Here is a 262,164-nt window from a genome sequence, read left to right as displayed (position 1 = left end):
GGCCTATGTTCAGTAGCGGACTGCGAAAGGCTGATGTAATGATGATTATGATGATATGATGATGTCATGAACACGACAAACAAATGTTTGTCATGTGCAGGAATCGAATCCGCGACCGCTAGTACAACATACAGTGTTGTGACCGTTGCGCTAATGCATCGTCAAAGGTCGTCATTGGTTGATGAATGCCATAACAGTAATGAAGATTAGATCGTTATGATAAGAAACAAAATCGCAGTTTTGCGTGATTTCTGAAGCCTGGTCTCGCCACCATGAACTGCATGTTATGTACGACGTTTCATAAAGTTTCGAAGGACTACCGTATATATTTTAAATGTACAGCACAAAATGTTTGATATTGTTTCTATGTATTTCGCTGACTTTGTGTGCATATTGAATTTTTATCTTGTTCCAGCTTTTTCAGTTGATTTTCTATTAGTTGTTCTTCACGCAGGCAGGTTTTTTGTTTTTTTTTTTAATTATTATTTTATTACTTCTCTATCTGGTTGTCTGACATTGTGGGTCTGTTCTTATAGGCCTCGAAGAGTACTTAAAGCGGTCCCGGTTGTTATCATAGTTTATAATATATTCGAAAACCCATACTAGAGAAATGTGGTGGATTATAAAATCCGACCCGTCTCTGCAAGACATTTTGGCGAAGCGTGTGAAACGTAGTGTGAAGAAATCACGTCGGGGGTCACCAGTTTGGCAATGTGTGAGGAATCACGTTGGCCATCGCAAAGGGAGGATCCTCCGACCAGACGGATGTTGTGTCTGGCGGGCTACCGGCCCCGACGGTTGTTGTCGGGATCTTGTATATATACTTAATCACTTTGCAAACTCTGATAGCGCGATGTAGTATACGTCAGTTTTCTCTAATTACGTAGTTTGTAGTCGTTCGTATTTCGCGCGATAGATGTCGCCACAACATCATATGCCAAGCAGGGGAATGTTACTGAATCAATTGCTTGCTGAAGGTAATTGCTTATTTGCCGACCTAGTTATATAAAAAATACAACGTAAAATCCGTGGTAAAAAAAGGAACACTGTTTTTTTTTACCTTTTGAGGCTTTTGATCAAGTTCACGGGATGTTTACTAGCTACCGATTCACGTTTTAAACCAAAACATATTACTAGGATAACATAAAGTTACAGACACTGAATTTGATCAAATTCACGGGATATTTACTAGCTACCGATTCACGTTTTAAACCAAAACATGTTACTAGGATAACATAAAGTTACAGACATTGAATTTGATCAAATTCACGGGATACTTACTAGCTACCGATTCACGTTTTAAACCAAAACATGTTACTAGGATAACATAAAGTTACAGACATTGACTTTAAACTGGTACCCTTATCTATATGAATAAATTGAACCTTATACTATTAACCTTGTACTCACAGTACAGTAAGATTTAAAAATCTGCACGGATCAAATCGATAAGACGCAGCATTGTACCCGTCCTCTTTTAACCGGTAACCGGATATGCAAGTTTCATAAGTGTGTGTGTTAGGCGTGGATCTTGTTTGTGTGAGATAGTTAATAATCTACGTCCAAAACTGAAACTGTATTCTGCTAATATAGAATTTTGTTGATCAATGAAATCATACTGAATCAACATTATATTATATACATATACTATATTTTAACCATGGTTAAATTGCATTGCAAATTAATATTTATAAGCGAAAAAAATATTCTAAATAACAACTTAATACATTTAGATGTAACTACTCGATACCCCGGAAAATTAATTGCTTCTTCTTAGTCGTTCACTCTTAACAGAGTGGTCGTGGTTGACGACGATTCATTGGCTAAAGTAGCCCCCGCTATACGTCTCCACTTGATGAAATTAATTTAATAAATATTATTTATTTAATACTTTATTAGATATTTCAAATTACATAACGAAATACGCCTCAGCCTGTAATATCCCACTACTGGGCATAGGCCTCTTTCTCCATTTAGGAGAAGGATCAGAGCTTAAGCCACCACGCTGCTCCAAAGCGGGTTGGCGGATATATTCTCTACTATGAGTAACGATCGTTATCAGGCGTAGATGATAACAACCGGGATCGACGGCTTAACGTGCTCTCCGAGGCACGGTGGGGACCCACAAGGACTGCACAAACACCCAGACCACGGCAACACCTGTATGGCCAATACAAATGTTTGTCATGTGCGGGGATCGAACCCACAACCGCCAGCGCAACAGGCACAATCCATAGCTGTTACCGTTGCGCCAACGCGGCATTAAGAAATATAATATTATAACTTGAAAAGGTGTAAAGGTATCACTATAGTGATAAACAACCTCTAAATAATACAAAAAAAAAAAAAACAAAAAACCAGCCTGCGTGAAGAACAACTAATAGAAAATCAACTGAAAAATCTGGAATAAGTAAAAATTCAATAATTACACAAAGCCAGCGAAATAAATCGAAACAATATCAAACACCATGTACACCACTTAAAAATATCAATACGGTAGTTCTTTAAAGTTTTATGCAATATCTTAACATGCAGAGTAGCCTTAATGTTACTGCTGGTTCCTTCACACGATTTTACATCTTTTATTCCTTTCTTACTGCGGCGCCAGTCAGTAAAAAATTATGAGGTAACACTTACCACCTCCTTTGTTGACGTCGGTTAAAAATATATGTAACGTTATAGGCTGATTGTTAATTATAATACAGACATTGTGTTGCTTATCTTAAGAACAGACGACTGTTTGTATGTTAAATGAATTTATTAGGTACTAGGTTACCCGGCGAATTTTTAATTTTTAACCGACTTCCAAAAAAGGAGGAGGTTCTCAATTATGTTACATCAGACTTTTGATCTTACAGAGACTTTTGATCGGGTGGACCGATTTCGACAATTTTTTTTAATCGAAAGGTGATGTGTGTCACTTGGTCCCATTTAAATTTATTTGAGATCTAACAACTACTTTTCGAGTTATATCTAATAATGCGTTTTTACTTGACGCTTGTTTCGTCGACCTACGTTGTATTATTACCGCATAACTTTCTACTGGATGTACCGATTTTGATAATTCCTTTTTTGATGGAAAGGAGATATCCCTAGTTTAGTACCATGATAAGGAAACCAGGATCTGATGATAGGATCCCAGAGAAATCGAGTGAAACTATCAAAAATCCGCAATAACTTACATAACTTTTTACTAGGTGTACCGATTTTGATAAATTTTAATTTTATCGAAAGCTGATGTTTATCATGTGGTCACATCTAAATTTTATCGAGATCTGATAACTAATTTTTGAGTAATCTTTGATAACGCGTAGTTACTTGACTATTTTTTCGTCGATCTACGTTGTATTACTCGTCGATGAAATTGAAGTCGGTTTTGTTTCTTTTGTAAGCAAACATAATTTATATACACTGTTTTTCTCTTTTATACCTTCAACGGGACATGTCGATCAACAATGAAATGAAAATGCGCAGGTCACGTTTAACTCAAAACATAAGTACTAGGAAGCTATGAAGATAGAAGATGTATAGTTGTTGTTAAACTACACTTTATAGTGAAATTTTACCTATAGGATAGTGCAACAAGGCTAAAATTAGAACGAATTTAACGAACGAAACCAGAGTAACATCTATTACACCGACTCGACCTCTTTTATCCGGGTATATCACTATCACTAGAGGCTGATATAGAACGAATGAATGAGACAAGTTAAACGTATTTGACAACAACCAAATACCCAATTTGACAAAAGGATGTTTAAAAAAACCCTATTAGTATATTTAAATTATTTTATTATCAACGAAGAAGAAGTTAGCAACTTGAAGCTAGGTAGCCAATGAAGTATAACTTCTTACATGTGGACATAAGTCACATACACACACTTTTTTTCTGACATATCTTTTTGAGTCCTAGCAAGATTAATTATTATTCATGTGTTGTCACTATGTTGGGCAGGCGGGTTAGTGACCGCAGGGCTGGCTTTGTCTCCCCGAAGACACTGCTGCCCGTCTTCGGCCTGTGTATTTCAAAGCAGCAGTTATGGTTATCCCGCCATCGGTCGGCTTTTTAAATTCCAAGGTAGCAGTGGAACTGTGTTATCCCTTAGTCGCCTCCTACGACACCCACGGGAAGAGAAGAGGTGACTATATTCATTGATGCCGTAACCACACAGCATATTTATTATTACAAGCATTATTTTACTGAGATTACATTAAGTTTAAAATACGTATAAGTATACCACACAATGTAGTTACATATACTTATAGTAAACCACAATTTTTCTACCATATCTATAATATAAAAATGAGTCGCTGAATGTGTTGCTAAGCGCAAAACTCGAGAACGGTTGAACCGATTTCGCTAATTCTTTTTTAAAATATTCCTTGAAGTACGAGGATGGTTCTTACGGAGAGAAAAATTCTAAAAAAAAAAAAAATTTAAATTTCCTGAAAAAGTCTAAAAACAACACTTTTCTATACTCCCATACAAAAGATTTGTGATAATACTTAAAAGTCAATTTGAACTTTAATACCGTTAGGCGATACGAAGTTCGCAGGGTCAGCTAGTTATATTTCTTCAATTAATAAAAATCAAGCCTCGACATCACGTTTAACCCAAAACATAAGTACCAGGTAACTATGAAAATGGAAGAGATGCACTAGTCGCTGCGCTTTTGCATCACTCAGTTCATACTTGCTGTTGTAAAATTCAACTATATACTTAACGAAATAAGGCTTAGTTTTGCGTTTACAAGGAAAATTTATACTTTGGTCACTTTTGTTTCAGCGAGCGCGGAGGTTGTCTGTGCGTGTGCTGTACACCGCCTCTTTTATCCGGTTCGTTTTACTAGTTATTGTTAAGGACACACAAAGAAACTAGCGCCATCTAGCGGCAACCATTGAAACCACGCAAAGACAGAGACCGCATGAAACTCTCTACTCAATACTAGATGGCGTTAGAGGAACAACTGTGGAACTATATAGAAGTATAGTCTCGAAAACCGGGTACATGCGCGAACTTTCCAGAATGGTCTGGGCCTCGTCTCGGCCGATATAAATAGCCGCAGCGAGGCGAGCGAGGCAGTTCAGTTTGAGCGATCTTCGAGGCGACTTCAAGAGTGAAAACTAGTGATCAAGAGTGGTACCAGCGAAACCTACGACATTGGCTACGACTGAGGACATTGTGAGTGCTTAGTGTTTGAACTTAGTGCTTAGTGTTTGAACCTAGTGCTTTGTGTTGGACCTAGTGCTAGTGAATAAAGTCTTGAAAAGAGTCAGCAGGTTTTTCTCTCCAAATCCTTCGAACCCTAACACGTAACAACTGGTGTCAGAAGTGGGATTTGGAGATGCCATTGACTCCGAGAGAAGACTTGAAGGACTTCAAGGGCGTCAGGACAAGGGCACAACGAGCTGCGGAGGCCACACCTACTGTGGACCAAGCTCCGCCCACCGTGGCCCAGGCCCCGCCCACTGACCCCACCTATCATGCCCCGCCCACTGACCACGCCCCCAGGCCCCACCCACTCGGGCTCAGGCCCCGCCCACTCGGGCTCAGGCCCCGCCCACTCAGAGTCAGGACCGCCCACTCAGAGTCACGCCCCGCCCACTCGGGCGCAGGCCCCGCCCACCCGGGCTCAGGCCCCGCCTACTCAGGCCCCACCCACTTTGTCTCAAGCCCTGCCCACTGGATTCGCCCACCTTACCACGCCCACCAGTGACACCGTAACTTCTACAGACTCTCAAGTGGCTCTTCAATTAGGTAGTTTAATTAAATTAATGGAGCTGCAAAGGGCTGAAATTCGTAGTGCTTTGCAAAAATCACAAGAGCAACAAAAGGCTGAAATTCGTGGTGCTTTGCAAGAATTACAAGAGCAACAAAAAGAGCTCCAAGAAAAAACGCTTTGGGCTGTAAAAGATGTTAGCGACGCGGTGACTAAGCTTCGAAAAGATGTCGACGTAGTGGAAGAACGAGTTACCGGGTTAGGATTGGATCTTGAAAATGTTAAAACCGGCCTCACTGAACTACAGAAGAGAGTAGTACGCCTTGAAACCATGGGAATTGTGATGTCTAGCGGAACTACCGGAGTGGCGCAAGGACCAAAAGTGAAAGTGCCTCCATACGACGGCACTGCTTCGTGGAACGCTTATCGTCGACAATTCCAGACTGTTGCTACTGCCAACGGATGGACGGAAGAGCAATGCCTGACCGCTCTCACTGTTGCGCTCAGAGGGCAAGCTTTGTCGGTTCTGGAAGCACTGTCACATACAGGAAACGGGTTCCAAGACTTGATGGAGGCACTTGAATCCCGATACGGGGATCGACATCTGGAGTACGTGTTCCGTGCCTAACTGCGTGACAGAGTTCAACGCCCAGGAGAAGTACTACAACAATGGGCGTTGGAAATTGAAAAACTCGTCAGGAAGGCACACCCAGGAGCCGACACCAAGATGGTAAACACGAATATTGTTCAAGCATTTGTCGACGGAATCAAAGACCTGGAAGTCAGAGCTGCACTGAAGCTTCGTCACCACACCTCGTTAAAGGAAGCATTGGCGCATGCTTTAGAGGTCGAGGCTGTTCGCCATGACATACGGCAGACCCATAAGATCCGCGAGGTTTCTGAGGAAGTCAAAGAGGCGAAGGCTCCCACGAAGAAAAGCTATGGAGTCATGTGCTACAAGTGCGGCGAGAGGGGCCATCTTCAGCTCAACTGTCCGCAGAAGAAGACCCAGATAGCAAGGATGAAAAGGATCGAGGAACAAATAGAGGAGCTGAGGAAGCAAGGGGCTTCGCCCCCTGCCCGGGATCAGGAGTATGACTTCAAGACGAAACATCGCAGTGAAAAGATGCATGGGAATGCCGACACACTCTCACGAAGGCACTGTTCGGAAGTCTGCAAACATTGTGTTAAGCAGGATTCTAATGAAGTAACATTAAAGCTAACAAGAACAAGTCCTTTGGATATCTGGGAGAATGATGCTATGAGGGAGGCTCAAGAAAAAGATGACGACCTTCGGCACATCATCACATGGAAGAAACGGGGTGACGTAAAACCAATCTGGAGTGAGGTTGCGCCCACTGGCGCTGTTACTAAGGCGTACTGGGCTCAATGGGACAGTCTGATACTTCAAAACGGAATACTCTACCGGAAATGGGAGAAGACTAACGGCAGAGAGTTCCACCTTCAGATAATTGGTCCAAGAACGAGAGAACCAGATGTTCTCCGTGAAATACATGATGGCGTATCAGGAGGTCATCTAGGTGTCAAGAGAACGTTAACAAAAGTGCGAGAACGATTTTACTGGTTGCATTGTCGAGATGATGTACAGGATTGGTGCCGCAAATGTACTACCTGCGCTGCTGTAAAAGGACCACAGACCAGGAGTCGTGGGAACCTGCGGTTGTATAACGTTGGTGCACCGTGGGAGCGAATTGCAGTTGACGTAGCGGGGCCATTTCCTGTAACGGAATCGGGAAACAAGTATTTTATGGTCGTCATGGACTACTTCACCAAATGGCCCGAAGTGTTCGCCATACCAAACCAAGAAGCTACAACAGTCGCTTCTAAGTTAGTCGAAGAAGTGATATGTCGCTTTGGTGTGCCTCTAGAAATCCATTCTGAACAGGGCAGGAACTTCGAATCGCAAGTGTTCCAAGAAGTGTGCAGAATTTTGGGTTTGCATAGGACGAGGACCACCGCGTACCATCCACAGTCTGATGGAATGGTTGAGAGATTTAACCAGACCCTTGAGAGGCATTTGGCGAAATTGGTAGACGACAAACAAAAGGATTGGGACAAGTATATACCGCTTTTCCTTCTGTCGTACCGAACCGCCGAGCATGAGAGCATAAAAGCTACCCGGCGTATGTCAATTACGGTAAAGAATTACGAATACCAGTAGACCTATTGACTGGAGGGTCACCGGAGGAACCAAATACCGTACAAGACTATGTCAGCGATATAAGGGAAAAAATGCGCTATATACACGCCTTGGTTCGGGAAAATGGGTTACAGTCAAGCGAGAACATGAAAACCAGATACGACCGGAAATCGAACACGAGCGGCTTCAAGGAAGGGTCACTGGTGTGGCTGCATAACCCAACCCGCCGGAAAGGGAAATCGCCAAAGTTGCAGACCAAGTGGGACGGTCCATCCAAAGTGGTTACCCGACTGAATGATGTGACTTACAGGATTCAAAAGCAACCAAGAGGGACATTCAAAGTGGTACACATAGACCATCTGGCGCGTTACCATGGCAGTAACAACGATGCTCGGGACGAGCATCTCTAAGAGGGGAGTAGTGTTAAGGACACACAAAGAAACTAGCGCCATCTAGCGGCAACCATTGAAACCACGCAAAGACAGAGACCGCATGAAACTCTCTACTCAATACTAGATGGCGTTAGAGGAACAACTGTGGAACTATATAGAAGTATAGTCTCGAAAACCGGGTACATGCGCGAACTTTCCAGAATGGTCTGGGCCTCGTCTCGGCCGATATAAATAGCCGCAGCGAGGCGAGCGAGGCAGTTCAGTTTGAGCGATCTTCGAGGCGACTTCAAGAGTGAAAACTAGTGATCAAGAGTGGTACCAGCGAAACCTACGACATTGGCTACGACTGAGGACATTGTGAGTGCTTAGTGTTTGAACTTAGTGCTTAGTGTTTGAACCTAGTGCTTTGTGTTGGACCTAGTGCTAGTGAATAAAGTCTTGAAAAGAGTCAGCAGGTTTTTCTCTCCAAATCCTTCGAACCCTAACACGTAACATTATAATTAATTAATCTTGTTTACTTAATTATTACGATGATTTGCCTTTCTAATATTGTATGAAGAAATTTTATGAAACTCGATTAACTTTTTAAATAATTAAACGTCAAATTAAAATTCACATAATTATGTTGTATAGATGTCTCAGTTTATATGACAATTTGTAAATCAATTTTACAGCGGTGCACGTGTACGTATTGATTCCTTTGACTACAATACTGCGTTTTCTTTAAATTCGTATTTCATCGTTTATCAGATTCAATTTCATCATAATCATCATCATCATACCAGCCTATTGCAGTCCACTGCTGGACATAGGTCTCCAAAAGTTCGCGCCAAAAATGCGTGAACTCATGTGTGTTGCCCATAGTCACCACGCTGGGCAGGTGGGTTGGTGACCGCAGGGCTGGCTTTGTCGCACCTAAGACGCTGCTGCCCGTCTTCGGCCTGTGTGTTTCTAATCCAGCGGTTAGATGGTTACCCCGCCATCAGTCGGCTTCTTAAGTTCCAAGGTGGTACTGGAACCTTATTATCCCTTAGTCACCTCTTACGACACCCACGGGAAGAGAGGGGGTGGCTATATTCTTTGGTGCCGTAACCACACAGCACATTTATATTCAATTTAATTCAATACATCTACAACTAATAATATAGTATATTAATACTAATTGTATAAACTGGGAGTACTCGAACCAACTAGTATTATAATTCACAGGTCTGGTTGAAAAATAAATGTGTATGTGTGAGCTTCAATATGCCACAGGAGTTAACTCCTTAAAAACGATTACTTTAACATTTTAAAATTAAAATTTTCTGTTAAATTAACCAATTCATAATCACTACATAGTATAAAACAAAGTCGCTTTTTCTGTCCCTGCACATGTATGTACGCTTAAATCTTTAAAACTACGCAACAGATTTTGATGCGGTTCTTTTTAATAGATAGATTGATTCAAGAGGAAGGTTTATATGTATAATAACATCCATTAAATAGTGGAGAAATACTGTTATTTTTGAGTTTTCTAATGTTATGTCGTAAATAATTATGTTTTTTTTCGCTTAAATTGCAAACGCAGGCTGAACCCTACGAGATTTATCAAAATAATGTACTAAGTATTGTACACATTGAAAAGGTCTACAAAAAACTCCGCGATGGTATATACCTATCTCTTATGGATATCCCACAATAACATTTTTTTGTCATTTACTTTTTACGACAAATAATGGCTAATTTTCGAAGCGATTTTAACCAATACAGCATTAATCCTTATCCAATTAAATACCTTAAATGTATTTTTTATTTAATATAGATCTATATGGCCCTTTACAGCATATGATTTAAATGAATATTTTCGAAGATATTACAGATTTAAAAATCGCGGTACGTAGCGTTTGCGGCGGTTCCGGCCGGCTTTTACTCTAAGTTAACGCGTGCGGGCCACGGGCAGTAATGAATAAATCAAAACTACTGGATCGATTTTTATCATTTTTCAGTGAATGACATAGGCCATAATTATATTTTATACCCGTGCGAAGCCGGAGCGGGTCGCTAGTTAATTGAAATAATAACTTAGCGTCACTGCAGTATCGTTGTTAAAATGAATTTACGCGCCATTTTTTTTTTCAAGAAATAAACTGAAAAAAATATAATATATACGCCATTTTTGGCGCGAACTTCTGGAGGCCTTTGTCCAGCAGTGGACTGCGATAGGCTGAAGTGTTGATGTGATTAAATAAATAATTGTATTAAATATAACTTAGATTGAACTTGTACTTTCAAATATAGTTATTACATCATTATATCAAAACCTATAAAATCGCAGTATTAACAACCAGTTACACAAGACAAGAGACAAGAAAATCACAACCGGTGTACCCGGTCAAAAGATATCAAATCGGTGTGATGCGTTCTCAAAAGAATTCCAACCTTAATTTCTGCCTTACTTAAAGTTCATTTTCCCATATCTTGAAAAACAAAACCAACAATAATCTCTTCTATTTTCATAATAGCCTGGTACTTATATTTTGGGTTAAACGTGACTTTGCAAAGCTACGATTAAAATTAACTTGTAGTCCACTTGTGTTGAAAAAAATATCGGTTCTATTCTCTCACTTCTATATTTATTTGTAAACTAGCTGTACCCGCGACTTCGACCGCTTGAAATTTAACAAAAAAAGTTAGTTTCAGTTCGCAGAGTTATAAAATAAATAATTTCTGAAATGAAAGTAGCCTAACAACAAATAGTCAAGTAAAAACGCATTATTAGATATAACTCGAAAAGTAGTTGTTAGATCTCAAATAAATGTAAATGGGACCAAATGGCCCCACCCAGTCAAAAGTTCTGAAATAACATACATAAAAAAATACAATCAAACTAAGAACCTCCTCCTTTTTTGGAAGTCGTTTAAAAATCGAAGCAAGTCAACCATTTAAAATCCTCCTTGTAGTATTATGTTTCAAACATTCTACATTTATGACTCACACTATTGATTCTACGGGATTATAATTATGAAACTCCCGATATTTCGGCGACCTGAACTGATATTAAATTATTGATCGATTCAACCTGTCGCCCACCTTCTACCCCTGCCCTACTGCTTGGCATAGGCCTTTTTCTCCATATAGGAGAAAGATCAAAGTTAAATAATGTTAGTCTATTGCGGATTGATGTTTATTTTATCGACTTCAAAAAAGGAGGAGGTTACTCAATTCGACCTATATATATTTTTTCCCCTCCTATAAGTAACGATCTCCATCAGGTGTTTATTATAATAACCATGATTTAACAGCTTGTTCAACTTATTTTAAACACATATCAAATAGTATGAAACTACCTCGTGTACAACACATACACCAGCACGTACACCAATAAATATAACTATATCATGAACAATTCAAGCCCTGAAGTCACGTTTAACCCAAAACATAAGTACCAGGTTACTATGTACATTGAAGAGATTCACCACTTGTTGCGCTTTGTGCATCGTTCATTTCGTGATCGCTATTGCTAAATTTAACTTTATTCATTACGGTACAAGGTTCAAATTCACGTAAGTATGCTTAATCTAGACTATATGATCATGGTTTAAACCACTCCAACTCGGCCTCTTTTATCCGGTTCTGTCGGTAACACTGATAAACCAGGTCGTACTAATTTATGATATTCACAGACTTTATAACTTTGGGATTGAATAACTCAACACACTTATATAATCCATTTTAAAATGATTAAAAGTTGCGACATATTCATTCATTATAAATTCTAATAAAACTGGTCAAAAAGGCAGACTTGATGTGACATCAACATGTATAAAGTAACGCGTCATTTTAAGAACTGAAATGTAAAAAAAAGGAAACGAATGAAAAATTTAAATCTATGAATAATTTAAATATAGCAGCAATTACGTAGTGAGTGTTTGCCGTGTGGTGTCGGCCGAGTAGAATAGCACCACCCCTTTCTTCCCGTGGGAGTCGAAAAAGGCGACCGAGAGATAAACCTGGATCAAAATCATCAGGGTCCTGGAGAAGGAAAACTTCATTTGAAACCCGGAATGGTGTCTCCGTCAAGCATTCGTGACATAGCTCTAAAATGCGAAAGACTGCCGGAGCCAAACTGGCTTCACACGTATCGACTCGTCGTTCCTGTGGACCTAGCCAGTGAGGTCGAGAGGGTGGCGCAGAGCTTAGGCAACTCTGACTTTTCCTGAAGAGTGATCTAGGTGACACAATGTCTGTCTGAGACTGTTTAAATCGTCTTCAATAGACGGACAAAGGCCAATGATGATATGTAGTGAGTGAGTGTAGTTGTTATATATAAAGAATAACAATAAAATCAATCCCCTCAACTCTCATAGTTTCCTGGTAAATATATTTTGCGCGAAACGTGACTTCGAGGCTTGAAAATTTTACCCTATAAATTTTTTTATTAACTAAACGACTCTACTTTGTTTTACGCTACAAATACAAAATTAAACATTCAAGATAACTAGTGCTTAGTGGTCGAATTTCAACCATCTATACAAATAAATAAAATTGGAGTGTCTGTTTGTAATATTAAAATAACCACTGTAAATGCATAAGGATTTACACGGTACATATGCCAAAATAACATTTTTTACAATTTTTGTCTGTCTGTCTATCTGTCTGTTTGTCCCGGCTAATCTCTGAAAAGTTTGGATCGATTTTGTCGGGACTTTCCCTGGCCGATAGCTGATATAATAAAAATAGGTAAAAAAACTTTTTAAGTTAAACGGTTTTATGTTAAACATACATTGCAATGTTTAAGATAAATGTACTAAAAACCAAAAAATAATAAAATAGATACAGTCGTGGGAATTATAAACATATGCATAGACTAGACTAAAATAAAACCGTGGGGCACGTCAATTGTCTACAATCGTTGATAAAAATGTTTGTTTTGTAATGTTACACTATAATTAGGCAGTTGTTCAACCGACAACGATGGACGTGTGATAAGTAGGGCTAGAATGTGGAAACAAGCTAGCAAGCTCGATTATAAGCGAGTTTTAGGGTTTCATAGTGGTGAGCGAGTAGTACTTTTAACATATGTTTTGTCGGTTAAAGACAAACTACGAGCAGTGAAACGATTCCTCGCCAGCCAGCAGTGTGAATGTCCAACGATAAACTAGTTGAAACATCTCTTTTATTTACATGGAGTGTATAACTATTGGAATTTCCATGAGCAAGAAAATAGTAAGTAATTTCCTCACCGTCTGCGGGCCAACTGCCTATTTTAACGACGAATTAAACGATTCTTCTATCGCACATTAAGTCGATAATTTGTAGACAATTGACGTGCCCCACGGTTTTATTTTAGTCTAGTCTATGCATATGTTTATAATTCCCACGACTGTATCTATTTTATTATTTTTTGGTTTTTAGTACATTTATCTTAAACATTGCAATGTATGTTTAACATAAAACCGTTTAACTTAAAAAGTTTTTTTACCTATTTTTATTTTCTAGTTTTTAGTTTTTATTTCGCATTCTGTTTAATTCATTTAGTGCTTCATTATTGCAAGGCCCATCTTAAATATTGAGGTTGTATAGTGCACTGTATTCTTCTTGTCAAGCCCTTTTATTTGATACCCATATTGGTGGGATTGATAAAAAATTGTTATCAGACATTTGGTAGCGGCGGCCAGCTTAGATTTCAATTTTGCATAGTAAATTGTATTCTACTTGTTGAGACCTTTCATTTGATACCCATGTTGATGGGATTGATAAAACCTAAGTTATCCGCCATTTTGTAGAGGCCGCCATCTTGGATTTTAATTTTATATAGTACATTGATTATACTGGTTGAGCACTTTCATTTGATACCCATATTGATGGGATCGATAAAACCTACGTTATCCGCCATTTTGTAGCGGCCGCCATCTTGTATTTCAATTTTTTATAGTATATTGTATTCTGCTTGTTGAGCCCTTTCATTTGATACCCATATTGATGGGATTGATAAAACCTACGTTATCCGCCATTTTGTAGCGGCCGCCATCTTGGATTTCAATTTTTTTATAGTATATTGTATTTTGCTTGTTGAGCCCTTTCATTTGATACCCATATTGATGGGATTAATAAAACATAAATTATCCGCCATTTTGTAGCGGCGGCCATCTTGAATTTATAATGATAATGAATAAACATAATTGTATTGTCACCAAAATCCAAAGTGTATACAAAATTTCAGATTAATCGGTTGACAGGAAGAGGGTGAAATTTGAATTACTAAATTTGACCCAAGAATAAAAAATAAAACAAACGGGGTGAGCTAAATAAAACCGTTTAAAAAGGAGTAACTTGAGCCACTTTTATTTTAGAAACTTATTTATTTTATAACTCTGCGATCAGAAAAATAACTTTTTTGTTAAATTCCACGCGGACGAAGTGCGAGCACAGCTAGTAATTAATTAAAATTATAAGTTTGAATGTTATTAAGGTTCGGTTGTCAAAGACTAATACTTCTATAATGATAAATAAAATAGTATATATGCGTGTGTGTGTCAAATACATGGTAGTGTGTGTAATGTTGTTTTTTATTGATTTAATGTATTTTTTATGCATAATTAAAAAAAAGCGTTAGCAAAAAGAGGTCCGCAAATAATTTCACCGAAAATAAAAATTGATTATTTAATAAAACATCCCTAATACATACTCTATTTTACCTTTTTCCCTTAATCTATGTGGAGATAAATTAAAATGAATCTTAAAAAACGCCCCTACCAAAACTTTTAAAACATTAGCGGTAGTCCCATGTAGTATAATAATAACAATAAATATAGGTACTTGATATTATATTTCATATATATTTAGTTGAGGAAGTGTTTCTTTACCTATAGTCGGCGGACTCCTAGAGGTCCTCGGGTATGTTCATATAGTTTTTTAATCATTTATTTATTTTGGGAGGAACAACAGCTAATAAATACAATGTATAAAATGATATAGAAATTATAATCTACCATAGTTCCCTACTGGTAGCGAGTAAATAACGGATAAGGCTCAAATAGTAAGCACTATTATACAAACTTAAGCTGTATGAAGCTAGATCAACTTTCACATCGATAAAGTAATTCAAATTTTTATGATAAACTTCCTTATTATTTGCGGACCTAAAATAAATTTTATGAAAATTATTCCTCAGTTTTTTTAGTGAGGGGATTATAAGGAAACAACTTTCTCAAGAGGACTTCAGCCCTCCCGTAACCACGGTTGCTGTAAAGTATCCGAAACGTCGGGCATCTAAAAAATTTAATAAACCGCGATAAAATCTGAAAAAGTTGTTTCATTACAATGAGAGAAATTCGCGTAAACATCGGGAAACAATAGAGAGGGGGTCCTTGAAATTGTTCTTGATTTTTTAGAGGTCTGTGGACTAAAAAAGTTTTAAAACAGCCGACACACAAATGTGGTACATATACCTATCGTGCTGTTAAAGCCTTAATCGCTTAATTGGACAGGCAAAATTTTAATAATTAATTGTTTAGTTTAATGAATATGTAATATTGATTTGTGTGGATGTTGCAAATAAAAAAGTATTATTATTATTATTATTAAAAATTACCTCGATTTATCGAAAAAATAAAAAATAAACAATAAACTGTTGAATACCTTTGAACATTTTACAGATATTGAGTAAACAGTAGATTAAATAAAAATAAGATCAAATGTGTTTGTTAACGGTACATATTTTGTTTACGTTCACCCGGATAAAAGAGGTTGAAGCGGTGGAATAGAAAATTGATTTGCGTATTTATACAAATTAAAGCCTTATGTTTGAGTTTTTAAGTTTGATTTTAGTTAATAACACAGAGATAACAAATAATATCTCTTCTATTTGGATAGTGTCCTAGTACTTATGTTTTGAGTTAAACGTGACTTGTACGCCTTACTTCAAGAGACATAATATATTTTTAACCTACTTCAAAAGAGGAGGAGGTTACTCAATTCGACCGTATAATATACATATATCTACTAACTGACTCGGCAAACGCTATTTAAAAATAGGGGTTGATCGTAGAGAGTTGCAAATTTAGGGTTGTGTGTATTTTTTTTAATGTTGTATCATAAAAATTTAAAAACTAAATAATTTATCTAAAAATTAAAAAAAAAATTAGGGGTGGACGGACTACCCTTAACATTTAGAGGGATAAAAAATAGATGTTGTTCGATTCTCAGACCTACCTAATATGCACACAAAATTTCATGAGAATCGGTCCACCCGTTACGGAGGAGTTTAACTACAAACACCGCGAGAATACGAACACGAGAATTTTATATATTAGAATATAATTTTTTTATGTATTTTCAGGAATAACTTTGTCGTTTATGAACCGATTTTGATAATTCTTTTTTACTGGATAGGAGATATCCTAAGTGTGGTGTTCCCAGAGAAATCGAGGGAAACCCTCGGAAATCCGCATAACTTTTTACTGGGTGTAACCTGGCCTCCAAAAAATCAACCCACCTACGTTTTTTGGTAAAAAATGATGATAATCTGGGGGCACGGTAGTGCCCCCGCCAAGACGAGCCAAAAAAAAAAAAAAAAAAACGAAAAGCACTACCTATCTTTTCTCGAAGTGCTTCGTCGTTTTTTTGAACCCTCATAACTTGGGTTTGGATTATACCAGATAAACAAAATTCTGGGGATATAATGTCAATAGTGAACTTATTAAACGTATAAAGTTTCAATTGCATAGCTCTTATACTTTAGATTTTATTGATATCTAAAAAACCCCGATTTCGTCACTCACTGATGATCATCAAAATTCTTAGAGTACTTCCTGAAGTCCCAGAAAGCTGAAATTTGGTACATAAGCTAGTATTAGTACACAAACAACAAAAAAATTCTAAAACTTGGAACTTTTACCCCCCAACCCCTTAAACTAGGGGATGGAAGTTTGTATGAGACTTACGCAGATTTTGATGCTAGAGGTCTGAAAATTGATATAGGGACTCCTTGTTACTCCTTGTTATGAATAATAATAATAAAATACATAAAAAATAGAAATGGGTTATTAGTTTATGTCAAAAATTTACATTTTGTAATTATGGTTTTTAAGTTTTGGCGGAGATCACCGTTTGCATATCAGTTAGACATAAAATCAAAAACAGCGTGCTAAACCGAATATGGGGAAAATTGGATGATATTTATGGTATAAAATGTGTCGGAGGTAAAATGCATCTATAATATTGTCATAAGCAACTTACAAAAAGAAGTGAAATCCCACCAAAAACATTTTCATGTAAAATGTTGCCAAGACGAGATCATATGGCTCGCACTGTCAAAAAGTTATCAGATCTCATGTAGAGCCAAGTTTCTAACTCTACACGCCCTAACTCTACAAGCCCTAACTTCACAAACTCTACACCTTAGTCAAAACATGTGGCTTGGCCGTTACCAACTTACCAGCCATGCTGTCCCGCGACGGGGCCAAAATGAAGAGGCAGGGGGCAGTATCGCCAGCAGCAGTAGTCCACCTCACCAGCAGTTGTCATCTACAACATCGGCCGGTAGTAACGAAACGGCCAAGCCACATGTTTTGACTAAGGTGTAGAGTTTGTGAAGTTAGGGCTTGTAGAGTTAGGGCGTGTAGAGTTAGAAACTTGGCTCTACATGAGATCTGATAACTTTTTGACAGTGCGAGCCATATGATCTCGTCTTGGCAACATTTTACATGAAAATGTTTTTGGTGGGATTCATTTTACCGCAATCTATTGATAATTTTAATATTGATAATGTAGTTATAGGGTTGTAAAAACAGTGAAAAAAATGCTAAAAACAGCAGTTATTATGTAAAAATGTAATGAGACATGAAAACATAAAATTTTATCATATTTTCGATTTAACTGTCTTGAGCGATATTGTTTTTTTTTTTTTTTTGTTAATTTTCTTATCTAAACCTTACTTTAATATGGAGTGTTTCTTCTTGCTTTATTCAAAACAATAAAATGGTCATCTGTCGGGTTTGTGACACGTCCTCTTCCAGATCCTGGTCTCCGGCAATACCCCTCCCCCCAGTCTAAGAATCGTCTATAAACCCTACGCACTATTGATCGACTCACGTTTAATCTTTTTGCCACATTTCGCTGACTTAACGACGAATGAGAGCCACAACTTGAGCAGCTTTCGTTTAAGTTGTATCTATATTTTATGGCTTTATGTTAAGAAAATGCATACTCTAACAAATTTTAACAGGTTTAATCAATACGATACACAAAACCGAGATGTTTACGCGTTAAAAGTTCGAAATAAACAAACAATGTACTTTATCTACACTAATGTTGTAACATTCTACTTATGTTTCCAATACTTGACTTATAATTACTACTGTTATAGCGCAGACAACAAAACACTCAATTTAAGCAATTTCACATGATGGTATAATATCCACATCGATATCGTAAAATCTCATTATAACATCGCGCGTGTGAGATGCAATATACCTAATTAATTAAAAATGAAGAATAAGTGTAAAATAATTTAAATATATATATTAATAATTATAATAAATATTAAGACATATTATAGAAATATTTTTATATAGTTTTCGATTGTTCTTTTTGTAAAAAAGTGTTGTTAATATAAAGTGTCACATCCGGTAGTCAGAGGTGGGGCAGAGTGGGGTTGTTTAATATTCAGTTTAAAGGACGAAAATACGAATGCGGAGACACTTACCTACGAGACTTGAAGAGAGGACGTCACTCTGCCCCCTGTCGGTTCTACCTGACTCTGAGTACCCACTTTTTACTTCAGATAAGTATTTTGTTATTATATTGTTAAAAATTTATATTTAATTGAAAATTGAAAATAAATAAAAGATTTCATTATTTTGTCGTAATATGTGAAATAAGTTAATGAATAATAATTATTGTAAATTTAAATAACATGATTAATGTAATAAATATATCTTGTTTGTAATGAATTGTGCTTTAATTATTTTTATATATATATCTATACACCACTTCTAACATCAGAAGTGGGATCGCCCACTTGCTTTACTTAATTTTCTAACCTACCCACTTTTTATTTTAGTGTGAACCATGGACGCGGAGGTTATGAAAAATTTATTGGAGACTATCAAGATGACAATTGCGTCGAATCATCGTCAGGATGATGTGATGCTGCCTGTATTTCATCCTGAAAAGATGCATAATGGAGCTGAGAGTTGGTGTAAGAACATTGAAGATCTTGGTGCAGAATTCAACTGGAGCAGTTTACAAATGGTGGCCAAGGCTGGTAAGGCCCTTAGGGGATCTGCTTTTACTTGGTTTGAAACATGGGAACCTGAATCTCGTGATTGGGAGACATTTAGACAAAATTTAATAGATTTATTTCCGATTAAGAAAAACTTGACAGAAAATTTAACAAAAGCCGTTATGTATAATTCAGAATCTGCAGAAACTTACGCCGAATATGCCAGGGAAAAAATTTTGCTTCTCAAGAAAACTAGAGTACCTTTTACTGAGGAACAGCTCATTGAGCTTGTGTGTGGGGGGGTTCGCGATGTCAATATTCGTATGGCCTCTTTTAATAATTCAGTGTCTTCAACTAATGAGTTAATTACCCTCTTTTCTAGTTATGTTAAAAACCCACGAAAACGCTTTTTTGATAAAAATGAAACTATTGATGATCAAAATTCTTCCCGTTCTGCAAGTGTTGCCAAAAGATCTCGTTTTACCCACACTTCAGATTATTTTACTCAGAAAAATTGTTATTTTTGTGGACAAAGGGGTCACATTCAATCTCAATGCCCAAAGAAACTATCACCTGCTAGAAATTCCTCTGGTAATGAGGCTACACCCAGACCAAAAGAACTTTCGCTTGTCAATAATAAAAACAGGTGTACATTCTGTAAGAAAGAAGGTCACAGCATTGAAAAATGTTGGTCGAAACAGAGAAATGATCGTGAAAAACAAATTACTAAGCCTATTAATTGTATGACTCAATCTGACCTTCATTTAACCAAAGTTCTGATTAGTAATATCCCTGTTAATGCTTTGATTGATACTGGTGCTAACTGTTCAATAATTAAGGAATCCATTGCATTTCGGTTAGGCTGTCACGTTTCACCTTGCTCTGTAAGATTGGATGGTATCGGTTCGGGTCACTTGAATACTTTCGGAAAAATTACGGTACCGGTTCGCTTTGATGATGTTTGCATTGAATTAGACTTACATGTAATAGACGATGATAAATTTGCTTATGATTGTATTATAGGTCAAGACGTTGTCAAATACGCTGACATTACCATTATTACTGATATATCTGGCACTAAATTAATACGTAAAAATTTAAATTGCTTCACTGAATGTAAAATAGACAAAAATCAGAAAGATATATTATTAGAACAAATTAAAAGTTTAGATAATGACTTACAAGCAAAAATTATGGATGTTTTTGATAGATACAATAACGTGTTACCTACTGAAAGCTTTATTGGCAATGTCAATACTGGTAAATTAGAAATAAAACTTAAATCAGATAAAAATATAAATTATCGCCCATATCGTTTAGCTGTAGTAGAACGTGAAAAGGTGAAAAATATAGTTAATGACCTTTTGCGAACCGGCATCATTCGAGAAAGCGATTCTTCCTACGCTAGTCCTGTATTATTAGTAAAGAAGCGTGACGGTGGTGACCGAATGTGCGTGGATTACAGAGCTTTAAATTCTATTACTGAAAAAGAGAGATACCCGTTGCCTTTAATTCAAGATGAGATTGACCGGCTGGGCAAGGCAAAATTTTTTATATCCATAGATATGAAAAACGGTTTCCATCAGATCCCAGTTTCCCCTGATAGCATTAAGTATACAGCTTTTGTAACCCCTGATGGCCACTATGAATATATTAAAATGCCTTTCGGTATATGTAACGGACCTTCTGTATTCCAACGCGCAATATCAAAAGCAGTAAAAGATCTGAAGTTCATTAGAGTTTACATTGATGATTTGCTTATACCCTGTGAAACTATTGAACAGGGAATTCAATACCTAGATTTATGTTTAGCAGCACTTGTAAAAGCCGGTTTCACTATCAATTTACAGAAATGTCGATTTTTCGTAACATCCATAGAATATTTAGGCTGGAATATTTCGGCTGACGGTGTGCGACCCAGTGAAACAAAAGTTAAAGCTTTGATCAATTCTCCTATTCCTAAAAACGTGAAGCAGGTCAGACAATTTATGGGTCTTGCTAGTTATTTCAGAAAATTTATACCAGAATTTGCTTCCAAAACTGCCTGTATAACTAAACTCACTAAAAACGGACAAAGTTGGGAATGGGGGAGTGACCAAAATGCGGCACGTAACTATATCATAGACAAGTTAATATCAGAACCCATATTATCCATTTTTGATCCCTTACTACCCACAGAGTTGCACACCGATGCCAGTTCAATTGGTTATGGTGGAATGCTCATTCAGAAACATGGTACAAATAATAAGGTTGTCGCATATTTCAGTCGCCGTACTACTGAGCTGGAGTCCAAATATACATCTTATGAATTAGAGACACTCGCGGTATATAACTCATTAAAAAATTTTCGTGTTTATCTCTTGGGTCTACGCTTTAAATTAATTACCGATTGTAATGCAATTAAATCGACAATGTATAAAAAGGACTTATCACCTAGAGTCGCAAGGTGGTGGACATTTATGCAAGATTTTGATTTTGAGGTTATCTACAAAAAGGGCATTTATGTTGGACATGTCGATTACTTGAGTAGAAATCCAATTGAATTCAATGTTTCAAAACCAAGTCACTTAGAGACTTCACATAATATAATAAATATAATAACTGACCAGTCATCTTGGTTAGAAATTGCACAACAAAAAGACTCTGAAACATTATCATTAATACAGAGAGTACAGAGTGGTGACATTGGTAACGATCAATATGTATTTAAAAATAATTTATTATATTACAAGTGTCCTTTAGATAAGAAACTTAAAGCGTATGTCCCAAAAGGCAGCCGGCTCAGTATCCTGCGTTTGTACCATGATGAAAATTGTCATGTTGGGCTAGAAAAAACGTTACAAAAGGTAAGGGAATCTTTTTGGTTTCCCGGTATTAACAGATTTATCAAAAAATATATATCGCATTGTTTAGTCTGCATCAAAGGAAAGTTTCACAGTGGTCCATATCAAGGTCTCTTACATCCAATAGATAAGGTTCCAATTCCTTTTCATACAATCCATTTAGACTGTACAGGTCCTTTCACCCAATCCAATGAAGGTTATAAGCACATTTTAGTTATAATTGATGCTTTTACAAAATATTGTATCCTTAAACCTCTTAAAACAATGTCTGGCGAAGAGGTACTTATGGTAATACGCGATGCTTTAACAATGTTTGGGATTCCATCTAAAGTTATCACAGATCGGGCCACTAATTTCTCGAATACGAATTTAACAGAGCTATTTCGCGAATGGAATATAGACCACCATATGATATCAACGGGTACCCCACGTGGTAATGGCCAAGTCGAGCGGTACATTGCTACAATTATAAATATGTTGACAACTATTTGCAACACTGAGGCAGAATGGCCGAACTCCTTGTATAAGGTTCAACAGACACTTAATAGCACGGTACAAAAGACTACAGGTTTCTCGCCTTTAAGGCTATTGATAGGTCGTGATGTTAATATCCCCAGCATACAGGCTCGACTAACTGATATAGAAGAACCGGGTACTTCTAGTATGGAGCAGATAGCCGACATTAGGGCTGATAGAATTTTGGCATATAATAAAATGAAGTCTGCAGCACACAAATACAAGTTACGTTTCGATAATACAAGACGGAACAACATGAATTATACATTAGGTGACATTGTTTATGTTTGTCAAGATCATCGCCGCCATAGTAAGCTCAGCCCCAAATTTAAAGGGCCCTATGAAATTATAAAAATACTTGATAAAGACAGATATACATTACGTGGACAGGGAAGATTGCACAACATTACAGTTGCTAAGGAAAAATTGCGAAAATGGGATGGTGAATGGACAGATGAGAATAGAATTGTGGAACAAGGTATATATATATATATACAAGTTTATTTTATTTTATATACACTTAACCATATACTAACCATATTATATAATAACCATATAATGTATGTATAGCTAGGCAATGATGAAATTGTTATAACTATGACCGTGTGAGATGTGGTGATAATGTAAGATGTTGTGCGATATCATGGGTGCTGCAAAGGTGGCCTGGTGTGAAGTCTAGACACCACGAGGCAGCACGTGGTGGGACGGATCACGACAGCCCAACCTGAGAGGTAATGATGGGTGCTGCAAAGGTGGCCTGGTGTGAAGTCTAGACACCACGAGGCAGCACGTGGTGGGACGGATCACGACAGTCCAACCTAAGATTTATTGAAATGTGTTAAAGTTGCTGGAGTAATTGACCTGGTGATAAGTTTAGACTCCAAGACCAGCACATGGAGGAATTGATCACGACAGGCTCAATTGAGTTTTCTTTTATTTTCAGCTATAGGTGAAGATTCATCAGACGACGAATAGATTACTTCGAGAGCGAAGTAATTTTCAGAATGGCCGTGTGAGATGCAATATACCTAATTAATTAAAAATGAAGAATAAGTGTAAAATAATTTAAATATATATATTAATAATTATAATAAATATTAAGACATATTATAGAAATATTTTTATATAGTTTTCGATTGTTCTTTTTGTAAAAAAGTGTTGTTAATATAAAGTGTCACATCCGGTAGTCAGAGGTGGGGCAGAGTGGGGTTGTTTAATATTCAGTTTAAAGGACGAAAATACGAATGCGGAGACACTTACCTACGAGACTTGAAGAGAGGACGTCACTCTGCCCCCTGTCGGTTCTACCTGACTCTGAGTACCCACTTTTTACTTCAGATAAGTATTTTGTTATTATATTGTTAAAAATTTATATTTAATTGAAAATTGAAAATAAATAAAAGATTTCATTATTTTGTCGTAATATGTGAAATAAGTTAATGAATAATAATTATTGTAAATTTAAATAACATGATTAATGTAATAAATATATCTTGTTTGTAATGAATTGTGCTTTAATTATTTTTATATATATATCTATACACCACTTCTAACACGCGCATGCGCGCAGCTGCGCTCTCATTGGTTAGATTTTAATGGCGGCAAAATCACTGTGACAATACACGTACGCGTGAATTTAATTTAATAAATTAAAAGTTAAAAATGGATAGCGACGATGATATTTGTACGCCTCCGGATATTCTAGAATTGGCAACAAAATTAACTCACAATCTTTTGCCAGAAAAATCTAGAAAATTATATGAAAAAGAATATAATAACTTTTTGGCATGGAAGATCGAAAAGAAAACTACATCATTTTCTGAAAATGTCATTCTTGCGTATCTCAAAGACCTCTCCGACAAATTCAAGCCATCTTCTATGTGGGCTAAATATTCTATGCTCAAGTCCACACTAAGTATCTACAACAATATTGATATCACGAAGTATTCAAAAGTCATAGCGTTCCTGAAACGCAGTTCAGAAGGACACAAGGAAAAAAAGTCCTTGACGTTTACATCAGGTCAAATAAAGATGTTCCTGGAAGATTCACCAGATATCTTGTATCTTTTTAAAAAGGTAAGTGTATTTTAGTTCTGTTATTTAATCTACCTAGTACTTACGTACTACACACGCAAGTTATCTAGACACTCCGTTTAAGCGCTTTGTGTTTAAATTTGGTAGTAGGTACCTACACTTTACTACTTCATAAATCATAGTTTTTGCCTTGGCTATGTACCTCAAGCTTATTATATCGTTTATTGTTACAGGTTGCACTAATCTTCGGCATAATGGGGGCATGCCGAAGGCAAGAGGTATACAACATCCAGTTCGATGAAGTCTCTAACATAGATGACAGTACAATCATGGTGAAAGTTTCGAAAACAAAAACGAAAATAGATCGTTCTTTTGTTGTGACGGGCAACTGCTATGCCTTATGTAAAAAATACATGGAACTTCGACCAACCCCTTGTCGAAACCCTGCCTTTTTCTTGAGCTATAGGTCGGGTAAGTGCGTCGATCAAAGAACTGGTATTAATAAATTTGGTGCTCTGGGAAAAACTATCGCAAGTTTTCTGAATCTGCCTAACCCAGCGTTGTACACGGGGAATTGCTTCCGGCGCACCTCGGCGACCCTTCTCATAGATAGCGGTGGTGATTTGACCGCACTGAAACGACACGGAGGGTGGAAGTCTTCTACTGTGGCTGAAAGCTACATTGATGAGTCTTTAATGAATAAAATTCAAGTCTCAAATACGATCTTGAACAGTAAAGAAAACAAGACGAATGAAGTAATTATAAATATTCCGACTCCGTCTACGAGCTCTACTGCTTGCCCCGCGACCGCTACAGCTGCTGGATCAATAATTAACATTAACTTTCAGAATTGTACCATCCAAAATTTGAACAATTATTATAAATAAACTATTGTCAGCTTTTACTCTTGTTATTGATTAATTGCATTAGTGAAGATAAAGTAGTGTATGCAACTGCATATAACACGGGTATTAAAACACTCGTTACTATTATGAAACTCGCTGCGCTCGTTTCATAAACTCACACTCGTGTTTTAATACCCTTCATTATATGACAGTTGCATAAACTACTATTATGCACAAATGAAGATTTTCTTATCAGTGCTTTCAAAATGTTGCAACTACCCACTTAAACATTTTAATTCCTATAACACTGATGTTTAGTGGGTACTAATATTTTAATTTATAACGAACAAGCAAAAACATTCAAGTATATCGTCGCATACTTAAAATAACAACTTAGCAATAATTAACGGGTGGGTCGATTTTTTTTAAATTTTTTTAATTTTTTTTATTTTTTATTATCGTTTATAAAAGTAGTAATACACGAAATATTAAAAAAAATAGCAAGTTGTTATTTGTTGTAGGTTATTTTGGAGGCCAGTATTATATTTTTTAACTTTAAACTTTTTAACCGACTTCAAAAAAAGGAGGAGGTATTTATATGTTTTCTTTTTTTTATGTATGTTAGGAGATAACTTCGTCGTTTAAGAACCGATTTTGATAATTCTTTTTTGTTGGAAAGAAGATATCCCAAGGGTGGCACCGTGATAAGGAAACCAGGATCTGATGATAGCATATCAGAGAAGTCGAGGAGAACCCTCGAAAATCGTAGTGACGACTAGTGCATTTGTTAATTTTTTTTTGTTTACTTACGTTGTATTACGTGTCAATGTAATCGAAGGTTTTTTTTTCGTTTGCTAGCAAACACAATTATTTGTCATTTGAAATCAGTTTCTTTATAACATTTTAGTGGTTATAAATGAAGAAGGTTAAATAATTATGAAATTCGATTTTGAAAACGCGGACGAAGTCGTAGGAACAGCTAGTTTGAATTAGAAAATCAGAATAGACGGAATAATCGGATCGGATCTTTGACAACGAAAGCTCTAACTCTCCGTTAAGCATAAGCGAAAACGGTAAGTGACAGGAAAGTATGAAAAACGTAGAGCAATGATATTTTTTTGCAACCAAAGCTTTTCAAGTCTCAGTCACGTTTAAGCCAAGACATAAATACCAGGCTTCTATGAAAAACAAGAGATTGATATTGCATTCAGAACTTTTCAGCAAACAATAAAAAATAAATAAACAAGTTTCTCAGTCACGTTTTTCCCAAAACATAAGTAACAGAAAACTATGAAAACAGAAGAGGTCGGCATTACATTGACAACCAGAGCTTTTTAGTCTCACTCACGTTTAAGCCAAAACATAACTACCAGGCGTCAATGAAAACAGAAGTGATTGATCTATTATTATTACCTTTTTCGACAAACAAAAGAAAGCCGTTTATACAATCTTATATATATAATAAAATTAAAAAACAAATGGCATACCTTACATACATTTTTTTTTCACTGTACCCTTTTTTTAACATACGACAAAAAAATTCAATATGCACACAAAGTCAGCGAAATAAATAGAAACAATATCAAACATTTTGTGCTGTACATTTAAAATATATTAATACGTTAGACCTTCGAAACTTTATGCAGCGTCGTACATAGCATGCAGTCGGAGACATGCACAAAGAGAGAATGATTTGACTTATCCTTCAATTTCATGCCTCCGACTGCATATTATCTACGACGTTGCATAAAGTTTCGAAGAACTACCGTATTAATATATTTTAAATGTACAGCACAAAATGTTTGATATTGTATCTATTTATTTCGCTGACTTTGTGTGCATATAGAATTTTTATCTTGTTCCAGCTTTTTCAGTTGATTTTCTATTAGTTATTCTTTACGCAGGCGGGTTTTTTGTTTATTTTTAATTATTATTTTATTTATGTCTTTTTAGTCAGACAAATTACGTAATCGGTTCAATTCATTAAAACAGTTTACATCATGTGGTTGATTAAGTAGTTTTTAGGGTCAAGAGAACTGATAGCAAGCCCGGAGAAAGATCTCACTCTGCTCAAAGCAACGTAAGCCTGACCTTTAGCAAATAGGTGACTGTTTAAGTGAACAACTATTAGTTTTAATAAAATGAAATTATTATTAAAATTATTTGTTTGTATTTGGTATTATGTATTTGTTATTGATTTTATTAATGTAACTAGCTGTGCCCGCGGCTTCGCCCGCGTTGAAATCAGTTTGTCACAAAGTTTTCCCGGCAAACTTCCAGTGAAACTCTCATCAAAATCGGCTTTGCCGTTCCGTAAACCTTCCTCTTGAAGCCCTCTCTCCATTTGTGAAACCGCATGAAAATCCGTTAAGTAGATTTTGAGGGAATCGGTCACATACGCTTTTGGGAACTTTGTTTTATAATACACTAACTGTTGCCCGCGACTACGTCCGCGTGGTTATGAAGATATGCATTACTATTAAGATGCTTAACGCAAATTATTTTTTTATTTCAGTCACTTGAAATGCTTATCACTCTGAGTAACTTTTTCAAAGGCACAATTTAGTATAATTTAATAGTTATTTTTATAAAACCTCTCTATACACCACATTTTTAGTTTTATTTTCAGGCTGCAGTATGAATAACCTATCAGGCGAACTTGTTGCTACTGTATATGTTTCATACAAACTATCAACCCCAATTAAACCCCCTTAGCGATGGAATATCGCAAAATCCGTTCTTAGCGGACGTCTACTAACTATAATCTACCTCCCTGCCAAATTTCATCTTTGTCCATCTTGGATGGATCCAGCGGTTTTTGAGTTCTCGTGATGTCAATCAGTGACCAGTGAATTTCTCTTTTATATATATAGATTACGATGTATTATTTGGACACTTCTTCGCCATCTATAGAGCATACATTTTAAATTTCAAGTCTCTTACCTTAATAACATATGACTTTCATATAAACTTCCAACCCCCGTTTTATCCCCTTATGGATCGAGTTTCGTAATATCCGTTCTCAGCTGATGTTTACGCACTATAAGGAACCTATCTGCAAAATTTCAAGTTTGTAGCTGTTATAGTTTCAGAGATTTCGTGATGAGTGAGTCAACCTACCATACCCCATTTTAACCCCAAAAGGGAGTTGATTTCTAAAGATACATTATTTGAACACCTTCTCAACATCTATAGAGCATAAATTTTAAATTTCAAGTCTCTTACTTCAAAAACATAGGACTTTCATACAAACTTCCAACCCCCGTTTTATCACCTTAGGGGTCGAGTTTCGTAAAATTCGTTCTTAGCAAATGTATATGCCTTATAAGGAACCTACTTGCCAATTTTCAAATTTGTAGCTGTTATAGTTTCGGAGATTTCGTGATGAGTAAGTCAACCTACCATCCCCCGTTTTAACCCAAAAGGGAGTTGATTTCTAAAGATACATTATTTGAACACCTTCTCACTATCTATAGAGCATACATTTTAAATTTCAAGTCTCTCCCTCCAAAAACATAGGACTTTCATACAAACTTCCAACCCCCGTTTTATCCCCTTAGGGGTAGAGTTTCATAAAATTCGTTCTTAGCAAATGTATACGCTCTATAAGAAACGTACCTGCCAAATTTCAAGTTTGTAGGTATTATAGTTTCGGAGATTTCGTGATGAGTGAATCAACCTACCATCCCCCGTTTTAACCCCAAAAGGGAGTTGGTTTCTAAATATACATTATTTGGACACCTTCTCACCACCTATAGAGCATACATTTTAAATTTCAAGTCTCTTACTTCAAAAACATAGGACTTTCATACAAACTTCCAAACCCCGTTTTACCCCCTTAGGGGTCGAGTTTTGTAAAAACCCGTTCTTAGCGAATGTCTACGCCCTATAAGAAGCCTATCTGCCAAATTTCAAGTTTGTAGGTGTTATAGTTTCGGAGATTTCGTGATGAGTGAGTAAACCTATCATCCCCCGTTTTAACCCCAAAAGGGAGTTGATTTCTAAAGATTCATTATTTGAACACCTTCTCATCATTTATAAGGTATACATTTTAAATTTCAAGTCTCTTACTTCAAAAACATGGGACTTTCGTACAAACTTCCAACCCCCTTTTTACCCCCTTAAGGGTCGAATTTTGTAAAATTCGTTCTTAGCAGATGTCCATGCCCTATAAGGAGCCTTTCTGCCAAATTTCAAGTATGTAACTGTTATATTTTCGGATATTTCGTGATCAGTGAGCCGACCTACTATCCCCCGTTTTAACCCAAAAAGGGGTTGGTTTCTAAAGATACATTATTTGGACACCTTTTCACCATCTATCTATAGAGCTTACATTTTAAATTTCAAGTCTCTTACGTTAAAAACGTGGGACTCTCATACAAACTTCCAACCCCCATTTTACCCCCTTAGGGGTCGAGTTTCGTAAAATCCGTTCTTAGCGGATGTCTACGTCCTATAAGGAGCCTACTTGCCAAATTTCAAGTTTGTAGGTGTTATAGTTTCGGAGATTTCGTGATGAATGACCTTTCGCTTTTATATATAGTACCTGGGTGACCGAGCCTAGCTCGGTATTTTTAGTAAATCGTGTTTTTTGGAATTCATATTTAAATTCGAATTACATATTTATAAAATATGAATAATATTTTTTTTTAAATAACGAGTGCAATTAAAAAAAAGGAAAAAAATAATTGATCAGGGACATTGGGATTTGAACCATGATCTCCTCGGTTGATCCCGACCGGCCGATTTCCCACTGAGCTATTACAACTTTAATGACAGTTGCGAAATTTACCTTCGTATTCTAACGATATTGTAGCTATTTTTTCACTCCCTAAAAACAGGGATAAAACGTCATTTTCTAAAAATGAATCCTAGTTAGATGGATTTATCTCCCCCGAAACCTCCTATATACTAAATTTTATGGAAATCGTTGGAGCCGTTTCCGAGATTCAGATTATATATATATATATACAAGAATTGCTCGTTTAATAGTATAAGATTATAGATTATAGATTGTAAATTGGTGTGACATTTATTAATTTTTATTTGTAATTTTAATTGTATGTTTTTTTTAACCATTGTATTTTATTAGAAAGGCTACACCCCGAAGTTGATCGTCGCCTAGGAGGCGAGTTTGGCATGGCATAGGCGTGGGAAAGAGCAAAGTTCACATTTTTTAAACTTTAATATTGTATTTCTTTATTAGTATTACGGTAATAATAATCATGATATACCTTTTTAAAATCTTTGTATTATGCCCTTCAATTTGATACCCATATTGTAGTATTCGAGAATTTTTTTTTTTTTCATTAACTACAATGGCTTCGCGCAGCCGCCATGTTTGATTTTTTTTAATGTCACCTATCTAAGAACACTTGGGCAGCTAAGACGAACCTAACGTTACCTCAATTGTGTAAATCCGTTCAGTGGTTCTGGAAATATGAGGTAGTAAAGAATATTACATACAAATATACATACATACAAGATACGCGCGAAAAACATAACCCTTCCTTGGCAGTCGGGTAAAAACTACATACACGACAAAAAATGCTCTAAACTAAACAATGAGATCACCGCTGTGTCGCTTCCCATGAAAGGACGCTCCACAGACACGGCCAAAATTACTGTGTCCTTTAATGGGACGCTTAACAGACAAAGAAATTTTCAACTATCAGTCACGTTTAAGCCCAAACATAAGTACCAGGCTTTTATGAATATAGAAGAGATGTGTAGTGTATCGAAAACCTTTTAACAAAACGAAAAAAAAAAAAGTTTTCAACTCTCAGTCACGTTTAAACCAAAACATAAATACCAGGCATCTATGAAAACGAAAGAGATCAAAAGTGCATTCAACACTTTTTCGGCGTTGGCTTCTATCACACTGAGATGTCCTCTTGTCTGGATAAGAACTTTTTTTATTCAGGAGTATTAAAGTAAATCCGTAATCTTTATCTCAGTTAGTCAAAACAAGTTTTGAAAGCTACACAAAGTCTAGTTTAAGTCAATATATACAGCATTTTTATTTCATCTACTTGATACAAAAAAACCGACTTCAATTACATCGACGAGTAATACAACATGGATCGACGAAAAAATAGTCAAGTAACTATGCGTTATCAAAGATTACTCAAAAAGTAGTTATCAGATCTCAATAAAATTTATATGTGACCACAAGACAAACATCAGCTTTCGATTAAATTAAAAATTATTAAAATCGGTACACCTAGTAAAAAGTTATTGCGGAATTTCAAGAGTTTCCCTCGATTTCTCTGGGACCCCATCATCAGATCCTGGTTTCCTTATCATGGTACTAAACTAGGGACATCTTCTTTCCAACAAAAAAAGAATTATCAAAATCGGTACAGCCAGTAAAAAGTTATTGTGGATTTTCAACAGTTTCCCTCGATTTCTCTGGGATCCCATCATCAGATCCTAGTTTCCTTATCATGGTACTAAGCTTGGGATATCTCCTTTCCAACAAAAAAAAAAAGAATTATTAAAATCGGTACATCCAGTAGAAAGTTATGCGGTATAGTACAACGTAGGTCGACGAAAAAAGCATCAAGTAAAAACGCATTATTATTAGATATAACTCGAAAAGTAGTTGTTAGATCTCAAATAAATTTAAATGGGACCAATGGCACACACTACCTTTCGATTAAAAAAAAATTGTCGAAATCGGTCCACACGGTCAAAAGTTCTGATGTAACATATATAAAAAAAAATACAGTCGAATTGAGAACCTCCTCCTTTTTTTAAGTCGGTTAAAATACGGTCGACTTGAGAATCCCCTTCTATTTTTGAATTCGGTAAAAAATTATTTAAGCACCTTTGTCGATGGGACAAAACTTTATTTACTCTCTCTCTTTAAATGAAGTAAAATTGTTAAAATCGAATTTCAGAAGTCACGTTCAACTCAAAACATAAATACCAGGAAAATATGAATACAGAAGAGATCATTAGTAACCTTTTTTGTCTATTCAAATAAAATCATACGACAGTCGACAACAAAGCTATCTTCGGTTTGTTTCATAACAACCCTCCGACCACTTTTACGCCAATTTTAAGATTTTACCCTATATTTAACTAACTTCTAAATAATTGTGTTTGCTCGCAAACGAAAATAATTGTGTTTGCTCGCAAACGAAAAAAAAACCGACTTCAATTACATCGTATATATATATATAAAAGCGAAAGGTCACTCACTCATCACGAAATCTCCGAAACTATAACACGTACAAACTTGAAATTTAGCAAGTAAGCTCCTTGTAAGACGTAGGCATCCGCTAAGAACGGATTTTACAAAACTCGACCCCTAAGGGGGTAAAACGGGGGTTGGAAGTTTGTATGAAAGTCCTATGTTTTTGAAGTAAGAGACTTGAAATTTAAAATGTAAGCTGTATAAATGGTGAAAAGGTGTCCAAATAATGTATCTTTAGAAATCAACTCCTTTTTGGGGTTAAAACGGGGGATGGTAGGTTGACTCACTGATCACGAAATCTCCGAAACTATAACACCTACAAACTTGAAATTTAGCAAGTAGGCTCCTTATAGGGCGTAAACTACCGCTAAGAATGAATTTTACGAAAATCGACCCTTAAGGGGGTAAAACGGGGGTTGAAAGTTTGTATGAAAGTCCTATGTTTTAGAAGTAAGAGACTTGAAATTTAAAATGTATAATCTATAGATAGCGAGAAGGTGTCCAAATAATGTATCTTTAGAAATCAACTCCTTTTTGGGGTTAAAACGGGTGATGGTAGGTTGACTCACTCATCACGAAATCTCCGAAACTATAACACCTAAAAACTTGAAATTTGGCAGGATGGCTCCTTATAAGGCGTAGACATCCGCTAAGAACGGATTTTATGAAATTCGACCCCTAAGGGGATGAAACGGGGGTTGGAAGTTGGTGTGAAAGTCCCATGTTTTTGAAGTAAGAGACTTGAAATTTAAAATGTATGCCTTATAGACGATGAGAAGGTGTCCTAACAATGTATCTTTAGAAATCAACCACCTTTTGGGGTTAAAACGGCGGATGGTAGGTTTACTCACTCATCACGAAATCTCCGAAACTATAACAGCTACAAACTTGAAATTTGGTAGGTAGATTTCTTATAAGGCGTAAACATCTGCTAAGAGCTGAATTTACGAAACTCGACCCTTAAGGGGATAAAACGGGGGTTGGAAGTTTGTATGAAAGTCCTATGTTTTTGAAGAACGAGACTTGAAATTTAAAATGTATGCTCTATAGATGGTAGAAAGGTGACCAAATAATGTATCTTTAGAAATCAACTCTCTTTTGGAGTTAAAACGGGGGATGGTAGATAGACTCACTCATCACGAAACCTCCGAAACTATAACACCTACAAACTTGAAATTTGGCAGATAGGGTCCTTATAGGACGTAAACATCCGCTAAGAACGGATTTTACGAAACTCGACCCCTAAGGGGTAAAACGGGGGTTGCAAGTTTGTATGAAAACCCTATGTTTTTGAAGTAAGAAACTTGAAATTTAAAACGTATGCTCTATAGATGGTGAGGAGTTGTCTAAATCTGTTTTATATAAATACATAGCAATGTATATATATAAAAAAGAAAGGTCACTGACTCACTCATCGCGAGAACTCAAAAATCGGTGGATGGTCCCATCCGTCCAGGATGGACAAAGTTTAAATTTGGCAGGGAGGTAGATTATAGTTAGTAGACGTCCGCTAAGAACGGATTTTGCGATATTCCACCGCTAAGGGGGTTTAATTGGGGTTGATAGTTTGTATGAAACATTTACAATAGCTATAAGTTCGCCTGATAGGTTTTTTATACTGCAGCCTGAAAATAAAACTAAAAATGTGGTGTGTAGAGAGGTTTTATAAATATAACTATTAAATTTTACTAAATTGTGGCTTTTAAAAAGTCACCCAGTGTGATAAGCATTTCAAGTGACTGAAATAAAAAAAATAATTGCGTTAAGCATCTTAATAGTAATGCATATCTTCATAACCACGTGGACGTAGTCGCGGGCAACAGTTAGTGTATTATAAAACAAAGTCCCCAAAAGTGTATGTGATCGATTCCCTCGAAATCTTTTGAACGGATTTTCATGCAGTTTCACCAATGGAGAGAGGGCTTCAAGAGGAAGGTTTACGGAACGGCTAAGCCGATTTTGATAATAGTTTCACTGGAAGTTTGCTGTGTTGTTGGAAAACTTTGTGACACACTGATATCAACGCGGGCGAAGCCGCGGGCACAGCTAGTATATATATATATATATCATCGTATAATACAACGTAGATCGACGAAAAAATAGTCAAGTAACAATGCATTATCAAAGATTACTCAAAGAGTAGTTATCAGATCTCGATGAAATTTAAATGTGACCACATGATAAACATCGGCTTTCGATTAAATTAAAAATAATTAAAATCGGTACACCTAATAAAAAGTTATTGCGGATTTTCAAGAAGTTCCCTCGATTTCTCTGGGATCCCATCATCAGATCCTGGTTTTCTTATCATGGTACTAAACTAGGGATATCTTCTTTCCAACAAAAAAAGAATTATCAAAATCGGTACACTCAGTAAAAAGTTATTGCGGATTTTCAAGAGTTTCCCTCGATTTCTCTAGGATCCCATCATCAGATCCTGGTTTCCTTATTATGGTACTAAACTTGAGATATCTCCTTTCCAACAAAAAAAAAAATTATCAAAATCGGTACATCCAGTAGAAAGTTATGCGGTATAATACAACGTAGGTCGACGAAAAAAGCGTCAAGTAAAAACGCATTATTAGATATAGCTCGAAAAGTAGTTGTTAGATCTCAAATAAATTTAAATGGGACCAATTGGCACACACCACCTTTCGATTAAAAGAAAATTTGTCGAAATCGCTCCACCCAGTCAAAAGTTCTGATGTAACATACATAAAAAAAAAAAAAAAACAGTCGAATTGAGAACCTCCTCCTTTTTTGGAAGTCGGTTAAAAAAACCGACTTTAATTACATCGACAAGTAATACAACGTAGATCGACGAAAAAATAGTCAAGAAACTACGCGTTATCAAAGATTACTCAAAAAGTAGTTATCAGATCTCGATAAAATTTATATGTGACCACATAATAAATATCAGCTTTCGATTAAACTAAAAATTATCAAAATCGGTACACCCAGTAAAAAGTTATTGCGGATTTTCGAGAGTTTTCCTCGATTTCCCTGGGATCCCATCATCAAATCCTGGTTTCCTTATTATGGTACTAAACTTGAGATATCTCCTTTCCAACAAAAAAAAAAATTATCAAAATCGGTACATCCAGTAGAAAGTTATGCGGTATAATACAACGTAGGTCGACGAAAAAAGCGTCAAGTAAAAACGCATTATTAGATATAGCTCGAAAAGTAGTTGTTAGATCTCAAATAAATTTAAATGGGACCAATTGGCACACACCACCTTTCGATTAAAAGAAAATTTGTCGAAATCGCTCCACCCAGTCAAAAGTTCTGATGTAACATACATAAAAAAAAAAAACAGTCGAATTGAGAACCTTCTCCTTTTTTGGAAGTCGGTTAAAAAAACCGACTTTAATTACATCGACAAGTAATACAACGTAGATCGACGAAAAAATAGTCAAGAAACTACGCGTTATCAAAGATTACTCAAAAAGTAGTTATCAGATCTCGATAAAATTTATATGTGACCACATAATAAATATCAGCTTTCGACTAAATTAAAAATTATCAAAATCGGTACACCCAGTAAAAAGTTATTGCGGATTTTCGAGAGTTTTCCTCGATTTCCCTGGGATCCCATCATCAAATCCTGGTTTCCTTATCATGGTATCAAACTAGAGATATCCCCTTTCCAACAAAAAAAGAATTATCAAAATCGGTACATCCAGTAGAAAGTTATGTGGTATAATACAACGTAGGTCGACGAAAAAAGCGTCAAGTAAAAACGCATTATTAGGTTTAACTCGAAAAGTAGTAGTTAGATCTCAAATAAATTTAAATGGAACCAATTGGCACACACCACCTTTCGATTGAAATAAAATTTGTCGAAATCGGTCTACCCGCTCAAAAGTTCTGATGTAACATACATAAAAAAAAAAAAAATACAGTCGAATTGAGAACCTCCTCCTTTTTTCCGTTAATTAAACTGAATTTTTGGCGTCATCTCGTAACTTACTGGGTATACCGATTTTGATGATCCTTTTTTTTCAATCAAAAGCTGGCACGTTCAAGACATGTGGTGCGTTTGGCGATTATTCTTAATAATGCGTAATTTATCAACATTATTGATGTTATTATTTTATTACTTGTCAATACAAATTTAACAGTGGTTTTCTTGTTTCATAACAAATACAATTATATCCGGATGTGCTATTGGTAAAATTAACTGACTTATTTTCGAATTAATAGAAAATTACTTCATACTTGATATATTTGTTATGTGTGTACCGATTACGCAAAGGTTTTTCATCCGATTTATGCGATTTTTATTCGATGAGGAATAGTTGCTATTTGGTCCTAAGGGGTAATTTTATTTTTTACTGGTTGTGCAGTTTTTGATTATTCATTTTGACCGACTTTCAAAAAAAAGAGGTTCTCAATTCGATTGTATTTTTAACCGACTTCCAAAAAAGGAGGAGGTTCTCAATTCGACTGTATTTTTTAACCGACTTCCAAAAAAGGAGGAGGTTCTCAATTCGACTGTATTTTTTTTTTTTTTTTTTTTTTTTTATGTATGTTACATCAGAACTTTTGACCGGGTAGACCGATTTCGACAAATTTTGTTTTAATCGAAAGGTGGTGTGTGCCAATTGGTCCCATTTAAATTTATTTGAGATCTAACAATTACTTTTCGAGTTATATCTAATAATGCGTTTTTACTTGACGCTTTTTTCGTCGACCTACGTTGTATTATACCGCATAACTTTCTACTGGATGTACCGATTTTGATAATTCTTTTTTTGTTGGAAAGGGGATATCCCTAGTTTGGTACCGTGATAAGGAAACCAGGATCTGATGATGGGATCCCAGAGAAATTGAGGGAAACTCTCGAAAATCCGTAAAAACTTTTTACTGGGTGTACCGATTTTGATAATTTTTAATTTAATCGAAAGCTGATGTTTATCATGTGGTCACATATAAATTTTATCGAGATCTGATAACTACTTTTGAGTAATCTTTGATAACGCGTAGTTGCTTGACTATTTTTTCGTCGATCTACGTTGTATTACTTGTCGATGTAATTGAAGTCGGTTTTTTTTTCGTTTGCGAGCAAACACAATTATTTTTTTTTTTTTTTTTATGTATGTTACATCAGAACTTTTGACCGGGTAGACCGATTTCGACAAATTTTGTTTTAATCGAAAGGTGGTGTGTGCCAATTGGTCCCATTTAAATTTATTTGAGATCTAACAATTACTTTTCGAGTTATATCTAATAATGCGTTTTTACTTGACGCTTTTTTCGTCAACTTACGTTGTATTATACCGCATAACTTTCTATTGGATGTACCGATTTTGATAATTCTTTTTTTGTTGGAAAGGAGATATCCCAAGTTTAGTACCGTGATAAGGAAACCAGGATTTGATGATGGGATCCCAGAGAAATCGAGCGAAATTCTTGAAAATCCGCAATAACTTTTTACTGGGTGTACCGATTTTGATAATTCTTTTTTTGTTGGAAAGAAGATATCCTTAGTTTAGTACCATGATAAGGAAACTAGGATCTGATGATGGAATCCCAGAGAAATCGAGGGAAAATCTTGAAAATCCGCAATAACTTTTTACTGGGTGTACCGATTTTAATAATTTTTTATTTAATCGAAAGCTGATGTTTGTTATGTGGTCACATATACATTTTATTGAGATCTGATAACTACTTTTTGAGTAATCTTTGATAACGCGTAGTTGCTTGACTATTTTTTCGTCGATATACGTTGTATTACTCGTCGATGTAATTGAAGTCGGTTTTTTTTTTCGTTTGCGAGCAAACACAATTATTTAAAATTAATTTATGTATGTTAGCGCAGAACTTTTGACTGGGTGGAACGATTACGATGATTTTTTTTTTTAATCGAAAGGTCGTGCGTCTCTTGTGGTCAAATTTAAATTTGATCAAGATCTGACGAGTACTTTTTGTGTTAATGTGCATCTCTAATAATGGGCATTTGCTTGACTATTTTTTCATTTACATACATACGTTGTATGTAAAATGAATCAAAATAAATTTAAATCGGTTTTTTTTTTCGTTTGCAAACACAACGTTTGCAAACACGAAATACCGAAAACACTAAAATTATACAACGACCTCTGTCACGTTTAAGCCAAAACATAGTTACCAGGGTGCTATGACAGCAAAAGAGGTCAGTATTGCATTCACAACAGAATATTATTTTTATATTTTTAGTGGTGTATTTATATTTGTAGTTTGGTGTTGCCAACTTCAGTTGAAGTCAAGAATAAAGTTTTTACGATAAAAAAAAAGTTATTTGAAGATCGAACTTGATTGATTATATTTGATATGTGTTATTACTCTAAGTGTAAAATTTCTACAATCTCTGAAACTGAATTTACTCTTTGTAATCAGTAGCTCAAAAACAAAGTTTAATGTCTTTTAATTTTCCATATAAACCTTCAATCTCTATTTTACCTTTTTAACCGATCCAAAAAAGGAGGAGGTTCTCAATTCGACTGTATTTTTTATGCGTATCACTTCAGGACTTTTTAATGGATTGACCGAATTCGATGATTCTTTTTGTAATCGATAGGTGGCGCTAGTCATGTGGTCCCATTTAAATTTGATTAAGAGCTGACGGGGATTTTTGAGTTAATACTCATCTCTAATAATGCGTATTTACTTGAATATTTTTTCGTCTACTCACGTTGTATCGTCGATGTAATTAAAATCAGTTTTTTTTTTTCGTTTACGAGCAAATAACTATATTAAGGGTGGAATTTCCTCAAACGCCGAAACACATATTTATTAATTTTTCATCAATAGTTCAAAAAAGACTTATTTTATACATTAAGAATGAATTTCAATTTATTTAAATGTGATCTTTTTAAAGTTGAGGTACTTCCCCGGACGAGGTACTCGAGCTTTTGACATAGCCTGCTGTGCCCTACCACCTCTCAATATGCTTTAAAAAAAGGCTTAATCAAAGACTAACTCTTTTTGCCAAAATGTACCGGAATCCTATAACATTAATAGAGGTTGATATTGTCTTAAAATCTTTTGCAACACCAACAATAACCAACCTCCGCTTGTCGTAAAATACATAAGGTAGTATACAGCGGATTTATTTTATTTTTTAGTTTGGTACAACTATTGTTATAGCGATTTCTTCATTTTCATAGTTTCCTGGTACTTATGTTTTGGGTTAAACGTGACTTTCAATTTGGGTTGGCAGGTATAAAAACAGGTATTATATTGTTCTAGTTACTATCACCCCCACATGTTTAATAAATAAATCTTACATCAAAATGAGCGGTTTCATTGTGAATACGATTATATAGGATTGTCTACTAAAAATTTTGTATAAATAACAGTTGGCGAATATATTTATTTAAATTATTCATTGTACAATAAATACACTAATACAAGTGTTGTACAAAAGGCGGGCTTAACGCTATGCATTATATATCACACTTCAGCCTATCGCAGTTCACTACTGGACATAGGCCTCCCAAGTTCGCGCCAGACATCCCGGTCTTCCGTAATCCTCACTCAGCCTACACCGGCAATCTTACGTAGATCGTCGTATAATATAGCCTAATATAATATAGCGTGGTCAGAAATTTCTCAACCTTTCATGGTTTATCTTAAGTTTTTTAAAGTATAAAATAATTGTTATCCATTAAATAGATGGGTCATGATCATGTCTAGTTCGGTTCTTAGACTAGAAGGTAAAGGAGGCGAATATGTGTTGAAATAGAAGTAAATAATATGTAATCAAACTAATTTTAGTCTTGTAACCCTTAGAATAAGGTATGATTTAAAAAAACTTCAGTAAAAAGGTAACGAATCCCTTCCATTTTCATAATTCCCTTGTACTTATGTCTCGAATTAAACGTGACTTGCGAAACTTGGTTTTACCAACTTTACTTAGCTTAAAGAGAGTAAAGTTTTGGCGTCACAGAACTCAGAAGATCTAAGATGATGATTGCATTTAAAAATATTCATACATTACTTTTTTTCGATGAAAGTAAGTAAAATCAAGCTTCGCTAGTCACGTTTAACTCAAAACATAAGTACTAGGGAAATATAAACACGAAAGGTTGGCCTGATCGAAACGCTTTTCATACAATTATATTCCACGGTCATGTTAAACCAAAACATAAGTATTAGGAGAATAGGATAATAATGGAAGTCCGTATTAAATTCTTAAATATATGGGAATTACTTCTCATCCTCATTTATTCAAATATTTCCAGATATAATACTGACCCATTCTTATGAGCTCTGGACACCTTCACCTTCTGGACCCACTCACCACAAAATCACAACACAATTTTTTTTTATTATACCTCAAACCGTTTTTACTTATAGATAGATTATATTTGTAATTTTTATATATATTTACAGAATTCGCGATGTATTATCATATTAATTGTTGTCTTTCGTTGTTGTTTTTTTTTTTTTTGACATATACCGACATCTTTTTACTTTTTTCTTATAAGTATTTTTTACTGTCTCTTAGCACGGGTTTTAATTGTTGTACGGTTTTTTATAGTTTGTTTTATACTTTTATTGGTGAGTTAATTTGTCATAAGATAAAAATTTGTTGTTAGTGTATAAGTTTCGAAACAACTGTTTAAAGTATATTGCATGCTGAATTAGCCTTTAAGTGTGGTGTATAGTGTAAGATATTCTATGTTTTACTATGCCCAAGTAGAAATTTTTTCGTCTTCCTTAGAAGGACCGGACCAGGCATGCCTGATCAGGACCGGATAAGGTATGTACCGCAGAAGATATGTCTGGACCTGATCAGGATAAGATGAGATCTCCTGATCTGAGAAAAAGAGATAAAGAAAATATGTGCTCGCATCTCTCTCTCTTTTTCCGTTCGCCTCACCCAATCACACTTTTCGTAACGATCTCGTCATGCATTAACCAGCTTACTCTCCAAGTCGAGCGTGAATAAAGAAGTTTTACTTCAAAAACTTTAAAAAGCAAGCTTTTATATAAATACGTTAAAAAGAAACGATTGCATATAAAATATACATCACACATCACATCTCTCACATCTTTCGACGAAAGTAAGTTAAATCAAGCTTTATTAAGCTTTAAATAAACTTTTCCTTTTAAAACTTTTACTATCAACATATAAAGTTACAACACAAATCATAAAAGCTCATCGTGAGATTTAAATCGTAAGTAAGTGTTTACTTAGCGCGAAAATATTAAAAAAAAAAAAAAAAAAAACAATTAGATCAACTTATTTATTTACCTCGCTTATCTATAAAGGTTTTTAAGTACATTTCGAAATTCGAAATTTTAAATGCTTAACCTATTTTAAAAGTTCATCTCGTACTCGGTGACATTTGTGTTTCCGGATAAGCTAAAATCTGGGGATCTTTAAGTCGCGAGTGAATAGGCTACCTCTTGATAAGCGTGCTCCATCCTATATTCACATTCTCACTTAACATCAGGTGAAATAGTGGTCAAACGCAAGTCTATCTAATTATATATGTAAAAAAAAAACATTAAAAAGTTAGTTTAATGAATCAATATGTTTCAAAAGAATCTACAGCATGTACATTGTACACACCATTGAACCTTACACTACAACCGGGTAAAAGAGGTCGAGTCAGTGAGATGCAACATAATATTGATTTTCGTTACTTTAAAGATAATTTCATCTTTATAACCTATTGAAATAAAGTGCAATTTCAGTTGCTGGATCGAAATGCAATGTTAGAGGATGTTCGACTTCGCTGTTTTCATGGTAGCCTAGTATTTATGTTTTGATTTAAACGTGACTATAGCAAACATGATGAATACAAATTACACAACCTGGATTTGGGTAGTAAACAGCTGGTGAATGGTTGACGTGAGCGTTACTAAAAGTGTGACTGGGCGAAGCGAACGGAAGTTGAGAGGGAGATATAAGCTAGTGAAGATAAAAAGAGTGAGAGTAACGTTTCGCATATTACTTCAGGTTCAACTAAGTGTAGAGTTTGTGAAGTTAGGGCTTGTAGAGTTAGGGCGTGTAGAGTTAGAAGCTTGGCTATACATGAGACCTGATAACTTTTTGACAGTGCGAGCCATAAGATCTCGTCTTGGCAACATTTTACATGAAAATGTTTTTGGTGGGATAATATGCATTTTCACATTGAAAACTGGAAAGCTAACCTGTGGCGGTATGAAAAATAACAACAACAAAGTTAACAGATACATAGAGCCTTGACCCGTATTACAAAAGCTTTAAAGCACAACTTACAATAACAGATCAAACAAAATATATCTCTTGAAGCCTCCTGATCTCCTAGTCCGATATTCTGGTTGAAAACGTGACTCGCTAAGAGAGCTGTGTATTTTTTTAACCAACTTCAAAAAAAGGAAGAGGTTCTCATGCGACTGTAATATTTTAGCCGACTTCCAAAAAAGGAGTAGGCTCCTCAATTCGATTGTTTTTTTATTAACTGACTTCAAAAAAGGAGGAAGTTACTCAATTCGACCATATGAGATACTCTTTTTTTAAGTCGGTTAAAATGAATGATATATCATCAACCCGCATTGGAGCAGCGTGGTGGATTAAGAGGCCTATGCCCAATAGGAGGGATATTACAGTCTGAAGCGTAAAATTAATGAATCATCATGAATATCATTGATCTAAAGACAAAAAGAAGAGCAGACGACACACAAAAGTTTTTTTTACAAAAGTGGCAATTTCCTTAAAATTGTTTTTTTTTGGGCCGATAACGTCAGAACAAGAGAAGACATAATTATTTTAAAAAGTCCATCCTTAGTGAGCTTGTCAAGTCACGTTTAAACCAAAACATGAAATACCAGGGCACCATAAAGTGTACAGAGTACACTATCGTCTGTCGTTGAGGCTTCGTAAGCATTTTATGAATGAATGACATGATACTCACTGATCCTTTTTAACCAACTTCAAAAAAGGAGAAGGTTACTCAATTCGACCGTATTTTTTTATGTATGTTCGAGGATAACTTCGTCGTTTATGAACCGATTTTGATAATTATTTTTTTGTTGGAAAGAAGATATCCCCAGTGTGGTACCATGATAAGAAAACAAGGACCTGATGAAGGGATCCCAGAGAAATCGAGGGAAACTCTTGAAAAGCTGCATAACTTTTTACTGGGTGTACCGATTTTAATAATTTTTAATTTAATCGAAAGCCGATGTTTATCATGTGATCACATTTAAATTTCATTGAGATCTGATTACAACTTTTTGCGTAATCTTTGATAATGCGTATTTACTTGACTAATTTTTCATCTACTTACGTTGTATTACTTGTCGTAATAATTGAAGTTGGTTTTTTTTTCGTTTGCCAGCAAACACAATTATAAACTATTTTATTTGGTGTATTTTAACTGACTAGGAACGCATCAATAAAGATTGACTTCTAAGTACCTCAAACGTCGATTTTGATTATCAAGATTTCTATACATTATACATTACTAAATGCGTATGGATGTATACACGGTACATATACCAAAATTACATTTTGACGTGACAACGTCTTATAAATTGGTTTGCCGGGTGCCACTTCAAGAAACTGCGTTACGCTCCGCTCACGTTATGCGCTCACAATGAGAGCGAGTGAGAGGCACGCGTCGTCGTTAGCCCGCCTAAGAGCGAGAGAGACAGACATAAAAAGTGAATGAAATTCAGTGCGAGATTCTTTGTATAAATTAATGTTTTAAATATAATTCTTTGTATAAATAAATGTTTTAAATTGTTACTATTATTTCATCCTTCTTCCTACTATACGAATGAATATTCACATTAAAATTATTTTACCACTCAAAGTCGTTGTCACGTAAAACTTTCGCCCGTATACCGACTTTACAGGCAACCAATTTTTTTTTTTTTACAATTTTTGTCCGTCTGACTGTCTGTCTATTTGTTCCGGCTAATCTCTGAAACGACTGGGCCGATTTTGATGGGCCTTTCACTGGCAGATAGCTGATGTACTAAGGAATAACTTATGCTACTTTACTTACTCTACTACTTTAGAAATTTGTTTATTTTATAACTCGAACTAAACAATAATTTTTTTGTTAAATTCCACGCAGACCAAGTCGCGGGTACAATATTAATAATTTTCGTTTAAAACCTGAAAACTGATTGAGTTAAACATATTTTTACTTAGGTTAAGAAAAAAAAAACGAATCCTAGCGGTTAAAATTAATAACCGGACCGGGTAAAAGAGGTCGAGTTGATATGATTGATAGTAATACTATATTAAGACGTTTGCAGCAATTTAAATCTTATTTCGTTCAGAGTAGAGTATATTTTACATTATTGATAAAATAGTCATGTGAATGAAGTACCTCTTCACTTGTATAGTTTCCTAGTATGATGTTTTGGTTTAATCGTGACTACATAGATGTGACTATGACATGCTTGCGGTTTTTACTAAGTTGTTTTTTTTTTATGTCACTTGGTCGGCAAACAAGCGTACGGCTCACCTGATGGTAAGCGATTACCGTAGCTTATAGATGCCTGCAACACCAGAAGCATCGCAAGCGCGTTGCCGACCCAATCCCCAATCCCCCCAGGAGCTCTGGTCACCTTACTCACCAACAGGAACACAATACTGCTTGAAAACAGTATTATTTTGCTGTGATCTTCTGTAAGGTCGAGGTACTACCCCAGTCGGGCTGCTCCATATTGTCCAGTTGTCGTCGTGTCCTTCCATTGGGTCGATATTCCAGCATAATTTACACTTCTATACATATAGATCATTCACCGTCTCACTTATTTTCAACCCCATAATGATAACTAAACTATTATTGAACTGACATTAATCTATACAAATAAATAAAATTGGTGTGTCTGTTTGTGATATTAAAATAACCGGTACACGGTACATATACCAAAAGAACATTTTATTTTATTTTTGTCTATCTCTCTGTCTGTCTGTTTGTTCCGGCTAATCTTTGAAGCGGTAGACCGATTTCGACGGGACTTTCACTGGCATATAGCTGGTGTAGTAAGGAGTAACTTACGCAACTTTTATTTTAGAAATTTATTTATTTTATAAATCTGCGAAATGAACAATAACTTTTTTTGTTAAATTCTACGCGGACAAAGTCGCAGGCACAGCTAGTTGTGCAATAAAATTGACTTTTACCCTTCCAACTAGTTGTAAAAACTATCACATTTCTTAACATTTTGAATATCATATCAAAAATTGACCGCTCCAGCGGGGTTCGAACCCGCGTCTCCGACTTACCGTGTCGGCGCTCTAGCCAATTAAGCTATGGAACGATGCACCCGCTCGAGCGAAATTTTCGATATGATCATTTTTAATTTCGGTTTAAGCGAACCGTGGCGCCGTCTATAGTGAGCTCTTTACAGAAACCCGTAACTATACAAAGTTTCATATTACAATGAAAATCTTTGACAGGAGACGACACCGTGCTATTTTTAATATCTAAGATTTTTATTTTTGTGTTACCCACATTAGGAATTCTAAACATTTTGAATATCATATCAAAAATTGACCGCTCCAGCGGGGTTCGAACCCGCGTCTCCGACTTACCGTGTCGGCGCTCTAGCCAATTAAGCTATGGGAACGATGCACCCGCTCGAGCGAAATTTTCGATATGATCATTTTTAATTTCAACTGGACTGGAGCGGTCAATTTTTGATATGATATTCAAAATGTTTAGAATTCCTAATGTGGGTAAGACAAAAATAAAAATCTTAGATATAACATTTCTTATCGTGATATCCATGATTGTTCTAGTAATAACTGTTTTGAAAACACTGATAAAACGAAATTTTCTAAAAATGAACCCTTATCGCTCCCGAAAGCCAATGCATCGTGAAAATCGTTGAAGCCGTTTCCGACATTCAGAATATATATATCATATATATAAAGTTAACAGATTATTAGGTACAACTAAAAAACTACTTATCAGATTTCAACAAACATCAGCTTTTGATTTAAAAAAAATGATCAAAATTTGTATATATGTATAGATAGGTACAGTAAAAGTTGATTTGACGACGCATTGGCGCAATGGTCATAGCACTGGTTTGTGGCTGTTGTGCTGGCAATTGCGGGTTTGATCCTTGCACATGACAAATATTTGTATTGGCATTACATATGTTTGCCGTGGTCTGAGTGTTTGTACAGTCCCTGTAGGTCTCCCCACCATGCCTCGGAGAGGACGTTAAGCCGTCGGCGCCGGTTGTTATCATGTACACCTGATAGCGATCGTTACAATATAGTAGGGAACATATCCGCTAACCCGCGTTGGAACAGCGTGATGGATTAAGCTCCGACTCTTCTCCTATGTTACATGCTGAAGCGAACAGTAAAAGTTATAAGATTAACACACAAAAAAAAATTAAGTGGGAATAAGAACCTCTTCTTTTTTGAAGTCGGTTATAATAAAAACCAGCTTTACAAAGCACATCTTTCAATACAAGCATGCCCTATGTAATTGAATCTATAATAAGAACCTTAGTCACACGGTAGGGTTCCGTTGTTAAATATGTTACAATCATTAATCAAAGTCGAAGTCTTGATTGAGTCATTCGTAGTTCATTTTATCGTAATGACAGAACTATTGCGGAGGAGTTAAAATAGTAATACTTTATATCGGCAGATTATTAATAACTTAAAAAATATAAAAAAGTGTGTGTGTACTCATGTACGCACGTAAGAAGTTATACTTCATTGGCTAGCTAACTTCACGTTGCTAACTTTTTCTTTGTTGACTAGCTAACTTCAGAGTGTGGATTTTTTGTGACGGCGTGCGCGCGCATCGTAATAATTTACTCATCATTTTTCCCTAACTAGCTAAAAAAGTATAACTTCAAATAAAATAAACAAAAATAATTTTTTTTCATTAAAATTATGTTTGCAGGCAAACGAAGAAAAACCGACTTCAATTATATCGACAAGTAATAAAACGTAGGTAGACGAAAAATTTGTCAAGTAAATACGCATTATCAAAGATTACTCCAAAAGTTGTAATCAGATATCGATGAAATTTAAATATGGCCACATGATAATCATCGGCTTTCGATTAAATTAAAAATCATCAAAATCGGTATACACAGTAAAAAATTATGCGGATTTTCGAGACTTTCCCTCGATTTCTCTGGGATCCCATCATCAGATCCTGGTTTCCTTATCATAGTACCAAACTAGGGATATGTCCTTTCCAACAAAAAAAGAATTATCAAAAGCGGTTCATAAACGACGGAGTTATCGCCGAACATACATTAATCTATAATCTATAATATATATAAAAGCGAAAGGTCACTCACTCATCACAAAATCTCCGAAACTATAACACCTACAAACTTGAAATTTGGCAGGTAGGCTCCTTATAGGACGTAGGCATCCGCTAAGAACGGATTTTGCGAAACTCGACCCCTAAGGGGGTCAAACGGGGGTTGCAAGTTTGTATGAAGGTCCTATGTTTTTGAAGTAAGAGACTTGAAATTTAAAATGTATGCTCTATAGATGATAAAAAGGTGTCCGAATAATGTATCTTAAGAAATCAACCCCCTTTTGGGGTTAAAAAGGGGGATGGTAGGTTGACTTACTCATCACGAAATCACCGAAACTATAATACCTACAAACTTGAAATTTGGCAAGAAGGCTCCATATAGGGCGTAGACATCTGCTAAGAACGGATTTTACGAAATTCGACCCCTAAGGGGGTAAAACGGGGGTTGGAAGTTTGTATGAAAGTCCTATGTTTTTGAAGTAAGAGACTTGAAATTTAAAATGTACGCTTTTTAGATGGTGAGAAGGTGTCCAAATAATGTATTTTTAGAAAGCAGCTCTTTTTTGAGGTTAAAACGGGGGATGGTAGATTGACTCACTCATCACGAAATCTCCGGAACTATAACAGCTAAAAACTTGAAATTTAGCAGGTAGGCTCCATATTGGGCGAAAACTACCGTTAAGCATGAATTTTACGAAACTCGACCCCTAAAGGGGTAAAATGGGGGTTGGAAGTTTGTATGAAAGTCCTATGTTTTTGAAGTAAGAGACTTGAAATTTAAAAAGTATGCTCTATAGATAGCGAGAATGTATCCAAATAATGTATCTTTAGAAATTAACTCCATTTTGGGTTTAAAACGGGGGATGGTGGGCTAACTCACTCATCACGAAATCTCCGAAACTATAACAGCTACAAACTTAAAATTTGGCAGGTAGGTTTCTTATAGGACGTAAACATCCGCTAAGAACGGATTTTACGAAACTCGACCTTTAAAGGGATAAAACGGGGATTGGAAGTTTGTATGAAAGTCCTATGTTTTTGAAGTAAGAGACTTGAAATTTAAAAGGTATGCTCTATAGATGGTAGAAAGGTGACCAAATAATGTATCTTTAGAAGTCAACTCTCTTTTGGAGTTAAAACGGGGATGATAGGTTGACTCACTCATCACGAAACTTTCGAAACTATAACAGCTACAAACTTGAAATTTGGCAGGTAGGTTCCTTATAGGGCGTAGACATCCGCTAAGAACTGATGTTACGAAACTCGACTTCTAACGGGATAAAACGGGGGTCGGAAGTTTGTATGAAAGTCTTATGTTTTTGAAGTAAGAGACTTGAAATTTAAAATATATAATCTATAGATGGTGAGGAGGTGTTTAAATAATGCATCGTAATCTACATATATAAAAGAGAAAGGTCACTAACTCACTCATCACGAGAACTCAAAAACCGCCGGATGGTCCCATCCATCCAGGTTGTAAAAGACAAAATTTGGCAGGGAGGTAGATTATAGTTAGCAGATGTCCGCTAAGAACAGATTTTATGATATTCCACCGCTAAGGGGGTTTAATTGGGGTTGATAGTGTGTATGAAACATATACAGCCTGAAAATAAAACTAAAAATGTGGTGTATAGAGAGGTTTTATAAAAATAACTACTAAATTATACTAAATTGTGACTTTTAAAAAGTTACTCAGTTTGATAAGCATTTCAAGTGACTGAAATAAAAAAATAATTTGCGTTAAACATCTTAATAGTAATGCATATCTTCATAACCACGCGGACGTAGTCGCGGGCAACAGTTAGTGTATTATAAAATAAAGTCCCCAAAAGTGTATGTGATCGATTCGCTCAAAATCTACTGAACGGATTTTCGTGCGGTTTTACCATTGGAGAGAGGGCTCCATCATTAGCAAGAGGAAGGTTTACGGAACGGCTAAGCCGATTTTGATGAGAGTTTCACTGGAAGTTTGCCGGGAAAACTTTGTGACACACTAATTTCAACGCGGGCGAAGCCGCGGGCACAGCTAGTAAATATATATATATGAAGGAGCGCCGAGCGAATTCTCAGGATAGTCCGGACTCTCTTCATCATGGTTATTCTTAGCGGGTGCTCTCTCAGAATCGTCCATCATGGATGTTGTTTACAAAGGTTTTAAAACAAATAATTATACCACCACGAAATATTATCGAACTAATTTTAATTGGCAAAATAATTTAAGAAACTGAATTTGAAAAGATTACAAAGAAACAAACTGATTTGGAGCTGATGGGTTTGCGAGTACATGTCACACGTCCGCTGTCAATCCAAAAGTGACCAGCGACCGAACTAACACCTGACTGACAACTCCATCCGGTGTTTACCTGCTCCAAAATACAATAATCGTAATAAAGCACATAATTCGTTATTAACGTAAATAATTTCACATGGCAACAGTATTAATCAAATCAAAATTTAATTATTTCCTTTAAAATATATCACGCGCCGTTACGGCCGTCCTGCATCTTCACACGTCCTCGTGTGTATCCTCGAAAGTTTTTGAAAATAAAGCCAAACATGTTGTTAATACTTGTATGCTCGGTCATACTGACCAACTAAATAAAGTCACGTTATGCTGCACAGGCACATAACGCACTTAGGCTGCTATGCCATACAGCATATTTTGCCACACAGGCTACTTTACCACACAGGCTATACAACATATTTTGCCACACAGGCTACTATACCACACAAGCTATTATGCCACACAGGTTACTATACCACACAAGCTATTATGCCACACAGGCTATTTTGTCACACAGGTTACTATGTCACACAAGCTATTATGCCACAGAGGCTATTATGCGACACAGGCTATTAAGCCACACAGGCTACTTTGCCACACAAGCTACTATGCCACATAGGCTACTATGCCACACAGGCTACTATGCCACACAGGCTACTATGCCACACAGGCTACTATGCCACACAGGCTACTATGCCACACAGGCTACTATGCCACACAGGCTACTATGCCACACAGGCTACTATGCCACACAGGCTACTATGCCACACAGGCTATTAAGCCACACAGGCTACTATCACATAAACTGTGGTTTATCACAAGAAATCACATACCTACCATCGCCGTTATCGGCACGTCCTGACTCTGCATCAATAGGTGTTTTGTAGGCGTTAACTACCGCGAGAGTTTCCAACTCATATGAAACCTAGACTCAGCGGAGTTTTGTACGACGGCTGTGATATTCGACCACATGAGTCTTGCCTGCGAATTTCTGTATCAGTATCGCCCCATATCCATCAACGCTGGCATCAGTGTGGACTCCATTAGGTTTTTCAGGGTCAAATATGGTAAGAACTGGTCTATCAGTCAGTACGTTTATAATATCTTTTCTAATTTTCTCAAAAGGCGGCGTCTAGGTGATTTTACCCTTACCTGAAGTAAGCCTGTACAAAGGAGCGATTTCTTGAGAGAAATCAGGCACAAACTGTCGAAAATACGAAGCCAAGCCTATAAATTGTCGGAGTTGAGTAACGGTTTGGGGAGGCGGTAGTTCAGTCAAAGCCTTTATTTTACGCGAGTTTGGTCGAACTTCACCAGTAAATATTTCAAACTCCAAAAATTCAACCGTAGTTTTCAAAAAAGAGCATTTTTTTTAAATTTATTGCAAAGCCACACTTTGTTAAAGCCTTAAGAGCTTTGCGTAGTTTATCAATACCTTAATCTACTGTGCGGGATGGAATAAGGACGTCATCGATGTATGTCGCAGCAAAGGTCTCATTAGGGGGCAAAAGAGCTTTATTTATAGCACGTTGATACACTGAAGGTGTATTACGGAGACCAAAGGGCATGGAGAGTTATTCAAACTGTCCGTCGGGAGTAACAAAAGCGGTACGATCGATCGAGTCCTCGTTAACAGGTATCTGATGGAAACCGCTTGCCATATCTAATGACGTAAAATAGTGAGCTGCCACCAATCTCTGAAATTGCTCCGATATCAATGGTAGTGGGTAACGATCAGGCACAGTGTTACTGTTTAACTCCCGATAGTCCACACACAAGCGTTCAGCTCCATCCGTTTTCTTTATCAGTAGGATTGGACTAAAAAAAGGCGAACAGCTCTCGGGAATAACACCAGTGTACGGAAGTTCTTTAATTTTATTTCTGACTTCCTGATGCTTCCCGGAACTAAGTATGTACGGTCGTCGTGGAACCGTAACATAAAGATCGATTAGCCTTATAGATCCCTGTTCGACAACAAAATAATCAGAATTTTTCTTAAGCTAAGAAATTAATGATTGTTTGTGTTCTATCGGTATGTCAGTATCAATTTTATTAAATTTACCTACTTCATACCTACATTACAAACTGACACAACAGTCACCTTCTTTAGTACAAATCGTGTCTCACACACTTCAACAGAAAGCCCTAAGTAAAGCAAAGCCCTACTAATCATTGTGTCAATCGAAATACAGTAGTCAGGCACAACGTAAAATAATAAACAAATCGGATAACCCTGCATTACTACAGTAGTGGAAATTTGGAGACTAGTCTCAATATTCGTACTATCGATAACTATCAAAGTAACTATAGTATTTTGCATTTTGCTCAGGAATCTATTCACTTTACTTTCCTTAAGTAAAGAGCATTCAGAACCAGGATTGAAACAAACTGAAAACTTCTCACCCGTCTCCGTAGAAAAATAATCCGTAGCTGGCTTGATGGCGCAAACATCAACGCAACGCTCGATACGTCCTTCATTTGTAGTAACTTACTTTTTCGGGCTGTGCATTGCAATGTGGTCCTTTGTATAACAAAAATAGTAGGTAGGTGATGGCTTCTTTGCGGTTCCACCATCCTTGTTTGGAATTGTCACCTTTTCACCTGAAACCTCGGAACGCGAAATAGCATTAGTGTTTCGATTGCCTTTGCTAAAACGCTCTTGAGACATGTGCTCAATTTCTCTACACCTAACCTAACCGTGGTTTTTTTTTTTGTATTACTAGGCAAGGTAGCTAAACTGTAACCGCAATGGCTATTTGTAATCTACTGTATTGCACCAAGTGCGTGCATCACTATCTTGTGCATCTGGATTATATTAAGGGAATGTTATCTTTGAATCAGTAAAGTAACAGGTTGTTTTAAGGCACGAATTAATTCCTACATTTAGCGTTGCTACGCTTCGAACAAAATTTTCCAATGATTATTATCACTAATATCATGAAAAATGTGACCTGCTTGCTCCTAGGACGTTTCGGTACATCCCACTTCTGATGAAGGAGCGCCGAGCGAATTCTCAGGATAGTCCGGACTCTCTTCATCATGGTTATTCTTAGCGGGTGCTCTCTCAGAATCGTCCATCATGGATGTTGTTTACAAAGGTTTTAAAACAAATAATTATACCACCACGAAATATTATCGAACTAATTTTAATTGGCAAAATAATTTAAGAAACTGAATTTGAAAAGATTACAAAGAAACAAACTGATTTGGAGCTGATGGGTTTGCGAGTACATGTCACACGTCCGCTGTCAATCCAAAAAGTGACCAGCGACCGAACTAACACCTGACTGACAACTCCATCCGGTGTTTACCTGCTCCAAAATACAATAATCGTAATAAAGCACATAATTCGTTATTAACGTAAATAATTTCACATGGCAACAGTATTAATCAAATCAAAATTTAATTATTTCCTTTAAAATATATCACGCGCCGTTATATATATACGGTCGAATTGAGTAACCTCCTCCTTTTTTTGAAGACGGTTAAAAAAGGATGTTGTTAGGTTATGTACTAAAAGCTAAAAAATAATTTGGTGGTCTACCAGATCGCACCAATCATCTCATCAATCTGGGGTATTGATCAGACAAATATAAAATCGTTGGGCACGTGAAATTTCTATCATAATGTTTACTCTGGATACGCTACACTACTGGATTTTATTAAACTGAATCCTACTGAAAAAACTCATGATTGAACTGAAGATCTCGATTTTATTATAATGTTTGTATTAATTATGTATTGCGTTTTCTAATTTTTAATATTTTTAATATCATATCAAAAATCGACCGTTCCAGCGGGGATCGAAACTGTATCTCCGACTTACCGTGTCGGTGCTTTAGCCAATTAAGCTATGGAACGATGTAGCCGTTAGATCGAAAGTTTTGATACGATAATTTTATATTCGGTTCTAAGCGACCGTGGCGCCGTCTATAGTGAGTTCCTTATAGAACTCGTAACTATACAAAGTTTCATATTACAATGAAAATCTTTTGACAGGAGACGACACCATGCTATTTTTAATTCGTACGATTTATTTTTGTGTTACCCACACATTAGGGAATTCTAAACTATTTCTCATATCATATAAAAAATCGACCGTTCCAGCGGAGAGCGAACCTGCATCTTCGACTTACCGTGTCAGTGCTTTAGCCAATTAAGCTATGGAACGATGTACTTTATTATTAAAAATTGTTTAAAACGTGTAGTGTTACGCACATGTATGGAGCTTACTCCGTAAAAAACAATGTCAGCCCTGTACGACTGACATCTTACAGAGCTTTTTAATGTTTATCTAAGATACAGGTATAATAACTGAGGCAGGACACAGCAGGAAATTTCCTGTTCAAAATATGGATCAGGCCGACTGGGGTAGTACCTCGAACTTACAGAAGATCACAGCTAAATAACACTGCTTTTAAGCAGTGATGTGTTCCTGTTGGTGACCAGAGCTCCTGGAGGGAATTGGGGATAGCGTCGGCAACGCGTTTGCGATGCTTTTCGTGTTGCAGACGTCTATAAGCTACGGTGATAGCTTACAATCAGGTAAGCCGTACGCTTGTTTGCCAATCTAGTTATATAAAAATAAAAATAAAAAATCTATATATTAATATGTGAAGCTGTTGCCGTGTGGTGTCGGTCGAGTAGAATAGCACGACCCCTTTTCTTCCCGTGGGAGTCGTAAAAGGCGACTGAAGGATAAACCTGGCTCAAAATCATCAGGGTCCGGGAGAAGGAAAACTTCATTTGAAACCCGGAATGGGGTCTCCGTCAAGCATTCGTGGCATAGCTCTAAAATGCGAAAGACTCCTGCAGCCGAACTGGCTCCACACGTATCGACTCGTCGTTCCTGGAGGCCTAGCCAGTGAGGTCGAGAGGGTGGTTTCCTGAAGAGTGTCCTAAGCGACACAGTGTATGTCTGACACTGTCTAAATCGTCTGCAATAAACGGACTAAGGCCAATGATGATGATGATGAAGATAAACTTTGTACTCCTTTTTACGAAAATTACGCGGACGGATCAATATGAAATTTGCACACTTTAAAAAAAAGTGCAAAATGCTAATTTTTTGTTAATTATCCTTAAAAATACATTTTATCAATAAAAAACAACATTACAAACATTACCGTGTATTTGACGCAACACGCATATAATAATATATTTTTCGTACCACTTGCTCAAAAAAGTGACATTCTATGCCACAAAAAGCGAACATAACAATAGTCATTTTTTATCTGTTAAAAACATGGAAAGAAAATTGTACTAAATTTCATTCATCCTCTAGGGGGAGAATGTGATTTAAATTTGGAATACTTACCGAAAATACTGAACTACATCTGTATTTACATTGAGTTTGTATATAAAGCATTATACATCTTTTTGAAAAGGGAATACGCTTTTATTATGTAGTTATGATTATTAAATAAAATTGCGAAAACCGGCGAGGCCGTATGAGCTTGATGCCTTTGCTTTTCCGACAAAAAAATATTAGGAATTTGCCGCGTTTTTGTTTTCTTCAAATACATAAACGTTCAGTTTATTATAATTTATTTTTATTGTCATTATTTTTAATAAATAAAAAAATGCTTATCTCATATTATTATTGTGTTAATTTTTTCGCAAATGGTACGAAAAGTTGAGTATTTTCCTCGGTGATAAAGCTGTCTTAGTCTTGGGTGAACTTAAATCCCTCGCTACACTCAGGACTCATCTTAAATCCCTCGCTTCGCTCGTGATTTAAGTTTTTAACACCCTCGCTACGCTCGGGAGTAAACCTCCAGTCCTTCGTTACGCTCGCGATTTAAATCGTCACCCGCGACAGAAAACACTGCTTTATCCCCTTGGTTAATAATCTACTAATATGCGTTCTTTTTTTATTATTATAGAAGTGTACTCGTAGTCTTTGACAACAGAACCTTAATAACGTTCGAACTGATAATTTAAATTAATTATGATCGAATTTCGACCACTAGGCGACCACTAGTAATAATAAATATATCATCAGTTACTGTACCGATTTGAAAAGCAAAAATCAATTTTCGTTTTTATTTAGAGACAATACACATCACACAATCTGTGCAACAAACATGAGTCACATAAATTGTATCTAAATTGGCTTCAAGAGACTTTCATTACATTTAACGATTGATACATCGTTTTTGAAGCTAGGTGTTGATAGCCTGTGATATTGCCTAATAACACCCACTTAGTAGTCTATTTATACTAATATTGTAAGCTGAAAAGTTTTTTGTTCTTATTTGTTTGTTAGTTTATTTATTACTAGCGACCCGCTCCGGCTTCGCACGGGTATAAAATATAATTATAGCCTATGTCATTCACTAATAATTGTGTTTGCTCGCAAACGAAAAAAAAACCGACTTCAATTACATCGAAGAGTAATACAACGTAGATCGACAAAAACCGAATGTGACCGCGACATTATAAAATTGTACAATTATATAATGTTCTACTGTTATTTCTAACATTTTGTTAGCGATTGTAGGCAGAAATTTCATAAAAGGCCCGTCGTCGATTCGCGCGAAGCGCTGACATCGCTTATTACGGCGGGTTTTTTAGTTGAAGCGGATTTATATTGAATTACAGTTTATGTCTTTTTTTATTAAAAATATGTACTGTTCATGTTTTCACACAGCTCCGATGCACGACTGGAGTTTACCCCTTCAGATCAACTGTCTAAATAGGCACAAAAAGGCTTACTAGTCTAAGAAATACATATATTATTACTATATCAAATTGTAAATAAATGAATCTATAACGCCATCTATCGGAACCTAATTGCGTTATTAGAAAACGTCTGAACGCCATCTCTAACAAGGTCATTCGTTCAGTAGATTTTACTGTTCAATTTTTTCATTCCGGGGCCTTAAATGAAAATCGATTCTTAAGGAGAAAACTCCAAAAACAGTCAAGTAAATACGCCATATCAGATATAGCTCAAAAAGTTCGAGTCAAATCTCAATTATATTTAAATGGGACCACATGACAAGCACCACCTATCGATTAAAAAAAGAATCATCGATATCGGTCCACCCAGTAAAATAGTAATGAGGTTAATATAACGTTGGTCGACGTAAAATAGCCAAGTAAATACCCAGTATTAGCGATAACTCAAAAATTAAAAGCTCAAATATATTTATAACGAATAAACTGCTACTCTCTACTCTAGTGGAATATTGTAATTTGATCGATAGTGAACGACGTAATTTCATAAAATTTTGATAGATGGCGTTGTGGCACAGTATTGAACATGACCGCAGTCGTCTTAACATCGTCATGTAAATACGTGTCATCAAAGATTACTCAAAAATTGCTCATTATATCTCAATCATATTTAAAACGGACGACATGACAAGTATTAGCTTTTGATTTATACAAAAAAGATCAAAATCAGTGCACCCAGTAAAAAGATATAACGTATAATACAACGTAGGGTGACGAAAAAACCGTCAAGTAAATACGCAATATTAGATATAACTCACAAATTACTAATCAAATCTCAATTCAATTTGAATGGGACCACGTGACGAATAGTAGCTTTTAATTTATATAAGAAACGTCAAAATCGGTGCACCCAGTAAAAAGTTATGAGGTATAATACAACGTAAGGTGACGAAAATAATGTCAAGTAAATACGCGTTATCAAAGATTAATCAAAAAGTAGTTATCAGATCTCGATAAAATTTATATGTGACCACATGATAAACATCAGCTTTCGATTAAAGTAAAAATTATCAAAATCGATACACCCAGTAAAAAGTTATTGCGGATTTTCAAGAGTTTCCCTCGATTTCTCTGGGATCCCATCGTCAGATCCTGGTTTTCTTATCATGGTACCAAACTAGGGATATCCCCTTTCCAACAAAAAAAGAATTATCAAAATCGGTACACCCAGTAGAAAGTTATGTGGTATAATACAACGTAGGTCGACGAAAAAAGCGTCAAGTAAAAACGCATTATTAGATATAATTCGAAAAGTAGTTGTTAGATCTCAAATAAATTTAAATGGGACCAATCGGCACACACCACCTTTCGAAAATTTGTCGAAATCGGTCTACCTGGTCAAAAGTTCTGATGTAACATACATAAAAAAAAAAAAAAAAAAAAAAAAAAAAAAAAAATACAGTCGAATTGAGAACCTCCTCCTTTTTTGGAAGTCGGTTAAAAAAATGATTAAAATCGATCCAGTAGTTTTGATTTATTCATTACTGCCCGTGGGCCGCACGCGTTAACTTAGAGTAAAAGCCGGCCGGAACCGCCGCAAACGCTACGTACCGCGATTTTTAAATCTGTAATATCTTCGAAAATATTCATTTAAATCATATGCTGTAAAGGGCCATATAGATCTATATTAAATAAAAAATACATTTAAGGTATTTAATTGGATAAGGATTAATGCTGTATTGGTTAAAATCGCTTCGAAAATTAGCCATTATTTGTCGTAAAAAGTAAATGACAAAAAAATGTTATTGTGGGATATCCATAAGAGATAGGTATATACCATCGCGGAGTTTTCTGTAGACCTTTTCAATGTGTACAATACTTAGTACATTATTTTGATAAATCTCGTAGGGTTCAGCCTGTGTTTGCAATTTAAGCGAAAAAAAAAATAATTATTTACGACATAACATTAGAAAACTCAAAAATAACAGTATTTCTCCACTATTTAATGGATGTTATTATACATATAAACCTTCCTCTTGAATCAATCTATCTATTAAAAAGAACCGCATCAAAATCTGTTGCGTAGTTTTAAAGATTTAAGCGTACATACATGTGCAGGGACAGAGAAAGCGACTTTGTTTTTAACCGACTTCCAAAAAAGGAGGAGGTTCTCAATTCAACTGTATTTTTTTTTTTTTTTTTATGTATGTTACATCAGAACTTTTGACCGGGTAGACCGATTTCGACAAATTTTGTTTTAATCGAAAGGTTTTGTGTGCCAATTGGTCCCATTTAAATTTATTTGAGATCTAACAACTACTTTTCGAGTTATATCTACCAGGGCGGGGTGAAAAGTTTCCGGCCTGACCTAGAGATCGTGCTAGCAGGTCTAATTTTTGGTTTGTGTTCTATAGTACTATATCTCACTAGCATTTATATAAATTTTCGGGTCGATGGCTCTGATAGTATACATTTGAGAGGCGCTTGAACAAGACACCTCGATTGCTTACGTGAAAATGGTAAAATCAGAGAAGCGTAAGGTCATCAAATACTTCTATTCAAAAGGCCTAACACCATTTCAAATTAAAGAAGCGCTGGATTCCACACTGAAAGGCTCTTCACCGTCATATTCAATAGTGAAACAGTAGGTTTCTGAATTTAAGAAAGGTCAAACGAGTACTTCTGACGAACCACATTCAAGACGCCCCTTTGAGGTCACGATTCTCGAAATGATTGAAAAAATTCATAAAATGGTAATGGAGAACCGCATATTAAAGTAAGTGAGATAGCTGATGATACTAGGATATCAATTGAACGTGTATGCAATATTTTACATGAACATTTGAGCATGGGGAAGCTCTGTGTTAGGTGGCTGCCGCGTTGGCTAGCGGTCGATCAAAAGTTGACCCGAAAAACTGTTTCAATCAAAAATTTGGCGCTGTACAAGCGCAACCCCAGCAAATTTTTACGTCAATTTATAACTTGGATTCACCACTACACTCCTGAAAATAAACAACAGTCAAAACGATGGATTGGACCAGGTGAACCAACCTGAAAGAAGGCAAAGACAGTTTCATCAGCGAATAAGGTTATGGCAACTATTTTTTGGGATACAAAAGGAATTTCCTTCATTGATTATCTAGAGGAGGGAAAAACTATCAATGGTCAATACTACGCACATTTATTGCAACGTTTAAAGGACGCAGTGAAAAATAAACGACCAAACTTGGCGAAAAAAAATCTTGTTTCACCATGACAACGCACCTGCCCATTCGTCAGTCTTTGCGATGGCTAAAATCAACGAATTGAAGTTCGCATTGTTCTCCCAACCACCATATTCGCCAGATTTAGCCCCCAGCGACTAGTATCTGTTTCCTAACCTTATAAAGTGGCTTGGAGGTAAAAAATTTGAGAGCAACGAGGAAGTCATCGGTGCTGCATATGAGTATTTTGAGGGACTTGATAAATCAGACTATAAAAGTGGTATCACTGCATTAGAGTACTGTTATGAAAAATTTATTAATCTTGATAAAGATTATTTTAAAATATAAAGCGAAAAAAAAACCGAAAAAAGTTGTTTTTATTTATCAGGCCGGAAACTTTTCACCCCGCCCTCGTAATAATGCGTTTTTACTTGACGCTTTTTTCGTCGACCTACGTTGTATTATACCACATAACTTTCTACTGGATGTACCGATTTTAATAATTCTTTTTTTGTTAGAAAGGGGATATCCTTAGTTTGGTACCATGATAAGGAAACCAGGATCTGATGATGGGATCCTAGACAAATCGAGGGAAACTCTCGAAAATCCGCAATAACTTTTTACTGGGTATACCGATTTTGATAATTTTTAATTTAATCGAAAGCTGATCTTTATCATGTGGTCACATATAAATTTTATCGAGATCTGATAACTACTTTTTGAGTAATCTTTGATAACGCGTAGTTGCTTGACTATTTTTTTGTCGATCTACGTTGTATTACTAGTTGATGAAATTGAAGTCGGTTTTTTTTTCGTTTGCGAGCAAACACAATTATATACTATGTAGTGATTTTGTTTGTTTAAACTCTCATGAACTCGATTAAAAAAAATGAAAGCTATAGAGACTGCCGATAGAAGTGAAAACTTAGGACTTATAGTATTAAAATTTGAAATGTCACAATGATTTGAAATTAAACAATTCAAATAATAATCAAACAAAAACACTATTTCAACAATAATGATAAACTATTAAAGACATTGTCAGAAGACATAAAACGTTAGATATCATCTCTCAACTACCGAAACAACCACTCTGGTCTAGTGGTGCGCGTGTTAGCCACCACCCTACACACCGGGGGGCGTGGGTTCGATTCCCGCTCGTGAATATTTGTATTCGTACAAATGTTTATTTCCGAACTGGGTGTCTGCCTTGTGGGTCTCCCCACTGTGCCTCGGAAAAAACCTTAAGTCCCGGTTGTTATCATGTACACCTGATAGCGATCGTTACCCATTGTAGAGAATATATCCGCCAACCCGCGGTGGAGCAGCGTGGTGGATTACATAGGTATCATATGTCAATTATAACAAACTTAAAAAAAGAGGGGTTTCTCAATTCGACTGCATTTTTAATGTGTGTTACTTCCGAACTTTTTTGGTTTTCGGTATATTTAAATTGGGAACTTATTGTACCAATTTTGATGATTCTTATTTTCTTTGAAAGCAGGTGCTTGTCGTGTAAACTTGAGAATATTTATATTTGAGAGAGATCTGCTAAACAGTTTTTGAGTTATCACTAATGATGTGTATAGTACTATGCTTGTCGATGTAATTTGATGTCGTTTTAGTAAAAGTAGCAAACTCTTGAATGCGTGACGAGAGCGTTGCGAAAAGTGTGATCAGGCGAGGCGAACGGAAGTTGAGAGGGAGTATAAGTTAGTAAAGATAGAAAGAGAGAGAATTACGTTTCGTTTATTACTGTAGGAGCTATAGAAGTTTTACTTCAGTCGTGTGGTCTAAGACTCGTTTTTAACCGACTTCCAAAAAAGGAGGAGGTTCTCAATTTGACTGTATTTTTTTTATGTCTGTTACATCAGAACTTTTGACCGGGTAGACCGATTTCGACAAATTTTGTTTTAATCGAAAGGTGGTGTGTGCCAATTGGTCCCATTTAAATTTATTTGAGATCTAACAACTACTTTTCGAGTTATATCTAATAATGCGTTTTTACTTGACGCTTTTTTCGTTGACTTTACGTTGTATTATACCGCATAACTTTCTACTGGATGTACCGATTTTGCTAATTCTTTTTTTATTGGAAAGGGTATATCCTTAGTTTGGTACCATGATAAGGAAATCCAGGATCTGATGATGGGATCCCAGAGAAACCAAGGGAAACTCTTGAAAATCCGCAATAACTTTTTACTGGGTGTACCGATTTTGATAATTTTTAATTTAATCGAAAGCTGATGTTTATCATGTGGTCACATATAAATCTTATCGAGATCTGATAACTACTTTTTGAGTAATCTTTGATAACGCGTAGTTGCTTGACTATTTTTCGTCGATCTACGTTGTATTACTTGTCGATGTAATTGAAGTCGGTTTTTTTTTCGTTTGCGAGCAAACACAATTATTTATTGTCTTTTCTCATCTTTCAGTATTACAACTCTTTTGTTCATAGAATGTAACAGGGCTTCGATCTATTTGTGTATATGCGTGACTCAAGGTTCTACGTACAATTGAAACACAAAGCTAGGAATTTAAAGGGCCTAACTTAATGTCTGAAGTATTACATACCACAATGAGTATTGCCAAGAAATACTCACTTTGGTTTTCACAAGTATACTGTGATATAATAATTATGTTCGCTCGCAAAGGAAATAAAAACAACTTCAATTACATCGACAAGTAATACAACAGGTAGACGAAAAAATAGTCAAATAAATACGCATTATCAAAGATTACTCAAAAAGTATTTATCACATCTCCACCAATATCAAGTGGGACCAAAAAATATCGAAATCAAAATATGGTAATCACTTACCATCAGGTGAGCCATATGCTGTTTTGCTAACCTAGTTGTAAAAAAAGGTAGATGAAAAAATTTCAAATAAATACGCATTATTAGAAACGACTCAAAAACTACTCGTAGGTGTCCCGATCAAATTTAAATGGGACCACATGACAAGTACCAACTTACGATAAATAAATAAAAAATTATGTGGTGTCATGGGACACCAGGTAGGAACGAAGTTCCTTCGGATAGTATAGAAGCAACACAATTAGAAAAAAAAATGTTTAATTTTATATATATTTTCTAGTTCTTGATTTTTTTTTTTTGTTGATCGGTTTTTAATTAAGTGCATAAAAGTATTTAAGAAATTTAGTATTTTAGAAAATAACAAATACCGTTAAATAAAATAAATCAAACAAAAAAATAATAATAATAATTCAAACTATCAAGTGAAATAAGAAAACGTGTCTTTGTTTATTTTTGTCGACAGTATAAAATTGCATAAATAATTTTAAAAAAAGTTTACTAGTAATATTTTAGTCTTACAAACGTCATAATATACAGTCGTATGACTGATATTACGTCACTTCCGTTATATATTTTTCTTACGGTTTTAGTCTCACATTTTTCTGAGTTCGATCGCCCAGCGAAATGTTAAGCCTGTCGTTAGGAACTTTGTTCCAATTACTAAAATTGGTATATGCAGAAAAAGTAATAAGGTAATAAATGTTAAAAAATTGCATTCGAATTGAAAACCTTCATCTTTTCTTCGTAGTCGGTTAAAAAATCAATTAGACATTGAACTTAAACCAAATAATGACAAACGTTTCATTGACATGCGATTAATTTAAATGTAATCAATCGTTTGCCAAGATGTCATTACGACGTGACCTTAATACATCAAACAATGCCATTACTTGGCACACGTACCGGTGGACATGTCACGTTGATAATATGTACTTGTGATTTGCTATGCGTTTAACCGATTTTAAAAGGAAGAAGGTTCTAGATTTGTCTAAATTTATCAACTAACAAGTGGTGGAAGCGGTACAGCGAGATTTGCAAATATCAAGTGACAATATATTTTTCAGAAATGTTAAGGTTTTTATTTTTGAAAAAACTGATTTTGAATATATGTTACTAATGTATGTTACTATGCACGATTATTTCGTGAACAGCTTAATAGTAAAATAAACAAAATGATTAAGTAGGGCGCTCCTCTTTCATGCCGTCATAAAACTTTTGGATATTTCAAGTTTCATTTGTTTTGTGAGGATTTCTCTAATGTAACGGTGCTTGTGCCATGTCGGCAGCGCCTACACAGATGATCGCAGGTTCGATTCCTGCTCGGATTGGGTATTTTTGTTTATACAAATATTTATTTCCAGTCTTGTTGTTAGTCCTTGTGGGGTCTCCCCACCTTGCTTCGGAGAGCATGTTAAGCTGTCGATCTCTCTGAGCAACGATCGCTATCAGGTGTACATGATAATAACCGGACCGACGGCTTAACGTGCTCTCCAAGGCACGGAGATACACAAGGATTGCACAAACACCCAGACAACAGCAAACATCTGTATTGCCAGTATAAATGTTTGTCGTGTGCGGGGATCGAACCCGCAACTGCCAGCACAACAGTCACAAACCCGTTGCTGTGACCGTTGCGCCAACGCGTCAACACGTACAATCGTGCAATTTTTTTCATCTACCTACGTTGTATTACTTGTCGATGTAACTGAAGTCGGTTTTTATTCGTTTACGAGCAAACACAATTATTAATATATTTTAATGATATCAATAAAACACAGATTATTTCGCCTATATCACGTAGAAAGGATCGTAAATTAATTCAAACATTAAAACACTAAGTCACATAATGTATGACTTTTAAAAATACAAATCTAGTAGGCGTCTAAACAATTGATGTTCAATAGTCAGGAAGACCAAAAATATTAAAAATGCGTGTTATATTAATATTAATAATGGTTATTATGTCCGCGTTAGCAGCGAACAAGCATAAAAACTCTTTGACTGAATCTATGGGACAGGAAGTCATTGAAATTGGAGCTCCGCTAAAAGGTACGTTCATATATGTATAAGACTGTGGTTTCTTCTGTGCTGCTTTTGTAGCGTTTCTAAAAATTAAATATGTATTTGAAATGGCTATCTTATAATAATAATACTTAACATAAATATAAAAAAACGAGTGTGCCATCACACGACTGAAGTAAAACTTCCTTAGCCATAGGTCTGCACAATAGGCCTGCACTGTGTCTTAGATATACGAAATGTAACTGATTTTGAGAGAAAGAGAGAAAGAAAATGTCTGCTCGCACCTCTCTCTCTTGGGTCGTTTGCCTCGCCCGATCACACTTTTCGTAACGCTCCCGTCACACAATTACCAGCTTTACTTATATATAAAATACTCGTGTCACGAAATTTCATGTGTATATCAGGTAGGTCTGAGAATTGGCCAACATCTATTTTTCGTACCCCAAGTTATAAGGGGGGGAGGGGAAAATTAAGGGGGTTGATAACATATATCCAAAACAACGTGTGCGGGGTCAGCTAGTAATAAACGATTCGCACTCAACGGCCCTCAGTAGGATTTTCTTTTGTGTCGGGGTCCGGAAACACACACAATACACAAGCACAAACGCCAAGACCACGACAAACGGCCAATTCAATTATTTGTAGTGAGCGGGGATCGAACGCGCATCCGCCCAGCGCAACAGCCAGTCCAGCGACCGCTGCGCTAACGCGTCGTAAAAAAAATTTTTTTTCAACCCCTTAACGAAAATTTTAATTATTTTACCATAGAATGTGAAACCATTATTTTCTAAATATACAACCAAATGATATAAATGTTTTTTTTTTCTTAAACAGAACTACCACCGGATATCGAAGAAGAACCATCGGCTGAGAACGACGACGACAATTCTACATCTACCACCATCAACGTGGCCACTCAGAAAGATATCACCATGATGACAATTGGAAAAGTTAGTAGTTTACATACTAAATAATAATACATTTTGGAATTTCTCGAATGTTCGAAATAGTCGTTATAACGACCTAATATTCAAATATTAAAACAGACAAAATATAAACACTAAACCTCAGACCATTGGAATCTATAGATACTAAGGTATGTCACTCTGCCAACCCTGGTTACTTTAAAATAATAATACAAGTCACTTGATAATACTCGTAATCATAGATATTTTATCCTACCTTCAGTTTTTTGCTTTTTATGACGATATCGTATCATGAACTATTGTATATTACCCACACGCACGACTAGAATTATTGTAAGCTTATAGCTGTTCTTTGTAATGTGTTTCTCATATAAGTGAATTGTTAATTCTTACGAGAATAAATGTATAATAATAATAATAATAATAATAATAATATTCTTTATTGCACACCATTAAAAGATACAAACAAAAGTAGTATAATTAGAGGAAGATGTACAAAGGCGGTCTTATCGCTAAAAGAGCGATTTCTTCCAGACAACCTTTGGGTATAGGACAGCGCATAGAATGTATATATGAGTCTTATACATAGTATATTGTTTTAAATTAGACCGTGTGCCTGTTATATGTTACAAATGTTTCTATTATAGACGGGTTGTCTGTAAGAAATCACTGTCAGTGATAAGAACGCCTTTGCACTTAATTCGGTATGTTTTTTTTTTCTATTGTTTTAATATTCTTATTGTAAGTGTGCAATAAAGAATTAAAAATAATGTTTTTGATCTGAATCATAGATATTTTATTCAGCCTCAAATCAATTTCCATCTCTCTGTCCATGTGTAGTATAGTAACTTACTTACTTAGTATACAACTTACTATACTACACATGTCAATCTATGATAATTTTAAATATTCTCAATATTTATTACTGACCTAACAAGATAGGAAAAAACAGGATCAAGAAACGAAAAACCACCAAGAGCAACTCGACTAGGTAAGTACCTCAACCTTATAGAAAATCGCAGCCAAATAATGCTGCTCACGTGTAATAGCTTCAGTAGTAAGCAAGGTAGCTAGAGCTCTTGGGACGAAATAAGCAACCACTACAATAGTTTTAGATGCGGTTATATTATTTAACCACCTTGATTTTGATTTTTAAAATCCTCTCCTATAAAATTCACATGCAAATCAAATTTATTACGCAACACTAACTGCCAAGGTACTTAGAGGACGCCATAAGATCTCATTTTAAAACTTCAATTAAGTATAGGAAGAAAGTTATAAAATATAGATGTAATAATTTGCCATATCACGTAAATGCCGTAGACTCCATTAGTATTTTAATGGGAGACTTAAGCAATATAACGTATCAAGTTTCACTGTGGTTTTCTCTATGTCTTTAATCGAAATTAAAGGGTTTTGTTTTTTTTTATCTTCTCACTTTTCTTGCGCGTAGTTACATGATTTACAAAATCACTGGTTAATGATTTTATGATTTTAGATTAACATGGTTATTATTATTACTAAAATTATTCGAAAACGGGATATTTACCATGTATTTTTTGAAAAAAAAACCTTATTTTATAGATTGATCAAGAAAAAAGTGCCAGAAAGTCCGGTATAGAAAAAGACGAAGATGAAGCTAGAATAGAGAAGGAACTGGCCGACCTTTACAAGGATTCCTTGGGTTAGAATGTACAATTAACTTGCTCTGTCATTATTTTATCTGTTTTTTCAATACTCACTGACTTCAAATAATAATTGTGTTTGCTCGCAAACGAAAAAAAACCGACTTCAATTACATCGAAGAGTAATACGACGTAGATCGACGAAAAAATAGTCAAGTAACTACGCGTTATCAAAGATTACTCAAAAAGTAGTTATCAGATCTCGATAAAATTTATATGTGACCACATGATAAACATCAGCTTTCGATTAAATTAAAAATTATTAAAATCGGTACACCCAGTAAAAAGTTATTGCGGATTTTCAAGAGTTTCCCTCGATTTCTCTGGGATCCCATCATCAGATCCTGGTTTCCTTGGGAGGAAAAAAGGTTTTTTTTTCGTTTGCGAGCAAACACAATTATTCCATTGTTTTTACTTCTACGCATAGAAATATTAAATAATGTAGACATACTGTGAAATATATTTTAAAAATCTGATTGAAAAAAGGAGAACTACTTTATTTTTCTAAGATTTATGTAAGATTACATAAAGTATGAAATTTTAAATTATCGAATATTTTATTTTAACTAAAAATATCTTATTTCAGACTACAAGGCCGATAGCGCTGAGATAGTAAAGGAAACTCGCAAGCCTAATGATACTACCGAGTCTACCGAGAAACCTATATTGAGAGCACGGAACAAGTAAGAAAATATAAAAGAGAAAATTTTTAATTTTTAGAGGAGAGGTTATGAGTTTTACAGAAGTCTGCAATAATTTCTGCCGGTTAAGCAAGTTGCCGCACCATAAATTAAAGGAAAAGAGAAATATCCGAAATATCTTTCGGCTGAACTTTTGTTTACGTACGCACGTTTCGGCTTGCACTGCTCATCGTGCTTGCGCTGCCCCTCGCAGAATACGACCCCGAGCCATGCCTCTTTTGGCCCTAAGTTTAATGCCTGTTTCCAATAGATTAAAGTTCATGATCTAGTTTATGAAAGAATTTTTGGGGGTACGAGAAATAGGTTGTGAAGTTCTCGTCCACCATTGCAAAGGGAAGGATCCTCCGACCAGACAGGTGTAGTGCCTGGTGTGCTAACGCCCCCGACGGTTGCTGTCGGGTTCTTGTATATATATATACTCAATCGCTCTGAAAACTTTGATAGTGCGATGTAGGATACGTCAGTTTTTCTTCTAGTTATGTAGTTCGTAGTCACGCGATAGATGTCGCCACAAATTCTTTTTCACCGTCGAATTTTACTTTATTTATGGGGTATATCTATTAGCTACTGGTCAATCTAAGAATTGTAGTTTATTTGAGTTGTAACAGGGCCAAATTGCTTTATTATTTTACCGCCTACTACCGCAGAAACTAACGCTAGTCTAACAACCCCTCTGGTGTAGTGGTGCGTGTACACGCCTAAAATACCGACGGTTTTGCGGATTCGATTCCAGCTCAGGATGTTTGTCCTCCCCGTGTGTGTGGGTCTCCCAGTCATGCCTCGGAAAGCACGCTAAGTTGTCGATCCCGGTTATCATAAATACCTGATAACAACCACTACTCATAGTAGGAAATATATCTACCAGTCTGCAGAGGAGCAACGTGATGGATTAAGCTCCGAACCTTCTCCTTTACGAAGAAAAAGGCCAATACGCTGGGTATTGGTAGGGGGATGTTACAGGCAGTATTATCACTATATTCATCATCATCATTAAGTAAGTCTATTCGTAATTTAAGTCCAGGATTATTACATTTATATCTATGTCTTGCTTCATAGTTTTATTTTCGAAAAGCATTCAAAATACTCATATACGAACAATCAAGGAAAACGTCAAAAAAAGGTAATTTAGATTAAACTATAGATTAAATTATCATCGTACTATTATTATTTACAGCTTCAAATTCCAACCGGATTCGAATGATCCAAGAGAAGTTGCTATGTTCCGCACCTCGATCGATGAAATAACCTGCAGGAAGAACAAACTTTCTGGTGTGGTGAGTACTAATATTTTATGCTATATTGGGCTTAAATAAGAAGTCAGGAAAGAGCCTAAAAACCATTTTTATACTATTAGAAAGGTAAACGAGGGTACGGTACACCTCATAGTGTGCGGTTACAATTGTCTATGGACTCCTGCATTGTGTTTTTGGTATTACAAGAACGTTGCCCACCTTATCCCAACCCTCCCCAGAAGCTCTGGCCACCATGCTCACGATAGGAACACAACACCACGTGTGAGCAGTATTACGTGGCTGTGGTCTTCTGTAAGGGTGGGGTACTTTACCAGTCAGGTTGCTCCAAAATACCTGTTGTGCTTAACCTCGATAGGAATTACGATTAGATTTACGATTCGGTGTGTAACCCCACTGTTGGTCATATGTCTTTTTCTCTGTGTAGGAGTGTTGGCGGGTATATTCCCTACCATGAGAAAACAATCAGGTATTTGTGATGACCACCGGGACCGGTAGCTTAATGTGCTCTCCAAGGCAATACCCATAAGCACAAACGTCCAAACCGGAAACCAATATTTGCACTAATAGATGATCCATCGTGAGTGGGTATAGAACCCGCAAACCACCGGTGTTTAGGTGCCTACACGGTACGCGCACCGCTATACCAGAACGGTCGTAATTCGAGAGAGATAGGTCGGATCAATGTGACTTCTAGTGAGTTTGCGTACAATTTTATTCTATTGAGTATCGATCATCATTTAGTGTTTACAAAAACAACTGATACATATTGTTTGACGTTCTTTCCAATTAACACCAGAAAAGTGTTTTGTTTTTTATATGTGTATACGACTATTGACGCCGCGTTGGCCCAACGGTTACAGCCATGGATTGTGCCTGTTGCGCTGGCGGTTGCGGGTTCGATCCCTGCACATGACAAACATTTGTATTGGCCGTACAGGTGTTTGCCGTGGTCTGGGTGTTTGTGCAGTCCTTGTGGGTCTTCCCACCGCGCCTCGGAGAGCACGTTAAGCCGTCGGTCCCGGTTGTTATCGTGTACACCTGATAGCGATCGTTACTCATAGTAGGGATTATATCCGCCAACCCGCATTGGAGCAGCGTGGTGGATTAGGCTCTGATTCTTCTCCTACATGGGGAAAGAGGCCTATGCCCGGTAGTGGAATATTACAGGCTGAAGCGATACGACTAGAGTATCAGACAAGCGTGCCTAATGGTAAGCATAGCCTTTAGACGCCTGCAACACCAGAAGCACCCCAAGCGCGTTTCTGACTCTACCTCAGGACCCCCTCAAGGAGCTCCCCACCTTACTCACCACAGGAACACAACATTGCTTGAGAGCAGTAGTATTTGTCTAAGGTCTTTGGTCCGTTGGCGCAGTTTGTAGTGACCCTGCTTTCTGCTCCGAGGATTGTGGGTTCGATTCCCACCCCGAGTCTGGGTGTAATATAAATATTTATTTATATATTTATATATGTATTATTCATAAGTATGTTTATCGAAAAAAAAAAAGTAGCTATATACCAGTTGGCTGTTACCTATAACACAAGCATTAAGTTGTTTATTTTAGGAACAGACGACCGTGTGTGTATTGTGTAGATACATATACTTACTTACTTATCTTTTGGAAGGTTGGGGTACTACGAGCTGCCTCAAATTTGATCAGGGTATTTCCTGAAAGGGCCTCGTAAGATTTAATTAATATCTTTCATCATTATTACAGCCTATACAGTCCACTGCTGGACATAGGCCACCACAAGTTTACGCCAAAAATAACGTGAACTCATGTGTTTTGCCCATAGTCACCACGCTGGGCAGGCGGGTTGTTGACCGCAGTACTGGCTATGTCGCACCGAAGACGCTGCTGCCCGTCTTCGGCCTGTGTATTTCAAAGCCAGCAGTTGGATGGTTATTCCGCCATCGGTCGGCTTCTTAAGTTCCAAGGTGGTTGTGGAACCTTGTTATCCCTCAGTCGCCTCTTACGACACCCACGGGAAGAGAGGGGGTGGCTAAATTCTTTAGTGCCGTAGCCACACAGCACATATATATTAATATCTTTAAAGAAGGTTTATAACTTATTTTTAACAAAATAGATAGATAATAAAATCTTATTTTTCCACAGACCACAATACCAACTTCAAGAGGAACCGTTTTTTCTAAAATAGGGTTATATACAATAATTTCTCTTCAATATATACATATGTAAAATTACATTTGTTTCGAAATTAATAAATAAAAAGCTACAATTAAACGTGAAGAAGTTTTTTATTAATGAAAACTAATACATATATATCTTAGTAATATAAATGTGTTATGATATTATTACATACTAGCTGTGCTTGCGACTTCGTCCGCGTGAAATGTAACGAAATAGTTATTGTTCAGTTCGTAGTTATAAAATAAATAAATTTCTAAAATAAAAGTTGCCTAAGTTACTTCTTACATCAGCTATATGCAAGTAAATTCCCATCAAAATCGGTTCAGCCGAGATTAGCCGGAACAAACAGACAGACAGACAGATAACAATTATAAAAAATGTTATTTCGGTATAAAAAGTGTTATATAGGTATACTGTGTAACATCCATATGCATTTAGTGAAAAGCTGGTTTTTTAATATTACAAACAGACCCTTCAATTTTATTTATCTGTATAGATGTAAAGATAATAATTATAGATTACTAATCAAATGGCCTTATTTTACTTTAAAAACGAAGGAGGAGGTTCTCAATCCGACTTAATTTTCTATATCATAACTTTTTGCGTACCAATTTTGATAATTTATTTTGTCTTTTAACCAACTTCCAAAAAGGAGAAGGTCTTCAATTCAACTTTATTTTTTATGTTTGTTACGCATAACGTTTTATTGGGTGGACCAATTTCAATTATTCTTTTTTTATCGAAAGCTGGTAATTGTCATGTGGTCTCATTTAAATTTGATTGAGACCAAAAAAGTACATTTTGAGTTATATCTAATTGCGTATTAATTGACTGCTGCACCAACTGCGTACTTCGTATAACTTGTGGACGTAATTGAAGTCGGTTTTTTTTTTCTTTTACGAGCAACACAATTATATATTTTCTATCTCACTGATATGGTCGTCTTTATTACGTTTTTATGGCATCAGATTTGGAACAACAAAAAGCTATTAAATCGTACAAATTATTATTGCAGAGGATGTATTTACATATAAAATGTAATCTAAAAAGCTATTTAGTTTAAAGCTATTTATTATTTAGTTTGCAAACTATCTCTGTATTAAACTAAAACATAGCATGTCTAGTGTCCCGTTTCAAATAATTTTAGTTATGAAAATAAACATGTTAATTTAAAAACTTACTTGATTTTTGAAAAATAATGAAATAACTCAAAATTTAAAAAAATCTATATCTTATATATATATATTATTAGTATTTAAGTAGTAATTTTATCGCTTATAATAAATATTTTTCGCGGTTTTTAAACGACTTCAAAAAATGGAGGAGGTCTCGAATCCGACTGTATATATTTGTTTTTTATTTACTTCAGAACTTTTGACTAAGTGGACAGATTTCGATGATTTTTATTTAAATCTAACGGTTGTGCGTATTATGTGGTCCCATTTAAATTTCAATGAGATCTGACAAGCACTTTTCGAGTTATCGCTATTAATACGTATTTATTTAACTATTTTTTCGTTGCCCTACGTTTTATTATGCCTCATAATTTTTTATTGGGTGTACCGATTTTGATGATTTTTATTTTAATCGAAAGCCTGTGCTTGTTGTGTGGTTTCGCTTCATATTTAAATAATCGATATTGGTGAAATATAATTGAGTTTTCTCTAATAAACCACATTTACTTTTTATTTTGTCATCTACTCGTCGTCGTACTACGTTGTATTACCGGTCCATGTAATTGAAGTCGGATTTTATTTTTTTCATTTGCAAGCAAACACAATTATTATCTATCGATTTTTCGATATAAGTGATTCACGACAGATATAAAATGATAACAGAGATATGAGTCGTATACAGAATGTTCTCATTAATTTTATCATCAACTTTAAATATTCGTAAAAATATCTTTTTTCGGAAAATTTTGTATTAAATAAGTTAGCCAAGTTTTTTGTTTGATAATTGATTGCTCGCAAACAAAATAAATAAATAATAGTTTAAAAAACACACTTTAATAAATAAAACAAACTAAAAAGGAATAATCTTATCAAATAAGGCATTGTCATCGGTCATCGATAACTCTACTAAATTTAAATGAAGTGTTAACATTTGAAGTGTGTCAAAATGATGTCCAAAGGAGTTGGTTACGAACATACAGGTGAAGCTGATAATAATACATGTAAAAATCGACTTCAACTTCAACGTACATCGACAAGTACTACAACATAGGTAAACGAAAACAAATCAATTAAATGAGCATTATTAGCGATAGCTCAAAAAATATTTGTTCAAATCTCGATCTATTTGAAATGGGACCTCATGACAAGTTCCACCTTTCGATTAAAAAAAAAAGAAAAAAACGAGTGTGCTTGGTCTACCACACGACTGAAGTAAAACTTACGAAACGTAACTCTCTCTCTATCTTCACTACTTATATCTCCCAATCAACTTCCGTTCACCTTGCCGGATCGCACTTTTCGTAACGCTCTCGTTACGCATACACCAACTTACTCCCCAAGGAAGTTTTACTTCAATAATCAACATAACAAATAACTAAAACAAGGTTAATTTATTATAACTAGTAAATAGAACCGGATAAAAGAGGCGGTGTACAGCACACGGATAAAACAACCTCCGCTTTCGCCAAAACAAAAGCGTACAAAGTAAACATTTTTCTCGTACAAACAAAACTAAGCCTTATGTCATTAAGAATATAGTTGAATTTTACAACAGCAAGTATGAACTGAGTGATGCAAAAGCGCAGCGACTAGTGCATCTCTTCAATTTTCATAGTTGCCTGGTACTTATGTTTTGGGTTAAACGTGACTTCGAGGCTTGATTTTTACCGACTGAAGAAATCACATATATGTCTATCACATAACTGTCGGTTTTGAAAAAATCGTACTTGACTTGTACCATAGGTTAAAAAAATAAGTTTTACTTCAAAAATTGTATTTGCTCGCAAACGAAAAAAAAATCGACTTCAATTACATTGACAAGTAATACAACGTAGATAGACGAAAAAATCGTCAAGTAAATACGCGTTATCAAAGATTACTCAAAAAGTTGTTATCAAATCTCGATGAAATTTAAATGTGACCACATGATAAACATCAGCTTTCGATTAAATTAAAAATAATCAAAATCGGTACACCCAGTAAAATGTTATGTGGTATAATACAACGTAGGTCGACGAAAAAATAGTCAAGAAAAAACGCATTATTGCATATAGCTCGAAAAGCAGTTGTTAGATCTTAAATAAATTTAAGTGGGACCAAATGACACACAACACATTTCGATTAATAAATTTTTTGTCGAAATCGGTCCACCCAGTCAAAAGTTCTGAAGTAATATACATTAAAAAAAATACAGTCGGATTGAGAACCTCCTCCTTTTTTGGAAGTCGGTTAAAATACAGTCGAATTGAGAACTTCATCTTTTTCTTGAAGTCCTTTAACAACAAATAAGAGATGAGCATTAAAATCATAAATAAAAAGTGTCTCGCAAGGTACGAATAAGGATTATATCACTTATCACAAAGTAAACACTTGAATCATCCTGTATTCATTCATGATAATTCATTGTGTGTACATTACAAACACTTTCGTGAGTCACAAACCATTAATACATCGAAATATCGTCCTTACCACTCGTCTATACAACAAAATGGAACATCCCGAGTTTGAAAACGCCGGACAGCAAGCTGGGATGGAGATTTGGGTTATTAATGTAAGTATTTACTATATAAAATTATTTGGTTACACATTAATATTTGCATTACCACGCTAATCTCAGAACAACTCTTTTTTTTTCATTCCAAAACCGACTTACTAACAACTTTTCATTTTTTATATAAATAACACATTCTTCTAATTTCAATATTTTAAAAAAATGTATATAATGTAATAAAGCATTTATTAATACTTTATTGTAATTTGAAAAGCGATTTAGTTTCGAAAGAATTTGCCAAAGAAAAACGTATGGAAATTACAATGAAGGTTATTTTCTATGGCCGGCATTGTTGCATATAATTTTTTATCTTTGATTAAAAATCGTATCACAATGAACAGACATCAATTGAAAGTAATAAAATGAATCATATCGGACTATCGTGATTTCTTATCGGAAATTAATTTTAATTGTGATAATTTTACAAATTTCCGACCTATTTTGTAAATTTTCACTGCATAATGACAATTTAAAAAGTAGGGAAAACCTTAGGAAACAATTTAACTGGAATTGGCGCGTTTGTTTATATATTTTGTTTTTGTTCCAGAAATTTGAACCAGTGCCTGTCGACAGAAGTCTTTACGGAAAATTTTACAACGGAGATTCTTACATAGTATTAAAGGTATGGCCAAAATACTATCTTACTAAAGTCACTATAATACATTCATTATTACAACTAAAACATATCACACATTTAATGGTTAATTAAAACCTGTTTAGAAAAAATATACCTACATATTATTTACTAACTGTGCGTTGCGGTTTCCTCCTTGTAATTTTCGATATCGTAGGAATATCAAAATAATTGGAGTATGTGTTATTCTGGATCTTCAGCCATACTACTTACAAAGTTTTTTTTACAATCAGTTCCGTAATGAAAGACAAATTCGCGAGGAAAAACTCATAAGCACTTCCGTGAGAAATCACGGGACATCAGCAGTTGATTAAATCGCAGTGTTTCCTATGATTACAAAATGGAACCTTTATTCATCATTTGGGCTAAATACATAGGCGTATCCTTGGGCCAAAAGGGGCGTGTCTCGGGGTGGCTGTAAGAGGCGATGCAAGCCCTGCATGAGGGTCGGCGTAAGGGATGTGATAATTAATGTTTACAAGAATCGATAATAATATGAAATAGGCGACATAAAAAAATAGGCAAATTTTTTTTTATAAATCAGCTATATTTTAGTGGATCGTAAAATTTATTGGGCTGGAGCGCGGAATCATAAAATACGCCAATGGCTATATATGTCATTTGCCTGAGGTAACTTCTGAAAACGATATTAACGGTTCTTCTTCATCAGACAACAGGCGATGATAGTTCCACTCTGAAATACGACATACACTTCTGGTTGGGCATCAAGACCACTCAAGATGAGAAAGGTGCTGCTGCTATCTTAACTGTGACACTCGATGACCAGCTCGGTGGAAAGGCAGTTCAGCATCGAGAAGTCCAAGGACACGAGTCCAGTTTATTCTTGGGATACTTTTTACCGGGTAAGTATGTACTTTTAAAAAGCTTGTGTGACTCAGATTTTCGTATTGATGTAATTTTATCGTTACATTTTTACCAATTCTTTAAATACTAGGTACTATTGAGAATACTTTAAATGCCATTAGTAATTAATATAAAATACTAATAGGGTAGAATAATTATTACGATAAGGCACAGCAAGAAATATTCTGCTCAAAATCTGGAGCAACCCATCTGAGGAAGTACTTCAATATTACAGAAGATCGCAGCTAAATAATACTGTAGTCAAGTATATTTTTACATGGTGAGTAGAGTAGTTAGAGCTTCTGGATATGGGTAAGGTTGGCAAAGCGTTTGCGATGCTTCTGATGTTGCAGGCGTCTATAAGCAACGGTAATCGCTTACTATCAGGTGAACTGTACGATTGATTACCGACCTAGTCGTATAAAATAAGATATATATAATCTATAATATAAAAATGAGTCGCTGAATGTGTTGCTAAGCGCAAAACTCGAGAACGGTTGGACCGATTTCGCTAATTCTTTTTTTTAAATATTCCTTGAAGTACGAGGATGGTTCTTACGGAGAGAAAAATTCTAAAAAAAAAAAATCAAATTTCCTGAAAAAGTCTAAAAACAACACTTTTGATACAAAAGATTTGTGATAATACTTAAAAGTCAATTTGAACTTTAATACCATACGATAAAGTTTGTGTTAGGCGATACGAAGTTCGCCGGGTCAGCTAGTTTATATATAACAATAAAATACTGTCTTGTGTACAAAAAGGCAAGTAGAGTAGTAGCTACTGTTAACTTACATAACTGGTAGGATAGCCCTTCCTGTTTTTATAGCTTCATTGAATTCAGACTATTGCAGTCCACTGCTGGACATAGACCTCCCTAAGCTCGAGACAGACATCCCAGATTTCCGCAATCCTTATCCAGTCAACACCGGCAAAACTTACATAGAACCTTATATACAATTGAACTAAAATAATAATAATAAATAATAATGCAACAAATAATATAGTATAACATTACATACCGTAACATAATACTAATAATATAATCTACACATATAATAAAATGGTAGGAAAGTAAAAACTGTACATTGAATATTTTTTTAAAAGAATACTTGGGCTGTGATCTACAATCGATACCTAAGCAAAAATGTAGTTTTTAGAATTTTTGTCTTTTTGTCTGTTTGTCTGTATGTATGTCCGGGATAAACTCAAAAAGTACTGCATGGATTTACTTTAAATTTGGCACGAATATTATTAAGAAGTCGGGTCAACATATAGGCTACATATTATCACGCTATCACCTATGGGGAATGAGCAGTGAACCTTTATTTCTTCAATGCACTCTGTAACAACGTGTAATCAAACGACGCATATTTGAATGTTGTTGTTATTATGTCAATAACCATGATAAGCTAGCTTCACACTATAAATAAAGACATTCTGTAGTATATTTAGTAAAAGCATTGCACCCGTGCGAAGCGTATTTAAGAAAAACACGTGGTTGGAAATGATTATTTTAATATCTACGATTTTATTTTTGTGTTACCCACACATTAGGAATTCTAAACATTTTTTGAATATCATATCAAAAATTGACCGCCCCAGCAGGGTTCGAACCCGCGTCTCCGACTGACCGTGTCGGACACTATTTTAATTAATTAATGATTGAAAACTGTTTGATTATTAAATTAATAATGTTTAGTAAATTCTAGAGATGGTAAATTAGTGTTAAATATTTTAGGGTCCATAAATATGTGTTATGTTGAGTGAATAGTGCCCACCCAATTTTGTTATAAAAGGCCGACGCCCCCAGGTACCATAACCCTATTCGGCACTCCGATTCCTTGACTAAAGGAAACAAAGTACCCAGGCGTCATACTCGACAGTAAACTTACGTTCAGAGCCCACATAAACCGGGTCCGAAACAGGGCGGCGCGGCGTTCGTACTAGGTCGATTGCACACGCTGCTATGCGGGAGGAGAGAAGTAAAATGTCGCTTAGAAATAAGACAACATTATACAAGGCCTGCGTACGACCTATTATGACCTACGCATGCCCTGTTCGCTCATGTGAAGCTGACACTCATCCACAGGCTTCAAATCATACAGAAAAAGTTTCTGCGCACTGCCACGTACCTACTCGCCGTGGTATGTGCGTAACGTCGACTCCCATCGCGATCAGTGAATCGATTCGATCGCAAAGCACTTCAAAATACTCGCTACGGCGTATTTTGAGAAGGCTCGCAGTCACCCAAACCCTCTTGTAACAGAGGCTTGCAAATATGTAGGTAGAAGAAACGTGCAGACTGTACAAAGACGTCCCAAGCACGTCTTAACCGACCCTGACGATAGGATCACGGCGCTTAACGCCATATAAACCACCACACACAGGACACACACACCGCGCCCGCCGGCGAGGGCGAGGTCCCCGCGTTCTGACGGCTCGCACGCACCTAGGCGCGTAGCTGACCGTCCGTAAGCCGCCTCAGCGCTCCGTATAGCGCCTCCTCCACTCCTACGACGCTCTAAGCCGAGGTGCGATCGCTGTAAAGGCCGCTAAACAACAAGCAAAACAACAGCACTCAACAATTCGAAAAAAAAAGGCATTCATAATTCTTGTTCGGGCCGTCGAAGCGATCGGACCTCCTCAACTTTGAATAAATCATAGAAGAATATCTCCTGCGTGTCATTTCATACCTACAAGGATGGATAGCAATCAAAAGCCTGGTATTCATGATGTCAGCAATGCTGACGTCATGTTTTTTAAAAACAATTGTATAATCTATACATATAATAAAATGGTAGGAAAGTCAAAAGTGTACATTGAATATTTTTTTAAAAGAATACTTGGGAATTTTTTTTTTTTTTTTTATTTGGAAATAATAATGGTTTTTAGAATTTTTGTCTGTTTCTCTGTTTGTCTGTTGGTCTGTTTGTCTGTATATATGTCCGGGATAAACTCAAAAACTACCGCATGGATTTACTTCAAATTTGGCACGAATATTATTAAGAAGTCGGATCAACATATAGGCTACATATTATCATGCTATCACCTACCGGAAACGAGCAGCGAATCTTATTTCCTCAACGCATTCTGTAACAACGTATGATCTAACGACGCATATTTGAATGTTGTTGTTATTATGTATTATGAATATAAGTAGACAAGACAATTTTAAAGCAGCGCCATCTATGAGATTTTTCTGTAGATATGAAATGTAAAGAAGAAACGGGTAAATGAATGTTATTTTAAAAGGTATAATCGTAGGTATTTTTGGTGCTGTATAGCGTTCACGCAGACGACGTTGCGGGCAGCAGCTAGTAGTTTATAAATATACAATATAATAATTTATCTGTATAGAAAATTGATGTGTCTATCTGTGATTTCAAAGTACCTGTGTTTTATCAAATGCATTTAGTTTTATATGTTTATTTAAGCCATAAGATACTTGGAAGGAGGCAATGAATCGGGTTTTAATGAAGTTGAAACAAATGCTGGCGCTGAGAAGAGACTTCTCAAGCTTTCTGGGTGTGATAATATGAGAATTGAAGAGGTGAGTTTTGATTAAATTAATTTTCTTTTTTTCTTTCGAACAACAACTAAAGATTTTACACGTATAATGTTACATACTGATAAATAATTATAACATATTGAAACATATCATTTTCAGTTATCATTAGGTGAAATAGTATTTAAACGCAAGCCTATCATTGTATTAAAAAAATATTGAAACAAAAGATAAATTTAAATTAATATAGCCGATTTTGTGAAAGGTTAAATTTACAGTGATAGCGTAAGATCTAAGTAAAAATGGATGATTTTTCTTTAAGTTAAAAGTCTTTTTCATCTTTAGAGAGCGTCACATTGGATTTAAGGGTAACGATATAATAATTTCAGGTACCTGCGGACTCCTCATCGTTGTCAAGGGACAACTGTTTCATTCTAGAAGTAGAACACGATATCTTCGTGCTGGTGCCAGAAGGCGCTAAAGCTACACTAAAGAGGAAAATTATCAGTGTCGCGAACAATTTACGAGACGACAACCACAACGGCAGAGCTACTATTGAGATTATTGGTAATTTATTTGATGACAAATTCATTGAGGTGGTTGTCGTAAGAGGCGACTAAGGGATAATACAGTTCCACTACCACTTTGAAACTTAAAAAGCCGATCGATGGCGGGATAACCATCCAACTGCTGGCTTTTAAATACATAGGCTGAAGACGGGCAGCAGCGTCTTCGGTGCGACGAAACTAGCCCTACCATCACCAACCTGCCCAGCGTGGTGACTGGCAAAACACGCAGTTCAAACGGTAGTTCACGCCACTTTTGGCGCGAACTTGTGGAGGCCTATGCCCAGCAGTGGATTGTATTAAGCTGAAGTGTGTGTGTGTGTGAGTTCGTCTTTGAGGTAGGGCACAGTAAAAAATATCCTGGTCAAAAACTAGAGCAGCCCGACTGAGGAAATACTTCATCGTTACAGAAGTTCACAGCTAAAAAGCGCTCGTTCCTATCCTCTTCAAGCGTTGTGTGCGCTCTTGCAATGAGTAAGGTAGCCACAATTCTTATGGAAACGGTAACCGCTTCCGTCAGGTCGATCGCACGCTTGTTTTTAATAATTTAAATAACACCCGAACTTCACATAATCCTTATTGGGTATCTAACGTAACCCTCGGTCCATTTTTTCTCGCTTTTTACGCTGCTCGATATAATTGAAGTCGGTTTTTTTTTTCGTTTGCCTGCAAACACAAATATTTTTTTTTGTCGTAGTGTATAATTTACGTTACGTTATGATATTAATTAGAGCTAAAAAAGCTTTGTAAGAACAACGGTCAAAAGGTCTCCTAAATATATACAAATAACTTCATTTTTATTTATATAATATTTCAGATGAATTCTCGTCTGCCAGCGACATCGCTATGTTCTTTGACGCCCTGGGCTCAGGTTCTATGGACGATCTAGTCGAGGAAAAAGGCGTTCAGGTATTCAAACATATTTTTGAATTGATTTTACTTAGATATTAGATTATTATTTAAATTTTTTGGAAATTTCCGCACACAAGTAACTTAATAATTTGCCTGACAACCGCTCTGGTGTAGTGATGCGACTAGTCGCCTGAAACACCGACAGATTGCGGGGTCGATTCCCACGTGGAATGGATTGTATTTGGACAAATATTTCTTTCCGGTTTCTTTGTCTGTCCTTGTGGGTCTCCCCATTGTGTCTCGTCGAGCACGTTAAGCCATTGTTCCCAGTTTTTATCGTAATTACCTGATCATACTCATAGCGTAAAACTCATAGTAAAACAGCGTGCTGTATTAAGCACTAATCCTTATCCTACATGAAGGAAGAGGCCTATGCCCAACAGTGGGATACTACAGGCTGAATGCCTTAATAATGTGATAATTTTTATATAAAGCTTTTATACAAGTGTTAGCATTTAAGGTTTTAATTCTAACAATTATTAAAATATTGTATTTTGTGTTGATATTACATGTATTGTTTATTCGTTTGATACCGGAACAGTACAAAGATGTTCATGCCATCCTCCGAATGGTTAATATTAATTTAAAATTATTCAGTCCCCTTCTTTATTATCTGTTTTGTAGGGTGGTTGCCCAATAAATACTTTTATCATTAATACTAGCGACCCGCCCCGGCTTCGCACGGGTGCAATGCTGATACTAAATATATTAGAGAACGTCTTTATTTATAGTGTGAAGCTAACTTATAGCATGGTTATTAACATAATAACAACAACATTCAAATATGCGTCGTTACATTACGCGTTGTTACAGAATGCGTTGAAGAATTAAAGGTTCACTGCTCGTTCCCCGTAGGTGATAGCGTGATAATATGTAGCCTATATGTTGACCCGACTTCTTAATAATATTCGTGCCAAATTTGGAAGTAAATCCGGTACTTTTTGAGTTTATCCCGGACATACATACAGACAAACAGACAAAAATTCTAAAAAACCATATTTTTGGCTTCGGTATCGATTGTAGATCACACCCCAAGTATTCTTTTAAAAAAATATTCAATGTACAGTTTTGACTTTCCTACCATTTTATTACATGTATAGATTTATGCGTCTAATATTAATATTTATGCGTCTAATAATTTTATAAGATTGTTGCAATTGCATTAGATTGTAGCGTTCTTACTGTATTTGTTATTTTTTAAAGTACCGGAAGAGTATAAAGATAGCGATACCATCTTACGAATAGTTAATACTAATTTTCTTATTGGTCAGTCACCATTTTGTAATCAATTGGCGCAATTATTGTCTTATAAATATGATAATTTGTAAGTAAAGAGGTTATTATTTATTTTGCGGTTAATGTTGCTATTCGGTAAGTGGCGTATAAGTGATTAGTATGATAATTTGTTCAATGTAGTTAAAAGTGTGTATTGGAATAACTATAGATTTGGAGTGAGATATAAATGTTTCGTTGAGTTTTCTCAGTCGTGTACTGCATAAGTGAAAGCTATTCATATTTCTTTAAAATTCTCGTAATTCATACTAAATAAATGAATTTATCGAAAACATCAATTTATCACAGACCAATAGGATTCTACATCTGTACTACAACAAGCTGAAAGGTTTATTTGTTTAAACGCGCTAATCTCAGGAACTGCTGGTTCGAATTGGAAAATGTTTGAAGTGAAAAACACTTTTTGGCAGAGGAAATTTTATGGGTTCGCATCACCGACATGCTCATGATTCACGCACACAGCGACCGTGTGATGTTGGTGACATCTCGTGTCTTCACGTCACCGACATGCTTATAATAATAATAATAATTTATTTCAGACGTATGTCCATATTTTTGTTACTTACATTTTTTTTTCCTTAACTATGTTAGTTTCAATAATTGTGACAAAACAAACTATACTAAATCAAAAATCCAATCAAACAACACTAAAATTAAAATCATCATCAATTAACTTATAGCAGTTTATCTGTATATTTTTACAATCTTTGAGCGATATAGAAAACTTTAAAATTTGAAAACCAAAGAATTTTTCAAATAAAATAGTCTAAAATCAATTTAATATATTGGAATATATTATCGTATGTATTATATTATGTATCGTATATGTGTATGCGTGTATGTATAAGTATCGTATTATTTGTATCTACGTGTGTATACATATTATGTATGTGTGCATTTATATATTGTATAATTATGTATTCATATTATATTTTTATTATCTATATGTTTAGATTGTACACACTAATTTTGCGACTGTTTTATAAGTTTCCTGTAGCAGGACTACTGGAAGAGATTCCATCATGGGATAAGTGGTGCCTTTGTACCAGCATAATTTATAAGAGCTATTTCCTTTTGCTATCCTAGTGTACATAAATTGTTAAATAAAAAAAAATTACGTTACAGCCGATCGCACGCCTCAGCCCAAATGCCCTGTACTTGTACAAAGTACTTATTGGCGATGTGCACGAGTTTGAGGAAATAAGCAAACCGTTTAAACAGGGTAAATTAACAACGGAGGTAAGTCTAAAAAAAAGTATTTTTTTTTGTGTATTTTTATTAGACTTGTGTATTACTATTAGGCGCTCCATGATTATTCATTCTTTCTGGGACAGCCTGTCTATCAACGCTTTTTTCTGTTTTTGTACATGTTAACATGTAAAGGTTGAGTGGTAGATAAAACTATATGGTTTTAAGCCCGCCTTTTGCGCAAAATTTTATTTTAAATTGTATAATAATAGTCTGCTGTGTGGTTACGGCAGTAAAGAATTTAGCCACCCTCTCTTTTCCTGTAGGTGTCTTAACAGGCGACTAAGGGATAAAAAAGTTTCACTACCACCTTGGAACTTAAAAAGCCGATCGATGGCGGGATAACCATCCTACTGCTGGCTTTGAAATACACAGGCCGAAGACGGACAGCAGCGTCTTCGGTGCGGCAAAGCCAGCCCTGTGGTCACAAACCCGCCTGCAGACGTGGTGACTATGGGCAACACACATGAGTTCACACCATTTTTGGCGCGAACTTGTGGAGGCCTACGTCCAGCAGTGGACTGCGACAGGCTGAAGTGATGATGATGTGATGACACAGATCAAAACATACAAATACCGTGGAACACTTGCGCAAATAAGTGAGAATATAAATGCTACACGGTCAGCCGATGCTAGTTATAGGCGCCGCCAAATTGGTCTTGGCTGCTCTGCTAGGCGCCTTTCACTTAATCCCTACTCCGCGGCCAGCTGCAATGCGACATGCGACATGTGATAGGTGAACGAAAATTTTTGAAATGATAAAATAACAGTTTAACTTTAAAAAAATTAAAAAAAAGCTCTTTTTTATTACAATAGTGAACATTATTTATATTTTTCATTACAAAAAAGCACTGTAATAGTAATCTTAAACAGAAGAATGACGCTTTATTTTTATTTCAGGATATATTTATACTAGACACGCCCTATTCAGGAGTATACATATGGCTTGGTAGCAATGTGGACTTCGATGTGAAGAAGAATTACTACGAAATCGTTCAACAGTATTTAGATTCAAAGGGATATCCTAACTGGGTAAGACATTTTGTTTGGGACGAAGTTCCTTATCGCACGGTACACACACTGAGCGGAATGGGAGCGAGATCGATAACTACGTCGGTAGAATAAAATATAATAGCATCTTTGCATTTTTAACCGACTTCAAAAAAGGAGGAGGTTACTCAATTTGACCGTATAAATATTTTTTTATGTATGTTCGGGGATTCCTCGTTAATGAACCGATTTTGGTAATTCTTTTTTTGTTGGAAACGAGATATCCCAAGTGTGGTACCATGATAAGGAAACCAGGATCTGATGATGGAATTCCAGAGAAATTGAGGGAAACCCTGGGGAATCATAGTGACGACTAGTGCGTTTGTTTTTTTTTTTTTGTCTACTTACGTTGTATGTATTACTTGTAAAATTCAGATGCATGTAACGCGGGTAACAGAAGGCGCTGAGAGTAGCACGTTCAAACAATATTTCCACAACTGGGATACATATGAATCTATAAAGTTTACGTCTGCCGATATTGGTAAGTTCATGTCATATTACTGTCATAAACCTAGCTATCGTTCACAGTTATCTACAATCTGTGCTCAAGTAGGTATTTGACGCGTGTTATCTCTTAAACTCACTCAGAATCAAGAAACTACTACAGCGATGTTTCATTTCGTCGTATATCTGCGAAGTTATACTTCTTTTGGCACGTTAGAGGAAAACGATGAGAGTACATTTTTAAGATACGCGCGCATGAGTCACAAAAAAAATATCCGACATCCTGAAGTTAGTCAACGAAGAAGTTAGCCAATGAAGTATAACTTCTTACGTGCGTACATAAGTAGGCACGAACTTTTTTTTTTACATTTCCTTTTTTTTTTTTTTTTTTTTTAATACGTTTTGTTACGAAAACTAAAAGTCGACTGATACATCCAAAATGTTTTCGATTAATAGCTTATGTAAATAAAATTGTAACCCCAGAGTCACGCGGAAATCACACCCACAACCCTTTAAGCAGAAACCAGGGTCACTACAAACTGCGACAACCGGCTAGTCAAATTAGTTTTTATTCGTAGATGTCGTCTATACTTAAATAATAAAATTAATCTCTCAATCTGTCAGACGTTTAACCCTTTGTCTTGTTTTGAATGTAGAAGCTGTCTTGGTTCATTAGTAATTATATTTTCTTCATATTTGGCTTTTCAGAATTTTTTATATCTTGATACCACCCTTATTAAAACTTAAATAGCAAGTGGATACATTAATACGCGTGTGTTCAAATAAAGACCTAAAAACATCGCTCTGTTGTAGTGGTGCGTGTGCCATAACGCGTTTAAATACAGGTGATTTGCAAGTTTAATTCCCACTCGGGATATACTCGTATATTTGTATTTTATACAAATATTCTTTCCGGTGCTGTGTGGCTACGGCACTAAAGAATTTAGCCACCCCCTCTCTTCCCGTGGGTGTCGTAAGAGGCGACTAAGGGATAACAAGGTTCCACAACCACCTCGGAACTTAAGAAGCCGACCGATGGCGGGATAACCATCCAAGTGCTGGCTTTGAAATACACAGGCCGAAGACGGGCAGCAGCGTCTTCGGTGCGACAAAGCCAGTACTGCTGTCACCAACCCGCCTGCCCAGCGTGGTGACTATGGGCAAAGCACATGAGTTCACGTTATTTTTGGCGTGAACTTGTGGAGGCCTATGTCCAGCAGTGGACTGTATAGGCTGTAATGATTGATTGATGATGATTCTTTCCGATTTTGATGTCTGTACTTGTGGGTATCCCTACCGTGCCTCGGAGAACACGTAAAGCACTTGGTCCCGGCTCTTATTATAGATCTGATAGCAATTAATAGAGAATATATTCACCAGTCCACAGTTGAACAGGGAACAATATTCGGCAAAATCGTTTAACGTTTTATTTCCGTATCAAAAAATAAATTCACTTCACTTCAAATAAATAATTATATTTTGTAATGTTTCAGGATACTTTTCTGATGAAGCTAACGATGGTGAAGATCTCGCCAAGATAATTGGTAAAAGTGCAGCTGCGAGAGGATACATGCCCGACCATGGATCTGGAGCTTTTACTGTTTTCAGGTGAGATTGGGATACAACATACGTTGGAGAGAATTATTAATATTTTGATGTGATACTTCCTTAGAATCGTTGTGATTTGAAACTCGATGAAACGAAAATGCGTCACGATAAAGAAATAAACGTATAAAATGGAAAAGAATGAAATATAATGCATTACACAGTATTTTATATTAGGATATTATTGTACAAAGAATCAGATATTTCACTTCTGCTGTGTGTGAATTACGCACAATAAAAAAGCGTGTCTGTATACTTATGTACGCACGTAAGAAGTTATACTTCATTGGCTAGCTAACTTCACGTTGCTAATTTCTTCTTTGTTGAGTAGTTAACTTCAGGGTTTCGGTTTTACGTGACGGTGTGCGCGCGCATCGTAAAAATTTACTGTCATCATTTTTGCCTTCCACGCCAAGAGAAGTATAACTTCAAAAAATTTATGCAAGTGTGAAACAAGCGTTCTGTACACCTGATGGTAAGCGGTTACCCTATAAACAACTGCAATAATTATTATTTAAGTTAATTTTTCTACAAATAACACTTATCAATAAAATTAATAATACCAGAGCCGCAGCAGAACCAGAAGATGTAACCGAGAGCCAAGCCGATGCTCCAAAATTTTACGAAAGTGAAGTATACGCTGTCAATTATCAGTACAAAGATGAGAATGACGAGGATGCCAACGTTGTTTATCTGTGGATTGTAAGTTGATAAATGTTAACAATTTTTTTTTTAATCTCGGTCGGCAAACAAGCGTATGGCTCACCTGATGATTAGTGATAACCGTAGCTTATAGACGTCTGCAGCACCAGAAGCATTGCAAGCGCGTTGCTGACCCTATCCCCGATCCCCCCGGGAGCTCTGGTTACCTTATTCACCAGCAGGAACACAACACTGCTTGAAAGCAGTATTATTTAACAGTGCTCTTCTGTAAGGTCAAAGTATTTACCCAGTCGGGCTGCTCCATATTCGAGCAGAAAATTTCGTGTTGTGCCCTACTTCAGTTAAATTAGTTTTTTTTTCATTTATTAAGGAAACATATCTTCAGCTTGTAATTAATTACACATATGATTCTTACAAACTAGAAAATTCATAAGCCAATTAAGTTTTCACTTATTACTTCTCACAAATTTTTAAGCTAAAACAACAATTTTTAAATAACTAAAAAAAACCTCCACGACAATCCCTTTTTTTACCGAAAATGTTTTGAATTTTTAACGGATATTGACGTCAAACTTATAGCAACCTTCTTTTTGCGTCGGGAGTTAAAATTAATTATACAAAAACTACCTGAATAGTAATAGTTAATAGTTATTACCAAATACGTTTCCGTGTTTAGATTATTATATTTTATCTATTTTAAATTAAATAACAATCTCCGAAAAAAAAGATGTTCTCAATCAGTTCTATGTTTTGTATGTTTCCATAGTTTTTTTTTTCTGTGTGTATTTATTATGACGAATCTTTTTATATTCGAATGATGTTTGTCGTGTTGTCTCACCTAAATTTGGGCGAGATTTGACGAGTGGTTTTGAGTTATCCCTAACAATGCGTATTTAATCGCTTATTTTTTCAACGTTGTACGAGTATAACTTATCAATAAAGTCGTTTTCTTTTTCACTACCTACGTTTATGATGTTTTCTTTTTGTTATTTATCGATGTAAATTGATGTCGGTTCTTTTGTTTGATAACTAACACAATTCTGTTCGAAATGTTTTATTAGGGCAAAGAAGCTGACGACAGTGCGAAGATGGCTGGTGTGGAAGTCATAAGTAAAATTGAAGAGGAGTTGGACGGAAATGTCGCAATGGTGAAGATACCGCAGGGAAAGGAAATAAGGCATTTCTTGAACATATTCAACGGTATAATAAATATTATATGTTATGACGTATACAAAGTTATGTCATATATTTCAGTACAACATTAAACGATACTATGTCATATAACCTTAAACTTTTCTGTAGCATTCAATTAATTAATACAATTTAATTTTAAGGTAAACTAATGATTTTGTGCGGAAGCAAGGAAAATGATTATAAGCCTGAGAACTTCAAAAAATCATACGATGAAGATGGTGTTCGGCTATTCAAAGTAAGTTCAAAGTTCGGTAATATTATCTGTACATTAATACGTGAAGCAAAAAGTTTGTACCCATTTTCTATATAATAATACGTGAAGCAAAAACTTTGTACTCTATTTACGAAAATTGCGCGGACGGAAGAGTATGAAAATTCGCACACTTATAGTTTATATAGAGAAAGAGTGCAGAATGCTAATATTTTTTCAAATTATGCATAAAAATATATTAAATCAATAAAGAAAACATCACACACACTACCATGTATTTGACACACACACGCATATTATAGGTACTCTTTTGTTGATTGTCAAAGCCTGTAGTCAAATCGATTTTTTTTTACATTATTTATTTTCATTTTTTTTTTTTAATTGTGGTCCAATTTCGACAATTGAGCGACCATTAGTTTAGATGAATATTTAAATATGAAATGTTCCACTGCTTGGTAGTGGCGTTCTGCTTTGTGTGACTTATCGAAGTATTTTCTGAAACAGGTGGAAGGTACAAAACTAGGTGAAGACATGCGAGCAATTCAAGTCGAAGAGTCCTCAAGTTCACTGGCTTATGATGATGTCTTCATATTAGAAACATCTGATAAAGTTTACTTATGGATTGGAAAGGTAATAATATAACTAATTTAAGAAATTATAAGAAGTAGGGCAAAGGCGTACACAATGACATACTGGTTACTAAATCAGTCGTAATATATTTATTTATTACTCACTAGCGACCTCTGTCCGCCCATATATTTTTACGCGATAAGTAATCACCAACATATCACGTAATAAAACCTTCTCCGAAACACGCTGCATCTTATGGTATAAGTGTTATTCCGATCGGACTGTCCATATATTAGTTATTGATTTTCAACGTTTCATATATCTATAGGTTTTTTGATTCAATAGTTAGTTAGTGTTGGGGAGATTAATCAACTTAAAAGAAAACCGTTTTTCCACCCTATGTGAGTAAAATGATACACGTGGTGTGGACAAAACGGCATATCAAGTTTGTATTGAAAATCAGACAATGACACGCCGAGTTCGCAAGTAAAACATTTTGCCTTTTGAGGAACATCTGCATATTCACGAGACATCTTTTACACCTGACACTCTTTAACGAAATCTTTTTGACTTAGAACCTTGAATAGGAATCCTTTCAATATATGCACGGACAATCTTCACCACTAGTTCAGTTAAATTGTGTTTTTACTAGGAATATTTTGGGGTAGTTCTGATTTCTTTCTTTTTTCATGCTGTTCAAAGTTCAAAAAACTAAATAGGGATATTTATAGAAAATTTTAAGTACTTTAATTTAATAGTTTTCGAGTTTTAGGCAATAAAACCGAAAAAAGCGGTCTTTTTTTACTTTTTTGTGATTTTTTTCAAAGTTGCGTCACGAAATTTTATCCGCAAACCTCAGATTTGAATTCAGCACTCTAAAATACGCATAGAATGACAGAAATCAGAACTAACCCAAAACTTTCCCACTAGCGGCCGTTTACAGTACATCACATCAACACACCACATCATATCAGCCTATCGCAGTCCACTGCTGGACATGGGCCTCCACAAGTTCGAGTCAAAAATGGCGTGAACTCATGTGTTTTGCCCATAGTCACCACGCTGGGCAGGCGGGTTGGTGACCGCAGGGCTGGCTTTGTCGCACCGAAGACGCTGCCGCCCGTCTTCGGCCTGTGTATTTCAAAGCCAGCAGTTGGATGGTTATTCCGCCACCGGTCGGCTTTTTAAGTTCCAAGGTGGTAGCGGAACTGTGTTATCCCTTAGTCGCCTCTTACGACACCCACAGGAAGAGAGGTGGTGGCTATATTCTTTAATGCCAAACTTTGGAGTACAAATTGACTGAATTACACTACCAACAGCACAATTGTAAGCTTGTATGGAAGGGATATCATTTCACTGTCAGAATCCATGTTTTTGAAACCTTTCTGGTTATTTCTTTGTCTCGGGTACGGGAGAAGATTTTGATTTTGCTCTTTATATTTGGTATTATAGTTGATATCAAAAATGAACAACAAAGTTGTTGGTTTCGCAAGATGATCCTTTCCATAGAGATTTTATCCCGACCCTGTCAGTTTGTTTTATTGAAGTTATACTTCTTTTGGCACATTAGGAAAAAGTCATAAGAGTAATGTTTTACGATGCGCACACACCGTCACAAAATACCGACACCCTGAAGTTAGCTATTCAACAAAGAAGAAGTTAGCTATTCAACAAAGAAGAAGATAGCAACGTGAAGTTAGCTAGCCAATGAAGTATAACTTCTTACGTGTGGGCATATAAATTGTGTAGCGACATTATATGTCGATACTAAAAGTCGTTTTATCCTTTTAAATAAACGCCTGTTTAAAAAAAAGTTAGTTTCGGTTAATTTAAGTATAATTACTTATTCTTTGTAAAAAAAAAATATGATACGCATAACCAATCAGGTTACGAAATACATAAGAAAAAAATCAGCAGTAGGTTTTAAAGTTGTTCGAAATTTTATTTTAATTAGGAATCGCTGAAGCAAGAACGTGAAGCCGCGAAAAATTTCGTCGGTCTCCTGATTGGTGACGAGAAAGAAATAGAGGAAGTCGAACAAGGAGAGGAGCCTGAAGAATTCTGGAATATATTAGGTACGTCTTTCTTTTAACGTTTCTACCCTACCACTTGTTCCTACTACTTATCTATCCTCCACCTATCCTATTGCCTACTAAGATTCCGCTGTCTGTCCGTCACCAGGCTGTATCCCATGAGCGGTGGTAGTTAGACAGTTGAAATTTACACAGATGATGTATTTGTGTTGGCGCTATCTTGGTTGTTATCATGTACGCCTGATAACGATCGTTATTCATAGTAGGGAATATATCCGCCAACCCGCATTGGAGCAGGTGGTGGATTAAGCTCTGATCCTTCTCCTACATGGGGAAAGAGACCTATGCCCAGCAGTGGGATATTACAGGCTGAAGCGTATATTTGATTATAATCGAACAAACCTCGTCTTTTAAAATTAGTATTGTGCCCGACTATGAAAGAAAAGAAACATGATTTCGAATATTTACCATAAAGTATTACAGTACAGACTTAATAATTCTTTATCATATATGAACAGGAGGTGTACCAGAAGAAGACGAAAATAAAACCCACTGGAGGACAAACGTCAACCGTCGTGTGACAACGCCACCGACACTAACCGCCGCTACTGTAACAGTCGCCGGCAGAATCAAATTTGAAGAGCTACCACCCAAGTTTACACAAGAAGTAAGCCCAACAAATATAATTTCAAACATTTGTAAGAACTTTCGCTTAGTACCCTTTCATAAAGAAACTACGACTGATCTTTGTAATAAGATCTGGAGATCTTGAGAAGAAGTAAAGATCTCCAATAACAGATAGGTACAAAATTTTTGATCATAAAGTACGACGGGGTTGGCGTTTATATGAGTAAAAAGTAGAGCAAAGTACTGTAGGAAAACTTGGTTCCGCTGTCGTCGACATCGGCGTCTAATGAATCATAAATCATAATCTTTTCTTACAAATAATAGTTTTTTTGTGTCTCATAATTGATTTTAAATCAATCGTTTTTCTTAGAAAAGAAGATAATAATCCGATCTTTTTGCAGTATGACAAGCACCACTTTGATTAAAAATAGATTCGTAAAATTCCGACTAGCCAGTTAAAAAATCTGAGGCAACATTGCAATCGAATCGAGAACATCCTGTTTTTGATGTCAGTTAAAAAGAAGTATCCAACAGGTGCACTCGTCCGAAAATTATGCGCATGAATAACATGACGCGTTCATACATTTTGACGATTACTGTGTATATATATACACTATTATTTTTATATCATTCCATTTAAATATATTTTTCAGGACCTATCTGATGATGGAGCCTATATATTGGACAACGGTGAAGAGCTCTACCTGTGGCTGGGACAAAATATCCCGGAGCGCGTCAAAGAAGCCAGGCTTAAGATTATTTCTGTGAGTGATAAATTTTATTTTACTCGTATAAATAATCAATAAACAAAATTAATTTTATTTTTAAATGAAGTCTAGTCAGTTCTCTTATTGTATGAGGAGGAACTTAAAATATACATAATCGATTATAGAGCTACGATCTTGAATTACATTACTTTGTAATAAATTAATTTATATACTTTATAGTAAATTTTATACTAATAATACATTTTATTTATATTTTATAAAATTGGAAAATCCTAAACTGCACGCCTCCACCCCCTCGTTTAAAAGTATTGTTTACAGCTTATACCTAGCAGCGCCTTCTAGTACCTTGTTTAGGAACTAATGATCGTCCATCCATAGATAATAAATTCGATTAGTCGATTTGATTCTTGCAGGTAATCACAACTGGCTCTGATTCTATATGATTATGATAGAAACGTAATAATATTTATTGTATAAAATTGAAGAATCTTTCAGTCTTCATAATCATAAGGCTTTTAGCTAATAATTTCCATACATAATAAAGTGTTTTTGTACTTATGTACGCATGTAAGAAGTTATACATCATTGGCTAGCTAACTTCACGTTGCTAACTTCTTCTTCGTTGACTAGAGATTAATGAGTGTCTGATTTTTGTGACGATGTGCGCGCGCATCGTAATACCCTCATCATTTTTTCCTAACGCGCCAAATTAAGTACAACTTCAAAAAAACAGTTTATTTCATTAAGAAGTAACGATGTGACGTGTGTTGACGTTCAACATAATATTTATTTAATCGTTTTTTTTTTTTTTTACTTTAACAGAATTCAAAAAAGTATATAGTTTGATGTACGTATATTCTGCATAAGATTGTGTATTTTATAGCATGTTAGTCAATTGTTATAAAAATATAGAGGTTTAAAAATAAGCGCGTCGCGTATTTTTTTTTTTTTTTTGTAATGGTAAAGCACAGCCGGAGGCGTGCAATAGTAAGAACTATTTTCGGAATTTGTAATTCCACATTTCGCAAATTAAAAAATAAAATCTAATACAGAATCATTTTAACAGCAATACATCGAGGATGACGACCTGGAGCGAACTGTGGACACGGCTATAGTAGTTACATTGAAGCAAGGAATTGAACCTGCAATATTCAAGAAAATGTTCCCAACCTGGGATAATGACTTATGGCAGGTAAAGAGGAAAAATGCTTGAATAGTAAATAAGTAATAAACGAACGCCTCACACTAATCGCCCTCATAAGGATAACTGTCTCTAATCTGTGTCGGAGCAACATCCTCCTTTTTGAAGTCGGTTAAAATTGCAATTTCATTTGTCACCTATGGGATAGCATCAATAAATATTCCATGCAATATTGAAGCAACCTTTGACTAGTCGGTCACGTTTTCCCATAACATTAGATACCAGGATAACAGGAATTACGAAGAGATGTGTTCGTTATTATAACAATTCACTTTGCCTGCTCACGTTTAGCAAAATGTGATAGTATAGTCTATTCTTTTTTAACAAAGGAGTACTGTGTATGTCTCTCGCACGTTCCCGATATTGACAGAGTGAGATGGGTCATTGTTAGCGGTGGGCTCAACGTTCTTATTTTGAAATTGCAAAGCCCGTTCATCTTGAATATTTCTATTTACTATAGAGAAAATTAAATTATTTTTATATATAAAGTAGCTGGCCGGACAGGCTTCGTTCTGTCAAAAGTTGATAGAAACTTTTTTTCGTATTAAAACCATCCGTGGGCCTAAGGAACATACAAAAAAAAAAAGAATTAGCCGAATTGATAGAGCCATTCTCGAGGTATACGCTTAGCAACATCCATCTTTCTTATACTATTGTATACGTTTTATCCCAGTTTTTAGACAAAAAAAAAATATCGTTAGAATACGAAGGTAAATTTCGCAACTGTCAGTAAAGTTGTAATAGCTCAGGTGGGAAATCGGCCGGTCGCGATCGAAAGGACCATGGTTCAAATTCTCGGTCGATTAGCATTTAATTCTTTTTTTTTATAATTGCACTCGTTATTTTTTATTTCATAATGTATGTAAAATTAAAAAATACTATTCATATTTTATCATTATTATTTTTTAATTATTTTTTTGATTTTTAATTTTTTTCATTTATTTATATTTTTTATCATTGTCGGTAAAAAAAATAGTATCCATATTTTACAAATATGTAATTCATATTTAAATATGATTTCCAAAAAAAACGATTTACTAAAAATACCGAGCTAAGCTCGGTCACCAGGTACTTTTTATTTATGTAGGTATAATTAAAAATCAAGAAAAATCAATAAAATATATTTGACTAGTCGCAAGATAAGTCAACGTCTGTCGGCTTAGGTAGTTACTAATATGAATTACTATTTTCACAGAATATGTCATCGTACGAAGATATGAAGAATGAAACTAAATCACATAATACGAAATAAAATTTCGAGTGTACATCCATCTATTTCTCTCATATATATACGATTATATATTACATGGATAAAGAGCCAGAGGAAAATGGGGTTAAGTATTTTTTTTTTTTGAAAAACAAGTTTTTAATTGATTATTATAATTTTAGATGAGCATAGTAGTAATGTGACAAAAATCTGTAGTCACCTAAAAATACTAGTTCCAAAATAGTGGCGGAGAGGACGGTTTTTGTCCTTTTATATTGATAGAGAGTTTAAGTGATGGCATTTATTAACCCAAAAGAGCAAAAAAAAAATATTAAGAATTATTACAATAATATTATGGCGCATAAATAATAATTACTTTGTGATTGTGATTTGTTTGTGTTTGTGAATTTCCTTTGTGATTAAATTTAAATTTTTTTGTTCTTTGGTTTGGGAAAAGCTATACAAAAGTGACTTAATCCCTTTTTTCCCTATCTCTTCATATTATGTTTATTAAATAAGGTTAAAACATGGCTTACAACGTTTTTATTTGTATTTTGTAATAAGATTTTAATAAAAATCAATTAAATATAATTGTTTTTTTTAAATTAATATTACCTACAAACATAATAGATTTACTTGTAACCATTTTCTGATCCTCGGCTTCACCCTCGAATTACACGATTATGGCTGTTCCTTTGTTCCTATATATATTATGGCTGTTTCTATGTTCCTATGTATATTATGGCAATTCCTATGTACCTATAAGAGATCGCCTATGTCACTCTGAGATAACGTAGCATTATACTGATAAAAGAATTTTCCATATCTCTAATACTGCACACAGTGTTGTTTCCACCAATTTATATTTTATTTCATGGTCGTATTAGTACCATAAAAATGGCGATTGTTAGATCTATGATGGAATCTGTGCACACTGGTAACTAACTATTCTTGTTTAGCATTATATAGATTTTTTTAGTTCCTTATTTATCATATTAGCTTGTTATTAGCTTTTTTTAATTTTTATTCTGTATTAGTTATAGTTATAATAAGCTATAAGCTATCCTAAGAAAATAAAACAAATTTAATGCCTATATTTCAGGTAACAGTTGACTGATATAAATACACCTACATGATGTATGAGATAAAATAAAAGATTTTCAATTGTACTTAACAATATATTTATAAACAGCTGTTTAGTTTTTTAAACGACATCATTAATCTGACAAATATTAAAACAAATAGTATGTAACATACACATGTATACATCATTGGCCTTAGTCCGTCTATTGCAGACGATTTAGACAGTGTCAGACAGACACTGTGTCGCCTAGGACACTCTTCAGGAAAACGCAGAGTTGCCTAAGCCCTGCGCCACCGTCTCGACTTCACTGGCTAGACCCAGAGGAACGACGAGTCGATACGTGTGAAGCCAGTTCAGAAGCATGCGCTGAGAAACTGGCCCTCAAAGGCTCTTGGGTTATATACAATATTGGTTTTACAGTGATTTTTTTGTGACAAGTAAAATTCTTTGGTCTATGACATGTGTCATGTCACATTACAATTGGTTGCAAAATGGCAGAAAAGTCGAAGGAGCTAGAATGAACAGCCAATGCCTAATTGGCAAAAATGTTCAAAAAATCAAATAATACAAATTTAAAAAAGTTTTACTTGCATCACAGTTTTATATAACCATACCAAAACCTATTTTTTGCCTATTTACTTTGACATTGTTTATACGCATGTCAAACACAGGTTTTACTTTCACAAAACTAATTTTACAGCAACAGCAAAGAAAACATTTAATAATCATTATATTTCCTAACAAATATCTTTAATTATTTACATTAAAAAAGACATTATTAGACTCTATATCACAAATATGGATACCATACTTTATAATTTCATAGATTAGCAATACACTGATTAATAATTTGCACTAAGTTATTATTCTCTAGTGCAGCAGCAACCCTTTCTTTGTCAGCTAGTTGTTTATTAACGGAATTTTCTGATACATGAGTTCCCTCTGACACCTCCACTGTTACTTTGAAACGACTTGGTAAAGCTCGTAGTAACTGCACTCGGATTGACAACCCTAAAAAAATAATAATATTATGCCGATATGAGTATAAATTTGTTTCATATTAAATTTATGTGATAGGTCACAGCATGAAATGTCTCGCTCTTAATCTGGGGCAGCCCAAATGGGAAAAAATCTCAAGCTTACAGAATATCAAATAAAAATGCTACTGCTTTCCTATACCACCATGATATACCCGTATTTTCTTTAAAAGACACACTTTAAACTATATGAAATACGGCTAGGCTTTAGATTAAGAACCGCATTTGAAGTTCGATAGGTTAGGGTTATTTTTTTTTTGTAACGAAATTATGCCGATAAACGGTCAAATTTTGAGCTTAGATAATTGGACGGCTCTTAATCTATAGACTTACCTAAAATACATTGATCGTTAATGAATTTAATAAAATAATTACCTATCAAAGTAGCCATGCTACAGTGAGGAATCGTCGGGGTAAAATACACTCTCACTAGATTATCCTTATTATCAATAAATATATTCTGTTGCTCGACAACGTGGAGCTCTTCGAGTGTCAAGGGGTGTTCGGGGTCGTTTATGTTGCGTATTAAATCAAAGATTTCCCGTTCGTCGATTTCGTCTAGAACATCTTCGTCCCGTTCCGTTGCTGTGATTTCTCGCGCTGAGTCCTTTTCGAATACGTGTGGATTCACGTTGTCAGCGGTTTTCATCATTTTGTTAATAATATTTAGATTATTTATATTGCAATTTATAATATTTTTAGAAAAACAACAGATTGATTGATCAACAGATATAAGAGAAATACCAAAGAAATACGACTCAGAACTTCAGAAGTGCATGTTTATTTTTATTATCGGTGTCAAATAGACAGTTTTCGTTCTGAAATTTATGGGATTGCTTTTACTTGTGTTCTATGTATCTTGTGTTTGTGTATATTACATAAAATAATAATATATTAAGAGTCTAACATTGATATTGTCATAATTCACACTTTTCTAATAAATCTTCGGTCCATATTGAATCGATTTGGTTCTGGCCGCATCATATTTTCCTTATTTTTTAATTCAAAATTCTAATAGATAATGGTTAGATGAAGATTGCAGATAACCGAGATATTTGGTAAAAACTTGGAGAGATTTAAATCTAACAATGTCCTACGATAGGCTTAACCGAATACTAGAAACAAACAGTTGTAATAAATGAGTTATAAAAATATACATTTTTTTCATTTAAAATTACAAAAAAGGTTATTAACATATCCGCGGTAGGAATTTGTAGTATCCAAGTTAAAAAATGGTAGATACTTCGTATGCTGGGTTTCACTGCTAATTTTTTTAATATATGAATAGCTAATTGTATCGTTTTATACATGTTTAAGAAATATTCCACTACACACTCACTTTAATGAAACAAATCGCATTGTCAAGTTTTTTTGTATAGTATATCTCTTTCGCATACTTTTAAAGTGTTTAGTAAGGTATAAAATAAATAAATATAATTATACTTCTTTATAATTTACTAAATTATTATCATTATTATGATAATTTACTTACTACTCATTTTATTTTCTGAACGTAAAAATCTATAACCGTCATATGTATTTGACAGTTTCCTGAGATCAATAAAATCAAACAAATCTTAACTTTGTAAATCTACTATCTACATTTTTAATTCCGAAGGGGCGTTGGTTTGATCATTAAATAACTTCTCTAATATAATGTGAGTACATATGTTCAATAATGTTTTACATACTTATATTGTCTTTAACGTAAAATACATCCTCTTAAATTTAACGTAATTCACTTTCTATCTACGATAATTTCTTTTCGTAAATAAAACCCGTATATTTCTCTTATATACTTATTTAACCATACGTAAAAATAAATAATCAGTACACGAAATTTTCTTGATAGATGTCGATTTATCCTTTATCTTCCTTTTAACTTCTTAAATTTAGTAGACTTATTTTTTTTTTATTTTATAATATTAATTCGTTTTACAGAATCATGGCGGACCCTTGGGTTATCCAACCCCACGAACATGCGAAGTTCGCAGAACACTTTCGTAATCTTGGACCTATTAATGGCACCTTAACAGGCGAACAAGCGAAAAGGTTCATGCTACAGGTACTTTATAGATTTACTAGCTGTGCCCGCGGCTTCGCCCGCGTTGAAATCAGTGTGACACAAAGTTTTTCCGGCAAACTTCCAGTGAAACTCTCATCATAATCGGCTTAGCCGTTCCATAAGCCTTCCTCTTGAAGCCCTCTCTCCATTGATGAAACCGCATGAAAATCTGTTCCGTAGATTTTGAGGGAATCGATCACATACACTTTTGGGGACTTTGTTTTATAATACACTAACTGTTGCCCGCGACTACGTGCGCTAGAAGCGCGCGTCGCGTTTAACAAAATGGTTCGTTGAATTCCTCAGAATTGTGGTATGAAATAATGTAGTAATAATGTAGTATTGCAGTGTAAATATGTTTAACTATACTGCATGCAATTCAGTTTTTAATATGGTTCTACGTAACTATATGTCACAGAATAGCGTAACGCACGCTCCTCCGTGACTCCGTGAAGACAGGGGTAAATAAAAAGTATTCTAGTAACGTAAAGGTTGGATATTGTAAAAAATATATTTTTTGTACTACTTATAAGTGATCAATATAAATGTTTCTTGAACACATAGGGTTGCAACGCGGTTATTTTGCTTTAAACCGACCCTGCTGTATAAGTTTACTTTTGTTTGTTGTTTATTTTGTTAATACTCCAAATTTTTAGCAGGATGTTTCTTGCTGTGCCATACCTCAATGAACATAAATATTTTAATTGGATTTTTAAAAAAAATTAAATAAATTTATTTAATAGTAAGTCTAAATCATAATTTTTTTACCAGTCTCAACTGCCTCCTCCGATCTTGGGTCAAATCTGGTCTTTGGCGGACACAAATGCTGATGGCAAATTGGATCTAAAAGAATTCTCCATTGCATGCAAGGTAAGTGAGTGAGTCATCATCATCATCATCATCATTTCAGCCTATTGCAGTCCACTGCTGGACATAGGCCTCCACAAGTTCGCACCAAATATGGCGCGAACTCATGTGTTTTGCTCATAGTCACCACACTGGGCAGGCGGGTTGGTGACCGCAGGGCTGGCTTTGTCACACCCAAGACGCTAGTGCCCGTCTTCGGCCTGTGTATTTCAAAGCCAGCAGTTAGATGGTTATCCCACCATCGGTCGGCTTTATAAGTTCCAAAGTGGTAGTGGAACTATGCTATCCCTTAGTCGCCTCTTACGACACCCACGGGATGAGAGGGTGTGGCTGAATTCTATAGTGCCGTAGCCACACAGCATGAATAAATAAGTGAATGAGTGTCGAGGATTAAGTTATCATCCCACTTGTGGGCGCTGCCAACCAGAGTGATGGAGTTTTAGATTGAATCAGTATTTATAGTCCACCGCTCTGGTTTAGTGGTGTGTATGCCTTGTACACACCTAAACACTGACGGTTCGATTCCTGCTCGGGATGGATATTTCTATTTGTACAAATATTATTTTCGTTTTTGATGTCGGTCCTTGTGGGTCACCTCACACAGCGCAGCTTTGCCACAGTAGGTTTAATTAGCTTAAAGTAATTTATAGATACGCACATTGATCAAATTTGCTCAAATTGAATTTAAATCTGAGATATTAACTTTTGTTTCAGATTATCAACTTAAAATTGCATGGAATAGAAATACCGAAGACTTTGCCACCATCTTTGCTCGCCTCTCTTAGCCCTACAGGTAAGCCTTCTTTATAAACCTCGAGGTTTCGCTCACGTAATTTCCGATTCCCTGTTTATATCGTAATGAAAAAAAGCCTATGTGTTATTCTGTGTCGCCAGCTACAGTATTTGTAGTCAGCCATCTACGAACCGAGTTTCATTGCAAGAAATTCAGTAGTTTTTGCGTAAAAGAGTAACTAATATCAGTTTATCCCTACAAAATTTTGCATTCATATTATTTGTATAATATCGCGGTTCCTACATTCAGAAAATGATAGCAGATATGTATCAGATATAGTTCGGCAAAACGAAACGGTTTTAAAAATCAAACTTTATTCCGACAACTAAAATTTTTGTCTCGACGCAAGGCGCATTACACTGGTCTACAGAATCGAGTGGGGAAAAGTAAAAACGTTCGACAGAGCAGTCAAAGCCAATATGACTGTAAAGTTTCACGTGGATTGTGGTTTTATAAAACCACACAAGTTTTTTTGAATAAAGAAAACTAAAAAAAAAACATTTAATTAAAATATATCGCTGATTTGCGAGAATATCGACGTAATTCAATATTCTGTCAAATTACGTGTCGTACGTGTAATTAAATGTCGTATCACGTGTCGTGTCGTGTCGTATAAATATCTGATAAAAGGGCATACGCAGAACGAAGGTGACAGTGTGCATTCGGTCATTGAAAGAAGCATCAGTAAGACTTTGAAATAAGAATTTGAATTGACTGCAAATAATTGTGTTTGCTCGCAAACGAAAAAAAAACCGACTTCAATTACATCGACGAGTAATACAACGTAGATCGACGAAAAAATAGACAAGTAACTACGCGTTATCAAAGATTACTCAAAAATTAGTTATCAGATCTCAATAAAATTTATATGTGACCACATGATAAACATCAGCTTTCGATTAAATCAAAAATTATCAAAATCGGTATACCCAGTAAAAAGTTATTGCGGATTTTCGAGAGTTTCCCTCGATTTCTCTGGGATCCCATCATCAGATCCTGGTTTCCTTATCACGGTACTAAACTAAGGATATCCCCTTTCCAACAAAAAAAGAATTATCAAAATCGGTACACCCAGTAGAAAGTTATGCGGTATAATACAACGTAGGTCGACGAAAAAAGCGTCAAGTAAAAACGCATTATTAGATATAACTCGCAAAGTAGTTGTTAGATCTCAAATAAATTTAAATGGGACCAATTGGCACACACCACCTTTCGATTAAAACAAAATTTGTCGAAATCGGTCCACCCGGTCAAAAGTTCTGATGTAACATACATAAAAAAAAAAAATACAGTCGAATTGAGAACCTCCTCCTTTTTTGGAAGTCGGTTAAAAAGAAAGGATTTTACAGTCATAGAAATGGATCATACAAGTTTTTACGTTTAGTGCTGTGTGGCTACGGCACTAAAGAATTTAGCCACCCCCTCTCTTCCCGTGGGTGTCGTAAGAGGCGACTAAGGGATAACAAGGTTCCACAACCACCTTGGAACTTAAGAAGCCGACCGATGGCGGGATAACCATCCAACTGCTGGCTTTGAAATACACAGGCCGAAGACGGGCAGCAGCGTCTTCGGTGCGACAAAGCCAGTACTGCGGTCACCAACCCGCCTGCCCAGCGTGGTGACTATGGGCAAAACACATGAGTTCACGTTATTTTTGGCGTAAACTTGTGGAGGCCTATGTCCAGTAGTGGACTGTATAGGCTGTAATGATGATGAAGTTTTTACGAATTAAAGGCACTAGCCTCTAGTGTGGGTAGAAATTTTAATAAAAATACTGATAATGAGAGTGCTAAGATGGCAGATATAAAGATTTTGAAGTAGATGCTGACCACAAAGGAATGTTTTTTTATACAACTTCATACAGTGAAAATGAATTTAAATGTGAGAAAGTTACTAGCCGGGCATCAAAATCTTTGGACGAAAATTACAGATTGCAATCTGCTTATAAAATAATTGTATTTGATCGCAAATTTTAAAAAAACCGACTTCAATTATATCGACAAGTAATACAACGTAGATCGACGAAAAAATAGTCAAGTAACTACGCGTTATCAAAGACTACTCAAAAAGTAGTTATCAGATCTCGATAAAATTAAATGTGAACACATGATAAACATCAGTTTTCGATTAAATTAAAAATTATCAAAATCGGTACACCCAGTAAAAAGTAATGCGGATTTTCGAAAGTTTCCCTCGATTTCTCTGGGATCCCATCATCAGATCCTGGTTTCCTTATCATGGTACTAAACTAGGGATATCTCCTTTCCAACAAAAAAAGAATTATCAAAATCGATACATCCAGTAATAAGTTATGCGGTATAATACAACGTAGGTCGACGAAAAAAGCGTCAACTAAAAACGCATCATTAGATATAACTCGAAAAGTAGTTGTTAGATCTCAAATAAATTTAAATGGGACCAATTGGCACACACCATATTTCGATTAAAACAAAATTTGTCGAAATCGGTCTACCCGGTCAAAAGTTCTGATGTAACATACATAAAAAAAAAGAAAAAAAATACAGTCGAATTGAGAACCTCCTCCTTTTTTGGAAGTCGGTTAAAAAGGAACGGAATCTCAGAAAATAAGAAGAGAGAATTGTTAGATTTAGTTAACAAAAATATAATTCCAAAATATTATCGGCAATTTCACGAAGGGTTGTAATACATGATTTATTTTACTTACCTTTTAAGAATTCGTGTTTATTTTGATTTCGTTTATTTTGAAGAACAGGGGATTTTAATGCCAAAACGTAAACTTACTATTATGTTTTAAACACTGTTGTTTATTTTTAATTTGTATTTTTAAGAGGCTGTTAAGTTAAATAAAAAAGACATAAGTAGATTTTTATAGTTTGTAGTCTCGTGAATAAACACTGATACCTGAAACCCACTTTGGATGACGATTTATTTAATAATTTTAATAAAAGTTTGAAAATATTTTTATGTGTTTTAATAATAAGATAAATTTTCCTTTAATCAGTAAAGTCAAACCCTCAATAAATCGGTTACATTTAGCGGTAGGCACTAAGCCATTTATAAAGAAATTTAAAATGCCATTCTCTAAAATCAATAACTTTTCGTTTCGTCGCTATTATCGCAAACCAGTGATATGTTATAAACAATACATATTAATTCCAAAGCATATAAAACCGAATATTACTAACATTACATTTAAAATTTCTTTCACAGGTGCAAAACAACAATTTCCCCCACCGAAACCCCCCATTCCTCCAATGCCCAATCTTTCCCAACCCCTAATAAGCGGGCTACCCCCACAACCTTCACAATCCTTACTGGGCGATTTCTCCCAACCACCAATCCCATCAAAGCCAGCTGCTGTACCTGACCTAATTTCAGGCGTTAAACCGCCCTTACCAACTCAACCAATGATGTCCAGCCAATCTTTGATAAATCAGCCACTAGCCTCTCAACCGTTGGTTAGTACTCAACCATTGATTGGTGGGACTCAACCACTTATTGGTGGTACTCAACCACTTATGGGTGGATCTCAACCACTTATTGGTGGTACTCAACCACTTATGGGTGGATCTCAACCACTTATCGGTGGATCTCAACCACTTATCGGTGGATCTCAACCACTTATCGGTGGATCTCAACCACTTATCGGTGGATCTCAACCACTTATTGGTGGTACTCAACCATTGAGTGGTCCGACTCAACCATTAAGCGGCCCAACCCCACCATTAATGGGCGCAACGCAACCATTGGTTACCTCAGCGCCCTTGATAAGCTCACAGCCAATGACTCAGTTAATAAACTCATCACAACCATTAAACACAACGCCTATGTCTCAACCATTATCTCAATCATTGATAAACTCAATGACAACTCAGCCAATCATGAACACTCAACCATTGAATCAAAGTCAACCATTGGTCGGTTTGGGTCAAACTCAGCCACTTGTTGGGCCAACGCCGCTTGTGCCAAGCTCCCAACCACAAATACCCACTGGTACAACGGTTGCGTCTGTATCGAGTCCGCCTAAATCTGCTATAACAAGTGTAGCGGGTTCGATGCCGCAGCCGGTTACTTCGACACCGATCACGGCGGTTAAAAATGAATCATTTTCTAAGCCTGGTATGTTTTTCTTAAATTTTTTAATAAAATTACTGTATGTTAATGGCCTATAAAACAATGTAACTCAATTTATAATCGTATTTATGTTAAACTTTGAGTTTTGATATTTACTCTGCTACAAAACGTCATAATGTTGATTGTGTTTTAATTTTTTTAATTGGATCAATTGATTTGTAGATACAAGCGTTCAAGCAAACTCCATTTTGTAATATTTGTGTTAAAAAATAAATAGTTCTTTATTTTGGACCAAATACTTTTCTCAACCTGTCAAACTCCGTGACAGTTTATCGCCGGAATTAACTCTTATAAATGTGCTTTAATTATATTATGCTTGGTTGTTTTTCAGGGTCACTGGCCACCAGCCCCACTGAGGTTCCAATGGGGGTTGTTTCACCACCACCGGCCGCTGAGTGGAGCATACCACAGCCCCAGAAACTTAAGTAAGATACCACTTATACTAATTAGGAGTTATCCATGAATTACGGATTTTAATTCACACATATTTCATGATTTTTCGGACTCATTGTTCATGACAATAGAGTGACGCTACATATTTTTCAGTTTAACACCTAAAAGTAATTAAATTAAATAGGTTCGAATTATCAATATTTGGAGTTAATCGATTAATCTTAAGAATCGATTATCATAAAAAAAAAAAAAAAAAAAAAAAAAAAAAAAAAAAAAAAAAAAAATATCATATACACCCCCTTCTCTCCGAAAAAATATGAGGAGTAAATCTACTGAACGAATGACCTCGTTACGTTTCTCGTAACGCCATCTATAGGAAAGATAAGCTACTAAGAAAACGTCGTCTATCGTTGTCATCTATAGACGACGACGTTTTTTTAATAACGCCTTCATCGATCGATAAATGCCGTTATTTGATTCGTTTATTTACCATTTGATATGGTATTCATATTTTTCTTAGACTAGTAAGCCTTTTTTGTGACTATCTCGACAATCGATCTGAAGGAGTGAACTCCATTCATGCGTCGGACTGACACACACACACACACTTTTATTCGTATTTAAGTTATTTTTCAATAAAATCCAAAACAGATGGATATGAAAATTTACAAAACATCAATAAAATAACGATCGGCTCCTAAAAGTTTCATGCCTATGTATCTGTGTGTCTGTGGCATCGTAACTCTCGAACAGATTGGGCGATTTCGATACGGCATTTTTACTTGAAAGCCAATTTCTTTGCGGCGATCCTTAGTTATCTTTGATAAAACCGATCTAGTAGTTTGAAGTATATTAGCTCTTTTCTAAAATTAGGCATTTTTAGCACAAAACAAAGTGTTTTGATTTCGTATGATGGGTTTTTAGATTTTAAATTTAATATTTATCTCGTTCCAGATACACCCAACTATTCAACGTGACGGACCGCGCAAAAACGGGTTCAGTATCTGGGTCCCAAGCTAGGTCCATCATGCTACAATCTAGACTGCCGCAGAACACTTTAGCTCAAATCTGGGCACTGGCTGACTTAGACTCCGATGGGAAACTTGGTAAGTAAAATTTCATCCTGACAGTCCACTCCAGGAAATAGGCATGAGGTAGGGCACGGCAGGATATGTCCTGAAACAGCCGGACTCTGAAAATACCATGAGCTACAGAAGATCATAGCTAAGAAACACTGCTTCCAAGTATGGTGAGTTCCTGTGAGTAAGGTTGAGAGCTCACAACGCGCTTGTGATGCTTCTGGTATTGCAGGCGTCTATAAGCTACGGTAACTCAGGAACTCTAGTCACCTCTACTCACCACCGGAACACAAGAATACTTGGCATCAGTCTCAAGATATTTCCTCATGTGCCCTACCTTATTAACACAAGAAAATACACTCGCGTGCAACTGAATCGACTCAAGCCGTATATTGGTATATAAGTTTGATATTTCGGGAAATGGCTTATCCGATTTTTGTAAAAGTTTTTTTATTCGAAAGACATATATTTTTTTGTCATAAATATAGCAATTTTCAAATAAACAATATCAAAACTTTTTAAATAAATACGGTCAAACATGAGCGTTACAGAAATTACTCGTTGCGGTACCCACGAGTTGCGAGACTAAATCATGTATAAACGCTCACGTGACCCATATTTCTTATCAGTCACTCGTCAGATGTTGACAGGTACACATCTCCTTAAGCTCCCAGTATTTTAATCGCGATCCAATGGACACTACCTCAGAAGCAGCGGCCCAAGTTGTAGCTTTGTTGCAAGCGGGCCATAATCAACGGCAAGTCGCTCGTAAACTTAACATGAGCCAATCAGCTGTTTCACGAGTATACAGAAGGTTTCAAGAGACTGGTGGCTTCGTTCGGAGACTACAAACCAATAGACTCTGGAACACATCTGAGACAGACGACCGCTTCATTGTCTCAACTTCGTTGAGAAATCGTCATCTCACAGGCGTTGATGTGCAACAGGAGCTCAGGAGGGTTCGAGGAGTGGCTGTCAGTCAGTGGACAATTAGAAGACGCCTGAAGAAAGCCAATTTAATCCCTAAACGGCCAGCCAGAGGCCTGAAACTGGCCGCAGCTCACCGTCAAGGCCGACTTCAATTTGCTCGTGAACACCTCAATTGGACTATTGAGCAATGGAGCTCCATTCTGTTCACTGACGAGAGCAGAATGTGTCTCCATGGCAACGACAGAAGAGACCGAGTATACAGGCGTCCAGGGAATCGATTCTCGCTGAAACAGTATCATATGGCGGTGGTTCAGTCATGATGTGGGCTGGAATATCATATGAAGGGAAGACCGAACTTGTTTTCGTGCCTAGTGGTGGTCGGAGTGGTGGTCTAACAGCTCAAAAGTACGTGGAAATCATTCACCTCGATCATGTTGTACCTTATGCAGGGTACATAGGAGAAGATTTTCTATTGATGCATGATAATGCTCGGTGCCATACAGCAAGTGTCACTCGCCAGTTTCTTCAAGAGGTGCAAATTGAGACGATGATGTGGCCAGCCCTCAGTCCTGATCTGAATTGCATTGAGCATTTATGGGACGAGCTCAAACAGAGGGTGCGAGCTAGAGTTACGGCTCCATCAAGCATCGTCGAGCTCAAAACTGCGCTAGAGGAAGAATGGAATACGATACTCAAGATTTTATCAAAAAATTGATAAAGTCAATGAAAAATCGCATGCAAGCAGTTATAAAAGCTAGGGGAGGCAATACAAAGTATTGAAAATATAAATTTTCTTTACTTTTATCAAAAATAATTTTTTTATTCATTATGTTGTTGTTTTCATTTTTCTTCATTTTTTATGCATTTCTGTCAAATTAAATTTTATCAATAAATACTCAACCTGTTTTTCTCATTATAATAGCATTTTTAAGAGAAAAGGTTAGGCTTTCAAACAAAAAAAAAAACAAGAAAATCGGATAAGCCATTTTCCTAAAAATCATACTTTTATACCAATATAGGGCTTGAGTCGATTCAGTTGCACGCGAGTGTATATTAGCAACTATGAGTGTGTTACGCGTAAAAATTCTAGTATTCTGAATTTTTATTATGGAACAATCAAGGCTGTATAAAGTACTCATATATCGAATTTTTTACTCGTAGGTTGTGAGGAGTTTGTGCTAGCGATGTATCTGTGTGAACGCGCCACACAAGGCGAGCCTGTACCGGCGAAGCTGCCTCCAGACTTGATACCGCCTACTTTCAGGTAGGCACTAATTAAAAAAAAAAAACCTTGTACTCCAATCTCGTCACATCCACTCGATCGCGGGTTCGATCTTCGCTCATGATAATTATTTATTTGTATAGGTTTATAGGCATAGAGTAAGGCATAGCAGGACACATCCTCGACCTTATAGATTACAGTTAAATTATATTGCTTTCAAGCAGTTTTGTGTTCCTGTGAGTAAGGCGACTAGATCTTTCGGTTGGGGGGGGGGATAAGTCAGCAACGGTTTGTCTGTGCGTTTGTGCTTCTGTGTCATGTGTGACGCGTTTGTGTTTTGTGTTTTAATCCCACGACATAAAACTCTCGTCCAACTCAATTAATGAACTTTATAATGACTTATTTTACATATCTAATGTATCAGACTGAACAATATTACATAAATAAAACATAGCGTATTCATAGTATATACGAAAATATATACACAGCCTATGCAGCATAATGTATACACAGGGATAATGTTTACAACACGTGGAAGAATTTCCTAATCAATTTAGTTCCACAGTTTAGCTCATGCGCCTACCTTTAAACCTTCTAACAAATTCGCAACTATTTTTGTAAAAGTTTGTGATGATAGCTAAGTGTTTGTTATTCTTTTACGCAAAAAACTACTGAACGGATTGTAATGAAACTTATTATGTAGATCACTTAGGCTATCTTTCAACCAACTTCCAAAAAAGAAGAAGGTTCTCAATTCGGTTGTATTTTTTTTATATATGTTACCTCAGAACTCTTTACTGGGTGGACCAATTACGATAATTCTTTTTTTAATTTTATCTAAAGCCGATTTTTGACTACTTTTTGAGTAATCTGTGATAACGCGAATTTACTTGACTATTTTTTAATATATACCTACGTTTTATTACTGTTTTGTCGCTGTAATTGAAGTCGGTTCTTGTTCGTTTGCGAGCAAACACAATTATTCTCATGAGACTGGACATTACGCAGGTGAAACCACGAGATGTTGCTAGTTAATGTACATTATGTTATTTCGAACAGGCGTGAATCGGTGACCAGTCTAAGCAGTGTAAAGTCGTACGAGGAGAGAAGGAGGGAGAACATGGCGAGGGGTCAAGCTGAGCTGGAGAGGCGGCGCTCTCAACTAGCAGACGTCCAGATGAAGGAGAAGGTGATTTCTCTTTCATACCTATGACGAAAGACAAGGACAATAATCATTAATAGTGTAAAACAAAGTCGCTTCCCGCTGTCTGTATGCTTAAATCTTTAAAATTACGCAACGGATTTTGATGCGGTTTTCTTTAGTAAAGAGAGTGATTCCAGAGGAAGGTTTATATGTATAATACATGCATAATATAGTAGAGGAACATTGATAGTTTTAGAGATTTGTAATGTGATGTCGTAAATAAACACATTTTTTGCGCTTATATTGGTTCAATAGTATTTAGTATCAACATTGCAACCGTGCGAAGCCGGGGCGGGACGCTAGTATTACTATAGATATGTAGATAATTTAAATAATTATGTATTTTCTGTTTCATGCGTTTCTAGGAGGCAGAGGTAAAATTATCACTAAATTATCATTCTATATCCTTCTAACAATGACTGTATATGTATATATATCAAATATATAATTTTAATTCAGGCGGAGAGAGAACGCAAGGAGAGAGAGGAAGCGGAGAAGAAAGAGAAGTTGCGCCTAGAAGCGCAGAAGAAGGAACAGGAAGAGTTACTCAGGAAGCAGAAGGAAGAACAGGTAAAATCTAACACGAGCAAAATTCAAAAGAAATAAGTAATGTGATAATAGGTAAATTAATTTATTGTGATTTAATAATTTTAATAGGAGAAGAGGGAAGCCGCCAGGAAAGAGATGGAGAGGCAGTGTCAACTGGAATGGGAGAAGAAACGGTAAGCATATAGAAGAATTGTTTGTTTGGCGTTCTGAATCTCTGATGTCTATTGTATTGGTTTTGATGGAATTTTTATTTTGGGTAGTTTATTGAGAAAGGATGGTATATATAATGTACCAGCCGTGCCTCGCTGTTTAATCGGCCTTAATTTTGAGAAAAAATTGGTTGTCTGTAAAGTTGGTTTACGGACGATAGTTTAACGTGACAACATCATAACAAAATATCTTCCCGGACGCACAGACCAATCGAGTGGAAGAGAGATAGATGCGGCGCAAGCGTACAATGAGCGTAACGGGACAATGAGTCATCTTTTATTGTGCATGCAGCCGGCGTTCGTCGATTTGTTAGACGCTGTCACATCAAAAACTTATTAAAATATTATATATCTTCAGTAAATGCATTCAATGCACCCAACATAAAAGAATTTTTCTATTCGAACCAGTAGATCCTGAGAAGTGAGCAGTCAAACAAACAGCCTTCAGCTTTATAATATTAGTATGCAGCTTTATAATTTTTATGTGAATTTCTATTGTTTGTTTACGTGAATATTGTAGTTTAGATAGTTAGAGACCACGGAAGTATCACCGCACCTAGCGTGCCGACTGCTCAGTCTCAACCGCCTGGACATCAGAATAGTTGTTGGCACGATTACCGGCCACATGGCACTCAATCACCAACTATTCATCATGAATGCAACAGACAGCCCTCTTTGCAGGGGCTGTCTGGCTGCTGAAGAAACAGCCGCCCACGTAATCCTGGAATGCGAGGGAGTGGCCGCACACCGGGCTACCATCCTTCAGCTGGCTGAACTAGTCAGCCCACTTTTCACGCATAACGGACCACCTTTGCGTCTAAATGCGGAAAATCGAGCCCAATACAAATAGTTAGAGACCGCACAGCAGAAGTGATAACTTCATTGTGAATGTACTAAACACAGCGACACAACAGCGTAGAGCAGCTGTCTGTATCTTTCTCGCTCGGGTACACTCGGCGGTCCCGAGTTCACCCGATCGAGCCTTTCAAATCAGAGCGTGACGGATCAGCCTAACTTACTACCTACGAAAAAATGTGTGTGCGATGCACCAAAAGAAGTTATCACTTAAAGAAATCCTTCGTTTATAATCATTACTAATACTATTTTCTTTTTTTTTTTTTTTTTGTCAGAACGAGAGAATTAGAAGCTCTTAGAACGGAGGAGCAGAGCAAGGTGCTGTCTCTAAAAGCTCGATCCCAAGCTTTGTCAGCTGAATTGAATTCGGTCAATTTGAAAGCTAGTAACTTGGCTAAAGATATTCGAGACACGAGAACAGCGGTCGCCGCTGCGAAGTGTACCATTGATTCCATGAGGTGAGTCGAAATAAGATTAATTGAATATTTATTTTGCTACCTGGCTAACTTCGTAGCACCATTTTTTTTTAAATTCTGCAACAAAACTATCGCGGTCATTAATCGAAATAAAATATAGCCTATGTTTTAAGTTGCACAAAGTTACACACCTGTGCAAAATTTCACTAAAATCAGTCCAGTAGTTTCGCAGATTAGGACAAACGTCGTGACACGATATTTTTATTTATTTATAGAAAATTTATTTATTTTTAACTGACTTCAAAAAAGGACGGTGTACTGTTTGAACGACTACCTACGTGGTAGTACTTGTCGATGTAATTGAAGTCGGTTTTTTTTCGTCTGTGAGTAAATACAATTATGTTATCATAAAGACATGCCGATGATGGTCATGGGTGTACACAGAATTTTATAAAAGTGGTGCAAAAACAAAATTAATTAACTCGATAAGTTGTGTTAAATTATTTTTATTTACTGCAACTTTTCATTTACCTTTACTATCTACGTTACAATCTAACAACAGGTCTGGTGTAGTGGTGCGCCTAGTCGCCTAAAACACCGACGGTTTACGGGTTCGATGCCCGCTCGGTATGGATATTTGTATTTGTACAAATATTTCTTTCCATTATGGATGTCTGTCCTTGTAGGTCTCCTCATCGTGCCTCGGAGAGCGCGTTAAGCTGTCGGTCCCGGTTGTTATCGTATACACCCAATAGCGATCGTTACTTATAGTAGGGAATGTATCCGCCAACCTGTAGTAGAACAGGCTGATTCATAAATTATATAAATAACTAGCTGCCCCGGCAAACGTTGTCTTGCCGCTAAACGCTATTTAAAAATAGGGGTTGATAGTAGAGGGTTGAAAATGTAGGGTTGTATGTATTTTTTAATGTTGTATCATAAAAAAATAGAAATTAAAAATTTTGTCTAAAAAATAAAAAAAAAATTTAGGGGTGGACTACCCCTAACATTTAGGGGGATGAAAAATAGATGTTGGCCGATTCTCATAGATACCGGATAAGCACAAAAAATTTCATCAAAATCGGTCAAGCCGTTTCGGAGGAGTATCGCAACGAAAACTGTGACACGAGAATTTTATATTAAACTAGCTGTGCCCGCGGCTTCGCCCGCGTTGAAATCAGTGTGTCACAAAGTTTTCCCGGCACACATCCAGTTAAACTCTCATTATAATCGGCTTAGCCGTTCCGTAAACTATCCTCTTGAACTGCATGAAAATCCGTTCAGTAGATTTTGAGGAAATCGATCACATACACTTTTGGGGACTTTGTTTTATAATGCACTAACTGTTGCCCGCGACTACATCCGCGTGGTTATGAAGATATGCATTACTATTAAGATGTTTAACGCATTTTTTTTATTTCAGTCACTTGAAATGCTTATCACACTGAGTAACTTTTTAAAATGCACAATTTAGTATAATTTAATACTTGTTTTTATAAAACCTCTCTATATACCACATTTTTAGTTTTATTTTCAGGCTGTATATGTTTCATACAAACTATCAACCCCAATTAAACCCCCTTAGCGGTGGAATATCGCTAAATCTCTCTACTCTACTACTATTATCTACTAACTATAATCTACCTCCCTGCCAAATTTCATCTTTATCCATCCTAGATGGATGGACCTTCCAGCTGTTTTTGGGTTCTCGTGATGAGTGAGTCAGTGACCTTTCTCTTTTATATATATATAGATTACGATGTATTATTTGGACACCTCCTCACCATCTATAGAGCATACATTTTAAATTTCAAGTCTCTTACTTCAAAGACATAGAACTTTCATACAAATTTCCAACCCCCATTTCACCCCCTTAGGGGTCGAGTTTCGTAAAATCAGTTCTTAGTAAATGTCTGCGCCTTATAAAGAACCTATTTGTCAAATATCAAATTTGTAGCTCTTATAGTTTCGGAGATTTCGTGATGAATGAGTCAATCTACCATCCCCTGTTTTAACCCCAAAAGAGAATTTATTTCTAAAGATACATTATTTGGATACCTTTTCACCATCTATAGAGTATACATTTTAAATTTCAAGTAGCTTACTTCAAAAAAATAGGACTTTCATACAAACTTCCAACCCCTGTTTTACTCCCTTAGGGGTCGAGTTTCGTAAAATCCGTTCTTAGCGGATGTCTACGATCTATAAGGAGCCTACCTGCTAAATTTCAAGTTTGTAAGTGTTATAGTTTTGGAGATTTCGTGATCAGTGAGTCAACCTACGAACCCCCGTTTTAACCCCAAAAAGGAGTTGATTTCTAAATATACATTATTTGGACACCTCCTCACCATCTATAGAGCATACACTTTAAATTTCAAGTCTCTTACTTCAAAAACATAGGACTTTCGTACAAACTTCCAACCCCCGTTTTATCCCCTTAGGGGTCGAGTTTCGTAAAATTTGTTCTAAGCGGATGTTTACGCTCTATAAGGAACCTACCTATCAAACGTCAAATTTGTAGCTGTTATAGTTTCAGAGATTTCCTGATGAATGAGTCAATGTACCATCCCCGTTTTAACCCCGAAAGGGAGTTGATTTCTAAAGATTCATTATTTAAACACCTTCTCATCATCTATAAGGTATACATTTTAAATTTCAAGTCTCTTACTTCAAAAACATGGGACTTTCATACAAACTTCCAACCCCCTTTTTACCCCCTTAAGGGTCGAATTTTGTAAAATTCGTTCTTAGCGGATGTCTACGCCCTATAAGAAGTCTTTCTGCCAAATTTCAAGTTTGTAACTGTTATAGTTTCGGAGATTTCGTGATCAGTGAGCCGACCTACTATCCCCCGTTTTAACCCAAAAAGGGGTTGATTTCTAAAGATACATTATTTGGACACCTTTTCACCATCTATCTATAGAGCTTACATTTTAAATATCAAGTCTCTTACGTCAAAAACATGGGACTCTCATACAAACTTCCAACCCCCATTTTACCCCCTTAGGGGTTGAGTTTCATAAAATCCGTTCTTAGCGGATATCTACGTCCTATAAGGAGCCTACTTGCCAAATTTCAAGTTTGTAGGTGTTATAGTTTCGGAGATTTCGTGATGAATGACCTTTCGCGTTTATATATATTATAGATAATATTTATGTACAGGTCAGACCGAGACGCAAGTATGGCTGAAATGCAGCAGCTCAAGGCTAAAGTTAAAGAACTAAACGCTAAACAAATAGCTCTAAACAAGGAGAAGGCGGAATTGGATAGCAAGGTAAGAGGTCAAGTGCCTTATTCACTGGTTCCAGGAAAGTTTATCCTGCAAATAAGTTACAAATTGAGTTTAACAGCGAAAAGCAGAAAAGGCCATTAGGACCTGTACTTGATTTTAATAAGATACAATCTTTTTGAATCCGGACCGATGGCCGTTGGAGCAGACGGGCCCTGGAGTGGAGACCGCGTCTTGGCAAACGCAGTGTGGGACGTCCTCCGGCCCGTTGGACCGACGATCTACGTAAGATTGTCGGTATAAGGCTGGATAAGGATTGTGGAAAACCGGGATGTCTGAAGCGAACTTGGGGAGGCCTTTTTTTTACCCAGAAGAAATCCCTAACGGATGCCTACAGCCCGGGGGAGCTGGAGGGTATGTCCGAGTCGCACGGACTAAAACCTCTGGGGTGTTCCTTCGACACGCCTGGGCGGAATCACGGGGACGCAGTTGCACTTCCGCGAAACTTGGGGAGGCCTACGTCCAGCAGTGGACTGCAATAGGCTGAACTGACTGACTGGCTGACATCTTTTTGATTGCGAAAAGAAATATGCCATAATGTAGTCGAATTTGTTGCTAAAAAATAACAATACATCAAAAACTTATCTGTTTGCTACCGCCATTCGTCAAATAGCGTTATCCACAATTGATGTAACTTATCTGCAGTGATGAAACCCTGATGTAACTTATTTGCAGTGATGAAACCCTCACTAGCTTAAACTTAATTTCTTAAAGACGTCTAAGCGCAACGGTCACAGCACTGGCTTGCGGTTGTTGCGATGGCGGGCGCGGGTTCGATCCCCGCACATAGCACAATTTTTTTTCGACCATACAGATGTTTGGCGTGGTCTGGGTGTTTGTGCTTGTCTATTGTGTATGTCCGGATCCCTGACACGGGTTAATTGTATTGAAGTCGTTGAGAGTGAGGCGTTTATTTATTTTTATTATTTACAGGTTAAAACCGATAGCGCAGGCGATGACGGAAATTTGAACATCATGGAAGCCACTCTCAAACAATTGAAAGATAAGGTAAGAAAAGGCAAACGAAACGTATATTAATAATATTAATTTGATTTAAAACAAAAAACAAAAAAGTAAAATTAATAAATCTGTGGTAAAATGTACAAAATACGGCCTTATCGATAATGATTGTAATTTTTTTCCTAAAAAAAGTCTTTAATTTACATTGAGAAGTAATAAAACGAAAAGATCATCAATGGAGTCAAAATCAAAAAAAAAAATAATTAAACGCAATAATAAAAATAAAATATTATGCATCATTACAGATAAATCAAAAACTACTCATTCGAACTCGCTCGAATTTAAATGAGCTCTCATGACAAACACCTTTTCTTTATGTAAAAATGTCCGTGGATTGTGTGCGATGTCCAAATAAATATTTCTTCTTTCTCACACTTAATAAAAAATCATGAGACACAAAAAAAATGTAAACCTTCTTATTTTGAATTCGGTTAATTTATTTATTTATTTTTTTAGGTAGATGCAGCGAAAGCGATCGTTGAAAGTAAGAAATCAGACCTGGAGAGCAACAAGTCTCAACTTGCTGAACTATCTGAGACGGTGACCCAGCTGAGCGAGAAGTGCGAGACCGTGTGGAAACTGTACGAGATGAAGAGGGACGAGTACGTCCAGACTCGTAACACCGCACCCGCGGACTCCGCCTGGGGCTCTGGTAAGTGACCTGATATACTGACTTGTATTTCAAAATGTTTATTTCTTATATATTGTACAATTAAGTTGATGTAAATTCTTATAATAATGAATATCTTTGACCCGACTTACGTGGATTTGTCTTACGCTAATTTGCCTTACATTGATTTGTATTGCAGACTGAATTAATCAATCTAGCATAGCGAAAAATGTCACGTAAATTGAGAAAATATTTTTTTTTTATGTCACTAGGTCGGCAAACAAGAGTACGGCTCACCTGATGGTAAGCGATTACCGTAGCTTATAGACGCCTGCAACACCAGAAGCATCGCAAGCGCGTTGCCGACCCAATCCCCAATCCCCCCAGGAGCTCTGGTCACCTTACTCACCAACAGGAACACAATACTGCTTGAAAACATTATTATTTAGCTGTGATCTTCTGTAAGGTCGACCCCAGGCGGGCCGCTCCATATCTTGAGCAGAAAATTCCTGCTGTGCCCTACCTCAGTTAAATTTTTAAATAAATTAATTAATCTTCGCCTATCTAGCGTGTAATGTGGACTGAATACTATAGCCTTGTCTGATTCACCCCCATCTCCCCTATTTTAGACGCCGACTGGGGAACTTCGACCGAAGCTTGGGGAGAGCCGGTGGCCAGTGAGGACGCGTGGGGAGACGCGCCCGCTGCCTCTGGTAGGGACTCGATCACGATCAGCTTCGAATAATTGTGTTTGCTCGCAAACGAGAAAAACTGACTTCAATTATACCGACAAGTAATACGTCGTAGGTAGAGGAAAAAATTGTCAAGCAAATCCGCGTTATCAAAGATTACTCAAAAAGTCGTCATCAGATTTCGATCAAATTTAAATGGAACCACATGATAAACATCAGCTTTTGATAAAATTAAAAATTATCAAAATCGGTACACCCAGTGAAAAGTTATGCGGTATAATACAACGTAGGTTGACGAAAAAATAGTCAAGAAAGAACGCATTATTAGATATAACTCGAAAAGTAGTTAGACCTCAAATAAATTTAAATGGGACCAAATGACCCACACCACCTCTCGATTAAAATTTTTTTTGTCGAAATTGGTCCACCCTGTCAAAAGTTCTGAAGTAACATACATAAAAAAAAAAGAAAAATACAGTCGAATTGAGAACCTCTTCCTTTTTTTGGAAGTCGGTTAAAAATACATAATGTTATTGTAATCCAGCACCAAATATTAAGCTTAAGCTATTAATTTCTTATTTGTTCCCCAGCTGTGGAGGCGGTACCAGCTTCCACTGGAAGTGCTCCAAAATGGCGATGTGTGTATGAGTTTACCGCTAGGACTGCGGATGAACTAAGCTTACAACCTGGGGACTTGGTGAGTTAAATTCATAACATATATATGTCGGCACCTATGCTGTCGTATCATCGATACTCACCTACCCTCATTCTATTACTCGAGTCATTCTGACGTGTATAAAACGACCGGTGCAACCATGGTTAATGCAATCTTGGCTCTGGCTTACCACGGTGCACTTGTTGTATCCTACTAGTAGCTTAACCTAGACTCTTTCGATAATTCATTTGTGCAAACGAATTAATTATTGAAGACCTCATTCCTACATACACATATATATATATATATATATATATATATATATATACAAGGTGGTCGTGACAATACGACAATAATTAATACTGAGTATAGCTAGTAACATTCTCAATTAGCCTGCAAAAATTAAATTAACTAATATCTCATAGTTTAGTCACAAAACACTTTTCTTTTTTTATAACTAAAACATCACCCCATATCTGTTATTAAGCTGTCATCATGGCCGACACAAGTTACGTATTTAAAACAATTTAAATAAATGTTGTAAATAATGTAATTTCACTAATCGTGCTACAATTTAACGCAAAATAAACCTTATACCGTTGTTCATAAGACACTAGAATTAATATGTGGAGAGGTAATAATTGATTTGCGCTTTCTTTCTGAAATATTTCGACCGATTTCTTTCGTATTTCGCACATCGTAATTCGTAATCGTAAGTAGGTCAGTGTGTCGCCGACTGCCGTTAGCCTGTGACGTGTTAAGCTATTTGATACCTCAGCGCTCGCGCAACATTCGATCTAGTGACGCCATTGTTTATAAGTACTCAAGTATATTTTTTTGTTACTGTGAGATATTAGACGCTTGAATTAAGTGAGATTAAGTGAAGACACATTGTTTAGGATATTTATTAGGTAAACTGTGCGAAATTAGACGCTTATTTTGTGTGCAAATAGTAATATTTTTAATAAAAATGCCTCGCTATAATTATACGGCTTCAGAGTACACCGATATGATATTAATTTATGGAGAATGTGACACAAACGCTGCTTTAGCGATTCGTACATATCAAGAGAGGTATGGGCATACCCGTGTTTGTCCAACAAATGGTCGAACTATTGTCAAAGCTATCCAGAGGCTTCGGGAGAATCAACCCTTAATCCCACACTCAGATTGTGCTCCTCCGCAAGTCAGAGTGAACTTGGATGAACGGATTCTAAATCATTTTACTTTAAATCCAACTACGAGCTTACGTAGAGTAGCTCGCCATTTTCGTGTGCCCCACTCAAGTGTGCACAAAATTTTGAAACTCGACAAACGTAAGCCTTTTAAATACAAAAAAGTACAGGCATTGTTAACAAGAGATATGTCTACCAGAGAAGAATTCTGTAACTCAATGTTACGAAAAAATGAAGAAATCCCCGACTTCCTCTTCAACGTAATGTGGACGGATGAAAGTACTTTTACCAAGAACGGTTTATGGAACCGTCACAACTTAAGGCACTGGAGCACTGAAAATCCGCAACTGACAAGAGACAGCTCGCATCAGTACAGATTTGCCATCAATGTGTGGGCTGGTATACACAGAAATACAATAATTGGGCCCATTTTTATTGATGGTAATTTAAATGCGGAGAAATTTTTATTATTACTCAATGAAACAGTTTCAGAGTACATGGAAGAGCTTTCTCTCGATGTATATCGACAGACGTGGTACCAATTGGATGGTGCACCTGCACACTCGGTGACTTCTGCGAGAGCACGTTTAACCGAGATGTTTGGAGAGCGATGGATCGGCCGTTATGGCCCCACGAGGTGGCCACCGAGGTCACCAGACCTCACACCACTCGATTTTTTTTATGGGGTTACGTTAAAAATGATGTTTACGCCACGGATGTAACTGATGTGGACGACTTAAAAAATCGTATAATACGATCTTTTGATAAATTAAAAAGTATGGCAGTTAATGGTGACCTGTTATCAAAAGTGAGAAATAATATTTTACGTAGATACATTTCGTGTGTTCGAGTTCATGGTGGACATATTGAGAATTTTAAAATTTAATATCTTTTAATGTATTTTGTATGTGTTAATTATTCTGACAATCAAAAACAAATAATTGAATAATAATAGTGTCAAAGTATTGCGATGTATTGTGTTACAGCGGCGAGAGGCTACCTGCCCGCCCGCCTTTAGTCAGAGGTCAGTGAATCTAAATTACAAATGGCGTACTATGTATTTTATTAATTTGCGATATTAAGTTTGTTCGAAAATTTCATTTTTTCAAAAACGGTTCAAAATATTTTCTGATAGTTTTATGATATTTCTATATACCAATACGACCTGTGTTTTCATTTATTGTCGTATGGTCGTGTACACCTTGTATATATATATATTTCGGTAAATAGAGTAGCGAACAAATAATGATTTTTATCTACACTAATGTTGTAACATTCTACTTATGTTTCCAATACTTGACTTATAATTACTACTGTTATAGCGCAGACAACAAAACACTCAATCTAAGCAATTTTACATGATGGTATAATATCCACATCGATATCGTAAAATCTCATTATAACATCGCGCGCATGCGCGCAGCTGCGCTCTCATTGGTTAGATTTTAATGGCAGCAAAATCACTGTGACAATACACGTACGCGTGAATTTAATTTAATAAATTAAAAGTTAAAAATGGATAGCGACGATGATATTTGTACGCCTCCGGATATTCTAGAATTGGCAACAAAATTAACTCACAATCTTTTGCCAGAAAAATCTAGAAAATTATATGAAAAAGAATATAATAACTTATTCCGACTCCGTCTACGAGCTCTACTGCTTGCCCCGCGACCGCTACAGCTGCTGGATCAATAATTAACATTAACTTTCAAAATTGTACCATCCAAAATTTGAACAATTATTATAAATAAACTATTGTCAGCTTTTACTCTTGTTGTTTGATTAATTGCATTAGTGAAGATAAAGTAGTGTATGCAACTGCATATAACACGGGTATTAAAACACTCGTTACTATTATGAAACTCGCTGCGCTCGTTTCATAAACTCACACTCGTGTTTTAATACCCTTCATTATATGACAGTTACATAAACTACTATTTCAGAGTAAACACGCACAGTTATAAAGAGAAACTTTTATTATATTATCGTCGCAAAATTTTTCGTTCATCTATCGCATGTCGCACCGTGTCGTGTTACAGCTGGCCGCGGAGTAGGGATAAAGCGAAAGGCGCATGACAGAGCAGCCAAAGCCAATATGACGGCGCCGATATGTTCCCACTTATTCACGCAAATGTTCCGCGGTATTTGTGTGTTTTGATCTGTGTATTAATGTTAATGTTTCTCTTCACTAAAGTTTCACTTGCATCGTAGTCATAAAACCACACAATTCTTTTTTTTTTGTAAAATTAAATGATTTTATTTGTAACAGGTAAGTGAAGCGACTGCGCCCAGAGGGGACGCTGAACCGGGTTGGAGATGGGGTACCGCTAGAGGTATGAGCCTATTATTTGATTTTACATTCATACAAGAAAGAGAGGCTATCAAAAATTCTAAAGTTTATATTAGTTAGGGCGGGGCTAAGAAATTAAATTATGCTTTTTAACGTGACAGTCTAATAAATCGCTGAACTACGGCTGCATGCACGAAAAAGATGTCTCATTGTCCCGTTACGCCCCCACTGCTGGCGGAGGCCTCTTTCTATATTAGGAGAAAAAACAATTCCCTCAAATTTTTAAACGTATTATTTAAATAGAATTAAGAATTTGAAGAATATGTAATTTCATAATGTTTTCCAATAATTTTCAGGTCAATCCGGCTGGTTCCCTGAGTCGTACGTGGAGGACATCAACGCAGTGCAAAGCTATGACGCCATTGAGCCTCTAGAGTCGAAGACACAGCTTGAAGGTAAAATATAATAATCAATAACACACTTAAAAGATAGATAAATAAATATCTTTAACACACACATACACACACACAGTCGTCTGTTCCTAAGGTAAGAATCTTAATGCTTGTGTTGTAGGTAACAGTTGACTGACATTGATAAATGTATTTATATATTTTTTTTTTGTTTAAATTTATACAAATATTACATATAAATGAACTTAGCGTGTATACAAAATTTCAGCTCAGTCCGGTAAAGATATATGCTTTAAAATTGAGTTGCAAGATTCCACCGTTACAAACATACAAACATACTGACACAAATACCGAGTTAAATGAGAAACGTCTAAAAAGACAATTTTTTATGAGTTTTCTTTAAAATAAAGCTATTTAAATTTCAAGATATGTGTTTTCACTTGACGTTCTGTTGCAAATAGGAAGACGAAAATAATAATAATAATAATAATATTTTTTTAATAATAATAATATTTACAAAACATATTTCCATACTTAAGCTATTACAATGAAATAAAAATTTAATACTAAAGAAATTATATTATGGTACCGTCACAATTTGATAAGTACTTTTGCTACAAGTATTCATTTATATCTACCCTACAAACTCCAAGTAACAAAAAAGGAACAACTAGTCTCTAGGTGTAGTTTGAAAGTAATTTCTAAGTATGATCTCTACTTCTCCTAGCTAGGTAGCTGAAGCTAAAATAACTGTTCTTGTCGGACAAGTGATACATATCAGGTATCTTGTTGGACACTGTTCCATTTGACGAAAAAAAGCATTAGTCTATCATGTGAAACGCTCGTCCCGTTATCAGACGCCATCTTGTCAACTATGCTTCGGTCAAGATGGTCACCAATTTGCCATCCACAATGACACACCTCTAGATCGACTCAAATGAAAAATGTATCTGTTATATCGCTTCAGCCTGTAATATCCTACTGGGTATGGCCTCTTTCCCCATGCAGGAGAAGGATCAGAGCTTAATCCACCACGCTGCTCCAATGCGGGTTGGCGGATATATTCCCTACTATAAGTAACGATGGCTATCAGGTGTATATGATAACAACCGGGCCCGACGACTTATTGTGCTCTCCGAGGCAAGGTGTGGAGACCCACAAAGACTGCACAAACACCCAGACCATGGCAAACACCTCGATGGCCAATACAAATGTTTGTCATGTGCGGGGATCGAACCCGCAACCGCCAGCGCAACAGGCACAATCCACGGCTGTAACCGTTGCGCCAACGCGGCGTATCTGTTATATCGTACATGTATAAAACCGGAACTCGGTGCGGGAATCGAACGCTCTGCCTCCTTACCAGAAGTTACACTGCACACTGCGCCAACGAGCTAGTCAATTTATAGGCATTTTATTACATAAAACTTCTGATTCTTTTTTTTCTCTCTATACAACTAGGATGGCAAACAAGTGGTACTACTGATGGTAAGCTGCTCGTAATCTATGTCTGCCTGAAAGCCCCCCCCCCCTCCCCCCGTGGTCACCACAGTACCCCCCAGGACTATTCTAATCACAAGAACTCAACACTACTCAAGAACAGTGCTATTTAGCTGGTCTTCTGTAAGATTGAGGTACTTCCTCAGAGATGCTGCTCCAGATTTTCAGCTAGACATTGCCTGCTGTGTCCTAATTCAATTGAATTCTGTCGATAATTATCCTGATGATAAATGAATCACGCTCAACATAATGTTTAAACGATCACCCAGCATAAAAGTGTGTGTGTCAACTCCCATTTGCGACTGGAGTTAACTCCTTATGAACGATAACTCTCAGCCGTGTTACGAATTGCGCCATCTCTTGACAAAATGAATAAACCAAGGCATCGGTGTGAAGTAGCAGCGGAAGGCGCGCCCAAGCAGCGACGTAGTTCACGACGTTCACGACGTTCACTTTTTAATATAAATTCGTTGATCTTTCCTTAATCGTTACAATTTAAATATTTAGTTTTTGTTAACAAAATTACTGTACAAATTTGGAAATATATACGTTAAAATATTTGTCTTACATCTTATTAATTAAATCAAGAACAGCCGTCACGGTTTCGCTATTATGCATCAGCGTCATTGATGTTACGTTGTTTTACACAATTTCACTCCCCATATATTTTTTTTATTCACACGGGCCTTATATTGTTTCTTAAAGAGTAAACTCCAAAAACCTAATCACTTTTCTTTCCCTGTTATTATAACTTTATCGTTATGTTATTTTTCTTGGACCTTGCATATCGTAACCTCAATTTTGATAATATATCTGTATTCAGGTATCGCTGAGGTTCCAGAAGCAGAAATAACCAATGATTTGGGAGGAGCGATGCCCACCGTTGGTAAGCATTTAACATTTCACACTTGTAAAAATATTACTTTTAGTTTTTTGTACCCAAAAGGGAGCTTAACATTCACTATTAATCGTAAAAGTAGACGAATTGTACACTTAATAGTATATACAATAAGAAAAGTATAATGTCAAGGTCTTAAATGCCAAAGCAAGTAACAATTAAATAAAAGCTAATTAATTACATTTTAGCCAATTGAAAGCGATGTCCATATATATATAAATAATGTATAATTTTCCGATTCCAATTTTAAGTAGTCAACTAATGTCTTATAAAACAACATTTAAAATTTATTTACCAAATCCTATGCATAAAATTAAATATTTCTTTTATATGTGACTATTATGAAGTGTCAAAAATCTCTTTATAAAACAATACATATTACTACTGCTATAAAAAAAGGTACAATACAAATATACAAACTCAAAGGAATATATTCCTTTATATATACATTTCATAGACGATTTTTTATATAGATCTATAAATAAGAGATTTACTCCCAAAGGGATCCAGTTCTTACGTTTCTGTTGTTCTTAATTTTTCAGTCTCCAAATACTTCTGACTGTTGATAAAAACTATTTGTAAAGTTCGTAACATCATCGCCCACAAAGAAAAATTTTGACATTCGATATTACCCCCAAACGAAGCGATTCCTTATGACTAACTACTTAAGTGGACTCTAACATCTGTTTCCACTCACAGAGGGAGGAGATTTCTACATAGCCGCGTATCCATACGCGTCTACGGAGCCAGGTGACCTAATCTTTGAAGCTGGAGAGAGAATAGAGGTGATAAGAAGAGATGGAGACTGGTGGACTGGCAGGATTGGGACACGGTGAGAGTGAGGGGTTTTATGACAGTAACTCGACCGATGGAAAAGTCACGGCTTATTAAAGTCGTTATGTATGTCGATTACAAATATATACAAAGCTATTTTACGCTTCACCCTGTAATATCCCACTGCTGGGCATAGGCCTCTTTCCCCGTGTAGGAGAAGGATCAGAGCTTAATCCACCACGCTGCTCCAATGCGGGTTGGCGGATATATTCCCTACTATGAGTAACGATCGCTATCAGGTGTACATGATAACAACCGGGACTGACGGCTTAACGTGCTCTCCGAGGCACGGTGGGTAGACCCACAAGGACTGCACAAACACCCAGACCACGGCAAACACCTGTATGGCCAATACAAATGTTTGTCATGCGCGGGGATCGAACCCGCAACCGCCAGCGCAACAGGTATCCATGGCGGTGACCGTTGCGCCAACGCGTCTAAGCTATCTATAATATAAAAATGAGTCGCTGAATGTGTTGCTAAGCGCAAAACTCGAGAACGGTTGGACCGATTCCTTGAAGTACGAGGATGGTTTTTACGGAGAGAAAAATTCTAAAAAAAAAAAAAAAATTAAATTTCCTGAAAAAGTCTAAAAACAACACTTTTCTATACTCCCATACAAAAGATTTGTGATAATACTTAAAAGTCAATTTGAACTTTAATACCATACGATAAAGTTTGTGTTAGGCGATACGAAGTTCGCCGGGTCAGCTAGTTACATATGTAAATTAAAATGCATATATCTTGGTGTCGGTCGTATGAAGAGTAAATTAGTTTGGGAAATAAACTCGTTTCCAGCACGGGCATCTTCCCTTCGAACTACGTGACGAAGGACACGACCAGCAGCGCGGAGCCCATGTCCAGTATCCCGGAGGCTCGGGAGCCGCCACTGGAGCCCGAGCCAGCCCCCGCGGCCCCGGCCGCAGCCCCCGCCGCAGCCGCCGCCCCCTCCCCCACCCCCGTCTCGCCCGCTCTCGTCGAGGTCAGTGCAACAGTGACACTATCATTATTTGTTATTGGAACGAAGTTCCTTACGGCAGGCTTGACATTTGGCTGGGCGAGCGAACTGAAAAAAATGTGATACTAAAATCGTAAGAAAAATATATAACCACCACCGATACGGAATGTAGATTATGTAGAGAAGAATCGGCAAGACACTCCGCAGTTACGCTTTTACAAGTACCAGTTTGAGTATAATAAGAATCATCAAAATCGGTACACCAAGTAAAAACTTATAAGGTAACGCATAAAAAATACACAAAAAACGATAACTAAGTAGCAACTGAATGTTGACTTATATGAAAATAGATGTCAATTTATTTGTCACTCATTATCAACTCACCAATATTTAGTGATAACTCATTTTAAATTCATGACTCCCTCAACCTTAAAAAGAGTTATTAAAAAAAATCATAATAAACTACATATATGTGATTTATATTTGAAACCGACAATTTTTTGAAAAACTGAAATCACAAGAATATATTCCAGGAGCAGAAGTCATCAACGCCTATATCCTCAGAAGTGGCTTCCATCACTGAAGTAGCTCGACCTGCCTCCGTAGCTAGACGAGACTCTGGAAGGGACTCGGCCACTTCTAGAAGGAAGCACGAAGTTGCCCAGGCTCTCGCTAACTACACAGCTACCAGGTGAGTAAGATTGATTAGAAGAGTGAGTCTGATAAAAGTAAAAAGAGTATAAGGGCTTATTTTAGACTTAGCCCCTGGCGCAGTTTGCAGTGCCCTCATTTTCTTCCCTATTTATTGTGGGTTCGATTTTCGCCCCTAGTCTGTGTACAATATGCCTAAAACACTGGCATTAAATCGTCTACCCAACGAGCTACCTCTACCCCTCTGGTTTCATCTGTGTTGATTTGAGAAAAAAAGACTTACTTAAATAATATATAGCCTATAATAGCGCTCCTTGATAAATGAAATAATAATAAGATTGAAGCTAAGCTAGGCTAACTAGGTCATAGTTCTGGGGCGAGGTGGCGAATGTTAGCGCGACCCATCTCGCCCCACCCAGACGGACAACTGCCCACACGTGGAGGTTTTTTAGTCAGTAGGAGTCTGGCATATCCATGAAGGATTTTCCCCACGTAAAAAAAAGGCTACCGTCGTGGCTAATGGCCATTGGAAACGCCACTGCTCGAAAAATAATATTAGTATAGTTTTTATTTTATTTTTTTTCAGTTCCGAACAACTGTCATTGATAAAAGGACAGCTTCTGATTGTACGTAAGAAAGCAGACAGTGGCTGGTGGGAGGGAGAGTTACAGGCTAAGGGCAGGAACAGACAGAGCGGTTGGTTCCCGGCTAGCTATGTGAAGGTCAGTGTGGAAATAGCCTAATATATATTCAGATTAAACTGGCATCCTACCGTTTAGGGCCATATCTTACACGGAGGCATAGCATAGCTGAAATTATACGGTGAAAGTAATGAAGCAGGAGTAAGTACTGCTCCTGACTAACTGCTACGTAACTTAAAATCGACAAATTTAAAAGAAATTGTTGAGAAGACATGAAAAAAATTGCCTAAAATAACTGAATTAACTGTTAAACTTAAGTTACGTGGTCATTGACACGACATTAGCGTACACACGACGCACAGAGGGTGATTTGACCCAAAAAGCTGGTCAAAATTCAAAAATTCAAAATTTATAAATATTAGAAAATTTTGCTACATAGTCATAGATAAGGACATAATGAATGATGTACCGTAAACTTTCATTCACTCTTGCTTCGTTAAACATATCAATCAATCGTCATTTTACCGTCTCGTTTAGATCGTCTTTGTTCTATACGGTTTGCTGCGAAAAACAATTGAAATTTATATTTTATTTGAAACAAGATTAAGTGAAACTGAACTTTTTTATACAATGGACCTTTATGCACCAGGTATGTGTAATTAATGTTTATTAGTAACTTGGTATTATATTGCTTAGTATCTTTAGAAACAAGTTTTTTTCTAACTACCTTCAACATATTATTTATTTTATTCAAAGATTAAATACTTAAGTTTTTTAAATATGTTTCCCGAATGGTCCCAGCTCGTATTTTTTTTCTACAATTAACCTAATGAGTTGTGAAGAGAATTAGATAAAATATAGGTGCCACTAAGTGCCACTTTTAGAATGATATTTTTTTAATTAAATTGACTCTAAACATTTTTGAATATCATATCAAAAATTGACCGCTCCAGCGGGGTTCGAACCCGCGTCTCCGACTAACCGTGTCGGCGCTCTAGCCAATTAAGCTATGGAACGATGTACCCGCTAGAACGAAATTTTCGATATGATAATTTTTATTTTCGGTTTAAGCGAACCGTGGCGCCGTCTATAGTGAGCTCTTTACAGAAACCCGTAACTATTCAAAGTTTCATATTACAATGAAAATCTTTGACAGGAGACGACACCGTGCTATTTTTAATATCTAAGATTTTTATTTTTGTGTTACCCACATTAGGAATTCTAAACATTTTTCGTCGACGTTTGCTACGCTCCGATAAGTCTTCAAAGTCTTAGAGGGACGACCAACACTTGATATTTTTTTTTTCTCGTCATTGATATTGTCCCTCGCAGCCAATCTCGATTCATTTTAAAAATTTATCCTCTGTTCTTTTTGCAGCTATCCACCGTGACTTCATTTCCGACTTTAGCTTTGAAAATTTAATGATAAATTTTTTCTTTTCCTTACTATTTAAACTGTATTTATTTATTATTATTTCTTGTACCTTATCTATTTTTTCGCTAAAACTCTTCTCATTTATGTTCTTAGTCATCATATATATACCGTGTCTTGATAAAACAGCTAACCCAGAAGAACCTACAACCATAAAATACGGTAAATAAATATCTGAACGCAAATAAAACTTTGCTTTGTAAAAGAGTCAATTTAATTAAAAAAATATCATTCTAAAAGTGGCACTTAGTGGCACCTATATTTTATCTAATTCTCTTCACAACTCATTAGGTTAATTGTAGAAAAAAAATACGAGCTGGGACCATTCGGGAAACATATTTAAAAAACTTAAGTATTTAATCTTTGAATAAAATAAATAATATGTTGAAGGTAGTTAGAAAAAAACTTGTTTCTAAAGATACTAAGCAATATAATACCAAGTTACTAATAAACATTAATTACACATACCTGGTGCATAAAGGTCCATTGTATAAAAAAGTTCAGTTTCACTTAATCTTGTTTCAAATAAAATATAAATTTCAATTGTTTTTCGCAGCAAACCGTATAGAACAAAGACGATCTAAACGAGACGGTAAAATGACGATTGATTGATATGTTTAACGAAGCAAGAGTGAATGAAAGTTTACGGTACATCATTCATTATGTCCTTACTATGACTATGTAGCAAAATTTTCTAATATTTATAAATTTTGAATTTTTGAATTTTGACCAGGTTTTTGGGTCAAATCACCCTCTGTGCGACGGTAATTTTATAAAAAATAATTCTTTCGTAATTAATTACATTATTTTTAATAAAGCTTTTAAATGTATGGACGTCAGTTTAATACGAGTATCACATTGTATAAATTTTGTATTAATAATATGTAATTAAAAGATTACTTACTTTGAATTGATTATTATTTAATTCGTAATGATTTGTTTGTACGTGGTATTTCGAAAGCTTCCAACTAGATTTCGTATAAATAACCATGTGGCGTGGCGATCTTCGTGTTGCCTCAGAATTTAATAATGTGACATAGTTAAATCTATAATATAAAAATGAGTCGCTGAATGTGTTGCTAAGCGCAAAACTCGAGAACGGTTGGACCGATTTCGCTAATTCTTTTTTTAAAATATTCCTTGAAGTACGAGGATGGTTCTTACGGAGAGAAAAATTCTAAAAAAAAAAATAATAAAATTAAAGAATCGACTGTTAGGCGATACGAAGTTCGCCGGGTCAGCTAGTAAGTATTAATTGTGTTTGCTCGCAAACGAAAAAACAAACCGACTTCAATTACATCGACTGGTAATACAACGTAAGTTGACGAAAAAACGAGTGTGTCCACACGACTGAAGTAAAAGCTACGAAACGTAACTCCCTCTTTCTCTTTCGCTCTATCTTCTTTAACTTATCTCTCAACTTCCATTTACCTCGCCCGACCACCACCAGCAGACTCACCAGCTTTCTCACCAGCTTTTTCCCCAACGCCCCAAGTTGTATCTCTTTTTTTAAAATATATTTTAATTTCGTAGGTATTGCAATCGTCCGGTAGAACATCGGGCAGAACTACTCCGGTCATGTCCAAGATGGACACCGTGCCAACGGAAACTGTCATCGATAAGGTAAATTATGCTTAGATCAAATCGTATCTATTAATTTTTTTATAACATTTTAGGAAAGAGATATAATTGTGGATGGATCTGGATCGATTTTTACCAATCATAGCTAATCAATGGAAACTCGCTTTCGCGTAAAAATAAACTGTATGTGTGTGTCAGCTCCGACGCACGACTGCAGTTTATTCTTTCAGATCGACTACGACTGTCTAAATAGGCACGAAAAAGGCTTACTAGTCTAAGGAAAAGATTAATACCATATCAAATGGTAAATAGGCGAATCAAATAACGCCATCTATCGGAACCCAATAGGGTTATTATAAAACGTCGTAGTCTATCGGAACCCTTTTGATTTTCGATAGATGGCGTTACGAGAAACGTAACGAGGTCATTTGTTCAGTAGATTTTACTCTTTTCATGCCCGGGGCCTTATATGAAAATCGATTCTTAAGGAGTGTACGCCGCGTTGGCGCAACGGTTACAGCCGCCTGTTGCGCTGGCGGTTGCGGGTTCAATTACCGCACATGACAAACATTTGTATTGGCCTTACAGTTGTTTGCCGTGGTCTGGGTGTTTGTGCAGTCCTTGTGGGTCTCCCCACCGTGCCTCAGAGAGCACGTTAAGCCGTCGGTCCCGGTTGTTATCATGTACACCTGATAGCGCTCGTTACTCATAGTAGGGAATATATCCGCCAACCCGCATTGGAGCAGCGTGGTGGATTAAGCTCTGATCCTTTTCCTACATGGGGAAAGAGGCCTGTGCCCAGTAATGGGATATTACAGGCTGAAGCTATAATAGGAGTATAAACATTATGCATACTATATTAAGATAGGAAATGTCCTGTTTAAGCTCTGAATATTTTTCATTCTTGTTGTTCCCAGGTCATCGCGCTGTATTCTTATACAGCTCAAAACGCAGATGAGCTTAGCTTCGAGAAGGATGACATCATAGCCGTCACTGATCGGTCGCAGGACCCCGCTTGGTGGCAAGGTGGTTGTCAATCTAATATCTTAATATACATATATTTACAGGGCATTCGACTCTTAACTGCGTTTCTTGAAATAGGAGGTTCCGTGGGTGGGTAAGATCAAGTTCCACGTGAAAAAAAAACTCCTAGACCTTCATTAAATTTGACTTTGTTTTAATAGACGAGCTCCTAGACTAGCTTGATAGACTATTTCCGCATGATACCTTTCGTGAGCGAGTAAGCACGACTATAATTTACAATGAAAAACATTTTATGAGACAAAGAATTCGTTTCCGTGTCCGGTTCTTTGGTTATGCGCGGCAGTTAATATTCATATTTCACTGTATAGACTTTTTTATGGCTAAGAAAAATAGCATTGATGCTTATGTAAAAGTGCGTTGGCAGAGTAGCTATTATATTAAGATAAGTTAAAATTTATAAAAGGGCTAGGAATCTTTTTTTAAGTGGAACTTGATCTATAATATTTGGGATGCGATGGAATAGGGTGTTGAGTTCCCCATCCGCCATCGCATAGGGAGGATCCTCCGAACAGACGAGAGTTGAGTCAGGTGTCTGCTCTAACGGTTGTTGTCGGGCTGTATATATACTCAATCACTCTGATAACTTTGATAGCGCGATGTAGGATACGTCAGTTTTCTCTAGTTTTATATGTCGCGAGATAGATGTCGCTACAAATACATACAGAACTCCCCATTTGAAGGAACGCAGTTAGGAGTCGAACAACTTATATATTACTAGCTGACCCCCTTAACCCCCTTGTAACTTAGTGGGAAGAAAAATAGATGTTGTTCGATTCTCAGATCTACCCGATATGCACACAAAATTTCATGAGAATCGGTCAAGCCGTTTCGGAGGAGTTTAACTACAAACACCGCGACACGAGAATTTTATATATTAGACTAGCTTACTCGGCAAATATTGACGTACCATACGTTTAAGGACACAAGCATATAAGAACGACATCATCACGCAAGGTTTATAAAAAATAGCACAGCCTATTCTCCTCTTTTAAACCTACCTTATATGAATCAGTTTAGGAGTATTTTTAGAACAAAGTCTAAAAAAGAAGATCACAGATAAAAACCACTGCTCTCAAGCAGTGCTGTGTTCCTGTGGTGAGTAACATGACCAGAGCTCCTAAGAGTCAGGGGTAGGGTCGACAACACAATGTTCCTGGTGTTGAAAGGATCTATAAGCTACGGTAACCTTATACACGTATATTAATACTATTTTGATTATTTATGTATGGATATTTGTACTTATATGTGTATTTGTATGAATCAATGAATCTATCATACACTATTTTTATTCATCCTATCCGTCACTACTATATCATGTCCTGTGCCCAAAGGTTATCTGGAAGAAATCGCTCTTCAGCGATAAGATCGCCTTTGTACATCTTTTTTTTTTTGTAATTACTACTGTTTGTTTATATTTTGGTGTACAATAAAGAATATATTATTATTATTAACTTACCATATCGACGACCGTACGCTTGTTTGCCACCTTTGAAGTATGAAAGAAATTTAAAATTATTACAATGTTTCTCATTCTAGGTGAACTCCGCGGTATGACAGGACTGTTCCCCAGCAACTATGTCACCAAATTAGTCAACTAAAGGAAACCAAATTAAAAAATTGTATCTGTAACCCTGCATTCATGGGTGTACCCGCGGTGGGGCAAGGTGGCCCATTTGGCCCACCCTGACTCAAAGCCTAATTGATATAGATTTTAATAAGGAAATTTGAAATAGATTTAGCTGAAACATCCGCAAGCTATTATTGTAGTAGTGTAGACACTAAAAGTAAATGAAAGGTTACAGTAAATAAATAATAATAATATTGTACTATGTATTGCGAATTACATTTATTTTTTGCCCCACCTTATTAAAATGCTGGGTACGGCCATGCCTGCATTACATATATTAATTTATAGTTAAAAAAATCGTGTTGAATACATATGATTATCATGTTTCACCATTTAAATATAATTTTTGCAAAAATACACTGTTTGTGTATACGCTTTGGTAAAAAATTTATCTTAGATGTTTTTTTAAATGTAGTTGTTTGTAGAGAAATCAAAATGTAGGCAGTCATATAGACTTGTATAAATTTTTTATCATTTTAAATTATTCTTCATTAAAAATATTTTTAGTTATTTTTCATATGATGAGTTTTTTTAAATATATTTATAATATTCCAATGTTAATTCTGACAGAATCTTCTTGTAATGAATATTGTTTTTATTACTTCAACATTATGAAATAAGGACATTTCTAAAGGTTCTTTTTTTGTAGAAATTCTATTAACATGTGAAAGGAATATTTATTAATTTTATTATTTCGTATCTACAAGTAAATATTTGTTATAGCGTATTTAAGATTGGCTTCGTTTTCTTGTTATGATCATGTATTCTGTAGTTATTGAGAAATAAATGTTGATTAATCGAAAATTGTTGTTGTTTTTTTGTTGTTAATTTTCACATAAGGCCCCAGTGTGAAAAAAATATGAGTAGTAAAATCTACTGCACGAATGACCTCGATTCGTTTTTGTTCACGCCATCTAGATTCGTTACGTTTTCCATAACGCCGTATATCGGAACCGTACTGGTAGATGGCGTTATTTGATTCGTTAGCCTTTTTTGTGCCTATTTAGACTATGTAAACTCCAGTCGTGCGTCGGAGCTGAAACACACACTTTAATTAACCAACTTCAATATAAGGAAGTTATCAATTTGAAGGTATTTTTATGTGTTAGCTTTTTACTGAGTATACTTATTTCGCTGATTTATTTTAAATTTTTGCTTGTTTTTTTTTCGAATTGTAGAGTACTGTTGGCCCTATCGTCACCGGTGAGAGGGGCCGGGTACTATATATATAATTAAGTATAATAATTATAACTTAACAAAATTACAAAAAAGTTTTTATACGCGAGTTGATTTGAAATTGAACAAAAAATTTACCAACAAATAATTTATTAAGAACAAAAAAATTATTTAGAATAAATAATTTATTTTTATATTGTTTCAAAATTAAAGCCGTCAGATGGCAGCATTCCTGTATTGTGTCTCAATATATATATCTACTTATATAATTTTAATGATTAAATAATTTACAAAAAAAAAGCAGTAACAAATTTTTAGTTGTTGTCGCCGCTAGAACAAGCAATTATCTATAAAATCATATACATATAATTTATGTTGAATAATTGTGTGGCTTTTTCTAAAAAGAGAGGCAAACATCTTAAACCTTAGCGTATTCATATATAGGATGATTTTTACATACTTGTCAGTAATTCTAACGTTTTACAGAAATCTTACTTTGGCATAACTGAAAACCGTAATCCAAATCAAGAAGCCATACTAATAAACTAATCTACACCGATAGATGGCGCTGTATAATTTTGAAGTATTTTGAGACAATCATAGGGTTTTTTTAGATTGTTTTGTACTAGCTGTGCCCGCGACTTCGTCCACACGGAATTTAACAAAAAAATATGGTTCAGTTCGCAGAGTTATAAAATAAATAAATTTCTAAAATGAAAATAGCCTAAGTTACTGCTTATTACATTAGCTATCTGCCAGTGAAATTCCCGTCTAAATCGCTCTAGCCGTTGCAGAGATTAGCCGAAACAAAAGGACAGTCAGACAGACAAAAATTGTAAAAAACTTTATATTGGTATATATACCATGTATACAATGCATGTGCATTTAGTAATAATTGTGTTTCCTGGCAAACGAAAAAAACCGACTTCAATTACATCGACAAGTAATACAACGTAGGTAGACGAAAAAATAGTCAAGTAAATACGCGTTATTAAAGATTACTCAAAAAATTGTAATCAGATCTCCATGAAATTTAAATGTAAAAATTAAAACATGATAAACATCAGCTTTTGATTAAATTAAAAATCATCAAAATCGGTACATCCAGTAAAAAGTTATGCGGTATAGTACAACGTAGGTCGACGAAAGAATAGTTAAGTAAAAACGCATTATTAGATATAACTCGAAAATTAGTTGTTAGATCTCAAATAAATTTAAATAGGGCCAAATGACACACAACACATTTCGATTAAATTTTTTTTTTGTTGTTGAAATCGGTCCACTCAGTCAAAAGTTCTGAAGTAACATCAGTTCAGTTCAGCCTATTGCAGTTCACTGCTGGAAATAGACCTCCCCAAGTTCGCGCCAGATATCCTCATCCAGCCTACACCAGCAATCTTACGCAGATCGTCGGTCCCACGGGCCGGAAGATGTCCCACGCTGCGTTTGCCAAGACGCGGTCTCCACTCCAAGACCCGTCTGCTCCAACGGCCATCGGACCTGCAAACAGTTGACCAGCCCACTGCCACTTCAACTTGCTAATTCTGTGGGCTATGTCGGTTATTTTCGTTCTTTCGCGGATAGTCTTATTTCTAATCCTATCTTTAAGAGAAATCACAAGCATAGCCCGTTCCATTGCACGTTGAGCGACTTTAAACTTATGTACCAGTCCCTTCGTCAGTGTCCGCGTCTCGGCTCCGTATGTTAAAACAGGCAGGACGCAATGCTCGAAGACTTTTATCTTCAAGCATTCTTTCTAAGAACTCTCGTGTTATCAAGTCTTTGAAATTGCTTTGAAAGACAGCAAGGTAAAACGCGCGAAATATGTATTTCGCGCGTTTTACCTCGCTGTCGCTGTCTTTAATTCATAATCCTTCTTGGCAGTTGCGTAAAAATTTGTATTTATAGTATTAAATCAAATTAAATATCGGAAGTAAAATAAGATTAATTTTTTATTTGTCAAATATGAGACTCGGTTATTTGGTAAATAGTTACTGCTGTTTACTACCAAACTACTATGTTATAATAAAAAACAATTATAGTAAAAAAAACGCAGGTTTATTTAAATCTGTAATTTATAATGGAATTCATTTTCAGAAACACTTCTTCACTCTATTGTTCTCACCATTTTACAAAACACGTAACTTATACATTAAATCTTCGATTTCTGGACAAAAAAGTTGAACTGTTAAATTATTTATCTGTTTTTCGACATCGCTTGCCTATATACTGTTATCAAATGTCCTTAAAAATGTCCAAATTAATTCACAGCGTTCAGATAATTACATTAACGGCTTTCCGCACGGCGTATCCCGTAAAAGGTCGAATACATTTAACCTAAAAAGAAACAGACAAAAAAGAAAGTTTTAATTTTTTATTTATTTATTATCTGCTCAAAATTAGGAGCAGTCCGTTTGTAGAAGTCCCTCAACCTTACATAAGATCACAGACAAAAGCTCTCTTTTTGAGCGACTTGAAAAAAAAGGGGAAGATTCGCAATTCGACCATTAGGTACTAGGCAAGTATGCCGATTTTGATGCGCTTCAGCCTGTAATATCCCACTGCTAGGCTTCTTTCCACATGTTGGAGAAAGATCAAAGCTTAATCCACCACGCTGCTCCAATGCGATTTGGCGGATATATTCCGTACTATGAGTAAGGATACCTATCAGGTGTGATGATAACAACCGGGACCGACAGCTTATCGTGCTCTCCGAGGCACGGTGGGGAGACCCACAAGAACTGCACAAACACCCAGACCACGGCAAACACCTGTATGGCCAATACAAATGTTTGTCATGTGCAGGGATCGAACCCGCAACCGCCAGCGCAATAGCCGCAAACCAGTGCAGTGATCGTTGCGCTAATGCGTCTTCGTTGCTCCAGAATCTTATGTTTTATTAACTTACTTGTGTATGAAGAAGTTGTAGTCGTTGACGCTAAAAGCTGAGAACACAAACACTGGCATCTTATTCACTAGTACCCAGACGTCATCGCCGATTACTTTCAAATTACTTTTAAAAACAAGAAATTATAAAAATAGATTATTTGTTACTTTCTAGTTCAAAATTACCGTAACATTAACAATGAATATACAAAAATGATTAGGAATTTAGTAATATAATAAATAATGGTAATTATTGTAATTAGATTACACCTAATCTGTAGTGCTATGAATCAAAAAATAACTTTCTCGGAATAATAAGTTTTTAAGATTTGCAAAGTAAAAGAAATTGTAATATGAAAAGACATCAGCTATTTTGGTCCAAAAGTGAAACTCTATGGAACAAAATCTCATAAAACATGGACAAATGCAGACGAAATTCTCATACCGAGTTATGAGAGTCTACGAGATTTGTTTTAATCTCATAACTTGCTATAAGAATTTGGCCAGCATTTGTCCATATTTATAGGGAAGTGCCGGCCAAAAAGAATTTTTGCTGTATTTTGCTAAAACTTGTCCACCTAAAAATTCTTTATGACATCGAAGCTGTAGAACGATTGCCTTTTACGAGTATTTAAGTTTAAAAATCTGTATATTTTCGATTATGTGAAATTTTTGTAAGCTATTTTTTGGAATTTTTTAAGTATCAAGAAAGAAATAAATTGTTCAACTTACCCTATCCTAATCACACATTTTAAAAATACCACACAAACATAACCTATTGCTAATACTTGTTAAAATGACTGCGTTTTCTTTCCGGAATTAAAATGCAGTGCTCCCCGCCCTCACTCCACCGCAGATGTCCTGCCTCATTCATCAGCTTATCATTTTTCTAAACCATTCTAAGTACATTTAATTTTTTGGGGTTTATGCTTTTTTTGTAAAAAAACACAGAAGTATTATCTAAAAATATATTGTTCAATATGCATATATGTGGACATTTTCTCATAAATTGCTGGTATCAGCTACTTATTTATAAATAAAAGTGAACTTAACAAGTAAGTCATAATCATCTGGCACAAGAATGTTATTCTCTAATCCAAAAGCCGGAAGATATAAACCTGGTAAATGTCGAGCATAGCTCATATACCATATTATGCACATAATATGAGAGCAACACCCTATGGTTCTTTTGCCAATGACGCATGTACAATAATAATGAGCGATTGCTTCTCTTCCGGATAGCGATCTGTCTATAACAATATATGTATTCATAATACTGTCTTGCTCTGATGTGCCGGGATTGCATTCGCCCACGAACCATCCACAAATTCATTTCCTGTAACTCTGTCTGGTGTTTATCTGGTATAGCATTACAGAGCTCGATTATGAATGATCCGTTATCGAGGATGTGTTTAGCGTAATAACTTCTCGCTTGCTTCAACTGGTATACTAGCGAATAAAAACAATTCATGCCCACTCATTCTTGGAAAATCTGGAAACTCTGGCATATTATATATGCTGACATTGGGGTGAACTCAGCTCGTCTGCGGTTATAATTATGGCGTTCTACGAGTTCTGCTTATCGATTTGGCATATGCATCCTCTCATTAATAACCTCCAAAATGTTTGCAGCATGTGGATTATATTCAATTAAAACAATTTGAAATGGGTGCTGCAATTCTGAAATAGTCGAACATCTTTCTAAGAGCTCTATTGTTATATATATTTCGCAACAGCCGAAAAATCGATTTTAAACCTCCCGTTGACCACTTCAACCACCCAACGGCGGATAGCTATCAGGCGCGATTTATTTGCCTGATCAGCAGTTAATTGTGTCTCATTGGGACATTTTGTTTCCGGCATGTGTGGTATGTAACCGCAATTCAAAAGATTTTCCATTGCATCCCGAAATCCGCGGTCCAAAATAAATACATCGCCACTCCTATAAAACCCGTAGAATGGACTGTCCTCGTTATTTAAAATTGGAGTGTCTATTTGTAATATTAAAATAACCGCTTTTTACTAAATGCATATGGATATATATACGGTACATAAACCAAATTAACATTTTTTCAACTTTTGTCTGTCTGTCTGTTTGTTCCGGCTAATATCTGAAACGGCTGGACCGATTTTAACGGAACTTTCACTTGCAGATAGTGGATATAGTAAGGAGTAACTTAGGCTACTTTTATTTTAGAAATTTATTTATTTTATCTCTGCGAACTGATCAATAACTTGTTTGTTAAATTTCACGCAGACGAAGTCGCAGGTAGCAGCTTTATACTAAGCAAAATAACCACAACCACATACTAGATGGCGCTGAAAATAAAACATTCGTCAGGTAATAATTATGCCGCTAGATGGCGCTAAATTTCCAGAAGTTTTAAACTATCGCCACTAGATGGCTCTTGTAGAAACAGATTAGCTTGTGGACAGTCAACACTAGATGGCATTAAAGTTTATAGTTTTGAGACAATCGGCACTAGATGGCGATGAAAAGAAAATTACTTATCTTGTGGGCCGGTCATCACTAGATGGCGCTGAAAATTTGATATGCATTAGTGTAATAATTATTTCAATAGATGGCGCTAAGATTTCTGGAGTTTTCGTACAATAGCCACTAGATGGCGTTAAACAGAACCTAGTTTGTAGACGCTTGTCACTAGATGACGCTAAATAGGACCCTGCTTATCTTGTGGTCCACTCACACTAGATGGCGCTGAAATTTTTAACCGACTTCCAAAAAAGAAGGTTCTCAATTCGACTGTATTTTTTTTTTTCATGTATGTTACTTGTTGTTGTTGTTATACGTTGTAGTATACCGCATAACTTTCTACTTGATGTACCGATTTAGATAATTCTTTTTTTTTGAAAAGGAGATATCCCTAATTTAGTACCATGATAAGAAAACCAGGATCTGATGATGGGATCCCAGAGAAATCGAGGGAAACTCTTGAAAATCCGCAATAGCTTTTTACTGGGAGTACCGATTTTGATAATTCTTTTTTTGTTGGAAAGAAGATATCCCTAGTTTAGTATCATGATAAGGAAACCAGGATCTGATGATGGGATCCCAGAGAAATCGAGGGAACTTCTTGAAAATCCGCAATAACTTTTTACTGTCGAAATCGAAAGCTGATGTTTGTCATGTGGTCACATATAAATTTTATTGAGATCTGATCACTACTTTTTGAGTAATCTTTGAGAACGCGTAGTTACTTGACTATTTTTTCGTCGATCTACGTTGTATTACTCGTCGATGTAATTGAAGTCGGTATTTTTCGTTTGCGAGCAAACACAATTATTATACATTTAACAATTTAGAAGCTGTAACAACCGCTCGGTTGTAGTGGTGCGTGTAGTCGCCTAAAACACCGGTTCGCGGGTTCGATTCCCGCTCGAAATGGATATTTGTATTTGTACAAATATTTCTTTCCGGCTTGGATGTCGGTCCCCTTGTGGGTGTCCCCACCGTGCCTCTGAGAGTATGTTTAGCTGTCGGTCCCGTTTATTATTATAAATACCTGCTAGCGATTTTTACTCATATTAGAGAACATATCCGTCAACCCGCAGTGAAGCAGCGCGATGGGTTAATCTCCCATCCTTTTCCTACATGGAGTAAGAGGCCTATGCCGTATGAGTGAGATGTTTCAGGCTGAATTATAATAATCGCAACGAAATATTCAATCGATGGAGTATGAAATACCAAAAACGTTTCATTTGCATTAATTTTTTTATTGCTTCAGTAACATTTCTTTTTTATTGTCCTGACAATAGCGAACAGGTAAAAAAAGAATTAACCAATTTGATGTAGTCGTTTGGAAGTTATGAGCGTACATTTCTGTGATTGATTGTTAATTTTTATACGTAACAGATTTTATAATTATGTAAAAATATTTTATATGGGAATATTTATACGTTTTCGAAATAAACTATTGCAAGAGACTAAATTCTTGATAAACGTTTAAAAAAGTTTAATTTGAGTTTGTCATCATCATCATCACTTCAGCCTATCACTGCTGGACATAGGCCTCCACAAATTCGTGCCAAAAATGGCGTGAACTAGTGTGTTTTGCCCATAGTCACCACTGGGCAGGCGGGTTGGCGACCGCAGGGCTGACTTTGTCGCACCGAAGGCGCTGCTGCTCGTCTTCGGCCTGTGTGTTTGAATTCATAAACATACCAAATGAAAGTAATTGGTACTCAGAATTTGCCAAAAATATCACTTCTGTTTTAAATAAGTTTTTATTTAACAAAATTAGTCAAAAACAAAAAAAAAAACTAATTTTAAAGGCCAATTTCACCGGTTTTCTGATAAACTTTCAAATAGCCTATCGGCCCCTTATTTACGAGATAAAAGAAGCTATTGATTTTACAGTGGAGTTTGATGATAGAAAATGAAATCAGAATCATATCAGTTGGATAAACTTATGTACGATAAAACTATACGAAACTTTATCATCAACCGGTGAAGTTGACTACAAATTACTTAAAGTCTCAAGAACGCTTTGTCGAGCATCGCTCATATGGCCGTGGCCTTATATCAGGTAGGTATAATCGTCAATTGAGACAATGATAGGCGTTTATTTATATTATATATTTATTGGTGTCGTGAGGAGTTGGCCGCCGCGTGGTCTCGGTGCTCCTTCCAGTGCCGTTCGACGAATTTGCGTATGTAGTTATAAGGTTTTGACTCTTGCTCCCCTATTACGTTTTCAACCTGAAATATGACAAAATTATAAGTAGCAGGCTACTTATTTATATGCCATTCGAAGGCGAAAATCTTTTTTAAATTACTTCAAAAACAGGTTCTTAATTCAACTGAATTTATGTGAAATCTTATAACTTTTTACTGGGTATAACGATTTTGTGTTTCTTTTTGTTTAATCGAAAGCTGGTACTTGTTATGGTACAGTATTTAAATTTGATGGGAATCTAACGAGTAATATTTGAATTATCCTAATAATGCGTAATTTATATATTATTTTTTTTGACTACATATATTATACTATACTATAGTATACTTGTTGATGTCAATTGAAATTGTTTTTTTTTTGCGAGTAAACTCAATTTCTTTAGGTCAAGGAGTGAGATATAGAGATGTACCACACAGTTTGAGTTAGAATTAAAACTATAAATACTAGAAATCAAACAAAAAATTGTTATGGATCTTCTACTCATAATAATATCAAGTAAGTTATAGTCAATACCTTATAAGGGGGCGTGATGGTCACTTCGTTATAAACACGAATGCTTTGTCCTGTCCATGAGACGTCATCTATAACTCTGGCGATGGCGAGAAATAGCCGCTGACCTTCCGGATCTAGGCAGGCTGATAGTGCCGACACCTGGCAACAATATAATAATTAATAGAATGCTTTTTCATTGAGATAAGGCACAGGTATCCTGATCAAATTCCGCAGCAGCCCATCTGCGTCCCTCAACCTTACAGAAGATTGCAACTAAATAGTACCATTTTTATTTTTTATTTTTATTTTTTATTTTTGTTCAATTTCAAATCAACTTATATTTAAATACTTTTGTTTTTATAATTTTGTGAAGTGATAATTACTATACTCATCTAGTGCGAATTATTTCGCTTGTGTTTAGCTAGTTTATATTACTATATTAAGTTATTCTCACTTTTCTTTTTACTCACCTTTATATCTCTTACCTGTACCTTGTTACCTTGTTGTAAATTTAATCTTTTTTTTTCTCTTTTGTTTTACTTGAAGGGTACATAAGTATTTCATTATACTCCTTATATTTACAAATTTGTTTACATTAAATATTTGCGACATTGGTGACAACTGACAGCATACTTGTCGATTGACTTTGACACTATGCTTTTTGTACTGACATTGAAATTCCATAGTGTATATCTTTGTAAAGATTTTGTTGTCAATGTCGCTCGTTCGGATACAACTATTGTCAACTAAGAATAGTAACTATAGATTCTCTTAGCTTCTGCCTTAATGTTAATTTTCTGTATTTTTAATTCTGTTTTTTATAACTTAAGACGAACGATCTAATACTTTGTTTACCTGCTTACTTTTCTTGACTTTCTTTTTTCTCTTTTTATTTCTTATTGTATGTCATTATCATGTTGATGTTTTTTTTTTTTTTAATTTTTTTTTTCTTTTGTTATTAATTCTTTGCATAACTTAAAGATATTTCACCGTTTCCACTACAGCCGGCAGGTGTATGGACCACATTATAGACACAGCTTTATACTATTTTATTATATTCTATTTATATATTTATTTTTTTAATTCTATTTTAATTTAATTATTTTTAGTTATTAATACTTATTTATTATATTATAGGCCTGTTATTTATATATTTATATTACTAACATTCTATTTCTAAATCTATGACAAGTGACAATGATGATTCGTTCCATTCTATTTCCTCTTCCTCTTCTGCAATTCGGAGTAATGACTCCAGTTTTTTTAGCATTCCCTCTCTTAGCGAAACTCTTGACTTTCAATTTAAAGATGTTTCAAAAAACTTTAATATCATCCACATTAACGCGCAGAGTATTCCTGCACACTATCCCGATATTCTGTCATCTTTTCAAAATAAAAACATTCATGCGATCTTGGTAAGTGAATCTTGGCTTAAACCCTGTCTGCCATCATCTTCCTATTCCCTTCCAGGGTTCCAATTAATCCGTAACGACCGTGTTGGGCGAACTGGTGGTGGCGTTGCCATCTATCTTCGCTCACACATTTCCTTTAACATCATCAGCAAATCCATTTCTCACGATGGACATGGCCCTGATCACCTCTTCCTTGAACTCCTTTTATTTAGCACAAAGCTCCTTCTAGGTGTCTATTATAACCCATCACTTACTATTGACTATTTTGCATCCTTCGAAAATCTGTTAGAACTATATACTCCTCAATATAGCCATACGGTAGTGATGGGTGACTTTAACACGTGCCTGCTTAAGCAAGACTGCAGAGCTTCACGCTTGCGCTCTCTTGTGAATTCCACAAATTTGTCCATCCTTCCCCTGAATCCTACTCACTCTTATCCTAACTGCTCTCCCTCTCTTCTTGACTTGATCCTTGTCTCTTCATCTGATCACGTTGAAAAGCATGGTCAGTGTCCAGCTGATGCTTTCTCTTACCATGATCTCTTATATCTTTCCTATAAAATTAGGCCCCCAAAGGCAAAGTCAAGAATTTTTCTGCAGCGTAGTTTTGGAGGCATGGACTTGAGCCGTTTACGTGAAGATGCTGCGGGGATTGATTGGGATAGAGTATTTGTCGCGTCTGCGGTGGACGAAAAATTGGCAGCTTTTAATTCTCTCCTGACCCAGCTATTCGATATACACGCTCCTGTTCGACCTGTGCGTATTAAGCATGCTCCTGCTCCCTGGTTAACAGCTGAAATAAGAGCACTGCAGCAGTTAAAAAATAAAGCTAAAGCTCGATATAAATCTAGTCCGAGCCCATCTAATAAGGAGAAGTATAAAACTCATCGAAATCGTTGCAACAAGGCTTGTAGAGATGCACAACGACGCCATATCCACACATCTATATCAGAGGAAGCAGATCCTGGAAAAATCTGGAAATTTCTAAAAACACTTGGAGTTGGCAAAGTCAAACAATACGTGCCTTCAAATTCCTTTGATCTCAATAATCTCAATAAACATTTTACTTCTTCTGTCACTATAGACAGTGCGACTAAAGCCGATACCCTTAGTCATCTCTCTGCCATTGAAACTCCTGACTCTTCGTCAACTTTTACCTTCACACAATTGTCTGAATGTGATGTTAAGAAGAGCATATTAGCTGTTAGTTCTAATGCAGTGGGCTTCGATAACATCAGCCGTAATATGATCATTCCTATAATAGACTCAGTCCTTCCTGTCATAACCCATATTTTCAACGAATCCCTAAGTTCCAATACATTTCCTACTAGCTGGAAAGACGCTCAAATCATTCCCCTACCTAAAAAACCTAATTCCTCTACGTTTTCCGATCTTCGCCCGATAGCCATTCTCCCTTTCCTGTCCAAAGTTTTAGAGCGTCTTGTCCATCAACAGCTAACTTTATTTCTTTCTTCCAATGATCTCCTAAATCCTTATCAGTCCGGTTTCCGTAAAGGTCATAGTACGGCAACGGCCCTTGTGAAAATCACTGACGACATTAGGCGGGCAATGGACGGTCAGAATCTCACCGTGTTGACCTTGCTGGACTTTAGCAATGCGTTTAACGCGGTGGATTTTGATTTACTGCTGGCTGTTTTGTGCTCACTTAACATATCTCCATCAGCAATTGATTGGTTTCATAGTTACTTGTTTGGTCGTCGGCAGCGCGTTCGTGTCCAGGATTCATATTCAGACTGGTCCAACGTTAATGCTGGCGTTCCGCAAGGTGGCGTGTTGTCTCCGCTCTTATTTTCGATCTTCATAAATTCAATAACTCTCCGCATATCTTCTCTCTACCACTTGTATGCTGATGATCTTCAAATTTATTCTCACGCTAAGTTGACAGATTTACCTACGTCAATAAGTAATTTAAATAATGACTTGAAGAACATATATAGATGGAGTAACTCCTACGGATTAAACATAAATCCCTCAAAATGTCAAGTCATTATTATCGGTAGTCCTAAGCTTGTGTGTCGAATAGATTGGTCACTTATACCACCAGTCGTTTATAACAACGCCGTAATCAGTTACAGCGACACAGTCAAAAACCTCGGAATTATCTTCGATAGACATCTTTCTTGGGCACCTCAGCTGAGTGAGATGAGCCGTAAACTATTTGCAGCTATCGGATCACTACGACGACTGCAATATTTCCTCCCTTTGCCTACCAAAATTACATTAGCACAGTCACTCCTTCTACCAATTCTTGACTATGCTGACACTTGCTATCCTGATCTTAAAGAGGAGCAATTAAATAAGCTTGAGCGCCTTCAAAATCTTTGCATACGGTTCATATTTGGTCTTCGCAAATATGACCACGTTTCCGAATTTCGCAGTTGTCTCAAGTGGCTTCCGATTCGCTTTCGCAGGAATACTCACATACTCTCGCTACTATATTGTATACTTTTTCATTCTGATACACCTCTGTACCTTAAGGAGCGTTTCAAGTATCTTTGTAATACACACGAACGCACCCTTAGATCTGAGTCTACTTTGATGCTCGAAACCCCAGCTCACACTACTTCTTTTTACTCCAATTCTTTTTCAGTTAAAGCTGTTCAACTTTGGAACGCTCTACCTCTTCCTATAAAACAAGCCCAATCCCTGTCTTGCTTTAAAAAATACCTCAAGGCGCACTATTTGTCACTTAGTACGTCATAATTGTTTTTATCTCTGCATAACATATTGTAGGAGTATCGCTTCACTTGTATTTTGTATTCTATGCTATTATTCATATTATATGTATTTCGTTTATATGTAGGTATAGTATTTTTATGCGTATGTATATATATGTGTATGTATGTCTGTGTATATATATATATATGTTTGTATGTATGTATCTATGTATGTATGTATGTATTGTGCTGTATATGTATGTGTTTTTATACTCGATAGTTTGATATTGTTCTAGGTGACACTAATTGTCACTTCTCTGTATACACTTCCCCTACCGCTTTTTCACTACGCTGTGTCCTATATGCCCAAAGGTTGTCTGGAAGAGATCGCTACTCTAGCGATAAGACCGCCTTTGTACACTGTTTTATTTTTATTTTATTTTTATTTGTGATATGTTATTGTGTTGATTGTTGTTGTGTACAATAAAGAGTATCTATCTATCTATCTATCTATCTACCAGCTTGCTAGTAATGTTGTGCCACTGTGGTAAGTAAGGTCGAAACTCCTGGGGAGTGTCAAGAGTAGTGTCAGCAACACTTCTTACCATCAGTTGGACTATACAATTATTTGCCGCATTAGTCAAATAAAAAAAAGGAAACTGCTCCATAAGGTTCAAACAAAAATATGTAGAGTAGCCAATATTACCACATACAAACTCACAGACAATCTCACAATCTCTATCTTCTCATATAAATATTAAATGTTTTAGATTTAAGCTGCACACCTAATTACTGTGTAAAATTTTAAACCTGAAAACTAGGTTTTAAAAGTATTTGTTAGGGATGTAACGATACATGAATTTGTCGATACGATACCGATACCGATTATCGAGGAAAATAATCTGCGATACCGATACCGATACCGATATCGATGGCTTAATAATAAATACACCCAGTAAATAAAGAATGATGTACTTTATATGCATAAAACTTAGTTATTTTACATAGAATAAGTAGACACTCCATTCTGTAAAGTGTGGCAAAAATGGAAATTAAAAATAATGAAAAAAAAGGTAAAATATCATATCAACATTTATTTGGGTAACATTGATCAAGGAATCAGATGCTACTTCTATGTTTTAAAGGAGTTTATTTTATTTATCGTACGTAACGTTCTTTTCGCGCGCTTTTCAAACTGTGTATCGGCTGTATTTAAATCGGCGATGCCGATATATCGGCCTGCCGATTATATCGGCCGATATATCGGTATCGGTATCGGTATCGTTACATCCCTAGTATTTGTATATTTGTTTATATATTGATTAGACACGGCGATAAGATAATGCACTAATTAAATTAAGAATACTCTTGAACCATAAAACTAAGAGGACAGAAAATTTTATGTAATTTTAGTAAAAAAAGGTCAATTATGAAATAGACCTTGCAAAGCGTAATGACATACTAATTTAACTTAACTGAGGTAGGGCACAGCAGGAATTTCCTGCTCAAAATATGGAGCAGCCCGACTGGGGCAGTACCTCGACCTTACATCACAGCTAAATAATACTGTTTTCAAGCAGTATTGTGTTCCTGTTGGTGAGTAAGGTGACCAGAGCTCCTGGGGGGATTGGGGATTGGGTCGGCAACGCGCTTGCGATGCTTCTGGTGTTGCAGGTGTCTATAAGCTACGGTAATCGCTTACCATCAGGTGAGCCGTACGCTTGTTTGCCGACCTATTATATACTTTATTGCACTCAAAAAATACATGTAAAAACAACATAAGAATAATATTTATGGCAAAGGTGGACTTATCTCTGAAAGAGATTTCTTCCAGTCAACCCATGGTCATGAGTAAGTGTTTAATATAGCGAGGCAAACAGTGCAAGAGGATTTACTAAGAACAAGAAAAAAAAACGTGAAAAAAGAAAACATAATAAATTTGATAAATCTATACATATATATTCAAATGTATATATATATATATATATATATATATATATATATATATATACATATATATATATATACATACATATATATATATATATATACATACATATATATATATATATATATATATACATACATATACACCATACCTAGTGACATAAAAAAAAAAAAAATTTCTTTAATTTAACTTGCTAATGTTTTTGAATGTACAAAATACCCTTAAGCTGTTATTACATCCATTTATACAATGAGAGTGGTAAATATGTGTACGATCTGCCTGATGGTAAGTGGCTACCAAAGATTATGGATGCTTGTGAGACCAGGATCATCACAAGCACTCTGCCGATACTAACCCCCACATTTCATCAAATATTTTCTATGTACAGACATACATTACAGTTTTACTACAGGTTCTTCAGAGCTTTCAGCACTAAAGTAAGCTTACGAGCAGAGCAACACTAAAATCAGCCTTTATGTAAACTATTCTTATAATACTTATTGTATTCATTATGTGGAAATTTGTGATGATACAAATGTTGCTAGAATGAATTTATGTTTCTCTGCTGTAAGCTTAAGATCTAGAATAAAGTTATTATTTTGAGTTCACTAGAATTGCCGTGTGCGCTCATAACCAATGGTTGTATTCAAAAAAACATGCAAAATGTCATAACAAAATGTCTCCTCGTACGCATAGGCCAATCTAGTCAAAGAGAGACAGATGTGGTGCAATCGTACAATGAGCGTAATGCGACAATAAGTCATCCTTTTTAGTGCATGCAGCCGACGTGCATTGATTTATTTTTTAGACATTGACACGTCAAAAAAGAAGTAGCCAATGTGTTTTTCTGGATCTAAGGCTATCTCCCTATTTATTTAAATTACAATCAAAGTAGGAGTTACATGAAAGTGTTACAAACATTTATCCATCCTCACAAACTTTCATATCCACAATATTAGGATATCGTTAATGACATTGAAAGTTTAAAAACTACTATCGCAAAATATATGATACTTTTTATCCCGAAATCTCAATAAGATCTGATTTTAAACGATAAACGGGAAGGTGCAGGTAGACAAAAATATTGCAAAGACCTTATTTTGTTTACCATATTCATAATTATGTCTTTATATTGATAATAACTGCTCTAAAACATTGACTGTCGATTAATTTGCAGGGGCATATTTATTGTTCTGCTCCAGTCACAGATAGATGTTTTAAATAATATATAGCATAGTATTAGAGATATTAACAAATAAAGCAAATAGGATTCTTGAGCAACAGCACTAACTCGATGTGTTTAGTGTTTATGAGTGAAGAAGACTGTACTTTGGTGATACCAGTCGCTCTGTTTCAACATGTTTTATTACAGTATTTAATGTCAGTGTATTGTAGCTGTATTTTAAACAAAAGAAGAATGGTTGAAGGATACTCACAAGCCTTTTTTTATTTTCAATTGCGTTTCTTACTCTCGTGTTCAACCTGTGGAGATTTATAGACCGAGGTGGCTCCGGCACGGCGGTCACTTCTTTCTTGATTTGGACGTCGCTTACCAGGGACAAGTTGACGATGTTAACGTCGTGGCGCTTAGGATTACCACTTGACGATGGACATTTCAAAATTAACATTTTAGTTTGTGGGTCAAAAGCTAGTACTTCTCCCTCGATATCCTCGTTATAACATGTCCGTGTCGCGACAATGCTGCCGATAGTGAAACAGTCAGATACGACTGTGGACATTTTTTTAAGTTAATGTAATGTTTTGTTTGATAATTAGCGCGATTTTATTGTTTTGCTATACGATGGTCAGCCATGAAATATTTGATAGTAAATGTGTTCACAGATTATGTCATTATTCATTATTGGCGGTCGCGTTTTGTTTTTCGTTTTATATTAAAAATTTCTTATTAGAAAATTTATAATGGAAAATTCTTATTATTTTTATACAATCAAATAGTATTTATATAAAAATAAAATAATAAGGTTGCACCCATAGTGTAAAATATTTCAAATAATTATGTTTGTATCATTTTTTTTTAAATTAGGGATTCAATTAAATATAAAATAAAATGGTAGGAAAGTCAAAACTGTACATTGAATATATTTTTTAAAGAATACTTGGGGTGTGATCTACAATCGATACCGAAGCCAAAAATATAGTTTTTAGAATTTTTGTCTGTTTGTCTGTTTGTCTGTATGTCTGTATGTATGTCCGGGATAAACTCAAAAAGTAATGCATGGATTTACTTCAAATTTAGCACGAATATTATTAAGAAGTCGGGTCAACATATAAGCTACAAATTATCACGCCATCACCTACGGGGAACGAGCAGTGAACCTTTATTTCTTCAACGCATTCTGTAACAACGTGTAATCTAACGACGCAATATTTGAATGTTGTTATTATGTTAGTAACCATGCTATAAGCTAGCTTCATACAATAAATAAAGACATTCTGTAGTATATTTAGTATCAGCATTGCATCCGTGCGAAGCCGGGGCGGGTCGCTAGTTAAATATAATAAAGGTTTACTTTTAGAGAAAAATTACTTAAAACCACCATATACCTCTCTTTTTGTCTAACTTGTTTTGAAAAAGTGTTCCTAATTCCTAATATTCTTTTAACAAAATGTAATGAACAATTAAATCGGTAATTTCTAGTAATTAGTGCTGCCACCGTTTCGAAAAATTCGGAACAAATAAGCAAAATACTTGAGAGCCCAACTAGAGCAATAATTTATATTCTATATTCTTAGATAACATTTATTATCACAGTGAGTAAGAAATAAGGTTCGTCTTTCAAAACATGAATGAAGCATCCGTAGCACAAACTGCTACATTGCTGTTGCGTTTAAAGTCATGGGTTCGATAATCGACTTAAATATTTTATTGTGTGTACTAAAAGTTTGACTTAGTATAGACAGGTTTGTGTTGTATTGTCTGTTTCTGGAACACCAGTAAATGGTTTTCATCATGTTGTTAGCCGTTAAGTATAAAGCAATTTAAAAAAGATTAAAATAAAATCTTTATTGTTTCCTATCAAAATATTTTCCATTTATTTTCAATATTTTTTCATTATTTATTAATTTTTTTGTTTCCTCCATTTCCACACTTTGATCGTCATCCTTAAAAAGTTCGTCCTGGATTTCATCTTCTAAATCATCTTCAGGATGATACGGATTATTATAGGCTCTTGAATTTCTTGATTTATTATTATTTATCCCGCATGTGTTTTGAGAAATAGATATGAAGACTAAAATAAATAAAATGTACTCATTACGATTTCTAACACATAATAATAATAATAATATATTCTTTATGTTTTTGTTTTGTGTGAGAGAAAATAAAAATAAATAAATATTTATTGTACACCAAAATATAAACAAACAGTAGTAATTACAAAAAAAAAAAGATGTACAAAGGCGATCTTATCGCTGAAGAGCGATTTCTTCCAGATAACCTTTGGGCACAGGACATGATATAGTATGTCGAATGACGGATAGGAAGTGTACAATATTCTTAAGGATAAATAAAAAATAGTGTATGATAGATTCATTAATTCATACAAATACACATATAAGTACAAATATCCATACATAAATAATCAAAATAGTATTAATATACGAGTATAAATGTAAAATATATATTGATAATATAAAATATGCATGTTAAAATTCTGAATATTATATGTTAAGGGACATATAGTACTTCTTTAGACGTTGCTTAAAACAGGCTGGAGTAGAAGCACGTCTTATTGAAAGCGGAAGAGAATTCCAAAGGCGGACAGCTTTAGCAGTGAAGGAATTAGAATAGAAGGAGGATTTATGGGAAGGAACTTTTAGAAGTAAATTGGAATCAGATCTAAGGGATCGCTCATGGGAATTGCAAAGATACGTGAACCGTTCTTTAAGATATTGAGGGGCATCAGGATTGAAAAGTACACAGTAAAGTAGGGAAAGTACATGAGTATTCCTGCGAAAACGAATCGGGAGCCACTTGAGTTTCTTGCGGAAATCGGAGACGTGGTCGTATTTGCGAAGCCCAAATACGAACCTTATACAAAGATTCTGGAGTCGCTCAAGCTTATTAAGTTGCTCCTCTGTAAGATCTAAGAAACATGCATCTGCATAGTCAAGAATCGGTAAAAGGAGTGATTGGGCTAGTGCAATTTTAGTAGGCAAAGGAAGAAAGAACTGAAGACGACGAAGTGACCCGACGGCTGCAAATATCTTTCTACTAAGTTCTGTTAATTGAGGTGACCAGGAGAGAAACTGATCTAGAGTTACTCCCAAATTCTTAACATTCTTGCTGTAGTTCAGAATTGTATTGTTAAATACTACAGGTTGTATAAGTGACCAGTCTATACAACTAATCAACTTTGGACTACCCACAATAATGACCTGGGACTTTGAAGGATTGACTTTTAACCCGAACGAGTTGCTCCATTTGTGAATGTTATTTAAGTCATTATTAAGTTGATTGATACCTGAGGGTAAGTCAGCCAGCTTAGAATGGGTATAAATTTGAAGATCGTCCGCATACAGGTGGTAGAGAGAAGAAATGTTTTTGCTGATTGAATTAATAAATAAAGAAAATAGGAGAGGAGACAACACGCCACCTTGCGGTACGCCGGCAACGACGTTAGCCCAGTCAGAGTAAGTATCATGAACTCGCAACCGTTGCCGGCGCCCATACAAGTAACTGTGAAACCATTCAATGACCGGTGGAGATATATTAAAGGAACGCAAGACAGAAAGCAAAATATCGAAATCCACAGTGTTGAAGGCATTACTGAAGTCAAGTAATGCCAACACCGTAAGACTTCGGTTATCCATAGCATGTCTAATGTCGTCAGAAATTTTGACAAGAGCAGTAACCGTGCTATGACCCCTCCGAAAGCCGGATTGGAAAGGATTTAAGAGGTTGTTCGAGGAAAGGAATAATGTTAGCTGTTGATGTACAAGACGCTCTAAAACCTTGGACAAGAAAGGTAGGATGGAGATGGGGCGAAATTCGGAAAACTCAGATGGATTAGGTTTTTTGGGTAAGGGAATTACTAGAGCGTCTTTCCAGCAGGAAGGAAAAGTACTGGAAGAGAAGGATTCGTTAAATATGTGTGTTATGATAGGAATGATGTGATCAATGATAGGGATAATCATTTTACGACTGACGGCGTCACAGCCCACTGCGCTAGAACAAACTGCTAGTACGTTCTCCTTAACACCACACTCGGATAATTGATAAAAATTAAAGGGAGAAAATTCAAATGGAGTTTGTATGGCTGAAAGGTGTGCAATAGTATTAGACTTGGTGGTACAATCGACAGTACACGAATTTGTGAAATGATTATTAAGACCATTGAGGTCGAAAGAATTAAAAGGTACAGTCTCTTTGATTTTGCCAACCCCAAGTGATTTTAAAAATTTCCATACCTTAGCAGGGTCTGTTTCTTCGAGTACAGATTTATGAATATGGCGTCGTTGTGCGTCTCTACATGCCCTGTTGCAGCGATTACGAGCTATCTTATACCTTTCCCAATTAGACGAACTTGTATTGGACTTGTATTTCGCTTTGGCCCTGTTTTTCTGGTCTTGCAGAGCTTTAATATCAGCTGTAAGCCATGGAGCTGGAAGATGCTTAACACGCACGGGACGTACCGGGGCGTGAGCATCATAAAGATGGGTAAGTAGGGAATTAAAAATGGCAATTTTATCATCCACACTAGACGCACCAAGTACTGATGACCAGTCAATCTTAGCCGCATCTTCGCATAGTCTGTTCATGTCCATACCACCAAAATTGCGTTGCAGGAGGATTCTCGACTTAGCTTTAGGGGGTTTTATTTTATAAGAAACAAAAATGAGATCATGGTATGAGAATGCATCCGCAGAGCACTGGCCATGTTTTTCAACGTGGTCAGGTGAGGAGACAAGAATAAGGTCAAGAAGAGATGGAACACAGTTAGGAAAGGAGTGAGTGGCTTGAAGGGGGAGGATGTGCATATTGGCAGAATTAATGACGGAGCGTAGACGTGAAGATCTCCCGTCGAATTTTAGAAGGCACGTATTAAAATCCCCCATGATTACAGTATGACTATATAAAGGAGTAAACAACTCTAAAAGATTTTCAAAAGATGAGAAATAGTCAACAGTCAATGAGGGGTTGTAATACACGCCCAGAAGAATCTTGGTACGTGATAACGAAATTTCGAGGAAGAGATGATCTGGCCCGCATCCATCATTAGAAAGAGATTTATGAACGACTGAATATGGGATGTGAGCACGGAGATAGATGGCAACGCCGCCACCTGCCCGTCCAACACGATCGTTGCGAATGAGATGGAATCCAGGGAGGGAATAGGACGTGGACATTAAGCAAGGTTTAAGCCAAGATTCTGATACCATGATTGCATGAATATTCCCTATTTGAAAATTAGATAAAAGATCAGGATAATGACCAGGAATACTTTGTGCGTTTATGTGTACGACATTGAGATTGTTAGGAACATCGAGAAATTGAGAAACAAGATATCGGAAAGAGATGGAATACTTTGAAAACTACAGTCTAGACTGTGTACCTCAGAGGAGGAAGAGAAGGAATAGAAAGAGTTGTTGCTGTCGCTATCCATTAACGATAAATATAAATATAATAAATAAGAAAAATATGCTATATTTATCAAAATGAGACGATATGCAAGATAAATTAATATATGTGAGATACTACAGAAAAAAATACTTATATATAAAATACACATATACATATGATATGGCGACAATTTTACATTATCGCAATTAGTCGGCGTTATTCACCGAATTTCAAGTTATTTTATCGATTTTAGTGAATAATTTATGACAACTAACTTTATTTGTTGCATTGAGTTAAGGCAAAGCGAGAAATACTATTCTCACAATCTGAAGCTCAAGACTCTCTAAGAGGAGTTTCTTAACCTACACATATATAGAAACACAATACTGTTCAAATACGAGTATACTCGTAATACTGTAAGTAAGGTGTCCAACTTGGTCTGCATTTGTCCATGTTTGTTATGACGCTAATAAAGAGATGGGGTGCTAATAAAGGCTTCTCTTACACGGAGAAAGAGGCCTATGCCCAGCTGCAGATTGTTACACTTATAAGCGGAATCAATAAATCTATCAAATAAGGTATTTTAACTTGGTATCAAATAAGGTATTTAAGTCAGAGCTGTTACGAATGCGCTGTGAGGACAATTGGTGTAACGTCCTGGATTTGTAGATATAGTTGAAGATTGTCCATAAGCTACGGTAAGCGTTTTGCTATCCGAATGGTATTATTTTTTTACAGAAACACTGCCGACTTCAGTACATGTACCTATAAAGATGTAACGTTATTTGACCGCATCCGAATCAATTTAACTACTTCTGAATTCCTGACTTATACATGTATGTAAATAAAAAAGTGGGTGTCAGCTTCGACTCACGACTTCCTCTTTCAGATCGACTGTCTGAATAAGCACAAAAAAGGCTTACTAATCTAAAAAAAAGGACAACATATTAAATGGTAAATAAGCTAATCAAATAACGCAATCTATCTATCTAAGATGGCGTTATTAGAAAACGTCGTTATTCAATCAATCGGAACTCTATTGGGTTTCGATAGATGGCGTTACGAGCAACGTAACGAGGTCATTCGCTTGATAAATTTTACTACTCATATTTTTTTCATACTTATATGAAAAACGATTCTTAAGAATTAAACTCCAATAAAAAAAAATTCTAACAAAAAAAATAACAATTTACACAAGACACCGTCTGAGTGGTCAAATTGAAACAAAAACTAGAACATACCAAACTTAAATAAAAGGAATTTTAAAATCATAACTAAGCTTAAAATTTTACTTTTTTCAAATTAAATTTTTAAACGTTCAGTTAAGGATTTAACTCTGTGTTTTCATGTTAGGTGTCGCTTGAAAGTAAATCTGCAAATTTAAAATGGGTTTTTACAGAAATAGTATTCCGTAAGTATAATAAAAACGACATTCTCGGATATATATATATATATATCTTTTCATTTCTTTAAGTTCATGTATGATGTGGGGATGCATGTGGGGTAAGAAAACTGCTTACCATCAGGTTCACCGTGAGCAAGTCGTATAAGACGCCGCGTTGGCGCAACGGTTACAGCCATGGATTGTGCATGTTGCGCTGGCGGTTGCGGGTTCGATCCCCGCACATGACATACATTCGTATTGTCCATACAGCTGTTTGCTGTGGTCTGGGTGTTTGTGCAGTTCTTGCGGATCTCCCCACCGTGCCTCGGAGAGCACGTTAAGCCGTCGGTCCCGGTTGTTATCATGTACACCTGATAGTGGTCGTTACTCATAGTAAGAAATATATCCGCCAACCCGCATCGGAACAGCGTGGTGAATTAAGCTCTGATCCTTCTCCTACATGGGGAAAGAGGCCTATGCCAAACAGTGGGATGTTACAGGCTGAAGCGCGTGAAGCGTAAGTCTTATAAAAGTTTCTTAAGCGACTCTGCGCGGTTTCTTAATTCGACCGAATAGCTATATATATTTTTATGTATGTTCAGGGATAACTTCGTCGTTTATGAACCGATTTTGATAATTCTTTTTTTATTAGAAAGAAGATATCCCAAGGTTAGTACCATGATAAGGAAACCAGAATCTGATAATGGAATCCTAGAGATATCGAGGGGAACCCTCGCAAATCATAGTGACGACTAGTGCGTTTGTTAAACTTTTTCGTCAACTTACGTTGTATTACTTTTCGATGTAATTTAAGTCGGTTTTTTTTCGTATGCTGGTAAACACAATTATGTATTCTGCCTCAGTCTGTCGATGCAAATGAAGTCGATCTTTTTTCTTTGTAAATAAACACAATCATTTTTATACAGAACCTTATAATCTACACTTTTTATATTTTAATAATTTTATTGTAGGTATATAATAATTTTATTACATTTATTTACGATCGCAAACATTGAAATCAATTTTTCGATATTTTTAACCGACTTCCAAAAAAGGAGGAGGTTCTCAATTCGACTGTTTAACCGACTTCCAGAAAAGGAGTAGGTTCTCAATTCGACTGTATTTTTTTTAGTCGAAAGGTGGTGTGTGTCAATTGGTCCCATTTAAATTTATTTGAGACCTAACAACTACTTTTCGAGTTATATCTAATAATGCGTTTTTACTTGACGCTTTTTTCGTCGACCTACGTTGTATTATACCGCATAACATTCTACTGGATGTACCGATTTTGATAATTCTTTTTTTGCTGGAAAGTAGATATCCCTAGTTTAGTACCATGGTAAGGAAACCAGGATCTGATGATGTGATCTCAGAGAAATCGAGGGAAACTCTTGAAAATCCGCAATAACTTCTTACTGGGTGTACCGATTTTGATAATTTTTTTTTGTTGGAAAGAAGATATCCCTAGCTTAGTATGATGATAAGGAAACCAGGATCTGATGATGGGATCCCAGAGAAATCGAGGAAAACTCTCGAAAGTCCGCGATAACTTTTTACTGGGTGTACCGATTTTAATAATTTTTAATTTAATCGAAAGCTGGTGTTTGTCATGTGGTCACATTTAAATTTCATCGAGATCTGATTACAATTTTTGGAGTAATCTTTGATAATGCGTATTTACTTGACTATTTTTCGTCTACCTACGTTGTATTACTTGTCGATATTATTGAAGTCTGTTTTTCTTCGTTTGCCTGCAAACACAATTATATTTTTTTTAAGCCATTGTACGAAAGAAAAAAGGTCATTGTACGAAATTCTACGTGCTTCGCGTCCGTACTATAAATAATATCAGAGTTTATACAGCATTTGTTGTAAGTAATTTTTAATAACATAATTGTTTTTGTTTTTGATTTGAAAAAAAAAAACGAGTGTTAGACCACACGACTGCGATGATATATGGGCTTAACTTAAGAACAGATGACAGTTGCTCGTGTGCTTATAGGAATAGATGTTTAGTTAATATATACTATTAATTAATAAAAGTCTTATAGCCATTACAAAGTACAGTAATAAAAATACAAGTACATTACAGTAACAAAAAAAATTGAGTATATTTGTATTATTTTGTCTATATTTTGGCCGTTCCACTAAAGGCCCACATCGCCATCGACCATGACCGCTGAAATTATTATTCCACCAACGTAAAATGGCTGCGGGCGTTGTAGGTAAATTTTATAAATGTAACGCATATTTGAGCGCGGTCAAGTGTCAACTGTCTGCTTGCAATAAGGCGGCATAGTGAAAACATGCAACTGTGGGAATTGTGGGTAAATATTTCGCATGGATTGGAGCAAAACTTATCAAACTTATATTATGTACGACAACATTCACCATTTGACATTGATAGTTGTTTTTTTTTAATTTCTTAAAGGGAAATCCTTATTGATGAAAGTCAACTTTGACCCACCTATATTTTGTAGGCGAAGCTGGCGCGATGTGGTTGCGAACAGTGACGTCATCTATGACATTGAGCGATCGCTCGTGACGATTACGAGCCTTAGGTGGAACAATAGAAAAGGCGTTGCGGTCGTTACGGTCGCTTAGTGGAACACACCCTTTGTGTTACGTGACATTAATGTTTTGACATATGATCAGTAGTACCAATACTATTAGCAATTAAGATTTAAACTATCGAGTTAAATATCTCATATTGTAAAAATTTCTATCAAAAAATCCTAATAAACTATGCAAAACATTTTGGGGTAAACATTTTAATTTGTAGCCCGTAAGCTCCTTAAGAATTGCTTGTTCACGCTGTTTCTAAACTGTGTGTAAAATAAAAAGACAGTAGTCGATGAAAGAACTTTGTATTTACAATTTGTCATCAAATTTACAATCCTGATCACCTGAAAAATGTAAAATTAAATATGACACTTTGAAATCTTTTCTTAGTCATGCTTTTCCTATTTAACTACTACTAATCGGGCACAAACATACTTGATTTATTTTTCGTTTATTTGACTTTCAATGGAACTGTATTGTATTCCAAAACCTTATTGCTTATATTCTACTGTTAGTATATTATTTTTTAATGCTTGTAATATGAAGCTTATCTCTAAAAGCTCTTCGTCATTCGTAGTCAATTAAAAAGTGGAGTAATTATGTATAAAAAATGCAAGAATGGCAAAAGTTTGTTTACAACTGCAGCATTCTTTATGAAGTTTTTATATAACGAGATATTTTTTCTTTAAATAATAGGTTGTCTATAAAGTTGGTTTACGGACGATAGTTTAACGTGACAACGTCATAACAACACATCTCCTCGGACCTATAGGCCAATCGAGTGGAAGAGAGAGAGGTGCGGCGCGAGCGTACATTGAGCGTAACGAGACAATGAATCATCCTTTTTCGTGCATGCTGCCGGCGTTCATCGATTTATTAGACGTTTCGACGTCAAAACATTTTTGGTAACAATATTAAAAAATATAAATTTAATTAAAGTCTGTTATACCTTTTTGAGTTTACAGCTTGACAATAGCAGAAATATTTTTTAACTCGGTAGCCAGATTTCATGGCAGTATGCTATGACAGACGGGGTAGAGTCCTGTTTATTGTAAGCTACGGTAACAACTTACCATCAGGAGGACTGAAATTTTTTTGTCACCTTTTTAGTATAAAAATGTTTTTTTTTACATAATATTGAAAACATTAAAGTAAGTATAAATAACTTAAATAAATTTAAATACCAAGTTTTCCTGTATCCCTGCAATTAATAAATTTGAGAACTCTATCTTCGTCTGTTGGTTCCGAGACTCTGCCCTTTGCTTCATTCAAATTGGCGAGAAACGGCGCTGACTGCATGCAAGGCTCTCTTTTTACTAATTTTAATTCTGAAATCATATAACTATATTTTTTACTGTGTGGTTACGGAAGTAATGAATATAGCCCTTTCTCCCCCGTGGGTGTCGTAAGAGGCAATAAAGGGATAATACAGTTCCACTACCACCTTGAAACTTAAAAAGCCGGCTGATGGCGTGATAACCATCCAACTGCTCGCTTTCAAACACACAGGCCGAAGACGGGCAGCAGCGTCTTCGGTACGACAAAGCCAGCCCTGGCCATCAACCCGCCAGCCCATATTTTTCCGACGTGCATAAATTATTATTTTATTATTATATTTCAACTTAAATTAGTTAGGGAATTAGTGAGTATTAAAATTGTAAGTCGTTAATCTAGTCGAAATGTGTAATATGAAAAATATTGATGTAACAGCAATCATTTTCGTCACTGTTTGAAGTGGAAAGCCGGCTTAGTGCTAACTTCATCAACGGGTTTGCTATTAAAGAAACAAGGCCTATAAGAATAGGAAAAAAACAATACACAATAGTCAATATATTAAAAATCTCGCTTACTACCATCTCCTCTGCCCCTAGGTTGCCTGGAAGAGATCGCTTTTCAGCGATAAGGCCGCCCTTTGTACCTGATGATACTCTGTTTAAGTCCATAATATGTATTATTTCTGTTTTGGTGTACAATAAAGTGTATTGTTATGTTATGTTATGTTACTCGCTACACTCGCCTAAAACGAATCATTCACGATCTTAGCAATCAAACATTTAAAATAATTCAATAACTTACTTTCATCGGGATATTTACAGTTGAACTGTCTTAAATGACAGGGACTTAAAAAAGTCTTGTAAATTTTGTGTCCACATTCCGCACACACCATCATTTCACGAACCGGACATACGGATGGACAATCATTTCCGTATTGGTCATAGTCCACTGCAATGCAATTAACATGACACGACAAGTATGAGTTTATAAATAAACATATAAAGGCGCATATAGACAGGAGTCGAAATGTAAGTTAAAATTTCTACTAATTGTGGGGTGTAATTAAACCTTACATGGCGAAATTTCAATTTTTTATAACTAATCCAGATAACGTTGCCTAAATCTCGCGTTGGCGCAGCGGGCATAGCACTGGCTGTTGCGCTGGAGATCGCGGGTTCGATTTCCACTCATGACAGACATTTGTATCAGCCATATAGATGTTTGTCGTGGTCTGGGCGTTGTGCTTGTGTATTGCGTGTGTTTCTGGACCCCCGACACAGGAGAAAATCCTTCTGTGAGCCGTTGAGTGTAAATCGTTTATTTATTTAAAAAAATCAGTGGCGTAACGGGGGGGGGGGCAGAGTCGCGAGTGGCACAAGAAAGTGGGGTGGCACAATCATCACCGTTTTATTTAATTGACAAACAAAAGTAATTTAAAATCTCGTCCGCAATGTGTCACATATAGAATATAGTAGAATGAAGGAGGAGGTCCTCCTTTATTGACGTCGGTTAATGAATTTAATTAAAAGTTTGCTTGCAATGAATTTGTTAATTTAATTTAGTAAAAACAAGTGAATGAAATCGTAAGGGTGTTAAATTTTCGTTGGGCCCCGGATGGTAAAAAATCACCCTACGCCACTGACCTAAGTATTCATATTCCGTTTTAATATTGAACACAAAATAGCTTACACGGAAAAGACAAGGCACTGGCAAAAAGTGATTAAAAAAATGAACTTTACTACCAACAGCCTTCAGGAGTATATCATTTTTATTTGAGGAACCAACACACCAACACAATCACAAACCCTCAGATAAACATTTGCATGGCTTATACAAAGATTTTTCACACACATAAATGATCACGTGACTGAGTCAGTTCGTTTCTATGACCACGATAACGTGTCGTCAGAACTAAGTTCGTTGGTAAAAGGCGTTCCTTGAGGATGGCGTGTCCGATTCTATCACATGTTATAGTCATTAGTATAGATTTTTTAATGAGGTAGGGCACAACAGGGTATATCCTGCTCAAAATCTGGAGCAGCCCGTCTAGGGAAGTACCTCAACCTGACAGATCATAGCTAAATATCTCAAGAAGTGTTTTGTGTCTGTGTTAGTAAGATAGTCAGAGCTTATGGGGAGGGTCGCAGTTAAGGTCGACGACGCGCTTGCGATCCTTCTGGTGTTGCAGGCGTATAATAAAAGTTTGTGAATCCTTTTAATGAATATATACATTCAGCACAAAACCTTATAAGTAGTTACTGTAGTGTCTTAAACAATCGATTAATTTAATGTATAAATACTTTGTACTAATATTAGAAAGAGAATAAAATTGGTTTTCGTTTGTTTGATAACTATTATAATTATATTGCTGCGTGGCTACGGCACTAAAGAATTTAGCCACCCCCTCTCTTCCCGTGGGTGTCGTAAGAGGCGACTAAGGGATAACACAGTGCCGCTACCACCTTGGAACTTAAGAAGCCGACCGATGGCGGGATAACCATCCAACTGCTGGCTTTGAAATACACAGGCCGAAGACGGGCAGCAGTGTCTTCGGTGCGACAAAGCCAGTACTGCGGTCACCAACCCGCCTGCCCAGCGTGGTGACTATGGGCAAAACACATGAGTTCACGTTATTTTTGGCGTAAACTTGTGGAGGTCTATGTCCAGTAGCGGACTGTTTAAGCTGTAATGATGATAATTATATTATCTGTGTGTATCACTACAATATCTATAATACATGCTTAATATAGTAAAGGAACACTGATAGTTTTTGCAACCGCGCGAAGCCGGGGCGAGGCGGGTTGCTAGTATTTGATGAACAAAAGCTAGTCCACATGTATTAAAACTGCTTTAACCAGAAGCTTTATGACTGAGTTATGGTGGACTATAATTTAACGGGAGAAAATGAAAAATCTTGTATCCCACGCAAGCGAATCGCGCGAATCTATTATCTAATAAATTATTACCATCTTTTTCCTTTATGTCGTAGTCCGGACCTAAATTAAGATCTGGTATATACTCGTATAACCGTTTTTCGTCACTGGTTTGCTGTAATTATAATAACCAATATTAATAGTTTAATTGATATTCATGCACACAACTCCCTGAAAATACTGGTGAAATGTGTTTGATCAGATTTGCCTGTATGGAATTGCAAATATATAATAACTAGCTGACCCCGCAAACGTTGTTTTGCCATATATTTTATTAACCCCCTTAATCCCCCCTCCTTTTAACTTAGTGGTATGAAAAATAGATGTTGTTCGATTACCATTACCAGACCTACCCAATATGCACACAAAATTTCATGAGAATCGGTCAAGCCGTTTCGGATGGCGAAGTGGCTTCTTCCGGACCTGAACAGATATAATATCATAAATAACGGTTCGTTATTAAACAGGTTTGTTATTTTTGTTAGCGTCCTGTCGTTGGCGCATTGGCGCGTTGGCACGTTGGCGCATTGGCGTGTTGGCGTGTTGGCGTGCTGGCGTATTGGCGTGTTGGCGTATTGGCGTGTTGGCGTATTGGCGTGTTGGCGTATTTGCGTGTTGGCGTATTGGCACATTGGCGTGTTGGCGTGTTGGCGCATTGGCGTATTGGCGTGTTGGCGTGTTGGCGTGTTGGTGTGTTGGCGTATTGGCGTATTGGCGTGTTGGCGGGTTGGCGCATTGGCGTGTTGGCGTGTTGGCGTATTGGCGTGTTGGCGTGTTGGACTGTTGGCGTGTTGGCGTATTGGCACATTGGCGTGTTGGCATGTTGGTGTGTTGGCATGTTGGCGTATTGGCGTGTTGGCGTGTTGGCGTGTTGGCGTATTGGCGTGTTGGCATGTTGGCGTGTTGGACTGTTGGCGCGTTGGCGTATTGGCACATTGGCGTGTTGGCGTATTGGCGTGTTGACCTGTTGGCGTGTTGGCGTATTGGCGCATTGGCGTATTGGCGTGTTGGCATGTTGGCGTGTTGGACTGTTGGCGCGTTGGCGTATTGGCACATTGGCGTGTTGGCGTATTTGCGTGTTGGCGTGTTGGCGTATTGGCACATTGGCGTGTTGGCGCATTGGCGTATTGGCGTGTTGGCGTGTTGGCGTGTTGGTGTGTTGGCGTATTGGCGTGTTGGCGGGTTGGCGCATTGGCGTGTTGGCGTGTTGGCGTATTGGCGTGTTGGCGTGTTGGCATGTTGGCGTGTTGGACTGTTGGCGCGTTGGCGTATTGGCACATTGGCGTGTCGGCGTATTTGCGTGTTGGCGTGTTGGCGTATTGGCACATTGGCGTGTTGGCGCATTGGCGTATTGGCGTGTTGGCGTGTTGGTGTGTTGGCGTATTGGCGTGTTGGCGGGTTGGCGCATTGGCGTGTTGGCGTGTTGGCGTATTGGCGTGTTGGCGTGTTGGACTGTTGGCGTGTTGGCTTATTGGCACATTGGCGTGTTGGCGTGTTGGTGTGTTGGCATGTTGGCGTATTGGCGTGTTGGCGTGTTGGCGTGTTGGCGTATTGGCGTGTTGGCGTGTTGGACTGTTGGCCTGTTGGCGTATTGGCACATTGGCGTGTTGGCGTGTTGGTGTGTTGGCGTATTGGCGTGTTGGCGTATTGGCGAGTTGGCATGTTGGCGTGTTGGATTGTTGGCGCGTTGGCGTATTGGCACATTGGCGTGTTGGCGTATTGGCGTGTTGACCTGTTGGCGTGTTGGCGTGTTGGCGCATTGGCGTATTGGCGTGTTGGCATGTTGGCGTGTTGGACTGTTGGCGCGTTGGCGTATTGGCACATTGGCGTGTTGGCGTATTTGCGTGTTGGCGTGTTGGCGTATTGGCACATTGGCGTGTTGGCGCACTGGCGTATTGGCGTGTTGGCGTGTTGGCGTATTGGTATGTTGGCGTATTGGCGTGTTGGCGGGTTGGCGCATTGGCGTGTTGGCGTGTTGGCGTATTGGCGTGTTGGCGTGTTGGACTGTTGGCGTGTTGGCTTATTGGCACATTGGCGTGTTGGCGTGTTGGCGTGTTGGTGTGTTGGCATGTTGGCGTATTGGCGTGTTGGCGTGTTGGCGTGTTGGCGTATTGGCGTGTTGGCGTGTTGGACTGTTGGCGTGTTGGCGTATTGGCACATTGGCGTGTTGGCGTGTTGGTGTGTTGGCATGTTGGCGTATTGGCGTGTTAGCGTGTTGGCGTGTTGGCGTATTGGCGTGTTGGCATGTTGGCGTGTTGGACTGTTGGCGCGTTGGCGTATTGGCACATTGGCGTGTTGGCGTATTGGCGTGTTGACCTGTTGGCGTGTTGGCGTGTTGGCGCATTGGCGTATTGGCGTGTTGGCATGTTGGCGTGTTGGACTGTTGGCGCGTTGGCGTATTGGCACATTGGCGTGTTGGCGTATTTGCGTGTTGGCGTGTTGGCGTATTGGCACATTGGCGTGTTGGCGTGTTGGCGCATTGGCGTGTTGGCGTGTTGGCATGTTGGCGTATTGGCGTGTTGGCGTGTTGGCGCATTGGTGTATTGGCGTATTGGCATGTTGGCGTGTCGGCGTGTTGGTGTGTTGGCGTATTGGCGTGTTGGCGTATTGGCATGTTGGCGTGTTGGAGTGTTGGCGTGTTGGAGTGTTGGCGTGTTGGCGTATTGGCACATTGGCGTGTTGGCGTGTTGGCGCATTGGCGTATTGGCGTGTTGGCGTGTTGGTGTGTTGGCGTATTGGCGTGTTGGCGTGTTGGCGTGTTGGCGTATTGGCACATTGGCGTGTTGGCGTAATGGCACATTGGCGTGTTGGCGTGTTGGCGCATTGGCGTATTGGTGTGTTGGCGTGTTGGTGCATTGACGTATTGGCGTGTTGGCATGTTAGAGTGTTAGCGTGTTGGCGTGTTGGAGTTTTGGCATGTTGGCGTGTTGGCGTATTGGCGTGTTTAAGTTAAGTGGACCACAAAAAAAATGTCAATGTTTCCGGTTTTAGTAATTTTCCAATATCCAATGAAACAAAACTAATGAATGAAAACTATTGCTAACAGGCGTCAGATGTAGCCCGGACGACGACCACTGACTACTGCGCTCAGTCAGGCGTTATACACATTATATAATTTATATGTTGAAAGCCGGTAGAGATAACTCTAGAAGAAGTTTCTTCCAGCTAACCTGCGGTAGTTGTTTTATTTATTTTTTATTTTATTACTGGACTTTCATTTGGACAAAATCTCTGTGTTGTTACGGCAATAAAATATATAGCCGCCCCCTGTCTTCCCGTGGGTGTCGTAAGAGGTGACTAAGAGATAACACAGTTCCACTACCACCTTGGAACTTAAAAAGCCGACCGGTGGCGGGATAACCATCCAACTGCTGGATTTGAAACACACAGGCTGAAGACGGACAGCAGCGTCTTCGGTGCGACAAAGCCAGCCCTGCGGTCACCAATCCGCCTGTCCACCGTGGCGACTATGGCAAACACACATGAGGAGCTTGAACTTGCGGAGGCCAATGTCCAGCAGTAGACTGTATCAAGATAAAGTGAAGATGATGATGATGATGAACACGGAATCAACTATCTGTTTAAGCGTTATACTGACTTGATAGTCAGTCACTCAGTCCACTGCTGGACAAAGGCCTCACTGAGTTCGCGCAAGACATCCCGGTTTTTCGCAATATAACAATATATTTATATATAATTATTAGCTGTGCCCGCGGCTTCGCCCGCGTTTAAATCAGTGAGTCACAAAGTTTTCACGGCAAACTTCCAGTGAAACTCAAAATCTCATCAAAATCGGCTTAGTCGTTCCGTAAACCTTCCTCTTGAAGCCCTCTCTCCATTGGTAAAACCGCATGAAAAGCCGTTCAGTAAATTTTGAGGGAATCGATCACATACACTTTTGGGGACTTATTGTTATAATACACTAACTGTTGCCCGCGACTACGTTCGCGTGGTTATGAAGATATGCATTACTATCAAGATGTTTAAGCAAATTATTTTTTTATTTCAGTCACTTGAAATGCTTATCACGCTGAGTAATTTTTTAAAAGGCACAATTTAGTATAATTTATTAGTTATTTTTATAAAACCTTTCTATACACCACATTTTTAGTTTTATTTTCAGGCTGCAGTATAAATAACCCAGCAGGCGAACTTATAGCTGCTGTATATGTTTCATACAAACTGTCAACTCCAATCAAACGCCCTTAGCAGTGGAATATCAAAAAATCCGTTCTTAGCGGACGTTTACTAACTATAATCTAATCTAACCTCCCTGCTACATTTCATCTTTGTCCATCCTGGATGGATAGACCATCCAGCGGTTTTTGAGTTCTCGTGATGAGTCAGTGACCTTTCTCTTTTATATATATAGATTACGATGCATTATTTAGACTCCTTTTCACCATATATAGAGCATACATTTTAAATTTCGTCTCTTACTTTAAAAACACAGGCCTTTCATACAAACTTCCGACGCCCGTTTTATCCTCTTAGGTGTCGAGTTTCGTAAAATTCGTTCTTAGCGGATGTTTACGTCCTATACAAAACCTACTTGCCAAATTTCAAGTATATAGGTGTTATAGTTTCGGAGATTTCGCGATGAGTGAGTCAACCTACCATCCCCCGTTTTAACCCCAAAAGGGAGTTGGTTTCTAAAGATACATTATTTGGACATCTTGTCACCATCTATAGATCATACATTTTAAATTTCAAGTATCTTACTTCAAAAACATAGGACTTTCATACAAACTTCCAACCCCTGTTTTATCCCTTAAGGGGTCGAGTTTCGTAAAATCCGTTCTTAGCGGATGTCTACGTTCTATAAGGACCCTACATGTCAAATTTCAAGTTTGTAGGTCTTATAGTTTCGGAGATTTCGATAAGTGACCTTTCGCTTTTATATATATTATAGATATCGCACCTTTCTGCGTACAGAAAAAAAATTAAAATATGACATTAAGACGTCGCCGATTAAGAAAATTCGTTCAAATTAAACGTTGCTGAAAAAGTTTAAGTTACTGATAAACTTTATCAGCAAGAGGTAAAATGAAATTTAAGGGGGACTAAGAAGCGTTTGCTTTAAAAAAATATTATAGTTTTTAGACTCCCGTTTGCAAATAGAAATATTTGAATTATAAAGTGGGTGTTTGATAGTTAAAATGAAAAAATCTATCATAATTTTTTATTCGCTTAACTATATCGTGTGTCAGTCATATACAAATACTATACATCTAATATATGTGTACCTGTTTGTTTTTATTAGGATCTTCGTCTTCATCTCCTTTTTCATCATCTACATTTGGTGATTCTGTTTATAAATGTATAATTAGTATAACCTCTTATGAAGGTAGATCACAGAGGGAAATATCTTTGGGAAAATCTTGGGCAACCCAACTAGAGAAATAGTCAATCATACAGAAAACCATAGATAACTTAACTGAGGTAGCACAGCAGGAAGCTGCTCAAAATATGAAACAGCCCGCCTGGATTAGTACCTCGACCTTACAGAAGATCACAGTTAAATAATACTGTGTTCAAGCAGTTTTTCATTCCTGTTGGTGAGTAATAAGTGGTGGTAGTGCTACTGATGTTGCAGGCGTTTAAAGGCTACTGTAACCGCCTAATATCAAGTGAACCGTACGCTTGTTTGATGATCTAGTTATATAAAAAAATATATAAATAATATTGCTCTCAAAAGTATTGCAATCCTGTGGTGAGTAAGGTAGCCAAAGTTTCTGGATAGGGTCAGGACGCACTTGCGACGTTACTAGCGTTGCATGAGTCTTAGCCTACGGTAATCGATTGACATCTGTACGGAACCGTACGCTTGTTTGCGCTCTCAGAAGTTTAAAAAAGTGCGTGCATACAAAGAACACGTGTCAGAAGTGAAACTTCTTTGGCAAACTAATTTTTAAGTCTGATAAAAACGTTGCCATTTCATCAAAACGTTGCCATTTTATCCGTAAAAATGTTACCCTCAAACGCCTCAAGAAGTTTCACTTCAAAAAATTCTTTGATAGACAGCAATAAAGACGTTGTAATAATCAGTGTTTGCTATACAGTCAATTATACTGTCACTTATACTGTCAATGGAATTCCTTATACGTATAAGTATTAGTAGCCAGTATTATTATTAAAAAAAAATTGTGTGTCTATTCCTATTTACTATTAATGTCAAGATGAGTGAACCTACACGGGTGGGCTGGTTAATAATAAAAGTTGTAGGTGAAATATACATATAATATTTCGCATTACCTTTTTTATCTTCCTCGTTGTCATTTCCATTGCTCTCATTTGATGCATTAGACGTATTACCTTCTGATATACAAAAAAGTAACAAACATTATTAATAATTAAAATTACTATACAAATAAATAAAACTCTGTCTGTTTGCAATATAAAAATAACCGCTTTTTACTAAATGCATATGTACACACGGTACATAATTATATCAAAATAACATTTTTTACTATTTTTGTCTGTCTGTTTGTTTGATGATCCAGATAATCTCTGGAATGGCTGGACAGATAGCTGATGTTATATAGAGTAACTTAGGCTACTTTTATTTTAGAAATTTATTTATTTTATATCATCATTACAGCCTATACAGTCCACTGCTGGACATAGGCCTCCACAAGTTTACGCCAAAAATAACGTGAACTCATGTGTTTTGCCCATAGTCACCACGCTGGGCAGGCGGGTTAGTGACCGCAGTACTGGCTTTTTCGCACCGAAGACGCTGCTGCCCGTCTTCGGCCTGTGTATTTTAAAGACAGCAGTTGGATGGTTATCCCGCCATCGGTCGGCTTCTTAAGTTCCAAGGTGGTTGTGGAACCTTGTTATCCCTTAGTCGCCTCTTACGACACCCACGGGAAGAGAGGGGGTGGCTAAATTCTTTAGTGCCGTAGCCACACAGCACTATTTATTTTATAACTGCGAACTAAACAATATTTTTTTTTAGTTCATCGTTTATACAACGTTAGTGAAATTCTATTTTTATTTATTTTTAGTTTTGTTGTGAATTACCTTCAACGTCTTCGTTGTTACTGACAACCTTTTCATCTGTCATGTCCGCCTCACCTTAAAATTTCGATAAAAAATTGTACTATAATGAATTAGACTATTCTAATAATGTTGCGCGTAGTTGCCTCGAACATTGGCGGTTGCTTATATATCTTAATTATTATCTGTCAATAAAAAAGTATATATGACTATAAATTTTGCAAATTACCCCTCACGAGTTAATTTTGAGGTAAAAAATTTAAACACCATAACACTTTTTTTTCATCCTTTTTGTTGTTTTTTTTTTTTACTTAATCACTCTTGCGCTTATGAGTCCCGCGGCAACATCATTTCTCATCACCATGGGTAGACTGGTAGAGATCTCTTTTAGAGATAAGTTCGGCCTTGCCAACATCCCTTATATAAATGATTTGTAATTATGTTTTTTTTAAAGTGCAATAAATAATAATAATAATAAGATGTAATAATATCATTACTAACATCGCTTTAGTGCAGTGGAGCGTGTTTCGTGTATGTGCTTAAATTCCGGGTTCGGTTTCCAATTGGGATAAATATATATTATGTATTTGTGAAAATATTTCTTTCCGGTCTAGGTATCTGTTTTTTTGGTCTCCCCTCCAGTCGGTCCCGGTTGTTATCATAGACACCTGATACCAACCGTTCAACATCGTAACTCATACTAGAAAATATATCCACCAGCCCACAGAGGAGCAGCGTGGTGGATTAAGCTCGAATCCACCTCTTACACGGAGCTTATGGCTCAGCAGTGTGTTACAGGCTGAATCAACTTATAATATTAGTGAGGACAAATTATTAAACAACTATTTACCATCGTTATCCCGTTTCACCCGTTTTAAATCTAGAACAAAATATTACATTACTTTATAAGTTGTAAATTCAATAGAACGTGTTATTAAGTTGGCGTCTAGAGTCATAGATACGTCATAAATGCAACCACATATTTAAGATAGTTGTGATCCTCTAGGCAAAAAGGACCAGCCCTCTTGTCATCAGAAAAGGACTAATAAATACGGCTTATTACTTATTTATTTAACACTTTATTGCACATTTGAAATTACGTGAGAAACATAATAATATTAAAACTTCAAAAAAAAAACGCAAAGGCGATTTTATAATATAATAATAAATAAATAATAAATAATATATTTATATATAATAGTTATCTCTTACGGACAAACTCTAAAAACAGAGAAAATTAAAAAATAATAATAAAATAAACCATAATGTACGAAAAGTAATATGGTTATGATTATGACTAATATTTTTACAGCAGAACATCATAATGTGCAATATTTAATTTTTTTAACCGACTTCCAAAAAAGGAGGAGGTTCTCAATTCGACTGTATTTTTTTATAATAATAATAATAATAATATATAATAATAATAACATTTATTTCAGGACTAGCCCATATAGTGTTAGTAACAATATTTCTTATAACCTAGTGTTAGTACAGAAAATTTAAAATTGAAAATTTATGACATTTTTATATTTACATTCTATTACATTATTCATATTACATGGAGCTTTATCCAATGTCGCAGCATAGGACTCTCCCATCGATCTACAAACACTTTCAGAATACTATTGTGGCTTGGTGGTTATGTATGTTACATCAGAACTATTGACCGGGTGGACCGATTTCAACATTTTTTTTTAATTGAAAGATGGTGTGTGTCAATTCGTCCCATTTAAATTTATTTGAGATCTAACAACTACTTTTCGAGTTATATCTAATAATGCGTTTTTACTTGACGCTTTTTTCGTCGACCTACGTTGTATTATACCGCATAACTTTCTACTGGATGTAATAATTTTGATAACTCTTTTTTTGTTAGAAAGGGGATATCCCTAGTTTAGTACCATGATAAGGAAACCAGGATCTGATGATGGAATCCCAGAGAAATCGAGGGAAACTCTCGAAAATCCGTAATAACTTTTAACTGGGTGTACCGATTTTGATAATTTTTAATTTAATCGAAAGCTGATGTTTATCATGTGGTTACATATAAATTTTATCGAGATCTGATAACTACTTTTTGAGTAATCTTTGATAACGCGTAGTTAATTAACTATTTTTTCGTCAATCTACGTTGTATTACTCGTCGATGTACTTGAAGTCAAACACAATTTTTTTTTAATGTCACTAGGTCGGCAAACAAGAGTACGGTTCACCTGATGGTAAGCGATTACCGTAGCTTATAGACGCCTGCAACACCAGAAGCATCGCAAGCGCGTTGCCGACCCAATCCCCAAACCCCCCCGGGGCTCTGGTCACCTTACTCACCAGCAGGAACACAATACTGCTTGAAAACATCAACATATTGCTGTGATCTTCTGTAAGATCGAGGTACTACCCCAGTCGGGCTGCTCCATATTGTGAGCAGGAAATTCCTGCTGTGCCCTACCTCAGTTAAGAACAAGAAATATACACAAAATACTTACTCGTATCCTTATTATTGACTTCATTGTGTTGACAGTGTTTCATAGGGACTATTACGGCATCAATTTCTATGAAAATACATAATTAAACGTGTTAAATATTAGGTACCCTTATTGTAAAAAAAAAAACATAAAATAATAACAACACGCAATGACTTGTAGGAGCGTAACAACAACCAAAAATATCAGACACAAACGAAACTTTCTTACTACTAGCTTCTATGTGCAGCTTTGCCCACACTAAGCCAGGAGAGACGTTGTTTGTGGAACGGTAACGTTATTGGGCGACCTCAAATTCAGTTAAAAGGAATACATTTTTCCCGTTTTAGCAACATTTTTAATAGACACTCCACTAATATTCGTTGTATTATTAATTGTTTTATTGTTATTGTTTATATAAATTGACCAATCTTATGAAAAACCATGGGTGAACTAGTAGTTCCCGAGATTACCGCGTTCAAACCAACTCTTCAGTTTTATAATATAGATTATTACCTTGATGACACGTTGCGTATTGTATCTCGCATTTGTTTATTGCTAGTATATACGTTCCTTTATGTTTTTCATTATTCTTCTTAATTTTCACGCACACCGGATCTTCTACTGGTGGACATTTTATATTTTTACAACCTTTGTTAATAGTTTTATTTATATTTTGTGACTCTGGTCGTAGTGAATACGACTCTTTTTGCACTACCACTGAAAATATATGTTTTTAATGTCTTATTTTTATTAAAAAATATTGTTAAATTATAATAAAATTCAATTAACCTAATATAAGTGTTAATAAGTAAAACAACATATTTTTAAATATTTCAAAACTTAGCTACTACTTATAAACTAGCAACGCCTTTTGTATTAAAAATTCTAATAACTCGCGTCGCTGACTACAATAACATTTTACGAGTCATTTTTGTTATCAGCATGTTTGATGGTAACTAAAGTAAAATTTTATTAACATTTTTAAAATAACAATGATTTTTTTTTTAATGATTTTTTTCCTTTTGATTAAGTTCTATTAATCATACATTTTGCTACGTGCATTTTTGAAGTTAACTTCTTTTGGTGCGTTAGCGAAAAATGATGAGAGTAAAATTTATACGATGCGCGCGCATGTGTCACAAAAAAAAAACCGACACCCTGAAGTTAGTTAGTCAACGGAGAAGAAGTTAGCAACGTGAAGTTAGCTAGCCAATGAAGTATGAGTTCTTACGTGCATACATAAGTACACAAAAACTTTTTTTATTTTTATATAAAACGATATATATTTTAATAAAAGCTATTCCATTCAATGATTTTGTAACATATTCTTATATATGTTTTTATAATTATTAAAAACTAGCTGACCCGGCGAACTTCGTATCGCCTAACACAAACTTTATCGTATGGTATTAAAGTTCAAATTGACTTTTAAGTATTATCACAAATCTTTTGTATGAAAGAAGGGAGTATAGAAAAGTGTTGTTTTTAGACTTTTTCAGGAAATTTTTTTTTTTTTAGAATTTTTCTCTCCGTAAGAAACATCCTTGTACTTCAAGGAATATTTTAAAAAAAGAATTAGCGAAATCGGTCCAACCGTTCTCGAGTTTTGCGCTTAGCAACACATTCAGCGACTCATTTTTATATTATAGACTAGATGACCCGGCGAACTTCGTATCGCCTAACACAAACTTTATCGTATGGTATTAAAGTTCAAATTGACTTTTAAGTATTATCACAAATCTTTTGTATGGGAGTATAGAAAAGTGTTGTTTTTAGACTTTTTCAGGAAATTTAAATTTTTTTTTTTTTAGAATTTTTCTCTCCGTAAGAACCATCCTCGTACTTCAAGGAACATTTTAAAAAAAGAATTAGCGAAATCGGTCCAACCGCTCTCGAGTTTTGCGCTTAGCAACACATTTTGCGATTCATTTTTATATATAAGATTTTATAGAAATACAAAGATCAAAGACTGATTATGCCAATACGTCTAAACCATGGAGCATAGGTCAAAAAAATAATTGTCGTAAGGATATTTATGTTGGTAGCAATGTATTTGTGTCTAATAATACTTTGACTTTTGATATGAAATTGACATTCTATCAAAATAAGTCTAATTCCTACAAGAATCAGTTTTATAATTTTTTATTTTATATAACTTAACAATTATTGACATTGTTAAGCATTAATTAAAATTACACTATTTTGTGTGTTATAAAATGAATGAACTCCTAACAACAACTTTATGTAAATTGGTTAGTAATTTTTTATTTTTCTATAATTAAATAAAACAAGAAAATTGAAGAAAAATCAGTATATAGGTATTAGATTTCTGTTTTCACAAATATATTATAATTTTATAAATTTAAAATTATAATTTTATAAAAATATATTATAATATTTTTTTGAAAGTATATTATAAGTAAACTTGTTTAAAAAGCAAAAATAAGGAAAATATCGTAATATTATTTTAAGAATTTTCCTTATATGAAATACAGTTTGAGAACAGTTAAATTGGTTTCAATACTTGGTAAGGTATTGTATTCAAGAATTAAATATATTATTATATATTATTTAATATTATATATATTCTTCATCATTAAGACTATTGTACACTTCCTACCCGTCCCTACTATATCGTGTCTTGTACCCAAAGGTTATCTGGAAAAAATCGCTCTTCAGCGATAAGTTTGCCTTTGTATATATTTTTTCAGTTACTCCTGTTTGTTTATATTTTGGTGTACAATAAAGAATATATTATTATTAGTATTATTAAAAAAATCAACATTTTTCAGAAATCAAACAAATACTCTCAATTAAACATTGTAATAGGTAACGAGAGCTGCGACTTAGACTCGGCAGTGTGCTCTGTTGTCTTAGCTACCTTTCTAAACTGGTTAGAAATTCATAATAAGGAGGAAAATGACATTGGCTGTGTCACCATCTCTATACTAGACGTGGCCAGAGAAGACTATCCTTTGAAAACTGAAGTCGCATACTGTTTGAAAGAATGTGGAATTACTGAAAATAATTTATTGTTTAGGTAGGTATGTCTGGATTTTTTTTGTCAGGTATTTATCAAAGTAGGGAAGATCACAGCTAAATAATACTGTTTTCAAGCAGTGTTTGTTCCTGTTGGTGAGTAAGGTGACCAGAGCTCCTGGGGGGATTGAGGGTCGGGTCAGCAACGCGCTTGCGATGTTTCTGGTGTTGCAGGCGTCTATAAGTTACGTTAATCGCTTACCATCAGGTGAACCGTACGCTTGTTTGCCGACCTAGTTATATATAAAAAAAAGAATGATTAAGTTGGCCAGTGCTCCTGGTGAGGGTCTGAAGTAGGCCGGCTATGCATTTATGATGCCCTTCGTATAGGGGATGTATAGAGGGTATACTGGCTCCATACCTCAATGTATTTGATTTGAGTAGAACCATTGATTATCTAAATTGTAATTAATTTATTATTATTTCAGAGATGATGTTAATTTAAAAGAACTAGTAAATAATCAGACGAACATAACATTAGTCGATCATCATGTATTGGCGAAACGATTAGATTTCCTAACACCGTACATTAAAGAAATAGTCGATCACAGACCGTTAGACAAACAGCAATGGAACTACAACAATGATGTTAAGACTTTAATCAAAATCGTTGGATCGTGTGCAACGCTCATTGTGCAACGGATTCAGAGTGTAGCTAAAGGAATTGAGTTTTTTAATACATACCCTGTGTGTGCTGATCTTCTACACAGTAAGTTAAGATTAAATTGATCCGTGCTATGAAAAAGTATGGGAGTGAATCGAGGAAGAGATTAATTAATTTTTTATATCAAGGTCAAGTTACCTCTTAATGAGTAAAGGAGTAAACTCCAGTCTAGTGTCAGAGCTGACAGACACACATTTTTTATATTTCATTTTCATTTCAGGTGTAATTATATTAGATACTGTAAACTTTTCGAAGGAAGTGAACAAAGCAACACCTCTAGACATGGAAATGGTTGATTACCTAGAGAGTGTATTGAAATTGGAAAATTGTGAACAGACGAGGTACTGTCATTATACTGTCTGTCTCTCATCGTTAGTTCTATTTTTAAACGATTTTAAAAAATGGAATACCTTAATTTGACTTTTTTTTTTATTATGTGTGTTACCTCATAACGTTTTACCCGGTGTACTGAATTTGATGATTATTTTTTTAATCGAAAGCTAATGCTTGTCATGTGGTGTATAGTAACCAAACATTATATTAATATTATATATAGATATTTTTTGTACTTGTCCAAATATTTCTTTCCGGCTTGGATGTCCTTGTGGGTCAACACACTGTGACTTGGAGTGCACGTTGAGCCTTCTACCCGATTGTTATCATAAGTACCTGATAGCGGTCGTTAGTCATAGTAGGATACATATCCGCCAACCAATCCTGCTTTCTGTGCCGCGGGTTGCGAGTTCGATTCCCGCCTGAGTCTGGATGTATATTTGTATATATTTATTTATATATAAAATTTTTGTGTCACAATGTTAGTTAAAATACTCGTTCGAAACGGCTGAACCGATTTTTATGAAATTTTGTGTGCATATCGGGTAGGTCTGAGAATCATGGAATCCAACATCTATTTTTCATAGCCCTAAGTTACAAAGGGGGCGGGTGGGATTAAGAGGGTTAATAACATATATGGCAAAACAATGTTTGTGGGGTCAGGGGTTATATATATATAGTTATAACAGTCGGCCGTAACCTGTAACACAAGCATTAAGTTGCTTACCATAGGAATAGACGACCGTGTGTGTTATAAGATTTAAAAAAAAAACCCGCAGTGGAGCAACGTGGCGGATTAAGCTCCGACCTGACTCTTACATGGAGACAAAGGCTTATGGCGCAGCAGTTCGATGCTAAGGCTAAATGCAATGCTTACAATGCATATTATGCAAATGCTTTACAGACAATTAAAGTTGGAACAATTACTGAAAGCGCGTAGTGACGTCACATCGCTGACGCCATCTCAATTACTAAGGAAGGATTCGAAGATATTGGAAGATGTGTTCGTACCGAGCTTTCCCATACTTGTAAAGGTAATAATTATCTATATTGTATTTACCACCCTTAAACAAGAAACTACCCGTAAAACTATTCTGAGAGATATCCAGATTACATGTTTTTTGTGAACATTTTTGAAGTAAAACTTCTTTACGAACGCTTGACTTGGGGATTAAGCTGGTGAATGCGTGACGAAAGCGTTACGAAAAGTGTGATCGGACGAGGCGAACGGAAGCTGAGAGGGAGTTATAAGTTAGTGAAGATAGAAAGAGAGAGAGTTACGTTTCGTATCTTACTGTAGCGGCAAGAGCGAGAGGTGCGAGGACACATTTTCTTTCTCTCATATAGATGGAGATAAAGAAGTGTTACTTCAGTTGTGTTGTCTAAAAAACGCTCGTTTTTTATTTAGTACTAGCTGACCCCGCAAACGTTGTTTTACCATGACACAAAATTTCAAATATCTTTCTCAATTTGATCGCAGCACCAACTGTTGGCACAAACTGAAATTAAAATCATACTTATAAATAAAAATTAGTTAAATAAACATTTTCCAGTGGACCAAATTGTGAATCTAAACCATCCTCGAATCCCTTTGAACTCACACAAAAAATGTCATCAAAATTGGTCCAGCCGTCTAGGAGGAGTTCAGTGACATACACACGCACACAAGAAATATATATATATAAAGATTAGTAAATCTATTACTTATTAGATATAAGTTCCTAAAATATTTTTTTATTGTAATTTTCCTACAGGAATTCCTACAAAAACCAAACGCTTTAGAAGCCGTCAGCGAAGCCCTAAATACAAAGAACTGTACCGTAGCTGTCTTGCTTGGTATGGATCTCTCGGAGGGATTGAAAAGGGACGTTGCGGTCCTTAGCCCTTCATGCCCCGATAAAGTAATAAAGGTATTAATTTTATATGGAATCCGGTATTACATTAGTAAATATTTAACCCACATCAAAAAGGAGATTCTCACTACGATTGTATGTTGGGGCATACTGATTTTGATGATCATTTGAATTCATTTCAATTTAATTGAGATCTGACAAGTACTTTTTGAATTATTTCTACTAATGCGTAGTTAATTGACTTTGACTACGTTAATAATTATATTACTTGTCGATGTAAATTCTTCGTATTGATTTTTCTTTTTGTTGGGAGTTTTTGGAGTTTACTCCTTAAGAATCGATTTTCATACAAGGCCCCCAGTGTGAAAAAAATATGAGGAGTACAATCTACTGAACGAATGACCTTGTTGCTTTTCTCGTAACGCCATCTATACTACCCTATAGGATTCCGATAGATGGCGATATTTGATTCGTTTATTTACCACTTGATATGATATTAATCTTTTTGTTAGACTAGCAAGCCTTTTTTGTGCCTATTAAGACAGTCGATCTGCAGGAGTAAACTCCAGTCGTGCGTCGGAGCTGACACACACACTTTTTTAGACTACAGACACAATTATTTAGTATATTTTATTTATTTATTTAAATTCTTTACTGTACAATAAATATACTTATATAAGTGTGTACAAAAGGCGGGCTTATAACTAATGCATTTTCTACCAGCCAACCTTGATATGTGCAAGAAAGTATAGTGTGTCATCATCATCATCATCATCATCACTTCAGCCTATCACAGTCCACTGCTGGACATAGGCCTCCACAAGTTCACGCCAAAGATGGCGTGAACTCATGTGTTTTGCCCATAGTCACCACGCTGGGCAGGCGGGTTGGTGACCGCAGGGCTGGCTTTGTCGCACCGAAGTTACTGCTGCCCGTCTTCGGCCTGTGTATTTCAAAGCCAGCAGTTGGATGGTTATCACGCCATCGGTCGACTTCTTAAGTTCCAAGGTGGTAGTGGAAATGTGTTATCCCTTAGTCGCCTCTTACGACACCGACGGGAAGATAGGGGTGGCTATATTCTTTATTACCGTAGCCACACAGCGTATAGAGTGTATAGGTGTACAATAAAAAACAAATAATATAATATAATATTTTCTGTTACAGCTAGCAAAGTTTCTTCAAGACTGGTCTCATCCTAATCTGGAACTGGTCCCCGAAACGCAGAATTGTGTTTACTTCAAACAGAACAACCTCGCGGCCTCCAGGAAGCAATACATGCCCGCCTTAAATGAGTACTTAAACAATTGTAAACAATAAAATTGCTAAATTAAATCTGGGTGTTGTATGGCTTATTATTGTGGTTTAGTGTTTTTAACCGACTTCGAGAAAGGGAGATGGTCCTCAATTCGACTGTTTTTTAAATGTATGTTGCCTCAGAACTTTATATCTAATTATGCATATTTACTTGAATATTTTTTTCGTCGACGCATGTTGTATTACTTGCTGTGTCATTGAAGTTGTTTTTTTCTTTTTTTTCGTTTGCGTGCAAACACAATTATTCAAGAAGGCTTCAAGCACCTTTGAATCCGTAATTTTACAATTATTTGCAATATTAGTAAATTCTTGCTTGTGTTTTGTTCCTGTGAATAGAGTCGGGGGAGAGGGAGGGGTTTAAAGGATAGAGTACAAGAACTGTATACATAAACAAAAAAAAAAAATAACCATCAATTATATAGATAAAAAATAAAAATTATCATTTGACACAAAAAGTATTTATTTCAATTGATAAAAATAAAATAAATTTAACATTATAAAAATCCTTAAATAGTACAAGATTCTTAAGAGTATTTAATGTTACGCTACAACCAGCCTTTTTAAATTGGCATTTTAAAATTAAATAAATATAATAAAATATCAAGTTATTTTCAAAAATAGTCATGCTAAAATTAAAACTAAACTTAACGCTAACTACACTTTCTAATGAGGATTAAAACCAGATAATTTAAAATGGATAATGTAATGTCAATTCCTAAGATTTAACTAAGTTTTGTTCCTGTTTCAATACAATAGTCTATTACGAGTCGTACTGTGGCCAAGTTAACTGCTTTCTAAAAACTAATGGTCGCCCAGTGTTCGAAATTCGACCATAATTAATTTAAATTATAAGTTTGAATATTATTAAGGTTCTGTTGTCAAAGACTACTTCTATAATAATAAACGAAAGAGTATACATGCGTGTGTGTGACAAATACATGAAAAAAAAAATATTATCATTTTGCACACCTCTATATAAACTATAAGTGTGCGAAATTTCACACTCCTCCATTCGCGCAATTTTTAAAAAGAGGTACAAATTTTTTGCTTTACGTATTAATATATTTCTAAAACTACCACTTGAATTATATAAAAGCATATTTATAAAATAAATTTAATAATTAAACAAAATATTTGTGATGAATTAAGCTTGACAATAATATTCAATGACAAATTTGTCCAAACTATTTGATAACAAATCTGGTTCACCTGGTGCACGGATTTAGAGCGGTCTGAGTAAGACTGACCAATCATTGGTAATACAAATATGAACCACTTTTGAAAGCTGATGTTTGTCTTGTGGTCCCATTTAAATTTGATCAACATCTGACGACTACCTTATGAGTATTTTTTGATAACGCGTATTTACTTGACTACCTTTTTGTTTACTTACGTTGTATTACTTGTTGATGTAAGTCGGTTTTGTTTTCGTTTGCGAATAAACACAATTACACCAAGCTCGGTTATCTAGGTAATTTGATTAAAACAGTTTGTCAAAGTTCAACAAGAGAGTTTGACAAACAAAGTCAAACAAACAAAGGTTTATCACAACACGGTTTAACAATATAGTAAAATTCTTACATAATCTGTCTCGCTTGCTAAAGCGACACACGACCTTACAAATTACATTAAAAATTTGTAAAATATAATATCGTTATTCTATAAATATAATTATATATAACTAAATGCGTCTTAAATTTTGTTAATAAATAACAATTATAGTTGGTCCATAATGACAGATTAACCTGAGGTCTGTATCCTTTACTTATAACGAGTATATCTCTAAATTGCGTCTTTAACTTTCTTTTTCAGTAAAATTCAAAAAATTGTTTGGTTTACGGACTATAGTTTAACGTGACAACGTCATAACAAAACATCTCGGACGCATAGGCCAAAGTGGAAGAGAGATAGATGCGGCGCAAGCGTACAAAGAGCGTTATGCTACAATGAGTCATCCTTTTTCGTGCATGCAGCCGGCGTTCATCGATTTATTAGACGTTGTCACGTCAAAATATATAATTAAAAATTTGATCGCAAAATAGGCATTTTAACTTGGAAAACAAAGTGTTTGTTAATTTACATCTGCTGTCTGAACATGGCTGTTATTTCTTCGATCGTCTTGTTCTTCGTTTCGGGAACTTTGAAAACGATGAACAATATAAACACGAACTGTAGAACTGCGAATATTATAAACGTGTTTGAACCGATGACGAGCTGTAAGGAAAAAATATATATATTAATACATTATATACAGGGTGGCCCGTTTACAGTGGTCCAAAAATTTTTTTCAGCTTGAGAGCATCATGAGTGATCATTTAAAACAAACTTTAGTTAGGCGAAAACTTATGGTTTAGAAATTATGATTTTTTTAAAAAATAATCCGAAGTTTCAATATTTTTGACACAAAACCACTCTGTTATGAAAACTACTGGACCGAATTGAATGAAATTTGGTATAGGTATAGCGTAATAACCTACCTATCGCGCTATAGGCTCATGTAGTGTAAGTAATTAGACTGCATTTTTTTATTTCACTTTTTCTGTAGTTTTTTTTAACTTTTCGGCAAAACATTGACTTTCGAAAAAATCCTGTGAAAAAAAAAATGTACCACCAAGGTTTTGCTGGTACTGCTAAAAAGTACCTTAACATAGGGTTATTCTTTACACAAAAAATTATAGTTGTCCTTCGATTGTAACATCTTCAAAAACAACATCATGTACATTAACACATGAAAATCGAGAAATTACGAAATTTACCATAATTTTAATCATTTGAAACGGCCAATTATTAATTAGATAATCATTCATTGGGATAAAAATAGTTACAAATCAGTATTCACATGGCTATAAAATGTTAACCTGCCAGCTAAGATAACTTAACTTTATTGTAATGTCAATTTATTGAGTTTTTTGTTGTTATTTAGTTTTTAGTTTAAATCTTAATAAAAAGTTTGGAGAATTAATAAAACAACAAAATAATTAACATATTGTTTATTTTTTACAAAAGGTTTACGAAATGCCGTCCGCCTTGCGCTAAACATAATCTGCATCTGCGTAAAAAATTTCTTCGCAGCCTATTAAATGGCTGCCGGTTTTGTTTAATGGCTGTTATAGCCACTTGAATTTTTCTTCTTACATCTCGCTCTGATATGCTCTCCCGTGCGTACACAATCTCCTTAAAATATCCCCAAATAAAAAAATCTACGGGGTTCAAGTCGGGTGAACGGGCTGGCCAGTGGATGGTACCACCGCGACCGATCCACCTCTGCGGATACGTAGCATTTAAATGGTTTCTTACCCGCAGAGCAAAATGGCAGGTAGCTCCATCGTGTTGTAGCCACATGCGCTCCCTTAAATTATCTGGCAGGTGTCTCAACAGACCGGGTAATTCATTTTGAATGAAATTTAAATAAATGTCAGTATTCAACCTTGACGGTAACTCGAACGGGCCCACAAACTCTTTATTGACAATTCCGCTCCACAAATTAACGCTATAGCGTTCCTGGAAATTTGACTCTCTTACTAAATTGGGATTGGTCACTGCATAATAATGCGTGTTATGCGTATTAAATAATCCAACTCGCTCAAACCGACTTTCGTCGGTCCAGAAAACGCTATCAAAAAAATTTGGGTCCTCCCGATCTCTCCTCAACATTTCTCTACATAATGCCATTCTTCTAGGATAATCTTCTGGTTCGTTTGGATAAGCTTGAACTTTTTGATAATGGTAGGGATAAAGTTGGTTAGCTCGAATAGTTCTATGAATTCTAATCCTGGGTATACCCGTACGCCTTGCCAGTTGTCTTTGGCTTGTAGTTGGATCACGACGCAACTCCTCCAGGATAACATCTTCATCATCTCTATTTACGCGTCCAGGTTCACGACCACGGAAGCCAGGGATAACTCCTTCTAGGAAAGAACTATGCAGCCTCACGAAAACGCGATGGTCCGGAAACCGCTGCACAGCCGGACCTGGCTGGCGTTCAGCAAATTGCCGATAAAGCCTGGCCGCTTCTCGCGCGACGCCTTGTGCGACACCATAAAAATAATGCATCATCGCGTATTCACGCGGTGAGTAGGGTGCACGTCTGGAACGATTTCCATCCATTGTCAACAAAATATCCAAATCAAGAGCACAATCAGCAGTCCAGTTCACGTAAGCCAAGTAGTCAGATGAGCGATCAGATACAAGTCAATAAACGAAGCCAAAACGTTAAAATACAACAAACTAAATAGAATAACTGCAGTGAGCGCAAGCGACAAACGACAACTGAAGATCGTACGTGCTTAATAACAATAGGGTAGCGTCTATCTCTTTTTAACAAACGCACGACATAATTAACGTTCTCTGTAGTCCAATACCGGCCCGCTTTACCTGCTTTTTATGACACTGTTTTGTATACTTGTGAGATGTTTCACATCAGTATCACCGATGAATGAAGACCACTTGGAGTTCAAATAATGTTATTTTTGAAAAATTACGAACGGATAGGTTTAAATTAAAACTATGGTAAATTTCGTAATTTCTCGATTTTCATGTGTTAATGTACATGATGTTATTTTTGAAGATGTTACAATCGAAGGACAACTATAATTTTTTGTGTAAAGAATAACCCTATGTTAAGGTACTTTTTAGCAGTACCAGCAAAACCTTGGTGGTACATTTTTTTTTCACAGGATTTTTTCGAAAGTCAATGTTTTGCCGAAAAGTTAAAAAAAACTACAGAAAAAGTGAAATAAAAAAATGCAGTCTAATTATTTACACTACATGAGCCTATAGCGCGATAGGTAGGTTATTACGCTATACCTATACCAAATTTCATTCAATTCGGTCCAGTAGTTTTCATAACAGAGTGGTTTTGTGTCAAAAATATTGAAACTTCGGATTATTTAAAAAAAAAAACATAATTTCTAAACCATAAGTTTTCGCCTAACTAAAGTTTGTTTTAAATGATCGCTCATGATGCTCTCAAGCTGAAAAAAATTTTTGGACCACTGTAAACGGGCCACCCTGTATATACGTCACGTTGTTTGTCCGCTATGGTCGTCTAAACTATAAATAGTTTATTAGTACCGATTTTGGTTGTCAAAGCACACCGTGTGCGGTTTGATCCAAATTGAAAGATAGGCTATATTTTATTGCGATATAAATAATTTTATATAAAAAAAGGCGATATGAAGTTCGCCAGGACAGCTATGTATATATAAACTACAGGACCGATTGTATTGAAAATTTTCACAGGTGTGTAACTTTGTCCAACTTAAAATATAGGCTATATTTTATTTCGATTAATGATATGGCGGTAGGAAGTTCGTCGGGTCAGCTAGTAACTAATAAATACCTTTAACATATCGTCTGTTCTTAAGATTACCAACACAATGTCTGTATTATAAGTAACATCAGCCGATAACGTTACATATATTTTTAACCGACGTCAACAAAGGAGGTGGTAAGTGTTACCTCATAAATTTTTACTGGCTGGACCAATTTCAATAATTCTTGTTTAAATCGAAAGCTGGTGCTCGTCATGTAAACCCGTTTAAAATAAATAGAGATGTGGCAAATACTTTTTGAGTGATCTTTGATAGCGCGTATTTATTTGACGACTTTTTCGTTTGTACGTTGTATTACTGGTCGATGTAATTGAAGTAGGTTTTATTTGTTTGCAAACAAACACAATTATAATATTATAGCTAACCCAGCCAGCTATGCGCTGCTGTGGCTCAGTAATTATAATCGATTGAATCAATTTATTATAAATGTGATGAAAAATATATAATCAAATGAAAAATATGTAAAGCCTAACTGTTCGTGATATGATTGGTCAAATATGTTATAAGCATGAAAACATATATAAATTCTATATTCAAACGCGCCACCTATAATCTAGAATTAGAAATACGGCGCCATCTATCGGACATCTGTGCAACTTAGATGCCAAACCACCATCTATTAGAATTTAATAGAACTAACCGATAAATACACACTCAAGTCGTATAACAAACATTTAATTTGCAATAACAAATATTGAGATCAATAATTGAGATATAAACTACCCTATCTCCCAAGTTGGACTAAATTACAGATGCTTACAAAATTTGATAAAAATTGGTTCAGTAGTTTCGGAGTTTATTGCAAACATACATCGTGACACGAGATTTTTATATACATAAATGCTTTCTATAACATGGAGGTGAGATATGAGTTCGAGGCCTGTTTCACCAGTTCTGGAAGTTATTCCGACATACAAGTTAAGAATAAACTAACAGCGGGAGGTAAATAGACCAATTATGACCTTTTTGACATCAGTTAGTAAACTACAACTTAGATTCACAATTACGTATAGAAATAGAAATTCAGTAGTAAAAAAGAATATTAAATTAAAAACTTTTATCTGTTGGATACCATCATCCGTTAAATAGCGTTATCCGCAACCGGTGAATCAGGCTCTTAGTAAATATAAGATGGGGGTCAAACCGTGAGTGGGAGGAAGCTGAGCCCCACGAGGAAGTTGGCAGCCCAGTTCACCGTCACCGCTACTGACGTAGCCGCCGGTCGTGCACCCTGGTTGAAAAGCTCTGGAACACAAGACGTTGTAATATAGCCTACATTAAGAAAACAACAGCTCTGCAAAACCTGATTCTAACAGCTCTACATCATTATAACTGAGGTAGGGCAGAGCAGGAAATATGCTGCTCAAAATCTGGAGCAGCCCGACTGGAGAAGTGCCTCGACCTTACAGGAGATCACAGCTAAGTAATACTGTTTTCTAGCAGTGTTGTGTTCCTGTTGGTGAGTAAGGTGACCAAAGCTCCTGTGGGGAATTGGGGATGACAGCAACGTGCTAACAACGCTTCTGGTGTTACGGTACGGTAATCGCATACCATCAAGTGAGCCGTACGCTTGTTTGTCAACCTATTTGTATAAAAAACATGACACGTTATATATATTGAAATGAAAACATTTATTTCGCCATAATACACACATAACAATCAAAGAAATTACTTTGAAATTACTGAAAATAAGTTGTGGCATCAAAAAAAAAATAGTCAATTTAAAAATCTCTACGTGAAAACATTAGGTACATTACAAACTCGATAATGTACCCAGAGCTATCCAGCGACCTTAGCTAAGTCACAACAATCAATGAACACTAAATCCTAGTGTCTCGGTAGACATTATCTTTATATAGATTTTTAATTAGTCCTTGTGGGTCTCCCCGCCGTGCCTCGGAGAGCACGTTAAGCCGTCGGTCACGGTTGTTATCATGTACAACTGATAGCGATCCTTACTCATAGTAGGGAATATATCCGCCAAACCGCATCGTAGCGGCATGGTAAATTAAGCTCTGATCTTCCTACATGGAGAAAGAGGTCTATGCCCAGCAGTGGGATATTAAAGGCTGAAGATAGCTAGCTATAGCCATAGAAATCAATAATCAACTCACCAGTAACCAAGAACCACGGAATCGAACCCGGGCCCACGGCGAACATCACCACGAAGAGTATAACGAGAGCTATACACAGGTAGGACACCCACGCGAGGGAAGTCTGGAAATAAAAATAATCAATATTAGCTAACTATAATTTCATCAGTAATTCAAAATGAAATTTTCGTGCCGTTTGCAGTCGAAACACGGACCTTGGAGCAGCAGTGCTAAAATATTTGAAGTAAAACTTCTTCACGCACTCTTGACTTGGGGAGCAAGCTGGTGAATGCGTGACGAGAGCGTTACGAAAAGTGTGATCGGGCGAGGCGAACGGAAGTTGAGAGGTAAATATAAGTTAGTGAAGATAGAAAGAGAGAGAGTTACGTTTCGTAAGTTTTACTTCAGTTGTGTGGTCTAAAGCACACTCGTTTTTTAGGGCATTTATCTCGAAATCTGACTGGTGCTTTTTGAGTTATTTCTATTAAAGCGTATTTACTTGACTATTTTCAGGGTTCCGTATCTCAAAAGGAAAAACGGAACCCTTTAGGATCACTCTTGTCCGTCTGTCTGTCCTTTTCCTCAGGAACGCGTAGAGGTATCAAACAAATTCATATAAAACACTCAGATCTGCTGTCCCTTGAAGCTGTAATATTATTAAACTTTTAAACCAACGCAATCAAAAGATACAGCCACGAACGAACTTGCAGAAGTTTTCGACACTCGCAAGGGAATCAAAACCTAGAGGGTACTTCCCGTGAACTCAGAGTCTTGAAATTTGGTACGATGCTTGGTCTTATACCAAAGAAAAAGGAAAAATTGCGAAAAGTCTAAATTTTTATTAACACCATATAGTAAAAATATTTTTATTAATTTTGTTTGTACGGAACCCTCCGATTCCCCGAGACCAACTCGCGCTTAGTCAGGTTTTTAACCGACTTCAAAAAAGGAGGAGGTTACTCAATTCGACCGTGTATATATATATATATTTAATGTATGTTAGGGGAAAACTTCATCGTATATGAACCGATTTTGATAATTCTTTTTTTGTTTGAAATATATCCCAGGTGTGGTGCCATGATAAGGAAACCAGGATCTGATGATGGGATCCTAGAGAAATCGAGGGAAACCCTTGAAAAATAGTAACATATAAATTTTTAATGGGTGTACCGATTTTGATGATTTTTTATTTAATCGAAAGCCGATTGTTTAGCATGTGGTACCTGCGGGTGTAGTAACAGCTCTATAATAGTTTACATATAAGATGGTTATACATACAGTAACAAATATAGGGTGTATTAACCGCTCCTTACATTAGTAAGTGCTCTATACATACTCACATATAAGTTAGCGATACACAGTGCGATGGTGACGACCAGCATACCACTGAACCCAGTTAGAAGCAGGGTCTTTCTACCAGCCACCTCCACCAGCAGCAAGGATATCACCGTCATCACCACGTTCATGGCACCCATGCCTGGAAACACCATTAAGCATATGTATTTTTAATCGACTTCAAAAAAGGAGGAGATTCTCAATGTTGAGTTTTTTTTATGTGTTACCTCAGAATTTTTACTAGGTGGACCGATTTCTATGATAATAAAATTGAATTGTTTTGTTTTACCATTAATTTTCGATGTTTTCAGGACATCGTATATGTAAAAAAAACACCATAAAAAACGTTATAAGTTCGCCTGGTCAGCTAGTGAGTTGTTTATATCAACATCAATCATCCAGGCTCGTATTGAGGTAGGGCCCAGCACGATATATCTTGCTCGAAATTTGGAGCAGGCCAACTGTTAATACCTCAATCTTACAAAAGATCACAGCTGCCTGCCATGTAATACTGTTTTTAAAGAGTGTTGTTGCTCTTGGGGTAGCAGACATCTATAGGCAATCAGCAATCGCTTACCATCATACAGACCAAAAGGAAAAGACCGAACTACGTACCCAGTGTGGCGTACTGGCTCTGAGTCTTGCTGAGATTGGCGGACTGAAAGATGTCAGTCGAGAAAAACATAACGGCATTGATTCCGGAAAGCTGTTGGGCTATCATGATGACTACCGCGATGAGGAGTGGCTGCCGGAGCGAGGGTTTCCGGACCAGCTCCGTCAGGGTCACCTTCTTGCTTATCTTGTTCTTCTCCGCCTCCTGGAATTTAACTCAGATTAAGAGCGCGTCCATAACGTCAAGCGGAATTTTACCATTTTGATCCTACTTTTATCACGCTAAGTCACACTTCCAGTGACCCAGGAGGCATGAGTTTTTATTTTATGAGCATTTTTGTTCACTCGGACGGTAACTTCCCGACGATTGTGTACGGCTTTTTTTAGTCTACCTGATTTAAACTAGAAAAATCCTATTTAAATTTACAAAACAACCTATTATGAGCACTAAAAAGTAAAGAATAGCTTACAAAAGATGTCATTTGAAACACGTCTTATGCCAAGTACAAAGCCTAACTACCCTACTAAAATACTATTCGGCCGGTACCAAGTCCTAACAAAATAGAACTTCACCATCTCACCTGATGCATTTCCTCCATCTCACCGTGGACAGCCACGTCGCCTCTCAACCAGTTGAGGGCTGGAAACCGAAATTTTTTAATTCATATAAAAAAATTGTATTTCTTTATTAACTGATTTGAAAAAAAAAGAAGATGTTCCTGAATTCGATTGTATTTTTTATATATAGTATTCTTACCTTTTAACTGGGTGAACTGATTTTAATAATTCTTTTATTAATCGAGAGCTGGTATTTGTCATGCTGTTTCAATTTAAATTATGCGTATTTAGTTGACTACTTTTGCATCTATGTTGTATTACTTGTCGATGTAATTAAAGTCAGCTTCTTTTTCTATTTCTATTATTATTAAATTACTATTTATTTGCTTAAGCTTCATGAAACGCTCTTCCGCTTAATACTGGAGATGGGTGTTAGTGCTACAACAGTATTATAAACTATTTGTAGCCAGTATCTTACAGATATATAACTGTACCGTGTTGTTTGTTCCGATAAATAGTTTTATTTTCTTACTAAAGAATATGCGTATGCGCCTACACGTGCACGTGTGCATGTGTGTGCACGTGAGCACGTGTGTGCACGTGTGTGCGTGTCCCCGCCCGTGAGTCTCTCGGCGTGCAGCTCAGCCCCCCCAGCGCGGCCGGCGGCTCACCTCTCTGCGCGCGCAGCTCGGCGCCCTTGTTGAGCAGCAGGTAGCGCGGCGACTCACACAGGGTGGTCGGGTCCGACCCGGGGCCGGCGGCTCACCTCTCTGCGCGCGCAGCTCGGCGCCCTTGTTGAGCAGCAGGTAGCGCGGCGACTCACACAGGGTGGTCGGGTCCGACCCGGGGCCGGCGGCTCACCTCTCTGCGCGCGCAGCTCGGCGCCCTTGTTGAGCAGCAGGTAGCGCGGCGACTCACACAGGGTGGTCGGGTCCGACCCGGGGCCGGCGGCTCACCTCTCTGCGCGCGCAGCTCGGCGCCCTTGTTGAGCAGCAGGTAGCGCGGCGACTCACACAGGGTGGTCGGGTCCGACCCGGGGCCGGCGGCTCACCTCTCTGCGCGCGCAGCTCGGCGCCCTTGTTGAGCAGCAGGTAGCGCGGCGACTCGGGGCACAGCGGCAGCGAGCAGACCTGCGCCGCCGCCGCCAGCGCCGGCAGCGCCAGCAGCCAGGGCCAGTGCTGCGCCGAGCCCAGCACCGCCTGCAGGCCCAGCACTTGCGACAGCAGGATGGACATCGTGATCACCAGCTGGTACACCGTGCCTATCTGCGGGTCGAGTGCGACTTACTCTTAGCTATAGGTATTTGTGAACTGATAACTTCTTATGGGACGGTAATACGCGTTACGGCGCCAGTCTGTCTGGCTTCCCTTTCTCTCGCGCATACGGCAGCGATAGGCGGGCTCCTCCTCTCTCACTCTAACCCCCAGTGCGAACCGTCTTTTCTCAAGTTAAGCAATATTGAAATTATTTCAATATTAAATAATTCAACTTAGATTAGTTTAAATTATCACTTCTGTCAGGCGTCCCGAGACGCACACGTTGTTTTTAATGTTACATATAACAAATAATATAAAGTATATAATTAAACTAGCTGACCCGGTGAACTTCGTATCGCCTAACACAAACTTTATCGTATGGTATTAAAGTTCAAATTGACTTTTAAGTATTATCACAAATCTTTTGTATGGGAGTATAGAAAAGTGTTGTTTTTAAACTTTTTCAGGAAATTTTAAAATTTTTTTTTTGAATTTTTCTCTCCGTAAGAACCATCCTCGTACTTCAAGGAATATTTTAAAAAAAGAATTAGCGAAATCGGTCCAACCGTTCTGGAGTTTTGCGCTTAGCAACACATTCAGCGACTCATTTTTATATTATAGATAATTTACGTATTTTAAATTGACAACTTCAGAACTGATTATTTACAGATTTATTATTATTATCTTTTATTTTTAACAGACTTCCAAAAAGGGGGAAGGTTGTCAATTCGACTGTATTTTTATCATGTTATGTTACCTCAAAACTTTTTACTGGGTGTATCGATTTAGGTAGTTCTTTTTTTTTAATCAAAAGCTTTTCGTCACATTTGTCGATGTCTAGTGTAAATTTAATCGAGATATGACGAATTTTTTGATGCATATCGACATGACTACTTTTTCGTGTACCTACGTTGTATTAGTGAAGTCGGCTTTTTTATCGGTATTATAGTTAAATTTATGTAATATTATTATTATTTATATGAAAAATCTTAATCATTCCCAAAGCAAGTATCCCCAATAGCTTATTAGGAAGACTCAATGTAGGTAATTAATTTTGTTTTAATTATGCTAACTGGGGCTAACCGGAGTCGTTCCACGTGAGCGGTGACGGTGAAAAAGTTCATATTTCCGGTTTTAGTCATATTTGACTCATAATAAGTTGCTTGACACTTGTATTTTAAATAAAATATCGTATACATCACGGCAATATATGTATACATTAGTGACGTTCCGGATATCCGTATCCGTATCTGCGGATATCCGCGGGAAAAATGGGATCCGTATCCGTCATTTTTCTCGCGGATCTTATACGGATCTTTTATTAATTTTCAAATTCAATTGACAGAATAAAATGCTGCATAATAACTTAGATTATGTGACTAAGTAGTAAAATTTAAAAACATTTGGCTTTAATTACGAAGATATATTCTAGTAAGTTATCATACTAATAGTATATAACTCAAAGATACTAAGAGTAAAGAGTCGGAGTGTAAAATTTGTGTATATATATATATATATATATATATATATATATTAATTTATTTATTTAAAAAATTAGTTATAACAGTCGGCTGTTACCTATAACAAGCATTAAGTCGCTTACCAGAGGAACAGACGACCGTGTGTGTATGTTATAAGGTATTTATTTATTTATCCTCTGCAATAATACTCACCGAACCACGCAACGACACGGGCGCTATTTCCGATAAGTACATCGGAGCCAGGCCTGCGTTTAGACCGTTGTTCACACCTATTATGAACCTGAAAGACGACACGCGTTTGTTATTGAATCTTGTTACAAATGTAAATATTTAAAAATGAGTTGATAAATACAAGCACATACATAACATTTACTAGGCTTATAGGTAACTTTATCTACTATGAAATTAAATGATATTTATTTATTTCGTTATAAGGTCATAAAAAAGTGTGTGTGTCAGGTGAAGTCAGCTCCGACTAGCGACTGGAGTTTACGCTTTATAAAAAAAGTGTGTGTAATTATGTCCATACTTAAGAAGTTATACTTCGTTGGCTAGCTAACTTTACGTTGCTAACTTCTTCTTTTTACGTTGGCTAGCTAGCTTCAGGGTATAGGTTTTTTGTGACGGTGTGCGCGCGCATCGTAAAAATTAACTCTCATTATTTTTCTCTAACGCGCCAAAGAAGTATAACTTCAATAAAATTATAATAATTTCTTAAATAATTAAAACTAAAATCAAAACATAATTGACGCTTGCTAATCGTATTGTTCGTTACATGCCGCGCGCCTTATATCGCAAAACTCCAAACTCATTGTTGATCGAAGTAGGAATCGTCTTTAATTTATTTGTTACATTATTGGAACGAAGTTCCTTACGGCAAGCTTGACATTTGGCTGGGCGAGCGAACTGACAAAAATGTAAGATTAAAACCGTAACAAAAATATATAACGGAAGTGACGTAATATCAGTCACACGACTGTATAATATGACGTTTGTAAAACTAAAATATTACTAGTAATTTTTTTTTTTAATTATTTAAGTAATTTTATACTGTCGGCAAAAATAAATAAAGACGTGTGTCTTTTTATTTCACTTAATAGTTTGAATTATTATTATTATTTTGTTTGATTTATTTTATTTTACGGTATTTGTTATTTTCTATAATACTAAAGTTCCTAAATATTTTTATGTACATAATTAAAAACCAATCAAAAAAAAAAATCAAGAACTAGAAAATATATATAAAATTCAACATTTTTTTTTCCAATTGTGTTGCTTCTATACTATCCGAAGGAACTTCGTTCCTACCTGTTTGTTTTATAATTACGCGATGGCGGTCATCATCGTGACACAAGCGGTGACGACGCGGCACTTTTGTTTTTGTGACACTTAGGTCACGAGGTGGAAATAATAACAGACAATTTGCATTTATTATAATTAGCGTCAAACAGTATTTCACGATATAACTTTGACGTGCTAATGTTTTGGCTGCGTGACGCGGTTTCCGTTTCACCATCTTGATTGAAACCTTCCGTGTTGTTCTGGATCTGCGACCATCTACGTCCCAAGTTACATTACAATAAGCTAGTACTTTTAACATAAAAGTGTAAGTTCCATCCTTCCACGCTTTCGGCATTTAGGTATAGTACTAGTACGACGTTTAAAATAATAATGTAAAGTTTCTCTTTCCATCCAATGTAGAGGGTGAACTCATGCATAAACGACCCCCACTAAGATTTACCCCTATGTCGGGGGTCTAATAACACACAATACACAGAAACACACAAACATCTGTGTGTTGCCATGTGCAGATTGAATCTGTGACTACTAATCCTATTGTGGACATTTCTTGAAAACTAGATTTACGAAATTCGATGTCGTTCGCTAAATGCTCTAGATACCGAAATTCAGGAGACAATTTTGACCAGACCACGGCAAACATCTGTATGGCCAATACAAATGTTTGTCATGTGCGGTGTCGAACCCACAACCGCCAGCGCAAGAGCCACAAACCAGTAGTATGACCGTTGCGCCAATACGTCGTTCCAACATATCCTTATGCTTTATTATCATTTACCTTGTCCGAAACACGCTGAATCCTATGGTATAAGTATCGAGGGAAACCCTCGAAAATTGTAGTGACGACTAGTGCGTTTGTTATTTTTAACCGACTTCCAAAAAAGGAGGAGGTTCTCAATTCGACTTTATTTTTTTTATGTATGTTACATCAGAACTTTTGACCGGGTAGACCGATTTCGACAAATTTTGTTTTAATCGAAAGGTGATGTATGCCAATTGGTCCCATTTAAATTTATTTGAGATCTAACAACTAGTTTTCGAGTTATATCTAATAATGCGTTTTTACTTGACGCTTTTTTCATCGACCTACTTTGTATTATACCGCATAACTTTCTACTGGATGTACCGATTTTGATAATTCTTTTTTTGTTGGAAAGGGGATATCCCTAGTTTGGTAACGTGATAAGGAAACCAGGATCTGATGATGGAATCCTAGAGAAATCGAGGGAAACTCTCGAAAATCCATAATAACTTTTTACTGGGTGTACCGATTTTGATAATTTTTAATTTAATCGAAAGCTGATGTTTATCATGTGGTCACATATAAATTTTATCGAGATCTGGTAACTACTTTTTGAGTAATCTTTGATAACGCGTAGTTGCTTGACTATTTTTTCGTCGATCTACGTTGTATTACTTGTCGATGTAATTGAAGTCGGTTTTTTTTTCGTTTGCGAGCAAACACAATTATTTCATCTACTTACGCTGTATTACTTGTCGATTTAATTGAAGTCGTTTTTTTTCGTTTGTTAGCAATCATAATTATCATATAGCTATTATCAATTCATTGTTATAAAATTATAGAGACTTAAGTGTAACAACTTCCCGTATTTTTCATCTTGTGAGAGTAAAGCACAGCCTCCTTGGAGGCGTGCAATATTTACGGTATCGTTCTCCAGGCTCCAGTCGCGTCAAAGCTAACACGCATACATTTTTAAGTAATTATTTATAGTAGTGGTCGCCCAGTGGTCGAAATTCGCTCGTAATAAAGAATAATAAGTTTGAAAATTTAACAGAGTATATTTGCGTGTGTGTGTCAAATATATGGTAATGTGTGTAATGTTTTTTTATTAATTTAAAGTATTTTTATGCATAAATTTAAAATAATGTTAGTATTCTGCACTCCTCCTCTATATAAACTATAAGTGTGCGAAATTTCATACTCCTCGGTCCACGCAATTTTCGTACAAATGGGTACAAAGTTTTTGCTTATAGATTGAAATTAAATATCTTTAACTTACCTCCCAATGATAAACATTTCAGCTGAATTCGCCGCTTTCGAGCAGCTCTGAAGTATGACAGCAACGAAAACTAATATATTATTTAGGAGCAAACCACCCTTCCGGCCGAATCTGAAAGACGACAAATCAAAATCAAGTTCGAATATGTCTTTATTCACGCCCTCAATCTACCACTTCAGGTCCAGTGGTTTTAACGTGAAAGCGTAAAAAAATAAAAAAAAAACGTGTACCTTGAAATAAAATAAAAAAAAAATAAAAATAAAAATTGCATGTTTTTGGAATAAAAAAGGACATGGGTTCATAAGCCCGTGGATGTATATCAATTGTAAAAAAAAAAAAACGTGAAAGCGTAACAGATGTGTATGATAAGTAGATGTGCTACTAATAATGCGAAAGATAAATGCGAAAGTAACTCTTGAGTGATTTTTGTGTACAACTTAGAAAAAAAAAATTTCATTTATTTTAAAACTAGTTTTTACCCGCGGCTTCGCCCGCATTAATTTTTTTTTTAAATAAAAAGTATCCTATGCTACTTCTAATACCTCTAAAAATATGTGTACAAAGTTTCATGATGATCGATTGAGTAGTTTTCGCTTGAAAGCGTAACAAACAAACTTACATTCACATTTATAATATTAGTAGGGATGAAGAGATCCGATGGGAAATTTTTGTGCTATCCCTAATAATGCGTATTTAATTGACTATATTTTCGACTTTGATGGTGTTCTCATTTTATTACTTGGTGATTTAAACTGATGTCAGTTTTCTTGATTGTAAACATAATCATTTGTATAGGTGTGTATGGTAAGTAATAATGTATCACCTTTCAGCTACCAGCCCCGTGATGACACCACCCACCATCCCCCCCACGCAGTATATAGACACAGCGATAGACCAAACAGTTGTGACTTTCGGGTCATCCTTAGCTGCCAGTGTCAAATTAGTGCCCGTCAAAGCCTCTTTTTGAAGCCATTCTGACATCACCTAGAACAAATTATTTGTTGATAAGTCTGTCTGTTAGATACGACACGTTCACAAGCAGCAGCTTTCCATTAAAAAAAGTTCCATCAAAATCGATACAACCAGGAAAACGTTATAAGGTACCTAACACATAAAAAAGTGTGTGTAATGTGCACGCACATAATGTGACACATGACAGACGTGAAACTTACGAAAAAGAGAGATTATATCTTCGAGAATAAAATACCGTGTATTTCTTTTTCGTGACGCATTTTCACCTCATCGAGTTTCAAATCACAATGATTCTAAAGAAGTGTCACTTCGAAATAAAAATTAAACTAAAACCTATTTTTTCAAGGCTTTTAATTGTATGAGTCATCAATAGACATGACTAAGGTAGGCGTATATAGACATCAATATTTTGATGACGAAATATGATGCAACTGTATATGGAATTATAGTCGTAACAAAGGTGAACTATCTGGCCTTGATATCAAGACTTCTTGAAACTGTTCCAGCATTTTCATTTACGAGTATATCTCAGAGACATTAATACGGAACGAAAAATTTTAGAGTGGCGGATGACACTCCTTGGGATTGAGGATGACAGCACTGACGCGCAGTCCGGTCAAAATGACAAGACATCGAACCAATTTTTGAAAACCATTAAAACGAAAATCATGACATTGATGTCGCAGTTTCTTTGCTCCATTATTCCACTGTTCGCCCACATGACGTTTAGCGATATTTGGAATAACACTGTCTTTGATATACCTATCTATACAAATAAATAAAATTGGAGTATCTGTTTGTAATATTAAAATAACCGCTTTTTACTAAATGCATATGGATGTATACACGGTACATATACCAAAATAACATTTTTTACAATTTTTGTCTGTCTGTTTGTTCCAGCTAACCTTTGAAAAGGCTGGAACTTAAAAAGCCGACCGATGGCGGGATAACCATCCAACTACTGGCAATGAAATACACAGACCGTAGACGGACAGCAGCGTCTTCGGTGCGACAAAGCCAGCCCTGCGGTCACCGACCCGCTTGCCCAGCGTGGTGACTATGGGCAAAACACATGAGTTCACGCTATTTTTGGCGCAAACTTGTGGAGGCCTACGTCCAGTAGTGGACTGAAATAGGCTAAAGTGATGATTTCATATGGTACTACCATTAAAAAAATAACGTGTGGCACTCGGGGACTGCCGCGGTAAAGCTATTGCATAGCATTTTGTATCAACTTATGCAATTATAATTATTTATTTATTTTATTTATGCAGTATTTCTTTTTCTTTGATATTAATTCAAGTTACACTTTTTGAGCGTGGTGACCGATAAGAAAACAATTTTTTTTTCTTTTATTAAATAAATAAAAAGTTAATATTGTTTAAAATATTTTTATTATTTTACAATACATGTGGGTTTTATTATCTTACAGTAGCTGTTGGTTATTCAGGAATATTTATCATTGAAACTATAGGTTTATGATAACTGAAATAAGAAACATAAGTTTGCGACTTAACGCACGCACACAACGCCGTGTCGAAGACTGCCGAACTGAAACGACGTTAGACGATGCACGGCCTACAAGCCACACCTCCGTGCCCGTCGGAGTGGGGAGCGTGAGGTTTTTTTCGTTACGGAATTTCTGGATTCGGTCCCCGCGCTCAAGGCCCGCGATAGAAGCTATGCAATAGCTTAAAAACTTTTGTAAAGAACTTGTCATTGGCTGCAGCTAGACGTAGCTTCAAGAATAAATAGTTTTACTTATAACTTACCCCTTGGGGAGCGTTTAAGACTCCAGTGTTGTAGCCGTGTTGGAACGCTGACCAGCACGCCGAGGATATAATGGCGAACGCCAAGCGTGGATTCATACCCTATAACAAATATACCATATTACAACTAAAATTAAATGTTTTATTAAAATCAGTCATATAATAATTGTGTTTGCTCGCAAACGAAAACAAAAATCGACTTCAATTACATTGACAAGTAACACAACGTAAGTAAATGGAAAAGTAGTCAAGTAAATACGCGTTAACTAGGACGAATAAAGAAAGTAAGAATCATCCAAATCGGTGTACACAATATTTTGTATGTGTTGGCTAGCACAGATAAAAAATACAGTCGAATTAAGAATCTCCTCCGTTTTTGTCGGTTAAATAAAAACAACGGGAGGGTTTCGGCGAAACGAAATAATTCTTCGAAACAATTAAACTGTTTGTAGACATTGTACCTTGGAACGCATTACAATCGACTAAATTGTTTATGACAAATAATTTCATTACGTATACATTATTAGCTTGAATCGCAAGATATTATTAACAGACTTTAAAAAAAGGAGGAGGGTTTCAATTCACCCTTTTATGTTATAATTAAAGTATCACTGAATTCACAAAAACAAAAATGTGAGTCGTCACGTGACGGCTGGCAGATGTGAAACATTTAATGAACGTTTATTTTCTTAATATACGAAAATTTTTGATTCAAAATTTCTTTAAAATCGTGACAACTCAATTATTATATAGTATAGTAAGGTACATATGACGGAATCATCATATAGCCCAGACTCAGGCGGGAATCGAACCCGCAACCCGCGGAATAGAAAGCAGGGCCACTACAAACTGCGTCGTCGGGCTAGTCTAATACACTTGTATTGAGAATGTCCTCCTTTTTTGAAGTCAGTTAAAAATCGATTAATTCACCGAAAAAGATGTGGTGGCACGAATTTGAAGGTGGCAGTAATAAATAACGTTATGTTTTTCGTCGGATGTGTCAATTGTTTTATAATGACAACCAGGAAGTGCACGGGAGCGGACGTGAATTTGTAATTACGTTACAAATTAAAACAACACTGCACTTTAAGGCCCCTTTCACTGGTTTCTGATTAAGTTCACCTCTCACATAAGTTACAGATTGGCTTTATTGGCTATTGAGAAAGGGCGCAGTAGGAAATATCTTGCTGAGGATGGAGAATGTAAACAAGCCTGACTAGGGAAGTAGCTCAGCCTTACAGAACAATATAGCCCTCAAGTAAAGTGAGTGTTCAAATGGTATAAGGTGGCCAGAAATCCTTGGGTGGGTCGTGGTTAGGGTCGGCAAAGCGCTTGCGATCTTGTAGTTTAGTAGTTTTTGAGTTCATCCATTACAAACAAGGAATAAATCAAATATTTAACTTTTCGTCTTATTGCGTCCACTGGTGACAAAATGGCTGCTGCATTTTCATTTGCAGAGAATCGGTATAGCGATTCAACGATCTTTACATATTTAGTTCTGAATTTGTCGATTGTAAATGTAAAATTGTAAAATTTCGAAAGAAATTTTTACTTATATATTTTTTATATAGAAGTATTCAAGTTAAGATTAAAATAAGGTATATTTGAAACCTATTTGAAAAAACGAGTGCCTTAGACCACACGACTCAACTAAAACTTCTGCACTGTGTCTTAGATAACGTAACTGGCTATGAGAGAAAAAGAGAAAGAAAATGTGTGCTCGCACCTCCCTCTTGCTCCGTTCGCCTCGTCCGATCACACTTTTCGTAACGCTCTCATCGCGCATTCGCCAGTTTACCTCCCAAGTCAAACATGCGTTAAAAAGTTTTACTACTCGTACGAACGATATTTTTGATTAGATAATTACGTTACGCCTGCTCTATTCGTACGATTCTAATCTCGTATGTGTCCTTCCGTTGTAGATAGTGTGTAATGTATTATATAATCGGAACTTCGCAATAAATCAGAGATTTTATCTTTTACACACTTCCTATTAAGTACTAACTGCTATTGTTGTTCAAAATTCGTTTTTTTATATACTACAGTTTTTATTTCTGTTAACTCATAATTTTTATCAGACGGGCCGATTTTGATGATACTTTTTTATTCAAAAGCTAGTACTTATCGTGTGGTCACATTTGAATTTATCACGAAATCTGTCTGGTGCTTTTTGAGTTACCTCTATTAAAGCATATTAACTTAATTATTTTTTCGTCGTCGGTTTTTTAATACTATAATATGTACTTCACAATAGCCTTAAATAGTTCGCAAGGTGAGAACAACGCCTGTCGTGCCAGCTAGTGAATAAAATACTGATCATATCTTATACTAGATGTGCCTGCGACTTTGTCAGCATTTTGGGTATTTACGTGTTCAACGTGATTTAAATTGGCATAACTTTTTTATTTACGGACCGATTAACATGAAACAAACACTGAATGTTAAGTAAAGCTTACCACAATATATAAGTGAAAACCACATCTAAATCGGATAAGTCATTTCTGAGGTTAGTGTGCACAAACAGACAAACAGACAAAAATTCTAACAATCATAGTTTTGAGTGCTATTTGCTTAATAAAGGTCCTAATAATTTTTTTTCTCATATATCACTACATAGTATAAAACAAAGTCGCTTTCTCTGTCCCTGCACATGTATGTACGCTTAAATCTTTAAAACTACGCAACGGATTTTGATGCGGTTCTTTTTAATAGATAGATTGATTCAAGAGGAAGGTTTATATGTATAATAACATCCATTAAATAGTGGAGAAATACTGTTATTTTTGAGTATTCTAATGTTATGTCGTAAATAATTATTATTATTTTTCGCTTAAATTGCAAACGCAGGCTGAACCCTACGAGATTTATCAAAATAATTTACTAAGTATTGTACACATTGAAAAGGTCTACAGAAAACTCGGCGATGGTATATACCTATCTCTTATGGATATCCCACAATAACATTTTTTTGTCATTTACTTTTTACGACAAATAATGGCTAATTTTCGAAGCGATTTTAACCAATACAGCATTAATCCTTATCCAATTAAATACCTTAAATATATTTTTTATTTAATATAGATCTATATGGCCCTTTACAGCATATGATTTAAATGAATATTTTCGAAGATATTACAGATTTAAAAATCGCGGTACGTAGCGTTTGCGGCGGTTCCGGCCGGCTTTTAACGCGTGCGGGCCACGGGCAGTAATGAATAAATCAAAACTACTGGATCGATTTTAATCATTTTTTCAGTGAATGACATAGGCTATAATTATATTTTATACCCGTGCGAAGCCGAGCGGGTCGCTAGTATTCCATATACAGACAGCGGTCCGTTACATTTTTATTATATGTATCGATGACGACTCGCTTTTCGTTTTTGCTGGTGACAAATATTTGTATTGGCCATACTAGTGTTTGTCATGGTCTGGGTGTTGTTTGTTTTGGTGATACAAACATTTTCATCCTGCTTAGGGTTTTTTGAAGTGAAATAAGACTAGACAGTTAACAGATTAATTTCTAGGTTGTTGACAGTATAATATAATTTACTTAGTTTTAAAAAAAAAATTTGTCTGTCTGTAAAGTCGGTTTACGGACGATAGTTTTACGTAATAACGTCATAAAGAAACGCAGTGATGAAAAATTGCATACTTTTATGAATTAAATTATTATTACTGAATTATTTTGAACTGCTAGCTCTGACGTCACGCGAGAAGAGATAAACGTGTCACAGGCCAACGCTTGGGCCGATCGTGCCTCTCAAACGCTTGTTCTATGCTCTCGCATGCACGCTCAGGCTCAGGCGGAACGTGACACTTTTTCTTGCGTGCAGACAGTGTTCATCGATTTATAAGACGGGATCACGTCAAAAAAAAAACCGACTTCAATTGACATCGACAAGATACACGATTACGTACGGTATGATCCACATTATTAGTGACAACGTAAAGAATACTTGACACAACAACAGAAGTTGACAAGCACGAGCTTTCGAATAAAGAAAGAAACATCAAAATCGGTACACGCAGTACAAGAGTACAAAGTTATATGGTAACACTCATAAAATACAGTCGAATTGAGAACGTCCTTTTTTTGAATTCGTTTAAACATTTAATCACCAAAAGTTGGCAACATCTGATATAAATATAAATCTGAACAGTCATAAGCTCGATAAGTCTAGCGACCGTAACACGTAATACATATAATGCAGTCCAAAATAACTTTGTTAGTTTTTCAAATTACGACATTTAAGCCAGCTGCGGAAAGGTTTACACGATGAAGTATTATATACATAAGATTATTTATTTTATGATTAGTACATAATCTACACAAACTAACGAAATACGAGTGAGGGAAGATTTCCTATATTTTTTTCCATCGTCTACCGTACAATTGTGGTGTATTAGCAATAAGATAATCCAATGATAATCAAAAACAAATTTAAATGTTCAATTTAATTTATTATTTTTTTTTTAATTGGCGGAATCAACCGTGCTTCAAGTGAGTCAAGTCCAATATAGAAAAGGCATCGTTCTGAACTTCATCGACAATAGAATTGAGATCTAAATTGAGATATACTCGTATAGCGGCCAAGTTTTGGTGTTCACTTGAGATGTGAAACAAGATAAAGATTTGACTTTGATTGATTTCCTGACCAAACCAAATACACTACGTTGCAAATATAGTGACACAGAGAATGAGGTTTTACAGCACTTTTAGCTGTGCAAGTTATAGATATAACAGTATACCAGCATTTACTGTACCATACGAATAGCAAGTGTCGATTTATTATTTTAGATTTTAGAGTTTTGTTGTTGTAATCAATACATATAATAAAAATGTAAATGTAATGTGTTTGTGTACGCTAATTTCAGAAATAGCTTATTCGATTTAGATGCGGTTTTCACTAATATATTTATTTAATGTTTGTTTCATGTCAATCGATTCATAAATAAAAAAGTTATGGCAATTTAAATAATTGTGTTTGCTCGCAAACGAAAAAAAACCGACTTCAATTACATCGAAAAGTAATACAACGTAGATCGACGAAAAAATAATCAAGTAACTACGCGTTATCAAAGATTACTCAAAAAGTAGTTATCAGATCTCGATAAAATTTATATGAAACCACATGATAAACATCAGCTTTTGATTAAATTAAAAATTATCAAAATCGGTACACCCAGTAAAAAGTTATTACGGATTTTCGAGAGTTTCCCTCGATTTCTCTGGGATCCCATCATCAGATCCTGGTTTTCTTATCATGGTACCAAACTAGGCATATCCCCTTTCCAACAAAAGAAGAATTATCAAAATCGGTACATCCAGTAGAAAGTTATGCGGTATAATACAACGTAGGTCGACGAAAAAAGCGTCAAGTAAAAACGCATTATTAGATATAACTCGAAAAGTAGTTGTTAGATCTCAAATAAATTTAAATGGGACCAATTGGCACACACCACCTTTCGATTAAAATAAAATTTGTCGAAATCGGTCTACCCGGTCAAAAGTTCTGATGTAAACTACATAAAAAAAAAAAAAAAATACAGTCGAATTAAGAACCTCCTCCTTTTTTGGAAGTCGGTTAAAAATCACGTTGAACGTGTAAATACTCAAACGACGGTGTTTATAATTTAAAATAAACCAAAAGATTTATAACAATGCTGTTCAAAGTCATTATTCAACGCGGACGAAGTCGCGGGCACAGCTAGTTAATTATAATTTGATTCATTTGATCTAACATTTTAATGTAAACTCCAGTCGCGTGTCGGAGCTGACATACATTTTTTTTAACCGACTTCCAAAAAAGGAGGAGGTTCTCAATTCGACTGTATTTTTTAACCGACTTCCAAAAAAGGAGGAGGTTCTCAATTCGACTGTATTTTTTTTTTTTTTTTTTTTTTTTTTTTTTTTTTATGTATGTTACATCAGAACTTTTGACCGGGTAGACCGATTTTGACAAATTTTGTTTTAATCGAAAGGTGGTGTGTGCCAATTGGTCCCATTTAAATTTATTTGAGATCTAACAACTACTTTTCGAGTTATATCTAATAATACGTTTTTACTTGACGCTTTTTTCGTCGACCTACGTTGTATTATACCGCATAACTTTCTACTGGATGTACCGATTTTGATAATTCTTTTTTTGTTGGAAAGGGGATATCCCTAGTTTAGTACCATGATAAGGTAACTAGGATCTGATGATGGAATCCCAGATCAATCGAGGGAAACTCTCGAAAATCCGCAATAACTTTTTACTGGTTGTACCGATTTTAATTATTTTTAATTTAATCAAAAGCTGATGTTTATCATGTGGTCACATATAAATTTTATCGAGATCTAATAACCACTTTTTGAGTAACGCGTAGTTACTTGACTATTTTTTCGTCGATCTACGTTGTATTACTTGTCGATGTAATTGAAGTCGGTTTTTTTTCGTTTGTCTGCAAACACAATTATTTTATTTTTTTTTAACCGACTTCCAAAAAAGGAGGAGGTTCTCAATTCGACTGTATTTTTTTTTTTTTTTTTTTTTTTTTTTATGTATGTTACCTCAGAACTTTTGACCGGGAAGACCGATTTCGACAAATTTTGTTTTAATCGAAAGGTGGTGTGTGCCAATTGGTCCCATTTAAATTTATTTGAGATCTAACAACTACTTTTCGAGTTATATCCAATAATGCGTTTTTACTTGACGCTTTTTTCGTCGACCTACGTTGTATTATACCACATAACTTTCTACTGGATGTACCGATTTTGATAATTCTTTTTTTGTTGGAAAGGGGATATCCCTAGTTTAGTACCATGATAAGGAAACCAGGATCTGATGATGGGATCCCAGAGAAATCGAGGGAAACTCTCGAAAGTCCGCAATAACTTTTTACTTGGTATACCGATTTTGATAATTTTTAATTTAATCGAAAGCTGATGTTTATCATGTGGTCACATATAAATTTTATCGAGATCTGATAACTAGTTTTTGAGTAATCTTTGATGACGCGTAGTTGCTTGACTATTTTTTCGTCGATCTGCGTTGTATTACTTGTCGATGTAATTGAAGTCGGTTTTTTTTCGTTTGCGCGCAAACACAATTATTGTTGGAAAGGAGATATCCCAAGTTTAGTTCCATGATAAGGAAACCAGGATCTGATGATGGGATCCTAGAGAAATTGAGGGAAACTCTTGAAAATCCGCAATAACTTTTTACTAGGTGTACCGATTTTGATAATTCTTTTTTTGTTGGAAAGAAGATATTCCTAGTTTAGTACCATGATAAGGAAACCAGGATTTGATGATGGGATCCCAGAGAAATCGAGGGAACTTCTTGAAAATCCGCAATAACTTTTTATTAGGTGTACCGATTTTAATGATTTTTAATTTAATCGAAAGCAGATGATTATCATGTAGTCACATTTAAATTTCATCGAAATCTGATAACTACTTTTTGAGTAATCTTTGATAATGCGTTGTTACTTGATTATTTTTTCGTCGATCTGCGTTTTATTACTCGTCGATGTAATTGAAGTCGGTTTTTTTTTCGTTTGCGAGCAAACACAATTATTTATGTATGTTACATCAGAACTTTTGACTCGGTGGAGCGATTTCGACAAATTTTCTTTTAATCGAAAGGTGGTGTGTGCCAATTGGTCCCATTTAAATTTATTTGAGATCTAACAACTACTTTTCGAGCTATATCTAATAATGCGTTTTTACTTGACGCTTTTTTCGTCGACCTACGTTGTATTATACCGCATAACTTTCTACTGGATGTACGGATTTTGATAATTCTTTTTTTGTTGGAAAGGAGATATCCCAAGTTTAGTACCATGATAAGAAAACCAGGATCTGATGATGGGATCCTCGAGAAATCGAGGGAAATTCTTGAAAATCCGCAATAACTTTTTACTAGGTATACCGATTTTGATAATTCTTTTTTTGTTGGAAAGAAGATATCCCAAGTTTAGTACCATGATAGGGAAACCAGGATCTGATGATGGGATCCCAGAGAAATCGAGGGAACTTCTTGAAAATCCGCAATAACTTTTTATTAGGTTTACCGATTTTAATGATTTTTAATTTAATCGAAAGCCGAAGTTTATCATGTGGTTACATTTAAATTTCATCGAGGTCTGATAACAACTTTTTGAGTAATCTTTGATAATGCGTTGTTACTTGACTATTTTTTCGTCGATCTACGTTGTATTACTCCTCGATGTAATTGAAGTCGGTTTTTTTTTTCGTTTGCGAGCAAACACAATTATTTCTCGAAATCTAGTTGGTATTGGATCGCAATCGTAACAGATAAAAAATAATAACTGAGACCTCTCTATTTATTAAAGTTGATTAAGAGTAATAAATGATACTGTTACCGAACTAAATAATGATTGACACACAAACACTTTAATTACAAAACATTTAGATCAAGCGACACACTTCCTTATAAATTAACAATGAAAAAAAAAACTGGTGATGCGCTAGTCGAGTCTAATATTTAATTCCACGTACAGAGCCAAAACAACGGATAAACAGTGAGTTTATGAAAAAGGAGGTTTTATATTATAATAAATGTCTATATATATACCTATATATAAATAAATAAAAGAGTGTGCTTTAGACCACACGACTAAAGTAAAGCTTCTTTAGCTCCAGCTAACTTATATATCACACTTTTCGTAACGCTCTCGACAAATATTCGCCAGCTTATTACCCAAGTCAAGCGTGCATAAAAAAGTTTTACTTCAAAAATGAATCACCAATTGTGTTGCTAAGCGCCGATTGGGGAAGGTACTTCAATCTTACAGACGGTCAGAGGCAAACAATACTGCTTTCAGGTGGCAATGGCGTTGTGTTTTAACAATAACTAAAAGTAGCCAGAGCTAATGAAATGAGCAAAAATCGAATTCTGGCGTTGCAGACATCTACTATGACCACTTACTGTCAGGCTCGACCGTAGGCTTGTTTGTCACTCTAGTGGTAAACAATAATTGAGTTTGCTCGCAAACGAAAAAAAAAAACGACTTCAGTTACAAAAGTAGTTATCAGATCTCGATCAAATGGGACCACAAGACAAGCATCAGCTTTTCGATTAAAATAAGAATCACCGAAATCGGTACACCCAGTGAAAAGTTATTCGGTATAATACAAACGTAGATCGACGAAAAAATTGCCAAACAAATACGCATTATTAGATATAAGTTGAAAAGTACTTGTTAGATTTCAATTAAATTTAAACGGGACCACATTACACGCAACACCTTTCGACACCAGAAAAAAGTTCTGAAGTAACATACATTTAAAAAAAATTCAAACGAATTTAGAACATCCTCCTTTTTTGGAAGTCGGTCAACAAACGTAAAGATTGTCTAATACACCCATCAAAATTCTAACAAGGTCAAATATCGTGACGTAACCGGTAACGTCTAGCCTCGCCAAAAAAAAATGAGAATTTTTAACAAATTAAACACTTGATAGCGCTTATCTTAGAACAAATGTTATTAAATTATCACTTCTGATGCTCAGGCGTTATCTTATCTTCGACGTAATTAAAACATGAATTACAATATTATTAGAAAGTATGAACTTTGTTATGGATGCGATACTAGTTGAACAATCAGTCTTCACATCCATTATTATCAATAACGGACAAAGCTTCTTTATGATATCGAGAGCTTTCGTAGTATGATGTAATGATTAATGAGGTTACAGACACAAAGTTTCTTTTTATTTTGTCGACATAGATAAATAAATTAAGAGTAATTTTTTAAAATAAATTACTCGATTTTTTATGCACTAAAAAGCACGAAATATACTTTTCCTTCAAAACTGTATGATCAACTTATACATCACTAGCGACCCGCCCCGACTCCGCACGGGTGCAATGCTGATATTAAATATAAAATAAATATTTGCAATGTAAGTTCAAAAAAATGTGTTAATTTACGACATCACATTAGAAACCTCTAAAACTATTAATGTTCCTCTACTATATTATGAATGTATTATACATACCTTCCTCTAGAATCGCTCTATTTACTTAAAACAACCGCATCAAAATCCGTTGCGTAGTTTTAAAGATCTAAGCATAGAGACAGCTGGAGGCGACTTGTACATACTACGTAATGATTACACAATTTATATGATATAAAAGCTTGTCGCGAGATTTAATACTCGTATTTAATTTCTTTGAAAATGTTGATAATTGCGTTTGCTTGCGAACGAATAAAACCGACTTCAATTACATCGACAAGTAATACAACGTAAGTCATCATCATCATTATCATCATCAGATCAGATCCTGGTTTCCTTGACATGGTACTACCCTTGGAATATCTTCTTTCCAACAAAAAAAGAATCGACGAAGTTATCTACGAACACATATAATACACGAGTATATACGGTCGAACTGAGAAACCTCCTCCTTTTTTAAAATCGGTAAAAAATGAAAATCAATCAGATTAACGCCGAGTTGCACGAAAAGAAATTAAAATTTAAGTAGTGATTAAACTAATTTAATCGCAAGAATTGTATGAAATTGTTGTGATTAAATTAGTTTAATCTCTACTTAAATTTTAATTTTGTTTCGTGCAACTCGGCGTCAGTAATTTAATTATTATTTATTTATCTACATACGTACATTGCAAGTTAAATAAAAGCTTTTTAAAAGAATATTGGAACCATGGAACTTAAAAAGCTGACCGATGTCGGGATAATCATCAAGCTGCTGATTTTCAAATACACAGACCCAAGACGGGCAGCAGCGTCCTTGGTGCGACAAAGCCAGCCCTGCGGTCACCAATCCGCCTGCCCAGCGTGGTAACTAGGCAAAACATATGAGTTCAAGCCATTTTTGGCGCGAACTTATGGAGGCCTATGTCCAGCAGTGGTCTGCGATAGGCTAAGTGATGATGATGATGATGATTAACACAAATATACACTCCGAGCGGGAATCGAACCACAAGGCACACACACCATAAAACATTCATAACAAATTAATAATAGTAGATGACATAAGAATATTTTGGTCATTCGCGTCATCACAAATCATCTCGTACGTAAAAATATGTACGTTATAATTAAGACCAAGTAGCGTCAATGTCAAAACATTACATAATACTGAGGCCCGGTTTCTGATAGGTTTTATTAGTAGGATCTAAATAAACTCAACTGACAAACACTAACTTTTGGATTTACAAGTTGTGAGTAAAAATACGTAACAGTTGATTCAAAGTTTGATGGTGACAAAAACAATCAAAGGCTCTATCTTTTGAATAACGTTATACATCAGATAGTTTATCTGCCATGTTTGTTACTAGCTTCTGCGCGCGACTTCGTCCGCGTGGAACAGAGGCGCGCGCAATACTTGATCAGTATTTTGCTGCGATGTTATTTTAAAACTGCGATATCTCTTGAGATACTAATTGAAATCGAATTATGTAAAAGGCTGTTTTGTTTTAAATTAAATACTTGTGATGAATAACGTATTTATTTAGATAAGGATTAATATCATGTTTATAAAAACATCTTCACAAATAATAATCATGATATACCTTTTTAAAATCCTTGTATTGTGCCCTTCAATTTGGTACCCATATTGTAGTATCCGAGAAAAAAAAATTTTTTTTTCATTAACTACAATGGCTTCGCGCAGCCGCCATGTTTGATTTTTTTAATGTCACCTATCTAAGAACACTTGGGCAGCTAAGACGAACCTAACGATACCTCAATTATGTAAATCCGTTCAGTGGTTCTGGAATTATGAGGTAGTAAAGAATATTACATACATACATACATACATACAAGATACGCGCGAAAAACATAACCCTTCCTTGGCAGTCGGGTAATAATGCATTATTTTAGAACAAACTTTGTTAGCATAAAAAAGGTTATAGTGAGCCAACCTTAAAAGATATATGAAATAAAAAATCGTTCATATTAAAAATAGCATGGTGTCGTCTCCTGTCAAAGATTTTCATTGTAATATGAAACTTTGAATAGTTACGGGTCTCTGTAAAGAACTCACTATAGACGGCACCACGGTTCGCTTAAACCGAAAATAAAAATCATCATATCAAAAATTTCGCTCTAGCGGGTACATCATTCCATAGCTTAATTTGCTAGAGCGCCGACACGGTCAGTCGGAGACGCGGGTTCGAATCCCGCTGGAGCGGTCAATTTTTGATATGATATTCAAAAATGTTTAGATTTATGCTGTCGCGGACTTTTTTTTAGAACTTTTAAAGAGGATAAATTCTGTCATACACAATTTTTGCGAAACTTTAACTGTTTTCACAGCGTACGCAGCGGAAGCTCTCAAAAGGAAAAAAGAAACTCCGATTTTGAAACATTCTTCATTGGTGTTCCGCTCCTTTTGGTCTTAGCGTGATGATATATAGCCTATAACCTTCCTCGATAAATGGGCTATATAACACTAAAAGAATTTTTCAAATCGGACCAGCAGCTTCTGAAATTAGCGCGATCAAACAAACAAACAAGCTTTATAATATTAGTATAGTTTTTTTTTTTTTATTCGTTATAAATTATTTTATTTTCAAATATCACGTAGACTTTCTTAATGAGTTAAATCCAGTCGCGAGTCGTTTTTTACACGACTTCCAAAAAATAAGGACGAGGTTTTCAATTCATTTGTTTTTTTTACAGAACTTTTGATTGGGTTGACCGATTTCAATGATTTTTCTTCGTCGAAAGGTGGTGCGTGTCATTTGGTCCTATTTAAATTTAATTGCGATCTGACAAGTACTTTTTAAATTATCGCTAATTAAGCGTATTTACTTAACTTTTTTTTTTATTTACGTTATACCTTAGAACCCTGACCTCAGGACCTGGGTGAGTTGATTTCAATAATTCTTTTTTTAAATCGAAATCTGATGCTTGTCTTGTGTTCCGAGTAATTTTGAAGCTAATCACTAATAATGTGTATTTACTAGACTATATTTTCGGATACCAACGTTGTATTACTACTGGTCGATGTAATTGAAGTCGGTTTTTTTTTTCGTTTAGAAGCAAACTCAATTATGTGTGACTGTAGTGGGTATGGTACGCGGGTCGCGCCCCTCGCTGTAATATATACATACATGGACTTTAGACAGCTTTAATTTTTCGTCAGCAACATTGACAATTATCGCTAATATTTCTGTGACCTTCATGTTTGACTTTAAATTAAGAGTAATGTCACTGAATTGAAGCGGTGTGTCAAAACATTTAAGTGACTAGGAATTTCGTAGCTATAAAATTGAATTATATTTTATAGTGCTGTGTGGCTACGGCACTAAAGAATTTAGCCACCCCCTCTCTTCCCGTGGGTGTCGTAAGAGGCGACTAAGGGATAACAAGGTTCCACAACCACCTTGGAACTTAAGAAGCTGACCGATGGCGGGATAACCATCCATCTGCTGACTTTGAAATACACAGGCCGAAGACGGGCAGCAGCGTCTTCGGTGCGACAAAGCCAGTACTGCGGTCACCAACCCGCCTGCCCAGCGTGGTGACTATGGGCAAAACACATGAGTTCACGTTATTTTGGCGTAAACTTGTGGAGGCCTATGTCCAGCAGTGGACTGTATAGGCTGTAATGATGATATTTTATAGAAAAAAAAATGTGGGTACTTATATAATTGTGTTTGCTCACAAATGAAAAAAAAAACGACTTCAATTACATCGACGAGTAATACAACGTAGATAGACGAAAAAATAGTCAAGTAAAAACGCATTATTAGATATAACTCGAAAAGTTATTGTTAGATCTCAAATAAATTTAAATGGGACCAAATGACACACACCACCTTTCGATTAAAAGAAAATTTGTCGAAATCGCTCCACCCAGTCAAAAGTTCTGAAGTAACATACATAAAAAAAAAACAAAAACAATACAGTCGAATTGAGAACCTCCTCCTTTTTTGAAAGTCGGTTAACAAGTAAGAAGTTATACTTTATTGGCTAGCTAACTTCACGTTGCTAACTTCTTCTTCGTGGACTAGCTAACTTCAGGGTGTCGGTTTTTTTTGTGACGGTGTGCGCGCGTATCGGAAAATTTAACACGTGGTTCAATAAGTCCCGAGACTAAGTACTAAAAAAAGGTCTTTTTTATAAAATTAATTTTTATTCATCAACATAGTCTCCTCCAAGAGCGATACAGTCTCTCCAACGCTTTTCTAACTTTTCTAGCCCATGTGTGTAGAACGATTTGTCTTTGGCTTCAAAATAAGCCTCCGTTGCTGCGATAACTTCACTATTTGAGTCAAATTTCTTACCCTGAAGCATTTCTTTGAGGTCTGCAAACAGCCAGTAATCGCTGGGGGCCAAGTCTGGCGAATAAGGGGGATGAGGAAGCAATTCGAAGCCCAATTCGTTAATTTTGGCCATCGTTCTCACGGACTTGTGACAAGGCGCGTTGTCCTGGTGAAACACCACTTTCTTTTTGTTCATGTGAGGCCGTTTATCCGCAATTTCGTACTTCAATCGCTCCAATAAGCACATGTAATAGTCACTATTTATATTTTGCCCCTTTTCAAGGTAGTCGATGAAAAGTATTCCATGCGCATCCCAAAATATAGACGCCATAGCCTTACCGGCCGATTTCTGAGTCTTTGGACGCTTCGGGCGGCTGTCACCAGCCGCTCTCCACTCCGCTGCCTGCCGATTGGATTCCGGAGTGAAATGGTATATCCAGGTTTCATCCATTGTTACATACCGACGTAAAAAATCCTTTTTATTATGATTCATCAGCGCCAAACATCGCTCTGAATCATTGATACGTTGTTCCTTTTGATTAGTTGTAATCAAACGCGGCACCCACTTAGAAAAAAGCTTTTTCATGGCCAAATTTTTATGTAAAATAGTGAAAACACTACCAGCTGAAATCTTCACTATCTCGGCTATCTCTCGCACTTTTACCTTCCGATCTTCCAATACGATTTTGAGGACTTGGTTAATATTTTGTTGAGTCACTGCTTCATTTGGACGACCTGAGCGTTCCCCATCATTGGTGTCCATGCGACCGCGTTTGAAGTCGGCATACCACCGACAAATGGTTGCTTTAGAGGGAGCTGATCCTGCATAACATTTTATAAGCCATTGCTGTGCTTCAACGGTATTTTTTCCCATTAAAAAACAATGTTTTATCAACACGCGAAACTCGTTTTTTTTCATTGTATCGAAATTACAACCGTAGCGTCACTTAAATGTTTCAAAATCAATAATTTTATTGTTCCATTTTTAAAAATTTGACACCATATTCTTGTATTGATAGCCAGTACTTTTTAAAAATCAAAAGAGTTTTTAATATATGCACCATTTCCAGGTTAGTCTCGGGACTTATTGAACGATCTAGTACTCTCATATTTTTTTTCCTAACGCGCCAAAAGATTTGCAATATTTATTTTCGGTTTTTTCTAAAAAAAATGTTTTTACTGTTTTGAAGTGAAAACTTCTTTAGCGCGTTAAGCACTTTTTGGTGGAGGAAATTCTAATGGGTTCCGTCACCGAGATGCTAATGACAGGCGCACGCGCAGCAGCCATCTGCTGTGCGCGTTAGACGCTTTTTTAACCGACTTCCAAAAAAGGAGGAGGTTCTCAATTCGACTGTATTTTTTTTTTTTTTTTTTTTTTTTTTTTTTTTTTTTTTTTTATGTATGTTACATCAGAACTTTTGACCAGGTAGACCGATTTCGACAAATTTTGTTTTAATCGAAAGGTGGTGTGTGCCGATTGGTCCCATTTAAATTTATTTGAGATCTAACAACTACTTTTCGAATTATATCTAATAATGCGTTTTTACTTGACGCTTTTTTCGTCGACCTACGTTGTATTATACCACATAACTTTCTACTGGGTGTACCGATTTTGATAATTCTTTTTTTGTTGGAAAGGGGATATCCCTAGTTTGGTACCATGATAAGGAAACCAGGATCTGATGATGAGATCCCAGAGAAATCGAGAGAAACTCTTGAAAATCCGCAATAACTTTTTACTGGGTGTATCGATTTTGATAATTTTTACTTTAATCGAAAGCTGATGTTTATCATGTGGTCACATATAAATTTTATCGAGATCTGATAACTACTTTTTGAATAATCTTTGATGACACGTATTTACATGACGATGTTAAGACGACTGTGGTCATGTTCAATACTTTGCCACAACGCCATCTATCAAAATGTTATGAAATTACTTCGTTCACTATCGATCAAATTACAATATTCCACTAGAGTAGAGAGTAGCAGTTTATTCGTTATAAATATATTTGAGCTTTTAATTTTTGAGTTATCGCTAATACTGGGTATTTACTTGGCTATTTTACGTCGACCAACGTTATATTAACCTCATTACTATTTTACTGGGTGGACCGATATCGATGATTCTTTTTTTAATCGATAGGTGGTGCTTGTCATGTGGTCCCATTTAAATATAATTGAGATTTGACTCGAACTTTTTGAGCTATATCTGATATGGCGTATTTACTTGACTGTTTTTGGAGTTTTCTCCTTAAGAATCGATTTTCATTTAAGGCCCCGGAATGAAAAAATTGAACAGTAAAATCTACTGAACGAATGACCTTGTTAGAGATGGCGTTCAGACGTTTTCTAATAACGCAATTAGGTTCCGATAGATGGCGTTATTGCATTAATTTATTTACAATTTGATATAGTAATAATATATTTCTTAGACTAGTAAGCCTTTTTGTGCCTATTTAGACAGTTGATCTGAAGGGGTAAACTCCAGTCGTGCATCGGAGCTGTGTGAAAACATGAACATTACATATTTTTAATAAAAAAGACATAAACCGTAATTCAATATAAATCCGCTTCAACTAAAAAACCCGCCGTAATAAGCGATGTCAGCGCTTCGCGCGAATCGACGACGGGCCTTTTATGAAATTTCTGCCTACAATCGCTAACAAAATGTTAGAAATAACAGTAGAACATTATATAATTCTACAATTTTATAATGTCGCGTTATATGGAATACGAACAAAGTATTACTATTTTTTCGTCGATCTACGTTGTATTACTCTTCGATGTAATTGAAGTCGGTTTTTTTTTCGTTTGCGAGCAAACACAATTATATACATTTATTGAAGGGTAAAATCTCGTGCGTTCACGTTACCGACATGCTTATAGCAGTATACATATCTGTAGCTATACAGCTAACGTATCGTGCAACATTTTACACATAATTTTAAAAGTTCTAAGTTTTCACTTCTATCGGCAGTCTCTATAACGGCCGATTTTTTTAAAACTATCCAACAAAATAGTTACTTAATAAAACAAATAAATAATAAAATCTTAGCCATGTTAGTAGACATTGTACATACGTATTTTAACTGAATATGAAACAGGCATTGTACATACTTATTTATCTAATTATCTTTCTAAGAAACACGTTTATTTGTGTGTATTCAAATTGAGCAGTTCCGCTTGTAGGCATTTGTCGTAATCATTACATAATAACAATTTTAAAAATTATTGTTAAATATAAAAAAAATCATATTTATTCCTCGAAAACGAAAAAAAAACGGGCACTCTACCGTTTCTCGAGGATTAAACTTCAATAAACGCCATAAAAATTTGGATAATATGAGAAACGATGACAATTAAAAAGTTTGGTTCAGCATTTGTACAGCTTCAAGGTTGGCAAGACTGCGGATGTGGTTCGTGATATCGATACTTATTATGTTACAAACTATACGGTAAAGACGACCTATGTTTGTGTAAAATTTAATTTCAACCGACTTCAAAAAAGGAGAAGGTACTCATTTCGATTCTATTTTTTTAATTTCATGGAGATCGCCCGCGACTTCGTCCGCATGGAATTTAAAAAAAATTATGATTCAGTTCGCAGTTACAAAATAATAAAAAAAATCTAAAATAAAGTAGCTGAATTTACATCAGCTATCCGCCAGTGAAAGTTCCGTCAAAATTCGTCCAGCCGTTTCACAGATTAGCCGGAACAAACAGACAGACAGACAGACAAAAATATTTAAAAATGTTATTTTGGTATATGGACCGTGTATACATCGATATGCATTTAGTAAAAAGCAGTTATTTTAAACAGAGAGACTAATTGTATTTATTTGTAGTATTTATACATGCGTATTCAATTGACTATTTTTTCGTCTACCTACGTTATATTACTTGTCGATGTAAGTTGAAGTCGGTTTTTTTTTCGTTTGCAATCAAACACAAGCAATATTTTTTCGGAGTTGTAAATTACTTTAAGCTTTCTTTTATTAGATACAATCTTGCTCCGACAATAACGAACGCATATAATATGCAATTCAATGCAGTCGTTCGAATGTTATGCGCGTACATACATTTCGGGGAATCATTTAGAAGTTTTTATTTTTAATTTTTGCTTTTATTTACTCAACGTCAAAATACGTTACAAGTTTCAAAAATAAGACACAACAATTAAAGTTTACGATGATTTTTAATTTAAGAAAATATAAATGTCATCAGACAACTTATGACTCACTTAAAGGTTAGCAGGAAATTTTATGTCACTGGTGGGGCCTCCAAGCCGACATTGTCCTAAGCCGAAGTGCGATCTCGCAAGAGACACCCTTATGACGAACGGACATCGCGAGCCCTTCTAAAGGTCTCCCCTTTTTCTTTCACGGCTGGGTCTCAGTACCCGGCTACCCCATCCGGGGACGCTATAAAGGCCGATAGGGCCAACTATTCAATTCGAAAAAAATAACAGTGGTGCGTATTGTGAGGTAGGGCACAGCACGGAACATCTTTGTTGAAAATCTGGATTAGCCCGACTGGGGAAGTACCTCACAAAACCTCACAGCTAATACTACTCCTCTTAAGTAGTGTTGTGGTTCTGTGGTATCAGGTAGCCAGAGCTAAAAAAGAAAACCAGATCTCCTGCGGATGGTCAGGGCTACTAGTAGTTGCAGCCATCGATAGGCTACGGTATCTGCTTGCAATCCAGCGAACTGTTCTCAATAGTATAATCATTGCTTTTCCTCGCAAACGAAAAAAAAAACAACTTAATCGAAATGGTGCGTGTCATATCGGTCTATTTAAATTTATTTGAGATCTAACAAGTACTTTTTGAGTTATATCTAATAACGCGGATTTACTATTTTTTCGTTACCTACTTTGTATTAAGCATCATAACTTTTTACCGGGGGTACCGATTTTGATTTTGCATTTTTGGTTTTGCTGAGAAGTCTGTTTGTTTGTTAAACGCTTTAATCTCAGGAACTGGTTGTAATTAAAACATTATTTTTGTGTTGAATAGTCCATTTATCGAGGAAGTCTGGTATAGGCTATGCAATATTTGAGTACGTATTCCTCAAAACAAAGAGGCTAAAACCGGGGTTCACAGCTAGTAAATTTACTCATAACTATTTATAGAATTTCGTCATGGAAAATAAATATTATAATTCTTATGTAAATATATATGTGATAGATAAATGTCAACGTGTTTCTAGGCAAGTTTTGCGATAGTTCGACAAACACAAATTCTGCCTTCACCTACAATCGCCTGATTGAATGTAAAATTAATACTCGAATTTAATGAGGTCACCTGCTTTTACATTCGACTTGGCGTATATACACATACATTTATAACCGTCCTCAAAAAAGTTGTGTTTGCTCGCAAACGAAAAAAGACCGACAATTAGGTACATCAGCAAGTAGCACAATGTAGTTAGACGTAAACAATAGTCAAGTAAATACGCGCTATCAAAGATTACTCAAAAAGTCCTTATCAGATCTCGATCTTTAAACGAGTCCACATTACAAGCACCACCGTTTGATTAAAAAAGAATTATCGAAATCGTTTCACCCAGTACATAGTTATGAGGTTCTTGTTTTAATCAAAAGCTGATGGTAGTTTTGTGTTACTATTTAAATGATTGATCAAGATTTGATACCTACTTTTTGAGTAATCTTTGATAACGTTTATTTACTCGACTATTTTTTCGTCTACCTTCGTTGTTTTACTTATCGATGAAGCTGAAGTCGGTTTTTTTATTTGGGTATGTTACCTCAGAACTTTTGACTGAAAAAAAATAAAATTGAATTGAGAACCTCTTCCTTTTTTACCCGACTGCCAAGGAAGGGTTATGTTTTTCGCGCGTATCTTGTATGTATGTATGTATGTAATATTCTTTACTACCTCATATTTCCAGAACCACTGAACGGATTTACATAATTGAGGTATCGTTAGGTTCATCTTAGCTGCCCAAGTGTTCTTAGATAGGTGACATTAAAAAAAAAAAAAACATGGCGGCTGCGCGAAGCCATTGTAGTTAATGAAAAAAAAAAAATTTTCTCGAATACTACAATATGGGTATCAAATTGAAGGGCACAATACAAGGATTTTAAAAAGGTATATCATGATTATTATTACCGTAATACTAATAAAGAAATACAATATTAAAGTTTAAAAAATGTGGACTTTGCTCTTTCCCACGCCTATGCCATGCCAAACTCGCCTCCTAGGCGACGATCAACTTCGGGGTGTAGCCTTTCTAATAAAATACAATGGTTAAAAAAACATACAATTAAAATTACAAATAAAAATTAATAAATGTCACACCAATTTACAATTACATTAATAAAATCAATAACAAATACATGATACCAAATACAAACAAATAATTTTAATAATAATTTCATTATATTAAAACTAATAGTTGATGACTTAAGCAGTCACCTATTTGCTAAAGGTCAGGCTTACGTTGCTTTGAGCAGAGTGAGATCTTTCTCCGGGCTTGCTATCAGTTCTCTTGACCCTAAAAAATTACTTAATCAACCACATGATGTAAACTGTTTTAATGAATTGAACCGATTACGTAATTTGTCTGACTAAAAAGACATAAATAAAATAATAATTAAAAAAAAAAACAAACCCGCCTGCGTGAAGAACAACTAATAGAAAATCAACTGAAAAAGCTGGAACAAGATAAAAATTCAATATGCACACAAAGTCAGCGAAATAAATAGAAACAATATCAAACATTTTGTGCTGTACACTTAAAATATATTAATACGGTAGTCCTTCGAAACTTTATGCAACGTCGTAGATAATATGCAGTCGGAGACATGAAATTGAAGGATAAGTCAAATCATTCTCTCTTTGTGCATGTCTCCGACTGCATGTTATCTACGACGTTGCATAAATTTTCAAAGGACTACCGTATTAATATATTTTAAATGTACAGCACAAAATGTTTGATATTGTTTCTATTTATTTCGCTGACTTTGTGTGCATATTGAATTTTTATCTTGTTCCAGCTTTTTCAGTTGATTTTCTATTAGTTGTTCTTCACGCAGGCGGGTTTTTTGTTTTTTTTTTTTAATTATTATTTTATTAGAAAGAGGTTCTTACTTCGACTGTATTTTTAACAGAGTTCCAAAAAAGGAGGAGGTTCTCAATTCGACTGTATTTTTTAACCGACTTCCAAAAAAGGAGGAGGTTCTCAATTCGACTGTATTTTTTTTTTATGTATGTTACATCAGAACTTTTGACCGTGTGGACCGATTTCGACAAATTTTCTTTTAATCGAAAGGTGGTGTGTGTCAATTGGTCCCATTTAAATTTATTTGAGATCTAACAACTACTTTTCGAGTTATATCTAATAATGCGTTTTTACTTGACTATTTTTACGTCGATCTACGTTGTATTACTCGTCGATGTAATAGAAGTCTTTTTTTTTTCGTTTGTGAGCAAAAATACAATGATATAAGTACCCACATTTTTTTTGTATAAAATATAATTCAATTTTATAGCTACGAAATTCCTAGTCACTTAAATGTTTTGACACACCGCTTCAATTCAGTGACATTACTCTTAATATAAAGTCAAACATGAAGGTCACAGAAATATTAGCGATAATTGTCAATGTTGCTGACGAAAAATTAAAGCTGTCTAAAGTCCATGTATATATTACAGCAAGGGGCGCGACCCGCGTACCATACCCACTACAGTCACACATAATTGAGTTTGCTTCGAAACGAAAAAAAAAAACCGACTTCAATTACATCGACCAGTAATGCAACGTTGGTTCACGTAATGTAGTCTAGTAAATACACATTATTAGTGATTAGCTCCTATCCAGCAGCTTATATCTAATAATGCGTTTTTACTTGACGCTTTTTTCGTGGACCTACGTTGTATTATACCGCATAACTTTCTACTGGATGTACCAATTTTGATAATTATTTTTTTGTTGGAAAGGAGATATCCCTAGTTTGGTACCATGATAAGGAAACCAGGATCTGATGATGGGATCCCAGAGAAATCGAGGGAAACTTTTGAAAATCCGCAATAACTTTTTACTGGGTGTACCGATTTTGATAATTCTTTTTTTGTTGGAAAGAAGATATCCCTAGTTTAGTATCATGATAAGGAAACCAGGATCTGATGATGGGATTCCAGAGAAATCGAGGGAAACTCTTAAAAATCCGCAATAACTTTTTACTGGGTGTACCGATTTTAATAATTTTTAATTTAATCGAAAGCTGATGTTTGTCATGTGGTCACATATAAATTTTATTGAGATCTAATAACTACTTTTTGAGTAATCTACGTTGTATTACTCGTCGATGTAATTGAAGTCGGTTTTTTTTTCGTTTGCGAGCAAACATAATTATTTTTTTTATTTTTTTTATGTATGTTACATCAGAACTTTTGACTGGGTGGAGCGATTTCGACAAATTTTCTTTTAATCGAAAGGTGGTGTGTGCCAATTGGTCCCATTTAAATTTATTTGAGATCTAACAACTACTTTTCGAGCTATATCTAATAATGCGTTTTTACTTGACGCTTTTTTTCGTCGACCTACGTTGTATTATACCGCATAACTTTCTACTGGATTTACCGATTTTAATAATTCTTTTTTTGTTGGAAAGGAGATATCCCTAGTTTGGTATCATGATATAGGAAACCAGGATCTGATGATGGGATCCCAGAGAAATTGATGGAAATTCTTGAAAATCCGCAATAACTTTTTACTGGGTGTACCGATTTTGATAATTCTTTTTTTGTTGGAAAGAAGATATCCTTAGTTTAGTACCATGATAAGGAAACCAGGATCTGATAATAGGATCCCAGAGAAATCGAGGGAACTTCTTGAAAATCCGCAATAACTTTTTACTGGGTCTACCGATTTTAATAATTTTTAATTTAATCGAAAGCTGATGTTTGTCATGTGGTCACATATAAATTTCATTGAGATCTGATAACTACTTTTTGAGTAATCTTTGATAACGCGCAGTTACTTGAGTATTTTTTCGTCGATCTACGTTGTATTACTCGTCGATGTAATTGAAGTCGGTTTTTTTTCGTTTGCGAGCAAACACAATTATTTTATTTATTTCGATGTTTTTTTAACATATACGTCTTTTGGTGCGTTAGGGAAAAATTATGAGAGTAATTCTTTTATACGGCGTATTTACTTGACTAATTTTTCGTTTACTCAGAATGAGGGGAAGGGGTTCAATGAAATTTCACCAAATCTCATTTAAACCGAGGGGATAATCGAAAATCTCACCTTAACTACGAAAAATATAAAATATTACAGATATTACAATATATATATATATGTATATATATATATATATATATATTGAGTGTTCATTTTGCCCACTAAAATAAATGTCATGGCTATTAAAATCATTTACTTTTTGCTTTGAATTTTATTTAATTTAAATAAATTACCTATACTTGAACAGTTTATTTTTTTCCGTCAATCTCTAATAAATTCATGCCAATCTTACGTAAGGGGTGGGAGGGTCTAAATTGATCGAAAAATAGCTCACGTAATTAATCGATGTCCCTTACGTTGTATTACTTGCCGACGTAATTTAATTCGTTTTTATTTTCTTTGCGAGCAAACACAATTCTGTATTGTACCTATCTCAGTACCTATGTTATAAATTTAGGGATCAGCAAGTGACGTAGGTTAGTTCCAATAATTACTATGGGATAGCGTAATTTATGGGATATAATTTTTATATCCAGGCATATATTCACATAATTATGTTTTTCAAATAATTACCAAATATATTTAGATTAATTTAAAAAGTAATCGAAAAAGTAATTATTTTTATCTAACAGTAAACGCACTCAAATAACCTCTAAAACCGGTTTTCTGAACAGTTCATAATTTTAACGGTAAAAGCGATATTTAAAAAGCGTGCTGTTGTTAATTTTAATGTAACATAAATTATACGAAATTTATATTTTATATAAACACTTGAGAAACTTGGGTGAAGGTCAAAACTGCTTTAATTTTAAATTATTATTATGAAATAATGTGGCCGTTATAATATCGTCGATGGCAGATAAAAGTTACAAAATAAAAAAAGAACACTCGCTTAACTGTAACTCTTAAAAAATATATTTAAGCAAAAAAAGAAATGCATATTTATTTCATAAGTATTTCATTCATAATATTTAATTCATTAATGTATCAAATGTATGCCTGTACCGACATAAAATAAATACAAATAATTGTGTTTGCTCGCAAACGAAAAAAAAAACCGACTTCAATTACATCGACGAGTAATACAACGTAGATCGACGACAAAATAGTCAAGTAACTGCGCGTTATCAAAGATTACTCAAAAAGTAGTTATCAGATCTCAATAAAATTTATATGTGACCACATGACAAACATCAGCTTTCGATTAAATTAAAAATTATTAAAATCGGTACACCCAGTAAAAAGTTATAGCGGATTTTCAAGAGTTTCCCTCGATTTCTCTGGAATCCCATCATCAGATCCTGGTTTCCTTATCATGGTACTAAACTAAGGATATTTTCTTTCCAACAAAAAAGAATTATCAAAATCGGTACACCCAGTAAAAAGTTATTGCGGAATTTCCATAATTTTCATCAATTTCTCTGGGATCCCATCATCAGATCCTGGTTTCCTTATCATGCTACCAAACTAGGGATATCTCCTTTCCAACAAAAAAAAATTATCAAAATAGGTACATCCAGTAGAAAGTTATGCGGTATAATACAACGTAGGTCGACGAAAAAAGCGTCAAGTAAAAACGCATTATTAGATATAACTCGAAAAGTAGTTGTTAGATCTCAAATAAATTTAAATGGGACCAATTGGCACACAAAACCTTTCGATTAAAACAAAATTTGTCGAAATCGGTCCACACGGGCAAAAGTTCTGATGTAACATACATAAAAAAAAAAAAAAAAAAAAAAAAAAATACAGTCGAATTGAGAACCTCCTCCTTTTTTGGAAGTCGGTTAAAAAAAACAATATAGGACAAAAAAATGTTGACAGAATAAACAGAAATAATAGAAGAAAAAATTTACCGCCATCCTGTTGCTCCAATTTCGTTATTCGAACGCACTAACACTTGCGTAATTCTTATTTTTAAACACGACACACAGTTGCACTACGAATTAAAAAAGTTAAAAAAAAAACTACTTTATGTCATAGCTTCGGCATTTATAACTCTTGAAGGGTACGGTCAGTACTGGCGGTGGGGCGAAAATGATTTGAAATTCGAATTTCAAATGACGTGACTAGTCTGTTTATGTAGCACGGTCTGTGCTATACATAACGCTCTGTCATTAACAAAAGAAAGAGATAGCACAATTTTATTTCTACTCCCATATTGAAAAAAGCGTAAAAAGTCTTTTCTCGAAACTTCTTGCTGCAGTACCTACGTTTCAGTGTTTAATTTATCAGTTTTTGAAGTAAAACTTCGAGAGCGTTACAGAAAGTGTGATCGGACGAAACGAATGGAGCAAGAGAGAGAGCTGTTAGCACACATTTGTATTCTCTTTTTCTGAGAGCTAAAGAAGTTTTACTTCAATCGTGTGGTCTAAAGCACACTCGTTTTTAGGGTCCTGTACCCAAAGGGTAAAAACAGGATCCTATTACTAAGACTTCGCTGTCTATCCTTCCGTCCGTCCGTATGTCTGTCACCAGGCTGTATCTCAAGAACCGCGATAGTTAGACTGTTGAAATTTTTACAAATTATATATTTCAATGTACTTCGATTCTTATGCTTCAAGCTTTAAATTTATTAGGAAGATAGTTCATAGCTACTAAACGTTCAAGGTAACCGACACAGCCCATAGAATTAGTAAGTTGAAGTGCCAGTTGGCTGGTCACCAGTGTTGCAGGCCAGTGGCCATTGGAGCAGACGTGTCCTGGAGTGGAGACCGCGTTTAGGCAAATTTCTCCTCTGTCCTCCAGCCCGCTGGACTAACGACCTACGATTACCGGTGTAGGTTGAAAGAGGATTGCAGAAAACTGGGATGCCTGGTGCTAACTTGAAGAGGCCTATCTAGGCCTATGTCCAACAGTGGATTGCAGTAGGCTAAACTGACTGACTGACTGAAACCTCCACTAAAGTTAATTTTGAGACAGATCCTCATTAAGGAGGTATAAGGGTTCCTAAAAGATTTTATAAAAGTTATTAATTTTTTGTATTATAAAAGACGTTGGTCTTTTTCGTCTAACCCAAACCAGGACAAACATCTGCATGGCATACACAAACATTTGTCATGTGTCATGTGATCAATCTATTAAAAGAAGATCTTGCAATATCGCGCAGTCCACGTTATATGAGGCATGGCGGGTTGTGTGGGCAGTGACGTCAGACCAACCGGTTCTTACGTTTTTTGTATTGAACGTATCACATTCCGGAATACGTTTGTGGAATAATCATCTTTAATGTGAAACAGTAATAAAGAATATTTTTGCTAGATCATTCTTTGATACATTTTCCCTCGCTTCCTAGTGTTTTACGACATTATGAGCGCTGAAGCGCTTGCTATCATTCATTTCTTTTTTTACATTACGTAATATTTTTTTTATTACTTTTTACATTTTTTACCTTTTTAAATAATAAATAACTAAGAAGTCGTAATATAGCATACATAATTGCTACTGTTTATTATAAGATATTTACACTTAGCATTGATTTTACGTAAAGTTGATACCTATGAAAAATTATGAAATGAAAAAAAACACGCATTTTGTTATTTTTTACCTATGCAGCGGTAAATCAATAATTTATGTTTTAAAGGAAAATCAAAACAACAAAACAATCAACGTTTATAATATTGACATCATAGTTTTTTTTAATGAATTCTAATAATTTATCTATATTTACCTTTTCTACAAAAATATAAATTTGAAACCTCATTATAATTTAGTAAATATTTCGGGGTTAAGGTGGATGAATAAAAAGTAAATTATTTAATCGGATAAATTTGAACAGCGCTTAAAGCGCTGCCATTACATTACCCGCGGAGGTGTGTAGAGGCTCGGCTACTACGTCAAATGTACAGAATTAGCTTGTTTTAGTTTTATAATCATTATAAAACGGAATTACAAGGTTGATTACAGAAGAATACTATTTTTTGCATACCTACGATTCATTATGTGGATTTAATTTTTTTTACTGACTTCAAAATTCGACTGTATTTTTAACCGGCTTCCAAAAAAAGAGGAGGTTCTCAATTCGATTGTATTTTTTAACCGACTTCCAAAAAAGGAGGAGGTTCTCAATTCGACTGTATTTTTTTTTATGTATGTTACATCAGAACTTTTGTCCGTATGGACCGATTTCGACAATTTTTTTTTTATCGAAAGGTGGTGTGTGCCAATTGGTCCCATTTAAATTTATTTGAGATCTAACAACTACTTTTCGAGTTATATCTAATAATACGTTTTTACTTGACGCTTTTTTCGTCGACCTACGTTGTATTATTAACCGACTTCCAAAAAAGGAGGAGGTTCTCAATTCGACTGTATTTTTTTTTTTTTTTTTTTTTTTTTTTTTTATGTATGTTACATCAGAACTTTTGACCAGGTAGACCGATTTCGACAAATTTTGTTTTAATCGAAAGGTGGTGTGTGCCGATTGGTCCCATTTAAATTTATTTGAGATCTAACAACTACTTTTCGAATTATATCTAATAATGCGTTTTTACTTGACGCTTTTTTCGTCGACCTACGTTGTATTATACCACATAACTTTCTACTGGGTGTACCGATTTTGATAATTCTTTTTTTGTTGGAAAGGGGATATCCCTAGTTTAGTACCATGATAAGGAAACCAGGATCTGATGATAGGATCCCAGAGAAATCGAGAGAAACTCTTGAAAATCCGCAATAACTTTTTACTGGGTGTATCGATTTTGATAATTTTTACTTTAATCGAAAGCTGATGTTTATCATGTGGTCACATATAAATTTTATCGAGATCTGATAACTACTTTTTGATTAATCTTTGATAACGCGTATTTACTTGACATTATTTTCGTCACCTTACGTTGTATTATACCTCATAACTTTTTACTGGGTGCACCGATTTTGACGTTTCTTATATAAATTAAAAGCTACTATTTGTCACGTGGTCCCATTCAAATTTAATTGAGATTTGATTCGTAATTTGTGAGTTATATCTAATATTGCGTATTTACTTGACGGTTTTTTCGTCACCCTACGTTGTATTAGGGTCATTACGCCTGTTCGCGTCCACTTAGTGCAGTTGGCAAGTTTGAAGAAGAAAATAAAAATGTAGCCGCACTAATTTCTATGAAAAATTTATTTACTGTGTTCATTATATAGTCTATTTAAAGATTAATTTTCAGTTTTGTTCGAAACATCTTGTTATTATTTTATTTAAAGACAAACTTCAGAATTAGGCGATTTACCCAGTTTGCGTCCATAAAATCCAATTTGCGTCCACCCGCTGGACCACTTCGCGTCCACCAGCTTAGAAAAGGAATAAAGAGGTGATATTTTTATGATAATGTAAAGAGAGATTGGATTTTAATAATTTATTTATTGAAGAATTATAGTTATTTAAAAATCAACATAATTAACATTAATAAATCACTATAAAGAAAATAAAACACCTATTTATTCTACTAAACATTGATAGACCTTAAAATAAAAAAACAAATTAGGTACCCATGTATTTAGTAAGTAAATAGTGATTCCACCTATTAAAATCAACAATTATCTGTTCTGTGAATTTTAAAGGAATGTAAGCAATCTAAAGGATCAGCCTGCAATTACAATCACAGCAGCCTTTCGCAGTCGACTTCTGGACATAGGCCTCGACAAGTTTACTCCTGTGTTTTGCCCATAGTCACAACGCTGGGCAGACGGGTTGGTGACCGCAGGGCTGGCACTGTCCTACTGAAGGTACTGCTGCCCGTCTTCGGCCTGTGTATTTCAAAGCCAGCAGTTGGATGGCTATCCCGCCGTCGGTCGGCTTTATGAGTTCCAAGGTGGTAGTGGAACTATGTTATCCCTTAGTCGCCTCTTACGACACCCACGGGAAGAGAGGAGGTGTTTATATTCTTTGATGCCGTAAGCACACAGCACCACAAAGATCAGCCTTGATTAATAATAATTATGGAAACAAAATACGAAGTGGACACATATCTCCATTCGCATTAAATATTAATAATACCGTTATGTTTTCTTCTTCGTTACTTGGTTTTATTTGATACTAGCTGTGCTCGCGACTTCATCCGCGTGGAATTAAAAAAAATATTGTGCTGTTCGTAGAATTACAAAATAAATAAATTTCTAAAATAAAAGTAGCCTAAGTTACTCCTTATTACATTAGCTATCTGCCAGTGAAAGTCTCGTCAAAATCAGTCCAGTCGTTTCAGTGATTAGCCGGAGCAAACAGACAGACAGACAGACTAAAACTCTAAAAATGTTTTTATTTATTTATTTTATTTTCTCACATCTAATATTACAGGTATAACCCAATTCATTATACATAGTAAAGGAGACAAAAAGCAAAAGGAAAAAAAAAGTTAAGCTATAATTAAAAAGGAATTAGCTGACTTGAACATAATACTAAAAACAAAACAATGCAATATTAATAAATATAAAAACATTAAATTCATTTCTCATAACATATTATATACAAAGTAACTTTTGCGAATTCACTCCACGAACAAGAAAAAAGGTCTAGTGTGTCAGCCACCAAGTTCAGCGTTCTGACTGAACGAGCAAGGGGTCCGTTGCGCACTAGCTCGGTTCTGCCGTGGGGTACTGCAAATAAGCTCGGTCGCCGCTTTCGTTGTAGATACCTATCGGGTACGCTCAAACCTATCCACTGCAGTACCCCTGGATTATTGACAACACCGCGGAAAAATTTTAAAATATAAGTTGCCAAAGCCAGCTCTCTCCTAGTCTCCAACTTGTTGTATCCAACCATGCCCAATACAAACAATGTTGGATACATCAAGGGATACAAGGGATACACGCCATTAAGCCTAAGGTAAAGAAACCCTGGTGAATTTATTTTGAATACGTTCCAGAATGAGACTGTATTTGACTTCATGTGGAGACCATACTACCGCATTATACTCAAGCTGACTTCTTATTAGGGCATCATACAGTAAAGAGATTGCTTATTTTGGTATATGTACCGTGTATAAATCAATATGCATTTAGTAAAAAGCTGTTACTTTAATATTACAAACAGACACTCCAATTTTATTTATTTGTGTAGATAAGTTTTGTATCCTCTTGGTCTGCACCCACTGATTTTGTCCAATATCGGAATAGCATATTTTTTGCATAGGTGCTTGTCTTACCGATTTCTTCTTCTCTTGGATGTCATGCAAATCTTCCCTTAAATCTTTCTCTGTGTATGTTCTTTTTTCCTTCTTGTTTCTTATCTGCAAAGAACTCATCTTAAACAGCAAAAAAATAAGAAAGAAATTACTTATTTCGTTCAAAGTAGAATAGGTATTAAACTTTTAGTTTTATGTATTAAACTTATAGAATTAATTTAAAAAATGGACGCGATTTAGTTTTATTACTAATCCCTTAGGTATAGTTTGCGTCCATTGCGGACGCAAAGTGGAAGTTCTATAAATTCGGTGTAGTAGTTCGCGTCCACCTTATTTTAACTGTTAACTATAAAAAAATAAGCAAATTCATAATTATTATAATTCCTTTTATCATAACCAACGCCTAGAAACAGCTATGTATCCAAAATAGACATAAAACAATAAAAGACTCACCTTCAAACGAACCGCTGCCCACTATTTTCTTCTCATTATTCCGTGCCTTCGCGCTCTCTTGTTGAACAGCCCTCACTAACTATTTTTTTTACCCAGGATTGCTTGGACGCACGGAACTTTTGTCTATGCGTACGTGCCTCTTATACATTGAGGTATTAGCCGGTAATTATTTTTCGACTTATTGGTGTCTTAGTATACTTAATTTCGAGACTTTTCAAAGTGAGATCCGTAAAATGGACGCGAATTGGGCGGTGGACGCGAACAGGCGCAATGACCCTATACGTTATATCTTTTTACTGGGTGCACTGATTTTGATCTTTTTTGTATAAATCAAAAGCTAATACTTGTCATGTCGTCCGTTTTAAATATGATTGAGATATAATGAGCAATTTTTGAGTAATCTTTGATGACACGTATTTACATGACGATGTTAAGACGACTGTGGTCATGTTCAATACTTTGCCACAACGCCATCTATCAAAATGTTATGAAATTACTTTGTTCACTATCGATCAAATTACAATATTCCACTAGAGTAGAGAGTAGCAGTTTATTCGTTATAAATATATTTGAGCTTTTAATTTTTGAGTTATCGCTAATACTGGGTATTTACTTGGCTATTTTACGTCGACCAACGTTATATTAACCTCATTACTATTTTACTGGGTGGACCGATATCGATGATTCTTTTTTTAATCGATAGGTGGTGCTTGTCATGTGGTCCCATTTAAATATAATTGAGATTTGACTCGAACTTTTTGAGCTATATCTGATATGGCGTATTTACTTGACTGTTTTTGGAGTTTTCTCCTTAAGAATCGATTTTCATTTAAGGCCCCGGAATGAAAAAATTGAACAGTAAAATCTACTGAACGAATGACCTTGTTAGAGATGGCGTTCAGACGTTTTCTAATAACGCAATTAGGTTCCGATAGATGGCGTTATTGCAGTAATTTATTTACAATTTGATATAGTAATAATATATTTCTTAGACTAGTAAGCCTTTTTGTGCCTATTTAGACAGTTGATCTGAAGGGGTAAACTCCAGTCGTGCATCGGAGCTGTGTGAAAACATGAACATTACATATTTTTAATAAAAAAGACATAAACCGTAATTCAATATAAATCCGCTTCAACTAAAAAACCCGCCGTAATAAGCGATGTCAGCGCTTCGCGCGAATCGACGACGGGCCTTTTATGAAATTTCTGCCTACAATCGCTAACAAAATGTTAGAAATAACAGTAGAACATTATATAATTCTACAATTTTATAATGTCGCGTTATATGGAATACGAACAAAGTATTACTATTTTTTCGTCGATCTACGTTGTATTACTCTTCGATGTAATTGAAGTCGGTTTTTTTTTCGTTTGCGAGCAAACACAATTATACCGCATAACTTTCTACTGGATGTACCGATTTTGATAATTCTTTCTTTGTTGGAAAGGAGATATCCCTAGTTTAGTACCATGATAAGGAAACCAGGATCTGATGATGGGATCCCAGAGAAATCGAGGGAAACTCTTGAAAATCTGCAATAACTTTTTACTGGGTGTACCGATTTTAATAATTTTTAATTTAATCGAAAGCTGATGTTTGTCATGTGGTCACATATAAATTTTATCGAGATCTGATAACTACTTTTTGAGTAATCTTTGATAACGCGTAGTTACTTGACTATTTTTTCGTCGATCTACGTTGTATTACTCGTCGATGTAATTGAAGTCGGTTTTTTTTTTTCGTTTGCGAGCAAACACAATTATTTAAAATGTATGTTACGTCAAAACTTTTGACTGGGCGAACTGATTTTGATGAATTTTGTTTTAATTGAAAGGTATTGCGTGTCATTTGGTCCCATTTAAATTTAACTGAGATCTGACGGGTACTTTTACAGTTATATCTAATACTGCGGGTATTTACTTGACTATTTTTTCGTCGAACTACGTTGTATTAAATCGCATAACTTTTTACTGATTTTATCGATTTTAATGATTCTTACTTTAATCGAAAGCTAATGCTTGTCATATAGTCTTATTTATATTTCATCTATATCTGATTACTATTTTTTGAGTAATCTTTATTAACGCGTATTTATTTGACTGTTTTTTCGTCTACTTACGTTGTATTACTTTTCGATGTAATTGAAGATGGTATTTTTTTTCGTTTGCGAGCAAACACAATTATTAATCGATAGCTGAGGCTTGTCATGTGGTCCCATTTAAATGAGTGCGAGATCTGACGAGTATCTACCTACTTTTGACTTGCGTATTTAATTTACTGTTTCTTTGACTACTTACCTTGTATTACTTGTCGATGAAAATTAAAGTTAAAAAAAGTCGATAAAAATTGAGAGCAAGGACGATTATCTTCCTTTTAAGTTTAGGTTTAATAAAACTTAGTTAGTACTGCGGTTTCACCCGAGGATTTATAGTGATAGTGGTGATAGCTTTTAATTAATTTCAGGTTTTAATAATGTCATCGGTGCGTCATGTGTTTTAATCGCAGTGCATGACTTGTTTTTATTAGTTAATTCGATAAAACCTTCTGGAATGTATTAGAAAATTTTAGGAAAATATTCGAGACAAATTTGTCGAGCCGTTCTCGAGTTTTTAACAGACTTCTAATAATTGTGTTTGCTCGCAAACGAAAACAAACCGACTTCAATTACATCGACGAGTAATACAACGTAGATCGACGAAAAAATACTCAAGTAACTGCGCGTTATCAAAGATTACTCAAAAAGTAGTTATCAGATCTCAATGAAATTTATATGTGACCACATGACAAACATCAGCTTTCGATTAAATTAAAAATTATTAAAATCGGTACACCCAGTAAAAAGTTATTGCGGATTTTCAAGAAGTTCCCTCGATTTCTCTGGGATCTCATTATAAGATCCTGGTTTCCTTATCATGGTACTAAACTAAGGATATTTTCTTTCCAACAAAAAAGAATTATCAAAATCGGTACACCCAGTAAAAAGTTATTGCGGAATTTCCATAATTTTCATCAATTTCTCTGGGATCCCATCATCAGATCCTGGTTTCCTTATCATGCTACCAAACTAGGGATATCTCCTTTCCAACAAAAAAAAATTATCAAAATAGGTACATCCAGTAGAAAGTTATGCGGTATAATACAACGTAGGTCGACGAAAAAAGCGTCAAGTAAAAACGCATTATTAGATATAACTCGAAAAGTAGTTATCAGATCTCGATAAAATTTCTATGTAACCACATGATAAACATCAGCTTTTGATTAAATTAAAAATTATCAAAATCGGTACACCCAGTAAAAAGTTATTGCGAATTTTCGAGAGTTTCCCTCGATTTCTCTGGGATCCCATCATCAGATCCTGGTTTCCTTATCATGGTACCAAACTAGGGATATCCTCTTTTCAACAAAAAAAAAGAATTATCAAAATCGGTACATCCAGTAAAAAGTTATGCGGTATAATACGACGTAGGTCGACGAAAAAAGCGTCAAGTAAAAACGCATTATTAGATATAACTCGAAAAGTAGTTGTTAGATCTCAAATAAATTTAAATGGGACCAATTGGCACACACCACCTTTCGATTAAAACAAAATTTGTCGAAATCGGTCTACCCGGTCAAAAGTTGTGATGTAACATACATAAAAAAAAAATACAGTCGAATTGAGAACCTTCTCCTTTTTTGGAAGTCGGTTAAAAAAAATACAGTCGAATTGAGAACCTCCTCATTTTTTGGAAGTCGGTTAAAAAAAGGAAGTTCTGAATTCGATTGTATTTTTAAATTATATTTTTTTATCTATACCTCAGAACTTATCACTGGGTATGCCGATTTTGATGATTCATGTTTAATTAGAAGCTGCTTGTATTGTAGTTCCATTTAAATTCGATCGAGATCAGGTGACTGCATTTTGAGATATCTTTGATAACGCGTAATTTACTTGTCTATTTGGAATTGAGTAATTGAGAATCGGTTTTCATACACGGTGGCGGCCCTGTGTGAAAAAAATATGAGGAGTAAAATCTACTGAACGAATGACCTCGTTACGTTTTTGTGAGCCATCTATCGGAACCTTGTTGGGTTAGTTATTTGATTCGACTATTTACCATTTGATATGGTATTAATCTTTTTCTAAGACTAGTATGCCTTTTTGTGCCTATTTAGACAGTCGGTCTCAAGGAGTAAACTCCAGTCGTGCGTCGGTGTAATTGAAATCGGTCTTTTTTTCGTTTGCGAACAAACACAATTGAGTTGCTTTATTTTTAAGCCTATATACAAATTGATAGACAAATAGGTATGTTTAAAGGCTTATAGGTATTTAACATGACGTAATTTAAAATGATTTTACCTATTTGTGGTCGATACTTGACTATCTAATTAATGGAACCGTCATCTGTTTTTCCTGTATATATTCCAGGAATCCAATATTTAAGTTAATTTTAGTTTAACCATTCTGAAGTAAGATAAGTAAAGTTCTAGATAAAAAGCTGCAAGACATAAATTAATGGAATTTTTTTAAAGAGATCTCTTGATTTTGTAATTTTTAACCGTTCCATTTAAATTTGATCGCGATTTGATGCCTAATCTTTTAATAATTTTTAAAAATGCAAGCACAACACAATTATATGAGATGGTCTTGACAGCATTTGTCGAATGACTAATATTAAATCCTACGTGACATGCAAAACGTTCAGATCAAATTTCTGAACTTGATCACGTTCGCATAGTAAATATTAGGTCAAAGGACAATAAACCAATTTAAAACGGTTTATTAACGACTCTAAAAAAGGGAAACGTTTTTAAATTGACTGTATTTCTGAAGTAAAACTGCGTTACTCACACTTGAGTGGGAGTAAACTGGTGAATGCGTGACGAGAGTGTTACGAGAAGTATGATCGGGCGAGGCGAACGGAGCAAGATAAAGAGCACACATTTCCTTTCTCTCTTTCTCTTATAGCCAATTACGTTTTGTATATCTAAGACACAATACATATATAAAATACTAGCTTCTGCCCGCGACTTTGTCAGCGTGGAATAGTTACACAGGGCTAGCTGGGGCTCTCAAAAAGACAAAAAAACCCCCAATTTTGAAACATTCTTCATTGGTGCTCCACTCCTATTGGTTTTAGCGTTATTATATATAGCCTTTCTCATTAAATGGGCTATCTAACCCTAAAAGATTTTTTTAAATCGGACGGTAGTTCCTGAGATTAGCGCGTTCAAGCAAACAAACTGTCCAGCTTTATAATATTAGTTATAATAATGAAAAGTTAAATTTTAAGCATATTTCATTACGTAAGCGTATGCAGTATATGTATCTGTTGTATGCCAATGGAAAAGTGTCAAGAATATTCCATGTCCTTTAACGCATAATATTTTAATAATATGCAAGTAACATTGCTATTAAACCTTAACACTTTTGTTTATATGTATTAGTTATAAGATGATCTGCATAAAACAAGCTTATAGTAATGTAAATCAACACAACAATAAACTTGCAAGTAATAATAATAATTGTGTTTGCTTGCAAACGAAATAAAACCGACTACAATTACATCGACAATTAATACGACGTAGAGTACCTACTCTAGTGAGGCTGGAAAAAAATATTTGCTAACCGCCATTTAAACCAGATTTTTAGCAGACATCCCTATGTAATTTATTTACTAAACTTGTGGGTGAAAGTAACTAGTATAAATATAAATTATTATACCGGTTTATATCTGCCAACCCGGTAGTCATGCCAGGAAAATAATAGACAACCCAACATTTGAATTTTCGACAGGCTTCATAATGTCGGTTGGTATTAAATTTATTCTTTAAACGCATAGGTCATCATCATCATCATCACTATAGCCTATCTCAGTTACTGCAGGCTGGTCAATGGTCATAGGCGAACTGTGTTATCCCTTAGTCGCCTCTACACCCACGGGAATAGAGTGAGTGGTTATATTCTTTGCTGCTGTAACCACAGAGCAAAAAAAATATTTTATATATTTAAAAGGTTTAGAAAGGTTTTATTTTATATATTTTGTGGCTATAACCTACTAATTACTACATGTTTAATTTATGATTACTTTTAAAAGTTAACTACCCTACTTCTATATATATAAAAATAAATGTTTGTCTGTATGTCCTTTATAGAATCGTAAACTATGTATTTGATCGTGTCATGATCTTCAGCAAAGTGTTCTGCATGAGCCCACAAAGGTTTCTGAGTTAGTACGACATAATTGTGTTTGCTCGCAAACGAAAAAAAACCGACTTCAATTACATCGACGAGTAATACAACGTAGATCGACGAAAAAATAAGTCATGTAACTACGCGTTATCAAAGATACTATACTCAAAAAGTAGTTATCAGATCTCAATAAAATTTATATGCGACTACATGACAAAAATCAGCTTTCGATTAAATTAAAAATTATTAAAATCGGTACACCCAGTAAAAAGTTATTGCGGATTTTCAAACTCTTGAACTATAATATACTTGAACTATAAATAACTTTTTAAAGTTATTGCGGACTAATTTCAGTTATTGCGGATTTTCAAGAGTTTCCCTCGATTTCTCTGGGATCCCATCATCAGATCCTGGTTTCCTTATCATGGTACTAAACTAGGGATATCTCCTTTCTAACAAAAAGAGAAATATCAAAATCGGTACATCCAGTAGAAAGTTATGCGGTATAATACAACGTATATACGGTCGACAAAAAAGCGTCAAGTAAAAACGCATTATTAGATATAACTCGAAAAGTAGTTGTTAGATCTCAAATAAATTTAAATGGGACTAATTGGCACTCACCACCTTTCGATTAAAACAAAATTTGTCGAAATCGGTCTACCCGGTCAAAAGTTCTGATGTAACATACATAAAAAAAAAAAAAATACAGTCGAATTGAGAACCTCCTCCTTTTTTGGAAGTAGGTTAAAAAAAGCGTTGCAAAGCGCGCTAGGTACAGCTAGTTAGCTATTGAATGTCTTATAATCCTACTTTAATTATTTTTTGTTACATAGTATATGTAAGTACTTCTTGCACTCTTTGCCTCGCTATATAAAGCACTTACTTATGACCATGGGTTGACTGGAAGAAATCCCTTTCAGAGATAATTCCACCTTTGCCATAAACCTTATTATTATGTTGTTTTTACAGGTTGTTGTGTTGTTTTTAGGTATAAATACAGAAAATAATATAAACAGACTTGACACTTTACAAAAAATGCTGCTCGGACACACTTTACAAAAAATGCTGCTCGGATGAGCAAAAGATATTAAGAAGGATCTAACAATGAGAAAAAAAAGGTTAGAAGCAAATAAAGAGATTAAAATAGTAAGGAATAAGAAGATTTTTTTCTAAATTTATGAGACCAACTTAGAGGTATACCTTATAAAATAAAATAAGAATTATCAAAATCGGACTACTCTGTAACAGGTTCATAACTTTTGCAGTCTATATTCTATATTCTATAATTCTATAATATATATAAAAGCGAAAGGTCACTCATTCATCACGAAATCTCTGAAACTATAACACCTACAAACTTGAAATTTGGCAGGTAGGATGTTTATAAGACGTAGGCATCCGCTAAGAACGGATTTTACGAAACTCGACCCCTAAGGGGGTGAAACGGGGGTTGGAAGTTTGTATGAAAGTCCTATGTTTTTGAAGTAAGAGACTTAAAATTTAAAATGTAAGCTCTATAGATGGTGAAAAGGTGACCAAATAATGAATATTTAGAAATCAACCCCTTTTTGGGGTTAAAACGGGGGATTGTAGATTGACTCACTGATCACGAAATCTCCGAAACTATAACACCTACAAACTTGAAATTTAGCAGGGAGGTTCCTTATACAGCGTAAACTACCGCTAAGAACCGATTTTACGAAACTCGACCCCTAAGGGGGTGAAACGGGGGTTGGAAGTTTGTATGAAAGTCCTATGTTTTAGAAGTAAGAGACTTGAAATTTAAAATGTATGCTCTATAGATGGTGAAAAGGTGTCCAAATAATGTATCTTTAGAAATAAACTCCCTTTTGGCGTTAAAACGGGGGATGGTAGGTTGACTCACTTATCACGAAATCTCCGAAACTATAACAGATACAAACTTGAAATTTGACAGGTAGGTTTCTTATAGGACGTAGACATTTGCTAAGAACCGATTTTACGAAACTCGACCCCTAAGGGGGTGAAACGGGGGTTGGTAGTTTGAATGAAAGTCCTATGTTTTTGAAGTAAGAGACTTGAAATTTAAAATGTAAACTCTATAGATGGTGAAAAGGTGTCCAAATAATGTATTTTTAGAGATCAACTCCTTTTTGGGGTTAAACCGGGGGATGGTAGGTTGGCTCCCTCATAACGAAATCTCCGAAACTATAACAGATACAAATTTGAAATTTGGCAGGTAGTTTCCTTATGGGGTGTAGACATCTGCTAAGAACTGGTTTTATGAAATTCTACCCTTAAAGGGGTAAAACGGGGGTTGGAAGTTTGTATGAAAGTTCTATATTTTTGAAGTAAGAGACTTGAAATGTAAAATGTGTGCTCTATAGATGATGAGATGGTGTCCAAATAATGTATCGTAATCTATATATATAAAAGAGAAAGGTCACTGACTCATTCATCACGAGAACTCAAAAACCGCTGGAGGGTTCATCCATCCAGGATGGACAAAGATGAAATTTGGCAGGGAGGTAGATTATAGTTAGTAGACGTCCGCTAAGAACGGATTTTGCGATATTCCACCGCTAAGGGGCTTAATTGGGGTTGATAGTTTGTATGAAACATATAAGTTCACCTGATAGGTTATTTATACTGCTGCCTGAAAATAAAACTAAGAATGTGGTGTATAGAGAGATTTTATAAAACAACTATTAAATTATACTAAATTGTGCCTTTTAAAAAGTTACTCAGTGTGATAAGCATTTCAAGTAACTGAAATAAAACAATAATTTGCGTTAAACATCCTAAAAGTAATGCATATCTTTATAACCACGCGGATGTAGTCGCGGGCAACAGTTAGTGTATTATAAAACAAAGTCTCCAAAAGTGTATGTGATCGATTCCCTCAAAATCTACTGAACGGATTTTCATGCGGTTTAAGAGGAAGGTTTACGATTTTGATGGGAGTTTCACTGGAAGTTTGCCGGGAAAACTTTGTGACACACTGATTTCAACGCGGGCGAAGCCGCGGGCACAGCTAGTCTATAATATATATAAAAGCGAAAGGTCACTCATCACGAAATCTCCGAAACTATAACACCTACAAACTTGAAATTTGGCAGGTAGGATGTTTATAAGACGTAGGCATCCGCTAAGAACGGATTTTACGAAACTCGACCCCTAAGGGGGTGAAACGGGGGTTGGAAGTTTGTATGAAAGTCCTCTGTTTTTGAAGTAAGAGACTTGAAATTTAAAATGTATGCTCTATAGATAGTGAGAAGGTGTCCAAATAATGTATCTTTAGAAATTAACTCCCATTTGGGGCTAAAACGGGGGATCGTAGGTTGACTCACTCATCACGAAATCTCCGAAACTATAATACCTATAGACTTGAAATTTAGCAAATAGGCTCCTTATACGGGCGTAAACTACCGCTAAAAATGGATTTTACGAAACTCGACCCTTAAAGGGGTAAAACGGGGGTTGGAAGTTTGTATGAAAGTCCTATGTTTTTGAAGTAAGAGACTTGAAATTTATAATGTAAGCTCTATAGATAGTGAAAAGGTGTCCAAATAATGTATCTTTAGAAATCAACTCCCTTTTGGGATTAAAACGGGGGATCGTAGGTTGACTCACTGATCACGAACTCTCCGAAACTATAACACCTACAAACTTGAAATTTGGCAGTTAGCCTCTTAATAAGGCGTAAACTACCGCTAAGAATGGATTTTACGAAACTCAACCCCTAAGGGGGTAAAACGGGGGTTAGAAGTTTGTATGAAAGTCCTATGTTTTAGAAGTAAGAGACTTGAAATTTAAAATGTATACTCTATAGATGATGAAAAGTTGTCCAAATAATGTATTTTTAGAAATCAACTCCCTTTTGGCGTTAAAACGGGGGATGGTAGGTTGACTCACTCATCACGAAATCTCCGAAACTATAACACCTAAAAACTTGAAATTTGGCAAGTAGGTGATGTTTTGCATGTTTGTGATTGTAATTGAATTTTGATGAGAGATCCTGGAAGTTTGCCGGGAAAACTTTGTGACATACTGACTTCAACGCGGGCGAAGCCGCGGGCACAGCTAGTATATCTATACATGTAATAAAATGGTAGGAAAGTCAAAACTGTACATTGAATATTTTTTTAAAAGAATACTTGGGGTGTGATCTACAGTCGATACCGAAAATATGGTTTTTAGAATTTTTGTCTGTTTGTCTGCATGTATGTCCGGGATAAACTCAAAAAGTACTGCATGGACTTACTTCAAATTTGGCACGAATATTAAGAAGTTGGGTCAACATATAGGCTACATATTATCACGTTTATCACCTACGGGGAACGAGCAGTGAACCTTTATTTCTTCAATGCACTCTGTAAAAACGTGTAATCTAACGACGATATTTTTTTAATGTTGTTTTTATTATGTTAATAACCATGCTATAAGCTAGCTTCACACTATAAATAAAGACATTCTGTAGTATATTTAGTAAAAGCATTGCACCCGTGCGATACCGGGGCGGGTTGCTAGTAATATATATATATATATATATATATATACGCGTCCAGTTAGAACCCCGAAGGTTTAATATATAAATTCAAATATATAATTAATTATATACTATACCTTTTAAATTACTAGTAAATTATATTAAAACTTAACATTAATGTTTTCTATTTGAAATTTTTAAAGAGTAAAAATAAATATTTTTAGCTATAGAGATTTTATTTTAGCTATAGATTTCTAAATCAATCCGAATCGTTACAATAAAATCGAGGTCTATAGATTGGATCGACTTTAAAAAAATCGTTTTTTTTTCAAGTTTGTATTTACAATGAAAATATAAATACATTTTACGAAAAACAAAAAACACACTGAGCTCTCTCATCAGTAAAATCAAGGATATTTAGTTCAGGGAATTCGATAATAAGAATTATTTTTATTGACATAAGCGTAGACGTCGTCTACGGTCTATGCTTATTTCATAGACTCATAGAGTATCGTGACATCCCCGTCAGGGTTACATGCGTAGGTTACATGTATACTCTTTGGTTACATGTGTTCTGTGGTCACATCACATCAAATCAAAACAAATGAAAACAAATTGAAAACAAACTTAAATCATGCTTATATCGGACTATGAATTAAAACAAGTATTTTTCAAAAGTTGAAATAAAGTTTAAACAAAATAATTATACCTACATTGAAATAAAATTAATTCATTTTATTGTAAGGAAATTAATAAAAATGGGTGAAATATTATGCCAAACGTGTTTAAGTAGTGATCGTGTTGTTTTTCGATTACAAAATATACAAAATTTTCTTAAAAATATAAATGTACCTGTGTACAATGTAAGTAAAACCAAGATTTATCTACAGGAAATTATAATTTCGAATAACTTTAAATTTTTTCAGAGTTAAAACAACAATTTTAAAATTGTCGCAAAGCTTATCAATTCTTTTTTATTTATTTCTTTTCTAAGGCTAAATTAATTGCGCTAAACGAGCACAGCTTTATTCGCCAATGTGACGTCGAAAGTAATATGTTTTACATTAATTATTATTAATTTGCAATTGTTTGTAGTGTGATACAGACGCTGGTATATGCTGGGAGTGTAAAGCGCTTATCACAAAGTTTACAAAGTTTAAGATGCAAGTTTTAAAAGCGCAGAAGTTGATTAGAACAAATTTGAAGGTATTTATTTTATTTAACTAACTTGTGTCCTGTGAACAGTGTTATTTAGCTGTTAACTTCTGTTTGGTTGAAGTACTTTGTGAGTCAGTCTGATCCATTTTATATTTCTACTAGCTGTGCCCGCGACCATCTCCGTGTATAATTTAACAAAAAAGCTATTCTTCAGTTTTCAGAGTTACAAAATAAATACATTTTTTAAATAAAAGTAGCCCATGTTACTTGTAGTTACATCAGTGAAAGTCCCCTCAAAATTCGGAACAAACAGACAGACAGACAGATAGACAATTTGGTATATGTACATTTAGTATAAAGCGGTTATATCCTATTATTATTCATCCTTAAGAATATTGTACACTTCCTATCCATTACTATTATATCGTGTCCTGTGCCCAAAGGTTATCTGGAAGAAATCGTTCTTCAGTTATAGGATTGCCTTTGTACATCTTTTTTTTAGTTACTACTGTTTGTTTATATTTTCGTGTACAATATAGAATATATTATTGTTATCTTATTGTTGTATTGATAGTCCTATCAGAATTAAGGATTAGAATATTGACTTACTCTTTAGCTGTGCATAAATGACAATTGGCAATTTTTTTTATTGGCTTAATGTAATGTTTTTAATATGTTTACAATGATGACACTATTGATAGAGTATTAAAATTTGTATGTGTATTATAAAAAAAATCATTTTTTTTAAGAGTTTCCTTTCTAACTTTACCAACATTTAGCGACTTAAGCAACAATTCTATTATTTACAGAACAATGCATTAAGTAATTTAAAAAGTTACACAAAATGCGGATATGACAATATCTATGACCATGACAACAGGAAAGTTGATAGCATTACGGTAAAAGAGGAGATTTCTTATACTGAAAGTAGTGATACAGAGAACTTCAATGGTGACGAATCAGTAACTGTTAATAGTCATAACGAACTTCAAGATATAAAGAATGAAACAAATGAAGCGAATGAAATCAGCAGAGAAATAACAAAAAAGTTAGAGAGGCATCTTAAATTGAATCATAAGGAAACTAAGGAGAAACCAATAGTCAAAGTTAGTAATGTGAACAAGAATGTAGATATTAGGGATAAAATTGTTAAAATTACATTATCGGATCATGAAATGTTAAATAGTAGGGAGTTGAAACGAAATCAACCGAATTTTAAGAAGTTACCGTTTAAATGTGATACATGTGTGCTCGGCTTTATGAGGGAGGACACATGTCAAATGCATTGGAACCAGAAACATCATGAGGTAAATATTTTTACTGACTACAAAACTTTTTTCTTTCTATGTCTATTTTTATATTGGAAAGCTGCTGCTTGTCCCATTTAAATTTGATCAAGATCTAAAAAGATTTTTTTGAGTAATCCTTAATAATACATAATTATTTAATTGGCTATTTTACTGCCTACCCATGCGTTACTTGTCAATGTTAATTGAAGTTGGTATTTTTTAATTTGCAAGCAAACAGTTATTATGCCTACTGCAAATGACTAGTTACTAACGCCCTAATATTGCTTTCCAGGCTATAGGCCGTATTAAGTGCGACATCTGTTCAGTACGTTTCACAAAACAGAGTTTGCTATCAAGCCATCGTGAAAGGCACTACACTATATATAAGTGTGTTTTATGTAAATATGAATCCACATTTTACAAAGCAGCTGTGAACCATTGCCAATTGAAGCACGATAAGGATAGACAAGGTCTAATACACTGTGGGCAGTGCTCTGTAACAGTTGGGTAAGTTTTTAAGTGACTACATAACAAGGAGGTTTTCATTTGGACTGTATTATTTTTGTGAAATATGAAGATGACTAGTGCTTTTTACCCGAGTGCCAAGGAAGGGTTATGTTTTTCGCGCGTATCTTGTATGTATGTATGTATGTATGTATGTATGTATGTATGTATGTATGTATGTAATATTCTTTACTACCTCATATTTCCAGAACCACTGAACGGATTTACATAATTGAGGTATCGTTAGGTTCGTCTTAGCTGCCCAAGTGTTCTTAGATCGGTGACATTAAAAAAAATCAAACATGGCGGCTGCGCGAAGCCATTGTAGTTAATGAAAAAAAAATTTTCTCGAATACTAAAATATGGGTATCGAATTGAAGGGCACAATACAAGGATTTTAATAAGGTATATCATGATTATTGAGTTATTTCTACTAATGCGTATTTACTTGACAATTTTTTCTTCTACCTACTTTGTATTACTTGTCGATGTAATTGAAGTCCTCAACCTACCTATTGATGATTCTCTCATTTTATTCACGGTTGACAAACAAACTTAAAAACAAATATTTCCACTAATATATCCATTATATATCTATTTATTGCACGCCTCCATGGAGGCTGTGCTTTATTCTCGCAAAATGAAAAGTACGTGAAGTGCTTAATATTAAAATTAGAGATCCTTACTAAAACTTCAATAATATAACCAAAGGTGTAAAAAATTACCTAAAATATTCTTTACAAAAATAATAACAAGTTACCGAAACCGAAATAAAAATACCGAGTTAAGCTCGGTCACCCAGGTACTAAATATTATGTTGGAAGTCAACATTTTGGATGTACGGATGATAGCAAACTAACGTACAACCACTTGACGAAATAAGCTGTTTTTTTTTTTTATTATTATTTTACGAAACTATTAACTAAGACGTTAATTAAATATGAAGGCTGATTTTTTTTTTTTAATTTTAACAATAAACGTGTGCACGCCTCCAAGGAAGCTATGCTTTATTTTATATTGTATCTGATGTCTAAAATTAACGTGAATAATTAAAATGACTTTTCAGAACAGGAGATGAATTAACAAGACATATTGATGAATATCACATGTTGGATTGTAACCTGTGCGGGCAGAAGTTTAAGAAGAAGAACATATTGAGGTCTCATATAATGTAAGTGGGTTTGGGTATTTTTGAAATAGAACTTCTTGACGCGCGCTTGACTTGGGGAGTAAGCTGGTTAATGCGTAACGAGAGCATTACGAAAAGTGTGATCAGGCGAGGGTAACGGAAGTTGAGAGGGAGATATAAGTTAGGTGGAGCTAAAGAAGTTTTACTTCAGTCGTGTGGTCTAAAGCACGCTGGTTTTTTTTTTTCCTTGAGGAAATATCCTGCTCAAAATCTGAAGCAGTCCGTGTTGAGAAGTACTTGTTTGACCTTACAGAAGATCGCAGCTAAATAATACCGTTCTCAAGTAGTGATGTGTTACTGTAAATAACGTGAAAAGCTGTTGAAGTTATTGTATATTTTGTTTGTTTTGTTGTGAATTTGTATATTTTGAAATTATTCCAAAGAATTATTCAGATCAATCAGAAAGTCTTCTGATTCAATTTTGGACATTAGTGTTTTCTTGTGCTATGTTTTCAAATACAAGATCCTCAGCCTGCTAAGGTCTTTTGAGTGTGAGGCGTTTATTTATTTATTATTACGTCACACCGTGATGTTATATAGCCTATAATAACACCCGTAAACTTTTTCGTATTACAGTCGAATCCATTCATCCAATCGAGCGTATATATGCGATGTCTGTTCGAAGACTTTCAAAACGAAATCACGCCTGGAAACGCACATAACCTCACATAATAAGGCCATAGCGAAAAAAATGGCCTATTGCAGTAAATGTAAAGTTCAGTACAAGAATATACACGTATATAGGAACCATTTGAAGAATAGTACGAATCACTCCGAAAGGCAGTAAGTTTATATATATATACGCGCACACACATATACACTTTATTTAATTAAAATAAGTGCGTGCTTACAAAGTACACATGTCAGAAGCGAAAATTCTTTGCAAACTAATTTTTAACTCTCGTTTATATTTATACAAATTAAAGATTTCCGTTCCAACGCCATCTAGTTAATTTACAATGTAATACTATCGATGTTGGTGTAACAACCTTTTGTAATTTCTATAGCTCACGCTAGGTGGCTCTATTTTTCGACAAAAACGTTGCACATCTTCGTGACGCTAATATTATTATGATTGCGTTTCATTCGTAAAAATTTTATCCTCATGCACCTAAAGAGCTTTCACTACAAAATAATATACAGAAAATTGGTACATGTTTAGTTGATGGCAAATGTGGTTTTTTACCTAGGATGTGAACAAAACTATCAAACATTAAAATAGATTGTAGTTTATTTCTTAAAAACCGGCCAAGTGCGAGCCGGACCCGCGGATGATGGGTTCCGTATCCGTATCTATAAAAACGGCAAAAAAAATCACTCCTTTGTATGGGTGTCCCCTTTAATTATTTAATTTTAATTTAATTATTTATTTTTAAAGTGAATATATAACTAAATATTCTGTGAATATTTCAAGCGTCTACCTGTTGCCGTTATCAATATTCAGCAAAAAATCACGGTTGTTGTATACGCTTCAGCCTGTAATATCCCACTACTGGGCAAAGGCCTCTTTCTCTATGTAGGAGAAGGATCAGATCATTATCGGATCAGAGCTTAATCCACTATGCCGCTACGATGCGGGTTGGCGGATATATTCCCTACTATGAGTAACGATCGCTATACAACCGGGGCCGACGGCTTAACGTGTTCTCCGAGGCACGATGGGGAGACCCACAAGGACTGCACAAACACCCAAACCACGGCAAACACCTGTATGGCCAATACAAATGTTTGTCATGTGCGGGGATCGAACCTGCAGCCGCCAGCGCAACATGTACAATCCATGGCTGTAACCGTTGCGCCAACGCGGCGTAAATATGTATATTTTTTTAGTTTTTTAGTATTTGTTATAGCGGCAACAGAAATACATCATCTTTGGAAATTTCAACTGTCTAACTATTACGGTTTACGAGATACATCCTGGTGACACATGGCCAAACAGCAGTCTTTGGGTTCCGTTTTACCCTTTGGGTACGGAACCCTAAAAACGATATATGGCCCGTGGTTCCATGCCAATTTATTTTGCAGGCCTTAATAATAATTAAAAAAAGACATTTTTATTTAATTGACTATTTTTTCAACTACCTACGTTATGATGTTCTCATTTTGTTGTCACTTGTCGATAAGTAAACGTCTTTTTTTGTCGTTTGGTCACAAAAGCAATTATCGGACAGCTTGAAATTATCCTTATGTCGGGCTGCTCAAAATTTGGAGCAGCCCGACTAGGGTAGTACCTCTACCTTACAGTAGATCACAGCTAAATAAGTCTCAAGTAGTGTTGCGTTCCTATGGTGAGTAAGGTGACCAGAGCTCATGGTGGGTTTGGGTGTAGAGTCGGCAACGCGCTTGCTAGCTTCAGATGTTGCAGGCATCTATAAGCTACGGTAATCACTTACCATCAGGTGAGTCGTACGCTTATTTGCCGATCTAGTTACATAAAAAAGAATATTACAATAACAATTCAAACATTTTATTTTCAGATATCATTGCAAGGAATGCAATAAAAAGTTCGCATCAAAAGCGTACTACCACAAGCACTACGACTTCTTTCACTTGCGTAAGTCTGCCTCGAAGTGCGACGTCTGTGATAAGGTAGAATATATATACACAAGATATTATATTTTGTTAAAAAGTTATACACAAATAATTGTGTTTACTCGCAAACAAAAAAAAAAAAAAAAAAACGATTTCAGTTACATCGACAAATAATAAAAAGCATTAGCTTACGATTAAAAAAAAAAATAATTATAGCAATCGGTACTCTCGGTAAAAAAAATTATGAGGTGACAATGAAAAGTCGTCGAATTGAGAACCTCCTCTTTTTTGAAGTTGGTTAAAAAGACAAATAATAAAAAACTACTCATTAAAACAAATCCAATGAATCCGAACATGATAAGATCAACCTGTTTCTATATACCCATTTGTCCCTAGCTGTGTACCGTGACTTCATTAGCGTTCATTTGGAGAAAAAAGTGTGTGTCAGCTCCGACGCACGACTTGAACTTACTCCTTCAGATGGACTGTCTAAATAGGCACAAACAAGGCTTACTAGTCTAAGAAAAAGAATATCATATCAAATGGTAAATAAGCGAATCAAATAACGCCATCTATCCATCTAAGATGGCGTTATTAGAAAACGTCGCTAGGTAAACAATCGGAACTCTATTGGGTTTCGATAGATGGCGTTACGAAAAACGGTCATTCGTCCTTTTAAGAAAATCCATTCTTAAGGAGTAAACTCCAAAAAGCGTACTAAAATAATTGTATTGCTCGCAAACGAAAAAAAAACCGACTTCAATTACATCGGCAAGTAAAACAACGTAGATCGACGAAAAAAATAGTCAAGTAACTACGCGTTATCAAAGATTACTCAAAAAGTAGTTATCAGATCTCGATAAAATTTAAATGTGACCACATGATAAACATTAGCTTTCGATTAAATTAAAAATTATCAAAATCGGTACACCCAGTAAAAAGTTATGCGGATTTTCGAAAGTTTCCCTCGATTTCGCTGGAATTCCATTATCAAATCCTGGTTTCCTTTTCATGGTACCAAACTAGGGATATCTCCTTTCCAACAAAAAAAGAATTATCAAACTCGGTACATCTAGTAAAAAGTTATGTGGCATATTAGATATAACTCGAAAAGTAGTTGTTAGATCTCAAATAAATTTAAATGGAACCAAATGACACACACCACCTTTCGGTTAAAAAAAATTGTCGAAATCGGTCCACCCAGTCGAAAGTTCTGAAGTCACATAAATAAATAAAAAATATAGTCGAATTGAGAACCTTCTCCTTTTTTGGAAGTCGGCTAAAAATATGATATAGTCTATAAGCCTTCGTCGGTAATCGGTCGGCAAATATGCCTACAGCTCACGTGATGTTAAGCGGTTACCGTAATTTGTAGACGCCTGCAACACCAGAAGCATCGCAAGCGCGTTGCCGACCCAATCCCCCCAGGAGCTCTGGTCACCTTACTCACCAACAGGAACACAATACTGCTTGAAAACAGTATTATTTAGCTATGATCTTCTGTAAGGTCGGCTGTCTTCGGGCTTCTCCACATTTTGAGCAGACAATTTCCTGCTGTGCCATACCTCATTTAAACTAAACCTCACCTCAGTTGAACTCATTTGTGTTTATAGATTTTCATATCAGACTGGCGTTTAAGAAACCACAAGCAAAAACACCATGGTCTCGACAGAACCAGAGACCATTCTTGCAATGTATGCGATAAAACATTCTATGTAAGTGCGATTTTTTTTCAATTTAATAATCATACAAGGAATTAATAGTTAAAGCTTAATAGCTTATTAGAATTGACCACCGAAAAATAATTGTGTTTGCTCACAAACGAAAAAAAAACCGACTTCAATTTCATCGACGAGTAATACAACGTAGATCGACGAAAAAATTGACAAGTAACTACGCGTTATCAAAAATTACTCAAAAAGTAGTTATCAGATCTCGATAAAATTTATATGTGACCACATGATAAACATCAGCTTTTGATTAAATTAAAAATTATCAAAATCGGTTCACCCAGTAAAAAGTTATTGCGGATTTTTGAGAGTTTCCCTCGATTTCTCTGGGATTCCATCATCAGTGCCTAGTTTCTTTATCATGGTATCAAACTACGGATATCCCCTTTCCAAAAAAAAAAAGAATTATCAAAATCGGTACATCCAGTAGAAAGTTATGTGGTATAATACAACGTAGGTCGACGAAAAAAGCGTCAAGTAAAAACGCATTATTAGATATAGCTCGAAAAGTAGTTGTTAGGTCTCAAATAAATTTAAATGGGACCAATTGGCACACACCATCTTTCGATTAAAAGAAAATTTGTCGAAATCGCTCCACCCAGTCAAAAGTTCTGATGTAACATACATAAAAAAAAAAATACAGTCGAATTGAGAACCTCCTCCTTTTTTGGAAGTCGGTTAAAAAACAAAAATTCCCCAAAAAAAATCTCTATCCAATAAAAAAAGAATTATCAAAATCTCACTACTCTGGAAATAGTTATACTTGGTTAAACAAAAAAATATATACACGTCGACTTGAGTGCCCCCTTTGTTTTTTCATCGGTTAAAAAAATCTGCGGAGTTTCTTGTGAGTTCTTATCTGCAGAATCTACATCATCATTATTATTATCATCATCATCTACAGATAAATTTTAAACTGTGACGACGGAGCTGCTTTTGAATTATTAAAATTATTTTTGATTTTGATTTTGAATAATTTATTTACTTAAGAATACAGATTGAACACAATTATTACAGTAGATTCGTAAAAGACAAGTTTTTACATTTTAATATTCAATCCAGTGGGTGAAGTGCTCCTCGCTAGGTTATGAAATAATATGTATTTAGGAGTAACAGTGCCTTTCAATTGTTATTTAAAAAATGTAAAATTATATAATGTATAATTGTGTTGGCTCGCTTATGAAAAAAAAACAGACTTCAATTACATCGACAAGTAATACAACGTAAGTAGACGAAAAAAATTAACAAACGCAGTAGTTGTCACTACAATTTTCGATGGTTTCCTTCGATTTCTCAGGGATTCCATCATCAGATCCTGGTTCCCTTATCCTGGTTCCCTTATCATGGTACCACACTCGGGATATCACCTTTCCAACAAAAAAAGGAAAATCGGTTCATAAACGACGAAGTTATTCCCGAACATACGGTTCGGGAATAACTTGTATTTTTTATACGTTCGAATTGAGTAACCTCCTTTTTTGAAGTTGGTTAAAAATAAAAAAATACATATATATTCCATAAAAAAGGTTTTTGAAGTAAAACTTCTTTACGGCTTGACTTGGGGAGTAAGCTGGCGAACGCGTGACGAGAGCGTTACGAAAAGTGTGATCGGGTGAGGCCAACGGAGCAAGAGAGAAAGAGAGAGGAGAGCACACATTTTCTTTCTCTATTTCTCTCATAGCCAGTAACGTTTCGTATATCTAAGACACAGTGTCGAGCTATTGTGCAGAAGTTTTACTTCAATCGTGTGGTCTAAAGCACATTCGTTTTTTTTAGACGCTGGCAACGCTGAAAAATCACAAGCTAACACATTCAGAAGAGAGGTCGTACATGTGCGAAGACTGCGGGGACACGTTCAAGCAACGACCGGCGCTCTACACGCACATACGGATAATGCACAGACAGACAAAAATTTGACAAAAACACGCACAATCTACATGTAAATAAAGCTGTAATAAAACATCATTATCAAAACTACCGTGTTTTATTAAAGGTAAATTTCTTGTTAGTGACATGCGTGATGTGCTAAAGTAAAAGATGATTCTCAGTTGAATTTAACTGAACCCCTTGAGTTGAAGGAATGGAGTCGATGTATAAGTTTGTCAGTTGGTCGAATTTAGAAGTAGGGGAAAGGTGGGTAGCCCCGGCCGTGACTAAGATATACCCTTCGTATGCTTTCGTTTATAATGATACATAAATCACGATCACGACTCAACGTGTTACTTAACCCACGTCATCATCATACATGGTGATATTTCAACCCTTCTCCTGCACAGAGACGACTTTAACCAGCAGTTTTATTTACACAACTAGATCGGCAAACAAGCGTACGGCTCACTTGATGGTTAGCGATTACCGTAGCTTATAAGGCGCTTGCGCTACCAAAAGCATTCCAAGCGCGTTGCCGACCCCACCCCCAATCTCCAGAAGCTGGTCACCTTACCACAGGAACACACACTTGAGACCCCAGAGCTACCCCAGTCGGATTGCTCCCAGATTTCGAGCACCCTACCCCACTGCTCAAATTTTGTAGTAGATAAAATAAAAATCCAGTATTATTTTAATTAGAAAATTATTTTATTTTATGTATGGACCGTCTGTGTACAGTAAGTGCGTACTTCTGCGTGAACTTGTTTGAACAGATGTCACACTCAAAAGGACGTTCACCAGTATGTGTCCGGATGTGGTTGTTCAGAATACGGTTGGTCTGAAAGAGAGACAATTCTTAATTTATGATCGCTGAATTTTCTGTTACGTTATTACATTATATTTACAATTTACAAGTTAAGAATTTGAGAATAAAAATCACGGAATTGGGAGTTATTTGATACGAATAAACAAACATTAATAATAAATAATATCATCACATTCTAAGCTTTACGTTCGCGTAAATCACATGTTTTGTCAGTTCCAATTTCTCTATTAAAATATAACGTATGTCTCTTAATGATAATTTAGAATTCTGGTTATGAATTCAAAATCGATCCAGTTTTTTCGACTTAATACTGTAAGTATAGATTATATTGGAATGTACATTCTTACTGCAGGTTGCTGGATAACACCGGGTTAATTAACTAAGCTCGTAATGTACCTAGTGTTAAGAAGTAAATTTTAATTGAAGTAAAACTTCTTCACGCACGGTTGACTTGGGGAGTACGCTGGTAAATACGTGACGAGAGCGTTACGAAAAGTGTGATCGGGTGAGGCGAACGAAGCAAGAGGGGGGTGCGAGCACACATTTTCTTTCTCTTATAGCCAGTTACGTTTCGTATATCTAAGGCACAGTTCAGGTCTATTGTGCAGAAGTTTTACTTCAGTCGTGTGGTCTAAAGTACGCTCGTCTTTTTTTGAACATGGTGTTATTTTTTATGTTCTTTACGTGTGTGTAATCACCTTATGGCGAAATAAATGTTTGCATTTAATTTAATTACACTTTTCTAGGAAAGGCAAACAACGCTCCTTTTGTAAATATTTGTCATACAATTTGTGTATTCCACAATGATTTTTTGACGTGACAACGTCTAATAAATAAATTAATATCTTATAACACACACACGGTCGTCTGCTCCTATAGTAAGCGACTTAATGCTTGTGTTACAGGTAATAGCCGGCTGATGTAGCTAAATACTTTTTTTTGATAAATATACATAGAAATCTTACATACATATATAAATATAACACCCACACTTAGGCGGGAATCGAACCCACAACCCGCGCAGTAGAAAGCAGGGCCACTACAAACTGCGCCACCGAGCTAGTCAGATGAACAATAATGATGAAGAATATATCCATGAGCGCCGGCTGCGCCGGCGCACGAAAAAGAATGACTCATTGAAGACAAATTAAAAAAAAAATTGGTTGTCTGTAAAGTTGGTTTACGGACGATAGTCTAACGCGACAACGTCATAAAAAAACATCTCGGAGAAGAACCAAATTTTTTAAATAAAGCTTACGATGATAGGTATAGCAGAAATGGCTATATATATGTGTACATCTCTCATACTACTTTCCTCTTTTATGCCATAGATTATTGTAATTGTAAAAAGCTAAATAAATCCTTACAGCGAATCCACGGCCGCAGTGTGGACACACCTTGTCTTTGGGAGGCTGTATTTTGTCGTGAGTTCGTTCTTTGTGAAGTCGCAGGCGGTAACTGTTGAGGAAGTACTGAAAATAAAAAAGTCGTATTTATTAATGGACAGTTAAATTAATTTTTATATATGTATATATATATTTCTTCTGTGTGTGTGTTTGTCACTAAACTCCTCCTAAACAGTTGGATCGAATTGGTTAACTTTTTATACGTGTATTTCCATGGGTTTATGGATGGTTTTAAAACACAATTGGACTCGGTAGGTGGCGCTGCTATCGGCTAGCAATCAAATTTGGTAGCTGTATTCCGGGCAAGAGAACGTCTGCCGGGTCCGCTAGTAATCTATAAAAACTATAAGTAGTTTTTAACCGACTTCAAGAAAAAGAGGGGATATTCAATTCTACTGTATTATTTTAAGCGTGTTGCCTTATAACTTTTTACTGGGTGTAACAATTTCGATCATTCTGTTTTTAATCGAAAGCTGGTGTTCGCCATGTGCATTTGCCGTTTAATATTTTTTAGTTATTGTACCCACTCACCTTGGAACATTTCTCACAATGGTACGGAGTCTTCTTCAGATGTTCATGCCTGTAGTGATTTGTCATCGAATATTTTTTGTGGTAGACCTTATTGCAAACGGGACAGGGCACTCTGAAACATATGTTGAACTAAGGTTTGTTTGTAAATTTATTAATGTATGTATATATATATATATATATATATTGAGGTGGGTCAGCAGTGGTTTGTGGTTATTGCACTGACAGTTGCGGGTCCGGGTCATTGTGGGTCTCCCCACCGTGCCTCGAAGAGCACGTTAAGCCGTCGGTCCTGGTTGTTATTGTATACACCTGATAACGATCGTTACTCAATGTAGGGAATAAAACCGCCAACCCGCATTGGAGCAGCGTGGTGGATTAAGCTCTAGTCCTTCTCCTACATGGGGAAAGAGGCCTATGCCCAGCACGATATATGTTGTTAAAAATCTGGAGCAGCCAGACCGGAAGTATCTTAACCTTATTTTTTTTTATTTTTATGTCACTAGGTCGGCAAACAAGCATACGGCTCACCTGATGGTAAGCGATAACCGTAGCTTATAGACACCTGCAACACCAGAAGCATCGCAAGCGCGTTGCCGACCCAATCCCCAATCCCCCCAGGAGCTCTGGCCACCTTACTCACCAACAGGAACACAACACTGCTTGAAAACAGTATTATTTAGCTGTGGTCTTCTGTAAGGTCGAAGTACTACTCCAGTCGGGCTGCTCCATATTTTGAGCAGGAAATTCCTACTGTGCCCTACCTCAGTTCACACCTTATAGAAGATCACAGCTAAATAACACTGCTCTCGAATCTCAAGCGTGTGTTCCTGTGGTAAGGTGACCAGCTTCTGGAGATTGGGGGTGGGGTCGGCAAAGCGCTTGCGATTCTTCTGGTGTTGCAGGCGTCTATAAGACCGGTAACCGCTTACCAGCAGATGAGCCGTACGCTTGTTTGCCGACCTAGATGTGTAAATAAATCTGCTCGTCAAAATCCTCGTCGCTGTGTAAGAGAAGGTTACTTTTTAATGTAACTTTACTTATTTCCTTCATCTCTGTTGAAATATTTTCTAATACAATGTAGATGAATCCTACGAAATTATAATTGTGTTTGGTCGCAAACGAGAAAAAAAGCGTGTGTGTCAGCTCCGACGCACGACTGGAGTTTACTCCTTCAGATCGACTGTCTAAATAGGCACAAAAAAGGCTTACTAGTCTGAGAAAACGATTATTACTATATCAAATGGTAAATAAACGAATCAAATAAAATAAATCAACTGAAAAAGCTGGAACAAGATAAAAATTCAATATGCACACAAAGTCAGCGAAATAAATAGAAACAGTATCAAACATTTTGTGGTGTACATTTAAAATATATTAATACGGTAGTCCTAGTCCGGTAGAAAGTTTCGAAGGTTTTTCTATTAGTTGTTCTTCACGCAGGCGGGTTTTTTGTTTTTTTTTTTTAATTATTATTTTATTTATGTCTTTTTAGTCAGACAAATTACGTAATCGGTTCAATTCATTAAAACAGTTTACATCATGTGGTTGATTAAGTAATTTTTTAGGGTCAAGAGAACTGATAGCAAGCCCGGAGAAAGATCTCACTCTGCTCAAAGCAACGCAAGCCTGACCTTTAGCAAATAGGTGACCACTGCTGTACTATCGAAACCGGATCCTGTTTCCGGGCTTTTATATAATTCACTTTTAGCACTTTTCATTGGCAAAGTCATCGGCAAAAGGCTGATGTAGTCATAATCTCTAGAGAAGGAGGATTTTATATTGTTAATAAAAACGAGTGTGCTTTAGATCACACGACTGAAGTAAAACTTCTGCACAATAGCTCTGCAATGTGTCTTAGGTATACGAAATGCACCTCTCTTGCTCCGTTCGCCTCGCTCGATCACACTTTTCGTATCGCTCTCGTCACGCATCCGCCAGCTTACTCCCCAAGTCAAGCGTGCGTGAAGAAGTTTAACTTCGAAAACACCGTTTACAATAAATAAGTTCAATCGTTTCTCACCCCGCGTAGGTCTTATGTTTGACGCTAGTCTTCAGATGAACCATATACCTCGACACGTTGTCGAACTGTACGTCGCACTCGACGCAGTAGGACTCCTCGGTTCTCACCAACACGTGGTGTAGTCTATTGTGACTTGTGAGAGATTCGAATGAGGCGTAGCTACGGTTGCATATCTCGCATCTGTGTTCGTTATGACGTTGCCTGGAATTAGAAAGAAAATATAAGCGTGTCCGTGTACTTATGTACGCACGTAAGAAGTTATACTTCATTGGCTAGCTAACTTCACGTAACACACTTCTTCTTCTTTAACTAGCTAAATTGATGGTGTCGATTTTTTGTGAAGGTGTGCACGCGCATCGTAATAATTTACTCCCATCATCCTAACGCGCCAAAAAATATATAACTTAATTGTTTGCTGCAAACAGAAACAAGATAATTGTGTTTGCAGGCAAACGAAGAAAAACCGGCTTCAATTATATCGACAAGTACAACAACAAGACAACGTAGGTAGACGAAAAAATAGTCAAGTAAATACGCATTATGAAAGATTACTCCAAACTTGTAATTAGATCTCGATGAAATTTAATTGACCACATGATAAACATCGGCTTTCGATTAAATTAAAAATCATCAAAATCAGTACACCCAGTAAAAAGTTATGCGGATTTTCGAGAGTTTCCCTCGATTCCTCTAGGATCCATGGTACCAAATTAGGGATATCTCCTTTGTAACAAAAAAGAATTATCAAAATCGGTTCATAAACGACGGAGTTATCTCCGAACATACATAACAAATATATATATATATATATATACAAACATATAATACAAATATATATATATATATATATATATATATATATATATATATATATACGGTCGAATTGAGTAAACTTCTCCTTTTTTTTGAAGTCGGTTAAAAACCGAAAAGTGATACGACACAGGCAGTCGGTAAAACAGTCAATTGGATACGCATTATTAGAGATAGCTCGAAATGTACTCGTCAGACCTCGATCATATTAAAATGGGATCACATGACAAGTACCAGCTGACGAATAAAATAATTGTGTTTGCTCGCAAACGAAAAAAAAAACCGACTTCAATTACATCGACGAGTAATACAACGTAGATCGACGAAAAAAGCGTCAAGTAAAAACGCATTATTAGATATAGCTCGAAAAGTAGCTGTTAGATCTCAAATAAATTTAAATGGGACCAATTGGCACGCATCGCCTTTCGATTAAAAAAAAATTGTCGAAACCGGTCCACGCGGTCAAAAGTTCTGATGTAACATACATAAAAAAAAAATACAGTCGAATTGAGAACCTCCTCCTTTTTTGGAAGTCGGTTAAAAAGTATCGTCAAAATCGATATACTTAGTAAAAAGTCACAGCGCAACGGTCACAGCACTGGTCTGTGGCTGTTGCACTGGCGGTTGTGGTTCGTCCCACGCACATGATAAATATTTGTACTGTTTGTGCAGTCCTTGTGGGTCTCCCCACCGTGCCTCAGAGAGCACGTTAAGCGATCGTTAGTTACAGTAGGACAGTAGGAAATATATCCGCCAAGCCGCATTGGAGCAGCGTGGTGGATTCATCTCTGATCCTTCTCCTACATGGGGAAAGTGGCCTATGCCCAGCAGTGGGATATTACAGGCTGAAGAGTAAGCGTAGCGTAGTAAAAAGTAATGATGTAACAAACACAAAATATAAGTACAATCGACTTGACAACCTCCTTTTTTTAAGTCCGTTGAAACGGAAAATAACTTAGTATGAATTTGGTTTTTTCTTATGTTTACAAATTGTTAGTAAATATTTGTATGTATATACAATAAAATTACTTAAATATTATAGGAACATACAACAACTTAACATACAACATACTTGATATGTTTGATTAGAAACTGCTTCTTACTCCACTTCTTCCCGCAGTAATCGCAAATAACTCGGTCGTGCAATCTCCTGTAATGTTCGTAGAAAATGTTATGCGACCTGAAATTTTAAACATATTCAAATAAAATTAAAAATGTCACTATTATTATTCTATTTTCAAACTAACTGACATCGCGAGATTCATACCGCCATTTATTTTTGATTTTGCAATGAAAATATCGCGGTCATTAAGCGAAATAAAATATATATTAAGTTGGAAAGTTACATATATGTGCAAAATTTCATTAAAATCGGTCCAGTAGAATATATATATATATAGCAGGTTAACTACAAACTGCGCCAATGGGCTTTGTGCTTGTGTATTGTGTGTGTTTCCAGAATAAGGAGTGAATCCTAGTGAGGGCCGTGATGTGTGAGGTAAATTTTTTATTTTTGGAATTTACTCCTTCCAAATCGTTTTTCATATAAGGCCTCTGGTATGAAAAATATGAGGAGTAACATCTACTGAACGAATGACCTCCTTACGTTTCTTGTAACGCCATCTATCGCGTAAAGTGTAAAAGCGTAACGACGTTTTCTAATAACACTATCTAGACTCGATAGGTGGCGTTTTTTGATACGTTTATTTACCATTTGATATAGTAATAATCGTTTTCTTAGACTAGTAAGCCTTTTTTGTGCCTATTTAGACAGTCGATCTGAAGGAGTAAACTCCAGTCGTGCGTCGGAGCTGACACACACACACTTTTTATTTTAATTATCTCACCCAAACTCCAATCCGCACGTTAGACACATAAAAGCTCGTTTGTGTGTGTTTAAGTGTGACTGTAGTTTCCACCAGCGCCGGTTTTCATAGTCGCACAACAAGCACACATACTTCATGTAATGCTCTCTGATGTCATCCCTGAGTTTCTTCTTATTTTTGTATCTCTTCATACATATGTCACATTGGAATTTACCGCTGGACTAAAAAAGATTATTGAAGTTATACTTCTTTTAGCGCGTTACGGAAAAATTATGAGAGTAAATTTTTACGATGCGCGCGCACACCGTCACAAAAAAAAAAAAACCGACGCCCTGATTGATTGTGGGGAATATATCCGCCAACTCGCATTGGAGTAGCGTGTTGGATTAAGCTCTGATCTTTCTCCTACATATCGTTATACATATATAGTGCAATTCGACTCTAAAACAGATTAATATATCATAAACTTTTATCTGTTAGATACCGTCAGCCGTCAAATAGCGTTATCAACCTTAGAATGTTAACATAAGCTCGTATAAGTTGTGTCACAAATCTAAGATTTTTTACTGACATTGACTCTGTGTACATAGGAAGTTGAAGAGTCTCACCTTCGAATGAAATTTAGCCATATGCTTGTCATAGTATTCTTTTGTCGCGTGCCCCGATATACACAACTCACACTTGTAAGCCAACGTGCTATAATTCCTAGCGCTTTTGTCTTTCTCCGTCCAATATATCCTCTCCTTTTCATCAATCGTTACTTTTTTATACGCCTTACTATAATCGAAATCGTCATCAGCTAAAGTAACGATTTTAAATTTCGTTTTCATTGATTTTTTTTCTTCATTTGTCTCATTTTTTATATCAACTTTGTTATCTTCGTTTGTTAGTTCTGTTTCACTCTTAATATCAATTACAACTTCTAAATCTTCTTTTATATCTTCATGATGATCATCGGCAAAATTTTCATCGTTCGATAAATTTTCTTGTTTTAAATCAACGTTTATTTGAGAAGAAACGTCATTTGATTCCAAATCGGTTTCTGCTACGTAATCCTCGTGAGTTTCTTGTATGTTATAATAGTCTAATAATACGGTTGATAAATTAGACAAGCTCTCGATTTCAACCTAAAAAGTATATAAATATATGTTGTAGTTGTATGTCAATCCTAGGATCAAGACTAACGTCTTTATGGAATTCTTCGTAATATTTGATTTTTAATATCAAACCAACATTTAAATAAAACTATAATTAACTAAACAAGCAATAATGATAACAGGTCTTTACCTATGAAATTGCCATTTTGGATGAAATAAGTTAAGGCATTTTTTTTTTGGAACCTATGGAATGATATCAATGCATTTTTGCCAACGTAGTGGTAACTTATTGATGCCTTTCTTGAAAAGCTCTACTGGCTAACAAACTCTTCAAAGGCATTTGTACTGTCTCTCGGGTATTGAATTTTTTTCCCGCCAAAAAGTTATCCAAATTCTGGAAAAAGTGGAAGTCTGTAGGGGCAAGATCTGGTGAGTACGGTGGATGACGGAGAACTTCCAACCCCAGCTCTTGTAACTTGGAGACCGTCTGCTGTGCAGTATGAGGTCACGCGTTGTCGTCAGGAGCAGCGGAGCCGAGCGATTGACCAAAGCTGATTGGAGACGTGCGAGCTTCCCCATTATTGTTTAGTTCTTCACAGTACACTTCTGCAGTAATGCTCATGCCGTTGGGTAAAAAGCTGTGATGAATTACACCGGCGCTAGACCACCAAACAGTTACCTTCACTTTCTTAGGGGTCATTTTTCGTTTAGGGCATTGTTTAGGTACTGAACCAGGATCTAACCAACTAGCTGAGCGCTTGCGATTGTAAAATACAATCCATTTTTCGTCACAAGTAACAATGCGATTCAATATGCCTTCGTGTGTCTGTTGAGCAGTGCAAGGCACGTCTCGACGCGTATTTTGCGCTGGCGTTCTTTCAATTAGTGAGGCACCCATTTGTCGAGCTTCTTTACCTGGCCAATTTGACGCAAATGGACCAATATTGTTTTAGTGCTAACTTCGAAAGCTGCCGCTAATTCAGCTGTAGTTTGAGAATCATCAGCCTCCACAATCGCCATTAATTCGTCATTGTCGACCAACATTTTCAGCCGACTACGTGGTTCATTTCTTAGGTCAAAATTTCCGGAACGAAAGCGAGCAAACCAGTTACGGGTGGTACGATCGTTAGTAGTATTCGCACCGTAAACGTCGTTGATGTTGCGTACCGCTTCTGCCGCTTTGCTACCACTACGGAACTCATACTCCATAATCACTCGAATTTTTAACATATGCATGATGACGAAAAACGTACAAATGCGATGTAAACAGAACGCTAACTATTAAAAAAAATGACTAATTATAAAAAAAGGATTCTATACTTTTTAAAATAAAAAATTATTTAATTTTTTTTTTTCAGTTTTGAAATATCCATTACGACGAAACGGCAATTTCATAGGTAAAGACAATATTTTAAAACAAAAGCACTAATTATGAAAATTTGTATGACATACATTTTTTTAAGCTAGTTATTAATATTATATAAGAAAGATTAGGTGATTTAAAAAAATACACATTATCAACATTTTGAATTTTGACGACATATTTAAATCACTTAGCAATTTTTCCTACTAGCTCCCTGACTAAAACGCAGTCTATATATAAAATTTACATACATTTACATTCCGCAACGCCTAATTGGAGGAAAATCTTGTGTCAGAGTAAAAAAAAAAACAAAAAATACAAAGAAAATATTTGTAAAATCCAAAACTGCTTGCCTCCGTTCACTCCTTTAAAACTATTGTTAGCAGCTTATACCTAGCGGTGCCTTGTAGCTTGTTAAGGAACAAATGATCGACCATGCAACGATAATAACTTTAATTAGTTGATTTGGTTCTTGCAGATAATCACAGATGGCTCTGAATCATTGATATAACATTGGTATTTTATTATGGTAAAAACAAAATACGTGCAATTACGACTAACATCTATTTTTTTTAAACCAGTAGGTTAACCAAGCGAACAATCCGCCTGATCC

General features: G+C 35.8%; 10 protein-coding genes and 2 long non-coding RNA genes across 13 annotated transcripts in view; 5 read left to right on the top strand and 7 right to left on the bottom strand.

The window, feature by feature from the left end:
• Nucleotides 1-54,215: 54,215 nt before the first annotated feature.
• Nucleotides 54,216-54,620, bottom strand: LOC123666294. The gene is made up of 2 exons (XR_006745206.1): nt 54,567-54,620; nt 54,216-54,256 (listed from the first exon to the last, which is right to left on the bottom strand). It is a non-coding gene; the product is annotated as an uncharacterized LOC123666294 (long non-coding RNA).
• A 10,252-nt stretch (nt 54,621-64,872) lies between these two features.
• On the top strand, nt 64,873-71,979 carry LOC123665943. 2 transcript variants are annotated; one of them, XM_045600167.1, is made up of 6 exons: nt 64,873-65,201; nt 66,009-66,124; nt 67,685-67,784; nt 68,372-68,468; nt 69,661-69,760; nt 71,856-71,979. In XM_045600167.1, exons 1-6 carry the CDS (start codon nt 65,081-65,083, stop codon nt 71,937-71,939), a joined length of 618 nt encoding a protein of 205 aa, XP_045456123.1. In that variant the 5' UTR covers nt 64,873-65,080; the 3' UTR covers nt 71,940-71,979. The 2 variants fall into 2 exon arrangements, with proteins under 2 accessions (XP_045456123.1, XP_045456124.1); XM_045600168.1 differs by lacking the exon at nt 64,873-65,201 and adding an exon at nt 65,496-65,578.
• A 3,575-nt stretch (nt 71,980-75,554) lies between these two features.
• LOC123665942 (gelsolin-like) lies at nt 75,555-96,315 on the top strand. Its single transcript, XM_045600164.1, has 19 exons — nt 75,555-75,617; nt 76,165-76,239; nt 76,922-77,114; nt 80,551-80,666; nt 81,011-81,188; nt 82,005-82,096; nt 84,518-84,631; nt 85,541-85,672; nt 86,066-86,171; nt 87,628-87,742; nt 88,306-88,441; nt 89,464-89,602; nt 89,737-89,831; nt 90,312-90,437; nt 92,332-92,452; nt 92,929-93,077; nt 93,691-93,801; nt 94,832-94,957; nt 96,162-96,315. Exons 1-19 carry the CDS (start codon nt 75,555-75,557, stop codon nt 96,216-96,218), a joined length of 2,244 nt encoding a protein of 747 aa, XP_045456120.1. The 3' UTR covers nt 96,219-96,315.
• Nucleotides 96,316-97,979: 1,664 nt separating this feature from the next.
• On the bottom strand, nt 97,980-99,003 carry LOC123665944 (MIP18 family protein galla-2). Its single transcript, XM_045600169.1, has 2 exons — nt 98,670-99,003; nt 97,980-98,268 (listed from the first exon to the last, which is right to left on the bottom strand). Exons 1-2 carry the CDS (start codon nt 98,944-98,946, stop codon nt 98,078-98,080), a joined length of 468 nt encoding a protein of 155 aa, XP_045456125.1. The 5' UTR covers nt 98,947-99,003; the 3' UTR covers nt 97,980-98,077.
• Nucleotides 99,004-100,173: 1,170 nt separating this feature from the next.
• Nucleotides 100,174-135,106, top strand: LOC123665915 (intersectin-1). The gene is made up of 27 exons (XM_045600141.1): nt 100,174-100,359; nt 101,131-101,229; nt 101,941-102,019; nt 105,212-105,638; nt 105,870-106,120; nt 106,467-106,560; nt 107,483-107,634; nt 109,699-109,801; nt 110,819-110,948; nt 111,423-111,533; nt 111,621-111,685; nt 112,852-113,034; nt 116,155-116,266; nt 117,215-117,289; nt 117,758-117,953; nt 118,541-118,624; nt 119,194-119,300; nt 122,706-122,769; nt 123,083-123,181; nt 125,460-125,522; nt 126,234-126,366; nt 127,167-127,380; nt 127,848-128,017; nt 128,564-128,699; nt 131,584-131,673; nt 132,549-132,657; nt 134,212-135,106. Exons 1-27 carry the CDS (start codon nt 100,240-100,242, stop codon nt 134,271-134,273), a joined length of 3,528 nt encoding a protein of 1,175 aa, XP_045456097.1. The 5' UTR covers nt 100,174-100,239; the 3' UTR covers nt 134,274-135,106.
• Nucleotides 135,107-142,593: 7,487 nt separating this feature from the next.
• Nucleotides 142,594-151,445, bottom strand: LOC123665916 (protein LSM12 homolog). The gene is made up of 3 exons (XM_045600142.1): nt 151,028-151,445; nt 143,575-143,712; nt 142,594-143,084 (listed from the first exon to the last, which is right to left on the bottom strand). Exons 1-3 carry the CDS (start codon nt 151,328-151,330, stop codon nt 142,965-142,967), a joined length of 561 nt encoding a protein of 186 aa, XP_045456098.1. The 5' UTR covers nt 151,331-151,445; the 3' UTR covers nt 142,594-142,964.
• An 8,966-nt stretch (nt 151,446-160,411) lies between these two features.
• On the bottom strand, nt 160,412-174,724 carry LOC123666033. The gene is made up of 10 exons (XM_045600243.1): nt 174,718-174,724; nt 174,309-174,443; nt 172,181-172,210; nt 171,355-171,408; nt 170,584-170,646; nt 169,575-169,636; nt 164,362-164,443; nt 162,197-162,343; nt 161,305-161,448; nt 160,412-160,464 (listed from the first exon to the last, which is right to left on the bottom strand). The coding sequence occupies exons 1-10, from the start codon at nt 174,722-174,724 to the stop codon at nt 160,430-160,432; spliced, it is 759 nt and encodes a 252-aa protein (XP_045456199.1). The 3' UTR covers nt 160,412-160,429.
• Nucleotides 169,626-171,400, bottom strand: LOC123665913. The gene is made up of 3 exons (XR_006745120.1): nt 171,355-171,400; nt 170,584-170,646; nt 169,626-169,636 (listed from the first exon to the last, which is right to left on the bottom strand). It is a non-coding gene; the product is annotated as an uncharacterized LOC123665913 (long non-coding RNA).
• A 1,287-nt stretch (nt 174,725-176,011) lies between the features above and the next one.
• On the top strand, nt 176,012-181,030 carry LOC123666032 (exopolyphosphatase PRUNE1). Its single transcript, XM_045600242.1, has 7 exons — nt 176,012-176,047; nt 176,588-176,835; nt 177,263-177,543; nt 177,719-177,839; nt 178,736-178,865; nt 179,586-179,741; nt 180,849-181,030. Exons 1-7 carry the CDS (start codon nt 176,012-176,014, stop codon nt 180,999-181,001), a joined length of 1,125 nt encoding a protein of 374 aa, XP_045456198.1. The 3' UTR covers nt 181,002-181,030.
• A 2,012-nt stretch (nt 181,031-183,042) lies between these two features.
• LOC123666265 (solute carrier family 2, facilitated glucose transporter member 1-like) lies at nt 183,043-225,228 on the bottom strand. The gene is made up of 12 exons (XM_045600434.1): nt 225,052-225,228; nt 199,734-199,832; nt 197,810-197,970; nt 196,987-197,097; nt 193,859-193,946; nt 191,981-192,194; nt 190,953-191,011; nt 190,375-190,576; nt 189,765-189,901; nt 188,446-188,548; nt 187,476-187,576; nt 183,043-183,212 (listed from the first exon to the last, which is right to left on the bottom strand). Exons 1-12 carry the CDS (start codon nt 225,055-225,057, stop codon nt 183,075-183,077), a joined length of 1,419 nt encoding a protein of 472 aa, XP_045456390.1. The 5' UTR covers nt 225,058-225,228; the 3' UTR covers nt 183,043-183,074.
• Nucleotides 225,229-242,035: 16,807 nt separating this feature from the next.
• On the top strand, nt 242,036-251,769 carry LOC123666031 (zinc finger protein 665-like). The gene is made up of 9 exons (XM_045600241.1): nt 242,036-242,065; nt 242,497-242,607; nt 243,369-243,866; nt 244,141-244,355; nt 245,419-245,523; nt 246,118-246,324; nt 248,019-248,130; nt 249,687-249,788; nt 251,580-251,769. Exons 1-9 carry the CDS (start codon nt 242,036-242,038, stop codon nt 251,718-251,720), a joined length of 1,521 nt encoding a protein of 506 aa, XP_045456197.1. The 3' UTR covers nt 251,721-251,769.
• A 592-nt stretch (nt 251,770-252,361) lies between these two features.
• The window catches only part of LOC123665919 (zinc finger protein 25-like), an 11,455-nt gene continuing 1,652 nt past the window's right edge, over nt 252,362-262,164 (bottom strand). Inside the window, exons 3-9 of the mRNA XM_045600148.1 lie at nt 259,700-260,218; nt 259,113-259,312; nt 258,338-258,445; nt 256,456-256,656; nt 254,436-254,547; nt 253,866-253,970; nt 252,362-252,510 (exon numbers count right to left, since the gene is read on the bottom strand). Coding sequence (XP_045456104.1) covers nt 252,376-252,510; nt 253,866-253,970; nt 254,436-254,547; nt 256,456-256,656; nt 258,338-258,445; nt 259,113-259,312; nt 259,700-260,218 — 1,380 coding nt within the window. The 3' untranslated portion in view covers nt 252,362-252,375. The remainder of the gene's footprint in view (nt 252,511-253,865; nt 253,971-254,435; nt 254,548-256,455; nt 256,657-258,337; nt 258,446-259,112; nt 259,313-259,699; nt 260,219-262,164) is intronic.

This window comes from Melitaea cinxia, chromosome 25 (assembly GCF_905220565.1).
Source record: "Melitaea cinxia chromosome 25, ilMelCinx1.1, whole genome shotgun sequence".
NCBI classification, from domain to species: domain Eukaryota; kingdom Metazoa; phylum Arthropoda; class Insecta; order Lepidoptera; family Nymphalidae; genus Melitaea; species Melitaea cinxia.
Note: the sequence above shows the minus strand (reverse complement) of the source record. Positions and strands in the feature narration are given on the sequence as shown.

Excerpts from the sequence above, each read along its gene's own strand:
- LOC123665916 (XM_045600142.1), bottom strand. The coding sequence starts at position 151,330 with ATGTCCACAGTCGTATCTGACTGTTTCACTATCGGCAGCATTGTCGCG. Across the intron at positions 143,713-151,027 it reads TTGAAAATAAAAAAAGGCTT|GTGTCGGCACTATCAGCCTG; the intron begins GTGAGTATCCTT and ends TATTGTTGCCAG. Across the intron at positions 143,085-143,574 it reads CCATCACGCCCCCTTATAAG|GTTGAAAACGTAATAGGGGA; the intron begins GTATTGACTATA and ends GTCATATTTCAG.
- LOC123665942 (XM_045600164.1), top strand. The coding sequence starts at position 75,555 with ATGGAACATCCCGAGTTTGAAAACGCCGGACAGCAAGCTGGGATGGAG. Across the intron at positions 77,115-80,550 it reads CTTGGGATACTTTTTACCGG|CCATAAGATACTTGGAAGGA; the intron begins GTAAGTATGTAC and ends TGTTTATTTAAG. Across the intron at positions 88,442-89,463 it reads ACGTTGTTTATCTGTGGATT|GGCAAAGAAGCTGACGACAG; the intron begins GTAAGTTGATAA and ends ATGTTTTATTAG.
- LOC123665944 (XM_045600169.1), bottom strand. The coding sequence starts at position 98,946 with ATGATGAAAACCGCTGACAACGTGAATCCACACGTATTCGAAAAGGAC. Across the intron at positions 98,269-98,669 it reads TAGCATGGCTACTTTGATAG|GGTTGTCAATCCGAGTGCAG; the intron begins GTAATTATTTTA and ends TTATTTTTTTAG.
- LOC123666031 (XM_045600241.1), top strand. The coding sequence starts at position 242,036 with ATGCTTATATCGGACTATGAATTAAAACAA. Across the intron at positions 242,608-243,368 it reads TGATTAGAACAAATTTGAAG|AACAATGCATTAAGTAATTT; the intron begins GTATTTATTTTA and ends TATTATTTACAG. Across the intron at positions 249,789-251,579 it reads TATGCGATAAAACATTCTAT|ACGCTGGCAACGCTGAAAAA; the intron begins GTAAGTGCGATT and ends CGTTTTTTTTAG.
- LOC123666265 (XM_045600434.1), bottom strand. Across the intron at positions 197,098-197,809 it reads ACGGGGCTGGTAGCTGAAAG|ATTCGGCCGGAAGGGTGGTT; the intron begins GTGATACATTAT and ends GTCGTCTTTCAG. Across the intron at positions 183,213-187,475 it reads TCAGCTTCCTCCCACTCACG|CTCGTCATCGGTTCAAACAC; the intron begins GTTTGACCCCCA and ends TTTTCCTTACAG.
- LOC123666032 (XM_045600242.1), top strand. The coding sequence starts at position 176,012 with ATGAATGAACTCCTAACAACAACTTTATGTAAATTG. Across the intron at positions 178,866-179,585 it reads GCTTTCCCATACTTGTAAAG|GAATTCCTACAAAAACCAAA; the intron begins GTAATAATTATC and ends ATTTTCCTACAG. Across the intron at positions 179,742-180,848 it reads GCCCCGATAAAGTAATAAAG|CTAGCAAAGTTTCTTCAAGA; the intron begins GTATTAATTTTA and ends TTTCTGTTACAG.
- LOC123665915 (XM_045600141.1), top strand. The coding sequence starts at position 100,240 with ATGGCGGACCCTTGGGTTATCCAACCCCACGAACATGCGAAGTTCGCA. Across the intron at positions 101,230-101,940 it reads AATTCTCCATTGCATGCAAG|ATTATCAACTTAAAATTGCA; the intron begins GTAAGTGAGTGA and ends CTTTTGTTTCAG. Across the intron at positions 119,301-122,705 it reads GCTTACAACCTGGGGACTTG|GTAAGTGAAGCGACTGCGCC; the intron begins GTGAGTTAAATT and ends TATTTGTAACAG.
- LOC123665943 (XM_045600167.1), top strand. The coding sequence starts at position 65,081 with ATGCGTGTTATATTAATATTAATAATGGTTATTATGTCCGCGTTAGCA. Across the intron at positions 65,202-66,008 it reads AATTGGAGCTCCGCTAAAAG|AACTACCACCGGATATCGAA; the intron begins GTACGTTCATAT and ends TTTCTTAAACAG. Across the intron at positions 68,469-69,660 it reads ATATTGAGAGCACGGAACAA|CTTCAAATTCCAACCGGATT; the intron begins GTAAGAAAATAT and ends TATTATTTACAG.
- LOC123666033 (XM_045600243.1), bottom strand. Across the intron at positions 162,344-164,361 it reads CGACATAAAGGAAAAAGATG|TGGACTATGACCAATACGGA; the intron begins GTAATAATTTAT and ends ATTGCATTGCAG. Across the intron at positions 160,465-161,304 it reads CAGGGATACAGGAAAACTTG|GTGATCAGGATTGTAAATTT; the intron begins GTATTTAAATTT and ends TACATTTTTCAG.